Genomic DNA, 235,323 nt, shown 5'->3' with positions numbered 1-235,323 from the left:
AAGTTATTAAAGTATTAATGTTCCTTCTATATATCCAGCCCACATCAAATTAGGCTTTTCTCCCCGGTCGTTTCTCAGAGCATCAGTCGTTTATTAAAATGCAGATATGCATGTCAGGCGACCCAACACTACACTGCTGACATGCCGTATTTGCCCTAATGCGATTTAAAGCTCGGTCTATTGGTAAATTGTGTTTGCTGTGAAGTCTAAATGGCTTGTTTCCAACTCTAAATCGAATGTTTTTGCATCGATCCCACTGGCACTTTTTCTTTCCTTATCTGGAGCCACCGCGACGGACATGTGTCTGCCGTTGATGAGAAGCGTGTTGTGGGCTTGTGTCGCTCATAACAGCAACCTTCTTTAGTGTCAGGCCAGGTTAATATTATTACAGAGCAATTGAGGAGATAAATCTCTAATTGAAATTTGAATGCAGACCACCGCAGACAGATCGCCTCTAGCCTAACGCAAAAGGGAGGGAGGAAAAAATCAATGTGTATTAAAAAGGATGCTGCACAAGGCAATTAACAGCTCCTCCGCAACTTGTTGTTGTAGTTTCTGGAGGGGCCGACAAGGCGCATCATTTGAGACCAACGTCATTGCATTGGGTCACCTCTTCCCATAGGGCTGTTTGTTTCTTTAGAATTAATTACATCGGTCAGAAAAAATAAAGTTACATCTTGGCCAGCTGACCTTTAGTCAATCTTAAAAGGATAATTGACCCAAAATGAGAATTTGCTGGAAATCTACTCACCCCCGCCTCAGGCCACCCAAGATGCAGATGAGGATTTTTCTTTATCAGAGCACATTTGGAGATGTTCAGCATTACATTAATTGCTCAACAAAGGATTCTGCGTATGAATGTGTGTAACAAACAAAACTATCTCTAAGACTTTTTACATTTCAAATGATTGCTTCTGGCTGAAATATGAGTACTTTATCCATAATACTGCTTAATTCATTGAAAATGTTGTCTCATTTGAATCAGGAGAGAAATATATACAGCATAATAAATGTTTACCGGCAAAACAAATATTGCAACAGGGTACTCTGATTCTGGCCAGAAGCTGCTTGTGGGTTTTTGTGATTAGTTTATCTAATCTGGACTCTCCTACTGAAGGCACCCATTCACTGATACATACAGGTGATTTCATGCTACATTTTTCCATATCCGTTCTGATGAAGAAACAAACTCATTTACATCATGTATAACCTGAGGGGGAAGTCATTTTTTAGCTAATTAAATTTTTTCGACGAACTGCTCCTTTCACACACATTCTCTATCATAACCTTTGGTGCAGTAAGGTTCTGTATGTTAGCATAAGTTCATCAGTTAGGTATCAAATTTACTTCACATTTTAGAATTATAGCAAGAAAGCCAAAACTGTTGTGAAGTTAAATATTTATTTTAAAACTAACAGCATATTTAGCCGTTTTATAATCAAATGCACAAAGCATCAGCCTGCGCTAACATTTCAAGGCTATTATTTGAGCAAGACCGCATTTAAAAATGCTTTGGTTTTTCAACTATTTCATGCAGTATCATGTTCAGATAGTACAGAATGTGAAGAAATGTCAAATCCTTTCATCTCAATTTAAAAAAATTACGATTACTGTTTATATGCAGCATATATCATTTTTTTGACCCTTCAGTGAATAAACCAAAAGCCAGTGTGCGATAGGATAGGAAAAAAAAAGCTTGGAGAGCTCAACCTCCCCTAAGAATACATTATTTTAGTAAATATATGCTGCAATACCTATCATACAGTTGCTTTGTAGATATGTGTAATGTCAGCCATGTATTTACTGAATCAATTCATATGCAAGTAAGCATGTGTCAACAAACAACTCATTTCAAGTGATTTTGTTTTTGCAGCTTGTTTCTTTTCTTTCTTATTTTTTTTTAGCATCACAAACTTGCTTATTCACTGAGGGCCAGAAACATGATTTCCGTAAAGCTGCATTGGAACAATATTTGTGCAGTGCTTTTTAAAATTGACTTGAATAGACTTGACATTTGCTCACATGTTCCTCACTTTTTCTGTTTGGTTTCTGTGTAGTTTATTTTTTTTCCTCTCTCCATCACTTAGCATATAATGTCACATATTGTTCTGTCTATATAAAACCACACTTACAGCGGGCTACAACGGCTACACTTGAGCAGTGGTGCTGAATGTTGCTACATTCTGGAGGATTTATATTCTAGGGGAATTACGTAACGTGTTCGGTCTCAAATAAAATGAAACATCAAATATATCACAATGCAAATGGTATCTAATAACTATAAACATAACAACTTTTATAGCGATTAACCTGTATTTGCCTTCTCAATAGTGGTTTTTTTTTAGGTTGAGATACATTATACAAATGGGGAGCAAAAATTCGGTCAGTGTGTCCCAAAGTACTGTAGTGCAGATTAATGTTATGAAAGCCAAATAAGAATTTGACATTGACTGGGATTATTTCACTTTCCCGTGCATGAACATCGTCTGCTATAATCGTAGTGCACTTTGTAGCCTTACACGCGCACACTCACGCTCACGCACAAGTTGCTTAAGCCAAATAAATACTCAATCCTATAGGAAAGAGCTCCCTAGAGGAATCCCAGACTTGTCTAAAGCCCCGCCCCTCGCACGTGGCGCTGTCCATCACCGTAGTGCAGCTCTCTGAAACTCCGCGAGCTCGAGCGCGCGCCCGAGCAGATCGCTGCTGAAGCGCGAGGCGACGGAGGGAAAGTTGTGCTGCTCAGACTCTGGAGGACACCGTCCAACGAACGACGAGCGAATTCACGCACCATGAACACCGTCGCTTGAGAAAAGGAAGAGTGCTGTAAACTTACAATCATGTTTTGGACTATTTTGTTGTCATGTTTTGCGACTTTTGTGCTGGGAAATAAGACCGACGAGCGAATACCCTTCTTCCACGGGCATGTGTTTGAGAACTCTCCACCTGGCTCCAAAGTGAACGGACTGAGTATCCCAGTGAAGCGCATCGATCCGCAGCGATGGTGCTCTAAGTCCGGGATGCACCTGAAACTCCTGGGGGACAGGAGCGAAGATTTTCACGTCTTCGCGCACCACAAGCGAGGACACATATTGCTGAAAACCTCTAACGTTCTCGATCGAGAGGAGCGCGCCGAGTATCTCCTCAGTCTGGCGCTGTGCTGTCAGAGCTGCGCTTCAGCCGTGCGCGTCGTGGCCGAAGTTGCTTCAATTAAAGTGGACGTGCTCGACACGAACGACCACGAGCCCACTTTCCGACACGCAGACGTCAAAATAACTTTGGACGACGCCACTGCCCTGAGGTCGGTGGTCTACACGGTGAAAGCGGAGGACATCGACAGCGGCAAAAACGCCGAGCTCATATACTACGCGCTCCCTAGAAACGGCAGTTTCTATGTGGTGCCCAAAACCGGCGACATCCTCCTCGTGGACTCGATTCTGGGTCTCGCGCAGCCTATAAAGTTCAGCGTGTTTGCGCGAGACCACGGCTGGCCCGCTCGGACCAGTCAGAATATGGATGTAGAGATCAGTCCGCGCCAGTGGCCAGCCCTTCCTCAGATCGATAGCGGACTCTCGAGAAAGTCCCGCTCCGTGCCGGAGCCGGTGCTTATCACCGTGTCCGAAGACGCGAGTATCGGCTCCGTCATAATGAATCTACACCCGGTGAGGTTTCAGTCCGCCAGTTTTGAGCTGATTCACCCGGACGCGGATAACTCTCCCGTCACCGTAAGTCGGGACAGCGGAGATTTGGTTATATCGAGGCGGCTTGACCGAGAGACGCAGCCGATAGTGGAGATAACCGTAAAAGTACAAGATAAGCGAGGTGAGTGCGCCGTGACTAATCCAGATATCTCTAAATACGGCTATATGCCCCCGTCCCTTTCCCACCTGTGCAGTTCGTGACACTGTTTCCAGCGCGTCCTGGCAGATTTCACCCGAACACCCCAAAAAATGAGGCGCGCGCTTGTACCCAATCCCCACCCCACCCCAGACCGAGCACGTCATATGCAGCTTCCCTCATTACAGATGCACAGAGTTCACAGGAATCAAAGTTATCACTCGCGGTAAAGGCTGGCGTGTAATTGACACGAGTCAAAGACAGACGGAACCCATGGGCGCGCTGTTGCATGAACGAACGCGTTTGATTGCATTGTAACGCTGAAATATATTCACACACACCTGGGCTGCAGATGCAGAAACTGAACACAGAACCGCCGTTTAATTTTTTTTTAAACTTTGGCATTAATAGGAGTTGCTATAAATTACGCCGATGTTTTGTTTTCAACATCAACAGCGTCTTGCGTCTTTTTGCCTTGTGACTGTTATTTTAGTCATTTTTACTTAGCTTCGAGAGAATTTAACTGGATTTTCCTAATTGGTGTTTAAATTCAAAGCTGTCAAGAAAAAGTGCCAGGCGCTCATCACTGCAGGTTGCCAGCAGTTTTACAATTAAGCTCAAGTTTTACATTTCAGCAGGTTGTGCATATTGCTTTGTTCATCACATCACGATTTTCTTTCCCTATACCTTGGGCTTTAAATAATTCCTCTGCATTTAAACGGGTCATTCAGTCGGTGCTCAGCAATTTAAGTCTCTGTGTGGAAAAAGGAGGGAATTTGGTACGTGAGGCGCCCGCTTGGGCCCTTTTACAGAATCATATGGTACTTATGTATTCACCTGTAATTGCGTCCTTTGCGTTGCAGGTGAAGCCTGCACATCAAGCTGACTTTTGGCATGAATCCGGGGTGATTTAATCCTTTTTGAGTTGGAGATTGTGCTCTACTTTCCTTCATCTGCTCGCATTAGCTATGTAATCCCATCTCATTCTTTTTCTCATTTTGGGGATTTAAGACTGGCAGCGCAGTTAGAGGAAACTGCAGGGAAGATGAGGCGTTTAGTGGAATGCGCTCATATTTGAGCAGTTGACCGGGCATGATTTAGCAGTCTGTGATTTAATTAGTGTTGGTTTGTTAATCAGGGACTTTCTGCTTGCTGGACCTGCGGCTCTGGAGCCACTGCTTTTTTTTTCTTGAGTCCGTGTTCCTAGCATATGTTCGAGGGCGCTTGTTTGGGCATGTGGGGATGTTTGCAGGTCTGTGAATGTTGTGCGGTGCGCGGCCCTCTGTGAAAGCTTAGCACAAACAATGAGGCCAAACAGCTGGTTTTAATCAGGAGTGAGAAAAACGTCTGCTGACCTCACATTTGCCTGAGGCTCTTTGGAAGTAATGAGCTTTCAGGTGACCAGATTTATTTAAAAGATGGGGATTTTTGTGTGCAATAATAGATATGTATATATATATATATATATATATATATATATGTATATATATATATATATATATATATATATATGTATATATATATGTATATATGTGTATATGGAACACATCATATTTCCTAAGAGAATTAAGTAAAAATGTTATTTTAAATGAGCTGAACATCATTCATTATTGAAATTAAGATGCGAAGACCAGTCACAGTGAGAATTTATCATTTGAACAAATCTCTAGACATATACACTGCAAAAAAAATCATTAAACAACCACAACCTTGCAGAGCAATTGACGACAGCCTCGGAGGCAACTTTGAAACCTCAAAGCTATACTTTGATCTCCTCGAGGTTTTCAATGATTAATACACAGAGAAGACCAAAACAATCTAAAAGCACTGGATAGGCTGCTGCTACTCTCAAGTACAACGTTCTCCTCCAGAACAATCAAGGAAGTGACAATGTCTGGAGGTGAATGTAGAGTGTCTTCATTATCTCCTGCTGCTGTCAAGACTGCTGAATGTTAACAACATTCATCTCTTTCTCTTTTCTGTGCTTTTCTCTTTTGTCTCGCCTTTGTGTGCTAACTGGATGAACGTACGGCGTACCTTTTAAACATACCGCTTTTTGTTACACTTGACCTGACACGATGGTGCTTGAAGCAAATATTTAAATATTGAATCGATTTGATACTCGTGTCACTAATGTCTCTGTTAAGTTATTGTATGACTTTGACAAATTAATTCCTTAAATTGGAGCAGAAAGTCTTAAATTCCTAAAGTCACAACATTATATGTAAACTGCAAAGAAGCTTCATGTGTCTTGTTTTCCAGTACAAATATCCTTAAAACATCCTTAAATCAAGTTATATTTACTTGGGCTAAATGAAGATTGTTGACGTCTTGTTTTATGAGAAATTGAAAGGGGTTCGATTTCATTCTCCCTTGTTGAAATTTTGTTGATTCTGACATATTTGTTCTTGTTTCAGTTGTAAACTCAACTTCATTATAATCAGTTTCACACAAAACAAGACTTGTTATTTTCTGTCATTTTGCTTCTCACTGCCTTGTTTTTAAAAAAGACAAAAATAACGAGGAAGAACATTTAATTTTTGTAGTATGATAAAGATCTGTTGCTAATGGAACTCATTTCTGTGCTTTCTAGAAATGTACAATTAGAGAATACTGCTTTCATCTTAAAGTCATCTTAAATTTACCTTCATAAAATCCTCATAAAAGCCAATAAATAAACACAATACAAAACTAATTTTGTCAGATCACTCATAAATTTATGTAATGTGTATATACCAATCGGCTAAATCAGATTTGCACCTTAAAATGTATTTAGAAATACTATTATAACACAGGTTTTATAGGTTTTTTTAGCAGTAAACAGACGCAAATAACTCCTAAAAAGCCAAAAACACCATGATACTAAATTAATACGATAAACATGTACTCGTATAACAATTATAACACCCCAATGTAAGTTATTGATTACAAAAATGTGCAAAACTTTAATTAAAATGAAATCATCACGCAGGAACTTCTGGGAACATCCTTTCACTGTTTTCCATACATGAAACTCTCAGGTTTTTACTTTAACTTTTACATTTGTAATTTTTAACCGTATGTAGAAAGAAAACCTGCGGTTAACCAGTCAACGGGTTTATACTATGTAATTGTTACATATAAAAAGACTAAAATGCTAAACATTTTTTATGTTAAACGCTGTTCAACATTGTGATTTTAAATCTAATTGATTAGATTTTACATTTGCATTTTACAGTTGAAGTGTACATAACTGATGTGCCTGTGTCTTAATAAATCTTCATAAATGTAAATTATTCCAGACATCATCTCTCTTCCTACAAATCACTCCATGCATCTTCCTTTTCCGTGCATGCTGATGTGTTGCATCTCCAGAATCACTGAGCAAGTCTGGGTAATTTGACCAAACAGTCCAGTCTGAGTTGTTTTTCTGTGTCTTTCCTTCCCTTTCCTCCTACATTTCTTCATTATCTTTCTAGCTCTCCACCTCACTTTCTGCCTTTTTCCTCATAACCCTTCAGCTTTCTTGTCAGAGCTCGTCTGATGCTGCCAGTCTTTGTGGTATCAGTGCTGTGGGATCAATTAACCCCTGCACAGAGGATGCTGATAGATAGTTTGTGTGTGCTTGCGTACATAGCCAGCATTTGTGTGTAAACCAATGACAGACTCCGAATCCCAATCTCAGCAGCGCAGTGTAATCTTACCTTAGAGATGTCATCGGCTGTCTTGCTCAAGCCCTCTTTCTCTCTCAATTAGACATGATGGAGTCGAGCTCCTTGAAATTCAGTGCAAGTTTTCAGATTGAAAAGAGATTGACACTGGCCTATTCTTCTCTCTCTCACGCAGCTGGCCTAGAACATTCCGCTCTTAGTCATTTCCGTTGTCTATATTTCGTTAAGGTGAAGCACGTGTATGTATTTTCAGACGGTGCACAGGCATTTCTATTATCCCCGTACGTGGATATGACCCAGGTGTCTGAAGCCACGGTTTTTGCATTAGACCAACAAGCATGTGTTTTGCAAGGGAGATTCTGAGCCCCATTCTGGTAATGGCCCTAAACACCCACATCAACAGGGCTTAATTTGAATGACAGGCTCAATGTTTTTCTGGGTCTTGACCAGCCTTCAATACTGAAAATCTGTTAATCTGGTCAGCATGAGCCAAAGAGTTACCACAGCATATGGGGAGCTTCTTCCGCCAGCGACACAGAGGAGCTAGCAAATGCTTCACAGGGTCAGACATTTGCACACGCACACACGCATTAGACTCAAACTCTCGAGAAAAAGCCTTAAAACTGTGTGCGGTAGATAACACACACGTACATATATTCCCAGATAACCCTGCTAACGCATGAGTGCACTTAATTTTTCTTGCAGTGTCTGACAAATATACATACAGATCTTGAAGGTCCTTAAAGGTTCGTATGTAAGGATGTTCTCACACCTTTAGAAAACTTAAAAGTGCACACAGACGATGCCGCAGCAGTATTTAATGGGGTTTTTCAGAAAATTCCTGTCTTAAAATCAAAGGGATAGTTCACTCATGAATAAAAATCCTGTCATTAATCACTCGCCTTTATGTCGTTCCAAAAACGTAAGACCTTCGTTCATCTACATAACACAAATTAAGTTACTTTTGATGAAACTGTAATGTTCCCGGGTCTAGAATGTTGTTAAAGGGTTACTCCACCCCGAAATTATTCAGCACAGGTGAATTATTCAGTCACCTTAACTACGCAGCCTACATATATACAGCCAAATTTCTTCTGTCCCACAACAGTCTTCCAGCATCCCTCCTCCACCCCGACTCCTCTCTCAATCTATTTCTCATCCCATTTAGGGATGGAGTGATTTCTCTGAGTTCGAGCTGTCTCCCGAGCTCGGAGCCCTCCCTCTGGACAGCACACCAAATACGGTTACTTAACTGCTCAATCTAATTATGTTAGAGCAAACTCGTGAAATTAAAATGTTGTCATTAGTCACTTACCCCAAAGTCGTTCCAAGCCTTTAAAAGCTTTGTTCGTCTTCGGAACACTATCTAAGATATTTTGGATGAAAACCGGGAGGCTTGTAACTGTCCCGTTGACTTCCAAGTAATGAACACTGTCAAGGTCTAGAAAGACATCGTCAGAATAGTCACTTTGCCATCAGTGGTTCGAACAGTATTTTATGCAGTGACAAGAATACTTTTTGTATTCAAAGAAAATAAAAATAATGTCATTTATTTAATAGTGTCTCTATTTTGGAGAGTATCCACTAAATGCAATTAGCGTATGCTCTTCTGTGTTAACCGCTACTCAATGATACACTTTCTCCAAAATGGAGACACGGAGGAGACGAATTGTTGACGAAATGTTATTTTTATTTTCTTTGTGTACACGCCTCCCCCCAAAACACATGAACGCGCTCTGTCAGAGCAGAGATTAACCAGCTTCACAATGAAAGACACCGTTGGTTGAGGGTTGAATGCAACGCTGTCAGATTTCCTCATGTCTCATTCTCCGCTGAGAAAACATTACAGTACAAAGCACATAATATTACAATAATAGCGCCTTTCACTCTCACTGGAATGCTCTGATGACGTATCATGTCTGAGCAAACAGGGTGCACAGAGGTATGCAAGTACATATTTGTCTGTCTATCTTTTGATAAATTGTTCAACAGTCTCTTGTTTTCCATTGTAATTTTTTTTTTTTACATATTACATTTATTAACAGATAGTTTTATCCAGAGCTGCTTATAAATGAGGAACATCACAGTCAAATGTTTTTCTTACTTCGCTAAATGTTTCCACCAGCACAGATATTTTTGTTTGAAGACCTAACTTCCTTGTGGAGATGTGGATGACCCACATTCAAGCTAAAGGATGTGTGTAAAGCATCCAGATAGTTCTGAAAACATTGACTTTTACTTTTATAAAAGTATTTTTGTGTATTTAAGTTTTTAGAGTAGTCCTAGTTTTTTTTTTTTGTTGTTGTTGTTGGACAAAATAGTCCAAGAACACACCGGTTCAGCTGCAATGTTATTTTTAGAGTTAAGAGGAAGGGTTAGAGGTTTAATGGTTGTCCTCATGGCAGGTAGGAGGGACTGGATCACCAGAAAGAGAGAGGAAGAGAATAAGAGAGAACTGCTGATGTTTGCGGTTGGTAATGTTTCGATTAGTCCGCTATCCGAGGGATAAAGAAAAAGCATGTGTAAAGATTGACAGCTATGGAAAAGAGAAGGCTATTTAAATAATTTAATGAACTCTAGAGTAAATGAATATTTAATCCAACAATGTAGCAAATATAGAAACACCTCACCAATTCAGAGAGAATCATTGCTGCAGCTACAACTACTTAATAAGGACAAGTCTTCATTCATCTGCAGAAGTCACAAAAGCCTTTTATTGTGGACCTCATTTCGTAATCTAGGCATACATTCAGCTGTTATTAAATTATGTGGGAGCTCTGTAGCAAACAATAAGCTTTTTGGCTTTCTTAGAGACACCCAGAGCTCTCTATAGAATGTCTGTGACACAAAATGAATAGGAAGTGTGTTACAGTCCAGATATGCATGTTCTAGCATAAGCTCCAGACATGCAGGGTTACCTTAAGTGGAACAAAATCAGATGTAGCAGATGAAAAGTGCACTGTGGCATGTCTCAGAACATTGGTGTTAGATCGTTTGAACGGTGGCAGCTCCAGTTAATCACGTCTGTGAAAGCAGGTGTGAATGGAAGTAATTCAGTTTTCTGCAGTGTTGTGTTCATGCTTGATTCAGGGAGCACTTTGAATTTTATTTTTTTTTGCTCCCCGGTGATTTGAGAGCAGTTTATGTCAAACATTCTAAATTTGGGGAGTATTTGGGGGCTTTTTCTTGGATATGATGGGAGTGAGCTCAGTTTAGAAACTGCATGTAGTGATTCAGTCAAAGAGTGGTTCCAGGGCTGCTATCGGCAATGTGGTACTGACCAGCAGAATATAATGAAGTGATTACAAACAGAATTCTGGTGAGCACTGTTATTTCTATGTTCAATAAAGCCAACAATGGTGTATTCACATTGTTTCTCTTATCCGTCATTAGTTCTGTGCATGATGTGAAAGAAATTGTCTTCAAAATAGCTGTGGCTAACAACAGCCCCCTCCAACATACACAATCATCATACACCCCCTCCGCCGTTTGCATCAATTGCCCAGTTTCCCTAAAAACTATAGCAGGGTTAAATTGCCTTGGGGAGAGACAAAAAACATTTATAATATCACTGGTAGACTTTGTGTTTGCAACTAAAAATTGCATATATTCATAGAAATATGCTCAGTACAGACATTTACCAATGAATGGTATAGGGTAGTTTGCACAAAATAAAAAGTTATCATTTACTCACCCACATATTGTTTGAGCAAAGATAATCTGTGGAATGGAAGCATGATATCATATAGAAAAAAACAAAACAATGGAAAGCAACAATGTGGCAAATTGATATGACCAACCTGAACCTGTTGCGAAATCTGTGTGGAATTTCATCAAAATTTTCCAATCTCACAGAATCCTGTTTAAAAGACTTAATTTCACCCACAACCATTCACCGAACAACAGCAAATGTGGCCGATTCTTTGCAGCCTGCATTTTAAAAAGAAAAAAACGATTGCTTCATTCATATTGGAATCCAGCTTTTAAAGCACATGTAAACAGACCCAATCTGTGCATACACAAACAGACACATACAGCTCATCCAAACTCCCCTCAATGCCTATTGAGAAGCGAATAAAGCTGTATAACAGAATGCCATGGCCCCATCATCTCCTCTCTCTCTATCTCTCTATCCCTCACTCCTCAGGGAGACACTCTCACTATTGGTAATTGGGAGTTCATGCTGTACACAGCCTATATCCTACAGCTCCTCTTAAATTAGCCTTGTGTCACCGCGTTTATGCCCTAGACTCCAGATCGAATGTGTGTGTGTGTGTGTGTGTGTGTGTGTGTGTGAGTGCGTGTGTGGTTATGTAAGGATCTGTTTACATGCTTATCATGCTTGTGTAAGCAGTGCTTCTGACCGTGTGTGGTTTGTAAGTGTGTGTTAGGCAGGCAAGACATACACCCAAATAGCCGGATTGCTTAATTATCAGAAGGCAACTAGGTAGAGATCCAACTCTTATCTTTCTTTCTCTATCTTGTGTATTATTCCATCACTGATTATTTCATCAGTCTGTCTACAATCTTGGCCCATCTATTTTCCCTTTCTTTTCTTTTCCCACCATTTCATCTGCTCTGCTTAGGACTGTTCTGTGATTAGTTTGTATCCAATCTGGCTCTCTCTGATATAGGAGACTGCGAGTGTGGCGGCCAAGTCTTCTAATTGCCAGACTTAATCAAACAGACAAATGGGAGGATAGCAGGCAGCCTGTGACCTTTCCAAGATGGCATCCTCGCCTCGGCTCTCGAGCAAGATAGTTGCCAGCCAGCTCCTCTCTTAATAATGCTGACAAATGCAACTGCGTCTGTGACTTCGGTACCATTTCCTGTCCGCATCTAATAGGCCACGTGGCCCTGAATCGCTGGAGCCTGTGATGAGTGCTAACTCTTCCGTGCCTCTGTGTTGCCCGCTATGGCTAATGTTATGACACTGACATTCATCATAAGGATCTGTGATATTTGTGTGTGTTTGGAGGGAGTGTGTGGAAGCTGACGGCAAATTCTGAGATTTGGCCCTGGAGAGCACTAGCTGAAAGTGATGCAACGTTAGCAGGCTAGCAGCTTTTTGTGGAGTAGTTTCACAGCATCAATCTGTTTTGAAGTGTAGAAAAAGGGAGCGTTTACACTCAACCAGTTCAGAATTTTTTGGAGGTAGATATGTGTTGCGGATTGCATCTTGTTGCTTTTGGGTAAACTGTAACATCACACATCAAACCAATATGATTTTTATTTGTTTATTTTATTTATTTATTTTTTTTTACATCGAATTTCAACCATTTTCATATGCGGCTCTATAGCTGATTCAGTTTGCTTAATTAGCAATGTTTTATTTGTAATATTCACAGTGAAAGCCTGCAGATATTATTTTCCATTTAGGGCAAGACACTGCAGGTGAACAGGGTAAGTGATTAACCAATAGTTATCACCTGACTAAGTTGGTTGATTACGTTGATAATTGCAAACATTTGTATTATGAATGTTAATTTTAAATATTTAAATGAGGCATTATTTAATGAATATGTACTCATTTGCATGCAAAAATATTAACACAGGATTAAGTTAGCTTCCAAATTCTTTTTTAATTGTTTCGACCTATTAAAGTTAAATGATTTTTACGGAGGGATTTTTGGGTATGACATTTTTGTGTTGCTTCATAATTCAGAACAGACAGAAAACAACATATGCTCGGACAGAAAACAATATATTTTCACAATTTATTGGGAAATATAATGTTGCAGGCCTATATAATCAAGAAAGTTATATATGAAGAAATCTCTCAGTAAAAACCTTCAGGATATAGACAGGAATAAAATGTAAAGTCCGAGGCATGTAAGTGCTGCTGAAGTGGAGATTTATGGCTCGGTGTAAAAGATAAAAAAAACAAAAGTCCATAAAAATATCTATCGTTTTTTGAAATCTATTGACACAAATAGATAAAGTGCTATAAAACATTTAACATTGTGTCTTTTAAACGTTTTCTTTCAATTAGTCTGAAAAAAAAGCTCAAAATCTCAGACTTGACTGATGCATGTAAAAACAGTGTTTTTGCCTGCAGTGTTTCCCTCTAAACATGTTCGTAATCGCAGAAAATGAACTAATTCAAGATATCAAGCTATGTGTATGCATTTATGTATAAGGAAGAGAGTCATTAAAAAATGGGTGAAATAGGCCTTTTACTAATGCCCTCAAAGATGTGTTTTTTTTTTTAACATGAAGGACATGATTGAGAATGAATTATTTCACTTATGTGCAGAATTAGTGGAATGACAGTATAAATGGTGAATGTGAGCACTGGAAATAATCCCATGTGTAGTAATGCTATGAATAGAGGTGCAGTACACTACATGGGTCATTTAAATGTAGATGTTTTCTAGGGATGCACAATATTGGAAAAAACTCACATTGCAATGCTTTGTGTATTACGATATGAAAACCCCCCCCCAAAAAAACACCAGATGTCTTGAATAGCTCTGTTCGGGAAAAAAAACCCACGTGTGATTTTAGGTGAGAAATCATCATAAAAAATAAACGAATTGCTAGCGTTGATAAATGTAATAGGTAAGTTTAACTGTATTCTGGTACAACATTTATAATCTAATGTAAAATAAACCTGGGTTGAAGCTAATAGTGATTTTTCTCAGTGTTTTGTTATTTATTAACCCCATAAGCCTGGAACATTAAACCTCTGTGAACCAGAAACCTCAGTTGTTTACCTTCACCTAAGACGTGTTTACAAGGATACATGCAGAGACATGCATTTTGACGTTGCGTTAATGTGTCATTTAAGACGTACAGTATTTACAGTAAATTGTAAATTTCAAAAGAAGAATTATTTAAAAAATCGCTTCCCTTTTAATTGCTCACACCTACGAGAAGTTGGTATGACAAGAAATAGATCCGATGCATTTTGTGATATAAGTTTCTATAGAGGTGGCAGAAAATTCTACTACTCTGCATTCAGATTCACATGAAACTTGCTAGACTCCGAGGTCTTGACTGCTAGATAGTGCTGACCAACCTTGCGCATCTCTGCATGTTATTGTAAATGCAGTCGTTTAAGTCCTAATAGAATGCAAGCAGAGGCAGGTCTAATGCGTAGATCCCTACTTTACTTCTGCACTGTAAATGCAGCCAAAGCTTTCTGGGGATGTGTGTTTTAATGAGAGTTGGTGGTAGTTCTTGTTTATTTGGACCTGCTTTAGTTGCACTCTCAATAATGCTCTATCCTTATGCAGTTGTGCTGGTTAAATCATTTCAAGAGGCCACAAACACCTGTGGTCTGCCTTCTCTGAATGCCTCTGTATACACTCTCTGTCTCTGTCTGTCCTTTTCATTTCTCTTTCTTGATTCAGTTGGCATTTCTATACTTTTCATCTGCCTGTGGGGTTTTTGAGCTTGTATATATAGCAACAGAACAATAACCACATAAAGTCTGCACAAACTGTTCTCTCTTCCCTCTCTTTCTTTTGGTAGACCAGCTCTTAAGAGACTAAAATTAGAGCAGTTCACAAGGCTGCTTCAGTTCAGTATACACCTCATTTTTCGAGAGCTCTTAAGGAACTTTTATCTGCATACCCCTTTGAAGAAAAACAGACTTATACCCATATGCAGCAGAAAGCTCAACGCAGTTTGCGTAGTTTAGGGCTTGCTCGAAATATCCTTGTCGTTCATGTAGCAGAACGCGGACAATATATCTGCTCGCATGCTAAGTAGTCAATATTTATAGCTGGCTGTCTTGCACCAGCAGGCTCACAGAGTGCTCTAATCGTAGATTAATGACCATGTGGCATAGGAATAAAGTTCATTAGCATGTCTTTCTCTCTCTCTCTCTCTCTCTCTCTCTCTCTCTCTCTCTCTCTCTCTCTCTCTCTCTCTCACTCTCTTGCTCTCTCTTTCTCAGGAACAAGATTTCAGGATGCTGGGTTCTATAGATCAGCTCACCTCAGCCCCTGGTAATCAGAGCATAGGAAATGGAGTAATCTAGGGAGCTACTGCTGAGCTCTCGATCTTACAGCCTCACCTCAGGCAGTGTGAAAAGCACGCGCACACACACACACACACACACACACACACACACACACACACACACACACACACAGTTTTAGTTCACTGGAGAACAGGCAGCACATATATTTTAAAAAATATACTTATCCATATGGCTTTATCCATTATTTTTACTTCATTGAGTAATAGTGATGGTTGTTACAGAAGTTTCAGTAGTAGATTTTTGCATTTCCTGAAGGAAATGTGAGTGATGCTGATGCAAGTGTTGCTGTCATGATGTTCAGTTTTGGGGGCGGTTGCCTGGTTGTCACTATGTGATTGCTACGGTGTTCTGAGGAGGTTTCAGGGGTTTTGTTTGTAGCAGTGATGCACCGAAGCCTGCACTGAAGTCGCTGTCTGGATGCAAGCAAATGCTTATGTTTCTGTCATATATATTTGGTAATGGTTTTTTTTCAAACCTTTACTGATGCAGTGCATGACTCTTTATTTCTCAAACAACCATGTTGGAAGAAGTACCCATTTCCAGATTCCAGGATGACAATTTAAAAATTCACCAGGCTAAACCTATGAAAGACTGGCATTACGAATATTGAAAGTCTTTGGGATGTGCTGGAGTCAGTTTTACACTGCCTGTCCAAAAAATGAACACAAAACGCTTTAATTGGACTGCCTTTAGCTTGATAACATTTGGCTTTCTTTGTTGCATTGTTTCAGCAACTTTGTGCAACATTTATTTCCATTTTAACTTTTAACGTGCCAGAAACACATTAATCACTGAAATAATGATCCAGTCCTAGACTCTTCATAATTACATAATAATCCAAATGGCAATTGTTTGTTTGTTTTTTTTCACCAGGCAGTGTATATAAATATATAAATTGCACAAATTACTTTTTTTATCAACGTTTTGATAATACAATTTATGTGCTTTAACTTAATTTAACAATTAATTATTAAAATAATTTTTTTTAACCAGTCCTCAGTTTTGGAGGGCCAGAGTTTAGCTCTAACTTGCCTCAACACACCTAGGTGGAAGTTTCTTCTAGTAAGGGCTCAGATGTTAACATTTGGGATCCCCATCCCACAAAGTCTAACAAGCAAAACCCAGCCCTTATATTAGCATGGTCAGACCAACTACAAATGACAAAAAGGAGTCACACAGGCACAAATGCATTAAATTCGCTTCACCCAAATCAGGTGACTTTACATCCCATTTAGAACAGCACTAAAATAACATAATTCATATTTACTTATACACAAATCAAAATAAAGACAAAATCTCTGACAACGTAAGCCACCTAATACTATTTCAATATTTAACCAAACACAAAATACCAAACAAAAACATACCAAAAATAAATGCAAATACAAAATAAACATGTAAATCAAATATCTCTATATCTGTGTCCTTGGTCATCACATGATTGAAGAGTTTTGAGATTTCACACTTCACACTTGTGTCTGTTCACTTAGAAAAGAACTAGGGTCCCTTTACTCAACAAGCCACATGATTTGTGGCGGCATTTATGTCCATAGTGCAAGCGGTTCTAATTATGAGCCAAAGTTTAATACTTGAGCTTAGAGGTTTATTCAGATCACTAACAGTAAGTATGAAAAATAACAGAATTACAAAGATGCTTGCCTTACCACTAATAGTACAAGCACCACTTACAGTAGTAGTAGTAATCTGAAATACACTACTAATAGTAGTCGAAGCAGATGTACAGTTAATTTTTAATGGTTAAATACTTAACCTGACAACAAACTAACACTGTAGCACCCTGTTGTTTTACTGTTGCCGAAACTGATATGCATCAGTGGATTAAATGCTCTTCTGGGTGAAGCTTGACTTTTTTTAGTAGTCTTAAATAAGTTAAATGCTCCAAGGAACATGAGCTTTTATTAGCTGAATTTGCATCTGAGGTGCATATTTGTTAAATTTGTACTAGAAACACAGCTGGGTGTTTGTGGGTGGTGCTGGATGTGGGCTTCTGATTTTTAATCCTTGAGAGTTTTTAATAAAATAAAGCCCTTTATGTTTTCGTGTTGCTTTGTCTGTCCCACAACGTATGTGTTCATGCCCAGCAATTTTGTCGCTAATAAAAGAATGCTGCCTGCTCTATAAGTCAGACACAGCGTCACTAAATCTGCAGCTTTTTTGTAGTTTATATTGCAACAAACTGAATGCTTGTTTAAAATGATTGCAAAGCTTTCCGTTCTGGAGAACTGTGTTGTTGACAGAGCTGTGCTCCATCCAGATGTGTTAAAGAATATCTCAAGCACAATCTAAAAAAACAATAAAAGGTTATCAAAGTGATAAACTCGTTTGACAGCACTTGTAAAAACAAAAACACACGTTGTGAAATGTGATCAAGAGTTGATGTGTCCAATGGTCAAGAAACTGTGTGAAGACCTAGAAGGTCTAGGCCAATGTTGTATAGAGATGAGTCTGGCAAAATAAGAAGGTGCCAAACAATGTAAGCTATTGTACACAAATAATAAAAAGCTTTAACATGAATTTTTTAGGGAACTGGTGGCCGGTGAAGTGAATGTAGTATGGCTTCAGTGTCACATGATCCTTTAGAAATTGTTCTCATATCCTAATTTGGTGCTTAAAAACATTTAGATTGTTGTAATGTCATAAACAGTTGTGATGCTTAATATTTTTGTGGTTTCCGTCATATTTTTTTCTGGATTAGACTAATGTCAGTAGGACATTTTTAGTTTAAACTACAATCATTTGGGGACAGTATAACTACTTGGACATCCACAGGTATCTGGGCTAAGCTCTGAATGTAGATGTATGGATAAATACAGCGGTTTAAATGTCAAACAACTCTGATACTATCTTTTTTTCTATTGTATTATGTATCATGTATTTAAAAAGCAACTTGTACACAACAAACTAAAGGGCAGTATCCCCACTTGAAAGCTATGAAATATTCAAGAAGCCAAAAGCTGCATTTTCCTATCCGTTTCATTAGTGCTACTCTTCGAGACGGCCAGATACACCAGGGAAAAAAAAGATTTGCAGGACCTATAACATATGATGAGTTTGCAGTTAAGTACAGCAAAAAAAAAGAAAAAGAAAACTAAAAGAAAAAAGCATCATCAAAAAACGACCAGGAAAAGCAGCCGTGTGGAAAAAGGGCATTTCAGTCATTACAGATGTTTGTTTATGCATCCCATAATTGCTTTCTGTGTCAGGCCGCCACGGCGCTCTGTCCTCGTACTTGTAATTTAATCATCGCTCACCAACACAAAGCAGAGCCAACAGTTTAAAAGTGCATTTCTGTAATATAAAGGGACGGCCCGCCGAGAGCCTCAGCGGCTCTGTTCCGTGTCGGAGTTCCTCAAGCGTCCGGCATGGATATTTTTACTTAGATCGTTGGGGGGAAAATAAGCTGTCCCAAGGAGGTTTCAGGCTAATGAGACTCGAGGATTTTGCATATGCAAGTACGGCAGATTATTATCAGCTCAAGGACCTCGGAGAGCCTGATGGAGGATCTGAATTCAATCTCTTCTCTCCATTATACCCAGATTCCTCACAGTTGCAATGTGCGCTGGGAGGTTTCTGTTTTGCTCTGCTTTTTTGTTGTTTCTATTATGGAAGAGCCGGGATCGGACTGTCTGCAGAGGGTCTTTGATTGATATTTCTATCAAGCACAAATGGAACTACAAATTTTGGAGAGCACTGCCTGTTTTGACAGTAGATTTTCCTCATAAGCGCTATTGATATCCGTCTCATATCATTTGTTCCTCTCTCTATCCCTGCACGTATCATTTTCGGCATCTCTAGCCAGGCTTTTGCAGCCCGATGCTTATATTACTGCGCTCTCTTTAAACCTCTCGAGTTTAATAAACGCATACAAACATCCTCTCAAGAAATACAAACCCTTGTTTTGGAGAGCTGCTTCGAGGACGTCAATATGCATCACCTCAATTCATCTGAGAGGAAAAGAGATGATGCCGAAAGACAGCGATGCCAATTGGAAATTACACAGGATATTGGGTGTAACCTCACAGATTTTTCTGCCCTCCTCCCACTCCTTATTGGGCTTCGCCTATCCTGGCGGAGTCAAAACGCGTTGCCAATTCTCAGTTTTCCCATCTTCCTCGCACTCTCTACATACACAGTTGGCGTGGAGTCAAGTGTTGTTTAGTAATACACTCTCCTTGTTGTTGGCAAGCCGAGAGGGGGGTGAAAATTAAAAGAGCGAGTTTTTGCGATGCTTGTTCCAAAAGCAAATTTTAGATTAATAACTAAAATCACCTAGAGCCTGTGGCGAACAATAAAGCTTTTGAACGAGGCGCAGGTGTGGCGAGAAGTAGATTGACACAGCAGGGCTTGGCCGTGCTCTGCGGCGAACGCTGCATCTATTCTCCATCACTCCTCGCATTAGGTCTTAATCAGTCAACTCGCTCTGCACACAAACCTCGCAGGCTGACTGACTGCCCATATCTGCTTCACTCAGGCGTCACAGGGAGCTGTTTGTTTCTTCTACACTTCGTTTCCTAAACTCCAGCATGGAGAAGATCCTTGTGTCCTGTGAGCTCTTTGTGATTTGAGCTGCTTATGTCGGTGTATAGATGTTGAGTGGCCCTTCAGGCGGTTTGACCTTTGTGCTGTTGTGGTCTGGAACCTCTCGGCTCTCTGCTTTGAGCAGAGTTTGTGCAGCACTTGAGGGAAGATCATAAAACATGCATGCTTTCAGATGTTCTTTTAGACTTGCGTTAGGAACCGATACAAATCATCGGCCTCTGTATACGTTAGTTGCTGCTCATGCTACTCTAGGTGTAGTTATGCATACGGCCTGTCATCTGTCCGTTGGTTGCATGCTACATTTACATTACATTAATGCATTTGCCAGATGCTATTATCCAGAGCAGCTTACATTGCATTCAAGTTATACATTTTTTATAAGTTCATGCATTCTCTATGAATCAAACCTATGACCTTGGTGTTGCTGCCGGCATGCTCTACTGTTTGAGCTACAGGGAATTTGACTTAAGGGGGTCACACTGGACGAGAAGATACAACTACAAATGCACAGCTACTACTGCTGTGTCACTTACGTATATACTACTATTCGATGTTTTTGGGATATTTTTTCAAATATTGTAAAAGAAGCATCGTCCTGCGGCCAGTTGATCTGATCAATTCCAACTTTAAACAGCTTTTTACCAGTTTTTACCATGTTCAAGTCATTTTACTATAACTGCATAGATCAGCAACAAGCATATGAAGTTGTCATGGCATCAAGATACATTAACCATTACTCTTAATGCCATCCTATGTTTATTTTTGCGGCAGTAAACGAATGCGCTATAAATACGTTTCTCAATACCGTTCGAAGTAGGCTTTTATTAAGCAAATCGAGAACTGAATTACTCACCCACTGCTTTAAAACACACGGTTGGAGATGATTCAAATGATACAATGGCACAATGGCAGACACACAAACCATTTTTATTTAGTAAATATGTCTGAGAACAGACCATTAGGCAGTGTATATACCAAAATGTGTTTGGCTTAGCTCAGGGCAAATTAAATTAGAGTTTGTCAAGCGACACATTTTTTATGCAAATGAGATTGATAAAGGCATTATTAAGTTGATTTGAGTCATTTACGTGAAAAAAAAAATAAATAAAATTATATATGTATATTTATGTTATCTTACATTTGAATACATTATGTTCATATTTACTTTTAAGTTGAAAATATTGTTTAATTTTAATTAAGAATTTTTCAGGCTGTGATTATAAGGGCACTTAATTGTGCATTTTTAATTATATATTTAAAAAAGCAGTGAATTCACGTTATGATAAAGCTAATTTACTGATTTTGTGCTCAAGAAACATTTATTGTAACGTTGAAGTCAAGATGCTTTTATGAATAGTGTTTTTATGTATTTAGCTATTTATTTATTCATTCATTCATTGATCATTTATTTAAAAAAATAATTTCTTACCAATATTTTGGTCAATTTAATGCACCATTGCTAAATAAAAGTTTAGATTTCTATGTAGAAAAACCCTTCCATTTTCATTTGTTCTTTTATAAATGACCCATCTTCATCAACAGCACTTGGTTGATTCTTGAAATAAACGTTTGACTGTATGGTGATTTACATTCACCTTTTTTCGGCTGCAGCCTTGAACTCGTTCTTGTAACATGAGCGTAAATGATTGTCGCTGCCGTGTGCGTGCGTCTGTCTAGTAGTGTGGCAAAGCTGAGAAATGTTTGACTTTATGCAAATGTGCAGCAACTCGATGCGTCGACTACTAATGAGAATGAAGTCAGAGTTTTTTCGTGATTGGTGTTCTGTCAAATATGTAGCTGAGAGTTCTGTTCTATATGACTTGTCTCTGCCCACATGTAATCTGCTGTAACATTTTTAAAAAGGCCTAGAAAAGCATGCCATAAATTGTTGGCATTCTGAGTGAGTTTGATTTATGTATTCTTAATCTTGTTCATGATATGATATATTATGCTATTATGCACTGCTACTCTTAAACGCTTTCTCTGCGCAATGTTATTTTTTTTTAGCAGGAAACTGATATAGCTTGCATAAATGTAATGGCGTTTTGATTTTATCACTGTACATTATATTTGTGATCAGATTTTCAAATGTTTTGGTAACTTACCCACCGGTAGCATTGAACAAAATAATTATTAGAAACGCATACTTGTGTCCGACATTATAGGAAACCAGCCACCTTGCGTGATTTTAAAATCACTGTCAGCATGCGTTTCTGAAACATTACTTTGTATGTTGTAGTCTTGCATTTTTTCTATATTGTTTTTCCTGACCGCTTCATTCTCAGCAAGTGATCATTGTTTGGTCTTTTCTCTGCATGGGCCGTTTCTTCCTTGCAGTTCTTTCACAAAGTGTACGAGCATTAAATACCAAATCACTCAGCAAGGAGTAATCAGCATGACATTCATTCAAACACAAAACGTCAAGAAGTCCCTCGGCTCTCAGAACAACAACACATAATGCAATGACTCACTTCCAGGGGAAAAATACCCTGGATAAAAGTGAAAGCTGCTGAAAGTCCAGCTTTTTCTGAGCGGTATAGCATCCTTCAGACAGTAATTAGTCATACTCGAGTTTTATGGTGATTTATTCCCGAGGCCTCGTTCAACTCATCTGGTGTTTTGCATAGGCTAAATGTCATGTTTGTAGTCATTTAGTGCCAATCATTTTAAATGCTTTAATTGTGTGGGACAGAAAGCCATTTGTTTGCAGTTGCATTTATGAATAGACAAAGTTCTGAGTAGGCTGTAGATACGCCGCCACTGAAAAGTTTGGAGTTAAGATTTTGTATTTTTTTATGCCTTTTAAAGATGCATCTAATGCAAGGCAATTAATTAAATACAAAACACTAAAATAACTTTGTGTATACCGTAGTGCTTCTTTTCAAAAGAAGGTAAGACCAGTTTATTCATATAGAACGTTTCATACACATTCAAAGTGTTTACTTAAAATTAAATAAAATAATCATAAAATTACAAAACATAATTTATATGAATTACAGATCTTATAACATTATTCATGTCTTTATACTATTATTTCCATCAGTTGTTTGACTTGCTGAATAATTTTCTCAAGTATTTATTCATTTTAACAAGTTGTAAAATGGTAGAAATAAATCAGGTGAGACAGGTGAACTTTAAAGAAACACATTGCTTATGTCTTTTTGGAGTGGATTTATAAAAACCCACTAGAGACTCTATGTGTTTGTATCTGTCTGTCGCAGTGGGCGTTCTATTTATGTGCAAAAATGAATTCTTGAAATAAGAAGAAAAATACAAAAAAGTTGTGCCTGTGATACAGGATTTGGATTTTGGAAATAATTTGCTTAACTTTATTAAGCTGCATGCTTCATGTATAAAAACACAGCCAACTTGTAGAAAAAGTCAATTAAAAATGCAGGGCACACACACACACACACACACACACACACACACACTGTGTCTCTGATAAAATCACTGAATTATGGCTGCTCTGCGTTCCCTCTCTTGCCGTGAAGTCCATATTTCAAAAACTGCCTTGCCCAGGAAGCACAGGAGAGTTTCCACTTTGGATGTTCACAATATGATTTATAAATGGACCATACGTTTGCGAAGAATAAAAAAAGCTCTGATATAGATATTTCAGAAAGCTCAAAAACAAACACCAAAACACACCTTTGAAGGCAACACGCGCTGTTTACAAATGATGAGCGATTTGTTTGATTCTAAGTAACCGTATTGCGAGAGCCCCCCTTTGTGTATTTTGGGTTCTTTGCTTGGTTTGTTTTCTCTAGTGTGGATCAAGCCTTGCCAAAACTGGTGTTCTCATCTTTTAGAGATCTTGTCTGAGTTTGAAGCATGGTGAGTCAGACGTCCTATCTTTCCTGAGTGTGCAGTTCAGAGGCACGCGCTTCCTAATCCCATTCCTTTCAGTCTGACTCCCTCCTCTTTCCTCCACTGAACATTATCATATCTCCTCATGAAGCCTGTCAAAAGCCCTTTACGTCTCTAGATTTGAACAAGTGAAATCTCCTCACATCTGCCTATTCGTTAATTCATCGTACCACGTCTAATTAATACGTAAACATCGGACGGGATTCATTCGCATGGATTCCCTTTGTTAAGATTCATTAGAATTTATAAGCAATATGTCTTCACTTCCAGAAGAATCGGGACGATCTTAGGCAGACACGTTTGAAGTTGTGAGTTATTAATTCCTCTCTTTGTCCTTTTAGATTTATCAACATGAGATACAGATTCAGCTCTTTTGTTCACAGTTATCTTTTTTCCACAAATGTTTTATTATTATTATTTTTTTAGTATTTTCTTTTCACCACTTCCTTTTCTCCGCAAAGCTACTTGGCTCCTCTCAAAAACTCTCTGATCTAATTAGCTCTTTGAACAATGTTCTTGTTATCATCAAATAAGTATGCTGCTCTTTATATCAACTTCATGTTTTTAATCTGTCAAATGCATCGTTTTGCTTCTTCGCTATCATTTCCTCATTCATCATCGACAATCTGTTCATCGTTGCTCATCCTTTTTTTTTATTCCTCCTCTCACTCTGATCTTTTTTCTTTCTTGTGTTCTCAGACACCCTTGTGAATCACGAGCCAATAATACTGAATGCTGATAGCAGAATTTACATTCAGAAGTGTGCGTTGCCCTCATCCAAGCGCATACTTAGACTCGAGCCTTCTGTATTTTTATGATGCGAGGCGAGAACAGAGATATGAGATATTCCAGTGAATTAATCTTAGATTATAAATAAAATTAAAAAAACAACTGGTTCCTATCATCCCTTAGCTTCAGCGCGGAGACACCGAACATGTTTTATACATGGTGAAAACAGATATAACTTCTTCAAAGACTTCAATATTAAGACAGATCGCCGATATTGTTTAGAACCCACAATGCCTCTCTGGAGTAAAAGAATTTGTGGAGCGTCTCTCGCAGAAGAGCAAGTTGTTTAGATTGACATTGCGGAGGCGGACAGCAACAATTTCACGGAACATGACAAATTGTTTGGTTGATCATCTATCTGAACAGCTGCTCAAAAAGCCTCCTGCCACAGCATAAATTTGTTTTCACAATCTGGTCATTAACCTTGTTGGTTCTCATCTGTGTTGAAAACAGAATTACTTGGCTTTCCAACACCGTTTCCTACACCTCTGCATGAAGGATCGCACCTACTAATTTTACGTAATAAGTTGTTATGAAGCAAGCACGTGTTATTTACCTCGTTGAGCCTAATGTAAGATGTGCACTTAATACCAGTGGGTGGTGTAAAAACAGGCTTTTACTTTCAAGTTATTTTCATTATAGGTGTCTTTTTGTCTAAGAACTGCTCTCGGCAGATAAGTGATTACAAGTGCACTATTCTTGAGTTGGGATGGACCATAAATAGAGTTTTGTATCATATCATGCAGTTTTTGTATAGTATGCCGGTCTGTGCTTGAACTACCTTTCAAAAGTTTGTGGTCGGCATTTATTGATTAATCGAAAAAATAAATATATATATATTTTATTCCATTAAATCCATCAAAAGAGACAGTAAACACGTTTAGAATGTTACAAAATATTTCAATTTTAACAAATCATTTGAACTTTCCAATTAAGTGTTTAACAATTTTTCACTAAATATATTATGCAGCACAATGCTTTCAACATTGATAATAAGATTAAATGTTTCAGCAGTTAACATACTGGAATGATTTTTGGATCACGTGACACTGAAGTTTGGAGTAATGATGCTGAAAAATTAGCTTTGCCATTACAGGAATAAAGCAATAAAGCACAACTTAAAGCATATTACAGTGATATATATTTTTGATCAAATAAATGCAGCCTTGGTGAGCATGAAAGACTTATTTTAAAATGATTTCAGTCAGACTATTGCTTTAGTCCTACTGAAATCGAACATTTAAAGTGTACATCAAAGCAGTTATTGACTGTGAATTGAGCTAGTATGTAAGATAACAAGTGCTGCCGATGAAAAAACTATAGTGCTGTGGATATCGTATCACAAAAGAACCAAACTCACCCAGACTCATAATAACAAAGTTTTGCTCCATTGATCTTTTCAAACCCAAACCCTGCAAGGGCGATCCTGCTAAATCACCCACCAGTTGAAGACGGCTCCTGCACAACATGAGGGTCTTTTCTCTCTATAGATTTATTAGCTGTTCTTGCGACCATCAGGAAGGCAAGCAATTAAAATATGTTTGATGAGCATGTCGGAGTTTTAGGCTCTCTCCCGTATTAAATTGTCTTTTTCCCTGTCCTTTGTGCTCTGGACAGTCTGACGACTACGGTCTGTGCGTACATAATCAATCGAGCGAGAGCGCACACGTGTGTGTGGCTGCACATATTCGCCCGCTTTATGAATTTTGCCTTGGGAATTATGCTGGGTCCATGAATCTACATAATCTTGACAGTGATACTCAAAGCATACGTGCTTGTTGGCTCTCAAATGAGGCCCGTTGCCGGCAGGGACTGACGTGTGAATGAGTGAATGCATCCGTGTCCGAGTGTAGATTGCTTATCTCCACCGTGGATCTCTCTCCGTCAGCTTCCTGTCTTCTTGTCTCGTGGAACCTTTCGCCAAATCACTCTCTCACTTTTCCCCTCAATTAATTCCACTCACTGCATCAGGAGAATGTTGGGTGATTAAAATGTTGTGTAGCCTTTGTGTTCCCCCTCCAAGCCCATTAGCTACTGCTGCTAATTAGCATCTCGGCTGGATGTGTGTGTCAGGTGGTGTAAAAGAGGACAAGCTGTGGGTTGCGCCACCAGAGACCTCTTCATAAAAAGACTCCGCAGCTTGATTCTCTCCACGAACGTGCTTTTCTCTGTGTCTGACAGCTCAGCGGGTGGAGAGGACTGCGCCCGTTGTTTAGATAGCCCAAATCAGATGTGTTGTCTATTTAGCATGGCCCCACCTACATCAATCGGCGTAGCAGTTGCCCATGGTTCCTCAGCTCCTGCTCCTGCTGTCTTCGCGTTTTCGACTGCACAATGCTTCTTTTCAATGCGACACGCAGTAAGAGGTCAGAACAATCGTTACCACATGCGGCGCGCACATCGTCAGCTGTACTTTCAAAAGCGCATCTTTGATAGCGTCCCTTTTCCTCACTACCTACCTGATACCACTTTCTCAAATCTAGGCTAAACTGAAACAGAAGTTCACCCAAAATTATAAAATTCTTTCATCGTTTACTCAGCCTCTTGTCGTCCCAAATCTGTATGATTTTCTTTATTCCGCGAAACACAAAAGAAGATATTTTGAAGAAAGTCTGTTACAGAACAGTTTGGGTGAACGTTGTTTTCTAGTGTGTGGGAAAAAAAAAGAAAAAAAAAAAGTGAATTTCCCAAATTGTCTTCTTTTATGTTCCAGAGAAAAATGAAAGACATGCTAAACTATCCCTTGTGATCTAGCTTAATCTAGCTGGTGTATAAGCATACTTTTGTTGGTTGCAAAGGGAAATATATCAAAAAAATGCTTGATGGATTATGGCCAGACATTAAGATATTTTAAATATAATATTATAAATCTCTGTAAAGAAATAATGTGTATTTTCTTGATTTAGTGATAGCGGCCGACACATATTGTTTTTTTTTGCTAATAGTAGTTGACACAGGAAGTCTGGCTGATTAAATTAAAGTGCACAAACTGACCTGACAAAGTATGATTTTGGGCATGTCAGTGTTTTTACTTGATGATTTTCTCTTTATTTATTTTTTTTCATTATTGTTTTATCTGCCTCTTTCATACATACTCCACCAGTATGTAAAATTTAAACATATAATAAAACGTAATAAAAATCGATAAACATGTCCAAACCTCATTGCCCCAAACTGAAATGAACTGTAAACGTACTATAAAGTGAACAAATGAACATGACTTAAATTCAATTAGAACAATGTTAAAAATAGGTTGTTGTTCCTTTCATGAAAACCGTTTTATACAATTACAGATCTTTTTGACCCCTTTCGATTCATTCATGTGGATCCTTTGAATCAGATATACTGGATCTAGTCGTAATGGATATTGATGATAAAGAAGTTTAACTGAAGTTTGATGGATTTGTAATGTTACTTTATTCAAACCCGTAGTTTCTCATTATTCCAGTTGTTCATAATCCCCTGACCATGTTTGCCGTTTGAGGGTCTCATGAAGAGTAAAGGTTTATGTTTATGCAAGTCTTTGTTCTGTAAATGGCCTTTTGCTTATACAGTAATGGGTTTCACTTCTGGTCAGTGAAGGTGTGTTATTAGAGGCTGCTTACACCGGAAAGTGTTGTGATCTCATAATTAAGAGGGTATGATATGCCTCCTGTTTTTCTCTTTCCTAATAACCTGGAACGCATGGCTAGTCCTAATACACTTACACTCATATCCGTGCCTTTTATCCTGAAGAGTCGCTAAATTGGATTGAAAATGAAGAGTTGCTTGAGTGTATTATATTCAGAAAAGGATTGCGGCTTACAGAAAAGGCTAAAAAAAGGCAAGAAAAAGCCAACGCAGCTAAAACATCAGGCGGGCTGCTCTTTCGCTTTCAAGACTGGGACACAGGTGTTACCGTCTCTATCAGAAATTCATGACATAGGGGATTGTGTAGTTTGCTTAATCCCAGTCGAAATGGAACTGGGTAATAGCTGTTTTGCTGCAATAATTTATTCATAGTTCCCAAGAAACTAAGAGGAGCGCTTGTGTTCCTATCCACCGCAAATAAACGGAGGAAGGAAGAGACGTCCCGCTGAGGGGGTTTGTCAGATTTTAAGAGATGTGCTCCCGATAAGTGCGATGGATGTTAGGGGACTGAAAGTGATCTCACCGGTACCAGTCAGGTGTGTTTTTTCAGCTCGCACCCCAAACATGAAGCAATTTGCAGCAATTCTCAGTGGGCTCTCTGAAGTGTTTAGACTGAAGGGGTCAGGATCTGAGCTCCGTTCGCATTCATCCATCTTTGCATTGCACTTGTTAGAGAGATGGCGAGATGTCTGTAGAGATGAGATGAATGCGGGCATATACGCTTGTTTGTACCTTGCAAGGCTTCTCTTTGAAGAGGCCTTACCCAGCTCCCCTTCTTCTCCTCACGGAGGCTTTATAAATGTTATATGCAAGAGCATGCCATTCTGCTTCGGCTTTGATCTCCGATGAATATTCCCGCATTTATTTGCTGTGCATTTTTGTATTATTCAGTGTTTGTGTGCATGTGTGTTGCATGCATCTTTCTGCAGTGTTTCGTACCTTAACGCACCTGACGTTTTGCATGCACGCTCAGACACACACTGGCATGTCATGCTTAACAGTGCGCGGTGGACCTTGACTGGCCCTTGGTTAGAGTTAATGAAGAATTACATTAATGGCGGCTGTTGAAGTCTCGATTAGGGAGCTGCTCCTCGCCTTTAATGAAACTATTCATCAGATTCATTCAGCCAGGGAACCTCAGGTGCTCGGGTGTGCCAGCGAGTTCGATGCGCCGCCAAACGTTAAGGCAGATCAGCGGGCGTCTTAGGGGGGCTTCGATCGGCGGCTGACAGCTTAACAGCACGCCAGTGCTTGGATGAGCAAACCTAAAGGGGCGAAGCTGAGGGAGCCTTGCTTCAGTGGCTGCCAACCCCAGGGAGAGTCCTGCCCACTATCCTGATGGATTAATGCAACATTCAAAAGCGCCTAACAAATCTAAGGTGTGTGTGTGTGTGTGAGAGATAGAGAGAGAGAGAGAGAAAAGAAACACTGCTGCGTTGTGCGCCATCACTTTCTTTTCCTCTCTCTGTTTCACGCTCTCTTTTCCGAGTCCAAACCCATTTCTGACTGCTCACGCACAAGTTCACAGGGTTTGGTGCACATTAGCAGACGCCTGCTGCGAGGCGCGCGCGTGTGTGTAAGTGTTTATTTCACAGGGTGAGGCTGATAAGGTTAATCTAGTATTTAATGACGAGTACCCTGTTGGCCCATGGCAAAAACATTTTCGAGAGGTCACAGATGTTTTGAGCTGCGGTATAAAGAGGTGTGAGTCTGTGGAGCAGGAGAGAAAACAGGCGACATGAGGAGCCGGTGATCTTCTGCCGTTGCCTTTTACAGATGTCACACGTCTGACACGGTGTATATGCATGAGCACTGCTTTTGATATACAGTTCGCTAGTGGAAAATCAGTTCTAACACTTGCAAGAAGTGTTCGTTTGTTGACATGCATTAACTACATGAGTTAACATCTAACAATACTTCTGCAGCATTTATTAATTATTAAAAGTATTGCTGCGTGTTTTTGCAAAAAGGTTCTGTATGATGAGATTAATGTAACACTTAAAGGTTTACTTTTGGATAGTGTTTTACAAGAACAAACTGGCTGTATAATTCTGTATAATTCAATGTCTAACTTGCTTTTGTGTAATAGTGAAATCTACTTGCAGTTTCTGACAAAAAAATGTCATACCACTTTCTCACTGTATGTTTGAGCTTTTTCTGGTAACAAGGCCATGGACTAACAGGTTTTTTTAAGATCATTTATTATGCTGATTTATAAATACACTTTGCTTGTGCATGTTTTTTTAGGAAGTATAATAACAAATGTTATTTTTTTTAGTATTTATTTATACAGTGAGTGAGTTGACGACATATCAGTGTGAATGAAAAATGTAAAAAAAAAAAGAAGCATAACAAAAACAGCAACTCCAGCACTGAAGATAAACCTGTCCCATGCTATTTTAACTTCATAACAATGAAGACATTTTCTCATGTTATTTGTGTGTGGGTTTTTTGGGGGGTTCTTTTTGCTATGACAAACCATAGGACACAGTCTCATTGGTATTTGTCAACTTTGTGTGTGAGTGTATATGTGTGAATTAAAATATATGTGCATTAAAATATTAAATATATGAAAGTCTTTTATGCTCGTCAAGGCTGAATGTGATCTGTTATGCTGTATAAACAAACATGAACTAGCAACAAAATAATATGATTATAAATTAACATGTATAGATGCATTAACAATAGCATTAACAAATACTGAGTGTTAGCATTAATAAGGAATACAAATAATTAGGAGATGCAATGGATTACAATTTCAGCTAATGATTGTAGTTTCGAAACTACTTTACATGAAGCACTAATTGTGTGTATATATATATATATATATATATATATATATATATATATATATATATATATATATATATATATATGGTTGACTATTATTCATTTAGTAACATGCTCTTTACATACATTTTACATGTATTTAAAGATAACTCTACAGGTGTATCTTGAACTACATGGTATAATATAAATGACTATAATGACTACCTGTTCAAAACAAAGAGAAAAAAACATGTTTTTTTTTTTTCTCTCTCTCTCTCTAATCGAATATAACCAAAAGTCATTTATGGTTCACGAAGTGAGTGTGCTGTTAATTCAATAACCACTCTGATTGATTCAGTCACTGAGTGAGCCATTTGAGAACGACAAACACGAACATTTTGCAAACGAACCAGGTCTTGATATACAACCATAGGCCAAATCATGTAATAAACAGCACCTACTTGAACACTAGATTATTCATGTTGGAAAAATAGAGGGACATAGGGCAAATATGACAAACAGCAGCGATATATAGAGAGAGAAAGGAGCCAGGAACACTAAAAGAAGAGAGACGATGCGTGCACACTAATCAGGCAGAAAGGCTGCATTATTAATGGCCATTACGGTGGAGAGTGCTCTGGCTACGGGAGGAGGGGCCACAGGGCCGCCGCACGCTACTTTACCAGCCAGTACGAATAATTACATGGGCATCCTAACCAGCACGATCCGTAGTGACAGAGTAGACGAGCTACAGCATGCCATGCATACACAATGATGATATCAATGCACTGTGCCATCTGTCAAGAACAAACCGTTTTCAACCTTTGAAAGATTTTTCACTCTGATGTAACCTGGGGATTGATGAATGTCTGTTTGAAAGCTGATTTCAGAACGCTGTAAATGTATTGCTGATTTTCTGTGAAGCGTAGTGTTGTGCGGTCTAAAAGGCGATCTGTGAACCGTCACCACTGCGAACTTGAGTGGCCCTGTTTCGCTCAGGGGGGACTGTCCCTGTAATAAGTTTACTGTAAATCACTTTGGATAAGTGACAAATGGCATATTAGTAATTGGTCAATTCTACCAAAATGGATGTGACATTTGCAGTCAAAACATGCACAGATTTCTCACAGGAAATAGAAAAGGCCAGTATATTGAACCGATTATGTGTATTTTTCTAAGTCCTTGCAGTCCAGATGCCAGAAAAATCTCAGACTAAGCAGTGCTATGTATGTGTATATCTATCTATCTATCTATCTATCTATCTATCTGTCTGTCTGTCTGTCTGTCTGTCTGTCTGTGTGTCTGTCTGTCTGTCTATCTATCTGTCTATCTATCTATCTGTCTGTCTATGTATCTGTCTGTCTGTCTGTCTGTCTGTGTGTCTATCTGTCTATCTATCTATCTGTCTATCTGTCTATCTGTCTGTCTGTCTGTCTGTCTGTCTGTCTGACTGTCTGTCTGTGTGTCTATCTATCTGTCTGTCTGTCTGTCTGTCTAGTCTGTTTTCTTTTTAACGTTAATATGCGGTGAAAACAGCGTTAAGAAAGCAGCATATCACTGAAATGCAGCGACTTTATAAATGCGGCTCTTCTAAAAAAAATGAAAGAGTTCCGAGACAGAAGCTGTAACAAAAAACGTAAGATCGCAGCAAATTATCATCAGCTTTGGTAGTGTGCGAACTTGTGAGAGTCACAGATGCCACGACAAATTTCAAACATGTTGACAGGTCGACTGTTCGTCAGGTGTACTCGTGATCTCTGACAAGCACGAGAGAAGTAATGAGGAACTGCCAATGGATTTGCGAGCATAACTGGAGAGTGAGGCGGTGACAAGTAGGAACGAAGAAATCCCATCAACACGCCAGCTTGCTAGCAAAGTGCCCGTTTCGTGAACATCAGTGCAGAGAGAATCAAGTTTTGGAGTTGCTGCTAAAGTCGAGGTGGAAAAAAACACTAGGTTCACCTAGTTTGCGATTAGCAGTGCACACCTAAGCTTTGAAATGGCCTTTCTAGCAATGTTCGGGACCTGTTCTCGTTGGTTAAGTCTGAACTGAAATCTCATCTGTTTATCCAGGCATAAAGTTACGTTTCCATCATCTGCTATTAATCGTGCTTCAGCACCTCCGTATGCTCAGAGCTCATTTCTCTTTTCATCTTCTACTTTTACTTCATTTCCATATTAGAGGTACTGTCATCTTTTTTTTAATTAACTAACACATATAACTCATGTCATTTTTGTAATTTTTTTTTCAGTGTGATAGAAATGTTCATGACACTTTTATCACATCTCAGATGACATCCTGTGTTTAACATCACTTTTTGGTGGAAATGGCATTTTTACCCCATTTTTTGTCTTGCTAAGGGTTATTTCTAAACTAGAATTTTATGCATAACGTCAAAAATCTGAAATTATATTTTTCAGTGTTTTTCTGTGTCAGTGTTTTGTGTAAAATAGTTTAAGACACTTTTATAGCTTTTAAGCTTTCTTACTTTTTATTGTTTTATGTGTAACATGAAACGTTTTAATTAAATAAGTTGGTCATGTAGGTTTTGGAGATTTTTGCATGAACTATGCTTTTAACAGTCCATAGTGTGAAAAACTCCATACAGATGCATTGAATAAAAAAAAGTTAATTAAATTACAGGAGAAAGGCTTGCTTAGGTGTGAATACGTTTCTCTTTCCATATGTTTTATGTTGTAACGTGTGGGATCATGTGAATACACCTCTTACTAACACAATGCACGTATAACAAGGCCAAAATAATGACTTAAATATAAACTTCCTGCATTTGATTTTCAGCTAAATGGAGAACACAATGATTTATTAGTTCATTTATTTTTGGACATGACACAAACAGGACAAAGCAGCTGCTTAATGAAAAGGGTGACATGAACAGACAATAAGTGCGGTGAGGGGTGTGTATGAGTGGATGTGTGACAGGAAGGTGTGATGCTTATCGAGGGACACTGGGCAGCTGAGGCCCTGCTAATTGGGTTCGAAAGAATCAGCTAACTGCGTGAGTCATGGGGAATATAGTCCTCACCACGAGACCCGCTCGTTCAGTTTTTTTTTTTTTTTTTTTTTTTTCCTTTTTCAGCAGAGCAGGTGCAAGATTTCCGAATATGTGAAACCGAACAGGTGAAAGAATCAGAGAGCTGATCTTTAGTGTGCCACCGGTGCAGGTGTAAGATCAGATAGTAGATCAGGTGTTTGATAATATGAACATGACAGCGTCGCGATCTAAGCTCTGTTATGTCTTTCTTTCTCTCGCATTCTCTTCCTCTTTCCTCCTCCTCAGACTTTCACTTACTTTCTCATTTTTTTTCCCCCCTTTTTATTGGTTTTGCCTTATTCAATTACACTCAGTATCAGGCAACAGCTCTGGTTGGCTGAGTGTGGGCTGAAATCACATTTACTACTGCCTCTGCAGACATCCCATCACACACACACACACACACATATGCGCTCACACATACTGACTCTTTTTCCTCTTCTCTGTCTTCAGTACAGTTCTAGCCCCAGGGCATGGTTACTGTAAAATGTTGTTTGAGTGGGGTACATTGTGGGCTGCCATTGTCTGTCAGGGCTCTGTGATGGAGTCCATTTTCAGTCTGTCAGGCTTGCTGGGTCTAGTTACAGGCACAGCGCTTATAACGTATTACCGGTGACTGAGACTGGGGTTTATTCACTGATTAAACCCACAGGATAAGAGAGAGTGAAAGAGAGACTTCAGGACGACTAGTTTGGTGGTAGATGCCTTCTTATAAAGGGATTTGCAACGAAATGCATATGCTGAGTTTTGATACTTTTTTGCATCAGATTTAGTTGTCATGTGCTGCATGTGCCAGGTATACAGTGGGAAGTAAGTTTGGCATAATGCTATTAAAGGACATGTTTAGATTTTTTTTTAGCAGGCGTAGTCAGTTTTTTTTCTGTGCGGTAGATTGAAAATGTGTGTTAATCATCTTGCAATGGACAGGTAGGTGTGTGTTTGATATACAGGTGTGGGTCAGGTGTGCACTTGCAGGACAGATTTTATGTGATATTCTTATTTTTGCAGGTGCTTCTGCATAAAATTGCAATTTTTGAAATGGGGCTCAGAGGATGTTAGCAAACTGCTTTTTGAAAATATGTAAATATTGCATTTTATTTAAAAGCATTTTGTGATTGAGATTACAGGTTAAACATTAGCTATCTATCTAACCATCCATCCATCCATCCATCCATCCATCTCTCTCTCTCTCTCTCTCTCTCTCTCTCTCTCTCTCTCTCTATCTCTCTCTATCTATATATATAGATTATTGATCCAGTATGACCTTATCTGTTTTCTTCACATATCATATTTCATCTCAGACTCTTCACTGATGCTAAGAAAAAATTATTCATGCCAAAATATTATTGATATTGTTTGGGCGGGATGGGAAATAAGTAGACAGTTATAACTTTGGTGAACAAAAAGTTAAAATAAATAATTTTCACATAAATATTCTTATGACTTATATTTATTTCACCCTCAGTTTAGATGCAGGGTATTTAGTCCTGCTGCTGGAGGGCCGCCTTCCAGCAGAGTTTAGCTCTGGCCCTAATTAAACATACTTGAATAAAGTAAACAAGGTCTTCACTGCTAAACTCTGCAGGAAAGTGGCACACCATGAACAAGACTGGACTCTTCTGGTTAAGATTATTTAGATTTATTATAGTTTAAAACATGTCAATTAAAAAATAAAAAAGTTTGTGATAGTTTAAGATTGATGTCTGAGATGAGAGTTTGTAGAATAGCAAAATTAAATAAATCATAGGCCTAGATTTTCCAAGACAGCTATATTTTGACATTTATTTTTCAGAAATGCGGTTGAAAGCTGTTAGTGTGACTCTAAATCAACCCTAGAACATGAGTGTCTGAAGTTTAAGTTCCTAGGTAACATTTTTATACGGACCAATTTTTACTATCAACTAGTTGCTTATTAGCATGACTATTATTAAAGTCTGGGAAATAACAGTATTAAATGTGTGTTCTGAGTTTATCACACCACAGAAAAATGTGTTATTGACATCCCAGCCAAAATTGTAATATATAAGTAAATAAGTAAATAAAATAAAGTGTGAAAATCTTAAAAGAAATCTCTCTCTGCTCTCAAACGGTGTGGGCGTGTCCTATCGCGGCTCTGAAACCACACCCTCTCACGGCAAAGCTGTCATCTCTATCGACTGTCTTCCTCAAGCAGCTTGATTTAAATAAGAAGACCAAGCTCAGTTGATTTGTAAATTATAGCAACCATGTAAAGTGACGAAGGCATAGCTAGATAGCAAACTGTACGGTGCAGTACCTAATGTTAATGACAGTAACTCATGATTGAACAGACAAATGCGCCCTAGTTATTATCAGTGTTAGTATTTGACATCAAAGTACCGCGAGAGCAATTCAAAGCATAATGAGCATCTGCTCTCTGCAGCTCTCGCCGTACTGATGTCACACAGCGATCGGTCTGTGCAGTCAGTGCCGCTGCAAGTCAAACACAGCTCTTATGTTTCCATTGGAGGGGCAGTGCTCTGTGGCTCCATTGTGTCACTGAGCTCCGATTTAGACCTGCCCAATAAATCCTGATCACGATAATGGTGAAAAACTATTTAACTTCACCATTAAATATTATATAATTAAATATTACATTTTATATATTAGATATCAGTTGTGACTTTCCTAGGTACATATGTAATAACAACTAGTAAAAGCTAATAACGGACGCATTCTGGTTAGTCGGTTCTATATACTTACTAGTAATAGTTCTTTTGGAGAAAGCTTTGCATTTGGTTAGATGACTCACTCATTTCATACAAGCACAGCTGCTGCCATTTTGTTTTGTACACTGTAATGGATTATAAGATAACTAACTGACTAGTACTGTAAGTACTAGTACTTCATTATTTGTGTGGTGAAACCTATAACCTATTAGATTTCCAAAGTAACCTTCCCAACACTGTCAAACACATCTATCTGTACATTACAAGATAAAAGTTATTCCAAACCTGTATGACTGAATTTGGTTTCTAAACATAAAATAAGATCTTCGAACAATGATGTTCGACTGAATAAAGCAAGTCTACCACTACCAAGCACCAAGTCAAAATTATACTTCATTATTACAGATGGTTTTCGTTAAGATTCAAACTACAGACACATATAGCTCAAACTGTTTCTGTTTTGAAACAATCTGATGAGAAACGGGTGGTTCAGACCAACTTTAGAAGAGACTCATGTGGGATCAGTGAGGTATCAGAAGGAAAGCCAGAGAAGCAGGGAAGTCTCTTTTTCCATTATTCATTTATTCTTATTACAGTAAAAAACAAAAACAAAAGATATTAAAGGGATCTCATCTGTGCCTTTGTTTTTTTTTCCTAATGGGTTGGGATGTTTTTTTATGATTGAAAAACTTCTTTGGTGTACTTTGAAACAATGTGGTCTACAGATTAATTCTATTAAGCAAGTAGTCGATTAGCAGGCACTTCTTATTTCAAAAACATTCTCCTTGGCAAAATGTGGGCTATTTATTGAGTGGCATGTTGGTCACTACTTGCAGCAGGGGTAGACGATAAGAACTGATGTTCTCTTGCCAACACTCAAGTGATTTTAAAATATTTCAAAAAATGCAAAATAACTTAATAAATTCAGTTCACGTGTACCGTTACAGTCCACATATCAGTAACACATAGAGCATGCAAACACAGAGTTCCCATTCTCACACATTCTTTCGCTTAAAAAGACAAACACACCTTGCGAATTCGAACATTCAAGTGATACTAAACCGAGAGAGGTAGAAAGAGAGGTAGAAATAACTCAAAGTACTGTTGTTAGTGTGCACAGCCGAATTGAGATCCTTGAATTATTCTTGAAGACTTGTTATGTTTTGGGTATCAGTGTACTCAATGTTAATCCAAAAAAGAAAGAAATTCACTCACTGTTCTTTAATGAACAAATTTCTGTACCCAACCACCTGCAATCCTGACAAACTTAAAGCATTGTTTAATTTACATATTCGTTGTATTTATTTGTGCTATTGCTTATAATTTGTTTATTTGTTTCTTTTTTGTTACTGACTGTTTACTTGTCTTTACTTGTCTGTGGGCATAACACACAGTTTTACACAATCCCATGTTAATTTTGAGCACCTGTACAAAGTAACTTTTTTTTTTTAAACTTGGGGACAATAGAAAAAATGCTTAGCACTGAGCCCTGTACAGTGTCTGACCCAGCAGTCTTGAGCTTCAGCCACTACACGACTCCAAGTAGCCATCGCGCATTTGAACAAGAAATTGCACCTTCATTGCAAGGTTTTGCCAAAAGATGTTATTGAAATATGCCATCCGAGGTCTCTTTGTAGTCCCCGATTGAACACAGACTAGATTTTCTGCTTCCAAATTGTAAGGTCACAGAGTGCTGAATGAATCACACCGGGAACCTGAGCTCTTCCAGCCCTCACACTCTCACTCACAGACAAATGCATATGTTTGAGATGTTTATTGCTGAATGTCCTGCATCGATTGAGTCTCCTTCTGTTTGTGTTCATTCCCATCAGTAGTGGGAGCAGCAGGGGAGAGACTCAAATCAATCCCAGTCAGGCTATAAAGCAGCCAAAGGTGTAGGTGGGTCGGGCCGGGGGGCCATGGATGTCCAAGTGTGGATGATTTTACTGAGTGTGTGATTGCTTCTCGTCAGGTGGGCCAGCCCCCCGTCACACTCTAAAATGAGAAAAACATGATGCCGACACCAATCACAAAGGTGTAGGCGAGAGATAGACAATAAAGCAATAGCATTTTCTGTTACTTTTGGTGGGGCAAGGGGAATGCCCCTAATACTTCCCTGTGAGGATATGTGCATAACTATCTGTGTCTTGCTGAAAATGCACATTACTGCAGTCTGTTATGGCCTTGACGCACACACTTATCCTGTTTCAGTTCAGCACAGGCTCACAGAACTCGCACATTATCACATTTGGGACAAATTCACTCTCGCAGTTCTGTACTGCGCTATTATGGTTAGTCAAACAGTTCTCTTAAAAGAACGGCTGACTCAAAAATGAACATTTTTAAAAAAAAAGTGTACTGTATCATTCTCAGGACATCCATGGAGTAGCTGAGGTTTTTTGTTCATTAGAAGAGATTTGGAGAAGTTTAGCATTACATCACTTGCTCCTCACCAATGGATAAGTGAATGGATCCCGTCAGAACCAAGACACTGTTGTAATCTAGTTTAAACAGCTGATAAAAGCATTATAAAGATCCTCAAGTAATTCTCACGACTCAATCAATGTCTTGTAAAGTGAAAAGCTGTGCGCTTGTGAAAAATCATTCATTAATTTTAAATTGTTGTTTCTGGGCCTAATACCAATATTTAATCCATAATAAGGCTTCCTCCAGTGCAAAAAGATTCCTTCCCTGTTGTCCTATTGTATTAAAATCCACTGACATATTTCTTTAGAACTCCTTTAAACAGCTCGACCTTTCTCTCGACTGAAAAGAAGCAACTTTTCCACTCAAGAAAGCAATATTATGGACTAACAAGTTTGATAATTATGACTGTGTATATTACAAATACAGTTTTTCTCTTCACCAAAGTGATGAACTAGAGTTGTGATAATTACTTGAAGCTTTTATCAGCTTTATGGACTCTCATTCTGATGGCACCCATTCACTGAAGAGGATCCATTGATGTACTGCATAATTTCCCCACATCTGTTCTAACGAAGAAGCAAACCCTCCTTCCAAATAGCCTAAGGGTGCGAGTACATTTTAATTTTAGTGTAAACTATTCCTTTAAGAGATATGTGTGTACATTTTTTAATCGATCATAGCAACAGTTTTTCTTTAAGTCAATGTCAGATGTTGGAGAAGAGCATTATAATTCAGCAAATGTTAAGTGGTGTACCTGAGCACAATTTCAGCATTTTAATGAGCTGAAACAGGGGCCTGCATGAATTTGCTACTAAACTAAAGACTAAAGTGGCGCAAAGAGCATGTGCAAATAAAGTAATTCATTACTACTATACTCGTTTCCTGTTAATTCTTTATATAACAATAATGTCACTACAGTGGACTTATATACAGCTTTTAAGTTATTTTCTGAAGTGATAAACGTTTTAACATTGATGGTTGTAGTTTATTAATCCTTTGGGGTTTAAAGGTAAGTGTATTTATTATTCTGTAAGTGTGGTTTCCATTCGAATCCCTGTCATCATGTTTATTGTGCTGATCCTAGGAAGATTAGTTTTTCACGTGCCATCAGATGAGCATATGGTCATGGTTTTGTAAACGTGTGTGTGTGTGTGTGTGTGTGTGTGTGTGTGGTGAAGAGGCACAAACTGTCACACACTTTCAGCAAAAACTCTTAGTTCTTAGGCTTTGTCAAAGTGTGCCTGTAAGATTATTTGCTATAAAGGTCCAGCGAGGGCTTTGTTGGAGGACCCTTGAATCAAGACTTCCTCATTCTGATTTCATAAGTATACATTTCAGGCGGGGATGAATACAAATACGGCTGAACATTTTTCAGTGTTGTTGGGTGCAACAGCATCCTTCCATATTAGTTTTGCAACACCCGGATACAGATTTTAAATTTTTTTATATAATGGATAAATACGCACACATATGTAGATAATTTAATGCCTCACTTTCCCTCTGTACATCTGCACCGAAAAAGATGCGCCAAAAACTTGGGGGTCACACATATGGAAATGTGCATAAATTTACAATATTTATACACCTAATTAACAGTATCAGGGAAACAGGAAATAACACTTCCTCCAGGCTCCGTGACTTCCAATAATAGCCACAGTGTCTTACACATACAGTTACACAAACAGTAACAGAGCGGGTGTTTATTGCGATACACTCATACCACACACAAACTGCAAAGGATGACACCCAGATTAGGTCCATGGATGTGTGAAATGCGTGAAAGTGCGAGCATTGCTCAAGTACAAGAGAGCTAAAGAGAGCAGTCACGCTCTGATGAAGACAGGTAGCTGGCCACTCTCTGCCAGCCTCGAGCTCAAGTAAAGAAAAGCACCGTGATTGGCTCATTACATACAATTACACACATGGAAGGTTTTCGGTGTCTTCCAGACCTTCTCACGGCAAACGGCGAACACATTTAATCAAACTAACACATACTTGCAGAGCTTGTATGTGTGTTTAGGCAATGGATAGTAAAGTTACGAATTACCACCAAAATTACACAGGTTGATTGAGATGGAGAAAAATTCACGGAGAGGTAGAGGAAGAGAGACAGAGAAAGAGAGGGAGAGCGTACCGTTCTCGAAATGAGAAATGAATAAAACATAACACTGTCCTTGAGGATGGGCCCCATTGCAGTGCTTTCAGTGGCATGTCAAGAAACACAATTACATGCTTGATGAGAGAACCAATGCAATTTAGCGCTTACACTCAGATTACAGCAGAGAACATGAGGTACAGTGGCGGCTTGCTAGGGTTCATTTGTATTCCCGCTGTTCTTAATGAAAATGGTGTCTTATGCTGCTGGGTCCGAGTCTGGTTCGCAGCCCCACTGCAGTCGCAGGTTCCTATTTGCCTGATAGTCGACTTAACGGGATGCGCAGCCATTTTAATACAGATTCCAAATCGCAAGCAGTGTATGTGTTCAGGCCGAAGTGATGCAAACACAAATGCAAATGGAGCAAGCAAGTGAATAGGGAAATTTACCTTTCAGTCAATATTCCACAATTTCAGTACTGAAATGCACTTAACTGGAACGTTTCCTCCGAGGAGGCAAGGGAGGCAGTGCGTCTTTAAAAAAAATTGGACGAGAAAAAAACATTTGCAAATATAACATTTGTCATTAAAAGATGTATAAATCATCAGTCAGTCGTTTTACTAAAGAAACAATGCTCAACAGCAACAGCAGCAAGGTACAGTTACAGTGGGAGTCCCCATCTGTCTTGCCTCCCCTGAGCCCGTTGAGTTTTGTAGGGGCAATTGAGAATAAACTGGGGAAAGTAGCGTGATAGTAGGCAACGCCTCCATAGCAATATGATTGAATATGACTGGTGATGTTTGGCTGTGGTTGGTTTGTGCGATAAATTCTGCCTCTTGTGTTTGTGTGCAATAATGAATTAATCTGAATGAACGATATAATGACATTATATAAACTTAAATGTTATGTAAAGTATTTAAAAGTTACCTATTACTAAGAAAAGCTGAAAAAAATCAGCTTGGTTATTATTTTGGAATACATATAAAAATAATGAGACATGAATATACATAAATATAAAAATACATAAAAAAAAAAACAGCTTTGAGGACTTTGCATCCTTTATTTCAGAACACTACTGGTACATAACTGTTTTAAATGTGCAGTGTGTTTTTTTTAAACTGTACTAAAATATTTGAATATATTTGCAGATATTTAGAAAACCCATACTTGATTCTCCCAAAAAACATTGCTATTTCCATGCTAGAATGCCTTGTTTTTTTGTCTTGGTCTATGTGATTCTACACACTGTCAGTTTACCCAATAGTATCGCAACATACCAGGTTGCCAGTTGATGGAAAACGCAGCGTATTGTAGCCATGGAAGCCTGCAAAAAAACTGGGTCAGAGATGCAGATTCTACTTGACCTAAATAGCCTCAGCATCCATCTAAAAAGCTCTATGAGCAGAGGAATATTAGAAAAAGCAGATAAGTCCACTTATCAACTTTCAGTATAAGGCTTGTTGCCTTCCATTGCCAGTTGCGTTCGTTTATTTTTGTGTGTCCTCAGTTTGACAACACACACAATTATTGAGTCTGAGGATAAGGCGGAAGGAGAAATGACCAGTATTTTAAATTCCTTCAATCCCAAAAAGCCCAATTGTGAATGACATAGATTAAAAGCAAGCTGACAGGTAAATATAAAATATAAAACCGTCAGTTTTATAAAAGCAGTTTTGCGCATAAGGAGACTATCGCATAATTGGAGATTGCTGAATGTTAAAAAAAAATTAAGCGGATATATATAATGTGGACTGACAGATCCAACAAAAGCAAAGACCCTCGTAACTCACAAGATCTGTCTTTAAAAATGTGTATCTTATTTTTAAAAATCAGTTTCCCAGTGGAGAAAATGAGTGGCATTTTAACTTCCAGAATCTGTTTACTGTTGAACTCTATTAAGACCTGTATTACATTGTACTATCCATACCGACAGAAGAGGTTGTTCACTGCAGTTAAGTGACTCCAGTGATGATTTTCCATTACATTATGGTTGTGGTGTGAACTTCAAGAATAATTATTAAAATTTACAGCCACAGGTTGTATAGGACCTATTGTATGCAGCACTAAATCACTTGATACATTTTGGAGTTTTCTTCTTGGTTTCCACTCAATTCTTTGTTGATGTTACATGTCTTATAAGTCTTATAAGCCAAGCTTGAATCACCACCATTTGCTTTCCCTTAGGGTGCACGCATCTCTCCAGTTCTCATTCTCTCTCCTGCATCGCCTTATTAAATACGGCGGGCATGGGGAGGGTGGCCAGCAGTAGCACACGTGGCCAGGATCCCCCGGAGCGTAGTAATCTCAGCGCTTTCATCCAACTCCGCAGGTGTGAGCGATCTAGACGAATTTCCCCAGGTTCCCACCGGCCTCCTGAGCAGCAGAACATCTCAAGGAAAACAACTCTTGTAATTGATCAACTCGCCGTGATTAGATGAAGATTTCACATTTGGTAGTTACCATTTCAGTTTTTCGGATTTGTTTTAAGACTTCATAGTGATACAAAGACAAAGCCCAGAGCAACACTTTTCGATTGCTCTGTTTCTCACCAAAGCTGCCTACCTCAAATTTTCCCTTCATCCCGCTGAGGTACAGTCAGGAATTCCACCTAAGCAAACATGGCCAAACACAACAGCTTGTGTGTACAGCAATAAAAGCGCCCATCCCTTTATCAGGGGAACTCAGGCTAGCACTTGTCCATCTCATTGGCCCGGCGGTCATGGCTCGAGGCTTGATCCTGTTCTACCATCCTCACACCTGAAGCCCCCTGGTGCCTCATTAGATCCCCACCATCATAGTCCCCAATAATGTCATCATAACCCCTTTACGCTAACAGCGAGTCCCTTATTGAGACTAATGGGGGAATTAGGGGCCGCTCTTCCTGGGGCCGTGAGCCGTGTATCTTCCTGGCAGTTATATGGGCTGACTGCAGGCCTGCACAGGTATCAAGGCCAGTCTACAATCCCTCTTCACTTCGCCCCAGAGGATACGCTGTCTTTGAGTTAGTGAGAGAGAAAAATACAGAGCTATGAAACCAAAACAAACCTTTGTGCCGTTCCAGTTGTATTTTTGTATTTTTATATTTATTTCCACCCTTTTTTCCCACTGATTTCCCAGGATTCACAACTTCTTAGGCTCTCCACACTGGGGGCAGCATCCCTAGGTCTAAGAGGCAAGGTTTTTTTCTTTTTCTTTCTTATATCGAAGATATAAAACAGAGGTGATGATGAATCGAGGAAGATAAGAGAGAACTGCAGTGATATTGGACATAACGGATCTATATATTTATATAGGGGTAGAGGAAAAATCAATACAGCATAGTATCGCCATATTTTGTTTGGTGACCATGTATCAATACATGGACGCCGAGTATTGATGTTTTATTATTTCAATCTTTTTCATACCAGTACGTGGTACATGAAATATTTTTCAGGTTTTTGTGACACTGTTGGTCAGTCTGTCTACATGATAATCCCATTTTACACCAATAAAAAAGAAGCTACATAAACAGACAGAGAACTTTATTTTATTAAATAAACATGTTTTTAAAATTTTCCTTGGGCCATTCTGAACTGAAGAATGTAGTAAATCACAATAAAATAAAACGTTATGGCAGTATTGCGATAGCACTGTGTCGTGAAACCTCTTGTGATTCTCACTCCTAATGCTGCTGTGGTAGTGTAGAAATGTACCTGTATTGTAAATGTTGGGATCTGCTCTGTACAATCCAGCACATGTCATGGTGTCACTGAGGCTGCTGTCACTCAAGGCGATATAAAAGAGTGCAACCACTCTCAAGACCTCTGGCAAGCTGTCTGCTCTCTCTCTGGAGGCTGTAATCTAGGAGAGATGGAGTCTGGGTGTATGTCTGATCAGGTTCAGCGTGCTAAGATAGATTTGTGGCATATTTAAAGAAACGCTACACAAATGTCACAACGATAATCTGTGCTTTTAGTGCAGCACAAGAGAAATGTGTATGTTTGTGGGAGTGCGGTAATGGGAAGTAGGGTAGACAGCTGTTAAGAATAATCCAAAATAATGCCTGATCCCTTCTTCTACTTTTCTACTTTTCCCATCACTTTCCTTCCATTTATTGCAAAGACTTAGAGATCTACACAGTTGATCTTTCCCTCCCTTTCTGTGTAACAGCCAAACACACTCGTGCGCTGTGAAGATCAGAGTGTGCACAGTGTGAGCTCAAATTATTCCTCTTAATGCCAGTTCCTCATTTAGAGCTTGATGGGGTTTAGTTCCAGTTTTTACAACTCTGCGGGAAAGCAAAAAACAATTATATATGAGGGACAGAAAGGCAACTTCGATAAGCTTTAAGAGGATAGTTGAAATTCCTCACAAGACATTCAAGCTCCAGTTTTTTATTTTGTTTTAAATTTTATTATTATTATTTTTTTATAATTTTATTGTATTATTTGTATTTCAGCAGTATTATATTATTATACGATGACTTTTATGCAGGGACTATAAAAATGTGCATCAAAAGTGACAGTAAAGATATTTATGACGCTACTAAAAATTTACATTTCAAATAATTTTTTTTTTTCTTTTTTTGAAACTCTCCATTCACCAACTGCAAAAGAAATCACAGATATTTTTAACAGTGAATAATAAAAAATATATATTTTTTGAGTACCAAGTAAACATCACTGAAGGATCGCATGTCACTGAAAACTTGAGTAATGACTGCTGAAAATATAAAATATATATTAAAAGAGAAAACTTATAATCAGTCCCATTAGGATTTTGTGGGCCCTTTTTTTGAAGCCTAAAACTACAGAATTTGTCATGGCTCTTCTTTCATTAAATTATTTCGCTCAAACATATGCTGTTATAGAATCAGTTGCATAATACAGTAATGCAGATCTAACTTAAATGAATAAACAATAATAATGTATTAGATTTTAAGTCCTAAAGAAAACAGCCCTTATACTTTTTGTTTTTATGGTATCCCTTTTCGTCTTTGACCCACATGCATGCGTGTGTGTGTGTGTGTGTGAAGTAGTGAGGTCATATTACCTTGATCATTATCAAAATTTTGGAAATGTCCAACACACATCTGTAATAGCCATGTGCCATTTCCCGCAGTACATAAGTCATATGGTTTGCTTTTATGTTATTTTTATATCTTTGTTTTTGTACAAACTATTGCTTCCAATCACTTCCACTAATCCCAGTTAAATGTGTAAACTGTGCCATTATCTTCACTGTTTAAGTTTTTCTCATATGATTTGAAATCCAGCTTTACTTTTGGCCCACAAACTTTACAAGAATAAATTGTTTGAGTTCCACTGTGTTCGTGTGTTTAGTTTTAATTAACAGCAACATCTGATCTTGCCTGGAGAGACACAACTGTGAGCGTTCCTTTAACATTTGCTCAAATTAAAACAATTCTCCTTCATGTGCATTCAAAGAGAAGCCTAAATGAATGATAGACACGTCTCATTGCGGCACACGAGTTACGAGATTTAGATTTCTGTTAGATCCCTTCACTTACTGAGTGTTTATGAGCTGCTTCTAAACCTCTCGGACCGTCTGCTGCTGTGTAAACTGTGAGGCTGTGCTGGTCGACACCGTCTGCTTCTTTAGCTTGTTAAAGTAGTTAATCTGATCCAGAATGAGTCTTCAGTAAGTGAATGTGAATGAATAAGCACATGCTTGTTGTTTCCTGTGATGTGTTTCAGAATGCACGGTTGTTAGGTTGAGTTGGATCAGTGTGGTATCTGTGTTGGCTTGCGTTGGTGTTTGTTGGCGTCTGTTTTCACCGGACTGAACATGTTCAATTGGCGTTTGTTGGGTCTTTGAATGTTTGAGCAGTCTGGGATGATTTTCCAACAAGCCATTTCCATGACGATGAGGTAAGCGTCCCTGCCAACTCCATGGAAACAAAAGTGCACAGATTGAAATGCATTAGCGAAGCAGGAGAAATAAGGCTATTAATAGTGCATAAACATTTATTTTTTTATTTATTTTTATTTTATGGATAAATTAAGCAGCAAAATGCCCCGCTCCGCATGGTGGAGAGGCCAGCAATGGGAACAGTTAGGTGAAGAGAAGAGGAAGATTGAAGAGAACGAGAGGGAGTGTGGATGTAAAGGAGGTCAGATAGATATGAAGGGCCAAGATTATAGATGGCTTTAAAGGTGTACAAAGGAATCTTTCAGTCAATATAAAATTTAACCGGAAGACAGTGAAGCTGCTGTAAAACAGGAGTGATGTGGTGAAAAGAGAAGATTCTGGCAGTTTTACTGCAGTATTAGCCATTTATTAGTGCTAATTAGGTACATATTAATGGCTTATTCTGCATTACCTTATTCTACATTCCTAATCCTACCCAATACCTAAACTTATAACTACCTTACTAACTATTAACTCTTCAACTACCGAAATTCTGTAACTACTAGAAAATGGTCATTTTGATTGTTCATACTAAACTGAACTGAATACCATTTTTGTCAGTTTATATTTACATTCAACGCTTCCTTCCAGGTTTTACAATGAAGCTGTGAATGTCTGTCGTCATATTTTATGATTTGTGTAAGAGCTAGACCGCTACCGAATGTGCATGCAGAATATTTCGCTAAATTAACCATGTTGTGAATTTTGGAAATAATTATATATCTATTTTAACTACTATATTTTACAACGCTATGAAGTTATTGGAAGTGTTTGGATCACATGTAACCACCAGTGGAAACATTAAGCCATCAATAAATGGATGTCTATTATATAAATGGCTATTTTGCATAGCAATTAAGTAGGCTATTTTTAATAATATTCAACCAGGCTCTCAGCCTAACATTCCTGCAACCGTGCCACAACTGGAGGTGTCTACCCGGGTTTTTTTTTCAGCTTGGCACTAGAATATAAAATCAACTAGAACAAAAGTTGCTAAGCAACAGTTTCAAGTATCTTCAACCCCGGGGAAAAGACGCAAAAACTGAAATTATACACCCTCTGTAATGCAAACAGTTAACTTGACCGCTATAGCCAATCGAGGTAGAAATGCTCATAACTCTGTTACGTGTGGTAATTTTAATAAATTTACACTGTTAGAATAAAATATACACACGTTTAGGAAAAGTCAGGGCATTATAGTTATATTGATTGTAATTCAGTAAAGTTAGTCCCATTGCAGAAATTAAAAAATGGTCAAATTGACTGCCTTGGTAGTTTATTAATAATTAATAATCATCAGTAATCATTGGTAGTTCTTGTGGTAATAAGCGTTAAATGAAGAATTTGAGGAAAAGTTGTAGTTGATAGTTTACATGTGTTACATATTCTAAAGTTACCAAGTTTTTTTTTATATTACTGTTTTACTGTATTTTAATAGCCTTAGTAAGCGCAAGTTCCGTCTTTCTAGAAGAAAAAAAGAGGTTAGGTTGTGTTAGGTTCGGTAATTAATTTGAATAATACAGTGCATCATACACAATCTTATCCTTTTCAGCATCTTGTCTTAAAGATAAATAGCAACACACATGCGCATACACACACACACACACACACACACACACACACACATGAACTCACATTGACATTTGTGGTTTATGAGGTTTACACCAACCCTACACCTAAACCTACCCCTTACAGGAAACTTTATGCATTTAGATTTTTAAACAAAACACCATTTAGTATGTTTTTAAGCCTTTTGAACTATGGGAACATTGGCAGTGTCCTCATAAACCACCCTCAAACTGTGATACCTCTGTCATACCCATGTCATTAAATAAATGCATGTCCTTATAAACCACAATTGCCAACCCTCACACACAGGGATGATAGTTTGTTGGTGCAAGCTAAACATGACAGTTGTTTTTCCCATCAGTCTGAATACAACAGCCAACTTTAGAATATTTGAAATGTTGCTGTTTGTCGGCCTAGTGATGAACATTCTTAACTGTCTGTGCTTGTCAGCTGTATTGTCAGCAGAGTTTAGGAAGGGAAAGGCTCCCTGAATAACATATAACTCCTTATACTATCTTTTTAGTAAAACATTTTCATTTGTTCACAAAACCTCTGTTATATACCCCGAGGGACATATTAACATGAACATTTCAATAGGTAATAGCCCTGGTAATGTTTTTGGCCCAAAAACAGATGACCCACCTTTTCAAATCTTTCTAATTATCCAGACATAATAGCAGGTGATTTTAATAACGTTCTTGACTCAGCAATAGATAATATCTATTTAGTAATAAACGCATCTGACAATCTGCAGAAACCATTAAATAGTTCATGAGTGATTTTGGTCTTGGCGATAGTTGGCGATTACAACATCCAAATATTAAAGAACACTCATTTTTCTCGTCAGTTCTGGCAATAAATGACACCCCTGGACCATCTCCTTCTCTTCTGTGGGAAACAAGAAAAAGCACTTCTAAGAGGAAAAATAATATCGTACTCTGTTTACAAAAAACAAAACAAAATTGGAACTAAAAACGTAAGAATTTCAATACATCAATATAATTAACCCAACAGAAGAAATACAAAACAAAATAAGAGAATGCAAATTAAAATGAACTGCAGTAATCGATAAGCATACTGAATTCCTGATTCATAGGCTCAGACAAGAAGAATGTCATCATAGTAATACATCCGGTAAATATCTGACAAATCAAATCACCAAAACAAAAAGAGACAATTTTGGTTATCACAGACACCGCACGAAAATTCACCAACTCAAGATTGCAATTGTACTCATCAGAAAAAGACCCAAATCAAAATGGCATCAACTCATTTCTCAACAGTATTAATCTGCCACAACTGAATGAACACCAAAGAAACAGCTTAGAATCACGTATCACACAACCTGAGATTTTTACAGCACTACAACTCATGCCTAATAATAAAGCACCAGGCACCAGATGGATTCCCCACTGAGTTTTACAAACACTTTTGGTCAACTTTATCAGCGCTCTTCATCAGAATGTTAAGTGAGTAACAATGAAAATGAAAACTTCCAGATAATATAAATACAGACAAAATTTCACTTCTTCTCAAACCCAATAAAGATCCAAAATTACCAACAAGCTGCTGCCCCATTTCTCTGATCAACGCTGACATTAAAATCATCGCCAAAGTATTAGCCCATAGAATAGAAAAGGTCAGACTATTAATAATACACTCAGATCTAACCGGTTTCATTAAAGGTAGACTAGCAGCCACCAATACACATAGACTTTTTAACTTAATGTATTTCTCTTCAATCTTTAAAGGAAAAACCGTCATAGTCACTTTGGACACAGAATAAGCATTTGACAGGAATTGGAACTAGAATTTCCTGTTTTCTACATTAGAGAGGTTTGGGTTTGGTGAGTCATTCGTTAATTGGAGTAAAATTCTGTACAAATCACCTTCTGCCACTGTCATCACTAATGGACTAACATCACGTAGCTTCACATTGCACAGGGAGACTAGACAAGGATGCCCACTCTCTCCCTCATTATTCGCCATTTTTATTGAACCGTTAGCAGCAGCCATCCACCAAAACAGCTACTTTAAATGTATTCAAGCATTAAAGATACAGCACACAATCAGTCTTTAAGCAGAAGATGTATTACTGTATTTACAAGATCCCTCATCATCATTACAAGAAACAATTAAACTTACTGATTCATTTTCTCAGATTTCTGAATATTCAGTGAACCGGAGTAAATCTTCTATCGTTCATTAAATCACAGTAGCTCGGATGTACATCCCAGACAACACTAATCATATCACATATTTTGGCCTTGATATTTCCCCAAGGCTGTCAGAGCTGGTTAGTCTTAATTTCACCCCATTACTCAAAACAATAAATGTCAATCTTCAACACCCCTGTTTTAAAGCACCAGCTATAGCACCACCTGTATACCCTCCCATAACCCAGAGTATACGGTTAATAAGAGGCACTTAACTTGCACACATGCAGAAACGGGCATCGCATAACTTCAAATCATCTTTTACAATGAATATGGCTTCATTTTCATACTTGGTCCAGAAATACGCCATCAGGAGTAATGATTTTCTGGAATACCTTCAAATCAAATCATCTATTCAATCAAAAATTAACATTCGGACCAATAATCTATAACTCTCACCTTCAATCTGAGAGTTAATTAATATATGATCCTCAAAAAATCTACTCCAAAATATATAGAATAATATAAAAATTTGACAACATGTTAAGTTTACCAAACACTAAATGGGAATCAGATCTATCTATTGCTCCTGATGCTCATTTCTGGACACAAATCTGTAAAAATATCTATTTCTTGACAAGAAATTATAACTTGCAACTCGTACAGTGTAAGGTACTTCACAGATTTCACTTAATAGGACAGAAATAGTTTACAATGGGATTCACTACAGAAACATGTTCACACTGCACCCAAAAAAACCCAGACACAAATGTTCACGCCCTTTGGTATTGTACCCCAATCAAAACATTTTGGTAAAAAGCAATTGAATCACTATGTGTAAAATCCCAATTTCCCAATCACTCTGTCTAATGTAGCTAATGTAGCTAAAATACATTCAAATAACATAAACATACAGTTACTTCTAGTGGCGCTAGCTATCACCAAGAAAACTATCCTCATGAACTGGAAATCAAGAAATGCTGTATATATTACATCTTGGAAAAATCTACTAATTGATTATTGATTATATCATTCGGGTGGACTGGGTTTCTGGCCTGGGCTGCACCATTTGTCTCATTTTGTGTTAATCCATCACAAAGGAGCCGAGACACACAACAGAACGGAAGTGGGGAAAAAAAAAGACCCATGCTGTACACAGGGTAAGTGGGTCTCTGACCTCTGCTGCACTACACGTCTAACATTTTTATTGCATTACAAACTAGACATATACTCAACTACACATTAAAAACATAATTAAATAAATTAGTAATAAATCAATAATAATATAAAAAAGTATGTTTAATATATTGTGACATAACAAGCTGTGAGTTAGTTACAGCCATGGAGGAATCAGAGGCAACCCCAATTATTAACATTTTATTCATTCATAATTCATTCATAATTCATAAAATATTCACAATGTTTTTTATGTATGTTATATCGTGTGTGTGTGTGTGTGTGTGTATATATATATATATATATATATATATATATATATATATATATATATATTCTGTATCATGTATATGTATTTTCAGGATATTTTATGATACAATGCAATCCTCTCAAAGTATATACAGAATAATGAGTGAAATATCAACCAAAATTTCATCACCGCCTTTTATTCAGTTTGCCAAATGAAAACATTTTGTCAGTACGTTGTATTAAAAATGACTGATTTGTGAGATGATAATTGGACAGCTCTAATTAAGTTAAACATGAAACAGCTAGATCATGTAACAATAAAGCACACAAGTGTGTGAAATGTTTAGCATTGCATCACGAGCGCAAACTGTTTGTGTTTATTGCGCAGTAATCAGTCTGCTAGTATTACAGGCAGGCTTTTTTTTCAAAGCTAAAATAAGCAAAGCAGTTTTCCCAGTGGTCTTGTTCTGAGATATGATTCTGAGAGCATCTAATTTTCTGAGGCACATTTTTATGTGACAACACTGGAAAAAATACTCTTAATCACTATTTCTGTTTTGCTACAAATGTCTAAACATCCTTAATATCGCTTCTCTATTATATTCATTTACTTTTGAGACGTGTTTCGATAGAGTATTGACTTATCCTAAATTAATTTTAATTTAATTCCACATTACAAATTCTCGTTTTATTCATTAAAATAAGAAAAATAATGATTTTGCCCATGAGACTTATCTTACACAGCAGAGCTTCTTAGGTAAAATATTGTTTAGCAAATGTAAAATTAATAAATCACCCAAAAATCATTTACTCACCCCATATATATATATATATATATATATATATATATATATATATATATATATATATATATATATATATATATGGTAGGATCATTAATGGAACATGATCTATACTTATCCTAATGATTTTTGGCATACATTAAACTTAATTTTGGCCCATACAATCTATTTTGGCCTATTGCTACTAATACCCCCGTGCTACTTAAGACTACTTAGTTTTGCAGTAAAGGATGTTATTTTGCTTGTTTACTATTCAGCATGTATTCTAATTAATGGTTAGTACCATCTTCGCTTTCTAGACTGTTTGATTTTGTGCTTCTTTATCTAGCCCCAATTTACCACAGAAATGATGCTGTAATCATATGCTCCATGCTCTCAGCATTCTTTCATCTTAAGACCATTAGTAGCATGATTTTTATGTGGCATAATTTAAAAGTAATCATGATATGTTATGTAATTTTTGAAAGGTCACTGGATCAAATAAATATTTCCAGCCGAGTGTGTGGCTAGAAACAATCATTTGACCAAATTCACCATGATTCTGTCTCATGGGATGATCTGTGAATTTACTTATGCTAAAACAGAGTCCAGGTGTTTTGCTTGAATGCATCTGGAGTCTTGTTTGCAGCTTGCTTACGGTTTTTATTGCTTCTGCACTTTTGTGTTTACACCAATCCCATATGTCCTGGCACACTCCCTATCTGTCTCGCTCTTTCCCAGCTCCTCCTCTCCAGAGCTGTCCGTAATCATGCCACTGGGGGAAATCTTACCCACTAACAAGCCACTTACCTGCTTTTCATAGGAGCCTAGCAAGAGGATTAGCAGGGATACAGAGAGAGAGAGAGAGAGAGAGAAAGAGAGAAAAGGACGGGATTTTCTTCGGCATGCCTGAATGGTCATGCCACAGTTCTCTTCATGCCAGCATGATCCAGGGTTGAAGGGCAAGCCAATTAAGCAGTAGGTTTTGAGGGTGAAACTAAGTGAGTGTTTCAGAAGGCAACTAAATTTAGATGTGTACTATGTTATCAGCATTAGCCTGTTTTGAAAATACAAACAAAGGCCATTTACAGTATGTGTGTGTGTGTGTATATATATATATATATATATATATATACCACTAGCATAACATATTATAATATAATTAGTCAGAACTCCTCTATCTAGTATTAGTCAGAACCTGAAGGTAGTACATTTTAATGTTAAAAGATTGCACAACAGTTGTATCTCTAACACAAAATTATTTATCCTTAATTATGACAATGACAAAATAATTAACATTGAAATGATATATTTACAGTAAGATTTGTCATTATCAGTTAACTACATTAACATGAATTAAGAATGAACAAAATTATTATTAGAGATTATTGATTTGAATGTTATTCTCAACATTTTCTAATGTTTAAATATATATTATGTTAACTATGATTAATTAGAAAAGTGCTTAAAACCATATTTCATATTGTTAAGTTGATTAATGCATGACCGAATGTTAATAATCGAGGCCTTTTGTAAAGTGTTACCATTATAATAATCCAGTTTAACATATTGAATGTTCATGTAACAAACACGTCTTTACAAAGAGACATGGTTTTGCTCAGAAGTCATTCTTTCATAACTCTACTACACCGCGTGCCTAGTCCCGTTTCTTTTACCTGCTTTATCTCAGGGGTTTTGTGTAAAATTGCTTTTAAGAAAAAGAGAAAAGAAATCAAATGGGACATGTAGTATAGAGCTAAAAAAAATGTGGACAGCATTACTTAGATCATTTGGCTTTAAGAGACTGCGTAAGTTTATCTCTGATTCTTTGAGCAATTCTGAATCCGGTTATTTCAGAATAGTCCCGGACTATAGGATTGCTAATAGTTAGTTTAATGTGCTCTGTTTAGCACTTAATAACCAGACAATCAAAGCAGGAAACTTTCAGATCCTTTAAGATTTAATTGTCTTTAAAGTAGCAATTGTCATACATCGCAAATTTACACGCTAACAGCAACTTTGAACTTTCACGACATCGAGGTGACAACTTCCAACACCTGTATTTGCAGGCTAAGTGTTGCAGAAGCGTGAAGACAGAAACTGACACGGTTGCATATACACAGCAGAGGGTAACAGTGCTGTAACATTTACCGCCGCTCTGGGATAATTAGTGAGTGAAATCCACAAAATACATGGGTTTTGTTTTTTTTTTACGTGGAGATGAGAAAAGTTCAGTGACTTTGAGCCGTGCTTCATAGACCTCTACACTGTTTAAAGTAGACAATGGCCAAGCCAGCACCTTAATAATGAATGCAGAGGAGAGCTGAACAAACAAGAAAACTGATAGATTTGAAATAACACTCAGACTGGGTTTGAAGCTCATCAAAGGGTCATGGCTACAATGCCACCACAACATGAAAGGACTGATAACAAAAACATGGAGGTCAAAGGTGGCAATAAAAGTTAGACTAGATGAACGATTTATCCTTTTATGAACATCTCAATAAACATGGACCTTTTTCACATTTCTTGGGTTTCCCAGCAGCGGAAGTCGTCATAGCGGGCTTAACCTGAAGAGCAGTGAATAGGAGAGTACAACACATATATTTTTTGAATTCCTATTCCCTCAGATAGCGTTTTCATGACTTAAGAAACAATTAAGAAACCGATATTGATAGTCAGAACAGAGAATAAAGTCAAATGCACCGTCTCTCCCATAGAAGCTGCATTAGAAACACCATGGCATTAGCATAAGCTTTTTTTTGTAATTTGATGCAAAGGGTCCATTAGAAAGGACAAGTCAAGCTTTCACTTTTGATTATGAATATACTTTTTTTAAGATAACAATGTTGATAAAAAGATACAGATAATAGTAGCACTACTACTTACTTAATCGAGCAAATCAGACTGGCATGTAGTGCTTGAAAAAGAAGTATGAATGTCAGTTGATCAGCAGTACAACGCTGAACTGCACATTAACAGTGGCATTTCTATTTCGAGGCTATATCACATATTACAGTACTTTCCTCGTTCATTAGCAGGGGTGATCTTTGTTGAAGCTTAGCAATCAGCAGCAATTAATGGAGCTTTTTATTTCAGCAATTAACACGTTGGTTTTAGCACAAGCTTGTAATTCTGAAAACGAAACTGTAAAATGTATTTAATTGTTAAAAGAACCCCTTTGTTTTTGTTTTTATTTACAATATTGCTTTATTTCAGACTTTGCAGGCAAAACGGAAACGTTCAGTACTAATGTAGGGTTAGACGGTTTAAGCATTTGACTTCCATTTGTGACTAAAATAGATGTGTGTGAGCTGTATTTAGGTGCATGTGTGCTAACAAGTCCCTTTAGGGTCTCAAAAGGTCTAAAGAATTAAGTTTTTATTAAATTTGAAGTGATAAAAAGGCCAAAAAACAAAACAAAACATGCAATTATGAAGTCTTTTAAACCACTGAGACATTTAAGAGGTCTTAAATTCATTCAGTATATGAGAGCTGCACGTTCTAAAGTGAAATCACTGCCCTGTTGCTCCTACTACTGTTTCATAAGAGCTGTTCACAATTAATAAATGCTGAGAATTTATGCCAATAATTAGCTTATGACCTGCTGTTGATGATTTACTGATTCTTCTGGTCATGGGCAGCAGGCATTCAAAACACTATTAAAGATATTTCTTTATTTATAGATTATATGACATGGCTTTGTGCAGATTAATTATCAATCCTGTATCTAATCTGTAAACCTATATCATTTAAATTTGACAGGGAATGGAGTGATCAAATGTAAATAAAGTTGAATAGTGTAGTGTACAGTACCTTATGGACGGATCTGTCTGCATATTTCCATTTTGTTAGAAAATCAGTTTTATTCTCTGTAAATATATTTTAAGGATGTTGTGTTACCCTGCAGTCTTTTGACAGAGCTCTTATCTCTCTCTAAACTTTGTGAGGTGAGTGTTCTGGGATTTATAGTGCATGTCTAAAAATATTAATTATCCTGCATCTACCCTTGTAGTCCTTTAAAGTGAAAGTTAAGCAGCTGCTTTATAAATGCAGATGCTTTTGCACTGAGTTGAGCTTCTTTTGATTCTGATGCAGTTTAGGCTTCGTGAGTGAAAAGGTGACGATTCACTAATTTAGTACAAAAAAAAAGAAAAATAATTTTCCACAGGCTAAAGCAGAAATAGTCTGCTACTCACCGTGGGCTTAATGTTTGGCTTATTCTAACAAGTCACAAGGGCAGGGGATTATCAGATGCTAAGTCTTTGTTAGCTTCAGAGCGCAGGACAGGATCCACAACATCTGCTTGAGTGTTTGAGCAGTTAAAGAGAGTCTGCCGTATACCACCTCCCATAAACGCACGCGCGCACTACAGTATATGGATCCCCAGCCGATTCCACTGCACCCAGCACAATGCTGATCCAAACAAGAAGTCAAGTCACAACTCAGCAAGATTTCACATATATAACACCATTCAGAGCTGTAGTGGACTACAGGAAAGACTACACCACTGCCTCCAGCACTAACTCCACTTCAGGGATGTATGACTTGCAACGTTCCTCCTCATAAATTGAAAGTGCAGTCACATTTTGGTGCCTTTTAGAATTTCTGCTGTCCTGTTAATTGCTTTCGCTTCATTCCGCATTGGCAGCTTGGACCGCAAACACATGGGAACGTGCACCGGTGCTATTGATTGCTGTGAGGCAAAGTTAAAGAAACATTTCATGCCACAATGAGTGAGTCATGACTATTTAGTTGCTCCACTCACTCATTCCCACATCTCTTTAGCTCTCCCTCTCTCTGAACAAACAGGTGGCTTCATTAGGCCAGTTATTTTTTAGAGGGCTTTAATTGCAATTCTGTGCAGCGATGCTGTGTTCTTCATCCACCTACAGGCTGATTAAGGTTGCAGTATCGGGCTAACGAGAACACGCTTTGTTCAAATCATGCTGTAATTAGTGCTACAGAGATGCTGTAGAAAGCTGCACATTTAGCCAAGAGATTTACACCCCCACCCCTCCACAGCCTCCACCCCATACCTCTTCCTCAGTCTGTCTAATATAGAAATAAGAGGAAACAGAGCAGGGGAAACCAATCATTGAGGACAATTGCTTTTTAAAGGCCTGAGGGTGGTGTAATACTGGCCATAGTTGGAGTCAGCACTACAGGCCCAAATTATACACAGCAGGGCACAGTGCCAAATAAATCTGGCCTCGTATTGAAATCAGAATCACTCACAATTTTCCAATAATGTAAATGAAAAAGTCGCACATCTTGCTTGAAATTCTCGTCCAAGCCGGTGGGTTCTCTTTGCATTTTTCCCATGCACTTCTGCGAACTGTTCCAAGTCAAATTTTCTTCCACAAATTGACTTCAAAGCTACATGGCTAATCCTCTGATCCTGTCATTGCCCTTTACCATTATTAATCTCATTATTAATCCTGTTAGAGACTTTCGAACATGGTTGTTTATTGGGTATTATTGTCTGGTGGAGGAAGAGGAATGATGAGACTGAAAAAAGGGATTGCGCCACTGTCGGAATCGTAAGCAATTACTGGCTGTTTTCTTGACTTTATTTGGTGAATACAAATAAATGAATTAACGAATAAAAAGAAAATCTCTTAATCTGGCTCTCACACCTGTGAAAATATGGGAAACTGTCATGAAATTGAGAGCTCTCTCTCTCTCTCTCTCTCTTTCTCCCTGAGCTTTCTCACAGAAATCCTCTATCTTGGCAGTGACAGTGACTGACTAAAACTGTGAGTTTCAACTAACACACTGGCAGAGACAGCAGGTTTGGGAGGATTTTGTATGTTTCTAACCTTTCCGGTGTTCTCAGTCCCATTTTAAGAAGGATTGTGTTGTTACATTGTTACTTTACCTTTGAGAATGGGGGTTTTAAATGTCAGCGTATGCTGACCATTTATACAGAGGGCTTTTGATTTGTGCTTGTTGTCAAACATTTAATTAAAAAAGTGCATATTTACAGTATTGGAAGTGTAGTATAGGCTGCTATAGACATAGAGTGCCAATGCACCAAATGCAGTGTAATGTGTTAAACGCAGATGTAAATTTACAATGCTTTAGATTTTTTATTTATTGTAATTATTTTATATGTTTCACAACTGCAGAGGATTTGATTTAGTGCAGGTGCATCTCTCTCTCTCTCTCTCTCTCTCTCTCTCTCTCTCTCTCATTAAACATGCATAATTCCAAATACAACATTTTTGCTTTCATACAATAACAATTAGTTTGCAATATGTTATTCACACATTAATGCATTTGGAATCATGTACTAGCGGTAGAACCTATTTTACATGTAATATTCTTGGTCATTGCTAATTTATGATTATATCGTTACATGCATTAGTAGTAGTATTGATTGAAATGAATATTAACCAAGATTAATGGGTGCTGCAAAGCATTCTTCACGTTTAGTTTAGGTTAAGTGTGTTACCATACACCGTCTTATTTTAATACACGTAATCCACTCAGATGTTATGATTTAAATGATTTATAAAAAAAGAAAAAAAGGAAACCATCATGTTGTCATGTAGGTATCTGTAAGATTGCTAGAGGGCATGAATTAACACACACAAAATGCTGTTATAAGGGAAGTATTATTTTTGTTCTGTGCCCGTATTCTATGAATAACTAGAATAGAGTTGTAAGTTGTTGCCTACTGGCAAGAATGCTTTTTTTCTGTTCCTTTTTATCTTTTCCTCTTGTTTACCAATTAGTCAACTTTCAAAAGAATGATGAGTTTTTTGCGTCTGTGTTTTTCCTTTCATGTAGAGTTATTGAGAGGAGTTAGGTGCAAAAAGGGGAAAAAATGCACACCTTACTCCATGAGGTGCAAGAAAGTAACATTTTAGAATTTATTCTTACATTTTTTGTTTATTTATATACATGAATTCACTCGAGAAATAGGGATTAGGATTACAGCAAAACAAAAAGAACTAATATTGGAGCCTTGGGAGTCTGTTTTGTACATTATATGCTGATTATGGCTAAACATGATGTGCTTCATTTCTGCATGCCATGGACAGACTAATCAAACCTCATGTAACTCCAAATTTCTGCTTTAGGGTATCACCACATATAGTTATATAGTGACAAATGAAAACAGTACAAATCTATCCTCCTGCTAAAACAGATGTGTGCATCAGCTGTGATTGCACTGAAGCTTAAACGTCAATGTTAATCTTTGCCTTTGAAGTTTTTATCAGCACGGTAAGAGGCATTAAAATGGGTTCATTAGCATTTTATTTACATCGTTTTTATTTAGATACTTATTTTTTAAGAGAACAAGAAGAGCTCACAGAATACAGATTGTTAACATTCTGAATCTAGAAATGGCATAGGCCTACATTTTACATTCCTGTTTGAATTTAGATGTTTAATGACTACAGTGATCTGTCCATCTTTTATCTTCTTATCTTACATTAGGAATTTCCAGTTTGTCTCTCATTTTTCAACGTCACAACTGTATTTTGATCCGTTTCTTATTCTGAGCTCTATTTTGGGCAGATGCCCCAGATAGATTGAGTCTTGATGATGAGCACGGTGGCGCAGTGTTAATATTCTCCCGTGGCAGATTAAGTGGGAAAAGCATAAAATGAGTGACAGATTTTCTCTCCGGCTTGATCAGCTGGGAGGAAAGGGTCAGTGGCTCATCAGACTGGGTCACGGCCCATCTCAAGCCAATGCTGAATGTGTTTGGAAACTCTTCCCCTGCCCCTGTGGCCTAATAGTAGAACAGCAGTCTTCCTGGCCTGTAATGGGGCGCTTACAGTGATGTGCTTTAGCAGAACAACTAGACAACCCATTAGCTCTAATTGACTTTTGTAAAGCTTTTTGTCAGATGCCAAATAACAAAGCCCCTGACAAATAACAAAGGACCTGATGGCACCCCTGCTGAAATCTATAAACACTTCTGGCAAGCAGTTTCACCACTATTTAGTGCACTGACATCTGGTTTGGAGAACAACTCCAAAACCGTGGAGCATATTAATGGAACCCTTGTCTAAGGACTTCTGAAAATAGACAATATCAAGTCTTGTCTCAATGCTTTATTGTTAAACTACTTTGATTTCAGCTTCATCTCTAGGGCATTAGCCTTCAGAATTGAGTCGGTTTGTTATCTGGCACTATTTTAAATGAATTTATTGTACGCTCAGTAAAAGCTTATACTCTTTGTATGCATTAAAGGTCCCCAAATTGATAACCATAGTAGCTTTATTAGGCAGTGTGGTTTTAATTTGAGGAATTTTAATTTGCAGAATTTGGAAAACTATTCACTGAATAAAAAGAATCATGCACAGATTGATCAGTGTACTTGGAGTTACGTAAGGCTAAGGAATCAGACAATGAAACCAACTCACAGCATCTCTGTTTCTTCTCTCATTAAACTCTAAACAACTGCAATCAAACAGAGTGGAAAAATGAAAATTTCTTCTCATTATTCCGAGCATCAGTTTCAGTCTTGCATGTCTGTGTTTTTCTGTCTCTCTGTGATCAGCTCATTTATAAATATTTATTGCAGTGTGCATTTATAAATTCAACTTTTCATGGAACAACAGCTTCATCAAGGTTGTGATGTGCAGGAAGGACTCTTTATTTAGCAGAATAACTGCATTTCTGTAAATGATGATGCATCTCCACTCTGATGAAAAACATCATTACTCATTTGAGTGGCATTACTCATTTCTTCTCATTAATTACTTTTAAGATCAGTTGTGACTAACCAAAAGCTCTAAAAGATCAGTGCGGTTTTTGTATGTGTATCTGCAAACTGCATTGATTTCATTGGAAGTGATCATTGTTTTGCAGCTGATTGAGGCCCTTATTCAATCTGTGCTGTGCGAAATTATGCTTCTTCAAACAGAATTTCATGCATTCACAAACCCCAAATCCTTCCCCCTTGCTTCAAACATCAAACACAGAAATAAAGCACCAAATCAGCAGATATAAAACATCTAAAACATTCTCCTCTTGAGGAACTTAAGAATGCAGCCAGGACACGACAAAGAACGTTTAGAATGAAACGTGAATAGTCAAATAACAGTTAATTTCCTCTAATCAGGGATGAATGCTCGGCAAACATACTACAGATGGAAGCAAGAGAAACAACATCAACCACATCTTCTCTGTCTCTTCTTCATAAACAGACTAAGAAGATGTTTCAGGATTCAAGAGGTTTCAAAGGCCTTTTGAGGCACAGGCACAGAGATGCTGCTCTCCGTTTCTTCCACTCTTTCAAAGAGTTTTCATTCTTTTATTAGACAAGGGAATTAATTTTCAAAATCCTCCCTAGATTTAACCCCTCCCCTTCAAAGATTTCCTTAAAACTAAAGAGCGCACAGTTTACAAAGCCGATGGATCCCTTCGTGCCACAGCTTGATTGTTGATAGAGAGAAATACAGTAGTGGGTGAGAGAACGAGAAGAAGATTGACCACAGGATTCTTCACAGGAGTGTAAAAAAAAAAGAAAAAAAAAGTTGGATGGCTCGGCTTAAATAAAACACTGTAACGAATTACTCTGCCTTCAAAGCTCAGAGGTGTGAAAGAGAACATATTAAGGTAAATGGATTGACTGCTTGGAAGATTAGAGGAATTGTAGTCAAAGCTGATTAGAGAGAAAGGTAGTCAAAGCGGAGGAACCTGCAGAGAAAAGAGATTTCATATTTAATTTAAAGGAAAGTGATATTTGATTCATCTTCCTTTTGTTTGATGTTTAAGAATGAATCTACTGTGGTGGTGGTGGTGGTGTTGGACGTTTAGTTTGCCGGCTGCCGGCAATGAAAATGAATAGGAGGAGTGTCTTGTTGCGTGAGGGCATTTGCCGGTCATGCTAATCAGCACTTATTTAAGTCCTCCAAGGTGTTTGATTCATGGTCGGATGTATTGCAGCGATCAACAAAAGGGTTTCTATGGCATAAGTGCTGTTAGAGCAGAATCGTTTCTCAGAAAGGCAGAAGATAGTTTGTGTGCCGTTCCCGTCGAACAGGTCATGTTGATGTGTCGTATGTTTTGTGCGTGTATGTAGTGCGAAATTAACTCGGTACCAGTGCTGTCGAACTGACAGACTACGCTTTTGAATAATCGCACGCGTGTGTGCATTGCGCATGCTTGGCTGTGCATGGGAAGAAGCGCACTTCTAACTGCTCGTCTGGTGAGTTATTAATGCAAAAGTAGGGTCTATGTAAACAGGTGTGGTGGTAATTTCTTTCAAATATCGACACTCTGTTCCAATGTAAATGCAGCCTAATAGACCTGCTTCTGCCTATTTTGTCATTAATATTAATCAAACAACAATATTGACAAAGAAAAACAACATCATACATAATTAAATAAATAAAGAGCAGCGAGTGGTTGTTTAAAATGTATTATTCATGTAACAGAGAATACTTGGAGTTTGCATTCCACTGTTGTTCATTTTAAGTTATGTATTAATAAGCCTTTTCATTATAATTATATGGTAACTTTTCATCTTAACAGTCCACTTTTGGTAACTTTGCAAATGCATGTCAACTAACAGTTATTAGAGTGCTTAATATCTGCTAACACTTTTTTTTTAAGGTCCCCCAACACTCATTCTCCTGACTATACTGTAAGTAACTTTGCTATTACATGTAAGCTTAATCCACTGTCGCATAACCTAAGAGTCTACTAATACTCTGAAAGTTAGTTGACTTGTGGTCGCGGGTTACAAAGTGAAAGGTTCCATTAAAGATGCATTAAACTGATGATAAGTTGATGTTCATTTGAACGCTCCATACATTATTTATAGAGTCCATGCAAAAATCTTTTCAAAGAATTCCACAAAAATATAAGCAGATGATAAGAAATGTTTTTTGAGTAGCGAATTAGCATATTAGAATGAAGCATCGTGACAATGAAGACTGGCGTAATGGTCTCTGACAATTAAACTTTGCCATCATAAGGAACGGATTACATTTAAAAATAATACAACATTTTATGTGAAGCTGGTTTCCCAGTGGTCAGAATGGCAGTCATCGGCTTTGAGGTGAAGATGAGCTCCTGAGTAGAGGTAGCTGAGATACCTCACTCAAGCTGTCACGGTGTTTGTGGGATGGGTCGATCCCAACCTGCCAAAGTGGCCCTTTTAGTTTTCTGTTTTCCTTTAGTGGTCGCTGATCTGATAAAGGCTTTGATAGGTGGAAGCAATAAGAGGGAATCTCACCTCGCTCAGTGGAAGCCAAACAGCTGAAATCCAGTGGGATTTGGGCCCAACTGTAACCGTGTGAGCAGCAGGGGTGATTAGACAGCGAGGCCCGCAGTCAAGGTAAAGCCCACATTAAACCAGCTCAGTGTCAAACCCCACCGTAATGCTCTTAGGAGAAGACAGGACTCTGAGCATCTTCAGTGCGGCTTAATACCCAGAGCGCTCTAGGAAATCTCAGTTGTAGCCGCCCCGTTCAGGGAGCATCTTGAAAGATATCAGTGACTGCTGCTGAGGAATTGAGATAACATGGTCAATCATTTTAGAAGGCAACTTTTAAGATTAGGGCTCTGATATTTATGAGAAATATGCTATGAGATGTCGGTAAACTTTTGAGTAATTTTATGGCCCATATCTACATTGTACAAATACTTTTTCAAAGATGCAAAAATAAAAATAAATAAATAAAATACAATTTCCAATAAAATACCATTTTGTTTATTTTTTATTTATTTCGTTTTACTTTAGAATTAATTAATTTTTTTATTTTTTTTTATTTAATTGTTTTTACTTGCATTTGTTTATAATAATTTAAGAGCAATTTCTGAGATTTGCTTTTATGCTTTTATGAAAATCTACCTGTTCTGGGTGTCTCTTAGCGAATCAAAAAAAAATTATTCAAATTAAACCTAATTTATGACGCCTTACAAACAACAACAATATTAATCTTCCTTATTTAAGAAATTATAACAAATATTGTTACTGTCTATAAAAAAAATGTTTGAGAAAACAAATATCGTTTTATTGTTCTTGTTGTAAATATATTAGTGTATTTATTGTTTAATTTAAACTTTTTCACCTATTCTGATCAGTCTGATTCTATTTTTCTTTATAGATTTGTATTAAAAATGAGAAATATGTAAAGTACAACATAACTACAGATTATCAAATATGTTTACATTAATTATCAAGATATAACATGCATTTCTATGCCAATTAATAAAATAAACATTGTTATATTAACAAATAATGCAGAAAAAAGTATTTATGTATTTATATTTATATGTTTTTATGTACTGTATATGATGTATATTGTCCTGTTTTAGTCATATTTAACAGTACTTCCAGTTTGTGCACCCAAGAAGCATACTGTAATTATAGTGAGTGTGTGAAGTTATAGATTTGAAGGTGCAGTGCTGATGTCACGCGTGTGATAAGCACGAGAGCAGGCAATGCGTATAAATGAAAACAAAAGGCTTTAATCCACTCGGGGATGAAATAAACAATATACAGGTAGGCAGGCAGGCAGAATGACAGAACAAAATCACACGCAACTATGGACGAGATCGGACAAACGGAACTGAAAACACAGGACTTAAATACACCGGGTTAAATGACTAAATTAACTACACACAGCTGATGACAATGACATAATTAACATGGAGGGAAGGCAGGGCACAGGGAGCACATGGCACAAGACAAAAACATAAACAAAGAGTCCAGAGACGTGACATTACACCCCCCTCCCGGAAGGTGCGTCCTCGCACCTAAAGAGGAACAGAAACAAAACGACTGGGAACTGGGGATACAGGATCTTGGGAGGAGGTTCCGGTGGAGGACGGCCCCCAGCAGGGGGCAAACAGACAGGAGTCCAGGGAGGAACAGACAGAGGGAGGAGCCAGGGAGGAGACAGGAGGAGTCCGGAGCAGGAGGAGATCCAGAGCCCAGCTATGGTGGTCCACGGTGGAGCTGACGGAGGGAGGAGCCATGGAGGAGGAACAGCCATCGACTCCATGGGGCCGACCGACGGTGGCGGAGCAGGTGGTGGAGGAGACTGAGGCGGAGACGGAGAGCCGAAGAGCCAGGGTGACGTCGAGGCGCTGGAGGTCCAAGGCGACGCCGCCGGCTTCGGCGACTGACACGGAGACGGGGGACGGGAAGGACGCTGCGGAGCCAGAGCGACTGAGGACTGAGGTGAAGCTGGAGGGAAGGAGGAGCCTGACAGAGCCGGTGGGATGGAGGGACGAGGCAAAGCCGGAGGAGAGGAATCCCGAGGCGACGGATGGTCGACGACAGACCAAGGCGGAGCCGGAGGGACGATGGAGCCTGGTGAAGCTGGTGGACCGACGGACCACGGTGGAGAGGAGGGAGCTAGGAGCCCAGGGGGAGCCGACGGGTCTACGAGCCGAGGAGGAGTCTGGGTCTCGGAGGCAGGACGGCGAGGCGAGGGATCCTTCAACCTCGACGGCGATGGAGACCGGCAGACCCGTGTAGCGAGCTCCAGATGGTGAGCTGAGGTGAGCGCGCAGGGCTGCTGGGATCGATCGGTGGCGTATGACCAGGGTGGGAGGGAGGAAAACTGGAAGCGCACAAGCGCGCGGGCACTGGAGGAGCGCACGTGGCGCGGGCACGGGGCGGAGCGCACGCGGGCGCGGGCATCGGACGGAGCGCGTGGCGTGGCGCGGCACGGACGGAGCGCACGCGGGCGCGCATCGGGGACGGAGCGCACGTGGCGCGGGCACGGGGCGGAGCGCACGTGGCGCGGGCACGGACGGAGCGCACGTGGCGCGGGCACGGGACGGAGCGCACGTGGCGCGGGCACGGGACGGAGCGCACGTGGCGCGGGCAATGGAGGGAGTTCTTGGGGATCCAGCAGCCCTAGGTGGGAAATCAGCTCACCCTCAGCCGATGTGCAGTGGGCGGAGCTCCACTCCGCGCTCTCCTTATAGACGGCTGACTCCACCGCGGGGAGCTCCGTTGCTGGCTCGCGCACCTGGTCTGACGATATGGCTCGGGTCCTGTTACGCTCCACGGCTCTGTCGCTCTCTCTGGCGATGGGTCCGTGGTCGCGCTCGACTCCGCCCCCGTGTCAGCGGTGGGCTCAGGCTGGGGCTCGACCTTGCGGTGAAGCGCTGAGCTGGGCTCTGGATCCTGAGTGGGGCTGGTGTCGGTGTCCTCCAGCGCAACAGTCATCGACGATTTGCACGACACCAGCACCACTCTCGACGTAAGCGGCGATGCTCTCTCGAGACCACTCCCGGACAGCTGCGCCTGATTGGAAACGTTTAGTGCGCGGAAGTAGATTCCGCACAGAAAGCTGTCCGGGTAACGAGTCGTTGGCCAGGTGGAGGAATAGCGCGGTATATTCCTCGAGAGAGCAATCCCCTGCTCCAGCAGGAGGATGAGAAATTCGGGTCTTGATACGGGAATACAAGACAAACAAAAATAAAAGAAATTATCGCCGCTAAAACTTGTACTTGTGTACGGTCCGATCTTCTGTCACGCGTGTGATAAGCACGAGAGCAGGCAATGCGTATAAATGAAAACAAAAGGCTTTAATCCACTCGGGGATGAAATAAACAATATACAGGTAGGCAGGCAGGCAGAATGACAGAACAAAATCACACGCAACTATGGACGAGATCGGACAAACGGAACTGAAAACACAGGACTTAAATACACCGGGTTAAATGACTAAATTAACTACACACAGCTGATGACAATGACATAATTAACATGGAGGGAAGGCAGGGCACAGGGAGCACATGGCACAAGACAAAAACATAAACAAAGAGTCCAGAGACGTGACAGCTGATTAGAGTCGTGTGCCATCACGACACATTGTTAATTGAAACATTGCTGTTTAATAACAGCTCCTCAAAAACCTGCTAACAGGACAGAAATTGATTTTTTCCATCAGTGTGTGGGGTCACTTTTATTCACCACATTATGGCTTTTGCATTTGTCATTTGCAATTTGCATATGCAATTTTGGCGTCAGCAGCTTTTCCTTTTTTGTATTTTTTTTCCTGTGTCTTTTCTTTAATTAAATGTAAAAAGAAGAATCTGAGTACCTAACCCTTTATAATAAGATTATAAAAGTGACAATTCCACAGGGGAATCCAAATGGCCCTTTGTAATCTTCTGAGAGAGTATTTAATTAGCTCTCTCTCTCTCTCTCTCTCTCTCTCTCTCTCTCGTTATTTCTGTATTCTCTCTTTCCCACTCAAACTCGTTCTCTTCCTGTCTCTCCCTATTTCTCTCTCTCCTTCCAGTTTTCTCAGTTCTTGCTGTGAAACATCTCTTTTGCCCGGCCCCAGAGACGCAGGACTCCTGTTAGTTAGCTTACGTGCTGAGTTCAGAATGAAAAAAAAAAATGCTCTCCATGCAGACGGCTGCAAATTGCGTCTCTCCCTCCCTCTGTCAGCAGAAATCAGGAATGAGAGAGTATGACAAAGAATGAGAGAATGAAGGCTGATTGGACTTGAACTAGTTGGGTTAAAAGGGATCAACAAACTTCATTACGACTGTGAATCAGGGCCAGAAATTAACCAGATTCCTTGAGGAAAATGCCCAGGGTAATTACAATGCACAGTTGAAAAATGTTTTTGTATCTGTCGAAATATTGCATATCATTACACAGCTCTATGGAACACTTGATGCTAGTGTTTATTTTTATATAATGACTGTTAAACTGCACAATTGACCATTGGCTCTGCCAACTATAAACCCACATTGAGGCAGTTTCATTCTCTTGCATCACTTTGCTATCTTTTCTCACATAATACTGGCTTATTAAATAAATATTTAATTTCCATTCATGTGTCAATATCAAATACAAATATCCTCATTGTTGGATGAAAAAAAGGTAAATTTTGTTTAAAACGCAAATGCCAAGATCCTGACCTGTATTTTTGGCTTGTGTGTTCGTTTGATACATTTGGAAAAAAGCCATTTATTTATTTATTTTTGCAGAAATATTGATGTAGAGGCTCTACAAATGTTCAAGTGGTATAACCACAGAGAAAACATAAAAATGCAAAGCACTTTACTTAAACCTTGAATATGCATGAGTATGCACATGAATATAGATGTGCATGCATCTTTTTGCTGCTTGAAAGCAAAATTACTTCCTGTTGGGTGAACTCCAGCAAATTTGACTGAAGTAATATTTAATATTAGAAATGTACATGCTGCGTACATACATGCATAAAGAAATAACGCAATAAAACATTGACAAATTACTACAAAAAACGACTTTTTCTTTGTACCGTAACAGCACCTTGACTTTCTTTTTTTTACTGAAACAACCACAAAATGTCAAAATTACTTTTAATTAAGAAATTGGCAACATGTTCAACCAGAGGTTGCACTATATATAATATGTCTGTCAGTTTGACTTGTGACATTTTTTACACTTGCACCTTGATGTGAGATTAGTATATTACAAAGTTCTTTGGAAAGAGCTCTTTTAGTTTGAGTCTTTTACTGTTTTTATTCTTTTTCCCCCACAGTGTGTAAAGGGCAACAGACATTGTGCTCTTGCTTGTGGTCATGATTTAATAAACAATATCCCATGAATTATTGGTCTGGACTAAGCTAAACTTTCCACTCTCGCTTTCATTTCTCTCCCTAAATCCTCATTCATGTCTCTCCTGTGTTATTGTCTCTGGTGTTTTCAAAGCTTATTTTTTTCACTTCTAATCCCTATTAACATCCTGTACTGGTGAAATGATTTTAAGTTAATATGTTTTGTATGAATCACATTTTTTATTTCTGTATAACTCAATACCCAAACACAAAAATGGGCCTCACATCATTGACCCTTATTAGTTATCCAATAATTTGCATTGTAAAAAGTATCTGTGAAGGATATCTGGGATTTAAAGAGTTGCATTCTTTGATGTGTACAGTTCTTACTGTATGATTTTTCTGATTTTTTAGCTTGTGCTTCAGTAACGTAAAGCAGGCGAGAAACATTACAGCTTAATGCTTTTGTTGCCCTTTTTTCCTGTCTCTAAATGTCTCTAATTTTCTTCCGTCGCGGCTTTGATCCACAGCTATTTTTTACCGCTATTCTTGTCTTTTAATGACATTGATTTATGCAGTCATTTGGCAGCTTGTGTTTTCTCTTTCCTGTTGTCCGAGTGTGGTTTTAATTCCGTTTCCATAACAACCTCAAGGCTGGCCCAACAGTGTTGTATATTGTCTTAATCCCACATAGTTGCTTTTTGGCTTTTCCGCTTATTACATGCTTCTGTTTTCAGCCTTGTTAGTGAGTTTCTCTTTAACTCTCCCTCTTTCTCTTACACAAGCCCACCTTTCTGATTTCCTCCATCTGTTTCCCATCATCGAGGTGAAATATATCCTTTGAAATCTCTAATGCATGTCTTTCGCTGTATGGGTCTGGATCCGCCAGCTGCAGTGCCGGTACAGTGAGCAGAATGGAGGTTTAGGAGCTTTATTCAGAAAGAGGCTGTGATGTTTATCAGTTTTGCACGATCGCTGATGGCCCTCTGGCTCCAGCATGGCATTCATCCATCTATCAGAGCTCCTGAGAGGCCTTCACCAGCCTCCTCTCTCTCCCCCCAAGGCTCTCAGTGTCTCTATCCATCTCTCACACTGGGACTGCTTCTGACTGGCAGGTCATGTTAAGCAGCTCCTCATGCAGGCACCCTGATGCTCTCACCGTGCTTATGGGAGCATTTAGGGTGAGCAATACAGTCCTGCTTTTTAACAAAGAGAGCGTGAGGGTTCATGCACTTCAGAGTACTAGATATGCTGTAAAAACAAGTTGCTATAAATTTGGTGCAGAATGCAAACACGTTTGGTTGACGCGGTATAAAGTTACTGTGTAATATTAGAATTGTAGAAACCTCTAGTAGACACTTCCTGTATTGACAGCATTTTTATATTTTGTTGTTTTGTTTTGTATGTATTTTTTGTATTTATTTATAGAAAATTATAAACTAAAAATGTTAATTTAGATGTGCAGATAGACAGATCTATCATCCATACAGACATCTATCTTTATATCGATATCCATCCATCCACCCATACATCTATCATCCATCCATTTTTATCGATATCCATCCATCCACCCATACATCTATCATCCATCCATTTTTATCGATATCCATCGATCCACCCATACATCTATCATCCATCCATCCATCCATCTTCATATCGATATCCATCGATCCACCCATACATCTATCATCCATCCATCCATCCATCCATCTTCATATCGATATCCATCCATCCACCCATACATCTATCATCCATCCATCCATCTTCATATCGATATCCATCCATCCACCCATACATCTTTCATTCATCCATCCATTTTTATATCAATATCCATCATCCATAAATCCATCCACCCATCTTTATATTGATATCCATCTGTCTATCATCTATTTTTATATGGATATCCATCCATCCATCCATGCATCCACCCTTCTATATATCCATCCATAAATCCATCCATGCATCCATGTTTAAATCGATATCGATATACATCCATTCATCCTTCCATCCATCTATCTATTCATCTATTCATCACGACAATTGTTTTTTTCTTTACTGAAACAACCCCAAAATATCAAAATGACTTTTAATTAAGAAATTGGCAACATCCAGACGTTGCACTGCATATAATATATCTGTAAGTTTGACTTGTGACAATTTTAATCGAATTGATCCAATTGACAGATGATTCAAATGAAAATGATTTATTTATAAAGCCTTTAAATGTGGCTCATCTAGTCATATTGCTATTGTGTTTTTTTTTTTCCTTCGAAAGTATTATGTAATGTTAATCTGTTTTTGTACTGATGCCAGACTTATTCATTTGTTATGAATAATCGTACTTTTTGTTTTGCGTCAAGCCCTGACCCACCCACCAACCCACACTGTCATTTTTATGTCAGTGCAATATTGAAAAATAGACATTGTTTACATGCTACATCTATTCATTCAGCAAATGCTTTTATCCAAAGAGACTTAAAAATGAGAAACATCACAAGCAATTTATCATAAAAGCCAACAATATTTGTAGTATACAAGCTAGAGCTTTTTTTAACAGTTATTAAACACTAAAAATGGTTTACTTTTTTAAAAAACATCTAAGTTAATTAATTTGACACAAGTTCGAAGAATTACTTGCCCTCTTTCAATGAACCTAAATAAATTAAGTTACCGTACATTAAGACCAACAAAACTAAATGTAAGGGTTATTTAAGGTATAAAAAGATTTCTTTTGGTCATAATATAAGTTTAGAAAAAATATGTACTAGTTATACAATCTATGTTGCCTTTCTGATATATACTGTTACTGTGTTATACGTTTGTGGCCTTACAACCCACTCAACAAGTCAAACCAAAGATTTTGGTGGCAAGAAAGCGTCTTGCCTATTGTGCGCTTGTAGATAATGTCCTGTGCATGAGTTTAAACACTGCTCTGTATGCGGTTGTGTTCTGAGCAGCTTTTGCTGTATACACGAAATGAAGTGACCTTATAGCCTGTTATGAGCTCGGATTAGCTGAGACACTCTCCAGACACACCTGAGGGATTTGCTTACTCTTTCTGCACCATCACTTTCTTTCTCTCTCTCCCTCTCTCTTTATATATATCGATCTTAATATGGCTCTCTCTTGCCCACCTCTTCTATCTATTAATCTATTATTAATAATCATTTTATATTGATCCAAACCTAGAGCTTAAGCTAATCTTTTTCTAAGCCTCCCCCACTAACTCCTACTTCTCTGGCTCGATCCCTCTCTCTCTGCTGTCTCCCCAGCAGAGTGTAAGGCAGCAGGTGTGCTGTCACAGGCAATGAAAGGGCCAATCACCTGGGGAATCAAAGAGTCCGTGACTCTGTCACTCCACACATCTTCTGACAGACAACCCACTATTTATACCTCTCTCAGGGAAAAAGTGAGAGCAAGGGCGGAATTTCGTTAGAAAGAAAAAAGAAATAAATGGAAATGGGTAGATGTGTTTGAAGGGGCGATTGAACGAGTGTGAAAAGTAACGAAGAGGAGAGAAGACATCAGCGTGTTGTTTCTGTTTTACGACTGACACGGTTTTCTTTCTTTTGTCCTTTAGCTTTTTTCGTACATGCATTTCCATGATGATACCGTGTCGTCCATAAATGTGTGCTGAAACTGTCTTTAGTTCTGTCGCTTTGCGAGGCGGTGATTGTGAGAAAGAAGGAATGTTTAATGAGGCGACGCAGCAGCTAAACGTAGCAAGCGCTGCCATGAGGAAAACACTCCACTCATTAGTATCTGCCATTCTCTCCAACTTGCATGTAAATGTGTCTCTGCATCTGTGATGTTTTGTAGCTCACATTTTTTTTTTTTTTTTTTTTTTTGTGAAAAATAAACATCAAACTCAAAACTGAGATTTTGAAACTGCTCTGAGGACGTGCTGTGAAAAAAAAAACATATCATGACACAGTCATGCAGGGCCAGTGCAGGGCCTTGTGCTTTGTGTCCTGTATCACGAACTGAAGATACCAAACGAAATCGGCAATTAAAATAAACCGCTCCAGCTATTTTTTTGAAATGGTTTGGGTTTTTTTCTTCATCTTCTCTGGTTTTTATTTGATTTGATACGTTCAGGATTAGAGGCATTTCTCAATTGCCCGCATTTTGAGTGGACTGAATATGAGTGTGCAAATCTCTATGTTTACAGGTCCTGACTGGTATACAGTGAGAGTGGATTTGACGGTGATGGATGTCAATGATAATGCCCCAGAATGGACAATGGTCCCTTTCCCCTACCTGAGTGTGGTCTCTGCTAATGCCCAACCAAATACGCTAGTATACAAGCTTCAAGCCAGAGATGGTGATGAGGGCGTCAATGGAGAGGTGGAATACTTCCTGTCTGATGGTAAGCGGATTTCCCATCTGCCTCATTACTTTATATCAATTGCAAAAAAACAATAGTGTACATTTTTAGGATTCTTTGATAAGTAGAAACTCCAAAAGAATAGCATTTAGCTAAAATAGACAGCTTTTGTCACATTAGATATCAGTGCTGTCAAACAAGTAATTGCATCCAAAAGAAAAATATTTTGTCTGCATGCAAATACACATATATTCAGTACATATTTAGGAAATATATACACATTTATATATTTATATTATTATGTTTTATATTTAAATATATTCAATGCATACACATACCTTTCTTAAATCTATCTATCTATTTATCTATCTATCTATCTATCTATCTATCTATCTATCTATCTATCTATCTATCTATCTATCTATCTATTATTGTTAATTCTGTAATATTTATACACATTTTTTATTACTAAATTAATGAAGACACTTTACTATTAGGCTCAATTTGTTAACATTTAATAATAATTTAGTAAAAATAAACAAAATTAATTTTATTGCATTTAAGGCAAGTACTTATTTACTAATTTACTGTTTTTCATCGGTCATCTATATATTTGCACATAATACATAATGTTAAAGGAATTAACATTAAGCTAAACCAAATGAACCTCACTGCACAGTGCCACCAACATTACATTAGCATTTGATTTGCACAAGGAAGAAAAGTTTTGTTATACAACAGGAGGTGACGGGAGATTTGAGGTGGACAGGAAGAACGGTCACGTGCGGACGACAGGCCTCCCCCTGCAGAGAGACAGAGAGTACCTGCTCACGGTGATGGCTGCTGATCGGCAGGGCAGCCGCAGTCCTCCCGCTGTAGTGTCCATCATCGCAGGCCCACGAGCTCCTCAATTCACCAACGTGTCTTACACAATTTCCATACCAGAAAACACACCAGAAGGCCAACCGTGAGTAAACCCAAAACACACACACACGCGCGTGCGCGTAAACACACACCCAATCTCGTAAATGCAGCAAATCTTGTTTCCATCGTGTAATTCTAGCACGCCCTAAATGCGTCTCCCACGCCGTGAGAACACCGCTTATCCATCAGGGTAACAAATAGAAACAGGATCATGCTGCACTTACAGCCATCCGTGAGCCCTCTGCTTCTCACTGGAGCGTAGCTTGTGTGAGTCATCGTGTACTACACAATGCAAAATTCATGAAATAATGATCTTTGACTATGTCAGGGTACTGTGATATGCATTAAAGATGCATGAACATCAGAACTTTGTTTCACTCATATAGACAGCCACGAGAGGTTAACCATGCATTGCACCAGGTAATCTTTTATTTAATTATTTATTTTAATTTGTTCCACATATAGGTGACAAATAGACTCTTGATTACATTGGCTTTGTACAGCGAGTTTAATTATGTAGCCTTTTGATATTAGATGAGTCACTGTGAAATGACTTCCATGATGCTGCTACAGAGAAGAATGATTAGCCGTGCCCTACAGATGTATTAAATCAGGTTTTGCCTTGTAGCAAATTATCCTAAATCCATGTGGAATAAGTGCCTACTAGATTCATTTATGACAGCTGCATGTCATTAAATATGCATTGCATGCTGGTGTATTATTTTCCTCATACACACCTGCGATTCCGCTGCATTGTTGCTTTCGTTGAACTTAGCCTTGGCACCTCCAGGCAAACCTTACTGAATCTGGTTGGCTTCACCAGCAGCTGTACAAAAGAAACGGTTAATGTTAGGATAAGTGTATTGCTTATGGCACAGAAGTGGGGTGACGTTAATCTTATCCCCAAACGGTCCGGGTTCTGCCAGACAGCGGAGGCACACCAAGCCAACACGCAACCTCTGCCAATAAGAATGGAGTTGTAATAACCACAATACCTGAAAGGAAGTCACATTTACCTTCGTTCATCTGCCAGTCGACCGTTAAGCTTCTTTGGGATTACCAAAATACATTAGTGTCAATCTTGACTGCTTGACTGCATGATTATTATAATTTTGCCTTCATTTTCTATTCTCTGAATGTATCAAAAAACTGAAAAATTGCAAATTAAGTGAAAAGCTCACATATAATTTAACCTCCGGAAAATGTTCACACAATGTGCAATATCTTCTATGTACAATATTTCATATGTAGTCTTTTGATTGTCACACAAGAAGAAGAATGATCTCATATTCTAAACCTCGATCTCATCCCAAAGTTGTGTATATCTAACCTAAAATAAGCATTACCACCCAAAAACATGACATGTGCAGTTGGTGACATATCCATCCAGAGCCAATCAGCATATGATATCACTGACGTAAGACGTTAAACTTTTCCTGATGCAGCAAATTTTGAATTTGTTGAGAACTTATTGAGAATATATTAAGAAATTTGTGTCCCTCAACGAACAAGATGTGTGATTTATTGTTGTGGTTAAATGATTATCCTAGACCACTAAATGCTGTGATATTTTCATTCTCATTTCTGAAGAGTTACAATCACCTTTAATCTCTCACTGCTAACTTCATTTGTAAATATGTGTGTGTTTCCCTACTTTTATACTGCAGTGAAATTGCAGTGTTACACTTTAATTGCTTGGTGTTATGTTTTTATTGTCTACATTTAGGAAATTGTCATGATTTGAACCAGTGTGTAAAAAAACAACAATAAAAAAAGTGATAATAACCGTGATATGTAGGACAGATGTACGTTCGATGAGAATCGATGAGAACAGATGATTTTATTTAGAATCAGGATGAAACTAAGTGAGAGGTGTTTGATCTGTGTCAACCGAAATCCATTTCCGGTTGTTTTCTTGAGTAATGGGTTTGTTTTGCTCTGAATATATGTGCTAACCAGCAGAATGCTATATGCTACGTATATGCTGTGTGTATGTAAACTGTTTATTTTATATTAACACAGGAGCAGTGAGTCTGCGGTGAATCTCTTACCTTATGTACCCGTTTCATTTATCTTTACATTTATTTCCACAACAAACAATCCCTCACTTACCCGTATTCAGTCACGACTAAACGCATAAAGATATACTGCATTTGCTTTGGACGTCGGATTGATATAAACTTCATATTATCTCAGATGCATTTGGCGCACTTATCGTTTTATGCATTGTTCTTTCCTTTTATGTTAGTTCATTTGTAGATCACCATAATCAATTTGAGTCAATAATCGGAATTGATTACACCGCAATTGAGTTTCGTCCGTAAGGTTGTCTCTCTCTCTCTTTGTCTTTTCTCATCCAGCTTCCTCGTCACCCCAGCAGTGTCCTTCCAAAAACAGCCAGTAACTTACAGCCTGCTAATCAATCCCAGCAGTCTTTTCAGCATCCAGCCAGAGACGGGAGAGATCAGTCTGACTCGTACTGTAGACTATGAGAGTGACCAGCACCGCTACCTGCTGCTGGTGCGGGCCGGGGAGAATCAGGACATTCTCAGCAGTGCTGCAGAGGTGAGTGCTGTCTTCTGCTAATAATCTACTTATTTATCTATTTTGTGTATATATATATATATATATATATATATATATATATATATATATATATATATATATATATATATATACGTGTGTGTGTGTGTGCTGTTTTAATAATTTATGTATTTATTTAATTTTGATATTACTATTTATTTAATGAAATTATTTATTTATTTAACGTTTAAAAAGACAAGGTATTTTTTATAGATTTTTTTTGGAGTGTGACTCGAAATTGGTTCACCCTCTCCTGCTTTACTAGACTAACTTCATTATTTCCAGAGAAGTTTTTGCTCATAATGAAATGTATGTGTAAGTGGAAATGTATTCATTACAAAGTTTATGGGGGGGAAAAAAACAATATCACAGTACAATAACTGTTAAGAAGACTGTAGAAAATAATCTTCAGTATTATTAAGTTTTGTAGGGAATATGATTTCAGGAGAAATCTAAATTTTTGTAGATATTACATTTATTTCACAGGCGCGTCTTGATGTGTTGATATAGGTGGTTGCATAGTGACAGGGGAAAAAGTGCAAACGTTTAGTTAAGTAAATGGAAAAGGATGACTGAAGATAATTTTAGTTTGATGGTAAATTATTCATATCTTTCATTCATTTAAAAAACTTGCTTTTTTGCTATGCTTTTGGCTGTCTATTCAATTTTTTTAATGCAAAAACTATATGGTTTAAAGGATGAATAGCTAGATGGTAGGGATGTAACAATATCAGTATCTTACTATACAATAATGTGAACCAATGTGAAGTTCACGATACAATATTTATTGCAGTATCAAAAAGGAAAGATTTGAAACTAAATAAATTGTACTATGTAATGTTAAACTATTCTATTTAACACAACTAGTCAAACACAGTTGTCTAAACAAACAGTTTCATATTAGGCAGCATTGCGATTTGCAAGCTTCCAGCATTGCAGCATGAATAAATGATGAGGTTAGTGTGTTATGATCTTATTGTTTTACCACTTGCGGGCATTATTTATGTTTCTGTGCTTATTATTTCCCCCAAACCACCGTTCGTTATTATTTGTTGATTTTAAGAACTCATTATTTTACCTACTTGTTTGCTGATTGTCACTGTGGTTAAGAGCTGTGTTTTAAGTGTGCACAGATTTTTATTTTTAATATTATATATAAACCTTTATATTTGAAAAATAAAAACAGAGTCATATTAATAATATCCATGTTATTTATGCTTTCCGTTCAAATATCGGTCACTGAACAAAAAAAAAAGAAAAAGAAGGGTTGTGACACTGTGGGAAATGTAAAGGCAACAGTTTAGCTGAAATCAAAGAGATGCCTCGCAGTACCGTCCTTTCCTTTTACAGTAACATTCCCCTGGAGGATGTAGTCTCGCCTCATCATGACAGTAACATTCTGTCCTGGAGAGATGTAGTCTTTACGCCTCATCATGATTGAGAGTAAACAGCGATTCATTTTTTTAGATCCGGACTGCTCAGTGATCCATACATCTGTCCTGGGGAAGGAATAAACAAGGGGATAAGAAGAGAGACAGAGACAGTGAGAGTGAGAGTATTTTTTTTTTTTTTTTTTTTTTTTTTTTTTTTTTGAGGCAGGCTGAAAGATGTGATTTTCAAGATCCCAGCATATTAGCTGGCCAGGAACAGAGAACGAGAAAGATCCCAGCTATTAGCTGGGGAATGTCACAAAACAATGCAGCCACCCTGTGTCTAACTGCAGATGGGGAGCAAGAGGGCACGCAGACAAAAAAGACACTAAAAGACTGACAGACCCTTTTGACTCGAAAACTCCCGTGAGACGTGGTCCAGAGAGAAATTTGCCTGTTGCATTCTCTGCATTCAGCCACACCGCAGCCCATCTGTCACCCTGAAATCACTCTATCAACTCTTCTCACATCTCAGTTTCTGGAGACCGACAACACCTGTGCTAAAGCACCAGTTACATCAAATAAAATAAACACCATTTGAAATGACATAATTAACAATGTGCAAAATGAACAGGCTTTAGAGTCAATAATTATGGCCCATTCAGTCACAGTTATTATGCTTCTCACAGTCGTGGACAATCTGAAAACATCAGTTTTATTTGTAATTGTTTTCCAGGCCTGAAAAATCCATTGAAATGTATGGATTAGATATACATTTTCTTTTCATGATCTGCTATAAAGAAATATACTGTTTCCGAAAGAAGGGTTTAATGATGTTTGTTTGATAAAATCTAGAAAAACCATGATACAATATCATTATACAGTTTAAACGCAATTACAATTTTAATGTAAAATACATTTATTTTAAAACACAATTTTATTCTAGGACAAAACATTGGTATTGTATTTTAAAATAATTAAAATAAATTTACTTATTTATAACACATGAAAAGCGCAACCGTTTTTAACATTGAGAATATAATATAGCATAATATAATGTCATATTTATATTGTAATATGTTATATTACATTATCAATGTTAAAATGTTAAAAGGTCGTGCTTTTTGTGTATGTTAAAAATGCACTGATTAATATGATTAATAAAATGATTAATAATTTAATAATAATAATTTTCAAAGGTAGTCTATATAACCCTTATCCCGTAATCCAAAGTTTCTGGACAAAACTGCATAAAACTGAATCATATTTGCATTCCCAGACTGTATCAGTCATATCATATCTCTTTTAATATAATATCTTTGGTTATCACCGGTTTCGCTATCAACAGAATAACAGCTGAAAGTAAAACTTATAAAACCTGAACTCTGAACAGTTACTGAGATCACAAAACTTTCCCTGAGGGATCTTCCTGTCTTGTAGCTCGTCTTTTGATTCAGCCTTATATGAAGGCGTTTTATTTCTTGTGATTTTGGATTATGGCCTCTATTAGTGTTGGAAATATGAGTAACATTGTAGACTCTGAACTTTGTTGTCACAATTTTGACCATTTCTGACTAGGCCTGTCTATTTTCATCTTTCCGGTCTCTGAAATTGAAGTGAGTAGGTTATTAAAGTCACTTAGCAACTGCCAGGAAGCTTGAGCAACAGTGTCAGGGCAAAAGCACTCACACAGTGTTTTTCCCTCCTCCAGACAGCAACTTTCAGCTTAATTCAGTCTTATGGGAGGCATTAGGTGCCTCTTTCAGCTTCCCTGATGCTTTTCGAACAAATCAGAAAGAACCATAACATGCCCATGTGATATTAGAGGACGTTTGTCCTTTTGTGTTGAGATTCGCTACTTCACAACTGTATTTTAGGCACAGATGCTTGGTTATGTAAGAACATAACTACTTGACACCAAATTATTTTGCAGTGGGAAAGGGCCAAGATAAAACTGGATGATGGTGATAGGGAGTGATAGGATATGGCCTTTAATGCTTGTTAAAATAACTTATTTGGCCAGGCGTTTTTTGAAACTGCAGCAGCTTCTTAGACAAAGGGCACAGTCACAGTCATGTGCTAACTTACAGTACTACCTGATAATAATTCACAAATCAAGATATTACGGTCTGCCAATTTGTTCCCTTAACATTTCTCACCCTTCTATTTTTGTGCCTTCCTGCTTCCTTTACGCTTGTTTCTCACAGGTGCGAGTGATCATCATTGATGAGAATGACTGTGTTCCAGAATTCCAGCAGTCCATTTATAGCAAAGACGGTGTTCCTGAGACAGTCACGACTGCAACGTCACTCCTGCAGGGTAAGCTTGTGAACATCGGTGCACCATAGCTGTTACGTACGGTAGTAGAAAACCCACTGTTTGTTTTTATACAGTTCTTTTAGCCATTTTTTTGTATTTTAATTGTTGTAGAAGCAAATATCATTTAAAACCAACATTTATGAAATGTTAATTTGAACATATTTACATACAAAGATCCTTGTGGAAAAAAAAGTTTTATGAAATATTATACATTTGTTTGTAATACAGTAGATTAAGGAACACATATTCACTATTAGCTAGGAGTTTTCCTTTTAAAGGGGTAATAAATTGCAACTTCTAGTTTTTCTTTCTCTTTGAAATGTTACAAGCTGTTTGTGCATAGATACAATCTCTGAAGTTGCAAAGATTAAAGTTTTAAAACCAAAGAGATATTCTTTTTAAAAGTTATGACTTGTCCACCCTCCCCTAAAGCTTGTTTAAACACGCTCCCACTTTTCTACATCACAGAGCAGATTTATTTTCAAATGCCCAAATATTAACACATAGAAAGAAGGCACAACTATTATTCTAGCTGTTGTGTTGTTGCCGGCGCCACGTTCTGGACACGCTGTGTGTCGTTGTGAAGGTGAAACTACTTTTTTTGTGCCTCAAAAAGAGGACACAACTAGAAATCAGTGGTTAAGTTATATTTTCAACACTGTTCCATAACAGTTTGATCCAAATATTGGATTGTGTTCAGCGCATTCACAGAGAACTGACTCCTAAAGCCAGGAGAGTAGTTTATTCTGTAAACTGCTGTTTAGGTTATAAAGCGGAGCAATTCCAACTCTGCAAGGACAGTCTGGTGCTTCTGACTCACAAACTTTAAGTAAGTTACGGTTCATTAAAAGAACCTGCTACTTGCTATTTAAACGTGACTTTTAAAGGGAAGTGCTTGTCGTTTGTCATTTCTATGATCACAAATGGAGTTATGTTTACGAGAAGCGATGCAACGCGACACAAAAAAAGACAGTACTAAGTCGTTATACTCATCATTCATCATCATACGTCATCATGTTATAGTAAGGGGAGTAACATTTCGGCCACATGCGCCGAATCAGAGCACACCTTGCTTTTTTAGGATGCCGAGCTATGTACAAATAGACCTGCTTCAGGAGTCAGGGCTTAGAGTAGAACCAAAAAATGTACAGTATGTGGAAAGTAAGTGTTTTTGCACCTTAAACTGCACAAAAAAGACCATTTTTAAAGTTCTTAAATGAGAGATAAATCAGTATATTTTAAAAGGATCGTGTGACACAGAAGACTGAAGTAAGAGAGAGAGAGAGAAAAAAAACCTTTAGAATGGTACTGTTTGCATCAGACAGTCCATGAACAGGCTGTAGTCGACCTGTGGCTTTACCATGAGACTTGTATGGCCTTAGAAGGTCTATTTCTCACTTATGCCGAGACAACAAGACAAGAAGATGCTCTCTTCTTCCTCTATCATTCTGTTTAACACCACCTTTGAAGCACTTCTCCCCTGATGTGCCCTTTCATGTATCTAAATTGCACATTGAATCTGGAGTCTATGTACTAACTCCTGAGAGTGCACTTGTAACACACAGAATGGAAAACACATGCCCTTAGCCATGATAAGAAAAGCTTTCATATTCTCATTAAATTTTAGACAACCACAGCTGCTATCAAAGCACCACAGACATGAAGTGATGGACAAAACAACAACCAAAGAAGACAGACCGACTGCCTATGCAGACGCAACGGCAAACAAAAGAGAATGAAACAAACAAATGCTGGAAAGTTACCGTGATTAAAAAAAGCACTGCTGGTCCTGGAGAATAACAGGTCTTGGCAGACATTTTGAGAGCTTAACACAGAGGCTCCTGGCAGAAAGGGAAAGGTGATGCAGCGAGGTGTACAGCAGATGTGCTGATTAGCAGGTGCAAGCCAACCAGCATCTGCACACCCGTCTGTGTGGGCTTCATAACAATTATCTCCACCGAGCACAAAATATCCTGCTTGCTCAAGTTAAGCCTGGAAGAACAGAAGAGAGGTTACTTTTCAAGAATAGTTTGGAACATGTGGCTACTTATCAAACATTCATAATGAACGAGATGGACAGTTTGTGATTTAAACATCTAAAGAAACAGTAGTTTCCATGATGAATGGGGTATGCTGATTTAGTGGATGAGGGTCCACTTCAGATGTAGGTACAGTAGAAGATTAGGACTCAGCCAATGTATGAATATGGATTTATCTTATTTCATTTCTTTTCTTTAACTTACTCTTATTGTCCAATGTTGGTGTTGAGATCTCCAGACTCACACTGCTTTACACATGCTTTATTGTAGGTCTTCTATGCCCCATCTCTCTCAAATATGTCGTTTTCTACAAAGACCCTCCTTCCGACAAGCACAGTCTGCTATGATTGGCCAGTGGATACAATGCATTTTGATTGGCTGAACACCACAAGAGCATGTCAGAAATATAGTGGCCCTTACCATAGACACGAACTTCAGCTTTCAAAGTAAATATAAATAGTAAATATAAATACAGTTAATAATATTGTTAGTTTTACCATGAGTTAAAGCCTGAAAGGGGAAAAGGGTAATGTTACAGACACAGAAAGTGATGATTCTCGTATGTCACACACAATGTGATGCAAAACTCTGTCAATAACAAATACTTAAACTTAAACTATCTACCTTCGGAAAGCTGAACATGCACAGAAACACACAGCTTCTCTCTGATTGGCAACTAAAATATTATTTTCATTGACAGATGTCACTGTAGTCAGAGAGCTTATCATTGGATTTTCAGTGAAATTTTGCCAACTTTTATTAAATTGGGCAACCTTTTTAAAGAACTGCATTTACAGTAAGGTCCTCAGTTAACATTAGTTAATGCATTATCTAACAATAAGCAATACATTTTTTGCAGTTATCGATCTAAACTGTTTATTCTTAGTTTGTGTTAGCAGAGGTCAATTAAATACTATTAACGAATGACTATGTATGCACTTGATCCGTTCTGTTCATGTTGTTCATAATATACTACTGAAATGTGCAATATACAATTCAGCAGAAACCGTTGGTTTTCTAAAGTGCAGAATCAGGGAAACTGGACCTCAGCTCGAGAAATATTTACCCCTTTGTGTCGACACTAGTTGAGTTGATGTGCAAAGCAGCTACTGTGTATGCAGTGCTGTATTCTGAAGTTCATTTGAAACAAGCTCACACCTTATTGAACGGCATTGCATTTTACTGTAGTTGTCAGATGCAATAAGACTCACAGCTTGGGATCTTTTGATTGCCAGTCATGTATAACCATTCTAGCCGTTCATTTGACAAGCGCATATGCCCGAGCTATTTACACAGGGAAACTCAAATAAAGATTGATCCTATTGGCTGATGCAGCATTTCTTGGTAGTGCAACTCCTTTGTTTTAACACCTGCTGTATTTCTGTGTCTCTTGCAGTATCAGCCAGCGATTGTGATTCGGAGCAGAATGCAGATGTCACGTACTACACACTTAGTCCAGATTTCATCATTTCAGCCCATGGCACCATATTCCCAGCAGGCCCTCTGGATTACGAAAGGTCCAACCACCTGTATGAATTTGTGGTGATGGCAGTGGATAAGGGCGAGGTGCCCCGCACCGGCACGGCCACCGTGCGCCTTCGAATGGCCAATGTCAACGACGAGTCTCCGGAGTTCTCGCAGCCTGTGTGAGTTCCTTATCTCTGCCGCCGCTCCCTGTGAGGAACCTGATAATGGAGGCCTGTTGTTTTTATTCGCCCGTAAGCAACAAACATTTTACAGGGCCAAGATTTTTTTTCAGTTAACATTTTTAATGAATGTTATTCATTAAATGTGTGTGTATATATATATATATATATATATATATATATATATATATATATATATATAAGTAATTTTTACGTTAGTTTTTCGTTTTTGTGTTAGTTAGTTATCAAAATAACTATTTTGTCTGAGATTAACTGGAATGCAAAAGCTTGTTTTTTGAAAATGAAGTTTATCGGGAGAGTACGGATCCCAAAAAGCAAGAAATATACCAGCACAGAAAGTGCATTAGTTGAGCAATCCTGGTCTGAAGTGTCAGAGACCCTTAAAGTGGCTGCAGTGCATCAAAGAAGCTGTGCAGTACTGTTTGATTAGGTCTGAATACTCACACTTCCTGACAGTGCTGTGAACATACTCTGGGCCAGGTGAAAGGGAAACACCTCAATGGCCGTCTTTTTACACTTTTCAGTGTATGTGCCCTTTTAGTGTTATTAAGAGCAGGAAAAAGGCTCTCATGATTTTCACTCTCTGTCTCTGTCTTAGGAAGAGCAATTCCTATTAGGTTTACTATAGTTAACAAAAAAAAAATTTGATTTCTTGATTTAAAATAACTAAAACTGAAATAAAAAAATAAATAAACAATAAAGGCATATTGAACTTTAACTTTTTTTAAATGAAGAAAATACAGAAATTGATTCTCATTCAAACTGTTTATTAAAATATATATATAGTAGTATCTCAATACTAAAATAACACTCACATTATGTCCCAAAGAGAATGCATTTTATATTTGTTATAGTTTTTATACAAACTTTAGATGGAGGAAGAAAAAAAAAAAGACAACTTTGTATGCACATTAAATTATCCATGTTATATCAAATTGGCCTATAATATTTGATGCATGTAAACATTTGCTTGTAGTGATATTTCGCCTCAGGGAGTTTGTGTTTACACTTGATGACCCTCTCTGATGTGTGATGAGATGAGGAGAAATCCTTACAGGCAATGTGCACGACTTTTCAACATTCATTTGCTTTTCCTAATTTCTTGCACTTAAAATATAGTACTTTAAAATAAAACAGCATGTTAATGTCTTATTTACCTAATGACCAAACCGTAGTTAATTTAGAGCGAGTCCCTAACTTTCGGTCTCTAACTTTCTATTCATCAAAGTTAGAGCTTCGACATAAAAGTTAAGCAGCTCTGCTGTTTTAAACATTGATAATAATAAAAAAAATCATCATGTTGGAATGATTCGTGAAGGCCGATGCATGTATTTGTTGATATTTTGACGAATGATTGCTGAATGGCATAGTATACTCGCATGATTGTTGAATAGGTGAAATGTTGAACTGAATGTTGTTCAGTATACTCTTGCACTGTTGCTGTGGAGAGTAATAACAGTAACAATTTCCTCCTCCGTCAAGTGGTGCTTGTTGGTATTATGGTTCAGTGAGGCTGGTAGGATGACATGTAGCATTGCCACCCTTTCAAAATACTCAAAGGAACAATGTGACTATAGGCATTGTGGAGTGATGTACAGTAGGAAGCCTCCGCTGAGGTAATGATGGTTGATTTGAAAAATGTGTCTGTGGGAGACGCTGGAGACAGCCTACAGCTGAGCCTATGCTCTGAAATTGCAGTCTATGCTAGTGATGTTTCTAGTGACCTTCACTGCATATGCAATTACTTATAAAAGGCGGTCATAGAACTTCAGAAATAAACTGTATGTTGCTTTAATTGTTTTATATACTTAAACGCAGTGATAACATTTGCATTAAATAATTATCCATTTATAATGCTCTTTGCTCCATATAGTTTGTTCTTTTTATCTTTTTTTTTTTTCAAGCAAAGAAAGAAACGTGTAATAACAGTAGCACACACGGACCTCAACAGTTGAAACACAAAGGTTTACATTCAATTATTTATTTGTAGTTGTACTGTAGAACAAAATAAGCATCCAACTGAACTATTTATTATGATATTATGACTTATTTTTTTATTTTTTGCTTTCGCTCTTAAAGATCACCTGCGGTAAAATGTTTCTAACAGTGATTAGACAGTGTTTTTAACGCGTGAGGTTGAAACCACGTGCAAATTCATGAGCATTTTTTTCTTAAAATTACACAGTGTGCCGAAGATAGTTATAGAAATGCCGTTTGAAACACCCCCTGATCATAAAAAATGTAACAAATCCTGAAGTAAAGACGAGTGTTTGCTTCCTCTGGAAACAGTTTCTTGTTCAAACATATAGGCCTATGGCTGAATTAAAGGTACAGTTCAACCAAAAATTGAAATTTTGCCATTAATTATTCACCATCATAGCGTTCCAAACCCGTAACACGTTTTTCAAACCCATAAGAACACAAATTAGGATGTTTTTGATAATATCAACATTTTGGGGTGAATTATCCCTTTGATCCAGTTTTGCCGTTTAATATTTCAGTTAAGCAAGTGGAAGTGGAGCTTGTAGTCTGAACTGCTGTGATGGAGTGGAGGTGGGGACTAATTTGCATATCCACTCTGCACATGGTGAAATTATTTTCACAGGAATGAATGTTTAGGTTTGTCATTTTGTTTCAGAGATGATTGATTAAAAGAGGATTCTTAAAGACAAAAGATAAAGAAAGAGAAAATTGTTGACTCCAGAGGGAGTTTTTTTAAGTATGTTGTTAAAAAATGTTGTCTTTACATTTACATCAGTACATGACCTGCATTACTAATGTCGCTGCTTGTAACCTTAAAAACAACAAGAATGAAGTGAATTTTCTCGTAGTCTTCCAGCATTGTTTTTTTTTTAGAATTATAATATACCATCTTGATTTTACACACTGTCTCCGGATTATGTGGTCTACCCTTATCTTCATCTTCCCTTGTGTAGACCTTGTCGATGAGGTCTTTCCTCGGTTGCTGTATTCATTTGCCTCTCATTTCGCTGATATTTCTGTTGTGCTGACTGCTGACTGTTATTGTAGTTTTTTCCATCTTGTTGGCGGAGCTATGGCCCTTGGCCATTTTAATTGACTGATTTTCTGGCAGAGAGCTCACTGAATCAGAGAGGCAGATTCAATCAGCCGTGCATTCAGCTGAAGCCGGAGAAACCGAGAACGGAAGGGGGGTGGAGGGTGGGTAGACAGACCTCGGTCAGAGGGTCCAAAAAGAATGGGAGAGCCAGGCATTTTTTTGTTGTTGTTTGCAGTCCCCTAAAAGGCCTTTTTAATTACCCTATGCATTTGTATGCTGCATCTGTATCTGCATGGTTATACCCGAAGAGCACGAGCTTGAGATGTGAACGGCTAGGGAGTCTACTTTAAACAGAAGTCAATATGAAATCAAAAATGGCCCTATTTACTTTCCTAATACGCATTGGTATTATTGCACATTCTGCATCCATTCATGCATATTATTTCAAAGAAAAACTCTTTAAACCAAATCAAATAACTTGTACCACCTCTGCGGTGACTATTCTTTTTGGCTGACATCACCCGCTCCTTTTATTTTTCAACCCTTCCCCTCAAACCACTTTCCCTCACAGAATATCCTGTTTCACTCAGAAATGCATCACATTATGAAAGTAAAATGGGTTTTGAATGCTGCTTCGTGTTGAGCAAAGAAGCGCTCTTTGCTACTAAACTGCTTTTGAAAACAGCTACAATGTGTCTTCAGTTGTCATTTTGAGAAATGCAGCCTCATACGATACGTGCTGCATTCCTAAAAATGCTGCACAAAAGCTGTATTTCCTCTCAGCGTTGTAGGTGGAAAACTTCACCTCTTTTTGCCATCTTGGGTTATTTCAGTTTTTATTAGGCAAGTGTGCAAATAACAGTTGAGGACTTCTGCACTTGGGAAGGTTCAAACAGGGCTGGAAAACACGCTTGAGCATTATAATGAAATGCCCTCTAATTATTGTCTGCACAAGTACAAACATCAGCAAGTTATCTGATTATTACAGCAGCTTATCTGCTGTCCAAGCAGGAATAATATTTAGTCCGGGCATTTCTGTATAACCGATTCAGGGAATACTCATATGTGGATGGCTAATAGCTATAACGTAATTAGACCTGCTCTTCACGATGCTGAATCGTTATCTGAATTAGCTACTTTACAGCTATGCCGGACCTTTGAGACTTTCTCACACTGGAGAATTATCTGATTTTCTCAATGATTATTCAGAATGCTAGTTATAAGTAGAAAGATCTATTTTTGTTGCTCATTCAGGCTGCAGTTGTTGTTTTCTTAACATGGCCACATTAGTTGTCATAATAATGACTCAAACTCGCATATGTTTATCATGCATAAGAATGTCAGTTTTTGTCTTTATATGAAAATACCCTTTTGATGTTGATAACACGTTGTCATGATATTGAACTAAATTGGCATCTACTGTATGTTTAGTAGACGAAAACAAAAACTGTTGATGCAGAATCAAATAAAAAATCATTATTGATAGTTTTTATGACGGAAGTAAGAACAAACAGTAGCACATTAGTATAGGGACTAATTCTCACTATTGACAATTTGCTTATTAGAATGCATATAATTAATGCATATTACATATTACTGGCTGGTTATTAGTGCTTATAAAGTACATATTGTGGATAATCATATTCTACATCCCTACACTCTAAAAAATGCTTGGTTAAAAACAACTGAACTTGGGTTATTTGGCAACCTAGTGCTGGGTAAATATTGGACAGAACAAATGCTGGGTTATTTTGACCCAGCTGGTCGAGTTTAAAAATATTGTATTTTTGGCTTAAAATGGAAAAATGTAAAACAAAATCACACACAGAATTGCTAGAGGCAACGGCAATAATCAAAAGATTATTTTATTATTATTAACACATTGCCAAAATATAAGACAGACTGATTGATAGATTTTCTGCATTTATTGTTATAAGAAAGCGTAGATGATGACAGGAAGTGGGAACAGGAAAGGTGCTTGATCCAAGATTCGAACTTGGGACAACAGCGCTTCATGGCAACATGCTGCCCACAAGGCTGCTGGGGACAACCTCACAAATTGAATTTACGGGGGTGAATGAAGCATAGATTGCAATATTATATAGATTTAAACTTGTTTAAGCATTTTAGACATAAAAATGTAACATATGAAAATGCCATTTTAATTTAAGTATATTCAGATGCTCTCTGTAATTGCTTTTCACGACTTTTTGAGTCGGTGAAGAGCTGCTGTTTGTGGTGGAGCTGTGAAACCTCAGATCACTGCCTCGCATTTCACTCGTAGAAGAGAGATGCCGTGACTCCAAAACCTGCCCGTAAACAAACAAATTTTAACATCAAATTAAATGACATCATGCGCGACAAACGCTACTGATGCAGCTGACCGATTTATGTTGCATTGCGTTTGTGTTACAGAAAAGGAAACACTTTATGAATAAAATAAAATGTATACAGACCTTTATTTAAAAAAACTGTAAAAACAACCCAATAAAATAATGATAATAATAACCCAGCATTTTTGTGTTCAGTAAAAAATTAATTAATTAATTAATTAAAATTAGGAGATTTATGGAAATGATTTATAAGAATAATTTCTGAAGGAACATGATGACCCTGAAAACTGGAGTAATGGCTACTAAAAATATTACCTTTTAATCTCAGGAGTGAATTACATCTAAAAATTATAAATATAAAAATAAATTGCAATAGCATTTCATAATATTACTGTTTTGACTGTATTTTGATCAAATAAGCATAGCCTTGGTAAGCATAAGAGAATTTCAAGTATTTTATCAAGCTCAAACGTTAGTTTAGTTTGTCTCGCTCATCCCAAGCTTAATGAAAATATGTAGACTGAGCTCCAGCATGGCTAAAACCAGTAGAAATGTTTTGTTCTGACAGACCCTGAGCAGTTCCTGCTTGTATATTCCCCTTCCCTTCACCTCAGATCCTCTCTGAAAATTTTAGCTTCTCTGAAAATCTCTCTTTTCCTCAAACAGAACAGACTCAATCTCTCTATCCTACATCATTTCTGCGAACAGGATAGCCTATATGTGTCGGGCCTGTAATTGAGTAAATTGCAATGTCTGTCACTGCTGTTTGTTCCATTTGGGCAGACTAATTTGCCCAAGCCCTCCGCTTCAAGGCGCCGGGCTCCTTTAGTTCGCCTGAAAATGAGCCTTGTCACTCACGCCACAGCGTTTGCTCAGTACATCATTACCAGATCTGTTTACTGGCACCAACCTGACCAAGGACAAAGAGTAAGATGGATTGAGTGATGTTTATTACGCACCGGCCCGGCCTTTCTTCGCCCGTCCCTACAGCCGCGGCACATGGTAATGAGCGGCGATACAGTCAGTCCTCGTATAGCTGGAAATTTGGATGAAAATGATTAGGAGCTCAGCCTCAGCGTTCTTTTGTGATCATTGGCGTTCGCTCATCTCCTTTGTTTTGTTGCGATGATGGATGTCTTTCCAGGCCTCTGCAGCCGCAATGTTGTCTTCTGATTGATAGCTGACATAATGAACCGAAGTATACAGTGAATGCTGACGAGCCGGCGTTTCACTTGTCTGATTGGTTCACGCGCTTCAAACAAAGTGGCCTCTGCGAGCTGTCAGTCACTGTCACAAGAGCCGTCACCTGCGCTGTTGCCATGGCGATGGCTTAGAAAGGGAGACGTAAGTGAGGCGTTTTTTATGGTTAGTCCGTGACAGGTTTTCTCAAAGGCTGCGCTCAACAGATCCTCAGAGGTAACATCTAAAAACAAACCCTTTGAGTTATGTCTCTGAACGTGTGTGTATGTGTGTCCGGGATTGTGTGTTTCTGTGGGGGGAGGATCTCTGTTTGTTTGTTTGTGTGTGTGTGTGTGTGTGTGATCCCAATCTCAGATCTTTGAGACTTCTAACAGATTACAGGTCGCGGATGTCACGCGTGTGTCAGTGCCGGGGTGCAATGACAGGGTGAAAAAGTGCAAGCAATGGTGTCTCCATGGATGACATAAATCACCTACATGAAACGCCTGTCACCTTCCCTCTGTTAGCCATCAATCAGCTTTACACAGAGTGAGATGATGGGCTCAAGCTCTCTTACCCTCTGTCATTCTGTCTGTCTCTATAGCTGTCATTTCCTGTCCTCTGATTGGTGTCTTCTCATCATTCTTGAGCTTTCTTTCCTCCTTATCTCCTTGTTTCGATCTTTCTGTTTGGATTTCCATCTTTGCGGCCTTCAATCCATCTTCTTTTTGGCAAATCAGCATCGCTTTTACTTTCATGTCTGGACTCTTGGTCAGATTGAAGGAGACTGATAATGTTGTTCTCTTCTATAAAGTCCAGTTTTCTGCTGTCTAAACTTGCTTTGATGGAAAGTCAGATGTCATCATTCATTCACTGTCACGTCATCCTAAACCCGTAAGACTTCCTTTCTTCAGTGGAACTTAAAAGTAGAATGCTTTTTTTTTGCTTTCTTTCTTGCCTTGCATTTATGATGAATGAGTTTAAGCTTCAGAAAGACTGGGGAAAGACTATAAAAGTAGTTCTTCTAAAACCAATAGTTTTGTCTCAGGCTGCAACATAAGTTATTATCGGGCTTCCATCCACATATTTATATGCAGATTTTCTGATATTACATAAAACAAAATGCTGAGTGGATGCAAATAAAATCTCAAAAATGCATAATCTTGCTTGAATATTTGTTGTTGTTCAGTGAGAATGCATACATATAAAAAAACATCTGAAATGCATTACTGAATAAATTCCTGTATGCACATCAAAAAAGTGACTTTTCCTTAACCTAAGTTGTCTGTGCTTTTTGTCTGCACACTCTAAAACGCTAGTCATTTATTACATTCAATAAAAGATTTTGTTTTCTTCCAATGCATTGGTTGGAAACGCTGCTTTATTTGCAAATAGTTTTTTCCAATATTTACGCATAATATTTCTGCATAAATTAGGTCGCAGATTGAATGAAAACATTCCCCATATGATCTTTCCCTCCAGTGAGCTGAATCATTGAGATAAACCCAAGAACAAGATTAGATTTGTAAATGAATCATACAGACCTGATTGTTGAACTGGATCAACTGATTCATTGGAAAGATTTGACTCATTGGAAGATTAAACATCTTTAAACATGAACGTGCCAAAGAGCTCTGTTCATGACACTAAGGTATCACTACCTATGGGATATATTTTTTAATGTTAATTTAATTGTGTATGTGTGCGTTTTCTCTCAGTTTTGGAGCCTGACAGCCCCAGTCCTCATTCAATTCGATTATAGCCAGGATGGTCTTCAGGTATTCACCTTTTGCCTTCAACAGAAAAAAAGAGCTGGTTTGAAATGACATGAGGGTGAGTAAATGATGACAAAAATGTTGTTTTGGGTGATCTATCCTTTTAAACCAGACATTCAAATTCACACTCTGGAGAAAGAAAAATGGATGCTCGTTGGCTATGGGAGCTTAAGCTAACTTTGTTTCCTAGAACTCTTGATTTATGTTTGCTTCAGTCTTACAGAAGTTCTACCTTTGGATGCCTCAGTGGCTTTGATTATTAGTTTATTTATGAACAGATTTAGCCAAACTGGCTTCCATTCCATCTTGAGGTTTCACAGAGCTATTAGTATTCACAGCCTGCACGCAAGCAACAGTTTTCTACACAAGAAGCTCCACATTTATTTCTTAACTGGCTGAATCCCGAACACATTGTCAATCTGGCATCAGGGCAGCTGACCTTTACCCGCTCTGATGCACCATCAATGTCCTTCTCAGATCAAGAGGAGCTGTCTCACACTCTGTCACAACAAAAGGTCCATCAGTGCGTTGCCCATGTGACTTAAATGAAGTCTTTACAGCTGAATAATAACAAATGGTGGCTGAGACTACGGAAGTCTCTCGCAGTCTGTCAACGCTTTTCTCTCTTTTCAAATGACGGCACACTGTGCAGATGTGGAGGCACTGTTTGTCTTGTCGCCACGAGGTGCTGTTCCATTGACAGCATTGTTTCAGATGTGATGAAGTGTGAGCGTGGTTTTGGCAAGAAAGGCTTAGCATGAAATGTGTTGGCTTTGTCTGTTAACAGCCCCTTGAGCGAAGTAGTTCAACTGTTATTTTTTTTTTCTTTTTTGGTGGGAAATCTATTATTGAACATTGGAGGGTCGGTCTAACATCCCCCCCCCGCCCCACCATGTTTTTTTGTTATACTCACAAAATAGTAATGGGTTTTCTGTGACAATGAAAATCGTCCCTATGTGTGAGCATGTGTCTGTTTGTGGGTGCGCGCGTGTGTGTTTTGTTCTACAGCTGGAGGCCAGAGACTTGAGTCACTGAAGCGGTGACACGGTCAGAGCCGTCAGTCTCCTCAGGTCGATCTTATCTAAAAGGCTCTTGTAGCAAACTTTATTACGATGCCTTGCTTAGACAGAACTCAAACATAATTTTTCATTCCAACATACTGCATCTGATCACTTTAACTTGATTTGATTCATTCTCCTTCATGCACATAATGTGCAGCATATTGTGGAGGTCAATAGTAAACAGATGTGCAACATCTTCTCAGGTTTCCAGAGGGAATTAAGAACTTCTGATCATAGTTAGCAGATATGATTTATACATTCAAATATATTGAAAAGATTTTCTACCTCTTACTGTTTAAATCATATTTTTGCCACCACTGCAGTGAGTAATACCATTAGTATCAAAAATGAAAATTAGCCTTTCTTTTACTTACTTTCGGAGCATCCTAAGTGTATCTGACTTTCTTCTTTCAGAAGAATTTAATTGGTGTGTATATTATATATATATATATATATAAATGTCCTGGATCTTCTAAGCTGTATCATTGCAATGAGCAGGTGGTTCCCTTTCACAGTCTAAAACATGTTAAATAAGTGCACATAATAAAACACCTCTAACACGGCTCTGGGGGGTGAGTAAAGGGATTCTAGACACTGTAAAAAAATGTAATAAACACTTTTTTCTAACTATATTTAACATGTTTAGACTATTAAAGGGAACCACCTATCCACTGCAATAAAAAAAAGCTTAGGAGTGCCAGAATTTCTGATGAATGAATCCTGATTGGATTCATCTGATATAAGCCACATACTGTACATCTAGCATGCTTTAAAGGAGAGTAAAACACAGAAATAGTTATTTCTTTTAGATGAACTAACCCTTTAACATTACCTAAGTGGTTGCATTAAATAGATTAAAAATATGATCATTCAGGGACCTGCATATTAGCATAAATGAAGAAATGAACATAATGTGTTTAAAATGCTTATACACATTTCATTTGAATTATAATATTTGCCCTCTTTAATGCTGTTAAATTGAATGTGTCATGCAAACATCGACACTGAAATAAGAATTAAATCAATATGCATAAATGTTGCATTGGCTATTGTAGTACTAGATCTTATTGACACCAAACTTTAAATGGCTACTATTAAGGCTCTTTATGAAGTCTTGGTTTTAATTTCTAGAACATGTTTTCATGGTTGATTGCTGAAAATATTCATTATTTTTCTCTTATTTCACATTATTGTTGCACCTCTCTTCCCAGTCTGTCTTGACCAGTCTGTTTACTTCCTGTTTCGATGAACCCCCTCGTTCCTAAAATACAAAATGTGCTCTGATTGGTTAGGTGTCCCAACAACATGCTACTAAAGGCATGAAATAATGTAAAAAAAAAAATAACTGGGTACTAAAAATGAGTTTTGATTCATTTCTTTGATTCTTTTCCTGTGTGTGCTAATGCTATTCATACCCCATGCAGCTTTTTCTTTTGCTGTGTACTGGCAGCTGCCTTTTCGTCCTGTCAGTCAACAGCACTTGGTAAACACTGTATGCATAATGATGGTAACAAGTATGATTACTTGCAGCCTATATTTAACCATGCACTATTGTAAGCAACATCCTCGTCTTGTTCGGAAAAGTTGTTACTGCATTCAATAAACAGAGAGACCTTAATGTGTTTGTTTTGCTGTAATGACAACATGGTGTTATGGTAAGATTAACATCTTAAAAAATATATGTTTGTGTTTAAAAACAGGTATCGAACCTTTGTCTCTGAGGACGCGGGGCCCAACACTCTGGTTGCGACTGTGCTAGCCAAGGACCCAGATGGAGATGGGATCACATACAAAATTACAGCAGGCAATGAGGAGGGCAACTTCGTCATCGACAGCCAGAAAGGTGAGACATCCATTTCAGATTTGGTGTTACCCTTTTGATCTCTCTGACGGCTGTTTTACGCTTCATGAACATTCAGTAAGTAACAGTGCAGTAGAAAAGCCTTAATTCAGTGGTTTCTTTCAAACTCTTTACATTGCATTGCATCATGTTATACATGAGTTGTTTAACTATTAATGAAGCCTTAATAGTAATTAATAATTAAGTGTACTTTCACGGTTGAATGATCATGGCAGGGCTGCTATTCAAACAAAAGTCTTCATCCATCTTTTATAATGGACATAATTCAGATGCCAAAGAAGTCTTTTATATTTATTTAAAGTATGGAGGACAGTAGAAAGAAATGAGAGTGGTAGAGGCATGAACGTGATGCAGGCCAAGCTAAAATTTCTAGTGTTCTAGTGAGGTTTTATAGTTTATGGAACAAACATTATAGACAGGATGACAAATTACATGGGAACAGTTGGGATGAGATTTAAAAAGCTTCACATGATGAGGATGTCGTCCTGACCAGCAAAGAAAACTTTAATCTGAAGGATCCTTTAGGGTTAATTGAATATGCGATGTTTATTGTGAACATCTGGTAAACTGTAAAATTCAGAATGGCAGGAGAGTGAGTGAAATCAATAACAACTAATCTGTTAATAATCTGTTTCAACAGTCAAGTACATAAACAAGGTAATACACTATATTTTAGAACACGCTAGTTCTTCAAAGATTTTAAAATTAAACAAAAGCACACATTTAAGTACAGCTTGTCATGTATGATTTCCAATAATCGTGTTTACTTTCTTTATAGTTACCACTTGAACAAATAAGTCATTACTTTCACATATACAAAATTAGCCACTTACTAATTCTGAAGAGATAATTATTGTAAACTGTTTCTTTTGGCAAAACTGTTAAAATTTATAGTTAAAACACCCACACAAGGATATAACTGTTAATATGAAATCCCGTTTCTGCCATAAATGAAAAAACTGTTAAGACAAAAAAAAAAAAAAAAACACATATAAAAAAACACAATAAAAGAGAGAGAAAATATATTGCACGTTGTGGGGAATTAAGTCGGTTGTAAGAAGTTGCAATTGTGAGAAATTAAATCAGTTCATGGGAAGGAATTACAGTTGTGAGATATGAAGTTATTTATTTTTTCTCCACAACATAAATTGGAAATGGGAAATATGAGAGATCCATTTGTTAGGCTTTTTTATTTGACTGTATGCATATCCTTTAGGAAGCGTGTGTGTGTACGGATCAGACACTTCAGGTCTATTGATGATTACAGAACTTTTCACTGGGCATTGGCGCATTTCTATTAACTAATATGAAAATGCAGTGTCTGTTTATCTCCTGCGTTTTTCAAGAAGTTTAGTAGTTTAGTAAATGTAATATTTATTGGCACCTACAAGTACGAATTTCTTAACTCCTGAAAGCATTTGCTAAACAGCTCACGACTTAATTGCTGCACGCTCCTCAACAGTGAAAGAGCTAGACATGTTTTGATTGATTGCGTTTTGATTGAAGAAGATCGGTCGTAAGATACGGACTTCACTTGTCCTTCTCACAAAATATGTTTGCAGCTTACGTTCACAGCGCTCCAATTTAGTGCTCCATTCAGGTGATTCAAACATGTACCGCTTCATTGGAAGCGCCGCAGTTCCTTGAAGAGTGTCTCTGTTGATTCCCTTCCCTGCATATTCCTCCTTTTCTCTCCTCTAAAGATCAAAGCGTTCCTTTATTGCCCCTTCTTACGGCTCGTCAGATCTCCGTCTCTCCTGAAATTCCCTCTATCATTCATTAGAGCCTCTCCTCCATTAGGTTGTTTTTGTTGGGGCGAATAAGGGCCCGGGCGCTTGTGCTCGTTGTTAATTTACTGTAACTCACAGAGGAATGCGCTCGGTTTGATTTAATACCCCTTTAAGGATTCAAACAGCAAAGTCAATAAGATGATCAGGCCTTTTGTATTAAAGACATAAATACAAAGACTGCATCCGGTCCGTGAAGGATGTATTTACTGGCACGGCGGCGTAGTGTTTACGCTGATAATCAGCCAGATCATCGGCAGCGCACAGCACCTGTCAAGCGGTTTTATTTTGCTCCGTTATTTGTAGTGTTTTGATTTTCTTTTGTTCTTTGTCCTGCTAAAAGGCCTTGTGTTAAGCGAGGTTCCGTCATCTGAATGCCTGGCAATGGAGAAATGCATTGCAAAAAAGAAAAGACTGCCAGAAAATATATTTGGCTGACAGCCTGTTAACATGCTCTGGATGTGTCCAGCAGTCTGTAAAAGAGAATACACAAACTGTATATATGTACGTATACACACACACACACACATATATATCGTATATTTAGTCACCTATGCTTTTACTAGTAAAAACAAATGTGGTGTTATTACCATATTTATATTTAGAGAAGTGTTAATTTTCTCACATTACTCTCATAATGACTTGATATGGTAAAAAAATAATAGTCACTGCCCTTGGATCTGTTTTGGTACTGCATGGTTCGAAATCTCCGTTCATTGACGCATGCGGGTATAGAAACTGACCATCTGCTTTCTAAATGTTCATCAAGTATTTTACTGAACCATGCTATATGCAATGTCGGGAGGAAGAAAAGTCTTTATGAAAATGAAAAGCATGCAAAAGTCTCACAAGAAGCATGGAAAGATTATCGAGATTATTACAGAGATGATCAAACTGCCAAAAGACTGTGAATTAGTCAGAGCACGGAGGAACATGATCAGATTAATAGCCAAATAGTCAATATGACTAATGTAAATAAATTAAGTCAGTGTTCTAAACACATCAGTGACATGTCAACTCGTCAAGAGCTGTTCGTTTTAACTTTCGATTCATTGAAGAATCTTGAAAAAAAAAAAAAAAACACTTTTTACAGTGAAAATCATTTAAATTGCAGTAGTATTTCACCATATTACTTTTCTGACAGAAGTTTTGAGCAAATAAATGATAAATGCAGCCTTGGTGAGACCAAGAACAAACCTACATACACACAAACGTACTTAATACATAAATGCATAAATGAACAGAAAACAAAACTTGCTAAACTTCCTAAACTTTTGAAGGCCGCATTAATGAATTAATCTAAATGAACTCCCAGTAATTTTGTTGATGAAGTTAACACTGTTTAAGGGTTTTTTTTGTTATTGTTGTTGTTGTTTTTTGTTTGTTGCTACATAAATGGTTGATTTTTATCATCTCTAATATTCTGTTTTAGACTGGCTAATGTTGGTTTTATATATATATATATATATATATATATATATATATATATATATATATATATATATACACACACACACACACACACAAACACACAGTATGTCCATATTTAGGGTATTTGGTTTGCTGTAGCTCAAAGTGGGCATGACAGTGATGTAAACTGGCATAAAGCGAGGGCCACTGGCATGCCCCTCACCCTCATGTACCGAGACATTTGCTTGTCAGAGCCCTGAAGAAACATCTTCTCTATCTCTGATGTGCACTGATATGTCCTGGCTGCCTCTTCCATCTGTGTCCTGTTCTAGACTCCACCAGTGTACTACATACTAATCGTAATAGACACTTCCGGCTCAAGGACGGATAAATCACACGCGGATCATTACTGAAATTTTTGTTGCCTGAGCTGCAAGTTTGTCAATATTTATAATCCCGGCTCAGACTCTTTATTTAATTCTGTGCATATCTCTGTTTAAAATCATTGACGGCGATGCGTACCGTACCAGTGGTTTAAAATGGTGCGTTTGAAAAAAAAAGTTACTCAACAGATTACCCTGTGGCTCTCATAGCCTGCAGTTGATACAACTGTCGAGAGAATAGAGCTAGAACCTGTGACAAGCGTCCTCAAGGCACAAAATCTAAACACACACACATTCATTTCAGCCCCCTCTAACATTTGGATAGGGAGCTAGTGCGGATAGGGGTGTTCAGATTGAATTAGAATTGATTACATGTTCTTTTTCCCCTGAGTTGTGCCACAAAAGGACTAGCGTTATGCATTAGAATCAATTCAAGAAACTAGGGTACATGTGATTTCCCTCCTGCCAAGTCTGTGTCAGTTGATGTGCTGGTTTCTTTAATGTCCCTTTGCTGCTCGCTGGAGATAGCAGTCATCTAGCTCTTCAGATTATGAATGCAGAGCTGAATGCAGCGGAGTCTAATGCGCTCTCCTGAAAGAGATGGCGCTGCATGGTGTACCACGGAGGGTCACGTAGGAGCTGACTCCGGCTGTCTCCCCAGATAAGACACAATGTATGAAGCATAACGATATCCTTGGCACATTTGCAACAACACATACATTCATCCATAAAAACACACAATATGTATAGGATTTTGTGTAGTACAAGCCTCAGGAATGGTAAATATACTCATCATTGCCTTGAAGGTCAGAAACAGCCTCTCTGCATTACGAATGAGGGCTGAGAGATTAGTCTTCGTGCCTCTGTTTGTATTCATCAAGTCCTGTGTCATTTACAAACGTTCATGTATGATATAAGGGTCTAATGCAGCGCATGGAAAGAACGCGGGTCAGACTCCCTGATAGGCATGTTTTGTCTATTCAGATGCGATCATGTTAAAACTGCGTCGAGCTAACGAGGAATCAGCTGCTAATTCAAAGAAGGCGCCGAGGTTGAATGAAGTTTGAGTGGGATTTAGACGAGGGTAATGGCCAATTAAATGTTGCTATAAATGTTTGCCTGTCACCCCACACAGGATTGATCCGTCTCCGCTCCAGCCCATCTCCTAGACTTCAGGGAGTAAAGTACGTCCTGAACGTAACAGCAACAGATGACAACGCCTCCGGTGGGCCGCAGTCACTCTCCACCATTGCCCAGGTCATTGTAGGAGTTGACGATGTGAACAACAACAAACCTGTGTTTGAAAAGGTGCTGTATATAAACAAAAATCTGTCTATATACTATCTATCTTTATGCATGTCTGTTCATTCGCAGTCTAGTTATCTATTTTCTTCACCTTTAACTCTCACATTAGCTCTGTTCCAAAACAACTGCTACTTTTAAAATGTTATATTTAAAAAAAAAATGAATTTAATTAAATCGCATTTGTGAATTCTGCACATAAAGTTATAAATCCGAATGTATAAATGTGACCCGTGCTGACAAAATGATTTGGAAGAGACACGGGCTAATTACGAGCTACAGGCAAACAAAGTGGAAAAATGTCAATTACGGTCAAATTTGAGGTTTTCACAAAATGAGCTCATTAAGCTCTTGCCAACGATCACAATGCTACCACTTGGAATTACACATTTAAAAAGATTTTTTTTTGTGTGTTTTGTGATAGGTCTGCCTTCTTTGTTTTAGACGGTTGCGTATGTCCTTCAGAAGCAAAGAGTTTGCGTCTTACGTTTTGGTTTCAGTTTTGAATGGATCAGAAATAAGAATATAAAATGCAGGTCTTGATTAATGTTAAAAGAGTTATTAACAGCAATAAGCCACGCAAAGGATCATACTCGTGCTGACTGACACATCTGAAGTGTTAGGTGGATTTTTTGGGGGGGAAAAAGTATTTATATTGTAATATATTCAGAGTTTTTCCCTAGTTGCTTATTATCATGCCTATTATTAACATAATGACTGTTTATTATTACTTATAAAGCACATTTGCATGACCATATTCTATGTCCCTAATCCTAACTTAAGAACTACTTTACCAACTATTAATAAGCAGCAAATTAGGAGTTTATTGAGGCAAAAGTTGGAATTAATGGTTTATTATTAGCAAGAATTGGACCTTAAAATAAAGTTTCGTTTATAAATCCTGAATTTGTTATTTTTTATCCGACTTAAAGGATGAATTCACTTTCAAATTAAAATTTCCTGATAACTTGCTCACCCCCATGTCATCCAAGATGTGTATTAAGGTTTTTGATGAAAACATTCTACTTTCTGTTCAGCTTTAAAGGGCTATAAACTTTTTCACATCCAGTATACACACACAAAATGATAATTTTAAACAATAAACTGACACAAAAACATTTGAATATGTGTCATTGACCATTCAACAACTTTTGAATGGTCCTCCTCGTCCTCCAACACTGACTCGCTGTTTCTGCCTATGCCAAGTGTGACCTTTTCAAGGCAATGACGTATTATGCGTAACGGAGAGCAAGGCGAGTATATGTGGTTATAAAGCATATACATTTAATTTTTTTTAAATGGCCGATTCCCTAGATAGGTGTATTTTAATTTCATTTTAAGTGTAACTGTAATTTTGACCTTCAACCATTTGGAGTCCATTCAAGTGCACTGAATCCTGCACTGTTTTCATCAAAAACCTTAATTTCTTTTCGACTGAAGAAAGAAATATATAAACAACTTGGATGAATTGGGGGTGAGTAAATTATCAGGAAATTTTAATTAGAAAGTGAACTAATCCTTTAACTACATGCTCAGGTTTTATGAATACATATTCAAATATAATATTTTCATTTTTGGCCTATACATATTCCTAGGTTTTGGCCAAAAGTAGGTGCCTTAGGAGGCAAAATAATTGCCTTCTGTTAAAACAGCCTTTGCATCAGGGCCTACCTATTCTGCTTTTGAGTGTCTGCGTTTCTCTTCATCTGAAGATTTTAGACTAGAGCATTAGTCTTCCCTCTTTCTTTCACATATTCTCTCTCTATTTTGTCTCTTTAGTTTTCTCTCCAATTTGTCCACTCCCACCCTCTTTTTTTTCTCATGAGATATTATTAGCAAAGCAACCTGGGCTGCTGCTTGATCAGCTGTAGACTTTTAATTAAGTGTTTGAAATATGTGCTGAATCATTATGGGTCTGCTTGCTTCCTGATGTCTCCAGTAAATATGGGTTGAGTGCAACACTGAAGATATTTAGAGGGTCTTAATCTCCCCAGGCTGTGCAGTGAGGTGAGGAGATGCTTGGCCGTGGGCCGACGTTTAGTACTTAAAAACTTCTCTTCAGGTCTATGGAGTATTTTGTTTGAGTTTCTCTTGGCAGGGCGTGAAGTAAATTAGCATCCACTGAGACGCAAGACATCTCTTTAGTTTTTGAGCCAGCACGGGGAAGCCAAAGCGGCAGTTCTTGGTCCTCTGAAAGACCTCAGAGCCAGACTTCTCAAAATGAAATAAATAAAGCATTTATACCACTTCTCAGCTAGATATTTAACCCCATTCCGTTTTTGCACCCATTCTGTTCTGTACACGCTTTCTATTTATCCTTTTTCATGCCGTTCTAGCTTCCTAGAAAACCTTTATCTATCCTTTTTAAGTGAGAAAAAGAAAAAGAAGTGAAGTTCTTTGTTGTTTTTTTTTTTTATAAAACTCCCACCTGAACCTCGTCCTATTCCCCTGTCATTTTCTGTGTTCTGGAATACCAAACCGTTCCCATGGATGTGTGATCATCAGCGGTCATGGATCTCTTCTGAGAAGTTCTCTTACTTGTTGGCCCTCCAGCATGTGTGTTTTACTGCCAGGTTTCTGGAGATTCATGAGATGGACTCACAAGGGGTACCACGCTTGATGTTTGCACTTCTGACCTTATGGGATTTCACGCTCACCTGACTGATTGAACAACACAGAGCTAGCGACCGGATTTTAGCTAGCTGCAGGATGAAAGAGACCATCACAGAGAGGACTGGGTCCCTTGCTATTAATTAGGTGTCAGAAGTGGCCATCAAAGGAGAAGTTGGTGGACTTATTTGGGAATTGTCACCATGTGTTTTAAAGGGATTTATATACTGTATTTGTTCTCCCAGAGTCCCATCTAACCTCAGCTATCTTAAGCTTTGCAAACTAATGATGAAGGGAAGGCAGTGCTTTCTTTATTTTTGTGATTACGCACATTCACACACGCGTGTGCGAGGAAGAAGAAGGTGTGTGGGTGGTGGAGCATGGCTGAATTATCCAGGCTTATTCCAGACGTCTCCACAGATTCAGTGGGATGGAATTGATTCAAGGGCGCTTCAATTATAAAACAGAGATGAATCTCAACAGTACCGAAGAGATAAGGATTAATACGCCTCCTCTCCCATTCTTCGTAGTGCCAATGTGCGTCCACTCTGTAATGCTTACTGCTTTTCTTATTCATCTTTTTCTTTCTTTCTTTCTTTCTTTCTTTCTTTCTTTCTTTCTTTCTTTCTTTCTTTCTTTCTTTCTTTCTTTCAATCGCTTCATTCTGTTACTTTAAATGACCTTAAACGTGCTTTCAGTAATGATCCACTCTCACCGTCCTTACAGTACCAGCTCCTTGGCCCTTTTTTGGTTATTAGTAGTCTAATCAGTGAAATTATGTTCATTAATTTGGCCATGAGCAGCCTGTCCTTAAAAAAACTGTGCAGTGTACTGTAGTGTCAAGGCTTAGTAATCGCTATTTTTATCATTTCTTTTTGCATCTCAAAGATCTGGGTTAGTAAGCCAAAGTTTTCAATGGTTCAAACATTGGAAAGAATGATTCATAAGGATCAATGGTGAAAGCAGATCAGAAGATGCTGTTGCTCTCCCTTTGCTCCAGGGTGACCATCTTTGTAATAAGCATACTGTTCTTTTTATGTTTTCTTCAGTTTTTTTTTTTTTGCGCTACCATTTGCTATTATGATTTGTTTTGAGTGATCCAGAGACAAAGGATAATTGCAGTTTTGTGTTTGTTTGGTTTTGTTTGGTGCAGCTTTAAAATAAACCTACCATTGAACTGAAAATATCCAAACAAAATTACCGCTTCTTTTATTCGGTTTTGTGAAGTTGCATTGGAGAACAATATTACCAGGTGCAAACAATAATATGTCTCCCCTTGTGATCTGGTCAAGACATATCCTAATGCAACAGTAAATAGCCTTATTAAAATCGGGTTTACTTACTGTACATCTTCCTTTTCTTTGTCTGTTATTCCCTCTCAGTGTGCCGAGTATAAAGAGAAGGCATCAGTTCTGGAAAATAAGCCAGCGGGAACATTTGTGCTGCAGGTCCATGCAGATGATGCTGATGAAGGAGCCAATGGAAAAGTCACATATGGTTTTATGCATAAAGACAGTACGGTTCCTGCTTTCAGCATTGATCCAGAAACAGGTAATGATTCAAGGGCACTTATTCAGTGAGCTTATTCCTGGTTCAATGTATACTCAATTACTGTACTAAGAGCATAAAAGTAGACGTCTCAATTGTCATTCCTTTCAAAATAATCAGATGTTGTTGAAATATTCACAGGATTTGAAACAGAGCATTTTTTTAACACAACCTTTTTAATGTCTCATTAAGCACTGTCTCATAATGTCATGCGTTCACTGTTGACTATCTCTCTTTCTCTCACTCTCTACCTCTCTTTCTCTCTGGTAGAGAAATTAAAGCCTTGAAGTATTTTCCTGAATTCAAACTTGAGTTTAATTCACTTTAATCATAGCCTTTCAAAACGTGCCAACTCTCAAAGGAAGAGAAAAGACAGCATTTAAATGTGTCGTCTCAGGACCCCTTTTTAAAGAAATGGAATGCTTTATGAAATGTAACTGTTCATTGGACATCAATCAGTGTGTCTTTTATAGAGGAGAATAAAGAGAGAAAATAGGAATGGATTGCAGTGGGAGAAACGTGAAGCACGTTTGAGATGACTTCTTAAATGCAAATGGGGAACTGTAGAGAGATTTGACTCTGAACTCAAGCACAAAAATGCCAAAATATTTCACACAAATCTGCTGTGCATCTAAATAATGTTGTCTGCTTTGTTTTAAAATATAATTTCATACCTTTTATACAAGATTAAATGGAGATGCAACCTTACTGTAGAAAACAAAGTTTAATTATCTGTAGTACTGTGAATATATCTCTATATATATATATATATATACGAGTGTGTGTGTGTATTGTTGTGTACAGGTGTTATTGTAACTGCCATGGCGTTTGATCGGGAGAGACAGAGAGAGTATGCAGTAACAGTGACGGCCACGGACCAAGCGGCGGACCCCCTCATAGGCATCTGCCAGCTCAACATTCTTATCCTCGACGAGAATGACAACAGCCCCAAATTTGAAAACCTGCGCTACGAATGTGAGCAGTCGCCACCATCTTTTTAACATCTTTCATGTTTCATGCCTGTTGGGTTGTACATTGCAAATAACTATAGGCACTAAGTATAGTTAAATATCCATGCTTTTCCAAGCTGCTTTACATAGTTTTCTAACCAGGTGCTTTTCAGGAAGATTTCAGCCACAGCTAATTTGTCCACATCACACACGGAAATGAGGCGAGATGTGACAGTCAATCATAAAACACAGCCAATCGGAAGCTGAAGAGTGTAAAACTAAAACACGTCTTACATTTTCATGACATCCATGAAGGTTATGCAGAATATATGCTTTTTTTACGATTTACCATATGGTGTTTGAGGTTTGAGAATTTTATCTGCATATAAACGTACATACACTGAACCAGTGTTGTGGAGTAACTAGTTTCATTTAGCACAATTATGTAATGTAATTACAGAATAAATGTAACTGTAATCAGTTAATTAATGCAATTAAATTACAGTTGGAAAATGTTGCATCTAAATATTTTCACACAAACATGCAGATTTGATTGATTTCTTTCACAAATTGCATTGACACAAAATAGTTTTATTTCCTCTTTGGGTTTATGTATATGCTTCATAAAAAAAATGCAGATTGCATAAAATGTGGACTCTACCTTAACTCTTTTTGTTTTTGTGTTGATTAAGTCTATTTTTAATACATAGCCATGGCTGCAAACTCCTGTCAGTTGGTCAAACAGCATGATCTTTCTGATTTCCCGATTTTCCTCACGCATGACTAACACTACATCACAGAACTATATATCAAACTGATTTAGAAAGTAATTTATTTTGGTTAAGATTTATCAAAGTATCTTGCACTTGCGATTTCACAGATAGGATCAGAGGATGTGACAGTTATCAAAGCTTTTCGTCTAATTATGCGCCAGCAAGACAGCGTTTCTAGTGCATGTTAAATAATCAGAGCCTTCCCTCTAACAGACTTCTTACGTGAAGACACCATGATCGGGACCAGTTTTCTCCGAGTGGCTGCACATGATGATGATTACAGCACTAATGCAGCCATCACTTACTCCATGTCCGAGGAGCAGCCGGAGTATCTCCGAGTCAATCCCCTCACTGGCTGGATCTACGTAAACCAACCAATCTCGCAGGTCAGTCCTGTTCCAAACGGCCAAGTGAAGTCCCGATAGCCGAAATACTGAGTTTACCTAAATGTGTGGGCGCAGCGTGCAGTCAAGAAGATGCATGGTGAAGCATGTTAAGTTTCAGACTTGAACTTTCTCAAGAATACTTTTCAACAGAATGATTCATCATTAAACACTCATAAAGGGCAGGAGTTCGAGGTGTGTGGAAACAGATCCAAAATTGCACTTGCAACATGAATATTGTATAGTTTGTGTGAGTGTTAGGTTTTAAGATGCTGCGGTGTGAATGATTTAGCAGGTCCACAACAGTTTCTCACAGCACTCCGCTCAGATGATTGATTGGGTGGTAACAAGGTCGTTTACACATTCTGTTTGTTTTTGTGAAGTTGATGACAGAAATAACCTCACAAAGAAGTACAAAAGCATTAATAGTGATTACTGATGAGGTGTTTGTCTGTGTGTGAGTAGGTGTTTAGGTTTGAAAGCCACTGATATCGGACCATCTTTGACAAGAGACCTTTGTAAAACTGTTGCTATGACTACCAAGGTCTTGTGTCGACTGATGTATACGGTGTGGTTTGACCGTTTGTATATGTTCTTTGTGCGATTACAGAAGGTGGGTGAAAATTGTTTAGCTGTCATTTCGCATCATTCGACATGCAGACAGCCAGCTATACAAAGCAGAATGCCGTGAACGCGGACAGCATCAGTGATTTTGCTGATAAGCACAGGCATCTGCATTGAGATGACAATGAACAGAGTGATGCATCTATCTGTTGTGTTGATACACGTGACACAGATCCTTGGTCTTGTAGTACTGGAATTTGATTAGATTTATATATATATAATGTGATTTTATTCTTTGCAGAGGGCCATATGATTTTATTCTTTGCAGAGGGCCAGTTTCTTCTTCTTTAAAAAAAAAAAACTGAGACAGTTGCATATTTTCACATATTTTCACAAAAAAGTAAGTGTGCTACTTTAAAGGTGGCATACTGTATCATGGAAATGACTTTTGCCATATTTAAGTGTTATAATGGGCTTCCCGGTGCATTTACCAACCCATAAAATGTAAAAACAAGGTGAGAAAAGGTAAGCCTTTCTCTCCAATCTTGTGCAAAAACAAGCTGCTTAGATTTTACTCCCCCTTGATGTAGAAACGGGAGCTTATTATAATATTACCACCCCTTAATCTGCAACTTTCCACCTCACGACACCGTCAGTGTGTACCAACTCTAATGACATGTGAAAATTCAAGCAAAGCATGCTAACTGTTCTGTTATTGGCTGCACTGCACACTATTTACAGTCCTAGACTCAGAGGAGATAAGAAAGCTGTGGAATTATTGATTTATTCACTGTACATTACACTGCTGCCACACAGATCTAATATAAACATGCAATTTCCCAGCTGTTTACCTTCACAGACATAACTGACTGTTTTTGCAACTTGTGTTTTTAACATAAACTTGTGTGTATTTTACAGTTTAAGCACAATAATATGTGGAAAAAGAACTTAGTTTAGTACTGGGGTGTGAATCTTTAGACATGTCACAATCTGATTCTAATTCTGGGAGTCACGATCCAATTCCAATACGATTCTCGATCTTCATTTTTCCTAATTAATTCTTCCACTGTGTGAATACAAGTTTACATTTTAACCAAAATCGGAGTTTCAAAGCTTTTTGTTTACAGTTGGAATCTTTGTGACAGTATTGCCATCTTAAAATTAGCGGTGTGAATCTGCACTGGTTACACTCTTCATTTCGAATAAGATTACCATGTCGGTTTTTCTATATTACTGCACATGGCTACATTTTCATATAAATGTTATGTCAAATTTATTTTGGGCAATATTTATTAATTGAATTACATAAGCAGTCTGCTTTTTAAAATAATTAGTTGTGTTCGTTTCGTGTATCCAGTACAGTACAGGTTTAGGCAGAAATGAAAACAAAAATAAAACGCTGAAATAACAGCGGGTGGAAAAAAACACCGTCCAGCAACACACGCATGTCTCAAGGCGCATATCCAATACAATGAAGCTGCTGCATTTGTCTGTAGTGTGCAGACGTGCCATATGCAGGGAAAAAAAACAAGGTCAGAATTGATTCCACAATGTTTCGATTCGATTGAGAATCTTTAAAGAGAGAATCATGAGCGATTTGTTTTCTCCCACTCTTATTTAGTACTCGCATGCAGTGTGACAGCCACTTTCTGTGTGTGTGTGTGTGCTCAGAAAACCTTATTATTTAAAGTTAAGGCTAATATGGTTTAAAATGCAGGATTTCAGTGTGATAGACATGATAGTCAAAGCCTTTCTGATAGAGGAATGAGCTGTAAAGGCACAGCCTAATTCTGAAAAAGGCAGGGAGCAGCAGCTTATTTGAATTTAAAGAGACATGCATTAAAACAATGCAAAAAAATTCTGATCCAACTCAAAATAGGCACTGTAATAGGCATAATACATAATCTTCAGGGACACATTCTGGGGACACTATTATATACTGTAAAAAGAGGCATAATACGTATTCTTTAAAGAGAGATGTAATATAGAATTAGGATTGTAATAAAATATTCATTGTGTGTGCGTACATTTTGTATGCAGATTTATTAGTATTCTGTTAAAAATGAATAAATGAACTGCACTCTACACTCTGAAATATTAATATAATGAAAATTCTTTAAATGTGTTAACTTGAGCTAACATGCCAAATTTGACATTTCTCAAATATTTAGCAAAAGCTTTCCTTTGTTTGTTTTTTTATTCAAATATTTCACCCTGAGCTCCAGTTTGAAACCCTTTGCCTTAGCACATTTTCCAATTTTCAATCTTAATAAATTGTCTCTGACGCCTCTATAATTGTGTTTGACGGTTTCCAGAGGACCTACATCAGCAGGCAGGTCATCGCTACAGATGGAGGGAATCGGAGCAGTTCAGTAGAGCTGGCAGTCACCATCACTAACGTGAAGAACCAGCCTCCACAGTGGGAGAAGGACAAATATGAGGTCACCATACCTGAAAACACTGTCAGAGACACTCCAGTTGTGGTATGCACTTAACATGACGCTAAACACTTATAAACTACTAGATCTCTTCAAATATATAAATATGTAAATCATGCAGATTTATGCCTGCTTTTAACTGCACGTAATGACAGGATGCAGGATAACAAACAGTGACTGTAAGGGGTCTACAGATATTCATTACATAAAGATGTCAATTTCATTCATGCTAAATATAATGTGAATGAAGGACCATAAACCAACAGGCAAAACAAACATACGGCTTCTGCTAAGTGATTTATTACTTTGCCCTTTGAAACACACCTGTGAGGCACTCCATTAATGACCATGTCTTTCACGTGTGCATTGAAGGAATGCTATGATGGATGCGGATAAGTTTTAATCCCACAATAAGGTTCTGGGTATTCCTTGAGGGGCTTGAGTTCCCAGACACTGTCGACTTCACTGTCATGTACTGGCGGTTACAACTGACAGTCTGTGCTTTCTGCTCGACCACACAGAGTCTTCACACAGCCTGTCACAAATCCACAAGTACACAAAGGCACACACACACACACACACGCACACACACACACATACGGTCTGTTTAAACTAATGGTAAGATGCTGTAAGATTCCAGTCCCCGCTTCAAGCTGCGTTTTTGTAGCCATGCCATGAATCATCTGATCCTTCGCTTCACATTTTAAGGACGTTGTTTCATTACGTTCAACTTTTAGGAAGTCAGCCAATCGCTGAGTCACTGGATAATTTATGGACATTTACTTTTTTCCCTGTTTTCAGTCGGTTACAGATTCACTGAAACCATTAATTTGCTGAATTTCCTGGAATACATTTATTGCCATTAAGACCATTATTAATGCAGATGAGCATTTCATGAAGAGCAGCATAAATAAACAGGGTGAAGAGGAACAAAGGGCAAAAAAAGGCAAATAAATAAAAGACAAAATAGAGAACTGCACAGAGATAGTGCTTGCTCTTCTTTCTAATTGATCTTATGTTAAAATGTTCTTTGTGTTCCTGTTGGTATGGGAAGTAATTGAGCTTATTTAATTGATCTGTTGTGGTGATCCCCTTACAGTTGCCCTGTTAAAATAGATTTTAGCTGTTAAAACAGATGCCTGATTGTTATTTAGGCGGAGACTAAATTCTCTGAAGCCGGGCTCAGTTTTAAGAAATTTTCAAGTTTCCTAACCGATTCTGAAATCTGGTTGCAGCACACACACAAAGAGAATCTTTGCAGAATGTCTTCCCTGAAATCTTAAACTTTCACACATTACGAGATTTCTCGCATCACACACAGCAAGATATTATTAAGATTATCACCCTGTATGTTGAAAACTGAGGTGATTTCACTCCTTACTGTTGCGATACGTTTTCGATGCATCATTCAGACAGTCTTGTAAGTAAAGAACTCCATCTTCACTTTTCGATGCTGATGCAATTTACAGCAGCTGTTTTGCATTCGCACTTTGCCTATTGTAAAAGTACTGACGAATTCATATATCCGTCATGAAATATCAAACATGTTTCTAATGATCGGGGATCAAGATTTGTCCTCCTATTTTCGGGAGGGGAAAATCAGAGCTAAATCTGGCTAAAAACCCTGTAGTGTGAGCCAGGCTTTAGGACAGAAAGTGAAGTCTTTGATGTGGAAACTGTTCAACCTGCAGTATTTAGATGTGTCTTGCTTATAACATTTCTTTTCATTTAAAAATAATAATGATAATTATTGTTTTAGTAATATATTATACAGTACTTTAAATTAGTGTTGTCAAATGATTAATTGCAATAAATTGCAACCAAAATAATAGTTTTTGTTTAGATAATGTATGTTTGCTGTCTATATATTTTGTTTATTTAAATACACACACATGCTTGTATATATTTCAGAAACATATATATTATGCTTATATTTATTTTACTGTAAATTATATGAATATAAATATAGACATATATAAATATTTAAAAAATATATGTGTGTGCTTTCGTATATAAATAATAAATATGCACAGAAAAACTTTTATTTTGGATTTGATTGTGATTAATCATTTCACAGCACTAGTTTAAATATGTGAATATTTTATATGAAAGAGTTTGAGGTTGGCAGGATTAAATAAAATAAATAAATAAATAAAATCTTAAGCTCTTCAATGCTGTGTTTATTTGATAAAATAAATATTTTAGTAATATTGCACTAAAGTGACGTCATTATTAGTAATATAATTTTAATGTGCCAATTTAGTGGTCAACAAATCTTTTCCAATGGGAAACTGCATCACTTCTGATTAATTCCATGCTGTTTGAGAGTATTTCTTTCAATGGAATAAAAACCATACCAACCCCCAAACTTTTGAATAGTAGTATATATATGAATATTAAACACTTTCCTCCTGGCAGACAATCAAGGCCACTTCTCCACTGGGCGACCCGAGGGTGACTTATAACTTGGAGGATGGATTGGTGCCAGAAAGCAACATGCCTGTTCGTTTCTACCTAACTCCGAATCGTGAAGACGGCTCTGCCTCTATACTTGTCGCAGAGCCCTTGGACTATGAGACTACCCGCAACTTCATGCTTAGGGTTCGAGCTCAGAACGTTGCTCCTGTTCCCCTGGCGGCCTTCACAACTGTTCACATAAACATCACAGGTAAAGGACATCTATGTGCCCTGACAAAGCAAAAACAGGTTTAGAGGATGCCATGAGAAAAATGTTAGACTTATTATTGACTTTGTATCCCTATCTGTGCAGCCTAATGTAGCCTGTCCAGTAGCTCAGCAAGAATGACAAACCTTTATTTAACTTTTAATTTGGCTCTTATATAAACTAGTCTTGCTGCGATAGATGGTGTTGGCGGTGATACCGGTTTTAAGCCGCAACCCCGGTTAAGTCACTTGCCCACCATCCCACACCGCCGTTTTGAGTTTTTTTATAACAAAAATAATTTTGTTTGGTCAGAGAACAGACAATTAAAACTGAACCTGGCTGCTCAATGCAGCTCTTCAAACAAACAAGTTGAGATTTCATTTATCACATGAGGAGCTGACTGACAAGAAGAGCGAGGTGAAAAAGACAAGACAATGATGAAAGAGATTCAAAATGAAATGTATACCTGTTTAAACTCTCTGCACATCATTTATTAGTTTAGATTAGGCATGAAGCATGGTGTATTTATATTAGTTTTGTTAATATACATTTTATGTTATACGTTGTATTTTTGTTTTTGCTTGAATTGAATTCAAGCAATTGATGTTGAATTGCCTGTAATGTAAAACTGAAAGTAAAATGTGCACGGTTCTTTTTTTTTTTAAAACTAAAAAGCAAAAGATAGTGAGGGAAAGAGGGAAAACTCAAGCAAATGTAAAACACACATGGTGCTTACAGGCTATTTAAACCTGAAGGAAAACTTGGAAAAGACGTAAAGCTCAAACGACCCACCACCACGGTGATACCGGTGTTGTCACACGTCAAATAGCCGTCACAACCCTAATATAAAACACTGAAAAGAGAGTTACTTTCATGTAAACCTTGCATGAACCCAGATTTAAAAGCATCTTGTACAGGGAGTACAATGAAGGGCAACTTTGCAATGCATGTAGTTGGAAACTAGCTGGAATAATTCAAAAGACATGAGGAAGATCTTATAGACCTGAAACATCTCAACATGGCTTTGATGTAACTGTCAAAATGTATGAAAATACAGGATTTGATTATAATGAGAAGCGAAGTGTATAGCGTCGAAAAGTTGAAAAACAGCTCTTTGCATGTACAAATGCATATTTTCACCAAAGTGTGGAAGTTAGTGCGCATAAATATATATATAAATATATATATATATATATATACTACATCTAGACAATTAGATATTTTATTGAACTGATTCAAACGAACAGAGATCTGTGCATGCAGTCCCAGTAGTGCTTGTTTACAAACCATTTACATTTATAGTTTTAGCAGGCGCTATCTTATTTCTTATTAAAGCAGTTTACAAGAAACTTTAATCACATTTAAAATGACAGCTTTTAATCAGCTTCTTGTTCGAAGTCCAGTTCCTTGTCCTTACATTTCTTTTTAGCATCCATTCACGCTCTTAAACTCTGATTATTGCAGAATGCGTCCTATAGCCACAACTCTTTAATAGCTTTTATTTCATCCCACCCTGTCTGTTCGCCTCTACTTAAGCATTCCTCTGTGTTCGTCTCTTCCACCGCAGGAAGTCTCTGTACTTCCCCTGTAATTTAAAGTGTTTGCCCTGCAGTGTTAACCTGGCTCTCTCTTCATGGATGAATCCTTTGCTCTCCCCTAGTTACAGCTGCTCCGTAACACTGATCCAGCTACAGTTACAGTACTTAAAGTACTTAAAAGATGTATGTTAATACATCTGGAGTTGTAGGAGGGCATTGGCACATGATCAGGATCTGTTTTGTGAACTGAAGGGTAACATCTTCATGGGAAACACTCAATCGTTCAGTGTAATCCATAGACAAATAATTCATCTGTTCTGTTGCTTCTGACTTATTTACACCATGCTTCTTTCTCCCTTTAAGAGCACAGCCAGTGCCAGGTTCAAAAGAGAGGGAGAGCGAGCGAGAAAGAAAGAGAGATAGAAGCAGAGTGAAATGAGGGAGTGCTAGAGGGAGCAGGTCGTAATGGATTTGGCCTTCCTGTTTAATTCATGGTTTACGGCTTTGGCTGATAGAAAATTAAAACCTCAAAGTACATCAGATGGTGATTAGTGTCTGGAATCATTGAACCCATTAAAGATCTTACCCTAAATTCCAATGTCCTCATGTCCCTTCTAGGACTGAGTGCAGCACATTTTAGAAGAGTAGGCTTGGTATTAATTTCCTCTTGAACACACAGAATCCACTAATGTAATAGGGCTTAGATAAGGCATAATGTCAGAGTTAAGATAGGTCAGTTCTGTTTCTGATGGGAAGCCAGAGTTTTAACTTCCCACAAGCTGCCAAAGATATTTCTGCATCTTCATGGTCAGGTGGCAGAAAGTCCACAAAAAGAGGTCAAACTGATGCTGCAATGCTAGAAACAGGGCACAAATATTGATTTATTCCAATAATGCCTTGTTTAAACTGTAAGTATATATGTTCTGTGCATCAAGGCCACATTATTCATTTTCTCTGAATGGCAGCGAGCCTGATATATGCAACAGCTAAAGAAAACCGCTGAAAATATTTGTGACTGTCTGCTGTTGACAGATGTCAATGACAACGTTCCATTCTTCACTTCCTCCATATACGAGGCATCTGTGACTGAAGGGGCGGAAATTGGGACTTTGGTTCTCCAAGTGTCAGCCAATGATCTTGACCTGGGACTCAATGGGAAGGTAAGAAATAATGTTTTTTTCCGTTGAACTAGCTATTCACTTAGTCGACCTCCATCTGTAAATACTGCACTCACACAGTACAATATGTTAAAGCAATAAGATCTGTAAAATTCAAAGAACACATGTGATACAGCCACCCTTTAAATGAAGATGAATAGAGTGATATTTATTCTGTATCTCACTATGACCTCCAAAATTCACTTTTTTTGATAACCCACCCTCCAAATCTGTATTGTTAAAAGCGTTACATATAAATAAAATATATAAAAAAGTGATTGATGTCTATAGCTCTAAGATGTCATTGTGCATAACTTGCACGGCACACATTCAAAGAAAAATTACTTATATTTTTATAGCTTGTCATTCTACATATCTTTCCACTCTTCAAAAGTTGTTTCACTGAATACCGGGTTCTGAATTTTCAGATGCCATTATAACAGTTTGTTGCCTGATTGTTTAGAAATCTTTCTAATATGCTGGTTTGGTGCTCAAGATTTTTTTTTTTCTATTGTTATTATGTTACTAATGTTAAATGGTTAACCTTTGGCTTCTTAAAGTTTTTGTTGAAACTGTGATACATTTTCCAAGATCTTTCAATGAACAGAAAGTTCAAAAGAACAGCATTTATTTGAAAAATATTTTTTGCAACACCATATAGGTTGCTTAATCAATGATGTGTCCTTGCTACATAAATGTATAAAAAATAAAGGAATAAATTAAAACAACGACAACAAATGTTGCAGACTCCAGACTTTTAAGTATGTTTTTGTTGTTCTGTTAGCTGATAGGTAATATGTTTGCGAAATCATTATTGTTTCGCCATGCTGTGGACCCTGGTTTTGAAGGTTGTGATGAAATATTTCTGTCTCTGTGCTCAACTCATCTGTTGAGGGTCCTTTCAGCGGTCCTCTGAATTACAAATTCCATGCAATGGCACAATAATGAGTATCATTTGTGGGTGGGAATGTTAATATCATTTTTTTTCTTTCAGTACCCCCCTTACACTCAGCCCGTTTTGTGCCAGATAGGGTTTGCTGCGTGTTTTATTAACTTGACCCCTGCAATCATTTTATTATGCCGTTTACATTTAATTCATCCTCTTACTTGTGTTCTCGGCTCTAATGCGGCCGGCAGGGCATCATTTAATACTCACGCCATGCTGGTTTAGTGAGCCCGTTCAGAGCAGCTTGTCTGATAATTGTTGTTTGGGGCTTGTTGAAACAGCAGTTGGCACCTCTTCATCAATTCAACAGTTTTGGCTATCTAGATTAGCTTCATTATTCTTAACTTGAATGGCCTTGATTTCTGCTTTACCTGCTGGGAAATTGCCAATGTGCGTTACAGGCACTACCGGCAGCACACGCAACAGGAGGTCTCAGCTTCAGGTCAGAGCGCTGGGTGAATAAATTATGAAGGGAACGCTGGATTGTTTAATTACATGTGATTAGATGAGGTGGAGCAGTCTTAAGCACACATATATACACGGGAAGATCTGTATTAATTGTTTGTGCGTTTTTCACGCACAACCTTGTTAAATGTTCTATGACAGGTTTGTCACTATTTCTCCTCTGCATGTCATTACTTTTTGCCAATTTCTTTTTTAATGTGTCTCAGATCTCATACTCTCTACTGAATGACCGTAGTGGAGACTATCAGTACTTCCGCATTGATCCCGAGCTGGGCACCATCTACACGGAGGCTGTGTTTGATCGAGAGACCAAGGGATCCTACCTTTTGGAGGTGAAGTCAGTAGATGGCTGGGAATCAGCCAGGCCAGGGAAGCATGGACAGCCTAATTCAGGTACAGCAAGCCTAATGTGATGCATCATATGACTAGCAGAGTTAAGGCATAGTTAAGTTTCACACTGAATGCGAAAATCTAGTGCAACGCCGCTTTTGAATTTAACCAGTAAATGCCTGTGGGGCAATTCAAACAAAAAACTTTTAGAGTGATGGAGGTGTTTCAAAAACATATCCGAGAACAGATTTATTGTCACACGTTCTTTATGTGTGCACATGTCAGCCTATTATAGAATACAAATAAATCCGCTCAGTCAGATCTCATTACAGACATGCAATGATGGTATGTAAAAATAGGTCAATTATTCATATACCTTTTCAAATGTTTATAAATCTTAATTTAATGCTGTATATGCTGTATATTGAGCAGCGGACCTCAATACGAGATATATATCTGAAATGCATTGCTCATCAGTGCCAACTAATGTGCAGGTGTGAATTAGCAAAAGGCAATCAATTGTTTTGCGTTCAGTGTAAAAGCAGTTTCTTTCGCTTTTTCACATTTTGCTTAGTGTGAAACAACCTTTAGTTATAACACCAAGACGCTCTGGGTTAGTTGTAACACCAATAAAAAATAAGATTAAAAATATTTTTCTCTCAGTTTCACTATGCCTAGGTCTCGGAAGGGAAAGACAAACTGAGGGGTATCTCTAAATGTGCAGATGTTCAAGTTGAATTACTTTGTCTGATATAAACAAACATGCTTAAACACACACGTGCAGGTTATTCAGTTTTATTATCATGATACTACTGCAACGCAAGCACACCAATTATGCTGAAAAGTCAGTGTTGAATTAAAAAGCCGTTTTGTTGTTGTTGTCATAATCCTTGTTGCATAATGTTACAATCTCAACTCAGAGAATTTCACAAACTGCACTCTAGGGTGAATTGTAACATTTCACTCCTCAGAAGCTAAACCATGCTGTTCCGTTTCTGTTTGTGCTGAAAAGATAAATGCTATGCCATTCAACAGCAGACACTTGTAACTGTTTTGAATCACATTTTGAACCACCTGGCTCACAACAACTCCAAGATACAGACAGAAATGTCAAAAATGTTACAACCAGAGAGGTTACCACTGAAATTATTAAAAATGATTATAACATTTCAGATGGTGGCTGTATGAGTTACTGTCTTTATATTTAAAATATATGACATAGGTAAGAAGTAAAAATGTAAGCTGCCCACCAAAAATATTAGCAGTGCTGGTATGAAAAATGATTTTATACCGCAGTTCAGTACCAAAAATGTTAATATTAAGAGGCTTACTTTTCAGACAGTTTCACCAAAGAGAATAATTCCAAAGTCACAGCAAACCTAATGCACTTCTGCGAACAAAACAGTACTGTTTTGAATCAGGTATATCAAGATTGCTTGGTTCCTGAATTTATTTGAAAGAATCAATTCAATGAATTACTGACTTTTTAAGATACAAACTACAGGTTTACAGGATACTTCTTTCGCCATTTCATATTACTTCATTAAAAAAAGCAATAAGATGTTTTTAGGTAAAGCGGTTTAGAAAACATGAATCTCATGACATTATTTACTGTGCAAATACATCTAAATGACACTTCAGGTGCAGCTCCATATCTGCAGTCTAAAAATGGATTTTTATGTTGACACTGATTTCATTTGATTGGTAACAGCATTATAGTGTAATAAAATATATATATACGAATCTGAGTGTATGCTTATAATACACTCCTTCAAATCAGTTTAAGGGGGCAAATATCTACGTAATGAAAAGGAAATTTCACTGCTGACAATTGTTTCTGGAAAGAATGTTATTCAATATCAACTTTATTGAACTTTTGTATTAAAGCAATGTCACACTTGCAGTCAGTTTTAGACTGCTAAATACCATTTAATTCAATCAGTTACGACTTCCACCCATTTTACAACTGCCTCTCTTAAACGTTCAGGGCTCGTGCAGACCATATTTGAAGCTTGTGTTTGTCCATGTCACTATGGTCACTGATGTTAATAAATCAATAATTTATACAAGACTATAGGTTAGTAATTACAGCTGTCAGTCAAGAACACTGCCTGTTTGAACATAGCCAGTGGGCTTGTGGGACCGCACAATACAAAGCTAAAGAGGATCTAAAGTTCAAGGGAATATTTCCATTAGCTGCATAAAATATTACATTGCATAATACTTGTTTAATATAGACAGCGTGACAGTTTGATTGGATTTGTTAGACCACAGGGCTAGCCAGAGTCTCACGCAGATACATTTTTCATTCATTGTGTGGAATATTAACAGTGTCTTTTTTGCCTAAATAACCCACTGACACTTGAAGTAACTAAACAAAAAAGTTTCTGGTATTTTGAGGAAGCTGCCAGAGGAGAAGGGGAGATATCAGGGAGCAGCAGGGACAGTCTGAGAGAAATGAGTCTGCTCCAGTACTCTCTGTCCTCCTCTACTGTCTGTCTGCTTACAGTTTGCCTTGCGCTCCAAACAGAGGAGACGTGCACTCCAACACACTTACAACTGTAATGAAATACACACTTTTAGATGATCAATTTGACAACACGGCAGTGTCAGATTTGGTCCCGCACACAGGAGACAGAGTGTTGATTAGCGGAGAGTCACATGTACACACACATAATTACTCAGAAACACGTGAACGCTAATTGCACTAAGATGCTGTCAAAAATGTCAGTGTGACGAGGAAACAAAACACAAGCGCCGTTTTAGGAAAAAAATATCACACAACGGAGTTGTGCCTCTCTGTTTGTGATGGGAAAACATGACCGCGTCTTCACGGCGGAGCTCTGAACAACATGCCAACCTGTCAAAGGGTGGCAGCTAAGTGTATGCTGTGCTCTTTTTACATAACATAACACGTCAGAAAGAGAGCGGGATCAAGACTCAAATCAGGCACTTTATCTACAAGTCTACCTGCCTCTCCCAGCCCTGACTGAGCTGAAGGCTCTGAAAAGGTCACTCCGTGTTTGATTGTTTGTTTAAGTTCTTTTGTGTTTCTTTAGAGTAGCATAGGATGTGTTCACCTCAAAATGAAATTTCGATAGCACTTTAGAATACGTAACCGTTTTAGAATAAGGAATATTTTCCTCAGTAAACTGCAACATTTTCTGCTTGTTAATAGTAAGTAATAAATTAATTTACATGCCCCTTGCAGAATATGCAAAATCTAAAAAAAAAAAAGAGGTTCATGAAAATTGCATGTTATTGTTTATTATATTTAAAGGGCTACTCCACCTCAAAATTTACATTTTGTCATTAATCACTTATCCCCATGTTGTTCCAAACCTGTTAATCTTTGTTTTTCTTCAGAACACTGTTTAAGATATTTCTGAGCAATGAGCAATGTAATTATCATGATCAACATGCAGAAATGTTGTGATCAGTGAAATACTGTGACATCAGGAGTTCAACTATAATTTTACAAAGCTGCGAGAATACTTTTTGTATTTTATAAAAAAACATAAAATAGCAACTTCATTTAACAATTACATCCACGAAATCCACATCACTGTAGTGCCATTTTTAAAGTACCCATCGATTGGGGATAAGTGATTAATGACACAACTGTCCTTTTGGGGTAGAGTAACCTTTTATTACTCTCCTCAATGTGTTAAGTATTATTTAATACTTTTGGAGAATGTTTATATATTGCCCACAAGACAAATTATGAACTGAATTTAATGACCCCGCTCAAAAGTTTACAAACCCTTAAATCATTATAATCTGTGATGATCCATGACTGTTTTTCTGTGTTGTGATAGTTATTCATGAGTCCCTCTTTGGTCCTGACCACTTCAACTGCCTGCTGTTCTTCAGAAAAATCCTCCACCTCCTGCACATTCTTTGGTTTTCCAGCATCTTCTGCATATTTAAACCCTTTCCAACAGTGACTGTATGATTTTGAAATCTATTTTTTCTCCGTGTATGACAACTGAGGGACTCATACACAGCTATTACAAAAGGTGGAAACATTCACTGAAGCTCAAGCAGCCAACACAGTGCACTAATAGCCAGAGGGTGTAAACATTTGAACATTATGACGGTGTGAAGAAGCTACATAAATATTTCAATGTTTCCCAGAAGACATAATAAGTAAAATACTCTGATTTTACACCCCCTGGCTCTTAATGCATTGTGTCGCCTTCTTGAGCATCAGTAAATGTTTTCACCTTACAAAATAGTTCTGTATGAAAAGAGAAAGTCATAGTCATTGTTAAAAAGGGTCGAAATATGCAGAACATGTTGGAAAACCAAAGAATGTGCAGTAGTTGGAGTTTTATACAGTGTAAATGTGTTATTATTGCATGCTGTTTCTATATTGTACTACAATAAACTGATGTGCACAAGGTATCTGACACTAATTAAACATAGCGTCTAACACTATTTGTGTTTTGTATTTCATTTGTGGGTGAACTTTTCCTTTAATAATCGCTCTTATCTTCAGCAGCAGATTGTAATTGATGTGTCTACTGATAATTATATCACGTAGAGCTCATTTAAATGGGGCAAGCATCACAAATTTCACTTGCTTGCACTCAGTAAACACACAACCCCCAGGGTTCTTCACATCACCTGATGACTTCAGACACAACGCAGAGCCACACACATGAGAGGAAGATAGAGAGATGAAGATGGACAGAAAATGAATGAGACAAACAGAAGACACAGGGATTTGATGGAATTGGAAATGTCAGATATTTACAAAGATGGGAGGGAGGAGAGAGAGAAAGAGAGAGAGAGAGAGAGAAAGAAAGAGCAGTGGGGAAACGACTGAGGCAAACACTTGAATGTAAGAAAGACAAGAAAAGTGAAGTAAAGATAAGAGTGTCTGAACAAAGATTGCTAATCTTGTGTTTTTTTACTCTTGTCAGATACGGCGTATGTGCGTATTTTTATCAGCGACGTGAACGATAACAAACCGGTGTTTGCGCAGTCCGTGTACGAGGTTGACGTGGATGAGGGCGCTGACGTGGGCTCCACCATCCTCACAGTCAGCGCTAATGATGAAGATGAAGGTAGGTGAAGATGAGGATGGCGGGTACAACAATATGCTCATTTGTAAGAGAGAAGTAGGAAATATGAAGTGTTGACTCGGGAGTGTTAATGAGGGTGGTATATTTGAAAAACTGACATCACAGCTCAAAGTGTGATCTTCAGCACCTGATGCATTTTCTGTACATTTTAAGGGGAATGCAAAATAATTGACTTATGAAGACCTTTCCACAAAAAAAAGAAAAAGAAACTACACATTTTTATCCATTTCATTTTCTAAAAATAAAAATATTCACTCAAACATGAAAAAACGTGGCAGATCAAATAAAAAGGGAAATATTCGTTCAATATTTACACTGTTTCCGCAGTTGGACTACATTAGTGCGTAAACCTCTCGCAGGGCTTTGCTAGCGCGCAGCGATATTAATGAAACACAGTTAGAACATGTTCCCATGAGGTTGAGTTTGTCTCCAGGCTATTGCTCTCATATTCTTCTGCTTCGTGCAATAACATCTGTACCACTCATGAATGAGAGACAGAGACAGTTGGTTCCTCATCAATATACCCTGAGAACATAACAAATGCTGCTCCCAAGATAACCAGCCTCATACATTGCCATGCAAAAGCCTTGGATAATATTGTTGTTTTATCACACACACTCCAGAAACATGCTCGGAGAAGATAGTCTACATAACTCATCAGCCAGCCTGTCTGGGTTTACAGATGCACTACTGAAGCGCGTAATTCCCCGTGGTCCAGTTGAATCCACGCCGTGCTCCTCGGTGTGGATTTGATGCAGGAGAGAGGAAGGGAATTCTTGTATCAGTCATTCATCATAATACAGCATGGAGTGGCTGGACATTCCCCGAGCCTGAAGCTTTACCCCGATGAATAGATTTCAACCTTCGCTGCAGCTCTGGCTTAACCCGCGCAGCCACTGGAGCGGAGCCATCATAGCACATCTGTGCTTTCATAAGGAAGCTGTGCTTGATCCTGTGCATTAGCAGAAAACGCAAATAAGACAAATATTCCCTAACGCAATTTTGTTGAGGTACCCAAGGCAACACAAGATGGTGGAGATGAAATGGCGATAAGGCTCCTAATGTGTCGTTCCCTATTCATTAACCTCGTACCAGCAGGGATATCCAAACACACTGCGAGCAGATCTGAAGGATTGTTAAGCAGGGGTGTTTTCGCAATGTTTGCTTAACTGGGTTATTTGTTTATATGAAGTCTCTTTGCATTTATTAGCGACCTCAGAGAGATGGGCTTTGAGTCCTAAATACAAAATAACAGCAAAGGAGTTATAAAGAGTTTAATAAAATAGCATGCTCACAACACATGCATTGCATCTCTCACTGTTTAATTAAATGAGCTCAACAGGGGATCTCAACTTTTCTTTTGAAGATGGTTTGGCTCTAATCACTTTCATTCGTTCGCATGTAAACGCAATGTGTACCAAAATTCAGGTTTGGTGAACTCTGACCTGCACATTTGGAAATTTGGTTAGCACAAGGAGGTCACAAATTTGTTCTTTTTTTTACCTTATGAAAATAATATACTCAAGTGTGGTTTTGGTCTTCTGTATGCTGCAGCTCTCATTGGTCAGCTCTGGAGATTGTTCATTGTCATATTAAATGTGTGCACCGAATTTATCTAACAGCAAAAAATCAGTTTATCAAAGACTGTTGGGCTGTGTGTCCACCAAAGTGAGACGAGTGTATTTTTTTCAGTTGTTTTGCTGGAAGCTTTGCATATTAAAAAAAAACAAAACAAAAAAAAAAACGTAGAAGCGTGTTGAAAGTGTCTGTTTTACAAAGTGCATTTTTTTGCGGCCTATAGTTGAAAATGTACAATTTTGGGGTAAAACATAATGATCATCACTGTCTCATTTTATTTAGCTGTCAAATCACATCGGAGGAGGGTCGGGACAAATACCAATTAATATTGATTTTAAAAATAATATTTTGTGTATTCATGTACCAGATGAAATTCTCAGAAAACCTAATATTGAGAAACATCTCATTTGCAATGTGTCTGTGACATTACTGATATATTATATTATAGTATATTACCTAATGATATCCTTATTAAACATATTAAGTCTATTTAAATTTCTTAAGTATATTTGATTCTGTTAATTTATTTTACACATGGCAACATCATTTGCCAAAAACACAAAATTAGCCTGTTAATTTTAATTTCTGTTTTTATTATGTGCAATGCAAAGATCATCAAAGTTCAACAAGAAGAAATTATAAGGTTTGTACAGACATTATAGAGAAGATATGACAATAAAAAACAACTTGTTAAATATATGTAATATTAAATGTAACTTAAATATACTTATATAATAATAGAAATGATCATTTACTCATCCTCATTTGATTACAAACCAATATGACTTCATTTCCTCTGTGAAATAAAATAATAATAAAAATAATATATTTTGAAGCTTGTTTTGTAGACCTCCGCTTTTGTGTTTGGCAGAAAGTAGCGAAATGAATTGAATTAAATCCACTCTTTTACCTTTCTTCTGCTTAATCAAACTAAACTGTCAATGATTTAATTCAGGAAAGAAATAATTAAATCTAAGTAACATGCACAAAAGAACAGAATGGGGGCGGGTTGGTGGCATTGACAGAATAAAAAAAGGTTTAAGCTGCATGAGTCTTGAACACTGCTTTTCTTTTAAGTTTGAACTTGTGTGCTGCAGAAGAGAGCTTGAGCTGAATGCACTTTTGATTGAATGTCTGACAAGAGCTATGCAAAAGTACGAAACAAAGTTTTTGAGTAGGACAAATCAGAAATGCATGTTTTTCACAGATTATTGTTTAAAAAATGTTTAGAAAAAGAAAAGAATTTTTCATTCAGACATATCTCCACCTAATTTGAAGTTTATTGGTCTATGTTTCCATGGTGGCGAGTTTCCAAGGCTACTCTTGACAATAACCTCTCTAAAGGCCATTGAAGCAGTTTATTGTTCACCTGCAGCAAAAAGCTTGTTATCATATTTTAAATAGATACATTTTTTCCTGCTAACCATTTTTACACTTTTAAAAGTTTCTGACTTTTAGCCTTTTGTTTAATAGCCTTTATATCAGTGTCAGTGTTGGGCTACTCTTTCCTTTTTGTTTCTCTTTAGGATTAATGCAGACCTGAGGAGGACGTTTTTTTTTTTTTTAATTAACTGCTCTTATTCTTCAGGTGCTAATGCCAAGTTGCGCTACCAGATTACATCAGGCAATGTGGGAGGTGTTTTTGACATGGAGCCCGAGGTGGGAACCATCTTCATTGCCCAGCCGCTGGATTACGAACAGAACAAGCTCTATAAGTTGCACGTCTTGGCGTCTGATGGGAAGTGGGAAGATTACGCTACTGTAATAGTCACCATTGTGAATAAGAACGACGAGGCACCTGTGTTCTCAGTGAACGAGTACTATGGAAGCGTGACGGAGGAGCTGGACGGTTCTCCTGTCTTTGTGTTGCAGGTACTGCCTTTTGTTTCTCTGTATCATATATATATGCTCTGCTCAATTTTTATTTTAAAATGTTCGCCATTTTAAAATAGAACCTTTTTGTGGCTCCTGTTCCTCAATTAAAAAAAAAAAAAAAAAAAAAAAAAAAGATAGAAAGAAAATATTAGGAGCTCCTCGAAATGTAACAAAAACAGGACATGGATGTGTGATTACCACATTCTTCTGTCATTAATGGGCTATTTGAAAATGAATAATAAGAATTCAGTGGAAATGAATGGCTCAAACATTCATTTATGTTACCTTGTCTGGGTATTTTGTCTTTCATAATTATAGTGAAAACTGTGATTGATTTCTTCTTCTGAATGCATTCAACATTTTGTTCGCGTCTCATGCGTAATGATTAAAGTCCAAAAAAACCAAGTTAATTATTAAAAGTCTGATTTTGCAGCGAGTGACATCACTTTATTTGTCCAAAGATGTGAGAGGCTCATTTTTAATCCGAATGTTTAATCTTTTTATACCGAAGTTGTTGGAGGTAATCTTATTTCCTAACTTTTTAATTTTCTTAGTCAAGACGGAGTTTAAAGTTTGTATTTCTTCCTTTTTTTTCTTTCATGTTTATAACTACTAAAGTTTAAAACAGTAAGGATGGTTGTGCCGATGAATGTAGTAATAGAAGGATGGATGTGTGGATGGATGAACAGAAGGTTGTTTGAATGGATGGATGAAGTTTTAATATATTTGCTTTGATTTTGTAGGTAACAGCATCTGACCCAGATAAGGATGCTGACCAGGAGGCTTTGAGATACTCCCTTCATGGTCAAGGTGCTGAGAGTGAGTTCATCATTGACGAGGTGACGGGGAAGATTTATGCTCAGAGAACATTAGACCGTGAAGCCCGGGCAGTGTGGCGTTTTGTCGTCCTGGCCACGGATGAGGGCGGCGAGGGACTAACAGGATTCACTGATGTCATAATAAACGTGTGGGACATAAACGACAATGCTCCTCTTTTTGCCTGTGCCCCGGATAGCTGCAATGGAGACGTGGCTGAGAACTCCCCTCCTGGCACTTCCGTCATGGAGATGACAGCCACTGATCTGGATGATGCAGCTGTCGGACAAAATGCAGTGTTGGCCTATCGGATCGTAGGTAACGCCGCCCTTAATGGCGCTAATAGTGGAGCAGATGTGTTCAACATCAATCCAGCTACTGGGACGGTTTCGGTGGCAATGTCTGGCCTGGACAGGGAGCAGACTGATTCATATATCTTGGTGGTGGAGGCACGAGACGGTGGAGGTATGATAGGAACGGCCACCGCCACTATACACGTGACAGACATCAACGACCACGTCCCACGTTTCCTGGACCGCTCATGCTCAGTACGCATCCCTGAGAGCAGTGAACCAAACACACCAATCATAGAGCTTGCCGCAGAGGATTCAGATGCTGGAGAGAACGGACAGCTGACCTTCAGTGTGGTAGCCGGTGATCCCGAACAGAAGTTTTACATGGTGAGCCATCGACAGGAACAGCGTGGGACCCTTCGTCTCAAAAAACATCTGGATTACGAAAGACCGGGCGAACAACGCTTCAACCTCACCATCAAAGTGGAGGATATGCAGTACTCCAGCCTGCTTCACTGCACCCTTGAAGTAGAAGACTGCAATGACCACGTGCCAGTATTCATTCCTCACTTTCTACAGCTCCCTGCCGTACGAGAGGATGTCGCTCCAGGAACCAGCCTGGCAAGTGTTGCTGCCAGTGATTTAGACTCGGGGTTGAATCGTGAGATCACTTATAGTATTTCTCCGGAGTCTGATCCTTACCATCTGTTTTCTGTGGACCAGTCGGGGTTGGTCACTGTGGCTAGTGAGCTGGACCGGGAAAAGGTCGCACAGCATCATTTGGTCGTACTTGCGACAGACCACGGCAACCCACCGTTGACTGGCACTGCAACTATCCAGATGGCTCTGCTGGATGTCAACGACAATGGCCCTGAGTTCGAGGCAGCGTATGCACCAGTAGTGTGGGAGAATGTTTTGGGCCCGCAGGTTGTACGGCTTAACCAGAGCTCCACGTTACTGAGAGCCGTAGACCGAGATTCAGAGGAGAACGGCTCACCCTTTTCTTTCTCCGTGCCTCTGGAGTATCGTTACAGCAATGATTTCCACCTGCAGGATAATGGGAATGACACGGCCACCATCACCGCCCTGAGAGCCTTCGACAGAGAGAGACAGAAGGAGTTTCTACTACCTGTCATCATGACCGATAGCGGTAGTCCACCAAAGACCGTCACAAACACCCTCACTATCACCATCGGAGACGAGAACGACCACGCCCACGTAGCTGGACAGAAGAAAGTATTCATCAACTGTCACAGAGGTATGGCGTAAACATTTTAAGTATGTACTTGAACATAAAGGGTAACATATATATATATTTATAGGTTAACAGGTTACTTGCTATAAGTAAATACAATTGCCTTATTATTTCAACTAGCTGTTGAATTGTTTAACAGTAATGAACTGTGTCTGTACAGTATTATGTGTGTGCAGAAAGAGCAGAATAAAGGAAGCATGATTTTCATAGCTAATAAAAGGTCATTTAGTGAGGAAAAAAACATCAAAATTGCTTGTCAGTCATTTGTAAAAGTGATATGGAACTGTAATACACACTACATACATGGGACTGCTATGCGTTTAATGAAAAAAATGCAAACTTTAACTGTCATCAGCCAATTAGAATCAAGCATTTAACAGCCCTATATATAGTATATAATGTAGACAGTGCTGAATGCTTGCAGTGACAGAGCCTCTCTCTCTCTCTCTCACTCTCACACACACACCAGCATATATGTATTGTTGCAACAGACACAGGCTTGCATTTATACTGTGTACTACACCTGATGCACATGCAAGGTTTTGACACAAGTTTTTTTTTTTGTTATTATTTTTATAATGACAGGGAGAATGCCAACCAATGTACTGGGGAAGGTCTACTCACCAGATCCAGATGACTGGGATAACAAGACGTACGCCTTTGAGGGATATGTTCCTAAGTGAGACCTTCTTCTATTTTCTCCTCTACTCCTTTTTCTTTCTACATCTTTTTCCTTTCTGTCCACATCATTGCATCATTCCTTCCACATGGTCATGTTTATACACATCTCTCAGCACCTTACACAGTTTCCTGCAATCTTTGTGTTATTTAAAGGGGTCAAGGGATCTCTAAGAACAATGTCAAACCCTTTCTTCTCACATCCCAGCATCTGTCTTTCTCTCTTGCTCTTCTCTATTGATGTTGTGCACTTTACTGGAGAGGCATATACAATAAGATGATCCTGACAGGGCCAGCCTTGAGATGTCTCGAGCACATAGGCGCCTGAGCTCTGGCTCTCTCTGAACCTTCAGTACATGTAGCTAATATGAGAATGCTCATAAAGACAATGTAGATTAAAATGTTTTCTCTATTAGGAAACAAACCAAAAACAAAATTTAAGCTCAAAGTGATAGTCACCCAAAATGAAAATTCTGTCCATAATTACTCATCCCCATTTTCGAAACACAAATTGAGATATTTTTGATGAATTCCGAGAACTCTCTGACCCTTTGATAGACAGCAATGATAGTTCAGAAACATAGCTAGTGTTTGTGTTCCCGAAGATGAACGAAGGTCTTACGGGTCTTGAGAGTGAGTAATTAATAACAGAGTTTTCAATTTTGGGTGAACTACCCCTTTAATATGTTTTAGCTTGTAACTAGAATTTCTTTGCTTTCATCCTTTCTATAGAGATCCTGTGCACATTTAGTGTACATTCAGCCAGCTCGTGTGTAACTGTTTATGTGAAGCCGAGGTCAGAAGTTGACTCATAACTTGTGCTTTTCAGTTTTGGGGTTAGTTTGAGGTCAGCTAAATCTATATTTCAGTGCCATTCGTCTGCCATTCACAATATGTTAGAAAAAAAAACACTTGCAACACAAGAATTCACCCTCTAATTTTCTTCATTCGCTGGTTTTCCCTTTCCATAACCCAAAATCATCCCTTAGATTCCACTCCAACCATTTATTGAAAACACATTCACTCCAGCCACATTTCAAATAAGAGTGGATTGTGTGTTTGTTGATCTCTTTGATTCACACTTTGGCATTTTTATAGTTTATGTAGTGGCTGTTGGTTTTTGCAAGGTCTTCTCTGAAAATGTTGTATATTTTGTATTAACAAGAACAGTATAGTGAATATCCAGTCAGACAGTACATTTTTAATTCCTTTATGTTTTTTTTGTTTTTTTTCTGCAGTTATTTTATCCTGAACAAGCGGACAGGGTTCCTCATCATAAAGGAGACTGCTCCTCCTGGGAGTTACGAGTTTCAGGTTCGAGTGTCAGATGAGGTATGGCCGGATGCCATCTCTAACGTGAAGGTGAATGTGAGAGAGCTACGAGATGATGCCATCTACAACTCTGCCTCTTTGAGATTAGCAGGTGGGTCAAAGATAAAAAAAAAAACTCTATGTGTAATACTGCTTAAATAGTTGTTGTTTTTTCTCCAATCATCTGCAAATTATTCTGTTAGAAGCACATACATATAGTGTCTTTTGAGACTTTATCAACCTTTGGTGGCTACGATTTTTGTAGATAGCTTTTGCTTTTATTTTAATTAGATTTTTTGTTTAAATAGATTTATCCATATTTTTGGTAGCATAAAGTGATGGTGTCCTGATAACTCCATATTGGTCTTTTCTTTCCTGCATCTGTTTAACAATCTATAACCGCGTTTATACTGCAAAGGCACATAAGTTCTTTCACGCTTTGGTGCTTATGCACAGTCAACAAGAAACAAGATGCGGGCTCAGTTTTATGACAACGGCAGCTCTGATGCATCATTTATTTGTGCAGAACTAAAAGCCCGAAACCTTAGCTTACCTACTATAAAATTATTATTTAGTCTTTTTGGAATGCAACTGGATTACTTTTATATAGCGTGCACATAATGGTGTTGTAAATGTTACTTTCGACTGAAATCATTTTAAAGGTTCTAAAGCTAATTTGATTGATAATGAATGGCATTCTGTGTACGGCACTGTTGAGACTTGAGCCGAGTCTGTGTCCGCTGCTTATTTCAATCAAAGACATTAAAATAGTTTGATGGTTTGGGCCTGGAATCGGGATCTGTGTTGATTGTGTGCCATGTTGTGGCAGTAAAACTCACGGGCTTATTGACTTTGGCGACATTACGACAGCCAGCGTTTTAATGAAAACAAGACTGAGCTGAAATGAAATGGACTATAGCTGAGGTTTTTGTAGTTTTAAGACTATTAAATTGGGGGAAAAGTCCTTGTGGGAGTCGGAGAGACAGAATAAAAAATGTAAGCCAATAGCAAACTCATAAGCCTATAAAGAGATTTTTCTTTGATTTCAGCATTGCGACTGAACTTATGGTAGGCATGGAGTTTTTATTACTGCTCAATGCGACTTCAAAAATAACTTGACAATTTTTTGTAACCACAGTGTATATGTAAATATCTCTATATCTTCTATAGTCTCTGACATTCCCTAATTGAAGCAAGATTATGTGTGGCATTAAAAAACAATCTTAGTTACTTTTATTGCATTTTCATAGTTTTATCAGTTGATCTACTGTGGTGTCAGCAATTAGATATTCATCCCATATTTCTGTTTAGTCTAGATAAGATCCATGAAGTTGCAAAGTCTAAAGTGTCAACCCAAGGAGAACTTCTTTAAAAGTTAAGACCCGACTATGCTCTCCTAAAATGCCTCTTTTAAACACACCCATGGGGTTGTCTATGTCACTGTGTGGGTTTATTTTCACAACACTGCCCAAATGTTTACGTAAAGAAAGAAGGCAGAGCTAATATTCTCATTGTAGTGTTGCCGGTGCCATGTTCTGGAGATGCTGTGTTTCGTTGTGAAAGTGAAACTACTTTGTTTGTGCTTCCAAAAGAGGACACAACTAGAAATCAGTGGTTAAGTTGTATTTACAACACTGTTCCAGAACAGTTCAACACAAATATTGAGTGTGTGCAGCGCATTTACGGAGGACTGATTCCTGAACCTGGAAAATAGCTTATGCTAGCCGTGCACAAAGGCTGTTTCTATAAAGTGGGGCAATTCCAAATTTGCAAGGACAGTCTGGAATATTTTGTAATTACATTTTTTCTGAATCTTTTTCTGAATCTAATGACTATTCAAAAAACAGGTTTTGAGCAGCGTAGAGTAGTGCTTGTTGTTTGTCTTTTCTCCAATCACAAAGGCAGGCATGGTGTTATGTTTACACGGTACAATGCGATGCGTAAAAAGACAGTATAAGTCATGATAATCAGTAATTATGTCCCCGCAGGATGCAGATGCCTCATTTGAAATGGCTTTTATTGTTTTTGTATCATTGTGCCAGGACACGGCATCACATTATGGTAAGGGGTGGAACATTTCCATCACACGCTTGAGGTATATTTATATTTTTCGTTGTGGTGTTGCCAAATTGTATATTATTCTAGTGTAGGAATTGTTTCATAGTCAGTCATCCTGAGTCCCTTGGGGAGTTTGAACTTTTATCTTTAACAACTCAGGAGTTGTATGGTCCCTAGAATTGCAACAGTTTAGCAAAAAAACAAACAAGTCTCAAAACAAGGCATTTGGTTTCAGAGGGGGACATCATCATCTGTCAGTTCTTCAGGCATTGTTTAAAATGCACATGAAAATGGCATCAGTCAATAGAGGTATGGGTTAATGTTCTTGCCAAATACTTAAGCTGTTTATTTCCCTGGAGCCATGTCTCACATGCATTGAATTCTGGGCTAACTGAAAGTTCGACTTTCGCACTATTTACTGCCTCCTTGACATTTGAAATCCCATTTCAGGAGCAAATGTTGAAGGCAATGGAGAGTCGTAAGGCCTGTTTAATGCTGCTGCTTTGAGATTATAGCTTGCTCTGTGCATCTCGGGAAGTGAACTGATTGTAAAGTGAAATATGAGGGAAAGTATGTGCAGAAGTTCTTTAGACACCCATGCTAGCTCATGGAGATAACTAAACACGTGCGCACAAACTCACACAAGCTTATTCCCATAACCTCTGCTCTGCCTGTACACAAACAGGGCACACACATACACACATTTCTACATAAACTCCCACATTCTGCAGGACACGCAACATGAAAAGCTTTTTGAGGTTGAACTTTTGAGGCTTCTGACTGCTTAGCCAGTTTGGACTTATCTTTAAAAAATTTAAAATGTCTCATGTTTTGATCCTCATCTCTCAGACTAACCCTGAGTTTTCCACACCGATGGGACTTTATGGAATCATTAAAAAGAGAAATTGGGAAAATATTGGCATTTATTCTCTGGGATTTATTCAACAATTCTCAGATACATACTGAACATTTAGAGGACACTGTCCCCTAAGCCACAATAAAATATTCGCTATTTGTCTCAGATTGGTTTTCATTGCATTATTAATTATTTTATATATACACATGTATATTTTACTTTCTGTTCATTCATTATGCATATATGCAGTATGTGGCAACACTGCCCCACTTGTTTGTTTGTTTGTTTATTTCTTGTTGTTGTGGAGTCCTCTTAGAAATGTTTGATGAAGTATTATCCAAAATAAAACCAACCTAGCATGTGACCATAGATTTTAATAGCTCAAGATTGCAAGTGCCATTACAGTGATGGACATATAAATATATTTAATCATACCTAAAACATAAAACTAATAGATACTGTAACACTCCCTTCTCACATCAGAAACTCACAAAGACAAAGACACAAAGACGCCCTCACTCATCAACATATCTTCACGTGAGAAGCATTTACTAGATGGGGAAAAGGGGCGTGGCTTAAAATTAAAGATGAAATATAACGTCAGCAGGGGCCACTAATACATCATTAAATGAATAACAGATATTTCATTTTGCCGAAATACATAATGAGGTTTAATGATGTTTTCTTAAATGTTTGTTGCTAAGGGTGTTGCTTGGTGATAGACAGAATTGTTGGGTGAAGCAGTCATAGCCGTCATAGACATATATAGATGCCCCCTTGCACCGTTTCAGGCACGTAGATGCAGCCACCATGTTGGAACGGTGATTTTGACGTCATTCACCATGCTGTAGATTCACACAGAGTCCTTCATCCGATGGATTATTATTATGTGTGGATGACTGTGGCATCTTTCGAATATTCATTGATTGCTATGGTGAATGACGTCAAGTCAGACAGCTACAACATGGAAGACGGCTTATGTATCGTGGCCCATAGAAAGTCGCTAATGAGGCATCTAGGTATATAGCTGTGCGGTATCGCGAATAAAACACATCTAAACAATCAGAATCCAGGAATGCAACTAACCATCTTATAAATATATTTACACATGACAATCGCTGCTTCAGCCTAATTGCAATTATGATTTCACGTTGATTTATCATGCAGCCCTTTTGTAGGTCGATAGAAAATACGGTTTGTACAGTATAAAAACCATTGCGCCTATGGAAAGTCCCCATAAACCACAAAAGCCAACACGTGTGTGTGTGTGTTTAACATCCAGAAAAGGTGTTAAGCGCATCCCTTGCTTAATGGCCGTGGGAAGGGGAGCAGGTTTGATCTGGGCTTGGATCAAAGCCAGGTGTGAGGCTGTTCCCAGCTGTCATGATGAGTCTCCTCTTCACACACAGTTCCTGATGGGAGCAGACAGCCACCCTTCCTGCACCCCCCAAAGCTAATCACAGTTTCCTTCCTTGCCCCCACCTAAGCTTCCTTGATTGACAGTCTTCAAGCACTAATGATTCACTTCACGAATGTTCAGGTGTGTGCGGCACACGGAATAGAACGCCATCAGAGCGGGGATATAGGGTTGCAAGAGTAAAGAACATAAACACAGCTTATGTTATAGAATTTAGGACAAAAAGACACATTCGACGCAAAGCAAAAACAAGGCCTTTAATTATTAGCAGACTGTATGTAGCTATCAGAATGGCAAAATATTTAAACTAATCGAAAAGACTGTATATCCACCCATCATTTTCATTTCCAGTTATATGCTGTATCCTTGTAGTTTTAAAGCTTGTATGTATACAAGTATGAAAAGTATGTTGTACTCCACTGTTCAAAAGTTTAATGTTAGCAAGAGACTTTATTTTTAAAGAATATCTCATGTTCACCAAGGCTGCATCAGTTTTCTCAAAAATAGTCAATAGTCAGTAATAATGTGAATTATCATTACGATTTAAAATAGCTTTTCCAATGCATTTTAAAATGTAATATTTTCTTGTTATAGCAAAGCTGAAATTTTGTCAGCCATTATTCCAGTCTTCGGGTGTCACATGATCCTTCAGAAATTATTCTAATATTCTGATTTGCTGATCATAAAACATTTTAATTATTAGAAATGTTGAAAACAGTTGTGCTGATTATTGAAGTGTGGATTTTGTTTCTGAATTCTTTCCTAAACAGAAAGTTTAGGGAAACACCATTTATTATATTTTTTTTGCAGCATTATGAGTATATTTTCTGTCACTTTTAATCAGTTTTATGAATCCTTGCTGAATAAAAGAACCAATTTCTTGTGACTAAATCTTACTGTATATTAAACACTTTATTAGCAAGGTTTTCTGAAATGTTTTTGGTTACAAATTATTTGGATAGTCCACTTTAAACATTCGACTTACTGTACGTAACTTTGAAACGACATGTCAAGTAACTTGTAATTAGATAATTAGTAGAGCTTTAAGTTAGGGTTAGTAGAATAAGCATAGCCAATAAAATATTTATTAAAGAAACATCAAAACAAGCTATTATGCAGTGACATTTATAGTTAAAATGTCTAGATGAAAATTGGACTATCCAAATATGAATTGTTACCATGCTTTTTTAGCCCGTTTATACCATCAGCATTACCTCATATTTTTCTTGGTGAGGGGGTCACAAAGGAAAGTCAAAATCCAGAGCATGTTCCATGTCACTATTGTCAGTGTAAAATCTCCCCCAATTTCTTCAAACATGCCCCTCTGCCTTTGTGAGTTGTGAAGTGTCAAAGATAGTTATGACACCCTGCCACTCTGCAGCACTGGCCCCAAGGGACACTGACTTAGCCTGGGGACAGACTGAGCTTGGGATCTTTCTCAGTTGGTCTAACACCTCCCCTGGGGCCAGCGTTCAACCACCCTCACAGTTCCAAACTGTAGGCTAAGCATCCCAATTAGATAAGTCCATTGGGTGTTTAGAGGAAAGCACACCTCCAGCACGGGAAAATCGATGGTCAGATGGTTGCTGAATTGTCACAATTTACCTGCAAAGCTCAGAGGCCGTGGCCAGCTTCATCATGACGTGCCAGAAACCATGACCGTAAAGCACAGACACCCATTACCATGGTGACAAAGACTTGCCGCATGCAGTAGTTTGAGCTCTCGTTCTAGACTTTTTGACATGTCATGTCAACTGGAGTTTGTGCGAACAGCCATTGACAGGCACTAACCTCACTTAATGACAAGGAGATGTGTTGACGAGAGAAAAACGTGACCATGCATTTTTCATGAGCTCTGCATCTCAGTTCAAGAATGGGGCTGCTTTTTTTATTTTCCATGTTCTGGAGTTCTTGTAGCTTAGTTCAAATTTATATGGTTCTGTTATCCTTATGTGTCGTGCATTTATGTTTGTGTCTCTGACAGACATCTCCACCACAGAGTTCATGGAACGCCGTGGCAATCTGAAGAGCAGGTACGAGCTGCTGGGCGACTTCCTGTCAGACATGCTGTCTGTGGGGGCAGACAACGTCAACATTTTCAGTCTGGTGGAAGTGCGGCACAGGACTCTGGATGTGAGGTTCTCCGTTCACAGCACTCCGTTCCTCAGGGCCGAGAGAGTCCATGGTTACCTTGCAGCTCATAAACAAAAAGTAAGGCCTGTCAGAAACGCACGGATACAAATGTAGTCATTTTAGACCTTGTAATTAACCTAGGAATTGCTCTAAAAGCATGCACTCTTTCAGGAAGCTTTAACACAAATTACATTCGCGTTTCACTTATTCATAACTAGATGAGACCTGATGTATTAACCCAGCCCTCTTTGTACCTTTTCAGTCGAATCTAAAGTGTCACTTCTCACTCTCCCTCGCTCTCTTTTCATTGATATCTCACATAAGCTCCATTTCCTTCTCAGAAAAGACACGCTGCTAAAGGCAAAAGAGCTGTGATGTGAACTGGAAAAATTCAACAGATCTAAATGCATCAGTCTCCTACGCAAAATCATTGATCAGGACCAATTACAAGGCGTAAAGAGGCTTGGAAAATGGCCTGGAAATGGTGAGCCGAGATGGTGAAAGTAGCACTGATGAAGGCTAGAGGTTATTAATGATGGAAATTCTAATCCTCTGGAAGAAACTTTTCAGAATGTTCCCTTATTCTCATTCGTTTCCCCTAAATTCGACTTGTTCCGTTATTAAAAGTAGTGGGAAATTTAGAGAGTTAATTACAGATGAAGTCACTGATATGGAAAGTGAGTTGCCTATCTCCACCCGTAGTAATTGGAGAAATTCCAAGACGTGTAATGAAAATTGCCACGCTTAAGGTACATGCACTGGCAGGGTTTTGAGAGAGATCAGTAAGAACAGCCAGTTCATGCTCACGCACAGAACTATTGCCTCGGAATCTGATGTAATTGCATTTTTCTATTTTCGTCCGCTTTTGCGGCTCCATTCACTGCATGTCGGATGTGTCGAGTAGGCCGTGTGATGTTGGCTTACAAGAGAGCTGGAAGAAACGAGCGTGAGCAGCAGGAGAGAGACAGAGATGAGCCCCCCTCACGTCTGTAACTTTTAAATGATTCTTAATGCACTACCATGATCTCTAGCAGTCCTCTCTCTTCCCCTTGCTTTCCACCTCGCTCCCCTGCTGCCACAACGCACACTTTGAAGAGCTCAGGATTCCCCCGCGGCCGTGCTAGGATGGGGGAAGCGGATTTTTCGGAGCACACTGCTCATTTCCCAGGGGTGCGCCCTTATATCTCGCCCCCTAACACCCCTTCTGCAATACACACAACTGAAATGACACCCTGTGAAGTGTCAAACGGCGCACAAAAACACACACTGTTGCATCAAGCTCAAAAACCAAAAAGAAATCTCCCTGTGGTGATAGTGAGTCCTGATGAAAGACTAAGAGTCAATGATAAACAGGGAAAAAGGCACGGGGGAAGAAAAAGTTTTCAGAGAAGCTTGTTATTTGTTGTGAAATTTGAGGGCGAATCGGTTCAAATGCAAAGCTTGCATTTAGGTCTTTAGCAGACAAAGCTAAAACAACTTTGCAGAAAAAAAAGTCATTCTTCTGAGAGTTAACCCTCAGAATAAACATGCACGGCGCAATCTAGAAATAGTGCACCTATAGTGAGCAGGTCGAAATGCAGAAGGAAGCGGTGAGGATGAACAAAGAACAATTAAAGCTGTTCTCTACATTTAATCAGATGCCAATGAATTTTCTACTCTGTTTGAGTGCATGCGGTAAAGGAGGGGAAATACAATTATTTTAAAGCTTTCAGCTGGATCTTCGCTGTCAGAGTCATTTCACACTGGCCTTTCTCAAAAACGCTTCTCATCACCTCGGCTTTTGCAGAATTCTTCGTAATTACATATCAAACACGAAGGCAGTGCTTTTGCCTCTGCCCTTTTGTTCGACTTTATTCAGGCAATTGTTGACTCGTGCACACCCACACTATTCCTTTTGTTTTGCACGTATTTAGATTTTTTTTGCCTTCCCTACTTTTGTCTCTCAGTATAATTTTGAAATGACTGCTTGGTTTGTTACATCTTTAAGTGCTACACACCCAGCACCTCCCATCGATCCCTGTTCCAGTTCTTTTATGTGAATGTTTGTTCCTTCAGGTTTGCTTTGAGAGGAGAGGACCTCTACTCTTTCTTTTTAAAAGAAAAGCTCAGTCACGTATGACGATATCATGTGGATCGTTTCCACACCTCACCATGCTTCTCGCCGTCTCACTAAAACACCCTTTGGCGATTGTTGAACCTATTCTTCGCAAATCAAATGTTTAAGAAACACACACAGTTTTGAATCATAAAACAGAAACATGAAAAGGCCACAGGTCCAGCATGAAGTTTAGTGCCTGTAAGCGAGGAGAACAAAATCAACTTCAATCCTCCTACCGGTTGGCCTGTTTATGTGTGTATGCAGATCCCACTTTGTATATCTCTTGGGTGTCATCCTGTGCTATCATGGAGCCTCTGTGGAACAGTTTCCCTCAGGGAATTCTGGGTATTGTAGTTCCAATCCCGACGGGCGCCCCAGAGGGGCTCTGAGAAATGAGCTGACAGTACGATCGAGCAGGAGACGGGCAAGAAATTTCACGCTCTCCTCCAGGAATAGGGAGAGAGAGAGAGAGAAAGAAATAAAATGGAGAGAGAGAGAAATGAGAGAGTCCAGAAGAAGGATTAGACAAGGGAGTGGGTGTATCCTCTTTCCTGTTACCTGAGCCTAACTGCCTCATATAAAATAATGGTTTATTAGTTGTCTGCGAGTGCAAAATGAAATGCGAGACCTCATAGTTGCAGTGTTTAACGTCCGAGGTAATACATGCAAATCACCTCCTCAAGCAGACACAAACGTGGGAGTCAGACCTGAACACTCTGTGGATGATGCACATTGTGTGTGTGTGTTTGTGTGTGTGTGTGTGTGTGTGTCTGTGTGCATGTTGGTAAAGAACCAGAACCATGAAAAGAGAGGGAGAGTCAAGTGTGTGTGGGTGAATGTTTAACACCAGGCATCTTTATGCTCTGCAGCTTCAAATGCGTATGTGTGTTTGTGTGTCTTGAAAACAACTCCTGGATCTGTTCCACGGGGACTCTGCAGTGCAGTAAAGTGCATGAGTAGATCTGCAGTCAGTTGGGCACACACATTTGAGATACACATGGACACTCGAGCCACTGAAAGCCAATTAATGGAATTCAATGAGATACCACACTGATTTTGATTATATGTTTAAACTATGCATTATTGGTTTCATGTTTAGTGGCCCAGAATCACAGAACAATTAACAACAACAACTCCACCAAAACAAAGTGAAAGTATGAATTTAAGTATAAAATTTATAGCAGTTCTAAAAAAAATACTCCTGGTGCTTGGAAGTTGTTTTAATTGAGATGCTGGATTTTGAACTTTCATGAGCTGTAAGCTCTAATCATTATAATTAAAACAAAAAAAGCTTTTGAAACGTTAACAGTACATGTAATAAATCTATAAAAAGGGTTCTATAGTTAAACTGCAATTGATACAAGATTTGTATATTAGTTTATAAAGCATTGCATAACCTGACACCTTTCTTACATTTCTGATTGTCAATATATATTCCTAATCGAATGTTAGCATCCTCTAGTGCTGGACTTTTAGCATATTATACACTGGTACCTGTTTTTAGTCACTATGCTTTAAAAATATAGAATTGTCTTCCAAATTAAGTTAAAGAGACATAACTGGAGTTATGGAGTTATGGCAAATTCAGTTTATTGGTCATGATTTGGAAAGGCGCATGTACCTTCCTATATAAAGTTTAAAAGCTGAAATGGATGTTGAAGGAGAAGGGTCTTGGTTAGATAGGTGATCAAGACACTTACTGCCACTCTGGTTGAGCTCCATGAAGAAACATAAAGAAGGACAAACATCGCTGCAATACTCCACCAAAGTGACCAAACACCAGCATCTCCTCAGTAAAGATACATGAAACAATGATTGGAATTTCTAAAAATACACCCCAATAATTCTCAGACTATGAAAAAAAAAAAAGAATTTTTGAGGTAAACCAAGCACTGCTTATAACCTACATAATGCCATTTAGTGGTGAACTGTGGTGACAGAGCCATCATGCAGTGAGGATGTTTTTCTGCTGCAGGAACTGGGGAAGTGATCAGATAAGACAGAAAGCTGAATGCAGCTAAATGCAGAGATATGCTTAATGAAAACCTGATTCAGAGCCCTCGGAACTTCAGACTGGGTGAAAAGTTCACCTTCCAGCATGGAAATCACCCTAAGCACAAAGCCAAGACACATCAGGAGTGGCTTAGGGACAACTCTGAACGTCCTTTAGTGGCTCAGCCAAAACTGTGTCTTGGGACCAGTCGGACCTTTTTAGAGAAACGTATAAATATCTGGCCACCACTGATGGTCCCCAGCCAAACTGACAAAGCTTGAAATTATTAATTATCTAAACAGAAGAATGGCAAAAATAAATAAATAAATAAATGCAAAGCTTGTTGCATCAAAAGACCAAAAGAACTGAGGCCTTAGCTAAGTTTTGAGTTAAAGGTATGAAGACTTGTGCCATATATATATATTTTTTTTTCTGTCTTTCGTTTTTAATACATTTTAATAAAGTTTTAATAAATACGTTTTTTTACGGTCATTATGGCGAGTGTGGTGTAGATTTACGTAGAGGGAAAAATTATTTAAAGCAGTTGTGTAACATTGTAAAACAACATGACAAAATGTGACAACAAAAACTAAAGGGGTATGAAGACTTTAGGCACTAGGGTTTTATCCTTGTTACATAAAGGTCACTAACTAACAAATATAAACTGCATGTCCACATTATGTTTTCTGCACATTATGCAAGGTTTTCTGGATATGAACTCTTATCGTGTTTTCTCTGCCACATCTCTTCAAATGCCACTCTGCATCCGGGCTCCAGAGGAGCAGCACAGTACAAAATGGGCTGGCATTGTGTGATGAGGTGCATCTGAAGTTAATGGTGCCATTAAATGCTGAATGCACCTCTCCTTAATATACTCGTCTTGTCCTGTGTATATACGCAAACGTGTTTGTGCACAAAGAAAAGGATGCGCAGTGAATGCTTCCAATGTGCGCCAAATAGAGCAGTCACAGTGATGAACTCATGCTAATAATTTTATGTAATCGTATTCTACTGTATAGAAATTGATGAAAAGTAGGGCAGCATAGAAACTGTTTGTAGTCATAACTGTACAAAAAAGATCTTACTGTTTATCAGCACTTCCTGCAGTCTTTTACCAAAAAAATAAAAATAAAAACTCCCACACTTGCAAGCTACCAGCAACTTTTTGTCATCTTTTTTCAACAAGATTTTGTAGAGTAGTAGCTGCACTCTGTGTTGCTGTCATATTTATTCCATTTTTTTGACAGGTGGCAACCTGTGTTAATGTGTAAAACTGCCACCTCCTCTGTTGGAGTGTCAACCTGATTACTGCTTGCTGTCACTGTATTATTTATAATATTATTGTATGTGTAGTATTAACATATCAATATTTTATATTTGAAATATCACGGTTATAATCAATACAGGTATATTGTGACACCTAAAGCACCAGCTTGCGCAACTCCTGCCATTTCCATTGTCTGCAGGGCGCTCGGGGAAGTCAGTGAGCATCTCGTTATTGTGCCCTTTCAGTTCTCGCACATATTCCCCATGTACACTTTATTTCTCCTTTTTAAATATTTTATGTTCTATTTTGTTTAAAACAAAACCCTTTTTAATGCTGTTCCCGCTGTTTCTGTTCTCACCCCACCACAATGCATCGTGACATTTGCCTGTCCAGCTCTGTTGTGCGCATTGCACCGTATCGCTGTGCTCCCTCAGAGTTTCCCCTTCAGATCACACATAAAATCAACATAAACAGCATCATCAATCACTCTGCCACAGAGGCTGTGTAGAAAATACCGCTCTATGAACCGCCGCCAAGTCCGAATAGTGTCCTGGCAAATAGGTCCCGGCTAATCTTAGAGTAGTTTTCACCTTTAACATCTGTCTCTATCTTCTCTCTGCCTGTATCTATCGATATCTCTTGTTTCTTCAGCCCTTCATTTTCCCTTAAGTGTGCTGGCCACTTGAGTTAGTGCAGGACAGGTCAATCACTGTGTGACTGCTAAGTCCACTGCGGAGCAAACCGCTCCACTTCAGATGTTGCATTAGAATAAATGGTGTGAAAGTTGGGAGGCAGCTCTGTGGACGTGGGGTATCTGTATGCCGTTTATGTGCTTGTTGAAAAGTACACGGCCAGAGAGGCTCTGGAGTGCGCGATGTGTCCAAGAATGAAATAGAGTGAGCGGGCACCAGTGTCTCTGTACGATGTTTATGCCTCAAAGCAATAGAAACAAGTGGGCTTGGGGTCTTTCTGGTTAACTTGGTTGGACTTGTTTTGCTATTTGTATGCTAATTTGAGGGTAGCTCAGCTGAATAGACTGGCATATAAATGGACACCAGTGTATAAGCGCTGCTGTATTACTGGCCTAGCAGTCTAAGCTGTTTAACCAGAAAGACTTCTTTGGTCAGGGAGCTTCACGAGGAAGACCTTGCTAGTTTACTGACCAGCTCTATCCATCTAAACAGCAAAAACCAGTCTAGACCAGCATGAAAGTAAAAACATGTCACACTAAACCCAAAAGACTTTGCCTTTAACATGTAAAATATAAAAAAAATGTATTGTAAAATCCATTCATTAAATGTAATTAAAAACCTATTAAATTTGTTAATCATATAAAGAAGTCATGGTCTACATCTTTAGATTTAAAGGTTTAGTTCACTTCCAGAATAAAAACAACTTACCCAAATGTCAACGACTTTACTCACCCAAATGTCATCCATGATGTTTTTTTCTTTCTTCAGTCAAGAACGATTGTGAATAAATGATAAATGAACATCCAAATGAACAGTTCCAATCATCTTTTACTAGTTATAGCACAAAATTATCATGGATGTTCAAAGATACTTATTGAAATAAATATTATTTGACGTCATTACCTAATCTGTGTTTCAACCGTGTAAAGATTTGAATTAAACAGCACTTTTGCGTAGAAACATAATTGTTTTACTTGGTGCATGAAACTCAAAATCTGGCTCTGGGTCAAAATGATAATAAATGTTAACATGCTAAAATGATAATAATGAAGCTGTTCACACGTTCTTTACTCTTTTAATGTGTTCTGTCAATTATTTCTTTCATCATGGCAGCACTTCACTTCTGATAGACTTTTTTTTTCCATTTCCCTTCCCCATCCAGCTCCAGTCTTTTCTTCAAGTCAACGTGACCCAGGTCCACGTAGATGAGTGTGTGGATGCAGACTGTCGGGGAGGAGGAGGCTGCACCAGCCACCTGAGCGTGACTGACAAGCCGGCGGTGGTCGACTCGGGCAGCATGGCTCTGGTGTCAGTGACTGTGGAAGCCACAGCTGTCTGCAGTTGCTCAGCACGTGAACATCTCCACCAGGGCTGCTCTGTCTATCCCAGAAACCCCTGCCACAACGGAGGAGTTTGTGTGGACACGCAGAGCGGATACAGGTGAGAAAGTACAGGTTTTCCTTTGAGAGCTTTTTTCGAATGACTTTATTTCACTTCGCATATGGAGAGAAGCGAGCACAACAGCAGTGAGATGTTTACAACAGGCTTCCTTTAGCAGTCTGTAATCTGCAACAGGTTCCTGAGCATATGCAAGCTCTTTGAGGAAACAAAACACAGTGTCTAAACATTACATTAAGTTGAGCTCTGTTGCCTGTCGAAACTGTCTGAAGCTCAAAATGCACATGCACTTAGATGCATAGAAGCCTCTTCTTCATATCACTTTCATGTGCCTCTTTGAGAGTGTAAAAAGAGACATGATCAAGTGAACTTCCACATGGATCCAAAGCACTCTTTGTAAGACTAATCTTTTCGCTTCTGAGCTTTTGCACAAAAATGAGGCTGAAAAAGCCTTTCTTCTTCTGTGTTATTCAATTATCCAGTCCTGGCATGGATATTGATTTCCCTCCCCGAATAACAATACTGAGTGACTGGGATTGGACGGGTTTTGGGGGAGCAGGGAGCTTGTGATAATTGTTAGATGGGGAATTTTTTACTCAGAATACAAGGAAACCTGGCAGCCGCAAGTTAATAACAAACGCTCTAACGCCCTTTTTTTTTCAGTCATAGCTGTAATTGAACAAAGCAGGCGATCCATGTCTCAATTTGAATATTTTGAACAAAACTTTCTATTTCAGGTTTTGTTCTCAAGCAGGAAGTTGTGCGTCTGCCTACACTAGAACATGTTGGTCTAATTAGCAGTGATGTTTCTTTATGTTAATTATGTATAAGTGCAAAGCTGGGCAGTGTTGTCATACATCACTTCCAGTTAAAACGTAATGAGCTAGATCTTCTAATCGTGCTAATTCCACTATAGCTAATTGCTTCCTACATATGCATGTGCAAGTTTGATTATAATATCTGAACTGAGTTGTCAGAGATAATAGCACCTTTCTATACCAATTGGAACAGATATATATATATATATATATATACAGTATATATGTTGACAATAAAGTAGTGACCACATAAGAGATCAATTGCAATTTAATGAAAGCAAGCCTTCACATAATTCAAACAATGACTAATTTTATGTCCTATTATGTCTATATATAATTATATAAATGCAAATTGTATTTAATTTTATTTGACCTATTTTAAAAAATGAATCATCTGGAAACTGGTGCTCACATTTACATACATTTCTTTGCCCTAAAGGCAAGATAGACCTAAAAATGGCAGAGACGGACGGGAAGAAATTAGTGAAAAAAGTTTATGTATGAATAACATGTATTGTCAGCCATGAGAATAATGGGAGTAGACAATACCATACGGTAAGATTGTGTAACAGTTAGCTAGGCCACTACTGGATGCTTAGCAGTGATTTATAAAGCTTGGTGTTTTAGTATGTATGGGTTGATTTAGATCCAAATCAAGAGAGCAGCTGCCATGTGGAAGCTCCTAATGATATCTGAGATGTGGTTGCAGATGTGAGTTGTATTCTAATCGCTGCTTGTGATATGAAGGATTTTTCCTTCCCTCAGGGAAATTAAAAATGCAGAGCATTGAACATATCATAAATACCCGCCTGACATCATCCAAAGGGGGCATTTAAAAATTAAATTGCGCATTTGCCTATTGTATAATTTATGTGTTGTCCGTTCACCTCAGCACCTATCGAGACCACCCTACTGCCCCTATTACACGCACATGCCCAAACCCGTTTCCACACCTGTCTGTTTTACAGTGGAGACTGACACACACGCAGCTCTATTACACATTTTCTCAATCTCTTTTGCATGACATGAACTTACATCATTGAATGCCTTGAAAATACCAGGGCGAGATTTGTACACGCAATACGTACACTTGCAATGGCTTAGCTTCCCGTTCTGGCATATAGTATGGCTACGCTTTCTACGGCTCATTTTAATCACCTTGAAAAATATGGAGAAATTAATTTAGCTCTCAGTGGTTTAATTAAAAGAAAAAAGTAAAGCTACGGATTTGCGAGTGGTCAGAGCTAGCGAGCATGTAATGTGGTGAGCTGGCTTTGTGGACCAGAACGCTTCATGCCTCAAGCCCTCTTCTAATCCTAATAATGTCCGCAGGCAACAACCTTAATGTTGCGTCTGTGTTACGTCAACCTTCCGGTCTTCTTCAGCCTTTAGGCGTGTTCAAAACCTTTCAGTTTTTCAGTGTCAAAATATGACTATTTATATGAAAAATGTTTATTTGAACTGTATGCACTCAAACGGAACGATTTATCAAACATATATATTTGTATGAAAAATAGGGATTCTTATGCATTAATATGACATGGTCTATACGAATATCTCGCTTTGGCAGAATGAAATTGCTTTCGGGTCCCTCACTCACACTGCTTGGTTATTTCTGTGTCAAGAGAAGCTTAGACAGTCCTGCAGGAGAGTGCTTTAAATATCACTGTTTTCTTATACAAACGTTGTAATTCACATGCATCAAACATCCAACCAGCCTGGAGAGTTTAGCTCTCAAGGTCCTCTTTCTGTTATCTGTATTTCATGAATATCACAAATGGAATCAAGAGTCACTATCATTCAGTCCATGTACCATGTACGTGCTTCATTAGAATTAAGTAGATAAAGAAGATTTACAAATCTTTTGTAAATGTACATCAGCCAGAATGGGGGTCGATGTCAAGAGCATTTATTCAAAGACTATAAACCCTCATAGAGTAGTTCTGCAAATAAAATAACAATAAAAAAAAATCTCATTGCCCCAACTGCTGTTAAAATAATGCAAAATATATAAATAAATAAATGTTTAAAAATCCTGTTCCTCCTGCTGCTGTTAGCATAACACAAAAAGCTTTTGGAAATTACACTGTAGATGAATTTGCAAGGGAAAAATGGATACTGCAAAATATTTATCATAAGTAGGATGTCAAAGCTTTATTGTGTACAAATAGAAACAAAAAGTTGTTTCTACCTAAAATAACTTGAGTCAACTTAAATTTTTTTAGTTACTTAATGTTAATTTATATGACATCTAAAATATTCTGGTTGACTGAAAATATTTCAAGTTGAAAAAACATTTTTTTATATTTATTTTACAGTGAGTCGATTTAACCATAAACACCCTCAATCATAATTTAGATCTAATTAAGCAGCATCCTTTCAGATGATTGTCACCATTCAACAAATAATGTCAGCTCCACAGTTAGAGGAGGGACTGAATTTAGTTTCTTATGCTGCGTGAAATCGTAGGTTTAGTCTTATGGTCTTACTTGAACATCCTGAACGTTTCCTCATGAGTAAAAGGATTTGTGTTATATAATCCTATGCACGATGAGCAACATAATCTGCATCTTTGGGATGATGTTGATTCAATTCCTAGCTATGGCTGTATGTGCATTAATAAAGTAAAAATGAAGCTGATGAAGATTGTTTAGGAGAATTCTGCAATAATGTATGCTTTATTATTTCCCTATAAAAATATTAAAATATTCAGCATAACAAGCAGCATACATTTACTTGAAGAATTTAGAATTAGTTTATAAGCAATATATCTTTAAGTTTGAAAAAAAAGAAAAAAATCCTCTTGAATATCTGTCCTGGGAAATAAGACAAATAATAGTTAATTATGGAATAAAAATAGCAAATATATACTTTATCTTTTTCTCTTAATAAATTATATTGAATATATATTCATGCTTTTTAGATACTATTTGATACTCAAGTGTACATAACTCTGCTGCACTGCATCTCAAGATTTAAGGAGCAACATGTATATAGTCAGAAAACAGGATTAATGGTGGATTTGTAAATAGAGAACAGCGGAGAAATGGTTGTAGGTTTCTCGCTAACCAATGGATTCCTCTTGCTGTTTATGCTGGCAGGAAATGAGTGAATAGGCAGGGGGGAAACGGACCAGGGGGAGTAAGAGGATTGTGTTCAGCCATCATGGCTGATGTTAAGACCAGGATTCACTCAAGGAGATAAATTGGTCTGATTTAGTTCATCAGGCAGAACAGAGCTGAGGCTTTTTTTATTTTTTCAATAAAGATAGAAATGTTTCTATTTAAAGTGTTTTACTGTCTCTCTGGTGTTCTCTTATCCCCGACTCGAGCACACACTCAAAAGACACTCTTAATATTTTAGATATTGCTCAAATTGACCCCAGTGAATAACATGGGACAGGGGCCTTTTCTGCTTTAGAAAGATCTGACCCTGCTGCTGTTTATCAAAGGCTGTTGTTTCTTTTGGGAATGAAGACACTGTCAAACAGACTTTCTAGCTGTTTTTGTACAATTTAACATTTTTGTTCACAAACAACAGCTTGCAAGAAATGCCCCAAAGAAACTCAAAATGCGCGATCAGCGAACATTTTGCCCTTTCATTTTTCCGCTTCATTTTTTTGCCTCTCCTCTGACCAGCTTTGATATTCTCTTTTGCTTCAGTGGGACTGTCTCTTTCATTGATCCTGTCACATAATTCGATCTCCACTTTGAATCGCCCACTCCAAGCACTCCATCGTCCATCCCTTAAACCCTGACTCTTTCCATCGCCAGATCGCAAGGCTTATGTTTTACTCAATCCTCAGCCTAAATGAGAGTCACCAGACATAGTTTCTAGTGAGTCTTTATGAAACTTTAGCTTAAAAGGGTATCGCTCCTCAGACGGAGTTACTTTATTGTATCGATTCGGGCGGTTGAAATGTTGTCTTATTGCAACCAGATTGGCTCCTCTGTCTTGCTAGATTTGTGTCTTGGGAGAGCATTAGTCGCACCAGGCTGGAAATTTGTCCAAATCCAGCTCGCTGTGAGGCTGACAGTAATCAATGGGCCAACATTAGGAATGTAATATCTGTGCCATTATCATGGAAACTTTTCTCTGTGGTGTGCATTACTCTTCCATCCCGCACGTGTATCCATCTAAACACACTTGATGAATGATTCGAGAATGACTACCTGACAGACCATCTGACATCTTTGAGACAGATTCCTGTAAACTTTAGCATCTTATGAGAAAGGATCCAAAACATAAATTGTATATATTGGTGTTTGTGTGCAAGTAAAAATAACTGTGTACTGGATAGAAATGTTCATTCATTTAAAGGTGTATTTTTGTCAGTATTTTGCTGCTAATTCAATCCTTTATACATTAAGATGTAGCAAATCAGCCCAAAAGGAAAATATGCATAATTAATTATGAGAAATTCAGAGAAAGTATTTGGATCAAGTAACTGCTTTGGGAGATTCTTGACAGAGTTATTAGATGCCCAAACAGTGCTCATGTTCAGTGAACACATCTATAGACTAGTATAGAATATTATTTTCTTGGCTTTAGACAATAATCCAACACTTTCCAAGAGCGTGTAAATGTGATCAGGGACTTCACTTTTGAGCAAAACAAGTAACCTCAAGTGTAATGCAAAAAGACTTTATTTACTACGCTAAACGCTTAAATTGCACTTCACACATACAGTTGTAAATAGCGAGAGAGTAAAAGCTGAAACAAAGTAAAGGATAAAACCATGAAGTAATGCCAGTATTTGATATTCAGCAAACTGACAACCTCACTACAACATCAGTTCCTTAATTATAACGCACCTTTGTGATAAGGCGTAGGTTATACTTTATTGTGCATCAATTAATAAGAAAAGGTTTGATGTTTGCACATCTCATCCTTTTTGAGAGGTGTTGAAAAGGCCTTAGAAGACTTTTAACTCAGTATCTTCACGTCAGAACTTTTAATTTTTCTGTAAATTATCTTGTGATCAGTGATCTTTTAAAGCATGAGACTGTCACATCCACAGCAGGTGAGTACTTCAGCAAAATATATCTTTTATCTCAGTTCTAAAAAATTAAATCAAAAGATTTTGGATTAATACCTAGGAAAACAGAATAAAAGGAAAATCATGAGGTAGAGTTTTTACATTCTCAAGAGGCTAAATACTGAAGGTAAAGGAATATTTTCTTAGTCTAAAATTCCTTTGGGTTTAAAAACCCCTGGTTTGGTGTCTGGGTTTTCTTTGCAGTTTGGAGACTTCCTCTGACCCTCTGCTTGTTGGGGTAATGAGATTATGCATAAAGAAAAAACAACTAATTGCATGTCTGATCTATTTCAGGCAGTAAAAATAAGTTATGTAAGTATATGCAGAGTAAATTGTCAGGTAAATTTGGTTGGGATTTAACAGTTCAGTGTTTAAACATGTTCTGTAAACATACAGTGGATAATTCATGGGAATGAAAACAGCATTGTGCAACTAAATTGGTGACAACTGCATTTGCAGAAATCCTACAAAGTTTTGAAACTTATAATTACACTATTGACCCGACCCTCACACCTTAACCCACCCTTAAACCTACCTACAACACCAAACCTGTTGCTAACCCTACCCGTATCCCATATCTCAATAGCAGCAAACGTGCTTTACATTACAATATGAACACAATACGTATATTGCCCTTATTTTTTGATGTAAGTAGATTGTAGTTAAAGCTACCTAATTTAAAGTGTGACCCAAACTGTAATGTAGGGAATTCATTCAGATATAACTGCTAAAACTTTACAGTATGTGCTTGGCCTGAATGGTGTCACTCACATAAAAGTGTACCCATAAAAGTTACAATTATTTATTCTCCCTCAATGTTTTTCACCATGGTAAAATGACATGACCCACTGCATTCATTAAAAGTTGAAGGGAATCCTCCTAGCCTAGCCTAGTGTTGTCTAGAGATGCAAAGAGCGTAAATTAGACAGTGTACTATATAGATGTCACGTCTTTCGACTGTTTTGTTGTTGTTTTCATCCATGTTTTCGGTGTGACCTACCTTTCAGTTAATTGTCTCATTGTGTTCAGCTGTGTCTTGTTAATTTAGTAAATTACTTTGTGTATTTAATTCCTGTTTGTCCGATCTCATCTTTATGTGTGGTTTCTGTTACGTGCTTGCCTGCCTGCCTGCAGTAGTATTATTCGTTCCTTGTTCCTTGGTGTATGACTAAAACTATTAAGAGTATGTACTCGTTGAGTGCTCTTTCTCTACATCCACACCGTGACAACAGACAATAGGAGAAACCGCATCTGTTTGGCCAAAAATGTACAGGTGTAAATCCAGACAACAAAAATACCAATAAAATAAACCAAACGAGTGTGAAATATGCTAGGTAGAAAGATTTGCTGAACTGAACGCTTCTTTGCTTTTGGTTCCAAATATTTATTGCTGGAATTGCTAGACAAGACATGGCAGTGAAAATAAGGATCTGATGTAGTTTGACGGTCAGTCCTATAAACACAGCCTCGCTTGTCTTCTGCAATGGCATGTTGTTTTAGTAAACATGGGAGTAGTTTTGATTAGCGTACAATGCAATTAGAGCACTCATGACGTGTTTGATTGCTTTATTGGGTGCATTGACCTGCCTAACTATCTTGCATTGTCTCAGCTGTCAAAAGTGCACAGAGGCCGTCATCCCATGTCATTTTCTTTTCAATCCGGCAATTAGAACTGCAGCTACAAGGCAGAAAGTGAGGAGAGAGAAAGAAACAAAGCAAAAAGACAGACACATGGAGGATAGACGGTGATAGACCCATGCATTTTTCAAAGACTATGATTAGACTTGCCAAAGAGACACTGAGGCAGGGGATCTGAGGGCACAGCAGTGCTTGGGTGGCAAACCAAAAGAAAGCAATTTGTCATTGATGTTTTTGAGCAGATGATGCTGTTTGTGGGCTGAATCGAGAGCGTGAGCAACAGGTGGGGCTGATCCGTCAGAAAGCAGAACAAGAGAGCTGTTGATTACTGTTTGAGTCATGCCAATACGTATGCATATGAAGTGTATCTTTCATATGGAAATTTTTGATGGCAAAGAGATGCACATCATCGGCTTGCATCGCATGGTCTAGTGTGGTTCCAGTTTCATAGAGGATGATGTTTGGGATGTTCTCTTAATGAGAAAATCTTCAAAATGCAATCTTAAAGTGCCCATATTATGCTCATTTACAAGCTAGAATACATTTACATGATTTAAAGTTCAGAAAAACATTACTTTTTCATACTTTAGTCTAACTGAAATGTTTCCAGAAACATAGTAAAGGCACTGTTAAAATAGCCCATGTGACATCAGTTCTTATCTTCTACATCCTATGCCATTATCAAGATTACCATGACTCATGCACAAAGTTAAAATGGAAGAACATGAGGGTGAATCATCAATGACAGAATTGTTTTATTGTTAACTATTTCTTTAAGATTTGTGTAGTACTTGTCGTGTTATAATTTTTCCTAATGTTCATAGAAATTTGGGTAACACTTTATTTTGATGGTCCCTTATGAACATTCTGTTGACAATAAGTAACTTTGCACCTACACGTCAACTAACTTTCATTAGAGAATAAGTATACTGTTTGATATTTATCTGTTAACTTTTTATTGTGATGATCTACCAACAGACATTTAACTGGTACCTAACACCTCTACTAATATTCTACTAACACTCTAATGAGAGTTAGCTGACATGTAGGTGTGAAGTTGCTTATCAAAATAAAGTGAAACCGAAAATTGTTTTACGGATAATGATTCAATTATGATAATGAGGGATCTATAGTCTTTGAGGTCCATCCTACATTGTCTGAAGGGGATGCAGGCAGTGTTCAGTGAACCGTACCTCTCTGTCTGGCTGGTATAGACTGTATTTGACAGGTTGCATCACTCAGTAGCAAAGATGAAGTGGGAGTGGGATACACAGCTTTGAGAAAAATCAAATATGTATGTTTGGCTAACCTGGGTCTTTGGTCTAGAATTAATAGGATAGTTCAGTCAGAAATGAAAATTGTCGTCATTTACTCACCCTCATGTCATTCAAAGCCTGTATGGCTTGCTTTATTTTACGAAAAGTCAGTGCTGTCCAATGTTGTTTGGAGCCCCAATGGCATTCTTTTTTGTTTTTCCGAAACACAAGTCATAATATAACAAGTCATATAGATAGTCAGGGTGAGTAAACAATGACTGATAAGAAAGAAGTATCCATTAAAGAAAGCGTTCTGCATGGAAAACTATTCCAAAATATATGGGCCATATAGGCAAAAGGTTATACTTCCTTTTCTGAAACGGGATTTAAAATATGCAAAAACAATTACTTGGCAATGACTAATTATCGGTCCGTCTTTCTGTGTGTCTATGTATCGATTTATCTATCTACAGTATCTAATGGAAAGTAAGATTAATTGATTCACATCAGTGCATCGGCATAAAAGTTAACAAGTATTTGATAAATAAATATATATATATTTATTAGTGGATGTGCTATATTTGTTTAATTTAGAAAGTGACCAATAATTTGTGATCTGCATTTTATAGCGATTTGTACTATTATGCTAAGTTTAATAGCAATTAGAAGCTATTTACATTGTTAAAATAGCAGGATTTTTATTGCAAATAGTGGCAATTATCTGCAACTCAGTATTGTAGTACATTATAACTGTACACTATACAATAATAACTTATTGAATGTATTTTTTTTTCATTCAAATTATCAAATCGATACCCACTTTTTGGGACAATAAAGCCCTTCCACATGTCTACTGCACACATTTTATCATCTGCGCCACTGGAGATGACAACAGGTTACTGGCTTTTGTGCTGTTGACTAACCCAATCACACTTTAGTGGGTGGAGTTAATGTAAATAGCCTGTGCCAACAAGGTGTTTTATATGTAGATTGATTTCTCCTCTTTCATCACTATAGCTGCTACGTGAATATGACATATCACTACAGTATGGAAACTAAAGCGCGTCCTGAGAGTCACATAGAATATAGATTAACACTGGTCTCTGTCTGAACCAATGCAATAAAGGCAAACTGTGCCATATTAAAATGTAAAACATATATTTTTTTCCATTGCACCATTTTGCATTGTGTTAAATACAATTGAAATCAGATCACATTGCATTGTAATGGGGTGAATTATATTGCATCACACCAGTAGCTGCTTCATATGTAATGTATTGTATTGTTGGATATGAATCAAGATGTGTATCACATCGGCCACAATTATGGAGATCTACATCCCTAATCTATCTGTATATCTCTTATCTTGTCTATTTAAAAGCTCTTTGAATTACCACTGTTTCTTAAATGTGCTACGGTATGAATAAAAGAGAGTAACCTACATTTTTAAATGAAATCTTCCTGGTTCTGTCTCAGTATCTGACTACCACAAACATTTTTTTTCTCTGTCTTTTGGGTCGAGGTCAGTCAAGTAGTATACAAATGTGTACAAATTATGTGTACGAAACCCGAAACTCATACTGTTTTTAATAAGAGCTTTTGATTTCCTGTGTGCATACCATAGATGCCAGTGCCCTGCTCAGTTTGAGGGACCCGAGTGCCAGCAGACAAAACACAGTTTCCATGGCAACGGCTATGCTTGGTTTCCTCCTATAAGGCCATGCTTCGAGAGCCACCTCTCGCTGGAGTTCATCACAGAGGTGGCAGATGGCTTGCTGCTCTACAGCGGACCCCTCTCCCAGCTTCAGCCGTGGGAGCCGGAGGACTTCATGGCCATAGGTAACCTACACACACCCTCACCACAGGTTGAGAGGCGAAGGAAGGGTTTTGCGAATGCACAGGCAGAACACGGCTTCAGTTTCCATATCATTCTTTCATATCACAAGCTGAACCTCTGGCACATCTTCTCTCATCTCCCAGCAGGGCTACATATAGAGAGAGGGGAATGAAAAAAGGGGTGATAATATGTTTATTTTAGACAGAAAGAGATGAAGAGACTCCTTTGCGTCTCTCCAGCAGGATTTAGTGTTTCTAATAAAAAAAGTTTTATTGCTGTAACATTTTCTTACTCGGGGGAGATCTACTATCATCTAACAACCTAAACACAGAGAAGAAGATAAAAATACCACATTATTTCTGTTGGTTTGTGCATGTGTGTCATAAATCCCGCAGTATTGCCGCACCGGTGGCTTGTGTGTGCATCCGTATTAGCTCATTAGGGGTTAACGAAGGCACTCATTATATCAGTAAAGGCTTATTTGTCATTCATCTGGGAGAATGATTACAATAGGGTATACACATTTAGAGCTTTAATGAACTCACAGATCTGCCTACGTGCCGAGCATACGTTCATAAGAGAGCGTGTGCTCTTGATCGGTTTACTGATGTGTTGGAAAATGTGGATAAGTAACAGAAAAGACCGTATGCGAGTATAATCAGTGTAGGGTAAGATGGAGAACATATGGAGATGACGAGAGAGGGACGGATGGCAGACAGCAGATCTGAGGTGAGAAAGAGAGAGTGACAGGGAGTGAAAGATGAAGATTAAGCGAAGGGTACAACTGTGGACAGGGTTTCATGGTGGCTTCCAAAACAAACAGTGTGAAGTGGTGGAGATCTGCCTGAGCTTCAGTTTCAGGTCAGTATAAGGGTGAGAGTGATAGTCGTAGCGCTTTTTTTAATCGTGGCAGAGCTGCTGCTCAGCCAGGGATCTCTGAATATCTGTCATAACTGGTCCCTGATCCCATTGACTAGACTAGATGAATGATGACACACAGTCTTACACCATGTTTACACCGGCTGTGAGCTGCGCAATGCGGCACGACAAAAGCTAACAGAAGCAAATACGTGTTTCTGTCACTAGATGTGAAGCCACGAGATGAGTAGCCAGTAGTAAACTAATCCCCCATTGTATTTATGATTTATTGCAAACCGTTGCGCTAATTGTGGTATAAGAGACAAAACGGTCTCTTTGCAACTGTTGCTTTGCCGTGTATAGTGTCGACACGGTGTTAAAAATAAGTGTGTAAGAAGTGTTTTCATTACAATGCAGTAGAAGAAGAGTTATGGGATTCCCAGAGGATCTTTCTGTGAACAATTAGGGAATCTTTTTGTGAAGAATATTTTAACCTGTCGAGGTGCTAGATCCATGCCCTCAGGCTCAGTGTCAGGCCCAGTGACCCAGTGTTTACCTTTTTGTTTACATTCACTATATAGCCAACTGCTCACAAGTGGTATGAATGTTGACAAATTATATATCATCGCCTTGGAATTCTGAGGTTCCATCTGACATTTTTGTCAAAATGGATTCACATTTCCTTATTCTGTGACATCTTATTTGCATAATGTGATGTTTCTTTGCACTGTGTACATTTTATAGCCTTTTTTTTAGGAAACGAAAGGGGTACTATCTACACAAGTTTATGGAAGCCAAAAACATTGAAGCTCAATATTTCAAAACTGCTCCGAATGCAGATAAAACTTTACAATTCCAAGACGACGATATGTTTTTGGAAGGTGTTTTGGTTTAGAGTGACTATCCAGTCTCTGTTTTTATGATAGAAATGCTCCAGCCAGAAGAGCAAAATCAAAACAAGATTATATACATTCATCATAAATCAATGATTTCAGGGTTAATCTATTCCGTCACACTTGGGTAAATAGTTACAGTCGAGCACTCTGAACAACATCTAAGTTTTCTCCAAATTGTTAAATCTATGAAACTATGCTATTTTATCCACAAATTTATGTCAGAATTCTTCTAAACGATCTGGCGTTCATCATCGTTCTTCACAGAATTATGCAGTCTCAGCACATGTTGTAAAACTCTATATTATCATATACATTAGGCTGTCAACAAATGAGCCTGCCTCCTAAGTTTATTTTTCAAAATAGCTCAGTAGTTTTACTCATAGTATCCATCCATCTGAGATCTATCATATTTTGTGACATTTTGAAATGCATAGCCTATCATTCACTGTGTACTCAGCCAGCCAGGGCCTTTGTGGTGAGATACTGACAGACAACATTTTTAGTAAATACGATTCCAACATGTGCGGGATGTTACTGCCCAGGCACTGGACATTATGTTGTTTTATGGTCTTATGTGCAGCTGCCTAGTCCATTCAGAGTTTCCACCTGACATATATGTTCCTGCGAATGTATGTGTTGAGTCAAAAGATGTTTTTTGATGTTTTTTTGAATAGACTAAACACTGTCTGCTGCATGAAATACTGGCCATTACTGTAGGATTGGGTATGTATGGAAAAAGATTGTTTTTGAAGGCTGATTGCTGTCTGAATCAATTTAGCGTTGGTTTATGTAGCAGTTTTAACAGTATGAAATAGTTTGTGCTCCAAGTGGCTGCTTTTCGTAAAGGCTACAGCAGGTTAATAATCTGAAGAACATTTTTCTTTTATTAAGAACCATTTCTTCATAGATAATAAAGTCTCTTCACCTGAATTACCTTTATTTTAAGTATAACCATGTAATCTTCTTACAAACAAATTTTCCACAACATGTTTTTGAGTGACAGTTGAGTTTAATCCTAATTTATTTACATTTATAAAAGTAGTTTAACCAAAAATTCAAATTCTGTCATAATTTATTTACACTTTACACATAATTTTAAATCCTCAAGACTTCTGTTTATTTTTGGAGCACAACTGGTAAAATCGTTTTCTTCTTCTTCCTCTTTTAAAAAACATGATCTGTTCTAAGTTCACAGTTTTCAGGAGCATTACAGTGTTGATTTTTCCACAACTTCTGCTGTAGAAATGTTCTGATTGGATTTAAACTGGGCACTGGCTCCAAACCAGCAGCAGAAAAGGGACAAGAAAGAGAGAGAGAGAGAGAGAGAGAGTGGTTGGATGGGTCTAGAGAGGACATGCAGCAGAGAGGAAATCTGAAAGAGGAGAGATGGAAACAGTCTAGTAGAAAGAGGGAGAGAGAGACAGGAAGAGGAAGAGACAGATTAAATAGATAAAAAAAGTGCAGATTTGAAGGAACTGCTGAGGAGTATCAGTAAGTGGCGCAGCTCAGACATGAATTAAACGGAGAAAGAAGTTCATGTCTGGGTGAGAGACAAAAATGGTGTATGAACGGAAAGGTGGAACGAAGGAAGAAAGCGGGAGACGAATAATGATGAATGGCAGTGCGGAGGACAGCGGAACAAGTGTAGCCACAGTATGAGTCTCCATGCATTAGTCTCTCTCTCTCTCCAGTCCTTCTCGCCTTCACTCTATCAGACCTTATTACTTACTGCTGTTCTTCACCGTGGCCTATTAAACCTTATCATTGGCCTGCTGCCTGCCAGTTTTACGCCTCTGCTCTTCTTATTAAAGACACTCATGACACTGATACTACAATGCAGCTGCATAGTGTACACACACCCAGGGGCCTCCCACACACATCCCCGAGAGCAGCAGATCATGTTGGTGCGTCTGTGCGAGTATTAGTGCTTCTCTGCGTTGGTTACGAAGTACTGAATTATTAATCGCGACCTTTGCAATGAGTCCAAGGTCAAGTAGTATTTGTTTAGCTTTGATTTGAGGTAACAAGAACATTGCTGCCGGTCAGTAATTATTTCCAGTGGGCATTTCAGCTGTAAGAATTTTGACTTTAATTAAAAAAAAAAGTTCAAATTGACAAGAAAAGCCTTTCTTGTCATATTGATGATTCCAATTAAATTTGTGAACAACTTGAGTAAACATGCATTTTCCTTTTAAGCCTTGTGTACAAGGCATGCATATACTTTTGCCTTGGGTGATTCCCACATCAGTCAAAGCGCTTGGGGCATAGCTGCGTACATTATAAAACAAGCGGCAAGCATGAAATTCACGCATGGCGTCTCTATTAAAGAGCATGCCGTCTTTCTTCACCTCTAACATGAATTCATCCTCCTCAACACACTTTTTTCTCATTACAGGCCGGATTCATTTTCTCTAGACAACCTCTGACCTCTTCCTCAATTTATTTTCATTGATGGAAATGGGCACGGATACGTGCTTGAAGGCTTCATGTCACATGGGTCTTATTGGTAGTTACATTCTCTTTTCAAGGTTAGACAAAGATTTGGGGGTGAGCATGTTGAATCAATAGACAAATTAGAATGACAAATCTAATTTATGTGATTAAGGACACTTATTGAATGATAAGTAGTCTCATGAGGTCATTTGCCCATGATTGAATAAACTTATATGTGATGTACATGGACATTCTTTGGCCTTTTTGTGAATTTTTTTTTTTTTTTTTTTTTGTGAAGCATGTAAAGGTAATAATATATCCTAGAAATTATTAATCTAAAATGCACTTTTATCCAAAGCGTTTTTTTTTTTTTTTGGTTTTTCTTTAGAGGCTCTTGATATACATAGACAACATCTAAAACGTGTAAATGAGGAATATATGACCTTGATCTATTCCAATTAATTTATATGTTTTATTTTTCCCATTCTCACACACATACACACAACCGGGTTCAGTTATTTTTTTTTCTTTTAAGAAATAATACAAGGAAACACTGCATTAATCAAAAGTGAGAGTGAAGGCAGTTATAGTTTTTCTCAGTCGCTTTGGTGCCTTTCTCAGATCAGAAATGAAATTTTCAAAACTACTTGATCAACCTCCCCATCATTTAGTCACTTGTGCACTTCATAAAAGCAGTTTCTCATTCTTTTGAACAAATTGTGATTGCTTTGGTAAATTCATGCCACTGATGTACATTTTTCCATGGTTTCAAAAACATTTTCTGTTGCTGATATTACATTGCTCAAAATATATTATATAGTTCTCTGCAATATTCTGACAGTGGATAAACATCCAGAAAATGAGGCTTGGTGGAAGGAAACAGAGAAAGAAGTAGCAGAGACCAAGGACAGAGGCACAAATCAGATGAAATTAGGGCCATTATTGTGGACCATGTTGTTAATCATGACTTTACAATGGCTAAAGGGTGCAGCTAAATATTTGGAGATGGACCATATCCTCAATAATTCATACGTTTCAAAACAGTCTCTTTCAATCAATAACCCACACACAGTAATGTGTAAATTTGTACTTTTGAAATGGATATATGGCATACATGAGATGTGCAGACTTCTGCATTTCAGTACAGTAACTTTCAGATAACTGACAGATTGCAGTGTTATATAGACAAACCGCAGTACAGCTGCCGCTTAATATTCCAAAAAAAAAATTTCTTGAACACTTGACTTAAGTACTGTTTTTTAGCTTTTCCATTACATGAATATATAACATTTTATAATGCATTAAAATAAAAAAATTAAAAAAATCTAAATCAAATGTTCAGCCAGAATGTGTGAGCGAATTTGTGTTTAGTTTCGTTATCAGTTCATGAAATTATAAAAATCTAATGTAATTCATGTATTGCTGTGTTTTTAAAAATATTGTTAATGTTTATGGAACTGTGAGGTGTTTGTGAATGTGTTTATGAGCTCTTGCGCGCGCACACACACACACACACACACACACACACACACACACACACACACACACACACACACTCAGGAGGAGCGTCTGGCAGATGAAAGTGAGCTCAGAGATACAGTTACACCCAGAGTGTGATGTGCACATTACGGTCAATTTACAGAAACCTGCTTCACGGTGAACCCTCTCAGACTCATCATGCCACAGCAGCTCTCAAATATCCCTTTCAACTTACAATATTTCAGCTCATTTCCTGAGCCACTGATGGGAGGGCCACTGGGTGGGGTTTTCAGGGTCCATATGCCACCGGCCCTCCTGTTCGTCCCTCAGGACCTGCAAAGAGAGGCCATTTCTCATGCTTAAAAGGGGAAATGCATTTGGGAGGGGGTCTGTGGGGAGGAGGTCGGCCTCCCTTCATCTTTACTCCCGCTGACAGAGGGATTAATGTGCAGTGATGTCGCAGGGAGACCAGCATGAATTAGGGATGAGGAGCAGAGAGTATAGGCGACCCCCTGTGACTGCAGAGGGATCGTTTCTGAGAGCAAAAACATGTTGCAGCCTAATTACATATACAGATTGTGTTCCCTGAGTATGACATTTACATATAACACGGAAAGTACTGGCCAGCGGTAGAGACCAAACAGAGTGCCCACTTACCCTGCTTTTACTCTCCCTCTCTCTCTTCGTGGTTTTCTTCTGTGTAGTAAGGCTGTGACACACCAAACCGACAACAAAGAACTAGCGGCGAAGAAAGCCGTGCTGCTGCTTCGTCTTGTATGCTTCAGGGCTAAAACTTTGCTCTGCACCAGATAGCACATATGTTTTGCGCTTGTTTGAGAGAAAATAACTGTCTGTATCAGCAGGTGGCAGTAAACTATGTTCAACTGTGAGAAGCAAAACTACTACTGGAAACTACAAACTGGAAACAAAGCAGCGCTTGCTTATTATTTTTAATATGAATCATCATCATAATAATACGTGTATAGCCCTTAATTAGGGAAGGTCCATATGTCATTTTTGAGAGGAATCAACCTGTTTTAAAATGCCTATTATTCAGTTCCAAGTTGAGAAAATGACATGATCTCGAATCTTTCTACACTCCGTGGGATTGTAAAAACTAATTTTATCCCTCACATCCTCATTTTCAGCCGCTTTAAATTCAATATGGCACCTAACCTAATTAAGGAGTAGTGGAATGCTTAGTTAAGATGACGTGAAATTAGTACTATTCTGCGTGTCCTCTTGACTTTCATTTCATGCTGATTTAACATGCTCAGTCAGACCAGAAGCCATGGACAGGGTCCAGACAGAGTGGGACACAACGTAAAAAGTGAGCTGACATTGTGCCTCACTCTTTAGAACTTCTGATAGTCACATCCTCTTTCTGCCTGTGTTATAGAGACACCTTCATTACTTCCTCTCATTTCAGTGCTCTCAAATCAATACCAACCTCAGGCATGTAACTATTCCATCTCTCATTCTTGCTCCTGTTGCCCTTCCTTTCTCAATCCCACTTCATCTGCACTCCACCTAAAATGTCATGTCAGCCGGAGAAGACATGGTCTCACTCTCAGTCGCCAGCGCTTCATGTCTGGGACATTGGTGACAGTGTCTGTGTAGGAGAGCGGTGCTCCATTCTCAGGGGCTTCCCTCTGAAAAGGGCTTCTCAGCCCAGATTACAGCAGCACTGCTCCTCACCCAGCATGTTCGTTGTTATCTCCAGCTCAACACTCTGATCCCATCGGGATTTAGCTTGGAGACAACTACAGAGAAACCAGATGAGAGAGAATTCAATGAGACCATCGGAAACCATCAGGATAGGAACAGTTTAAGAAACTCTGAGGAGTTTATATAGTTATTTTATTCAGCTGTACAAATCGTGGCATGACGTCTCTGTGTAAATATATAAAGGATTTGCAGTAGGTTTATCATTTCAATTTGAGAAATTCCAAATGTCCTTGCTGAGCAGAGAAGGAGGGTTAAAACAATTTGCAAGTTAATATCTACTGTGCAAACAAAATGACACTGTGTATAGGATGAGAATTGATGCAGTTGCCGGATAATTAACACAAGTGCACACACTCACTTTCATCCTTGAGTTGCAAGTTGCTATTTTTTTTCATTCTTGGGAATTACAATTTACATTTACATTTATAGGTATGTATTTTGCAGACACTTTTATCCAAAGTGACTTACATTGCGTTCAAATTCTTGGCATTGCTATTATTGTTATTATTATTATTATTATTATTATTATAAACATTTCATTAATTTACACTGTTCAGGTATAAGTAGTATATTGTATGTGTGTATTGTATATTGTATATATAATTGTGTGTGTGTGTGTGTGTGTGTGTGTGTGTGCTCCCACATGCATATTATTAACTTTTTCGAAATACAATTAATTAATACTTGTTTTTGTTTAGTTTTGTTTTTTGCTCACGAAGGCTGCTTTTTTTGTGAAATAATAATGTGCAATGTAAAATTGTAATAATTAAATAAAAGTTTTCTACTCTATATTTTAAAATGTATTTTGTTCCAGTTATGGCAAAGTTGAATTGCCGGCCATTACTCCAATTACTGCAGTACTTTCATATCAAATAGTGCACTCTGTACTCAAGTACAGCTTAATATCATTTTTTGCAGAATCTGCAATAATTAATTTAAAAAAACTGAACAAAATGTCAGTATATATTCACCCAAAAATATAATATATGATGATTTTGGTTCCAAAACAGCATTTACAAAAATTGTTTCTGCAAAAATCTGTGTTTTCTAGTGGGTATTGAAAAGTAAATGTTTAATTTTACACAAAATATATTAGATAAATATAACATGTTATTCAGTCAGGTTTTCTCCCTTTTCTTCTAAACTGCGACGAACACCAGTCTCCCTTTTCTGCAAAATGTGATACATTCGTTCAAACTAATCACAGTGTCCTATGCTGGTAATGGCGGAATTTTTAATACACATGGCATTCTAGTTTCCTTTGTTGGAATTTTATCTGCTATTTTAACCCAAAGATGCTATGCGAAAATGTTTAACAGGTTTTCATCTTTCCTCTTTCTTGCTAAAGAGAACACATTTTTACTCAAGTTAAGCAAAATGGATTTATAGTGCTTTGGAACCAGACTCTTCACATACACACACACACACACATATATATATATATATATATATATACTGAAGACTGAAATATGTACTTAGCTAACACCTGCGAAGTGCACAGCAATATTATTAACCAGCACTTCTGAGCCATCGTTTCCTCTATTGCTCTGTTTGTTTCTCAGCATGTGCACACCAAACTCCCCCTTAATTGAGACAGTGAGACTAAGTCCCTCAGCACTCATGAGTCGCTTAAACGGGTTAAAACCAGGGAGGATGATGGAAGATATTCACTACCCAAAGCATTCTGTGCAAGAAATAATAGGAGAAATAGAGTGACAGCAAGAATAGAGCACAGATGGACGTCATAAATCAGCCAGTTTTAATGACGGTGTGAAGGAATTAGCCAGGACAATCTGTCTGGAGAGTCAGTCGTTTGATTTGAGCTAATGAAGTGGGTACATGTGTTTTGAGAAGCGTCTAGTGTTACTAAATTGCAGTTCATCTTCCCTCTTATACAGTAGAAAGAAAACACTGTGCCCAGCGAAAGTTCACTTTCACGGTCAGCAGACCACGAGCGTCAGACAGCGTAACACAGCCAAACCGTGAGGAAGCGCTCCTTCTTATTTCTAGAAATGACAAAAGTACAGCATCAAAAGAAGAAATCAAGAGGATGACAAATAAGAAAATAGAGGGAGAATCTGAAGGCATATTGGAAAAGCGGTTTGGAGAAACACAAGACAGATATGTCGGCCAAAGTGGGCACAGAAGGCTTATTTAACAGCAAAGACCCTGCTGACAAATGTGAAATTAGTTGGAGGCGTTTCTTCCCGTATGCTCAGACTCTCAGTCGGACTATACCAAGCTTAAGGGAGTCTTCCTGGCTTCATTAATTTTTAATTTGCCAATCGACTAACTCAGACAAAAAGAAGAACTTTCTGTAATATGTTTTTCCTATTATGCCAGAGGATGATATAATCGTAATTGAGGCAGGCTCTGCAGTGCTTACTTGACCCTGTAATGTGAAACAAAGGGGTAGTTTACGTGATACATTTGTTAGTCACAAAAACCTGCTGTTGTTGAAGCTTATATAATGCTTTCAATAAACGGTTTTCAATGGCGTACATGCTCAAGGTTGAGTCTTTATAACCGTCCTCCACTCCTTCGTAGTTCAATGTTCGTTTTAACCGTCTACCTATCTACCCTTTCTTCTCATCTCTCTCTGTGTCTGTCGCTGTCCTCCTCTCTCAGAACTGATCGACGGCACCCCCACCCTGAAAATTAACCACGGCTCGGGTACATTGGTCCTGCAGTTGCCGGGCAACGTGAACGTAGCGGACAGACGGTGGCACAGACTGGACGTGAGGAGCAACAGCAAAGTAAGTGTTCACCGTTAGCAAGAGACTGACTGCTGAGCCCATCTCTCCCTGCCATCTTCTCCAATAATACACCTCAGCACTTTTGTACAAGTCAAAGTCTTACTTATCTCCTCTGAAATCAACCAAAAGGGACGGTGTAACTGCGGTAGCAGGTGTTAGCCAGGGTTTACTCGATCCCAGACGTTGTTTAGTGCTAATTTGTATTCTGTGTTGCCAGGACTGTTTCAGATTCAGCGGCTCGTCTGTTGCTGCTAGGCTCTGTAGTATCTCTGGCATGTAGTCTTGCCGTGGTGCAATTTGCCTTAGGGTCAGTTTGAAATTGCTTGAAATTATAATGCTTATTGTTCAATAGAAACAATATAGACGCAAACGTCCTGCTGGGTGTGATGAGAACTTTGCAGGTTGGAGCTTTTAGCACCTTGACGTGCTATGCGTTTAATATTACTACGCCTGAGGGTTTAGCCTCTACAGAGAGTGGAGAAAGAGGCTGAAGTGTGTAGAAACAAAACTGCTTTTTTGTTTGTTGCTTCTTCCAGCATTGAAGATCTCAGAGACAAAGAGCTCTTGACTTGCGTTTCTGTGTCAGACCTGCTCCGTAGGCTATGCATCGGATTTCATTTATACTTCTGCTTCGTTGTCCGCATTGACACGCAGTTACACATGTAGACTGCTAGTATGCAGTGTCCGCTGTGTAACCCATAGTATCGGCTAAGGCCAATAAGGAATTGGTTAAAGGAATAGTTCACCTAAAAATGTGAATTCTGCCATCATTTACTGTGGAAGTCAGTGGTGTCCCAAAACAGCCCGGTTACAAACTTTCTTCAGAATATCTTTCTTTGTGTTCGGCAGAATATATAAGATTGGCATTTATGATGTGGAACAGCCCACTGGTAGCAGTTTTCTTCCCATTGGATGCTCATGCTGCTCCTGTCACATTGTGCTGAATGTTTACTGAGGATTTTATGATTGTAAGAGACTGACTTGCTAATAAAAAATAATAAAAAATAGAATACATTTTAGAGTGCATTTTATTTAACAATTATTTAATAATAAATAGGTAGGTTGACTGACCCAGCACCATGTCAAAAAACAAGCCAAAAAGGTTGTTTTTAACTCAACATTTATTTATTTTTTTAATAACAAACCTTATCTGTTTATGGGGTCTCAGTGACCCAAGGACGAAACTTGAAGTATATACCTGACATTGACATTTTTGGATGATACTTAGAACATATTGAAAATATTACGTTATTTCTGTTTGGTGTATCAGAGCACCCAGCTGTAATACATGAATCCGTCCAATGAATTTTTATATTCTACATTTTGCAGTACACACTGTACCTTTTTGCCAATGGATTTCTTTTATTCTATTTTTCAGCAGTGTTTTTGCTGAGGTCAAATTGAACCCAAACAGAAATAACATTAGCAGAATGGATACCAGTCAATAACAAGGTTTTGACCAGAGGAATATTTCACATGTATCAGAAGAGGAATAAAAGTTTATTTAAAAAATGCTACATAAAAAAAAATAAAGTTTTGGACCATGATTTTTAATACGTTACCAATCAATGGTGTTTCATGGACGTCACATTGCTACATTTTTGGGGTGATAAAGGCTTTTTTCACCCACGTTTCTTCTTCAGGAGGTGCGTTTTACACTTGACCGCTGCGCAGGAGCCACTATCATGGAGATGGAGGGAGTGGGCAGCTGGCTAACTACTGAAGACCACACTTCCTGTGAAGTTACTGGCATCACACCAAATATGGACAAGTAAAATCACTTCTTTCATTTCTCATTTCACACCAATGCATAATTGTTTAAAGTGTTAAAAAGTGGCCCTGGTGAACCATTAATGCATGAGTGCTAAAGAAATCATTCTTCTGCCTTGATAGCAGGCCACAGAGGATCAGTCAATGAAACAATCATTACTTCCCTCTTTCTCACTCTACATATAAGACTCATGCCAATTATTGACTCAATTATTTCTTGAAACATTTATAATTACACAAAGGTCTCAATCTAAAAGGTCAAATGAATTATCAGAGTTAATCTCTGTAGTGAGAAATGACCTCTTCATAGCATGCAGCGCATTAGTAAATCATGTGGTAGAGAAGCAAATGTGGCTAGGGTAATGACATCCTCTGATGTGCTTTCAGGCATCTGAATGTGACGCAGGTGCTTCAGCTAGGAGGAGTGAATGAGAACCTGCCGTATATCTACCCGCAACTACAACACAAGCACTTTACTGGCTGTATTCGAAACCTCATCGTGGACAGCAAGGTGAGGAAATGCATGCACATCAGTACTGACATACTATAATATATATAGTCATTATTATTAAGAATTGTAGGAAAAGATTAAAGGTTGCTAAGTGATTTTACTTTCTCTAAACAGATGTAGCTTAGTCATGATCTGTCTGATTCCATCCATCCGTTTATGTACGTTTTTGAAGGTCTTTTAATGGAGACAGAAACAGAAATAACTACTTAATGAAAATTTGCTCACTGTGATTCATTTTGCCAGAACAGGTCACAAATAGATATTTAGATATATAAATATTACTGATACAAGACCAAGCGCATTTCTGTTTGTGGTTTGCTACTGGAGGAGATTTGATTGTAAGCTGTGTACGGCCTAGTTCACACTTTCTCTTTCTAACAAGTGTTATTTGAAGTTAGGTATAATCGACCGTGCCACTGGCTATAGTCTTTTAAGGCGATCTGTGATCTCACCTCATGTTATGTCAAGGTTTGTTATAGCGGATGACTGTATGTTTCTCATTGTAACATCATGACTCAGTTGAAGGTTCTTGAGTCTAAAACACTTAACCAGTGGTTGCCAGACACAAAGAATCAGCAAAGAAGTGTTCACTTAGGCTACTGGGGTTTGCCTGGAGAGCAGGTCATAGACTGTTAAAGGAGGAAGTACAGAGGTAGAAATGCTATTTTAGACTCTCTTCTGCCCACTCTTTTTTTCTCAAACAGTTTACTTCCTTTTGCTCTCTCCCTGTTGTTGACCTGTGAGAATTCTGAGTATGCTTTTTGGTGGCAAATACACAGTGTTATGGGGTGCATGGCAAAGTGGTTTTAAGATTTAAGGATATTATGCCATTTACTGAGCCACTTTGGGAGGTACATGCAGGGAACTACAGTACGTTACTTAAAAGGTCACACAGGTTTGCTCGAGCCGTGAATTCATAAAAGAGAAAGTACAATCCTTTACTAAAACCAGTCTTAAGGAAGAGAATAAACCCAACAACTCTTAAAAACTTACATTGAAAAGGCTGACCTTTCAGAGGTGTCCAAAAAAAAAAAGAAACCATAGTGCAACCATAGCAAATAAAAAAAAATGGGTCATTCAGCTCTTAACTGTGAAAGGGTCATTTTAGAACAAGAAAATCAACTTGTGTTTGGCATCAAACGATGAGACTAATGGTCATATTTTACAAAATGTCCCTTTAAGGCAGTGCTAAAATTCATTCAACTGAAATAAAATTGTAGGGCTTTGTTACACAACAGCATAGACACAACAAAAAGCAATGTTTTGTCAAAAGTTTAGGGTCGTTCGGATTCTTGAACTGAATCAATGAGTCACAAAGCACACCAGCAGTGTACAGGAGATAGTGGAGTGTACTGTGCTAGCATTCATTAGTCTGTACGCGATGACCTTACAGCTAACAATACACTATACAGAATATTTAGAAACTCACTTCCAACGGTTCAAGAAGGAGAGTTTCCAGGAATATGGTACAGGCAGCTGGTAATTTTCTCATTATTACTGCTAATGATGAAATATGCAGAAGGGTCTTGAAATGGTTTTGTGACAATGACCTGCTGGCTGTACATTGTCCTGCGTATTGCATGACTTGATCTTACCAAATAAATGAATATGAAATATAGATATGAAGAATTTTTAGCTTTTATTAGAGAAATGGAAATGAGCACAGCTAACAGGCTTGAGGTGGTCAGTTATAGATTTAACATGGACAAGTATAATTATCCACAGTTAGGACCGTTAAATTATGAAAACTTTGATTGCAAATTGTGTTTTTCACTGTGTGTATGTTGGCTGTTGGTCATGTCATGTATTAAGTGTTTTTAAAAAAATATCTGAAGTATGCTAAAACTGCCTTCGTTTAATCAAATATGGTAAAAACAGTAATACTATGAAATATGACTCCAAATTAAAAAGTCACGCTTTATTTTATGGTCCAGTTCTTGCCATTAAACAAAGTATTAACCATGATAACAATTTTAGCCTCATTAAACTCCTAATTTGCCAGTTATTAATAGTTAGCGAGGTAGTTGTTAAGTTCAGGTATTGGGTAGGATAAAGTTTGTAGATTATGGTCATGCTGAATATATTTTCTATAAGTACTAATAAACAGCCAATATACTAATTCTAAAAATGCTAATGCTAGAAATGCTAGAATGCTAATGCTAGAAGAAAAAAAAACTACTTAGTAATAATGATTGTTACCCTGTTTTCTAATGTAATGTATTAAAAAGAAACCTCTTTATTCAGAAATATTGCTGAATTTCACTGTGGCTTTATTCATTGTACTCTCTGTGTTATTAGTCGTCTGCTGGCCAGGTCATGAGTGGGAAGTGTTAGAAGTTAAATGTTTCCACACAGTGACTCAGTAGACTCTGTAGATTATTTCTCCCTTCATTAGGAAATAAATGACAATAAACTAGCCTGTCTAATATGGAATAATAGTGACAAACAGCAGTTCAGTGGAATTAATGCTTATTTAGCTGCGCTGGTAAATCAGCCGTGCTATCTGTCTGTACAAGGTGCAAGCGGTTCCCGCACAGGGTCAAACTCATGCTGCAAGCACTTCAAAAAACACCCTGTTAGGAAGAGTGGGCATGAATAAATGGGAGTCATCAGATGAAAGGAAAAATTGATCTAATGTGGTGCGTGGTTGTTCTGTTGTGAAGAGAATTTAAGGCCTCAAGGTTTCCCCATTCTGTTAATTCAGAGCGCTGCAGGCCAGCTTTTTTAAGTGGCTGTGGCCTGCCCAGCATGGTAATATTCATTATGGCAGGCTGGATTAAAGGTGAATGCACAAATAAGATAAAACGTACCTTCTCTTTTCATCTCTTATTTTTTCATGGCCTCCCAGTTTGGCCTATCCTGACCATTATTTTCTGCCTTTTTTATACCAGTGTATTCTCTTTTTTTTCCTGCTGCTCTCAGTGTTTTCATGACTTCTGTTAGTCTGTAACCCTGACTTTGATTATCTCTCAGTTTTATGACCTGGGTTCGCCGGCAGACTCCTCTGGCAGTGCTCCGGGATGCCTGATGACGGACAATAGCTGTGTGAACATGGGCTTTCCTTCCTGTGGGACGCGGGGGCGCTGCCACGGAGAGTGGGGTTCCTTCAGCTGTCAGTGCATACCTGGATACAGCGGGCATCAGTGTGAAAAGGGTAATTACTCAGCAGTTGTCCCAAAGTTTTCAAGCCATGTCTGTTTCCACAAGTGGAGTGTGAGAGAGAATGAGTCATCCAAGATAAAGCAGATAAGAAGTCGTTGCTAAAGAGAATGACTGAATGGATGTGAAATCTGTGTGTGTGTGTGTGTGTGAAGGCTTTTCAGTGGGGCATCGAATATCTTTGAATTGCTCTGTGTAGGAGGGATAGTGTTAGCACCCAGGCAGGATTTTCACGCACAGCGAATCTTGGCACAAATCGCATTCAGAAGTGTTATGAATTTGTAGAGCTTCTTTATGTAACACGACTGGAACATCCTGTGATATTCTCACAGTGCGTTTTTCACTGTTTATGCATCCTTTTTTAAGAAATGCATCTGAAGAACACATTTGTGTTTCACAGAGGTCCCAGAGTATTCTTTTGATGGAAGGAGCCACATACACTTTCAGCTGGCCTTTACGCTCCCGGCCAGACACACGCAGGTTCAGGTCCTGGTCCGGACACGTAAACATAGCAGCTCCCTCCTCAGCCTGCTATCCAAAGAACAGAATGAATATCTCAAACTGGAGGTTAGTGCTCTTGAAAGCATCTCTCTTTCACTTTCTCCTGCTTTTCACTTCCCTTGAATATAGCAAATGCATTATCAAGGTTTTCTTTCTGCTGAAGATGTATTATTAGCATGTTTTTGTTTTTTTTTACATCCTTTTGCATCATGTTCTTTTCCAAAGACTCTCATATTTTGCTTAAAAAAATTAAACCTTTGAATGATAAAGTGTGATAAAATTATGATAAAAATGATACATATGACCCGTGCTGGCAAAATGAGTCTGTGACTGTGCATTGGCTAATTCTGAGCTACAGGCAAAAAAATGTCTGTTTTACTGTTCTTCCTATTAAAATGATTATGTTTAGATAAAAAAGGAATACACTACACTTGTTAATATATTATATGATTTTTTTTTTCATTTATTTATAACAACAAAGATAAAATAAACATAATATATCTATGTTGTGATTATTAATCTTGTAATGATTGTTAAAAAAAAGAAGGGGGAAAAAAAAGTAAGTAGTTTAAAAATATTTTTTTTTCTTGAAATTTACTTTGCTGACTTGCTAACATCAAACAGATATAGCTCAGTAATTTTTTTTCAGATTCCAATACACCATATATTCTTATTCATATATTCTGAATGACTTTAATAAAGATTTTAATAGAGAAATGTGCTCATTTTGACTAATTTTGCAAACACAAGTTTTTAAATTACGTCTCGATTCACCAAGACTGCATTTATTTAATCAAAAATATGTCTAATACGAATACATATACACAATACAATGAAAAAAAGTGTTTTCTATTTTAAAATAGCAACAGCCATTACTCCAAGTCTTCACTGTCACATGATTCTTCAGAAATTGTTCTAATGAGCAGATCTGTTCCTCAAGACATTTTTTTATTACTATTATTAGCAAAAATGTTAAAAATGCTTTATTTTGATGAATTGAGAGCTCAAACCTTTGAACACTTTTTCAAGTTGTTTAAATTAACATTGTATTATAAAAAAAGCATGAATTAACTTTGAACAATGTTCTATTCATAAATGAACATTTAACTTTGATATTACACCAGAAATATCGAGCACCCTGCCAAAACCCTCCAAAATGATTTTTTTGTAAATGAAAGTTTTAAATGTCTCCTCTGTTTCCCTACAAATTTATGCCCATGAAATGTCCTTACAACAAATGAGCAATGTCGACCGCCGGCATATAAAGATTATTTGTTCTTGATGTGCTCTGTAATAGCAGCCCATCTGCCAGACCCCTCGAACGTTGTTGCAACAGCGGTGCAATGTGAGAATTTGAATGGAGCAACGAGTTTGTGTTTAATCATAGAGGCATTAGTATGCGTCTCCCGATTTGGCTGATACACTTGCAGAATGCATGCCATCTACCCTCTCACTCCAAGGCTGTCTCATTTTTTCAAGTTTTTTTTTTTTTCCCTCTCAACACCTGCTTTAAGATGATGCAGTCGGATTGCTGATTGCTGCTTTGTTTCTCTCCCTCTTTCTCTTCTCCTTTTCTTCCGTCTCTCTATCTCTTCCATGTAAATAGTAGGTGATTTATCTGTGGCATGAATTAGACGTGTCTGTGAGACAGGCTAGAAGACATTTTATATCCCCTAAAGTGGCAGGATACAGATTTCATTACCTGCTTATATTGTGATTTTTTCGAGGCTTCGCAGCGGTGCAGGAACCGATGCTGCCTTTGTGCCATGTGCGAAAGATTAAAACTTAATCTCCTGCTGTGCTCCTCTCAATTACCTTAGCAATAATGCTAATTGATGTGATGTGCCAATACCCATTTAGCATTGCCTGTTGTGTCTGATTATGACGCATCATCTCACTAAGACATTTTCAGCAAGGTGTTCTTATCATCAGTGGATGAGGAGGAAATGATAGTTTGATCATCTAATTTCTTCTCAAGAGACTTAGCCACAGGTCCATTAGCAGCAGTGGAATATCAATGTAGTCTGTCTGTTTTGTTGTTTTTTTTGTCACACAGTATTTGTCAGTAAGTTTACTGATAGGTGTATTGAGTTGGTTTTATCTGGTGATAATAACCACGACAATATAAAAACATCCCTATAAGCAGCCCAGATGGTTGTATAAAAAAGTATGTGAAATATTTAAATTTTGTGGTATAGAAACTTTAATACACGTCTGACAATTTTACACACCAGTGTTATTGTGGTGATATTTTCACGCCCCTAAACATGACTCTTCACAAATTCAAACTTGATTGGTTGCTTTACCTGTCAGTCAAATAGCCTCTTGGGCAGGCCTTGGTCGAAAGCAGTTCTTCCATCAGACTGAAGGTCTGGCTACCCGAGACTATGTATTATTTATTCAGATATAAAATGTCGTATCATTTCCATCCATTGGGTCTTGCATTTGATGATCACATACAAAAACCTAGATAATTATAAAGAGCTGACCTTGGGGGAAAAGCAAGCAAATTAGATGCTAAGAAAGATGCTTAAAAAAACTCAGTTTGAAATGTCCTGAAAAACAAAGAAACCACCAACAATGTGAGCAACCAACAGCAAACTGATCAGCTGAGAAAACCAACAGTAGGTGATGATAGACAAATCATAAAAGCTGTGAAAAAGAACCCTAAAATATGTGTCTGTAAAATCACCAGCAACCTCCAGAAAGCTGGGGTGATGGTCTCATAATGTAATATCAGCAGAATACTTTGACACAGAATCATAGAGGCTACATAGTAAGATGTACTCAAACCCCAGATCAGTACAAAAAATAGAAGGGACAGATTAGAGCTGGCAAAAAATGCAGAAAGGGAAAAAGGTTTTATGGACAGATGAGACAAAGATTAACCTTATCAAATTGATGAGAAAGCAAAAGTGTGGAGAAAAAAAAGGAATTGCAAAAGATCCTAAGCATACAACCTCATCTGTAAAGCATACTGGAGGTAGTTTAATGGCATGGGCACGGATGGCTGCCCCTGGAACAGGCCCTTTCTAATATATTGATGACTTAATGTATGATGGCAACAATAGAATGAATTTTGAAAAGTACAAAAATATCTTGGCAACCAATGTTCAATAAAATGCCACGAGATTCATCAGAAAGCTCTTCTCAGAAAACACAACACACTGCCAGTTCAATCAAGGAGTTTATCAGGGAAAAGAAATGGAAGGTCTTAGATTAGAAGTCAATATCCAGATTTAAATTCTATTTACCTTGAATTTTACCAGCTAAAGAGGAGACTAAAGGCAGAAACTGAGCATTAAACTGGCTGTATTAACGGCTGGCAGCATTTTAAAAGAATGAGACCAAGAGTCTGGTGGTGTCTACGGGTCGCAGACTCACTGCTGTGATTGCATGCAAGGGATTTGAAACTAAATATTAGCTTTTAAACTTTTATATTTGTTTTAGGTTCAATTGTCCCAATACTATTCAATGCTCATATCATACATGGGGATGAAACTCTAAACGTTTACTTTTTATTTCGTAAAACGTGTTTTGAAACATCCCATAATAAAATATGACATTCCATGCTTTTGTCTCATGTTTATGTTTTAATCATATTTACAGATGGCTCGCCTACACAGCAAACAAAGCAATTTTGTCTTTACTGTGGAGGGCACTGTATATTTGGGAACCCTAGTGAAAAAAATAAGTTCCTGAGGGGGTGAATTAAAATAAGAAATATGTATATTTTTTGTAGTACTTTAGTAGTAATTTTAAAAGGGGTTATATAGCAAGTTTGCTATGAATCTTTACGGGTCGTCATGAAAAGTCTAAAGCCCAGTAATAGTATTAATAGTATTACTATGTTCACAGTGACCAGTTTCTGTGCATGTCCATTTAAATGCTAATTAGCTCTGCTGACTCCGCCACATTTCCTTGAAAAATAAAAGTAATATACTCAGATGTCAGGAGTAAATGACAACTGCTATGTTCATTACTAAATCGCTCACACGTTTTGAATAATGGCAGACTATTTACAGCTCATTTAGGGTGGGTCAAAGCTAAAATGGCATTGTCCATTAATAATTGAGAAGAGAAACTTGCGTATCTTTGCCAAAAACATGTGAACAGCTTGCTCTGAAAAAGTACTTATGATTTGTGGGGATTTAAAAAAGTCATAGGGTGGTTGTGCAAAAACACCACATAATCACACCGATTGATGATGACTCAAAATATGAAAAGGTGATTGAGGTACCCAAGCATACTCAGCTTTATGCACTTAAGATCCAATGATCCGTAAATAAAAGCACCTTAATTCTTAAACATGCAACTGGACAGATGGCTTCACCTGCTGCTCCAGATGATGACATTGATTTCTGGATCATTGGGTAGGGATGAGCGGCATGGAGACACGTTTAACACAAACCAGGGAAGAGAGCGATCATTTATGGGGTAAATCTTCAGGCATGAGGAAAAAGCCCAAAGATTTTCTATGGAGAGATTAAAGTTAATGTTCTTGTTAATTAGTACGCCTTCAGGTTTTAATACCTACCCAGCATAGCAAAGCCTTTTCAAAGACAATCTCGGACTCTAACAATGCGGTTTGATATTACTCTCATGAGCTCTACTGCAGGTGAAACTGAGTAGGTTGTGGGAGAGGAGGAAGGTGCTGAGTTCAAAGAGGTCAACCGTGTTTATTTGTGTAAACTGTTTACAGTTGTTGTTGAAATGTGAGACAGCCTCAGTGCCTTTTGCATCATTGATTAGCCCTGCTTTTTACATCACCACAAAGCCAGGATCCAAAATGGAGGCTGGTAAATTATGCTCTCTGGGACACAAGCAGAAAGACTCTGAAATTAAAATGAAGGTTGGGGCTTTCTTCTGGAGATCGGCCAGCCGCTCTCTGTCTCACAAATAAACACACACTTCATTGTGAATCCTGGCATTTTTTTTCTCCAGGTATGGCGCTATGGCTCGTACCCACATGCTTGTAAAGTAAAACCCCAGCTGAATTTTTGTTTTTAGACTGTTAAAAATAAGGCATTATAGTGAAGGGCTTGTTGGATATTGGATGATCCAAAGTGTGAAACTGCAGGCTTTTATAATGTACTTTGATATTACGCACTTTTTATCCTACAAACCCTCATAAATAATACAACTTTCCTTAGAAACATTTGATTTAGAAGAAGCAATCGGTTAAAGAAGAGCTCACAAAAGGATAGAGAGAGTAAAAGAAAGTCTCACAGCTGACCGCTAGAGAGTCAGTGAGGCAACATAAGAGTATAGTGTCAAGCCTCACTGACACTGTATTAAATTCTCTGCTCCCACTGTCTCCAATTAATGGGCTGATATGTTTAATTCTGTTAGTGCTCTGTCGCTTTATCAGATCCTGACCCATTCTGATGTCTTAAGTCCCCGTTGGGTCTGTTTCATCCCATGCCGAACCTCTCTCTATACTTCAATACCACTATTTTCATAATTTCACAATTGTTCTTTGTCTCCGGCACTATTTTCGACAGATTGCTCAGATAATTTACTAAATTCTAAATGAGTTTATTCACTGAAACCATTCTCTCTCTTTATTTCTGTCCCACTTTCTCAGATCTATCAGGGTCTACTAAGTGTCTTCTACAACCTCGGTGATGGGGACTTCAACTTGACAATGCCCTCTTATCGTTTAGACAACGGAGAGTGGCATGACATTCACTTAGATCGGCATGACAATGAGTTGACCCTGCGTCTGGACGGTGGGGGAGGGCGGCGAGAGGTCACGGGTTCACCGAGTCGCAGTCGGGAGATTGTTATTGATCCCGCTGTGGTGATGCTGGGCAACTCATTCCCCTCAGGACACAACAAGAGCTTCCAAGGTATGGCACAGGTGTGCTCCTGAAGCTCACCTCTGTGGTGATACAAATCCCTGAGAATCGTATTTCCAATCTATGCTTTACTATACACTGTCATTCAAAAGAGAAATTCTAAGCAATATGCAATAAACAAACAAAAAAAAAACATCAGGACTGTGAGAAAATTAAAATAATAAATCACATATAATCTCTTTTTCATCTGTTTTCTTCAAAACAATAGCACAACAGATGCACATTTGCCTCCAGACCTGTCATAACTTGCTAACGACAAACAAGCTCAGGTGTCTCATTAAAGTGAGAAGAAACTGCTTGTTGAGACTGTCTTCACCTGCTTTAGCAATTGTTTTTAGCTTCTTTCCTGTTAATGTTCAAGGAAGTATGAGTAAAAAAAAAATACATTGCTGAGTGAAAGGTTAAGAAATGCTATTCTATATCCAATTTCTTTTTTTTTACCCTTTTCACTTGTATCTACATTAAGAGAAAACAAACCTGGCAAAAATGATGAAAGTGGAAAATATGCGTACCACACTACTCAAAGTTCTATACTTTCAAAGCAGCACCAAATACAGCTCCTGATTGTTAATTCTCATTGGCTGGCGTCTCGGAGTTGATTAGCAGTCTGTCCAGAGCTTTTTGCAATTGGTTACAATAAATGAAATGGAGCCAATATGTCAAAGCGTGCATGGTGAGCTGTGGACTACTCCAATAAACACTGTAGCATGACATTTTGAGCTAACAAAAATGCTGCGTCCCATGGCCTGAAAAATCCAATCACTGAGTTATATCAGAGTACTGTGAAGTAGACTGCCGTTTTACCGCTAATCCAATTTAACTTCAGTCAGAGAAAGGACTTAGCCAGCACATGCGTACATCAAGTAGACGAATCTGTTCAGCTTTATCAGCTAATTCATACAGCAGTTCCTCTATCTGTCATGATTACACACTATTGTATTGGCAATAATGAAAAATTAATAGGAACGATTAATTCATAATAGCCTCAAATGCACCTTCAGTGTAGCGAGGCAATATAGCTAGCATAAAAACTGACAACGGGAGGGAAGGGAGACAATGACATGTGACATGAAAGGGAAGAGGAGGTGGAATAGTTCCCTGTGCGCAGGCACGCTGGTTAGCCTGAGGCACACACTTTGTGTGTTTATTAAATGGACTCTAAAAGCACTTTTCTTAAAAGCTCAGAATATGAGTAGATCATGTTGAGCTCAGTTTATCTGTGTGTGTGTGTGTGTATGTGTGAACAAGCAAGTGTATGTTATGTAGGTGTAAGAGGAGAATTCACACTCTATGCTATATTTATACTGTAAAATGAAATATGTTGGCTATTGTTTTGTTTTTCCTTATTGGCACAGGCTGTATGCGGGACCTGAGACTCAATGGGCGGTTTATTCCTCTGGACGGTCAGGCCAGGGAGGGGGTGTCCTTGGTCAGTTCTCAAGGCGTGTCTCTGGGTTGTTCTTCTGACTCCTGCCGGAAAAACCAATGTAGTCCCCCCTTTACTTGCGTGGACCTGTGGAGAATCCATGAATGCAGGTACAAAAATACACAAAAGTTTATAAGTTTACGTACACCTTGCAGAATGTTTTTTATTTTACCTAAATAATGTGGCTCATACAAAATGCGTGTTCTTTTCATGTACCATCCTAAATAGAATATTGCACTTAATAGATGTGTGCATATAGTGCATAAGACAAAATAATAGTTTAATTTATTTTTTTTTAAAATGACCCTGTTCAAAAGTTTACAATGCCTTTTTGTTCTTTTGTTTCGCAATGGTTATTCTTTAGTCACCTGCTTGTCCCCGCTGTTCTTTAGAAAAATCTTTTCACACTCAACTTTTACGAAAACTTTTGTTCACTGATGTGCAAAAAAGGGTTTAAAATATGGGATGGGGGGTAACTTAAAAAAAAAAAAAAATCTGATCTAATCTCCTCTGTGTAAGAAACACGCAGTAGGTGCTCCACTTAGTCAAGCCTTAAGCACTTTGGCGCTGGGGTTGTGTGTCAATACACCTCAGTCAAAGGCAGATACACAGACATGATATCACCCCAGACCTATCCACTGTCCGCTCTGACTGTGAGTGTGTATTGATTGTGTCTATGATTGTATGTTGTTGTTTGTCTACAGGAATTACCTCTTGCCGATAGTTTTATAAGCACGCTCGGTGCCGGTCACATTGGATTTCCGCACTGTGTGCATTTGTGTTTTCTCTTGAGATTTTTAGTCACATACTCAGTCGATTTTTTTTCTTTCAGTGCTCTGTTTCTACACTGATCCCCTCGGAAAGGAAAAAATCAGTGTGTGATCTCATCGGCAGCAAAATTATTTAATCATTAAAAAAACCTTTTATTTTAGTACTGTTTTCCCCGTATTTAATTATATCTCTTTTTTATCTCCTCTAATTTTTGTACCACTAGCAGCTCCAAATGATGTCATCAGTAACTCAGTTACATCATATATTACCATTTGATTAATGCTTTTCTCTGTCTCCTTCAATCGCAGGTGTCCCCCGGGTCACATGGTCAAAGCGAACTCCACTGGTAAATTCTGCGTGTACACGCTCTGCGCCAGCCGTCCGTGTCACAGGGGCACTTGTGTGGCACAGTCCCCATCCAAATTCACATGCCACTGTCCAGAGGGCTACCGCGGCCGGCACTGTGAAGTGACACTGGCCATCTACAGAGACGACGTGGGCCTCAGTTTCAGCTCCCTCTTCGCCATATGCATCTGCTTTATGGCCCTACTAGGTATTTATCTTCAGCATGTCCTCTTCAATACAAAAAAAAACACTTATTCACCTTCATAATATTAGCGACATGTGGTTAGTTTCTCAGAAGCATCTTTAGTTCTTTGGAACTTGTGATTATAGTTTCTTTTGGGATACGGGTATTTGGAATTTTTCTTTGATTTATGATTTTGAATCTAAATGATTCCCCCCATGTTATTTAATAGGCCTATATTTAAAATCGGAGACTAATAATATTAATTTTTGTTATAATACCAGTGCTTTATTGGTGTCGCTACACTGATGAATGGGAGACATATTAAGAATGAGCTAATCAGTAGCGCTACTGGAGAAATGTACAGTTTTAATGAACAGTTTAACTGCAAAAGCGCAGTTAATTACTTAATTTTATTTAATGATAATGTCTCTCTCTGTCAGAACCAGTTGTTGGTTTTCTGTGAAAAATTTGTTTTCAGTAAGGAGGTTTCAATTAATGGATCTGCTCAGTTTTTTTTTTCTTCCTCCTCTTCTGAACCTCATGTATTTTTAAAAACTTATTTTGATGGCTGGCACTTCAATATTCTTGCCCTATGATTATTGATATGCATTTATTCATATGAGTTCTCCTGCTTTTCCCATGTAGGAGCTGTTAGAGTTTGGTATATGGGTATATTTCATACATATGCCAAGGTTTCTGTCAATCGAGTTCCCATGTGTTGCATTTTACTAGCATTGTCTGACAGCGGTAAAGAACACAGTCTACATAATCAATGATCATGACTGCTGAAACTCGTATTAACTTCCCTCATTCTGACGTCCTCATCTGCCTGCATGGCTGCGCTCGGCGAGGCCAAAGGGAACCAAACAATCTTTTTCCTCCTCTCACAGTTTCGTTCCATTATAGATTTGACATGACCTTATTCATTCTCAGCTCCAGTTGCTTTTTAAAGTGTTAATTACTTGATTTGTAGGCACACATTGTGCTGTTTACCCAAGCCGGGCTGGAAATTGAGATCAATGCACTAGGGTTTTGGGCAGAATTTCAATGGAATTTCACGGGCTACTTAAACTGAATTTAAGTAGCCCGTGAGGTTTTTACCCCTAGCCCCACCCCTACCCCCTCACTTTTTTTTCTTCTTTGTTTTTCTGCATTCCGTCCTGCCGGTTTGGAACGATTCCAAACGGAGACAAGCAGCGAGCCAGAGAAATATAGTTCTCTCTGCCATATGAAAGGCTTCGGCATAGCATTTACAAGATTTTTTTTTCTTCCTGTAAGGTGGTTAATAGGTTTAGCACACCATGCGAACGCTACGCCTCCACCTGACCAATCAGTACTCCCTGTTCCCCACTAAAAAACAGCCCCTCGCTGGCTAACATATCATAAACAGCAAAGAGAGAAAAAGTCCATCCGTCAAACTCCAGGAGCAGATAATAGGAAAATGTGGCGTAATGGCTCTGAACGGGATTTTGAGGGGTTTATTTTGCTATTGTGGTACGGTTACACAACAACAATGTCCTAAAAATGGAAACATTTTACCTTTGTGTTTATCACGTACAGACAACAATGCTGTGAAGAGATCAACGTTCACATGAATCCGTGAAAACAACTTAAAACACTGTATTATGCATGCCAGGCCTGTGGTGATGTACACGAACACGTAACCTGTACTCGCTTGACGTCACTGTTTTTGTTTACACTCAGACAATAATGGAGTCATTTTCTAAAACTTGCACTTTGAAACCCGTTTTCAAAAGTTGGCATTTTCAGGTCCCCGAATCTTCATTGCCATGTAAATGAACAGTCAAAATACATAAAAAGCTTTTCATTTTTTGTTGTGTAAATCGCCCCTAAGAGATTATGTGACTGTTATGCTCTGTACCTGTTCATTTACAAATCACAAGAGAGTTTAACACTGCATACTGACTCGGTACAATGATCATAATTCAGTGCAGCGTGCCGTCCAGAAAACCCACAGTGGAGAGGCATCACTTGTCCTCTATTACACCTGGATTGTCAAGTATCTTTCTACAGCAGAGCTGATATGCAGATTTGACATTCACACAGTGTAGATGCTCACCTGCGGGAATAACCACCCATCATAACTTCAAAAGATGGACTTGAATGATTATGGTTTATAGTGCTCTTTGACAATCTCTCTCTCTGTGACTCTCCTGGGATCCTTTTTTAATGTCTGTGTGAAAAGTTTCTTTCAGTTAAGACACTCTCAGCAAAGTGTCAGTACCCCTATCTCCATTTTCTATGCATTTAGGTGATATCTGCTCTGAGACTTTATATACCTTCATTTAGATCTCAAGACTTTCCTCATTCAACTAAACCGAGTCTGTCAAATTTTGTCCTTTTATTTTCCATTCTCATTTTCCTAACCATTAACCATGATGTCACAATGTGCTTTAAAACTGCCACAAAGTTGAAATAATTTGCATTGCAGTTGTCATTTTGGGTGTCCAAAACCAGTTTTAGGCGTGCATATTAATAATGGTTTTAATAGCTTGTGATTGTGTCACTTTTGAAAGAATGATTTTTGAGAAAATGCATACAGGACGTCACGTCACACACATACAGATCTGCCATGTACTTTATGCAAGACTTATTTAGTAAAGCACTTGAAAGCTATACAGATATACTGTCAGAAAGTAAAGGGATAATTACAGTATTTTTTCAAAGTAAATGCGAATTATATCTCATTAGTTTTTTTAACCACAGTTTGAAGAAAAGTCATAATGTGAGGCGTTTGTTTAATTAGCCACCTAATGAATACAGCTGTCATGTTTTAATGTAAGAAAAGTGTCATGTCTTAAAATACAGAGCGCAATTTATTAACCTGAATTTCCTCGGTTACTCACAATAAATGAATTGCTCTGACTTGGCACTTTTTTTGTTTTGGAAATTACAAACCTAGCATCCAAAGTTTAACTAACAAATTTCCCTTTGATTTGACGTGCTGTTCTGAGTTGCAAATTAAACAAATTACAATTTACGGAGATGAACCATTTAAAATGCTGTTGAGTAACATCTTGTGTTTTTCCAAGCCTAAAGAGAATGAAGAAAACATTTGTTTTATATTAGAACTTTTCATCAGCTTCGATTGTTTTTAGGTTGAGCAAATTATGCTAATTGTTTGTCTTTACTAACAGTCACATAAATATTTCTGCTAATGCTGCCAGTTGATTAATAAAATACAAATTAATCACATATTTTCTGAAATTAATTGGGATTGTGACTAAACCCACCTAACGTTAACATTTTTAAATTTCCCTTTATACTGCAATAATTTCACATTTTATCTTTAAATTAATCCAGAAACAACTTAAAGACAGAATATTTTTAATATTTATTTAATGGTATCCAAGAGCGGAAGCTAGTATCATTTATACCAACACTATCAATAACTCTAGGAAATTGTTATTTTTCCCCTAATATTTAACTAGTGAGTGAAAGTTATTAAATATAGATGAATCCATAAGGCTACTAAAGTTAGTGTTTTCCTTCTTTTTCTTTTGTTCTTTGATTAACAGACATATAGTTTCTATTACTTTAAGAGCTGCCGCTGCCAAATGTGACGTAGATCATAGTTTTAAGCTTTAAATATGAAATCCTACAGGCTGCAGTGCTGCATGCAATTGAACAGCACACCTCTACGAGAACAGTATAACTGCTGATAGGACAGGAAAACTTTTTACTGACATAATATATGGCCAGAAACATCTCACCTGGCCGCAGTTCACTATTGTTCTACTGAGCGTCCCACACCACCCGTACCATTTCTGTGCTTGTTTGACTAGCACCTGGTGTCTGAGGTGAAATAGAGAGCACATCTGAAAAGTCTCCTGATTAATGTGGTTCTGACAATCTGCATAACAAAACAAAAAGAGACAGAAGCAGCAGTGGCCCCGCCCCGGTGTTAATTATTTTTTTATGCCTTTAACCTGGAAAAATTAACATGCTAATTTTAATGGCGCTAATTTAACATTTTCAATAAGATATTTTTTACTACCTCTTCGTGAAGTTATATCGTGGGGTCCTGTCAGTATGTGTAGTTGAGTTTAGGTTTTTTCTGTCATTGTGATGACAGCTGGGGCCTCATTTATAAAACGTGCGTTTAACTCATTTGTATAAAAACCGCCTTCGACGTGCAAAAGTGCATAGTCACGCCATGGTCTAAGCAGACGTACACACTTTTTTTATTGTCGGAGTATTGCAGGTATTTGAAAATGTTAACTGTTGTTGAAGCTCGCTGCTTCAAATTATGACGATTGGGGATATTTTATGTGAATGATATTAATTAGTATGTATGTGCAAGTTCTGTTTATACGTTCATTCCATGAATCATGATCATCAAATTTAGGACGGTGCCTACGCAACATTTTATAAATGAGGCCCCTGGTCCATAATGTAGGCAAATCCAGACAGACACAAATTCAAGTCAGTGCAAAGTTGCTGGATTTTTTTGGATCTTCTGTTGAGGCTTCAGGGCATTGAAGGCCAAGTAGTGGTGAGCTTCAAAAGTGAAGTGTGTGCGTGTATGTAAATGAGGAAATAGCACGTAACCTTCATTATTATTAACATCTTTCTTTGGTGTACTTGTGTAGATTGGTTCATGTGATGATAGCAGTAAATGTCAGTATCATATGCTGAAGGTGAAAAGTGTCGACAGACGCATTAAATGGCGAGTGTTTCCAGAAATGTTGAATGTAAGTGTAAAAAGGGGGTGGTCATCACATGGTTTCATATATTTCAGATTCTGATTATGCATTTACAACCACATTTTACTGTGTATCGGGTGTGATCGTATAAAAAAATAATTGATGGGATATTGTTTATTAAATGAGAAAAAAAAGATAGTGAGACTGCAACTTTCATAGTCAGCGTTATACTCTGACTGTTTTTTTTTATTTTACTGACTTCTAATAATTATCCGCCACTTTGACAAAGTGGGTTGTTAATGTTCCGTCATGCTCTATTTTTATATGTAGCGCAATCTTTGTATTACAAATTACTTGTATGCAGATTATCTAATGTGGTTAGAAAAATAGCGTCGAATAGAAAGAGAACAGAAACATAAGAAAAGCGGAGTAAAGTTTTCACATGTGGTCTGAGGTCAGGACTCCTGAGGTTTGAGTGACTGGAGAGTTATCTGATTAGTTCATAAATTACCCCCAAATTGTGGCAAAGATAGTTTAAAATATAGAGGAGATCATGCAAATGAAAACGGAGAGACCCACAATGCAAAATATTGTCTGTAGAGCATTGAGTAACTCATTTTTAGTTTCCTGATTTATCTTTTCTTTCACTTGCCTTTACAGCCTTCTCATCTTTTGTGATTTTCTGTATAGTAAAAGAAATTTAGTGCTGCTTTTGGAGAGTGTCAATGCTATTAAATTAATAATCGTATATATAAAATGGATGAACAATGCGTTTCATTTAATAAAACCAAATGCTTTGCCTAGGCATTGATTTATTGTGTTTTCCTTGAGAAACAATAAATTTAATGACCATGAGAAATCATCATTAATGTGTTCTGTTCCAGTGTTTATCAGAAACCTTGATAGATATTTAAACAGCTCTATTCAGGCTTATATGCGAAGAGCTTGAAGAGAAAAAAAAATGTTTTCTTCACTTGGCTAAAGGTCTGTTATCTTTAGAATTTCACATTGAGGCATGAGTTCATTCCATTGCAGGAACAGAAGAGACGCCTGAATGTCTTTCTATATTGCAGTGTTTATCATCTCTGCTGTGGAGATTAGGATGCTGGGCTGGTCTTAGGTGTCCTGAGAGGGGTCTGAAGGGTCAGATTGGAGGGTCATGTGATCGATGAAGCAGGCAGCGAGGAGACAGAACGCTTGTCTGGAATCAGATGAAGAAGCTTCTCACTCAATATCAACCACACAAGATGCATTCAAAAAATTACTGTGAGAAGTTACACTGTTGAAGAGACAGAAATAGATTGAGAGGGAGCAAAGCAACGTTTAGGTCGTTTTTAAGGCATATTAATGAAGACGACAATTTTTAGACAGAAATGGCAATTAAATGAGTCACATTTGGCAATGAATAAAAAAAGATAAAATTATATAAATTTCAGCCTTTTTCCTCATACAGTGCCTGGACAGCCTGACAGTTTAATAATGGTCTTGCAAGACTTGTAAGTGTGTAAGTGTGAAATATTTTTCAGTGTTTTTTTTGTCATGTTTTTACACAAGTTCTGTATAGCACACATATGCCACAGTTGTCTGAAGCCATTTTTTTTCACAAATGATCTCAGTTTGATAGACACACTCCGTATGGCTTTCTGCACATCTTGTCATCATCTTCTACAAAGCTTGACAAAACTATGCAACAACACATGCCATATGTCAGAACAGAAACGGTCTTCCTTCACCAAGAATACTTTTTCTGTTTGCAAATTAGACATTTCATGAAACAGTTAGGGTGCATTTGATTACGGAGACTCTCCGACCTCACAATTGAAATCTTGAACTCAGTTCATTGCATTGATTGGAGGACAAAACCGAGCTAAAAATGTCTTTTCACTAGAAGTATCTGCCTTTCTTTAGTGGTGACACGGCGTGACAAATCTTTAAAAAGAGCAGATATTTGATGTGCATCTCGGTGTGGCACGGTTACTAGCTAGGATTGAGATTGTGGGGTGTCAAAGTGCGATTTTCAGTCTGTTGAGAGGTATCGGTGTGGAATTGTGCTGCGAGGCTTTCAGTTAAGTGCACAAATCCTTTAGATTAATCCAAAAGCAGTTATCAAGCTCTGACAAGGCCATTATGAGACCTTCTCACAGAAATAGTGCTTTTCTCTGCCTCTTTATGGTCCCTTCGCCACATGTCAGGTTCTCGTGTCTTGGCGACTTGAAAGTCTAAAATTGGAATTATTTACGAGGTCAACCTTAAAACACGTTGCAATACACGCATATTATCCCTGCTGAGGTAATAAAGTGGAAGCAATAGAAGGAAGGGAAAAAGAGAATCTTAAAAGATCTGAAGATTGAAAGAGATGAAACACAAAAGGCAAGCACACAAAAGAAGAAGGTAAATGGAGCAGAGATCTGAATCGAAAAGAGAGAGATAGAGAGAATAGAGTGTTGGCAGATTGAAGTGTACTGGGCATTCGATAGCAAGATAATATACTCTAAAGGTCAGAGTGGTGCCAAGCAGGATTGATTCAGCGAGCTATACTTGACACGAGCCTCAGTGCTCACTGAAATAATGTGTCTGTGGCAAATCAAGGCCACGTCTACAAAGTCATCATGCTGACATCAAGCCACCTTAGTGCCAGGGAAGCACAACCTGCAGGACGCTCCAGGCGATGTGCTTTCACAGGCTGGCTCGCCTAAAAGCAGTTCAGCCCGATCTGGGAACAGGGTCAGCGTTTCCTGCAGATTGTAATAGGCTAAAGTGATCCTTGATCAGACCGATCAAGGTAATTCTACCACTTTCTGTTTCCCCGCAGTGCTGCTGTTGGGGATTTTCCTGTACACACGTTGGAGGAGCTATAAGGGGCTGAAGGAGGGGGTATATCACGTGTCTGCGCACCATGACGGATGGGAGGACATTCGAGAGAACGTGCTCAACTACGACGAGGAGGGCGGTGGGGAGGAGGATCAGGTGAGCGCATGACTTCTGTTTCAAAATTGATTTCAGATCACAGGTCAGAGAATCCGATGCCTGCTTCCGACACAAGAGGACGAGAGAGCGCTCAAAGTTACTATGACAACTTGTACAGGTTGTCATGCTTCCCCGTCACAGCGAGGCACCCTTGTCAGTTTGTCTCTATGACAACCTCTAACATTTAAAAAATGCACTCTGATGCCGATGACAAGTGGCTTTGGTGAACGCAGAGAGAAAATGTGACAACTCGTTTTTTCTAAATGTGGCTTTTTATTTCAAGAAACCCACCAAACAAGAGGTTTGATGTAACAGCCCGCTCCTGTAATCTGTCTAAAGTATGTGGGTGTAGATATGTTGCAGGATCTTTTATTCTCATATCTGCTGTGCATAAAATCCTGTTACATGATTATCAGATGCATAGTGGTGCTCTGATCCTCTCCATCTGATGAGGCTTCACACATCTTCCTCATCATGTAATCAATTACGCCCACACCCGTGTCACCCACACCTCCCTCTCTGTCTCTCTTTCTCCTCCTCCTCTTCGTCTATTTTTTCCTCGAGGGGCATTATATGTTTTTCTTCCTCCCCCGAGAGCTGCACCGCTAAATAACGAGAGGAATCATCCTCAGTGGAATGGGATTAATGTTGATGCTCAATGGGAGAAGGGGACCGGTGTCTTGTTTTGTTGCTTTGACTGAGTGTGTAATGCCAGGCTGTGCTCCTCACTACGTCTGTCAGGATTCTTCCTCTCAGGTGCAGGAAGACTCACACAAAGGTGTTAATCAGAATGCGGCGTTAGCAGCTTGAATCCGGATTAATGCCATTAACAGTTTGGGGGATAATAAATTACGTGATGAAGAAGTACAGACAAGCAGCTTATTTTGTCAGTGAGCTCGGCCTTATTAGTCGTAGCAGTTTTTGTGGCAGACGTTGTTGCTATTACACCAGTTCCTAAACGTAATGGCACGTTATGTAACGCTAATGATCTTGTTATTTGTCAGCGCTTTATGCATTTCATTTTCTCCCTCTCCCGCTCTCTATTTCAGAATGCCTATGACATGGCAGAGCTCCAGAAGTCTCTGCAGCCCAGCCCGGCCCAGTCGGTGCAGTACAGCCGGTCGCGAGCCATCCACCACCACCACCCTCCTTCCCAGCAGCAGCAGCAACACTTTTGCCAGCCTGACCCCCCCTCCAGAGCGGGCACAGCCACCACCACCACCTCCTCCATCTCATCGGGAGGAGCCACTATCCGTAGGGATGTACCCCCCTGCCACTCTCCGGCTCAAGGCCAGACTGCAAATCCTAGCCGAGCAGCCCAGCTGGCCCGCAAGAGCTTGTCGTTCTCCAGTCAGGACCTGGCCCGCTACCTGTGTGAAATTATCCGTGATGCCGACCAGCACCCGGAGACAGCGCCCTTCGACTCTCTGCAGGTCTTCTCTACTGAGGGGGGCGGCTCGCTGGCCGGGTCACTGAGTTCCTTCAGCTCCGCTGGGCTGGAAGAGGGAACTGCGGCAGGTCACGAGTGTTTGAAAGAGTGGGGGCCACGCTTTGAGAAGCTGAAAGCCCTCTACGAGCGGGCCGAGGGCAGCGACCTCTAAGGAACTGCCGGGAAGAGTTCCTGCAGCGCGAGGAGAGGAGGGAGACCACTAAAGACTTGTCTAAAAACCAGAGGGATTTTTCACTCGCCGAAAATTCCTATGCTTTGGCTTTCTCTGGATACATTACTTCATGCGAGACACCCCCTCTGCCTATGGAGGTGGGTGACATTTGGGACTCTCAAGGAGCAGCAAATGGGAAGTGCTAATCCAGGACACAGCAAGTTGTGGTCACGGCAGATTTTAAGCCCAGAACGGGCATCTTTATTAAAAGTGACTTGCGGATGACAATGATTTTAGTGGAACCATTCGTTGTCTTTGTGACCATCACTGGCGGAGTGCTTTGGACGTGTTCTATATGTCTGTATGGTCTATATGTTCTTAAAAGAAAGACAGGAAGAAAAACAAACTGCCAAAGGAAGGGGTTTGTCCTCCCTCACGGGCCGCATTCTGAAATCAGTTCGCCACTTGTTCTGTCAGGGTGGCCACTTGTGTTCATCAATCATAACTTCATACTTGGATACTGTTGATTTTTTTCTATTTGCTCAGCCCTCCGCTTAGATTCTATTCACTCGGATGCGAGGATGAAAGAGGCAGTCTGCGGGAAAAAAAGACCAATAAAAACTGAAGATGTGTGAAAAACACTGAGGAAAATGAAACAGAAAGCAGCCTTATTGTTTGGCATTTTAGGAGACATTCCTTGGGAATACAAATTGTGTCCTCTCTTTCTAGCCAAAAAGGAGAGAAGGAGCGGCTGGAATACAAATGTGGCTGAGGGACAAGGCTGAGTGGCTGGCATGAGATGGAAGTTCTCTGTAGCTGAAAACTATCGAAAACTCTCTTGGCTCTCACGCTTTGCTGAACGGTAGCAATCAGAGTCTGCCAAACTAAAGGATAGCCATTAAGACAAATGAACGAATGTGTGTGTTGTTCCATGCGATCAACTCAAACGTGATATCGAGCTCTGCTGGAGGAGCTTGCAGCACTGGAGTGAGCTTACAGTCCAGTTTCGTATTATTAACCAAACCAGCTTACCCGACTATATCGTCATTTCCTGTTCTACTATAAATAGCCCCCTTGTATCCCATCACATTAATCGGCACTGCAGTGAAAGAAATGGGCCTCGGCACCAGGTGCATTCAGGGAGTGGCGGGACAGCGGTTTCAGAACCTGAGCGCCTCCCATGTAACATGTCTAATGGGCTTGTGAACGCATGTGGCGAGGCTGCATGGGGTGAAGGAAAAGCAAGGCAAGCTTGTGTGTGCGCAAATGGAATAACTAAAAGTCTCCCCCCGTGAGGGCTCAAATGCCAACCTTGTATTTTATGCATTTTAAGGCAATGTTTTTGCCCTCCTTTTATCATTTCGGTTATTTATTTATTTATATTTTTTCCGGAGAATGCCGTATGTGGAGCATGACAGGCTGGCTGAGGAGAGTGGAGCGAGTAGGAGTGTGTTAAAAGACATCACAGTGTTAATCCTAATGTGAACTGATCGCTCACTGTCATGCTGTGAACCAAAGGATCATGGGAGTTGGAAAACTCGATGGAGAAGTCGTCACTCTTATTACGGATCTCAAAAAGTGCCAATATTTCCAAAGGCAGCAACAAGAGTATAAAAAAAGGTTTTCAAGTCGAAGCTAAGAAATATAGCTGGAAGTGCAATGCTTGCTATTTCATAGAGTTAAAAAGAGGCCAACGGGATTGGCGCTTGGAGTCATCCTTGTAAGGGGATTGGGGAGGATCCAGTGCGAGGTAAAGAGTATTCATGAATGAAGCATGATGGGCTCTGTCTTTGAATCACAGAAATCCTTATCTTACGAAACCAATTCCTCTGCAATTTTGAACCAAGGCCACCTGTTTATTTGTGTGGTGAATATATACAGTACTCTATTTTGTGAAACAATGTTTTTACCTCATTTGTGCATATCAAAACAAAGTAATTGCTTTTTAAAAATATATATATAAAGGGATCTAATTCTGTTTAAAGCCTGTTTTTTCATGTATTATTTAATCCTTCTTTAAGTTGGTAAAAGTATCTTGACATTTTGTATTTGCATCCTTTAAAATGTTTTTTTTTTCTTTCTCAATAAATGGAGTTCTTCTGTTACAGCTTCAATTATACTTGAATGCCACTGTTAAATACTGCTATATTCAAATGAAACAGCAGGGCTTTAAGTCTCTTGATGAATAAGTGGCCTATTTTATGTGGAAACGGCGCTGTAATTAGTTTGGGATAATGCAGAACATGAAACGAGAGTGGCCTAAAATCTATGACCTGTATTCAGCAAAATGCCTTTGTGATTGGACTTCAAATGACAGAAGTTCTTTTGTAGTAACAGATCCGCAGCATCCACCATACAAATCTGCTTTAATATAAAAATGGAAGCGAACACTGAACATCCAAAAACAAATCAACACTTTTGACACAAATGGGAACAATCCCTCTGCGTGAAATACCACAGTAACAAACTAGTGCAATGAACCGTACCAAACAACTCTTACAGTTAAACAATGTCAGCATATGAAATCAAAGCACACAGCTCCATAAAGATCATCGCCTGAGGAACAATGTGTTGTGACAGAGATGCTGTGTGAAGCAAAGGTTTACATGAAAGTCGTCTGACAGGTAAGATAACAACATGTTATAATACAATCACAGAATGTCACAGAGGAGCCCTCGTGCTACAAACCGAATTTGCAGAAAAGAAACACCATGTTTATCCTTAAACACTTTAAAGTTATTCAAAACGGATTTGTACCTCTGTACAAAGATATTCATCCAATATTCTGGGGAAGAAAAAACACAGCAGCAAAGATTGAAGGTAGGTAAATTTTGGTAGCACTTAAGGCCACTCATTTGAAGATCTTTTGAATGCATGAGTCGTTAGCGCAGCAGAGCTTATCCAAAAATGGAAAGGCACTTTCATACACTAAAGGCTCTTCCTTTAGAGCTCAAGAAGGAAAAATTAGCATCATAACATTGTTGACCGATCAATATTCTTTAACCACGTTTTAAAACGACTAAATTAATATTTCAACTGAACTACAACTTCACAATTTAGGAAATGCCATGGAATACGTCTAACCTTTAATAACATTTCAACTGTTATTCATCCTAAAACATACTAAATTTAAAGGGTTAGTTTACTCAAAAATGAAAATTAGCCTGTGTTTTATTTTTCGAAGTATCCTAGGAGTATGCGACTTTCTACTGTCAGACGAATCCAGTCAGCGTTATATAAAAATTTGTCCAGGTCTCTCTGAGCCTTTCCATGAAACTAAGCAGGCGTTTGTTGTATACACTTCAGAAGATAAAGTATGTGCATCCGTAATAAAACACGATAGTTTTTTTTTTCTTCTTCAATATATCTCAGATTAGATTCTTCTGAAAGAAGAAAGTCACATAAAACTAAGATGCTATGAAGTTTAGTAAAACAAAGCCTAATTTTCATTTTATGAGTGAACTAATCCTTTAATGCCCCTGCTTGTTTACAATGTCAAATGTCTAAACTCTTTTTAACCATATATAGTGTCCGTGATGGCCTCCTACTTACACAACTAATGCACAAAACATATACAGTAGAATCCAAAAGAATCCAACATAATTCACAATTTCTAGGTAAAAGTAGATTTCGTGACATTTATTCTTACAATTTATTCTTAGAAGTTTTTATGGCACTTTCTATATGCCCATGAATGAGGCTGGTTATTCAGATTATTTTTTTTTTTTGTTTTTACACAGCCGAACAGCTGGATGTGGCCCAACTTAACACCAGCCAACAGTTTGGCAGATTTAAAGACAACACTGCCACAGCCACTAATTACCCCAAACCGCTCTTGTGAATTCCAATTACAAAGCATTGTTACCCATTGCTATTTCCTCATTTCATTTTGTTAGAAGTGCGACAGGAATGAGGCTGTGAAAGCAGTTGTCGCGTCTTTAGTTCATATTGTGTGTGAAAGAGCATAAATGTGTGTTTGGTGGAAGGGCATGTGTCGAAAGCGATGCGATGATCAGAGAGAGAGAGAGAGTGAGGGGTGCGACAGACTGTGAGAAAAAAAGCTTTTCCCCCCGTCTCTCCACGTTAAACTTGAGCTCCTGTTGCGGCAGACCGGCTCAGAGCAGATTTACACACACAAACACGCACCAAATCATCTAGTGCGTGCTGGCTCAATCAGGCATCTCTCCAATCTCTCTCATGCACGCAGCCACACACACACACACACACACACACACACCTGCTACTATCACACACTCATTGAACATTCCAGGTGGGGGCGTTCACGTATCCAGTTAAGACGGGAGACTGCTGTTGAGGAATGAGCATTACGGACCGTTCTCAGTTTTGTTTTTCTTCTTGTGTTTCTTGAGTTTGTACACGTTAAATGTCTTGTTTTTGAACACTCGCGTGAAGAGGGTTGAATACGGAGGCATGTCGGTCTTAATGGCCTCACAAAACCGCGGGTGAGTCGCCGGGATGAGGTCCGGCTCATTTTCACCTGGGCCGTCCATGATCTGTAATAAAAACAAAACGGTTTTGAAATGGTGCTTCTTTTCCATGAGCTGATATTTCTCTACAGTGAAAAATAAAGGGCACAATCTCAGATGAAGAAGAGTCTCAGAAGCCTTCTTTTAAAGAGCATTCCACTTCTTTTTCTTTCAAATCTTGGAGAAATTGTGCCCTGAGGTTTTTTAAACATTTACTTTGAGATATATTCCCAAATTAACAGAAAGGCCTTGAAATGCTACTGTGAGATCATTTAAGCACCCAGAGATAGAAAGAACTACCACCCATGGGAGAGATCAGAGCGAAATCGAATAAATAAATAAATAAAAATATCCCACACAACACATGGCTGTTTCTGGGCCATCGGTATTGCACATACACTCCTTCTTTGGTAATTCTGTCTGCAATTAGCAAGCTTTAATTAAACCAGATAGGTTTAATCAAGGTTAAAATAACATATGCACACAGAACACGGTACAAGAGTGAATCTTATACAAACTGCTGGAGGCAGAATGAGGAAAGGAATCGGGTTGCATCAAACGAGTGAGTGAGCAAGGCTCTTTCACTGGCTGCTCGAAGTCGGATCAGAGGAGCAAGTGAGGCAAACTTCTGTGAGATCTTTCAAAGGCATGGCATTCACCTCAGACACATGAATGACAACCGCTGACAAGCTATTTTCAGCTGGAGCTTTTTGCCAGGATGTGGGGGGAGATGTTTTTTTTTTTTTTTATCCCAAAGCTGACGTGTGCACAGACATTACACAAAGCGTGGCAGCTTAGATGTTGGAAAATTTGCTTTTGTCAGATATTATGCACAACTGTAATCAACTACAAAGGAACAATCAAGCTACCCAAGCAAAAAAAAAAAAAAACCTCACTTAAGCTAGATTGCGCACGGGGTGAAACGTATTTAATAACTATGAGCTGTGGGTGAGCGAGAACAAGATGATGTGACAAAAAGAAAAATGTAAGCATCAACTTTACACAAAACAGTTATAGAAATTGTATGTGAGAAATGAAAACACCTCGGAGAGCTGAAGTCATTTCCAATATGAAAAATAATCAAGCAAGACCAGTGAGCTTAGCATCTAACCCAAATGATATTTGTTCACAGCCACGTGAAGGATTCGGTAAAGGGCAAAGTTGTTAGTTTTAGCTGCGGAGAAAAGTCTGGTTCTTGCGAAGAAACTTTCATTTAAATGGAATGAGAATGGTGTGTGTGTGTGTGTGTGTGGGCATGAACCGGAGATGCTGTGTGTGACCTACATGTCCGTTTGCCAGGTCGAGCAGGTCCCTCAGCCTGCAACCACGGCTGTGCCTGCGCTCATAGCAGATGCTGTCTTCCAGCACGATGTAGTCCGCTCCAACCGAATAGAGAACTTTATAAACCTCTTCAGCAGACCGACGCGCATAGATCTGATATACCTGCAGGGAACGAAAAAGGGCAAAGATGGGAGAAAGATACATATTAAGTGCTGTAGCTTAGAGGTTTAAGGCTGTAGATTCGTTGTGTGTGTGTGTGTGTGGTAAAAACACACTGCAAGGTGCTCCAGGAAAAAGTCTCTAAATGAAGGATAACAGGATCAAAGTGGTTTGAATGACCAACTATGATGAAAATCTATCGACTTTTCTTTCATTGGCTAAAAACGAGAAGAAAAAAACGCTAGGGAGGGACGCTTTAGGAAAAGATTTAACTAAAACTAATATTTCTGTATGGCAGGGAGGTTAGATACGCACCTTCGAAATTGTAAAGTACTACTTGGCAGCAGACACTTGCAGAATGTCTTATAAAACGAACAAACATTTCAGTGTCTCGGAGAAAGAGAAGAGCAGACATATGGATGAATCTGAAAAATTCTGTGAGGACTAGGAAGAGAACTTCACTGTTGTAAAAAAAATGGGAGAATATCAGATGTGTATCAGTATATTAGACCTGTGCATAAATTGACGGCAGTCTAGAAAAGTGAATTTAATTTAAGATTTCACAGCAGTTAAACCTGGCAATGTTCAACATGTGCTTTCTCTAGAATTTATAATGAGCTTAAAATGTATATAACCAAAACCATTAGAACTTAATATACTTAGCTAGACCAAAACTAGATTCAAATGAAAACAAGCCAGTAAAAACAGTGTCTTCAATCTAAAGACTATTGCTGTGACCAGAATTAACACTGATCCGGTAGAATAATAGTTTGGCACATGCTAATTATGTCACTGTCGGAAGGGACAAGCTGCAGAAATATCACTGATGGCGCTTATTAATAAACATGCTTTTAAACATTCATGCATAAAAAGGAGTTAAAACATGCTAGTATTTTTCCGGTCATTGTTGTAATAGATCAAGCTGACACGGCAAGCGGGAAAAAAATTATAGAGTAATGCAAACGCAGTTTTACGTACCATTAAATATATATTTACAGCATTTCAATTAATGGAGCAATATGGCAGTGTAATTGAGGATGCTATGTTAAGGTTTGACATTTGCGTATATCACATGGAGAAGCAGTTCAATGTGGCAGAAAGGCTGCGGTAAACTCAGTGGTAGGTTTCCGTGCCCTTTTTATTAGCAGATGTCGACAGACTATCACAACTAAAACTCATTTTCTCATGAGCCACAGATGCATACTAGAGAACAGAACACTCTGATGAAATCCATGGCAACCGACCAAACAACATTACTTTTACAAGAATCGCCAACCTAATAAGCCTCACAATAACACCGGAAAAATGAATTTTGGATTTACAATATATTTGCTGATATGATATATATAGGCACTTATGCACAATTTCCTAGACAAAATGCAAATAAATATAAAATATTATTTTGTATGGATGTAAAAAATCATCGCGTTGCCTTTATGTTGCATTTTGTCAAATGAGGCAATACGCACCTCACCACCTCAGTCTGATGAGAAAATAATCAACATTGCAAATATCAAATATTGTGCAACGTGAACTACAATAAATGTTGAAAGCAATATGCACTTTGCCTCCTTGAGCTCCTGATGCCACCTCTTGCTGTGACTATGTCTTTCTGTCAACTTGTTCTCATGCTCGTGATAGGTACACATCTCACCATCTCGGATATTATCACTTCATTATCATGTCATATACGAATTGAAAACAATAAAACACCATCACGACAAAGCCAGTTATTAACTAGCATTCAGCTTAGTTAAATTAAAGCAGCACGCTACTCTCAGCTATTTCATTTAAAACTAATTTAAAGCTCCACAGTAAGGAATAAAAAATACACGCAGTATATGCTTATTATGGTATTGTTGTTATTAGCGCTCTGTAGTACTTCTGTATGCATAATTGCATGAGCAAATTTGCTATTATATTCTGAAAACAAAAAATACGAATATGAAAGTAATTTAACGTAATCCTGTGCATTTCGAAGTTAAATTACAAAGTCATTCTTATTGCAAAATATCTGTAAATAAAAATTGATTAAAAGAATAAAATGTTTGGTAAAGAACTTGATGTAATTTGTATGTAGGATGGGTACAACGATTTGCCACTATTTTCTAACCATGACTTTTGAAAACTATAAAAAAAATAGCCCAAGCACAAAACGCATATTCAATTCAGTGAGCGGACATAGTTTTCGGCTAGTTTTTTCCATAATTATTATTTTTTTTAAATGATTTTACTCATTAGGATTTTTTTTTAAATGTCTTCATTAAAGAGTTATACGCCATGAACCAAACAAACCAGCTATGAAGAGAATCACAACAAGACAAATTCAATTTGAAGTAAAAAGTCTTTAAAAATCAAGGTACAAGAACTGTAATCCCATAAAGCGTTGGGAAGGACAATTTAAATTAAACAATGGAGAAATATAAAACCATGTATTTAAATATGTTGTAGAGAGATCATAAACACTCATTATTGTGTTGTTTTCACTATTGTAATTTCAGTCCTCTAAAAATCTCATCTGTTATCCAAGAAGAATACAGCATAACTGTATCGACAAGTTCAATAAATCGCTGAACTCCTATAGTTATTTTTCAAGAGATATGAAACAGTTTAAAAATGGATTCACAATGGACTTTCATATAAACATGCACAAAAAGTATAGTACTTTATAGTTCTTTATAGTTTAAAGTGTAAGGTCATTTCTTCAAGGTGCATCAAACTGAACTGGTACATTAATTTATATTTTGCTGTAATAAAACTCAAATGCAGAGGGGACTTCTTCGAGACTCTTCATTTTAAAGTCTTCGCATACCCTTGACACCTCTCGGCATGTCTTCATTTGGAGAACCTCTGCTTTAATGTACTGATTTGATGGGTAATCTAGGTCTTTCTGGTTAGATCAATTCTCATCTATTCTCTGAATGAAGGAAGAACAGTAGAGCAGGAGTATGGCCTTCCACCAACTGTTCAAATCCATATTTTCTTCCTCTACTCTCATGAACACATGAGAGAGTGAACACACTGTCATCTGATCATTACAAGTCCACTGGCTTTGAGCACTTCAACATTCTGCTTCTTAAACTCAAGCACTGAACCTACAGACAAATGCTCCACAGTGAAGACGATACAATCAAAATGATAGATATTATAGAAAAGCGGCACATATCAGAGCAATGCAGTGAAGTTTATTTCACTTCATGAAGACACCCACAGATGTGTTGACTCAATGAGAAACCTAATTAAATTAATTATGCCAAAAGTCACACTTCTGCTGATGAGGCCAAGTATATAACACTGCGTACGCCATTAAGAAATCCCTTAAAGAGGATTTATGAACCATTTACTCATGATCTTATTGATACGGCCAATTTATAATCTCATCATTAAGATTATCAACTGATTTGTTAAGGTACGCACTTTTAGACTCCAGTGCATTTACTCCTAACAGTGTCTAAGAGTTTTAAGTGTTAGTTTCTGACTGATTTATTGCAGCTTCATTTATTTCAATTTACATAATAGGGCATGAATGCAAAAGAGAAGATTTAATGCTTTGTTCTGAAAAGATTTCGTTTTATATAATGCAGACCTTGGTCTGAAAGACCGTATGTTCAGCTCTGAAACGAAACATTATTGTGTATATTTTATGCAAAGAGTAATCATTAAATAAAATATATGTATATTTTGTGACTGCTGCACAATCACAAACCAGTACACACTTCTCCAGGCTAGTGTTTGCAGCATTTCTTACTGACACCGAATAAACTAAAATATTTCCAAAAAGATGAGTCATTTATTTCCCAGGAGATCTGGAGGTCATATTAGAACTTGGACTGAATTGTGATGCAAGCAAATCAAGCCTGAGACTCGTACCTGTCTGGTCCTCTCTCTCAGTGCCTGGTCCTCGTAGTGTGGATGGTTTGTCAATACTTTCCCAGTACACAGCTTAATTCCCGCCAACAGCTGCATGCTGCCTGCAAACACTGCTCGTTTGGGCGTCTTCAATCTGTCAAGAAAAAAAAAAAAAAAAAAAAAAAAAACATGAGAGAGCTCTGTTACATACACTTCTCGAGTTTCACTCATATTTCAGGACAGGCCATTGCACGAGGGGGCTGGATATGTAGTGGTGGCATTTATGAGAAAAGCTAAACCTGCAGACATTTATTTCAGGTGAAGGTAGAAATGTGAAGTGGTTCAGCGAGGAGGGACGCAGTCATTTGTACACTCCCATCACCCACGTCTGAAACGTAGAAGGTTTGAAGTGTACTGCGGTCTTAAAAGGCACTCTGTCTGTCTGGATGAGATCTGCCTCCTGTCATTTTATATATGTGCATGGCATGGAGGAAAGTGCTGAAGCTGTATGTTATTGGAATAGCCTGACGGATGTTTCAGAGACCATCTGTTTATCAAAACGTAACCTTTCAAAATCAGCTTCAACGTTCTATTCCTGAGTATTAGTATCTACACCCCAGAGAAGCCTCTGGGAGGAGTAAACGTTTCATAACTGTTGATTTTGGGGCAAAAATATGAGTGTGATTGTGTGACATAACCCCGTTCTTAAAAAACATCAACAAAAGTTAAAGAGAAACACAAGTTAAAAGGAAATATAATCTTAAGTATTAAAATACATTTGCAAATAGATTAATCATTTGTGCTCCCAGCTGTCTTTCATTGAATAAATAATTCCACATCACTGAAATAAAAGAGACATTTAGAAACCAAATAAACATTGAGACTGTTGGGGATCTGTACTTTATTTCATAAAAAAAATAAAATAAAATAAAATAAAAAAACGTGTACTTTATGGTGTCTTGGTTCAGTGTAATTTCACAAAATATTTACTAATAGTTCCAAACTAAAACTAATAGTAATTAATAGTAAATCAACACATAGTTTATCGCAACATTAATACATTTACATTTTTAATTGAAGGGGATTTTTTTCCCCCACAGAAAAGCGACTTTGTTGGAACTGTTTTGGGTCGTCACTTGATGTCTGACCCAATGTAATCTGGGTCCTGAAGCAAAACAAGTTAAAACAACCACTGATTAAAAAAGCAGCCTCAGGCACTCAAAACTCCCACCCCATGTCTGTTCAATTTGTTTAGGCAATAAAACGAAATATTGTCACAGACGTCTTGCTTCAAGGTCGGTTTCAGCTCAAGACGGGTAAAGACAAAGTGTCTGTGCTTGTGAAGGTTACAGAGGATATGATGGTTTCATCTCTGTCCAGTTTGGAATGAGTTGGATTAAATATTGGAGGCATTGAAAAAAAAATCATTACAGAGGAGCAAGTGTGGTCAGTATGGGTCAACAATGAATATGGACCTTCACATGACAACCTTGCTCCAAGTTCAATAACTGCTACACGCACAGACAAAATTCAAAATTAACACCACAAAGCCCCATATCGGGTACAATGACGCACCCTACTCCATTTCTGGTCAGCTTGTAAAGACGTTAACAAAGGGGACAGACTCACAAACACACACTCGCATAGGGTGACTAACCTATTTTCAATCTAAAGTTTACCAAAGCAATGAAGCAGTAAAGAAAGAAAGAAAAATGGCTCCAATTTCACTGGGCTCAAAGAATTTGGCATGGCCTTCATCTCAAAGACAAACCTTACGTCTGATCACATATAGGCCTACCTATAAATGAATCTATGAAAAGGATTGCAAGAGACAGAGGTTCTTCCAATAGCAGGGTTCAAGAGAAATCTTTCTGATGCTAGAATGGAAAGAGGACTGAAAAATAAGGAAATATCAGACTACTGTACAAAATCTTTGAAGAGAGGGCAGCCCTCAGAGTACAGTACAAACTGTACTGCTAGATACTGTAGACAGACAGGCAGATAGATATCGACATAAAATCCAATTGAATTCATCTAGTTTTCATCAGCATTTTTATCTCGTCATCCAGTATAAATCTCTATAGGGATATTTTAAAGATCTTGTTTTGTTCTAGTGTACTGTTGTGATGTCTAAACCGTGAGAGGTTTTGTTTTTAACAACTGCACTACAGTAAAGACATAACATGGATACATACAAAAAACAACGTATTACAGAAAAACTGAAATAGCATGTCTCTCTGATTGGTTTCTATGTTTCTGATAGCTGCATGAACACATACATTAGCTTTTTCACATCATTAGCTTTAAATATGCAACTTTTTTTTTTTTTTTTTTTTTTTTTTTTTTTTTTCCCCACATTGTTTTAACTGCTCTAGGTGCTATTTCTCAGCCTCATGTTCTCAGGCTGTTCTCTAATAATGTAGCATCTAGTCAAATTAATGGCTTTATAATGATAAAAAACATAAAAAGCATAAGAAAAAAGACAGCACGAGGTGTCAGCAATTTCACTTCGAGAGGCTGCTCTGGTACTGGTACAGCAAGAGATGCATCCTGGTAAAACTATAAGGATGAATTTTTGGCGATAATCGATTATTTCAGTAATCGGTGCTAATTAACTGCCAATACAAATGAATCCTAATGTGCTTAATAAACTTCTATCGAGACTCCATAATGTTCCCAGAAGCCACTTCTATTACCAGACGATGGTTTTTCTACTCAAATTAACTTCTATCGTCAACATGTTCAACTACAGTAGCACAGATGTCATCAGAGACAAATCATCTCCTTCGCCATCCTCTTTCTAATAGACCGTTTTTCCCACTTCTGTGTTCGCACAGCGAAAAGGTTCCAATAAAAGTAAAGAAACTTCTGTTTTATCCTTCATCAATGACAGCAACAGCACAGCACAGCAGAATTATTATTGATTTCAAACGCACAATTCATTACCAGTAATGCTTCCAAACAGCCTTAACTTCTATATGATTTCCCATGAAAGGCGATAAAAAGACAAATGGTTTCCGGCCATTTGACATTCTTGACAGCTTGTATTTCATGGGTTTGAATGGCGAATTTACAAGTTTAATAAATAGAAATCAGATCTACAACATTCTTAGTTCAAGGATATTTTCCATTATTGTTTTGCATTGACAAAACGGAGGGATTTTCAGAGTTACTTCAAGCTCATCTGGTCTTAAATCTACAATACACTTGTGTAACGTCTATTAACCGAGGAACTTCTGAATAGACTGACCTTTTGACCTTGCCAACAGTGCATCATTTTCTGCTTTTGGGGGTCTCCATGTAATTACTCCATATTGACATGGGACTGCACTGGCCTCTACCAGATTTACATTTAATTTCAGATTTATATTCTCTTATGTAAATGTCAGCTTGTGTTAGCCTGCACCCTGCTGACATTATAAAAATTGATTAACATCATTAATATTCCAAAGAGAGGGACACAGACGGTGGCCTGAGCAACCACATCTTCATAGACGTATGCCTATGCAGTACATCTCCTTAGACAGAAATGCGTTTTGAATTTAGTGAGCAAAATGAATGACCTCACATTAGATTGATGTTGATCCACTTTTATAAATACAGATAAATCAGTACGTGTTGGGTCGCTGCCGTTTGTTAAGAGCTTAATAATTTCTAAGGCTGATATTGATAGCATGGCTGCATATGTCAGTCATGTGCCTTGCGATATCTCAATGTCATTGTCTTGAATCACTGCCTGTGTACCTACTGTACAAACTCTCAAGGCCACAATAATGATATGCTCAGACGTAACGGTCTAAATGATCACTTATTAAAAATGTCTGGTATCTGCTGTTGATTTGGGTCAGACTGATAAGTCATATGGATGATACGTGCAGTGACCATTTGTCAAATGGTCTGATAGTCTGATGGCATAAAAAAAAATCAATTAGGTGCAGAACGACATGAAAACAGTCAGTCAACACTTCAAGAGTGAACAGAGAGGCAGGCGATGGATAGAAAGGGTCAATGACAAATAACGGTGAGAGAACTAAAGACGGAATTTATATATGTATTTTTTTAATCTAGCCAAGTACTTATAAAATGTAGCCTCTATTAAAATGCATTTATGTAAGTTTATGTTAGAATAAACGGAAATATATTTTTGACACCCACATATCTCATCATGTATTTTTGAATGAATGAATAGATTTATGCAAACATGTCATTTACCCAATTCCAGAAAACAGGAATAAAAAATCTCATGTGAGAATTCTGATTCATTATCCCCCATTGGTAAATTAATAACCGGAAGACAGTAAGTAATAAGTGCAGTAAACAGTAAAGCTATTTGCGCTTCAAAACACTGTTTTTAATTATGACCACACATTATGTTTTTAATTATGGCCATGCGTTAAAATAATATGATAAGAAATACCAGTTTGCAATGTCCAGCAGCATAACAAGCTATTTTGTATAGCTAAAAATAATTGAAAGCAGATGACTCCGGAAGCCTCGCACATTCAGCTTACAAATGGCCACACTTGCTCTTACTTAAAAATTAGGTGGACAGCCTTACTCAAATGTCCTTCAGATGGCAGAGGAGCAGACAATGAGATGCAATGCTTCACAAATACAAACAGACTGGCCAGTGTGGAGATAAAGCCAAATCAGGATGGGATCTGTGGGAGCTCTCAAGTTGTGCGGACCTTAATCCTGTGTATCAAAGACAGAGAGAGAGAGAGAGAGAGAGGGAAAGAGAAGAAGACAGGCCTGAGGGAGCGTCTGACTGAGGTGGGGTTCACAGAGTGATGATAGACTGATTGATCGGATGAGAAACACAACTTAAAATGTCAATGATTGATCTGTGCTCAAAAGGAATGAACTGAAGTAAGAAGAAATTCCAGAAGTCACTTAAAGAAGTAATTTGGGTCTAGTAAACCTATTTGCAACTAAGCCACAGAAACGTTTTTAAAAGAACAGTAATTCAAGCGATTATGTGTCTGAGACTTCTCGTTAAATTCCACAACATGCCAAAGCAGCAATTTATGCGAATTAAAAAAAATGTCCAATTCTCAGTGGTAAAACAAGAAAAATTACAAGTGAGAAATGGTGTCAGCTAACCTTTCGTTTGTGTACGGTGTGTGTATATTGGTGTGTTTGTGAATTAGTGAAATTCTGTTGGAGTTCAAACAAGGCTAGCATCTGTGAGCTCGGCTATTAGCACTGCGTTAGTGAAATATCTCCACTGAGACATCTCCAACAACATCTCCATCGAGACGTCTACAGCAGCAGCAAAAGCCACTAATTTGATCAAATTAAACTGGAAAGAAGAGGAAAGTGGCGAGAGAGTGACAATTAGAGTGGAAGTGAGAGCGAAGACGTCGAAAACACGAAGGAAAGGAAAAAAAAATAAAAACAGAGAAAACAGCAGGAGGAAAATGCGTCTTTGTTCAGATGGGGAACACAAATTGCTTGAGCTTGGAGGGGCTGAGAAAGTTTTTCCTTCAGAGAAAACAAAAGACTAATTTATCTTCATTATTTCAAAACAAGGCAACATTCCGAAATAACTCCTTTATGGGGGCTATAACAAAAGAGTGCACAGTAGAAAACTACAAAACAAAAGAGGGAAAATTAATTACATGGCAGAGAGACGTTCACAATGATAAGGCTGACTGTGATGACAGAGTCTCAGAACTGCGACAAAGAACTCACTTCCATCTACGGGACAGATGCGGTTCTACTGAAAGGCCACTGATCAGTCATGAAGAGAAGACACAAACACATGACATCCTCCCCAAAAGCCTTCTCAGAGGATCTGCAGAGATTGTAGGCTCTAAACTGTTAGTTAGAGATTATAATGGTATTCACATGGGTGGTTTGTGCTATGGGGTTCCCAACGCCTTCCTCACGGGATACGTTTTGTCAAGTCACATTCTTGCACGATGCGTTGGACTGCTTTTAAATATGACAAAGCATCCAAAAAAACAGCAAGATATGGCATAAACAAAGAGCGAAATTTACTTGGGGCTTTATTCATATTGTTGGGTTATTGTACGTTTCATTATTGGGCATGCATATTGTACGCATTTGATATGATTCACAGCTGAAAAAGAAATTGAAGATACGGAACAACAACAAGACCACAATAGACGCCATTGAGAGGGGTGTATAAAGTTACCTGCAACTCTAGCGATAAATTCTGGAAAGAAATCGCTTTTAATGGAAACAAATTTGATTAGTTCATCTTTCGAGGTTCTTAGCATTTATTCATCCTGTCCAATGCGCTACAGTGACACTACACACACTAAACAGAAATTGAAAATATGTATAATTGTGAGAAATAAAAAAGCTACAATTTAAGACCATAAAAACATCACATGTAAACAAAAAAAAAAAAAAAAAAGGTGCGTCTATGAGGGGAAAGGGCGGAGTCTTTGATGGGAATATAGCTGTTTCCCGTTAAAAGCAGTAAACAAAGCAGCACAGCACCTGACTTTGAAACTTATATTATAATATAGGATTGACCCTTCTCTGTGAATATTTTTCCCCAAATTATTTTTTAATAGAATGTCTTATGTCTTTTTAATAGAAGTAACATAGCACTAATATAAATGGCACATTACAGTTAAAATGTACACACTTTTGTGTGTGCACTGTACAGGTCTAGTATAAAGAATATTTCTGTATAAATGTCTGGGCAAAAGAGAAAAGTTTTGCTAAGCAAGAAAAAAGTTGGAAGGAATATTCTGGATTACAGACACATGCGCATTTAATCTGGAATTTATGTTTTGTTTTGTTTTTATTTTTTACGATGTGAGAATAAAAAAAACAACACTGTTACTGTTTAAATGTAATTTGGCAAGCAGTTCTTGGGACTTTTGTATTTCCCCATTTAAGTAGATGCAAGCTGGTCTTGATGTATATCCAAAACAGCTGCCAGGTGAACCGGCTTTCCTTCAGAACTGATTCATGCATGCTGTCAAATGGAGCTTATTTTGAAAGGTTATGCATTCAGTGTGCATAATTAAACTAGTATTCAAATCAAAACTGAAGTATACTCTGGGCTTTAATAGTATGTACAGTACATATATGGTACAGCCCCCTTTTTTTGGCTAATAAAAAGGTACTTTTTTGTTTTGTTATTTTTTCCAGCTAGCAAAACTTTTTCTGTGTTCAATGGCAATTATTCAATTCAGACTATGAGTGAAATCATAATTACATCCCTGGGCAATAAAGCCTTCCCTCAAGCAATCTGTCACTCACATAAGATCACTGCAATTAGCATACAACGATGATCCAATCAATTCCAAGAGGACAAATTAAGTCACGCCCTACACTTTTATTTTTTTTATTCAAAAAACCATTTTACTCAGATATACAATATCACAACTGAAATGAAAATGTGAGCAGAATTCTCGTTTCATGTAAACTGTATGGAGAAAAAAATCCATCCAAGATGGCAGACAAAAGAATTCAGCTTCAAATAATAACAAAATGTTCAATTCATTCAAATGGACTCTAATTAAATGAATGCTGTGTATATTTATATCATTTTGTTCAAGCCAGGGTAGAGCACAACAGTCGGGTTCTAGATAAGGCAATTATATCCCATTCATTTTCTCCATAGCGAAATAGATTTTTCTCAACTCTTATGAGTCTGTTAAGTGATGGTATATTACTGTATATGCTGCTTCACTTTTTATACAGCACTCATAATCTTTAAGACTATGCCATGAGCTAATATAGCAGATTTTAAAATGCATACTTAAGGCCATTGAGGCGAATGAGAACACTAACGAATCGCTTACTTCAGCTTTTACAGACCTCCTTGGAGTCAAGTGTTCTGCGTGCTTCATGTAAAGGAGCATCATAATAACACGGACTCTCTGGCCGTGTGCATGATTCCAAATCAAATGGCTCATGAGGATGGGTAGTAAACAGCAAGGCAGCTCACTAGGTTTTGATGCAGCACCTGTCACTACACAGCTGTCTAATAAAACCTGCAAAATCACAAAAGTGGAAAAATTTACCTTCAAGCACCCACTATAAAAATCATACACAGCGCTTGGTGTGTTGCTTTTAGCTCAAGTTAAATCAAAAGATTTCTTGACATGGATACTTTCACAGTTGTAGTTGTTCACCCTCCCTCTTCACGTTGTGCCACAGTATGTGGTTTATTATGCAGTAAGTTCCAATCATGGTTAGAGGAGGCTGATACTGCCACTCTCCACAATACGCTTTTCATACTCACCCTCCCTTCTAGGCTGGTAATCTACATATAAAACAGTGCAGGCTTTGGCAAGCCAAGCACAGACAGAAGTGTGAAGTGATCCCCGCTTAACTCTTTCATCTGATGGTTAATTAGCGTGTGGAAGCGGCTTAATGCCGAAGCGTCAGCCAAGGGAACTCACCCACTAATCCCTGACACAAATCGCATTTACTTTAGGGAGAGATCACCTGTGTCACTGCAGCCAAAACATCTCACTCTTTCTCACACAATCACACATATAAACTTGACTATGAGCAAGCCTTTTTTTTTCCAGCGTGCAGTGAGAATGGTGTCATTGATGAAACCCACTGTTGCCAACCGCTGGAGTGTCTCCAACACCTAATGTCTAATTCATGACGTCCATCTTAAACCGGCCCAGTTCCAAACACAAGTACCTTCTGCCTTACGGCGGCAAATCTCATCCAATGAATAGAGTATTCACTACAGCTTTTTATTTATATCCTTCACAGTAATGGAGTGAAAAAAGAGCAAGAGGAAAGACATTTTATATTAGTCTGATCAAGAATTTGGCAATTTTATGGATGTTAAGTGACGGTTTTAGTTTTCAGCTCTCATGAAATGAAGTATATTGTGATTTCCATGGTGGCTAATGCTAGATTTTGTTTCCCAGCATGCACGACATCATGAATAAATTATGCAAAACAATGCCTCAGTGTTTTTGCTTTTACCATGTACCACATTATGTGCATGATGTTGTGTGTTAAGGTGTTAAAGAAATCGTTTCTTTTAGTGTCATGTTTTTGTGTGAGAAGCATAAAAGGAATAGTTCAAAATGAGTTCAAAATGAGCGCTTAGTCACCCTCGGGCCAACCGAGATGTAGATGAGCTTGATGTAGAACAGTGCATCATCTGTACTGAATGAGAGTTCAAACCGCTGATAAAAACATCACAATAATCCACGAGAAATCCACATAACTCCAGGTCATCAATGACTCTGAAGGGAAAAGCTGTGTGGTTGTACATAGCAAATATATTAATGAAGGTTAATTCATTTAAGACAAAATACGAGTCTATAAATCAATAATAACATTTACTCTAAAGAAAAAGTGCATTCCACAATTTCCTCTCACATCAAAAACCTTTCTATACGTGTCTAGAGCTGTTTTCGCCTTTAAACAGTTCTTTTCTGTGTGTCCTGAACGTTAACAAAGAGAACCCAATCAAACAAATGGGAGACAAACATTTTCTTTGCCATTTATCAATCAGGAAAATGGTTCAATATTACATGTGAGTGTCTAAAGTTGGTGAATCTCTATAGAAGTGAATTTGAAGGTGATATTAGAGTTCATCTGTTCAGAGGTGTTTTCAACCAATGAGTATAAGTGCGTGCCCTGTTTTATTTAGAGAACAGGGATCCATCAATGTTTGATCATGTTTGTGGAAGCGTATCACGGCACAAACAATGGAGATCTCTGAGGACCATAGAAAAAGAGTTGCTGTTGCTCATCAAGCTGGAAAAGGTGGAAAAGTGTTTGGACCTCAACTATCCGCAGTTAGACACACTGTGTACAAATAGAGGAAATTCAGGACCAATGTTACACTCCCCAGGAGTTCGCACGGAGAAAGCCACTGCTCCCCAAAAAGAACATTGCTGCCCATCTGCAGTTTAGTAAAGACCATTTGGACAAGCCAGAGGACTGTTGAAGAAATGTTCTGTGGACAGATGACACCAGAATAGAACTTTTTGGTTTTAAACGAGAAGCGTTATGATAGGAAGGAAGAAAACACCACATTCCAGCATAAGAATCTTATCACTTATGAAATGTGTGGTGGTAGCATCATGTTTTGGGCCAGTTTCGGAAAATGTTAAAACATCTATGAACTGAGTCTCAAAAAAAAAGCGGTTCATGCAGCAAGACAACAACCTCAAGCACACAAGTTGTTTTATGTATGTTTTGGGTTATATTTATGAAGAAATGTAGTGCATTCTAAAGGCTTCACAAAGTTTTGAGTAGCACTGTATTCATTTCTCTCCAGTTTCAAACAAGACAACTTTTTCGCTGGAGAAAGCAAAATTGAGCTTTTGCTTCACAAGATGTTAATTGATGGACGGAAGTCATGTCGATTACTTGTGGATTATTGTGATACTTTAATCAGCTATTTAAATGTTTATTTTAACGGCACCCATTCACTGTAGGGGATCCATTGGTCAGTGATGCAATGCTAAATTTTCCTAAATCTGTTCTGATAAAGAAACAAACTCATCTAAATCTTGGACCGCCTGAGGGTGAGTACATTTTTAGCCATTTTTCATTTTTGGGTGAACTATTCTGTTAAAAACAGTGTATGCCAGACTGGTTCGTTATTATGTGTTTGTTTTACAGAACTTATTATAAAATGCTGCTAGCGGGAGCATCTTCTCAATTATAATAATTATTCTGTGAGCAGCCTCAAAAAAAAAAGAGACTCAACCCAACTCCATCACAGTCCATACAGCGTATAGCTAAATTAAAAAACAGATTGTGTGATGGACTTCAACACTTATAAAATAAATGTAAAAAAAATTATATATTAATTTTACGCTTTTATTGATGCCAGTGAGTACCCTTCATAGTGCCATTAGTGGCTTGCGTGCCTAAGGTTGCAGACCTCTGGTCCGATCGCTGTCCGTGAGTGTTTGCTTGTAACACGTAAGAGGAAGATTACAGCTGTTTTACCTGATCCACTCCATTAGCTCCACAGTGTCTGGGTCATAAAACTCTCTCAGCTCAGAAATCTCCTCCATCAGTCTGGGCCAGAACTGCCAACAGAAAGACAGCGATTGAGATGGAGGGAAAGCGCGAGACTGCTGTAATAGGAATGACTCACAATAATCAATGATCAACAAAGCAGACCAACAAACATCCAAATATGCAAACATACACAATTCATATCTGATTGCTCACTGCTGTGTTAACAGAGAGAAAAAAAAAATTGCATTGTGGTATCAGATCTCTCCTAAATAACACACACACACACACAGTGTGATACAAATTCCATTTGCATGCACCAGGATTCCTGCGTGACTGTTTATTGCGTACAGCCACCCAGGCAGCTTAGCAATGTATGCAAATAGATACATGACAGCATAGTTGAAAATGCCTTACCTTGTAATACAGAAACGCCAGTATTACAATAGGAACAGAGTACCTGATCAGTCTCATCTGTGGAAACAGATTAATAACATAAATGGATAAATAACCATATGAATGGGAAGAAACAGGATGTAATTGTTTAGGATCGAGGGCTGTAACTACATTGCCACCTAGTGGGGACATGAAATGTTCGGCACATTTATGAAGCAAGAAAACCACGCCTTACTGAAATTCAATATTAGTTCACGACATTGAGCGTCACAGCTTAAAAATGACACTTATGGAGTGATATGTGATAAGCATCTGTTGTGGGAAATCAAATACATATTTAATTCTATCAGAGATCCGTCTTTTTTGCTATTGCTTGATTGAGTACTTGGGAGAATAGGGTAAACTGGCTAAACTTTGTTATATCCTTAATCTACCAATCCGATTTATGTTACATGTTCATACAGAAATGCACAGGAAAAATAATCAGCATTTCATTTTTTCATTACACAAAAAAAACATCGCATAAATCTTCGCTTATATTGGTGAAACATGCTTTGGGGTAAGATCCTGTGAGAACGTTTTGAGCTTTGCAGCCAATGCAAGTAATGTTACTACAACTGAAAATGAAACTTACAAAAACGTTAAACTTTGTGAAAATGTATAAAACCTTTTTTTTTTTTTTTTTTTTTTTTTATGAAAATGTGAATAATATGCAGGGAGATAAGACTTGGAATTGGACTGTGCATTAGTAAGCGACTTTCATATGAAATGTAAATTATTCATGTCTTCCTCTCACATTACACAACATACCCCTAACATGAGACAAGCTTCACTGGAAAACATCGTTTTTCACTAGACATTCATATTTCTACTTCATATCACTTCCGTCCTATTTCTCCTTTTCAACAGCTCAGACCTTTCTCCCCTACAGCGTGTGCATGTGCATTTATTGTTTGTTTTTCATCAGAAATACTTTTATTCAGCAACGATACATTAAAGTGAACAAAAGTGACAGCACAGATATTTCTAGTACAAAACACTTATTAAATAAATGCTTCAGAACTTTTGACTCGAAGTGTTTTTGATAATAAAGCGAATTTTTACTTGAGCATATTAGATTTAATTATGAAGTATAAAGTGACTCTTATAATGGCTGCCATGAGAGAAATAGAAAAGAATAGAAAAGTTATTTTACTACATTGCTGTTTTGCTGACATTTTTAAAGCCGATATGTCTCATTTGCAATGTGTGTGTCTACCAAATACCTGGATGTAAATGTGTGTTTGTGTAACAGCTCTAGGTGGCTCACCATGGTTTTGGTGTTGAGGTGAAGGACCCTCAGATACAACGACCACACCTCCTTACCACAGACCCCGAAAGCAGCAAAAGCACACATATGGCCAGTCCACAAATATTTCATCCTGCCAGCAGCAAAGATAGAAATCTATTGGTGCTTACACTTTTATCATAAAGCTCAGACATACTGCAAACATGAAAGACTCAAACAGCATTCATTTTCAACTCTATTACTATTCTGACACCAAACTAAACTTTATGAAGCGATAGCGCAATGTTCTACCATAATTCATTCATCATTAAAATCTCGACTGAACCGTCAACTTGGGATACGGACTAATAAGATGAAGAAGATCACAAATCAGAAGCAGTGTGGAGGACAGGAAATGAAAGTGGAAGCAGAAAAGAGGTTGGAATTGAGATGCACCATAGCAGCAGCAGCAGGGAATGAAATTACAAACGGCAGAGTGAGGGAAATACAGAAGGAAAATATTTACATGGAGGGAAAGAGATACGTGGTATGAAAGCAACAAAACTTTCCAATTTACAACTTGTTTACCTCATAGTGGAAAAGGCGAGCAGCCCGAAGAAGACGGTGTGCAAGAGATTGTATGCAACGTCTGAACGCATCCTAAAGGTCCTGTCCTCTTTCTCCCTGCTTGCTTGGCCTGACCCATTCGTGCTGGGGTGAAGAATTAGGAAAGAACAAGAACGCCACCGGGCATTTAGACAAAATACCAGCTGTATTATTCAGAGTTCAAGCGTGTGGTTTTTTTCTTTAAGCACTGAAGGGTTACCAGCTGATTAGTCCCTGTGTGTGTGTGTGTGTGTGTGTGTGTGTTTTGGGGTTGGGGGCAAAGCCTCTGGCTGTTTATGGGCTCCTGTGATTCTGATAAGAAAAGAGAACAAAAAAAGAGGGCCACAGCAGCCCTTAAAGCAACAGAAAAGCTGCTTTAAACTGCACATAATAACACACATTTAAAAGCCCTAATGGAAAAAAAAATACATCTAGTGTCCAATTATTGTGTAGCACATATAATAAAGACTAATAACTCTAATTATAAATTAGCATTATGACCTGTGGTGGACAAGGTGGTTATGAAGCTGTAATCGCAGCTCTGTTGGTCATTTTTCAGTCTATTTTTGTGCTCCAATTAGAAAAATTTACATTATGAGAATATTTCAATTCCCAGATATGCGGCTCGTTAATGCGGAGCCGTGCATTACTTTTACCTGAGATTAGAGAGCGCCACCAGCAGCAGCAAGATGAAGAGCACGCTGAGGGTGCACAGATACGGATAGAGCAGCACTGTGCCAGCCAACCGCTCAAATGTATCCAATGGCAACAAGCCAAAAGCCTCTTCGCACAGATAGAGACTGGCATCAAAGTCTCTGAAAGAAAGAGGCAGGGAGGGAGTGCGGGCGGGTGGCAGGATATATATTATACAGATTATTGGGAGCAGCAATTCATCTGATCAACTGAAATGGCTTCATAAATATCTAGTGGATGAGCAGATTATATTGTGTGCCAGATGTTATTTCTCCACCAGAGCTGGACGCATTTAATCACAGCAGATTAATGGCTCGCTCTAGTCTCGGAGTAGATCTCACTTCTGAATAAGACACCACGATATGGCATTTGACTGATGATAAAAGGCTTAGATGTAGCGCCACGAGAGATGACCAAAGACTTACCTCGTTGCCCCGAAGCCAAACTTGGCCTTTATGAACTTAAAGATGTGCTCGTCGGATTTCAGCTGGAGTATTTTCTGTCAATTAAAATGGAGAGAGTGAAGGATGAAATCATTCATGTAAGTGTCTCGTGAGATCAGGGATGTGGGTTTTTATGAGAGTGAGATATGAAGAAAGACAATGAGAGTGAAAGCAAAGCTAGTGTCTCAGGAGGAGAGGGTAGAGAAGCTCTATTTTATCATTAATGACAGGGCGGACGATGTAGAACACGATTCATAGCTCACCTTGGCTGAATAATTGATGGAGAAAGTTAATGTGAGGACTAGGAGTGTGTGAAGAGCCAGTTTTCCTACTCGCATGACAAAGCCGCCCGTCTTTAGTCCCGTCTGAAAGCCACATGCACATTCTTTTAAAAAAAAGAAACTACAACAATATTCTTAACACCGGTTTTCAATCAAAATAGAACCGGGTGTTAGGGAACACAGATAAGGCTCGGGCACAAAAACAAAAGTGATGAAGCGCCTCGTGTAAACATTTCATAGTCTACAATGGATGGGATGCATTTTCAGGAAAGGTCCCGGCAGTGCTTTTGGTTCATAGTGATGAGTGTGTCTGCTGTATTTAGACATCGCCATCACATGTAACTGACCTCATACATCATTTATTTAGTTACACTTATTCATTATACAGAAGATATCAAACATGAGCATTATTAGGAGAAATTACATCACGATCAATCCGGTCATTCTGTAACTTTTTTAAAAACTAAAATAAATGTAACACTTTTTGTTTTACATATTACATGTACTTACTTACTATTATAATAACAATTCATTACGCATAATTGGTACCTGAACCTGAACGGTGTGACCTTTATAAATAAATAAATAAACAAATCTGAAACCGGTCTTTTGCATGGACGACAAATCTAATTTAATGAAAAACACAAGAATAATAATTAAATATATTTTACTAAGCAAAAACTAAGCATGCTTTACAAAAACATGTTATGAGTTACTGCACAAAAATGTTAAAATTGATCAAACTAAACTGCCTAATAGGGGTTTAGATTCTTTTTTGATATGTTTACTTGATAAATACTGTTCGTGTTAATGTAGAATACAATACTAGAGCTCACATCAGGGCAAGCACATATACAGCTCATCACTGAGGTCATCTGGAAAGCATTGGGTTTACTTTAATCAGGTTTGTATACAAACATTTGATCACCATCTTTAAGAAGCACATTAACATTCAGTACAGTCTAAATCATAAACCTTACGAACAGATCTTCTTAATGTTATTCTTAAGGTCTGACAAAACACTTTGTGGACTAGATTGTTTCAGATCAGCACATGCACAAAATTATACAAAACTATACTATACACAACTATACACAAAACTATACCCCGAGATGCACGTATTGAATAGAAAAACACATGTGGTATCTTGGATATATATTCTTAGAATAACAAAAACAGGTTTTATGCTTATACTTTCCCAGTTTTTATTCGTGTACTGAGATGTGCACTGACCTGGAAGTGTTTGATGAAGAGGGCAGACACAATGAAGCTGAGCACCAGAGAGCCCAGAATCATAGAATTGCAGAACTGCAGTAACCACACCAATAACAGGCTCAATACCTGCATCAGGTACAGAGAAACCACCTACGGGGAAAAAGAAATTAATATCCAACTTCACATGAACTTCAAAAGTTTCTAAAATGCGTCTTTGAGTGTTACCTGTTCCGCTGTAAGGAAGTCCAGGCAATCCATGGTAAAGATTATAAGGGCCTGCACCAGCAGGACAAACTGATTGAATTGCCATGTCAAACAGAAGCAGAAGGTAGAGACGAATACCAGCCACAGCACTACCCTCTGTGGTACAAAGAACATGAATGGAACATTGTTCAGTTCTAATCACAAACATACAATAATCCTATCTCTTTCTTCAGAGCTCATACAATGGGATTTTTTTTCCAGTGATATACCATATGTCAGGAAAGCAATTAAGAGTCTGTGCTGAAAGAACATACTGAGAGAGAACAAATATGTGCTCGGCAGAGTAAATATTTCACACATACACTTGCAATTGCTAACCTCCATTTCATATTTCATAAAACTATTTCACAACAGCAGCAAGCAGTCAGACATTTATCACAACTTACTGTCTCAGTTCTTCTAGTTGTATTTTATTTTTCCATTTTGTATTAGTTTGCCTTGACATATTTGACTGGATTACATTTATTAAAAGTTTTTTTTTTCATGATTCTTTCTCCAATCTCGTTCTAATACGGTAATAATACAATGTAATCCATTTTTAGATTCTTTTCCCTAAAATTGTAAACACTGTGGCATTATCACAATGGCATCCTAAGCCCTTCCTCAGAGTCCATGCTTTTAAGATGCAATGCTGATTGGACTGTTGGATAGACGTCTGCAGTGGAGCATGCCTTAGACAAACAGGACACCGTGTAGTTTTTGTGAACATGGGAAAATGGTGACCACGGTGAGACTGCAAGAACATTTGCAGGCCAACATTTGCAACACTCTTTCAACCAATAATTCGAATTTGGGACAGGATTATTTAATATTTAATTAAACATATGTAATTTCTGATACAAATGAAAACGGATTGTACCTATCGGCTGATTATTAAAAAAAAAAAAAACTCTTAAAACTGTTTTAAAGGCAGTGAGAAAAGTACAGAATTTAGAACCTTTATAGAACATGTCAGACTGTAGTCTATCCCTCACAGCCTGGTTTTCATCTGCATTAAATAGTATTGTAGTATTGTGTCTAACCTAAAGTCTATGGGCATGCTTGATCCAAGAACTTGAATGAACAGGGGGGAAAGGCAAATTTCTTTAAAAAAACATATGCATAGTACAGCAAGTTACATTAAACAATATTTTATAACCAAAAAACTGTTCAGTCGAGACATTAAAAGAATTTTAGTACTGAGCGTAACATATGCAGTGTTGAAGTATTTCCACCCGCCGGGATGACAGCATTACATGTTAGTGATAATTCATTTAGTGAAGATGTAAAAGAAATTTTACACTGTCAGAGAGAGCTGGTTTGCAGAAAAGAATCTTTTCCTCACTAATCTGAAATCGTAACGGAACAGATATTTAAATCGTTCAGGACAGAGGCTTACCTGGTGAATAGGTTTTAGCTGTGGCCGTAAGTAGCAGGTTATGGCAGCCACCTGAAGAGCAAAGAAAGGTATCGACCAGTTCTCCCTCAGAGAGATGGTAAACTCCACGCGTGTGGTGTCCACTCTGCACACAAATCAAGCACCCAATCAAACTCAGAAAAGACAAGCCTAAACTATCAAAAAGACAAAACATCAGAAAAAGTGAAAAGAACTGTAAAAGTGAGATTTTTCAACGCTACGGTATTTTCTACGACGCAGGAACAACCATAAAGAAGCCATTCACAAGTTGATTTCCTACAAAGTGTAAACTTTGTGGTGCAATCAAAACCTTGTGCTGCTTGATTGAGTTTTCCAATCAGCTCAACAAACAGTCTGGTGTGGGAATCTATTGTTTCTTAAATATTAATACTGCTCCGGGGGGAACGTCCTATCAGGTGGCTCGTGCTTGTGGTGTTGAATAAAAAAAAAGCCTTAAATGACAAATTTCATTTCAGCGCTGTCCTTGAGAGTTTCGGTTCACATTTTAGAGAGACGTATCAGGTTTGACACTTACCTGAATTGAGATGCACAGTGCATCATAATAAGCATTTATTTACACCAGATGCACTGCCAAGGTGAGTTTTGTGTGTATGAGAGACTGCGTGAGTGTATGTGTGTACAACAGGCGCACACACACACACACACCTGTTGAGAATGTACCAGACTCCACTGAGGGCTCCGGCCAGCCAGGAGTCACTGAGTAGCCAACTAGTGATAAAGAGGGCGATGACATACACTGTCTGCAAAGCAAACACTGTGTAGATGTAGAAATAAATTGGTTCCAAGTAGGTCTGCAAAACAAACAGGCACACACATACATACAGGATAGGGAAAAATAAGATGATTCTGCAAAAGCCAGAGAAAATCTATGCATCTCATGAAAGAAAACAGAAGTGATTGAATACCTGGATGGGAAGTATTCTGTACAAAACGCCAAGGAACACTTCTTGGTAGATATTCATACGCTGAAGGATGTTTATTGTTCTCTTTGATTCAGTAGTGTTGTCATGAATAAGCTCATAAAAACCTGTGAACACAAGGACAGACACAAACCTGGTAATCTTACAAAAGTTCTAAATTTGCACAAATAGACTTTGGGACAGATTTACTAAACAGGGTAAACTATTGCGAGAACGCAATTCCAAAACAGGTATGGTGGGCGTGAACATTTCTGCCGGTGATTTACTGACAATGCGTATTTTAAAGAACACGGAGTGTGGTCCTGGCAGTATTATTTGAATGCCAAAAGACGGTTTGCACTAGTGCAAGCTGTTGGTAAATCTGTCCCTTTGATTCCTATCACTTAGTATGGTTAATTTCATGAATTATGTTATTGTTTAACACTGCAGCCTATACAGCATTTGCTAAAAAATGGCCTTTAAGGGGTTGCTAAGTATAGTGGGCAGACATTTGTTAGTATTTGTATTTTTTCACCTGCATTTAAATACTGATATCTACACAGAAAATAAATAAGGTTAAATAAAAATGTTCAAGGGTTCGGGGTCAGTAAGACCTTTTAAAAAGTGTTATGCTCAGAAAGCATTTATTTCACCAAAACTCCAGTGAAATCAGAAATACTGTGAAATATTATTTACATTTAAAAAGACCATATTGTACTTAAAAGTATTTATTTTCTTCTGTCACATGATCCTATCCTTATTGCGTGTCTGTGTAAACAAGTTTGTAAATCACAAAAAAACACAGCAGCATTGACAGTCCTGTGCTTTAGACATAAACTGTTTCTTTTCTTTCTGCTATTACTATGCTGTCGTACAAAGGAAAAGCCCAATACCAACAGTAATATACCGCACAGAACATTTTATTTGGATGACTTCTGACTGCTTTTAGCAGTCACAATCAGTTTCTTTTGAAACATAGTTGAGACTAATAGATCATAGTCTAAGAGACTAGTATTATGAATTATGGCTTAAATAATAATTAGAGCCCATATGCAGTCACTAGCACTTTTATTTAAAGGGTTCCATTATTATAAATGCAGGCCACTAAATGGTATAATGGAAGTGGATTCCAAAATTAAACAACCTCAACCTACTTTATACTATCGCAGCTAGTACTACTGTTGTGACTTTTACAGTAATCAATTTCTAAGATTGCTTAATAGAAAAGCAATGCTCTGAACATGCTTTTACTCTACTATAAGTACAAAGGCCCAATTGTGGTGTCTAGAGAACAGCTTTTGGCACCGCTGCGGTTCTTACCATTTCAGTCTCAATGGGTAATGACCTAATTGTGATGTTTTTCAGTGTAGAAGCACAAAGAAAATCCATTCCAAATGGGGCTTTTAGGCCAATTAGATTGAGCAAAGACCACTTAGAGCAAAGTTGTACATTTCCTCTATTTCCAGTCACACTGATATGGTTATGTAATGAAGCATTCCTTTGATAGTTCTCAGATTACATAAGCGATAACAGAAAGCAGACAAGAAACTTGGCATTTTGGACTGAGCTAAATAAACTAAAAGCAAAGAACACAAATGGAATCGAGCATGTACATATTTGGAAATGACTTTGACGTAAAGATAGTGATGAAATAATACGGTTCTCAATCCTTGTCATGAAGAACTCCCAAAACTGCATGTTTTTGAAGTGTTTCTTATCTGACACACGTGATGTCTTGGAGTCTTTACTAATGAGCTGGTAAGTTGAATCAGGTGTTCGATTAGGAAAACATCTGTGCAGTGTTTGGGGTTTTCCACGACCGGGATTGGAAAGCGCTGTCCTATAGGAGCAATATTTCTACATAAAAAGAAAACCCAAGGACTTTAACATCAGTGTTCCATCAGAAAGATGACATGATGCAAGAGTGATCGTATAACCAGTAAACCTGTCTTGTGAATTAGATCTCAGTACCTTGCTGTATAGAAGGTGCCTTCAATATCTGTTTGTAGTAGGAGTAATAAAGGCCGCATTCTGTCCGGAAGGAGATTTCACGCTCAACTTCCTACAAATGCAAGAAGAGAGGATGAGATTCAGTAGAAAATAACTATGACAACAAGCACAACAGGAGTAAATGGTGTTAAAATGAAATACATTTCCCATCTGAGAAAATCAGTGCAGCTATCTGACCAGAATAAACTGAGATTTCAATCACAAAAAAGGCCTTGAGAGAAAAAAAAAAACAGGTGGTGTAAATATGGTGGAGTTTTGTAGTCGAAGTGGTTTTCAGACAAAAAAAGATCCATATGCTTCACAAATATTAGTGTTGTACGAAATGACTTTTTCTTCATTAAACAGCACTAACGCAATTTTTTTCTGCTCAAATACAAAGACGCGATTTGAAAATAGAAATGCATAAAACTGAAAGCAACAATAGCGATGGAAGATAACAAAATGAGAACTGGCTGAAAAGAAAATGACATAAATGACCAAGACTGATCTCCCGATACAAAGAGCGCACATTTACCTTCACATTCGCCTCGTTTAACAATGTTTCTTAGCAACACTCTTGCAACAAAAATGTAGACAGATTCTGCTTCGGCTTACCTTTAACTGTGAAAACCACAGCAGGTTTTCGTGTATAGAATAAACACACCATGCATGAAACAGCCCAATAACCCCTGCCAACAGTAATCCTGCTGCTATGACAGCAGTCGGCCAACGGTTTTGTCCTGGAATGTGATTCCATGAAAGCTTTGCACTCTCTTCTGTGCCCCTCTGCCCACTCTTGTAATCCCTCGGATTGTCTTTTCCCCCAAAGTTTAGCAAAGGTGGTCTATCCCGGGTGGCCCCTGAGTCATCATCCAAATTGCTATTTCTCCTGCGACGAACCTTCATTCTCACGGATTATTATCCTCCGACTTCCCTGTCTTTCCTGAAGGTTCCTCTGACTTTCCCTGTTAGAGACCGCAAGCTCTTTTGTTTATCGGTCTTTCCAGAGTTTCTTGCCCAAAAACCAGCATAGCACGCGTATTAAAACAATAAAACAAAACCTCATGAGATCATTGTAAGCTCCAGTCGGCACCAAACCACAATCTGCCGGAGGAACATTTTACATGTGATCAGAGAGAGGGGCTGAGACAGGAAGGAAGGCATGTGGGCCGCACAACTGGTGACCTCTCGGTAGTCGGGGAAAAAACATTAAAAAGATGGGGGGGGGAACGCTTGGAACATCATGTAGAAAATTATTTAAGAGCATTTGTAAAAACAGTTGAACTAACAATAGAGCGACATCCAGTTTGAAATTAAGACCGTGTTGAGCTATAACCGACATGGACATGACTTCACACACAATGAATTTAAAAGCGTCCCGAATGCAGCTGTCTCCCGCTTTAGCGTAGTGTCTCAGAGGAGGAACATACTGGACTTCAAATGCCTTTGTTCGAAAATAATGGCAAAATCGTCATTTACGAAGCTTAGTGTGCTGGAAAACCAGCTCCTGCTTAGAACATTTACACAGCCTCTGTAAAATTTACTGCTGTTTCCCCATTGAAAGAGTGGAAATGATTAGAAAAACAATGCGGAATCCATCCGCTCTTCTAATGGAGCTTTCTGCTGCAGCATTTGATTAACTGTTAACCAGTGGACATTCCCACAGCTCTCCTTCAGAAACAGAACAGGTGATTCATCTGCCTGCAAATAAAGCACGATCAAATGCTCACTCGGTCATGGAAGTGTTTTTAAACCGGAGAATGAAAGAAACACATGGAGACTGAAACTTAGTCACACGGCCATCATTCCAGTCACGTTCAGAAAAGCAAGAGTACAGATAAAAGTAAGACGAATCATAGGCGAGCAGTGAAATATCAGCCAGCATGCATGAGCTTCTGACTTCATTTTAAACTTGACATGACCTTTTTGTGCTATCCATTCCTCATGCTGAGCTATTATGAACCAGGCATAATTTAAACATTTTTTGAGTTGGTCTCTAATACGTCTCTTGGTTACTTTTACAGCAACGTCCCCTGGCTTATCTGCAACCCATTTTGTCTAAGACCCTCTACTAACAATCTGAGCCTGGTGCATTCATTTAGAGAAAAGGTCCTCCAGAAAATTGGGTTTGCAACCATTAGTTTACTTTCCATTTTAAGTCGCATCTTTAACTTAGATGAAAAATGCAACACACTGCAATCATGGGGCTGGTCCTGTAATTATTCAACATGTTTTTTAGACAAATACGCCTGAAAGCATGGAAAATAAAAAAAATTTAGAGTCTAAAAATACTCTGCCAACACATTCAGAAAAAAAAAACACTTTTATCTGGCGTTATGAAATGTGGTGCATATTCAATCAAGAGTATTTATGAGAAACAAAAGAATCTCAGAACATAGCTCGCATGAAAACAGCACAGGTTGGGATCTTGTTAGATTCACTAAATGAAAACTAGGCCTCGCTTCCAAGAAAAGACGTAAGTCACACAGGCACACACGCACACACACGCACACACACACACACACACACGCACACACACACAGACACTGTCAAACTGCATTGCACAATAAATAAATACAGAAACTAAGCTAACCCTATTGCAAAAACGGCAGCAGTAAATCCTGCACTGATTGGGAGATGTGGTTAAACTACTTCTGATCTGTATTATTTTAACGAGCGAACTGGGATACAGGGACATGCTGATTTATCCAACTGAACATGACATAACTTTTTTGGCACTGTGGATTCATCTGTTTCAGGTCTGGAAGTCATAACACGATCTGCAGCCCAAACTCTGGCTAACTGTTTATGTGACTGTTACGCCACAGAAGGAAAGAAAAATATTCTGTCAGCACATATGGAAAGCAATTCCTTTTCAAGAGGAAATGCATGAAAAATGAGACAGATGAGAACACCATCACTGACGAAACGCAAGCACACATTATGAATCTAGATCTCTTGAGCTGTTGTTTATATTAGGAGCACAGCCTAAGAACACTAAAAATCCTTCAAAGCCTGAAAAGAAAATAAATCACGATAGAAGTCGATGGATATTCACTGTCGTAAAAAGCTCTGGACTTTACCTTTATATTGGAGAACCAAAGGTCATTTTCATGAAGCGTAGCCACGTAGATGCAGCACAACAAACCCAAACTAATTCCCACTATTGAGCCAGTCATTAGACACAAGATTGTCCACCATGAGAAAACACCTGGAGAGAATCACAACAATATTAGCCACACTATAATATTATACAATAAACATGGTAAACAAGAGGAGAGGCATGCACAAAAATCTATAATTATTATCATATTTATTATATATATATATATATATATATATATATATATATATATATATATACATATATATATATGAGTGTGTGTGTGTGTGTGTGTGTGTGTGATATATTAATTATATTCATATCAATAATAAGTGATCACCCACCATTTGGGAAAAAAATTATTTCTTATGTTTCCCCAGGTTTATGTGTTTTTTCCCTTCATATTGGGATATATTTTTATTATTTTTAAGATATATATTTTATACACAATTTTGACACTTGGAATACAATCATACACAATTTCCCAAATTTCATAAACAAAAGAAAAAGAATAGTCTACTGCATTCTTTCTAAAAGGACACATCAAACAATTCTAACAAAAAAACTCCAACAAAGCCAAAAAAAGAGGAAGAAAACACAACAGCATTGAACAAAAATGTTCCTCCTGTTTTAGCAACTGGTAATAATAAGTATCTTTTATAATCTTAATAAATTCAAAGTTTAATAACTACAAAATCGGAGCTGCATTGGGCACATTAATTTTCCCTTCTTCATCCATTACATTCAAATCGTTGATATCATTTACAAATGACTATTTTATAGACAATAGTCAGCAGGCATTTTGAAGGTGTAAATTTGACACTGATCCCCCTTCTGCCTGCTTTAATCAGTTTCTCTCTATTCTCTTCCTTTTTTCCTTTTTTAGGTAAGGAAGTTTATCCAACCCATGACAACTTCCCACTTCTGGGAAACCCGGAAATGTGAAAAGAATCCAGTGACAGTGCTCTGTGTTTCCACATTACTTCTTACGTGAGTCCCACAACAAACAGCACTGACCTGCTGCAAACCTCTCTCTGGGTTCAGCCGTACAATCAGACTTCAGGTTCTGAACGCTGGGCCCCGGGTCCTTCCCTTTACTGCCCTTCCTCTGCCTGAGGGCAGTCATACTGGAAAACAGGCCTCCAGTCCTGGTAAAATATATGTTAGAATAATGACAAAACTATACACATAGGCTCTAGGCCTATGCATGCGTGGCCCTGTCTGTAAAATACAGGCAAAATCTCATTTAATTTCCAACCATCAATTTCTCAATTTTAATCTTTGACATGGCCTACTTAAAAAATATCAAGGTTACATTGTTATAGTATGTACTTTACCTTACCAAGGATGAGTTTAGAGTTTATATATATATATATATATATATATATATATATATATATATATATATATATATATATATATATATATATACATATATTAAATAGTGACTTTTTTGAGATAGCATAGATAGAAAATATACAGCGAATGTTGCTATGGTTACCACAGTCGTTTTGTTCACTAGTGTCGTGTTTATGTATGACAAACCTGCGGTTATTGTTATTGAAAATACCGATATGTACGAATAACACACTTTTTAAACACCCCAACAAAGCCAGGCCCATAATTCGCTCCCTGGCTGTGGGTCAATTATTACAGCTATGATGAGAGAATAACGTTACCGTAATACACATGAAATCGCGATACACCTGTTTCTTCCTGCATGTTTACAGTGTGATGGGCGTATGTAACCCATGCAGCAAGCAATTAACAAAGATCATTAAAACCCGCCTCTTCTGCGATGCTGACAAACGAGCTGATATTCGATCTATCCCCGTTGTACCGGAACACTGGCGCTAACGGTGTCAAAATGTCTCCATTCACGTCGCTTCGTGACACTTTCGCGAACTACGGGCAAGTTCAAGAGCCGGAGAGGCGTCCGAGACCGACAAAAGAGCGCACTCGCGGCTATCGTGGCCAGGACCGCGAAACAAAACAATAAAGCAAGCGCGCCGCGCTCGTTTCATTCGTTCGTTCATTCATTCATTGGCAGGCCTGTGTTTTGCAGCGGCGTTTCCTGCGCACAGCTCAGCAACAATGTCAGGAGATCTCAGATCGCATCAGCCGCCGATCTCGGTCCCCGGCCGGGGGGACAGCCTGCCGCCTGCCGCCTCGCCTCGCTCGTCCCCCCCGTCCCTTTCTCTCGCTATAAAACAATGCACGTTAATACGCGTTAATACATTCGCGTCTCTCACCCTCTTCAGTGAAGATCGTAGTTCCTTATCGGATGTCCGGTAGCTCCTCCTTCCTCGCGGACACTTGCGGTCAGCCTGCGAGCGGAGCGGCGCATGAAAACAAACGTCTTCTTCGTGCAATTAACAAGAATATATATCGAAACGTGGCTTTTAAGTACGCTAGCGGTGGGTTAAGTCGGAGCTGTGCTGTCTGTTGTTCCTCTGCGGACTGACAGCAGGCTGCGCACCGCGGCGTGAAGGAGCACATGCACTACATCCAGCGCCTCTCCCCTCCTGAGAGACTCACACCTCTGAGTCCCAGTACCTGTTGAACACCTGCCCCGGGACGCATGGTCACGACTCCCATAACGGCTAATAGCTCATCTGGTCTGGGTCATTTATATGGTAAATGCGCCACGGCCCGGAATTATTTGCTCAAGGAGATGAAAACAATTCCAACTGATTTTTTTTTTTTATGTTGCTTATAGGCTATTTTCTGTCGCAGTTAAGTCACGTAGACGCTTTTAGGCATTTTATAATGGATTTTAATTTATATCCGCTTAAGTCGGTCCGATTAGAAAGTGTCAGAGGAGCAAAATAGGTAGGCCTGCACAACTGACTTGAGTTGCATGGCCAAAATTGTTATTTTAATAAACGTTTCTACAGATTAAGCCAATTGAAATCATCGAATTAAGCATCGGGTTTGTCGGTAGGCTCTTTGACCGTACAGGGACTGACAAGTTAAGAAAAGCAAACTCATTTTCTCTAAATATTCTATAATGTATAAATGGTAGGTCTATAGCACGTGCACACTAAAACGTTAACCTAAACAAAGCCGTATCTAATCATGTTTTTTGGTCTGTTTCTGTTCTGTCTGTTCTGATTATCACGATCACATTGAACCTACGTGATTTTCCTCAGAGTCAATCTTGATTTTATACGTGCAAGTGTTGGGGAGAGAGTTATGCAGTTTAATTATAAAATAAATGTAACCATAACACGTTACGGTTATAAAGAGGTTTTTTTTTTTTTACGATTAACTGTTTTTCCAAGGTATTGTAGATATCGGTTTTCCCTGTCTGTGCAAAACAGTTTGTGGTTTGCTTTGAAATGAAATGATTATACTTAATTCAAGTAATAAAGGATTTTGAAAGTCTAGTAATCAGTGTTGAGTAGTCGACGCACTGGGGTATCCCTGCCTGCTTTAAATGTTTGAAAATGAATAACAAAAACAGTTCATTTAGAAAAGGAATCAAAAAGTAACCAAATCAGTTACATTACCTTAAGTATTTAAAATAGTCAAAGTTACACAACTTACATTTTACATAGGGTTATCTGTAATCCTTTAGAAAATTCCTTTACATATATGTGTATATATATACATACATGAAGAGTTCAGGTCCCTCGAAAAAGCCATCTTGGTCAAAATGAGATAATGATAGTGAATGCTCTCTAAATATAGTATATGTTCATCAAGTACTTTCACATCAAATGCACTAAATGCCACTCAAGCCACTAAGAACTAGTACTTATAGAAACATATACAAAGTAGCCAGAAAGAAAAACATCAGGAAAAACTAAGGAAAAACATCAGATGTACCTAGAGGCTTTTGAATCTGAACTCTTCATATATTACCCTGACTAGAATGAGATATAATTGTGTAACTATGTTGTTGCCTAATATTAATTGAGAATCTACACTACTATACTATTTAAGTGAACTGAAAAAAAGGGTTAGAAAACGGTTCAAATTAATAAAAAAAACTGCCCTCATTAATTATCCGCGGCACTTGCTAACACTGGTATAATGAGATTAGCCACATCGTTACTGATTCTGCTTTGTTTCAGATGTCATTTACTAAATTAATCATACCTTATTCATTTGTTTACAATTGTGAGAATAATGCACTGCAACCATGCAAAACAACAATGGAAACCATGGTTCGCTTCCCTTTTGTGAGGGTATGCCTCAGATATGCAGACTCAGAGCAGTTTAGCTCCACCAGCAGCAAACGCTGTTTGACTGCACCTTGACTACTGTTGCTATGGCTGCCAAAGCCTTCAACATCAGTAAGACTGAATACTTCCATCTGTTTTGAAAGAAAACATATTTCTTTGGCATACAGACTTTAATTAAATGACTCCTTTGAAAGCATGTCTTCCTCTTCGTCAGCGTCCAGTAAAAGCAACAGCAGAGCAACATCGAGGGAAGATTTAAAAGGCAAGTGGCCAGACTCCTCATACACACTACAGAAAGTGGCCTCGTGCATCTGTGTGCTTTCATTTCACCATTATATTAAGCTAAACGCACTCTCTGTGCAGCTGAGATTTGGTCCTGCTTTCAGAGGGTCATCAGTTACAGTGCAGAGTATCTTCTGTTTAAACATTTCTAAAAGACTCAGCAGTTTATCTGCTTAGTGCCACATCTTTTATCACTGTAAATGGGACTGATAACACTTCTCAGCTGCCTTTTCCCTCGTATTAATTAGATCTTTCAGCATCTGCTCCAGCCGATGAGGACAGAACAACCTTGCCAGCAAAATGTGAAACTAGAGATGCGGCCACTTTAGGTAAGAGGAGCGTTTATTTAACTCTAGCAACGATCTGAAAAAAAAAAACTTGTAATATTCAATGATGGCTTTTTATGCACTTAAGGTGTGCATTTCTTATATTGTTACTGCGCTCAAAACTGTGGCTCCCGTGACTTTAAAACAATATTAATATGCTGGGAGATTGGAAAACTGATGCTATTGAATGTTAGCAGCACGTATCCGGCTTCGTATCTAAGGGTTTTAATAGACGGTAGGCTTGTTCGGTAGCTCACGGAGTACGGAGATGTGCTTGAGAGGCAAGGAGCTCAGATTCAAATCCAGCATAACTACTGAGCAGTCCAAATCTGCATAAAAGAAGGTTGAAATGACACAGTTGCATCAACAAATGTGTTTTATATTAACATTATCGGGTAGGTTTAGGTGTAGGCTATATTTCCAACATGGTAGAGCATTAACTTTTAGCGACAGTCCCCAGACTTTTTTTATATATCCCCAGAAACACACCTAATAACGTAACAATGGTTCACATATTGCACCTGTGTTTTAACATCACACAGAAATGTCCTCTTTGAAACTGCGGTGAAACGTAGTTTTAGGTGCAGTAAGGCACCTAAAAAACGGTGTTGCACAAAAAGTGCGCAGAGGTACGCATTTTAAGAAGTTATGGAAGGCCTTTGTCTTTTGAGGCCCTGGCGCACTGACCCAATGGCCTGGTTCATACTCAGCCCTGTGTTAACCAAATGAACAATCATGCACATTTATACATCTTCATTTATTATGTAATTAGAATCAAACCACCATATGCGACTCTGTTATTTATGCCAAACAGGTCATGTTTCCTCAGATGTGATTCCCAGTGAGAACCATAGAGAGGAACAACACTGTTCAAAACCCAGCAGTACAACATCAGTGAGACACAGATCCAAGACTCACACTCAGTTGATAAAAGAGAAGCTGGACCAGATCAAAGCTGAGATGCAGAAGATCTCTAAAGTCCACCTGAATCAGTGCCCTGAGAGGTAAGCAACCGTTAAATCTATTCTCCAGGCCTAGTTTAGAAGAGTACCAGAGGGATGTTCTTGGACTATGATTTTGACCGTCTCTATTACCGTAAAAATGTCATTTGAAATTCATGGAGAGAAAAAAAGAAGATATAGACACATCCACATTCTATGCTCTCTCTGTCAAAGTGGCAGTCCATGAAAGTTTCTGAAACTGTATAAAGGCCATGAATTGATTGCGTGCTTTTAAACAAATGACTTTGTCCCTGCGATTTTGTGTTAATGTTTTAACCTCGCACTGGAACTCTGTAGTTTCATAACTCAGGGTTACTCTTTAAAAACATGAAAGCCAATTGCTAAATCCAGATTCAAGTGTCTGTAGGTGAAGACAATAACCTAAGGTCAACGCAGTGTAAAAAGCGTACTCTTTAAACACCTTTTATAACTTGTACATATACTTAAATGCGAGACAACAAAGGCAGTTTTATTTAAGCACTTGCTTGAATTTGGAGAATATACAATGGCACACAATGCACAAGGTCCATGCTGGGCTTCAAGAGATTGTACTTAATAAAAATTCTTCATTTCACATGTTGTGCAAAAACAGATAACACCACACACAGAGACCAATATATGTTCTGCTCGAGGTTCCTACCAAAAATAGTCATCTGTATTTCTTTAGATCTTTATCTTGCAGCGCTGTGTACACTCCTGGCACCTTCATCTGACGCCATGCTCAATCTCTAAATATTTTTGTGCAGGAAAGCACATCATCCCTTTGTGTGGAACTCTCTGAGTCCGTACAGAGACACAACTGAAATTGACCATCTCCTCAAAATGGTAAGTCTGTTTCTCTTTTGTTAACACAGAGTGGTACTGAACAGATGGACCCCGTGCATCTGAACATCTGCACACTTTACCCTTTTTAACAGATCCTTCCACGTGCAAAATTAAATAAAGAGCGAGAAAAACGTCCAACTGACTTTGTGCATTTTAATTCACTGTCATTTAAACTAAACTGTTTTCGTTGTATATTTAATATACGTTTTTTAGAGGTGAAATGAGCTTATTTGAAATGAACATAAAAAGAGATTTACATGAAACGAACTACATGATTAATGCGAATGCAATAAGTACCACGTTGAAACCAATCAATAAAGCCCCGTTTATATAAATATGACTTGAATGAGCTAAGATTTGAATTCCTGAATATGGTCTATTTTTCAGATAACCGATCCCGAAAGAAGAAATCGATATTCTTCAGTGAAAATAAAAAGCTCTCCATCGTCTAAATGACACCTCCCTTTAAATTGCTGAATATGCCTATGCCTCAGACACACAAGTACCCTTTCTTTCATGACAGTACACAAATATACAGTTTAAATAACAGTGCTTCACCCTCAGATTTTTTTTTTTTTTCAATTTATTTATTATGTGTTGTTTATCGAATGTCTCAAAAGCCCTGGCCCCAATCATATGTATGACATGGAGATTACATCAAACAGTAGATCCCCACAGCTCTCTGCGCAGTGGCGAGTGAAAAAAGAATAACTGCTTCATTATTCATCATGCCCTTCATGCAAGTCTCCATCATTTAAACGTTTGTGCACAATTGCACCCCTTAGACACTCATTTTTGGAATATCCAACGAGTACCGTCATATAATAGAATATAAGCCCTGTAAAGACCTTATTGAATTTCCTCTAAAAGTTAGACATCACAATGAGAGGGAAACGTCTGGGCATCTGAACGGTTCTGGTTAAAATAAATAAAAGATGTGGCCGCTGACATTAAAGCGCTGATTATTATCAAAGAGATGTAAGAAATAAATTGGCAGGCGGCTCATCTTAAAGGAGGATTATGGAGGGAAGAAAAGCGTAAATGTTTAATGGCTGCCACTTTCCTTTTTGGAAGGGACTTGTTTGTCTGGCTTTAGTCCTTCATAAGCTCAAAGAACAGAAAGTGGGTTGCAGTCATTCCCTTTATTTTGCTCTCGCTCTATTTCTCTACTTTTGTTATCCCAGAGAAGTCCAGTTCGAGAAGCAAGGTACTTCGAGTGTGGTGTCGCAGTCTATTTTTGTTTGCTTCCAGTTATTTTAGAGGACCAGCAAGAAATTCTTAAGCTCGTGAGAGAAACTTGTATTTTATTCCTGATTCCACTTGCTTGAGCACAAAACTGGACTTTCCGTGGTGGAAATGGGAAAAAAAAACCAGGAGGTTTAAAAAAATTGGCCCAGAAGCACCAGCAAGTGTCACTGAAATGCCACAAGTGTGTACTTCAATATTTTCCCCATCGCTTTTGTGCTTCCCCACCTCGCATGTCATCTCCTAAATCTTTATTTCATGGGGGCCTTTGAAAAGCTGATCTTGTAAATGACGACATCAGTGGGCTTTTTAGAAGCCGTCAGGGATTCGTGTAACTTGAAGGGATTATAAAAAGGTACAGACTTGTATTTCCCAAAGAGGAGCGGAATCCATCCGCGGCTTATCGCTGCTCCAGCAGCCTTCGGTTACAGTAAAGCAAGTTAAACCCGTATAAGTCAGGCTTCTCTCATGCTCACCACTGGTTTTAATTTGCTTGAAATTTCAATTAACTAATTTCTAAAGACTTAAACTCATTTCAGTTTTGTGGTCATTTGATACTGGCTCAGCTGGAAATCCGGTCATATGAGATCTATGCATTATGGCCTGCTGTATTTATCTTGCTGTTGTAAAAGGATGGCCTTAAATACGAGAATATAAATGTACACACTGGCCGCGTCTTGGGACCGTACCTGCTAAGTACTTGCTTCGTATGGTTGACCCTGGAGAGAACCTCCATCAACAAAGAAAAAATAAATGTGGCTACTCAAAGGTCATTTCTGAATGATCTGCTTTTCTTTCAGTATATGCATTCTCATAAAGTCGTTTCAGGTTATGTAAACGAAGTATTTTTCGCTTGGAAAAATGTCACAGTAGCCAGAGGAGTAGCCATGGGTAAAAATTAAAGCCTAAAAGTGAAGGGAAGGAATGCAGTTCATTTCGTCTTTAGCAAGGTATGTCAAGTCACACAGAAAAGCACATTCGTTTTCGCCTATTAAACTAATTTACCCACCCATACCAGGTTTGGAAGAAAGAAATTAAGGTTTTCTTAAACTGCTAAATGATAAAGCATACTCCGCATGTTACTATTGCCCCAGAGCCAGAAACGGAGACTAAACACAAATGGGTAGCTGCCCTCTTTTGATTCACACAAATGGTTTCAGAAAAAATACATTAAACATAAAAAATTACAAACATCTCAGTTTGAGATGCAGAACAAAGAAAAGCCCGGGGGAAGTGTAGAATAAGCCTGAATGTGAACATAAAACGTTTTCTGAAATTTTCTTCTGATCAATTTGTGAAGCTGAACAAAAATGTTCCTAAATGTATCCATCTTCATAAGTTAATCTTAAATTCAACCGCATCAACTCTAGCTACAGAAATGCCACAAATATACATTTAAATTTGTATGAGACTCATCATTAATGGCCACTTTTGGAAAATGTATATGCTGTAGTAATGAGCCCATATTCATTATACAGTTCATTATTCATTATAGGTTTTTTATTTTAATATACTTTATATTAATGGAATTTATTTCTGTGATGCAGTACAGATTTTCATCAGCTCCCTCAGAATCATTCTAATATGCTGATTTATTATTAGTGTTGAAATTGTTGTGCTTAATATTTATTATATAATACACACATATGTATATATATATATATATATATATATATATATATATATATATATATATATATATATATGTGTGTGTGATGTTTAACGTTTGTTATTTTCATTGTTATAACATTTACATCTGTTGCGTACAGCTATGAAAACCAAATAATGAGGCATCGAGAGGAATTGTTCATTATTTATTACCAAAAATACACTGGCAAAAATCATAACATTACCGTTTCAAAAGAACAAATAAATAATTATGAACGGAACACTAATATTAAAACGGGCCCTTTGGACCTCTGTACTTGAAAAGGAAATAAGCACTGAGAGGCCTTCCAACTGTAGAATTCCTATGTTTTTGTCTCTCCTTTGGCATCGCAGCACGTAACACAGTGTGCTTGTCTGGAGTTCCGAATGCCAACCGTTCCCTTACACACAGTAAAGACCCTTTCTGATGCACTTTGGCAAGACAAAGGTCATTTTTGATTCATTTGCTTTTCTTTTGATTCGTTTTCCTTCTGTAGTGTTTATACAAGTTTTAAAAAATATATAATTCCTCTAAAAATGTCAGTTTCTACAGTATATATATATACACATACAGCAAGTCACATACAAAACTGTATTACAGTACCATGTGTCCGAATACATTACACAATTTTTGAGGGCACATTATACAGAATCTAAGATGCCAGAGCACTCGATGCAGGGAGACCGCTTGGCTTAAGATTTACGGTATACTTCTGAACTCGACTGAAGCTTATTCAAAAATGAGGCTGTTGAAATGGAAGGCACACTTGTGGCTGAGACGCTGTCCTTGTGATGATAACCGAATCTCGTGACTCACACTGTGAACGACAACACAATCGTCTCACTAGGCCCTGCTGATTACTTGAAACGTATTGTGTATCTTTAGAAAACAAAAAATTAAAATAAATACATTCCAGATGTATTGCAATTGTTCTAGGAAGAAATGTGAGAAACAACGGTTAGAAGATTGCTGGAATACAATGTGTACAGGGTGTCTGCCAATTCCTGTTCGCTGAGAGAAAATAAAAGGGATAATACCAACTGGTAGGTTCTTGATCAATTTGGACTACATCAGCAGAGCGACAGAGAAAATGAAATGCAGTAGCTGGAACACAAAATGAACCTTCTAGGAAGCTCAATCTCTCTTTGATGCCATTACTTGGAAAGTAGCAAGTGTGCATTATGCACATAAACAAAAAGACACATCCTCCCGAAACAAACGCTCAACAGATGTTTGTGTGCTAAAACGATGATATAAAGAGAGAAAGCAATTTCGATGCAGAGTTTCTTATCCATTTTCATTACGATGCATGCGCTGACGTGATTTATATGCAAGCCGTGCATTTCCGTGGCATTTGCCGTTTGAATTGTAAATTAGTACATTAGGTTTGGAATATAATAATCGTGTATGTAAATTCCTATGATTTAATTCCTAAGAGTTAATTTCTCTGATACACTGGGCAGTGTGAAGCCTGAATGAATTATGGATGCCCTTTTAATCATGCTAATTTTGCATTTTAGACTGTTGACATACAAACGTTAACCGTATGCAAATCGTCCCTTGGAAATGCTGCATATAAAGTCAGATCGAGGGCCCTTGAAGTTAAAGTCAAGGTCAAAAGAGCAGGGGACGCAGCGTAGTAGATTCGAGGTAGTGATTAAGCAAAATCTCAATTACTAGGCTTTCACAATATAACGATGCCGCTGTAGTATCACAATACTGCATCCCGGTGTTTTCCACGGTGACGGGACCAGTTGAGCTGAACTCCGTTATGAAATGGCCAACCGTGGCTCAGGTACAGCAATGACGTGCCTTTAGGCCCAGTGCTTCAGGTGCCATTCACACAGGAAGTGGGAATTCAAGATGAATCGCTTGTTAATTTGACACTGTCTTATAAAGAAGAGCAAAAACGAAAAAAATTGATGAAATCTGAAAATTTTCGGGTCTGTTTGTAATGAATCAATTCCTTATTAAATACACGAACACCCAAGTTTAAACTCGAACCTGGGCTTTCCTAGAAAACTGCCCTCCAAAACATTCAGAACAGTATTAAACTATAATAATAGTTAATAAATAAACTATAATAAACATCATCTGGCAAGCAGAAGAATCCACACAGCAATAGAGGTACTGTGGTACAATTTGGTATCGTGATACTATAGCTGGTATTGTGGCAACTCTATAAACTACTGCCTTTTTTATTGATACATATCATTTGAACCCATTACCCAGTTACAGCAGATTTAAAAAAAAAATATAATAATAATAATCCTGCCATAATATACTCAAAGGCTGATAAGAAAATAGAAAGTGAAGAAACTGCTTCAAGTTTTGGCATTGTAACTTTTTTTAAAAGCTTAATATATCAATATGTTTAATAATAATAATAATAATAGCAAAGTATAATTTATACATATATTCCGTTTTAGATTTTTTTTTTTCTGCTGCACTTTTCCAGTTGTTCGTTTTTTTAATATAGGTCCAATTTCAGACTTGTGCCGTTTCGATGACAACGCAGTTGTACATAACATTTCTTTACGATTTTAAGATACATTCCCGAAGACGTCTCCTCTTTTCCTCATTTCTGAGCGCAAGACCGATAGCACCATAATTGGATGGTAATCAGAAACACGTTTTCAAATTGTGTACGAACGTAACGGAGGGGAACATGCATATAAAATAAATTAGTCTGATAAATATCAAAGCAAACACTGACACACATTAGAAATCTGCCTCTCTACACTCGAAATGCGACGCTGTGGCAAGCGGCGCCTTAAAGGTAAATGCACATAAGAAATAGAACTATAAATAATATTACAGTGAACGAGAGAAGCTGCCTTTTTTTCATAATGTGTGGACTCTACAATGTATAAATGTCACCAAATGAGGTATACGATGCCTTTGAAATTACTACTGATGTACAAGTCATTTGTTAAATATTTGATTCACACGTCCATGGTCGATAACAGTAACGGAACCTAACGTCAATACAAAGATAGACTGACAAATAAATGCAAGTTTTGAGTTGTGCATGTCGCTTGTTCAAGCAGAAATGACTGAAGAACAGTGTGGATGAAAAGGCGTGCGTCACTGGCTGCTGCTGGTCTCTGTGGGCTGACTTCCCTGCTGCTCCTTGCTCAGTATGATGCTGATCAGATCTCCCTCGTGCTGCTTCATGTGCTCCATCAGCTGCTCTTTACTGGTGGACTCGAAGCCACAGATACAGCAGCAAAAGAGCAGCACACAGTATTCCATACCTGGCCGCGGCTGCCCCGAGCCGCCCCGCCACGCCACAGACCCGGCCTGCTCCCTGCAGGACGACGCCCTCGCGGGGTCACCCTCTGGCCCACCCGTAGCAGAAGCCACCTCGTGTGACTGTTTGTCTTTTCTGCTCAAGACGATGTACGGACGCTCCACCCCAGTCTCGTGTGCTGACTTCAGAGGTGTAGCAGGAGATCTTAAACGCAGAAAACACAACAAAATGCCTTTTTCAACTTTCGATTCCAAGACCCTTCTGTTTCTTGTGAGTTGTAAGTGTTAGAGACGAAATAAGACATGAATAACACTTCGAAAGTGTCTGTAATTGTAAATTCGGAAGCAAAAACAGCCGATGATTTGACAAGTTCTGTTCCAGAAATCAATTTCAACTCAGATTCAAAGGTCTGTTTGAGTCTTTACACGTTGACAAATGTCTCAGAGCAGAATTTTTATGCTACTTTTTTTATACATATATAGGCAAATGTTTTATTATATACACTACTGTTCTTAAGTTTGTGTCATTTGTGTTAAATTATTACTATAATGAGGGT

The 235,323-nt window shown here is 38.2% G+C and overlaps 3 protein-coding genes across 6 annotated transcripts in view; 1 reads left to right on the top strand and 2 right to left on the bottom strand.

Moving 5' to 3' along the window:
* The first annotated feature begins 1,971 nt into the window (after positions 1-1,971).
* Positions 1,972-190,261, top strand: si:ch211-186j3.6 (neural-cadherin). The gene is made up of 33 exons (XM_043244155.1): positions 1,972-3,822; positions 73,865-74,062; positions 74,762-74,987; positions 77,305-77,509; positions 81,105-81,216; positions 84,652-84,901; positions 95,990-96,132; positions 100,866-101,038; positions 105,025-105,193; positions 105,995-106,165; positions 107,127-107,299; positions 110,176-110,343; positions 112,717-112,966; positions 115,534-115,661; positions 117,276-117,462; positions 122,328-122,471; positions 125,656-125,939; positions 126,686-128,309; positions 128,892-128,985; positions 130,223-130,407; positions 136,611-136,837; positions 143,972-144,249; positions 154,582-154,796; positions 164,817-164,944; positions 166,588-166,715; positions 167,102-167,225; positions 170,199-170,379; positions 170,785-170,951; positions 176,473-176,737; positions 178,102-178,282; positions 179,252-179,496; positions 186,952-187,106; positions 188,156-190,261. The coding sequence occupies exons 1-33, from the start codon at positions 2,841-2,843 to the stop codon at positions 188,705-188,707; spliced, it is 8,712 nt and encodes a 2,903-aa protein (XP_043100090.1). The 5' UTR covers positions 1,972-2,840; the 3' UTR covers positions 188,708-190,261.
* A 795-nt stretch (positions 190,262-191,056) lies between these two features.
* On the bottom strand, positions 191,057-224,543 carry dpy19l3 (dpy-19 like C-mannosyltransferase 3). 4 transcript variants are annotated; one of them, XM_043244159.1, is made up of 19 exons: positions 224,250-224,543; positions 223,015-223,145; positions 221,978-222,105; positions 218,877-218,967; positions 216,912-217,033; positions 216,652-216,797; positions 215,968-216,091; positions 214,551-214,685; positions 214,344-214,475; positions 213,093-213,194; positions 212,812-212,885; positions 212,350-212,508; positions 211,676-211,798; positions 211,130-211,241; positions 209,842-209,898; positions 209,413-209,495; positions 198,505-198,637; positions 194,479-194,637; positions 191,057-193,221 (listed from the first exon to the last, which is right to left on the bottom strand). In XM_043244159.1, the coding sequence occupies exons 2-19, from the start codon at positions 223,121-223,123 to the stop codon at positions 193,033-193,035; spliced, it is 2,178 nt and encodes a 725-aa protein (XP_043100094.1). In that variant the 5' UTR covers positions 223,124-223,145; positions 224,250-224,543; the 3' UTR covers positions 191,057-193,032. The 4 variants fall into 4 exon arrangements, with proteins under 4 accessions (XP_043100094.1, XP_043100092.1, XP_043100095.1 ...); XM_043244157.1 differs by lacking the exon at positions 224,250-224,543 and adding an exon at positions 223,677-224,236; XM_043244160.1 differs by lacking the exon at positions 224,250-224,543 and adding an exon at positions 223,786-224,234.
* Positions 224,544-231,667: 7,124 nt separating this feature from the next.
* znf507 (zinc finger protein 507) overlaps positions 231,668-235,323 on the bottom strand; it is an 11,599-nt gene continuing 7,943 nt past the window's right edge. Inside the window, exon 7 of the mRNA XM_043244977.1 lies at positions 231,668-234,971. Within this exon, the coding sequence (XP_043100912.1) occupies positions 234,602-234,971 (370 nt within the window). The 3' untranslated portion in view covers positions 231,668-234,601. The remainder of the gene's footprint in view (positions 234,972-235,323) is intronic.

The sequence above is a fragment of the Puntigrus tetrazona genome, chromosome 7, assembly GCF_018831695.1.
Source record: "Puntigrus tetrazona isolate hp1 chromosome 7, ASM1883169v1, whole genome shotgun sequence".
In the NCBI taxonomy this organism is placed as follows: Eukaryota; Metazoa; Chordata; class Actinopteri; order Cypriniformes; family Cyprinidae; genus Puntigrus; species Puntigrus tetrazona.
This window is presented reverse-complemented; position numbering and strand designations above follow the sequence as displayed.

Bases quoted from the DNA above. Each gene is read 5' to 3' on its own strand.
- si:ch211-186j3.6 (XM_043244155.1), top strand. From the start codon at position 2,841: ATGTTTTGGACTATTTTGTTGTCATGTTTTGCGACTTTTGTGCTGGGA. The intron at 164,945-166,587 runs GTAAGTGTTCAC...TTTCTTCTTCAG, and splicing joins ACGTGAGGAGCAACAGCAAA to GAGGTGCGTTTTACACTTGA. The intron at 176,738-178,101 runs GTATGGCACAGG...TTATTGGCACAG, and splicing joins ACACAACAAGAGCTTCCAAG to GCTGTATGCGGGACCTGAGA.
- dpy19l3 (XM_043244157.1), bottom strand. From the start codon at position 223,750: ATGGGTTACATACGCCCATCACACTGTAAACATGCAGGAAGAAACAGG. The intron at 218,968-221,977 runs GTAAAGTCCAGA...TTGCATTTGTAG, and splicing joins TTTGGTTCTCCAATATAAAG to GAAGTTGAGCGTGAAATCTC. The intron at 217,034-218,876 runs GTACTGAGATCT...TTGTGTTCACAG, and splicing joins GGCACCTTCTATACAGCAAG to GTTTTTATGAGCTTATTCAT.